The sequence below is a fragment of the Pimephales promelas genome, chromosome 2 (genome assembly GCF_988280905.1).
Source record: "Pimephales promelas chromosome 2, fPimPro1.hap1.1, whole genome shotgun sequence".
NCBI classification, from domain to species: Eukaryota; Metazoa; Chordata; class Actinopteri; order Cypriniformes; family Leuciscidae; genus Pimephales; species Pimephales promelas.
In genome coordinates, this window is record NC_142770.1 from 43828300 (window position 1) to 44116657 (window position 288358).

General features: G+C 41.3%; 7 protein-coding genes, 3 long non-coding RNA genes and 5 pseudogenes across 13 annotated transcripts; 10 read left to right on the plus strand and 5 right to left on the minus strand.

Moving 5' to 3' along the window:
- The first annotated feature begins 16486 nt into the window (after nt 1–16486).
- LOC148997564 (uncharacterized) lies at nt 16487–17924 on the plus strand (annotated as a pseudogene).
- A 21312-nt stretch (nt 17925–39236) lies between these two features.
- Nucleotides 39237–237065, plus strand: LOC148997565 (uncharacterized). Of its 2 annotated transcripts, none has more exons than XR_016146353.1 (4): nt 39237–39939; nt 42085–42180; nt 46958–47071; nt 236999–237065. It is a non-coding gene; the product is annotated as an uncharacterized LOC148997565 (long non-coding RNA). The 2 variants fall into 2 exon arrangements; XR_016146354.1 differs by lacking the exon at nt 236999–237065 and adding an exon at nt 47795–54507 and having other exon boundaries at nt 39238–39939.
- On the plus strand, nt 73313–87984 carry LOC148997566 (uncharacterized; annotated as a pseudogene). The gene is made up of 9 exons (XR_016145371.1): nt 73313–73471; nt 82394–82498; nt 82795–82948; nt 83056–83142; nt 83365–83535; nt 85043–85105; nt 85298–85360; nt 85744–85812; nt 87491–87984. The product of XR_016145371.1 is annotated as an uncharacterized LOC148997566 (transcript).
- Nucleotides 92303–93226, plus strand: LOC148997567 (uncharacterized). Its single transcript, XM_089116432.1, has 2 exons — nt 92303–93026; nt 93126–93226. Exons 1-2 carry the CDS (start codon nt 92303–92305, stop codon nt 93224–93226), a joined length of 825 nt encoding a protein of 274 aa, XP_088972558.1.
- Nucleotides 109941–111911, minus strand: LOC148997568 (uncharacterized; annotated as a pseudogene).
- LOC120477259 (G2/M phase-specific E3 ubiquitin-protein ligase-like) lies at nt 116213–119237 on the plus strand (the record flags this gene model as incomplete). Its single annotated transcript, XM_089116639.1, has 4 exons — nt 116213–116457; nt 116559–116848; nt 117074–117331; nt 118913–119237. Coding segments are annotated over 4 exons (1044 nt in total), but the record flags the coding sequence as incomplete, so codon positions are not given.
- On the plus strand, nt 137335–138990 carry LOC148997569 (E3 SUMO-protein ligase ZBED1-like). Its single transcript, XM_089116721.1, has 3 exons — nt 137335–137563; nt 137970–138356; nt 138493–138990. Exons 1-3 carry the CDS (start codon nt 137504–137506, stop codon nt 138988–138990), a joined length of 945 nt encoding a protein of 314 aa, XP_088972847.1. The 5' UTR covers nt 137335–137503.
- On the minus strand, nt 197908–202509 carry LOC148997570 (uncharacterized; annotated as a pseudogene).
- Nucleotides 213728–218649, plus strand: LOC120485842 (uncharacterized). 2 transcript variants are annotated; one of them, XM_089119031.1, is made up of 10 exons: nt 213728–214979; nt 215112–215504; nt 215637–215966; nt 216066–216267; nt 216364–216471; nt 216555–216688; nt 216798–216971; nt 217085–217296; nt 217410–217628; nt 217799–218649. In XM_089119031.1, exons 2-10 carry the CDS (start codon nt 215482–215484, stop codon nt 218206–218208), a joined length of 1812 nt encoding a protein of 603 aa, XP_088975157.1. In that variant the 5' UTR covers nt 213728–214979; nt 215112–215481; the 3' UTR covers nt 218209–218649. The 2 variants fall into 2 exon arrangements, with proteins under 2 accessions (XP_088975157.1, XP_088975158.1); XM_089119032.1 differs by having other exon boundaries at nt 213728–215504.
- Nucleotides 226809–231752, minus strand: LOC148997571 (sentrin-specific protease 1-like). The gene is made up of 10 exons (XM_089132598.1): nt 231644–231752; nt 230870–230985; nt 230656–230697; nt 230500–230571; nt 230346–230411; nt 229453–229541; nt 229251–229359; nt 229054–229162; nt 227115–227187; nt 226809–226928 (listed from the first exon to the last, which is right to left on the minus strand). Exons 1-10 carry the CDS (start codon nt 231750–231752, stop codon nt 226838–226840), a joined length of 876 nt encoding a protein of 291 aa, XP_088988724.1. The 3' UTR covers nt 226809–226837.
- A 9290-nt stretch (nt 237066–246355) lies between the features above and the next one.
- Nucleotides 246356–252335, plus strand: LOC148997572 (uncharacterized). Its single transcript, XM_089119038.1, has 3 exons — nt 246356–246559; nt 251962–252172; nt 252267–252335. Exons 1-3 carry the CDS (start codon nt 246365–246367, stop codon nt 252269–252271), a joined length of 411 nt encoding a protein of 136 aa, XP_088975164.1. The 5' UTR covers nt 246356–246364; the 3' UTR covers nt 252272–252335.
- Nucleotides 252336–252404: 69 nt separating this feature from the next.
- Nucleotides 252405–258282, plus strand: LOC148997573 (uncharacterized; annotated as a pseudogene).
- An 8505-nt stretch (nt 258283–266787) lies between these two features.
- Nucleotides 266788–269228, minus strand: LOC148997574 (N-lysine methyltransferase KMT5A-like). The gene is made up of 4 exons (XM_089119034.1): nt 269098–269228; nt 268947–269009; nt 267705–268765; nt 266788–267604 (listed from the first exon to the last, which is right to left on the minus strand). The coding sequence occupies exons 3-4, from the start codon at nt 267916–267918 to the stop codon at nt 267210–267212; spliced, it is 609 nt and encodes a 202-aa protein (XP_088975160.1). The 5' UTR covers nt 267919–268765; nt 268947–269009; nt 269098–269228; the 3' UTR covers nt 266788–267209.
- A 2305-nt stretch (nt 269229–271533) lies between these two features.
- On the minus strand, nt 271534–272876 carry LOC148997575 (uncharacterized). The gene is made up of 3 exons (XR_016146352.1): nt 272308–272876; nt 271719–271893; nt 271534–271594 (listed from the first exon to the last, which is right to left on the minus strand). It is a non-coding gene; the product is annotated as an uncharacterized LOC148997575 (long non-coding RNA).
- Nucleotides 272877–279810: 6934 nt separating this feature from the next.
- On the plus strand, nt 279811–281793 carry LOC148997576 (uncharacterized). The gene is made up of 3 exons (XR_016146351.1): nt 279811–280716; nt 280792–280874; nt 281670–281793. It is a non-coding gene; the product is annotated as an uncharacterized LOC148997576 (long non-coding RNA).
- The last annotated feature ends 6565 nt before the right edge of the window (nt 281794–288358 follow it).

Sequence of the window (288358 nt, forward strand, 5' to 3'; positions counted from 1 at the left end):
ATCCTCTGACAGACCTGATGAGGCGGCAGTGAAACACCTTTTATTTCACAGCAAATTACACTTTCTCATTCATAGATTAACCTTTTTATTTGTATAAACGCAGTATAAACTCAAAAATGTAAATATAGATCCTGAATGTGTGTGTGTTGAACCAGCAGAGGGCAGGCCCGGTTCTAGAACCAAATCACTGAGGGTGCTTCTGAAAATAGTGAGGGTGCTCAAAATAGGCCTTTACATTTATATCATATGATATAGTTAAGCAATGTTACACACAGAGTGCTTTTCCTCAAAATATCAGCAGTATTGCAAATGTGTGAAGTATTGAAACTGAAACTGACTACACTTTAGACATCTAGTTTCTGACGACAATGATTCAGTCCATTTAAACAGCTGATTTAAAGATTAAATGACTCACTCATTAAGACGTCGGCACCATCGGCCGCGGCTCTTGCTGGGGTTTATCGCCGGTGTTTGAATGGGTGTCATGCGGTGAGAGTGAAGGCAGGCGGTGTCATTTCGTCTTGTTGTGATGTAGAACTTTGAGCTTTCTTGAGCCAATTTCATATGTCCATGATTAAAAATGGACAATTTAATATTTTTTTAATTGAAAAAAAGGCCTTTAAAAAGTCAGCTATCGAATTTCCTGAGCGAGACGCACACCCAAGCACAGCTTCACCTATGTATCATGATCGCGAAAGGACACAACCAATCCAGTGCATTAAACATGAAAACATAGTGAAATCATTTCTGATTTGAAAAATCACATTAATGGATTTATTTTGTGATGTATGAGTGTGAAATCCGTCTGTGTTTCTTTTGTCGGCAGAATCTCGTTTACATGTGTGCTAATACAAATTTAATCTGCTTAAAAACCCCTGTAGAACCGGGCCTGGCAGAGGGAGACAAACACTAATCATTTTTCATAATTATGAGAAGAAAAAACAGTTCAAACTCACTTTTAGAAAACAAACAATAGAAGCTTGAGTGTATACATCATGTTTTTAATAATAACTTCATTATGTTTGTATTAATGTATTAAAGGGATCATTTGATTTTTCTTTTTCTTTAGTGTGTTATGTTGCTGTTTGTGCATGTATAAGATCTTCAAACTTACCTGGATGACCCAGGTCAGATAAGAAGCAGAGGTCACATATCTAATGCCGGCACACACTGTATGATAGTGTTCCAGATGAAAGATGAGCATCGTGAAACACTCGTGGAGATTTCTGTGGACGCGGCTCCTAAACGGTGTTTTGATCAAAGATAGCCTGATCATTTACTGAGAGTCATGATCATCTCACAGTGTGTTGCTGCTATACGACCCACATCTACTGCAGTGACTAAAAATCACCGTCTAGCCCTGCTTGATGCTATTTGATAAATAAAGAGCATTTATATTAAACACGTTAAACGCTGTTAATAATTTAAAACGTGCATCTATTCAATTCAACAATAACTTGAGATAATTTCTCATAATTTATTCAAGTGTCAGCATGATTTCCGTCACACGAGAGTAGATGTTAAAACTTTATGCTGATTTGTACTTTTCTATTTTAGGTACCGAGCGAATAGCAAACAGTCATTGAAACTGTTAAATCAACAGTCTGTTGTCAACATTAAGTCATTAAATCAGCATCGAACTCTGATGTTGATTCTACATCATTTTGCACCCTGATTTAATATTGAAACCACATTGAAATCCTGTCCATAGATCAAGGGAATTTCAATGGTATTTCAATTATCAGGAATATTGAAACAATGTTGAAATTTCAACTGAACTAAGGATCAACGTGATTTCAATGGAATTTTAATCGTTTTTCAATTTAAAATGTAATGCCATAAATAAAATAGCCTGCTTTATCTACAGCCAGGATGTTAAAAAGTAATGGAACATTTGAAATCTCGTGTAAAACACTGAACACACCACACAAACAAATTCATTTTTATTAGCCTCTTTATTTACACTTCACTTCAATGTCCTCTGACGCCTGAATATATTTTGTGGTCCAGTCCCTCCTGCCCGGTCTGGCACATGTGAATCGGGTGACGGCGTCTGTCCCCATCTGCTGAGTAAGAGCACCTAAAACAAAATAAAATCACAATGCAAAGAATTAGCATTTAAGTTAAACCGGAGACATTGGTACATTTGTGCCGCGAGATGTTTCTATATGAAGTATGTAACGTGATGCTAAGCCCCCCGAGTCCCCCTTGACGCCAGGCCTGGTTGTCAGGCGCTGTATAAAAAATTGAGCAAAAATCTAAAATCTAACCCTAACCCAAAAATCAAAAATTGTGATATTGCATAAGCACTAGTACATTCATATATTTGATTTGTAGGTGGTCTAATGGGCATTCCCAATTACAACTCGAGACAGTTCTGCATTGAATAAAGTAAAGTAAGTCATGTCTTCTGTGTAATTCTGGCCTGGTCAGAAGAAATAGCGGTGCTGTGTTAATAGATTTCACAACGCTAGCAAAGGGACATGTATTTTCAGCGAAACATCACAAAAATAGACTGGACTCAGAGGTTTTGTTAACTTTATAACCTAGAAGAGAACTACAAAGTAGGCCTAGGCAATTTTTGGCAGATTTTGACACAGTGATAAAACAGAAATCTATACCAGTGTCTGCAGCACTGCGTTGGTTACTACACAAACCATCATGTTAACAATCAGCCTAACAATTCATTCATATCTAACATTAAGCAAGCTTACCTTTACGCTTGTGCCAAGGGTCCAGAAATGAGCTGTGTCCGGTGCTATACGTTGGTTTTTCATCGACAGGGTAATGGTGATTAAACGTTAATTTTGCATTAAAATTTCAATATCAATCATAATGATCATTCAGATGGAAAAACAACGTTTATTCAATGTTGGCTTGCTGTCTGATATATTGCATCAATACTATCGAGTATCGAAACATGTCTTGTTTTTCAGTACCGAATTTCGATACCTAAGGGGTTAACAAAAAGAAAACCAAAACACAAAGCAAAAACCCACGAGGGGGAAAACACAATAAATGAACATGACACAAACACTGACTCTGAACATGACGCTATCCACAAAGAACTGGGAAGACATATGACAACAAACCGACAAAGACTGCAAACAAGAGGAGACTTAAATAGGGAACAAATCAAGAGGGAACAGGTGGGAGAACTCAAACACTAATCAGGTAACGAGGGGGAGGATCAAACAATGACAGGAGCACATGGCTCAACATAACAAAACCACCCATGTGCTAACACGATAGGACAGACACGTGACATTTAGATTAGCATTATATTTTCTCTGAGGCCATGCACCTGCTACTTTCTTCACACTCCATCTTCATCCAATACACTGGAAATGGTCTCATCCAGGCTTTTTATCGCGAAATTAAACCCTTTACATTATTTGACAGCTGATAATTAAGTAAAGTGGAAAAGTTAATTAAATGCAATACAATAGTTTTTGGTGGTAAAAGAAATATATGTGTGTTCCTTTAACAAAACATATTTGGGTAAAATGAACAGTGCCACAAAACCATTTCTTTGAGTGCATAATCATCTTTGCAGCCAACACACTCAGTAAACACTTGAAACTATTAAAATATCTCCTCGAGTATTTTTTCACGACACATCAATTTCATTCTGGCGATTAACTCCTGGATGAAGTGGCTGTGCCAGTGCGCGCCTGCAGGTCTCCAAACCCAGTGCAAGGCTATGCGGACCATGTGGAAATCTCTTCAAGAGATCATGAAAGTGTAATTTCCAACATGCTCCTCCGCACAGACGAGTTCATAAGGTGGTCAGGTTTAGACATACAAAATGTGCTGCAGTGGAGGAAACAGATGGTATATAGAGCAAAGTCTGATAAACCCCCTGCCTTTTCATTAATGCAGAATGCCATGAAACCTATCCTTATCTGGGACCTAAATTTAACATCAGTAGTGATTGGGAGGAACAGATCACAGAGCTGTGTCACGAGTACACTCCACTATGCCCCACTCCCCATAATGATGAAAGTTGAAGCCATCAGGCTGATTGCAGTGGCTAAAATTCAACATCTTTTCCCAAACGTACATATTCCACAATGCACATTGATGAACGATGAAACGGTAAAGATGGTGAGGAAATGGTTCTGTCTTAATAGCCGTACAACTCGGGATATTATCTTCCAGCCGTGTGGAGACGGAGGCCTCGGCGCCCCAAACATCGAATGGCTTTACACCGCTTCTAGAACAGGACATCTTTTAAATATGCTCAATAATGACGATACAACTGTTAGAGAATTAGCACGTGAATCGCTGTTTTTACATCTACACCGTCTGCCGCTTCCACCAACGAGCCTCAGTTTCTTGGATTTAAACTAAAGCAGAACGGAAAGTTAGACGGATTTGGAGTGCGCTCTGATTGGCTGGACTTAAACGAGCTCTGTGGCCGTATAGGAATACAGCTGTCCTGGCTTGGACCCGACGGAGAAGTAGTTGCACTCGACGATAACATAATCACCAATCCGCTGGTTTCCACCTTGGCAATCCTCAATAACGACAGTACACCTCACCAACTACAGATTAAGCATGCGAGAGCTTCAATTCTTCATCTCAGACAAACCCAGAACGGACAGCGCTGGACGGGCCTCAGACTACAAGGAAAACTTGCATTACTTCAATTCGCTGACCATTCAGTGTCTCATCCTGTACTGAAAAACTCTTCAATCTCAGATGATATTAAAGTATTCATGATTAAAGCAAGATTACAGTGTCTCCCAACAAAGTACAATCTGGCAACATGGTACCCATCAAAGCATGAACCCTACTGCATATTACATCCAACTCAGCAGGAGAATGAAACGGTTGCTCACATATTAAATGGATGCTACAATTATAAAGGATTGTATGTGGCCAGACACGACCGTTTAGTTGATCTGGTTGCAAAGGACTTGAACAAGGTAATCTGTGGACATGGTATTAAGATTCATAAGCATATAGTACTGTACAAGTTAACTGGTTTCATCAAAATACATCTGACAGTGAGTCTTTTAAAAACCTTCCAAATACTCCTGATATTGTGATTGTAAATGAGGTTATGAAATCTGTGTGAATGTTTGAGGTGGCCTGCTGTTTTGACCTGTATATGGATACGTGTTACTACTCCAAACTATTGAAATATCAACCACTTGTAGATCTCATTTATCAACTTGGTTACAATTGTAAATGAATAATTCTGGTGTTTGGAAGTTTAGGCCACGTCCATAAGAGTGTGGTCCGGCGGATGCAGTTAGGACGGCTGCAAAAAAACGAGGCAAAAAAGCTTGCAAAATTCTGCTCTGTTTCAGCCACCATAGGGAGCTTGCAAATCTGGAGACGGAGATGCTTTAGTCACCTCTTTTTATCTATTCTCACAAAAATCATGTTGTTAAGTGAATGCTATTTATTAAAACAATAATAGAGATGAGCTTGCTATTTTACCATGAGATGAGTCAGCAAGGAAAGAAGAGGGTGCGTGGCATTGGGATTTTTAATTTTAATTAGCAAGAAATAATCACCTTGTTAAAAAAAAAAAACAATAAAAAAACAAATATAAAAATTTTATTTAAAGTTTATTCCTTGTATCGTGACACATGGATTTCTCTGGGTTAAGCCCCAGATATCCACTCACCCTAGAACCGCCCCTGATCGCAGATGTAAAATATATTTATAGAAAATTTGAAAGGTAATTGCCAGATGTTTTACTGCGTCACATGGCAACAAACAATTTATTAAATGTTACAAAATATTGTAACTCAAAGTTTTCCTCTGACTGCAGTCACAGCTGTAGAAATAAGTTGCAGCAGTGTAATTCACACAATTCACCACAGGAGGGCGACTGGCTAAGTTGTCTTGTTTTAAAGTTTTAGTGCTTACTAGCTTTTTGTGTTCAAAATGTTCAAAGGTTTATATAATGAGCGGGTACATGTATCAGTTGTCCAAATCGTGCTTTGTCTTATCCTGAATCACTGTGGTACACCTATAATAAGCGTTTATATTCGGACTATTTTATACTGGTTCTGGTCTTACCGCTGCGGAGGAGCACAGGACCTGCGTGACTCGTCATACATGTTTGGTTCAATATTAAATTATACTCTAACTTAACGTTACCTTTGGCTCGTGGAGAGAATAATATTCGTTTGAACTTTTTTCATTTCACGTGAACACACACCAGAATTCTTGCAGGGTCGATTTATCTATTTCGCTGACTCAAATCTTTAAATGTTTATGGGTAAAATGACAGCAGTGTAATTCACACAGTTCACCACAGGAGGGCGTCCAGATAAAAACAAATGTTCGTCTTAACCCTAAAACCGTATTCTGCACAAATCAAAATAGTTTTGATTTATTTTTAAAAAATACTTCCCTTGATCTGAGCGGTACAAGACTTGGCTGCTTTTCCTAAGTTTGCCTCCTGAACACACACGATTTTTTTTTTTAAGACTCAATTCTACAATGTTAAGTGGGTGGAAAAAAACCTTCTTAATCTTGTATTTGGGTCAAAAATGGGCACCCATAGAAATGAATGGAGGAAAACTGTAATTTAGAGCATTCTAAAATAAGCCAAAATAAGACACCGGGTGACAGCAAAGTCACTTCATCTTTAGGTTTTACATTTGCCAACAAATACTACATCGTGGATTAAAGTCCATATTTTGTTACATTCAACAGAAAATAACTTAAAATAACATTAAAATCTTCTCGCTGCATATTTGATTCTGTTGCGCTTATATTTTTTTCTGTTATTAAAACATCTGATTCAACGAGGCTTTAAAATAAGTAAGGGTTAATGCCCGACGAGGTGTCCATTGTCAGGTTTTAATGGACGACGGCGAGGCGTAAACCGGCCGACGCGCAGCGGAGGACGGTTGCCTCCGCCGAAGTCCATTAAAACCTGACAATGGACACCTCGGAGGGCATTAACCCGCTTATACCATGGTCACTTGCCAAATAAAACATTAGTTTATATTTTAATTAGGCTAAATCTAGTTTTTACAAATAATAACTTGCCTTGCCTGCCTGACTGTTTATTTAGCAACCGGATATATAGTCCGCTTAGCTCGTATCCCTTCAGTTTCACAAATGCATTTTTTTTTCATGAAACACAAAGGTAACGTTAGGCATAGTTTTTTTTTTTATTACACATAAAACAATTAATCAAACAACAATAAAAAAAAACAATTAGCTCTGATCTCCAGCGATTTGCGCTTAACGTTATAGAGGGCAATAAATTAATCAGATCAAAGAGAGGATTTGCCTCAGGCTCCTTAGGCTTGAAACGCTGTAACGTTCAGCCTTCTCCTGCCTTGGTTGTCTGGATAGCTGCGTAAAACTCCCGCAGCTAGGGTCTCATTCAGGGGTGCGTTTCCCGAAAGCATCGTTATCCAACTATGGTCGCAAGTTAGCTACGTCGTTACCAATAGAGTTCAATGGAGCAGAGCAGCAGCGGTGTAATTTTCTCCGTTTTATTTACATTTTTTCTTTCTTCAGCAGCATACCAGTCGTCAAAGTTGCCATAGTCTCCATAAATGTTAAAAGAAATAGCACGAAGTCGCTCATTGTTGTATTAGGCTATAATATCTAACGTTAGATGATAGAGCATGTGACTGCCTGTTGCTATGGTTACTCACAGCCGTTGTAGGCAGCGCATTTATTTATTCATTTCGAATGGTAAACAGGCAGTTTCACCAGAACTACTTTACTAGGTGTCCTCTATCACTTTTTAACGGACACCCTGCAGCCAATCAGAATCGAGTATTCACCCAGACCATGGTATAATAATTCTTAATCAAGCTAGTTTTCCTCTAGAGTTACTGCTGTAGAAAAAATGTTTCAGTGGTGTAATTAATACATTTTACCACAGGAGGGCGTTTTCAATTCAAATTTAAAAGTACGTACAATTATTATACCATAAATAAAAGGGGTCATATGTTTCATGTGGTAACGAACGATTTATTTAACACGAAATCAATGTAAAATAATGTAATGCAAAGTTTTCCTTTGACTTGAATTGACTAGAAGTAGGTAGACATTTTTAGGTAGAAATAATTAACAGGAGTGTAATTCACATGAATTCACCACAGTTCGATCAAGACATTGGACTTTTTAAAATTACATAATGTATTTGTTTATTTTAACAAATCGGGAGGCAGTATACAATACACAGAGAATGATACAATCAATTTTTCATATTTTTCCCTTAGTTTATACATCCAACAATATATTTCATTTTAAAACTACATGTTTGCCAGAGGTTTTCAATTATTTATCAAAGGATTTTAATCAATGCAAATAATTTAATAAAAGGTTTTAACAGAAATGAGATAATTAACAGCAGTGTAATGCACACAATTCACCACAGGAGGGCGTTTAGACGTGAGTCTTTAAATTGATATTACAGATATAAGAATATATTTCCATTAAACAAAAGCAAACTTTTCTAGATTTTTTTTTTTTACTATGTCGATTTAAATTAATAATTTATCAAACAATGTGAAATAAATGCAAAGTAAGTGCAGAGTTTAGTGCAGTTTTCCTCTGGCGCTCTGAATACGGTTCAGCAGTGTAATTCACACAGTTCACCACAGGAGGGCGATTAAACTCCATTTTCAACAGAATATCGCAGACAGGGGCGGCGCTAGGGGTGGGCTAAAGGGGGCTGTTTTCAGTAAAGCCCCGAATGTTTTTATTTCCTTGCATTGTACACACCATCACTGAGAGAATTTAATTAATTAAATGTATATTTCTCGACTCTCGCATCACAGCGTCCGTCAACATACGCATTGTCATTCACAACCGACAAGAACCGCCCACTCAGGCTAGTGCTTCTGACTGACATGTAAACTGGCCAACCATCGATGAGAAGCTCGGCGGTCTTGTACGATCCAGCCAATGAAATTAAATATTTTGGAGCCAGGTGTTTGTTGATGTGCAAGAAGTTATTAATGAACGTAAAATGGATGCTATCAAAGTTCTTCCAAAAAAATTACTAAAACAAGATACAACAGCTTCAGCAGGTATCTGTAACTTTTAATCGTAGTATTAGATTTCTTTCTTTAGATTGTCAGATATACATTTTGATCGTCAAACACTTTGTGCAGCACAGTCAATAGGACGTGCACGCGCGGCGCACACACAAAAGGTAAGGTAGGTAGGTAGTCTTATTAGTCTTTAAAATGTAATGTGTGCATGAAGAATGGGTCAAGATTTTTTTGTTGTTATAATACAGGTTCTTTAGTCACCTCTTTTTATCTATTCTCACAAAAATCATGTTGTTAAGTAAATGCTATTTATTAAAACAATAATAGAGCTGAGCTTGCTAACCATGTCTGAGAGAGTCAGCAAGGAAAGAAGAGGGTGCGTGGCATTGAGATTTTTAATTTTAATTAACAAAAAATATTCACCTTATTTAAAAAAGCATTTTATTTAAAGTTTATTCCTTGTATCATGACACATACATGGATTTTTCTGGGTTAAGCCCCAGATATCCACTCACCCTAGAACCGCTCCTGATCGCGGATGCAAAATATATTTATAGAAAATTTGAAAGGTAATTGCCAGATGTTTTACTGCGTCACATGGCAACCAACAATTTATTAATTGTTACAAAATATTGTAACTCAAAGTTTTCCTCTGACTGCAGTCACAGCTGTAAAGTTGCAGCAGTGTAATTCACACAATTCACCACAGGAGGGCGACTGGCCAAGTTGTCTTGTTTTAAAGTTTTAGTGCTTAGCTTTTTGTGTTCAAAATGTTCAAAGGTTTATATAATGAGCGGGTACATGTATCAGTTGTCCAGATCGTGCTTTGTCTTATCCTGAATCACTGTGGTACACCTATAATAAGCGTTTATATTCGGACTATTTTATACTGGTTCTGGTCTTACCGCTGCGGAGTAGCACAGGACCTGCGTGACTCGTCATTCACGTTTGGTTCAATATTAAATTATACTCTAACTTAACGTTACCTTTGGCTCGTGGAGAGAATAATATTCGTTTGAACTTTTTTCATTTCACGTGAACACACACCAGAATTCTTGCAGAGTCGATCTATTTCTCTGACTCAAATCTTTAAAGTCCCCGTGAAATCAAAATTGAACCTATTTACTTTGTTAGCGCATATTACTAGTCTTGTGGTGAACAATTAATCCGTGCAAGTAAAAATATATTTAAAAAATGTTTTACCTTAGTAATCTTTAATCAAAATCTGAAAAGTTACTTCCGGTCTGGAACGGTTTCTTTTTCTGATGACGTAGGTTTCACAGTTTGGGTGGGGAAACGCTTAACCACTCCCCTCAAACCGTTAGTTTGCTATGAGCGAGAGATGGAGAGGAGGAGCGCTAGAGTAAAACCCTGCCCTCTGTTCAATATTCCGTTTCACTTGGAAATACGTCACAGCACTGGAAAAAAATCGTTTGTAACTTCCGGTTCACGGGGACTTTAAATGTTTATGGGTAAAATGACAGCAGTGTAATTCACACAGTTCACCACAGGAGGGCGTCCAGATAAAAACAAATGTTTGTCAACCCTAAAATCGTATTCTGGACAAATGTTGGCAAAATAGTTTTGATTTATTTTTAAAAATACTTCCCTTGATCTGAGCGGTACAAGACTTGGCTGCTTTTCCTAAGTTTGCCTCCTGAACACACACAATATTTTTTTTTGACTCAATTCTACAATGTTAAGTGGGTGGAAAAAAACCTTCTTAATCTTGTATTTGGGTCAAAAATGGGCACCCATAGAAATGAATGGGGAAAAACTGTAATTTAGAGCATTCTAAAATAAGCCAAAATAAGACACCGGGTGACAGCAAAGTCACTTCATCTTTAGGTTTTACATTTGCCAACAAATACTACATCGTGGATTAAAGTCCATATTTTGTTACATTGAACACAAAATAACATTAAAACGTTCTCGCTTCATTTTTTATTCTGTTGCGCTTATATTTTTTTCTGTTATTAAAACGTCTGAATCAACGGCTTTATAAGAATAATTCTTAATCAAGCTAGTTTTCCTCTAGAGTTACTGCTGTAGAAAAAATGTTTCAGTGGTGTAATTAATACATTTTACCACAGGAGGGCGTTTTCAATTCAAATTTAAAAGTACGTACAATTATTATAGCATAAATAAAAGTGGTCATATGTTTCATGTTGTATTCACTATAACAACCACCTTGCTCTATATTTTCCTGCTTATTATATGGCTACTTACTAAATAAATAAATAATTTGACACGATTTACTGATTCAAAAAGGAGTTTATTGATTTAAAAACGATTGTATTGCTTCAGCTAAAGAAAATAGTCCATTCCGTCTCTGCGGTTAAACTCCATATGGCAACGCTTTTGGGAACTTTGATTGATTTAAAAAGGAAACTCCTTTTTAAATCAATATATTGTGTCAAATTATTTATTTGTTTGGTAGCCATGTAATAAGCGGGATAATGTTGTTATAGCGAATACAACCTCTTCTCTAAATCTCTGAACTCAACTAGGGATGAAGATACTGTAGCCTACATAGAGAGGGATGTAATAGTAGTAGAACACCATAAATCCCTCATTACAATGGAAGAACATTTGTAGACTACAACAAACATAAAAAAATAAAGAAAAAAACATCAAAATAGAGAAGAAAACAACAAACAATTTGAGACCAAGGCCTGTGAGAAAATAAAATGTAATAAAATAGATTTATAAGGTATGAAAACCATAATGAATGTATTGTCTAGTTCTGCTATATGCTTGCAATATACTTCTGACAGTTTTATACTAAGACACTACAATTTTATTTTGCAGGACACTGAGAACTTGAAGGAACAGTTCATAATGGCCATTACTCTGACCCCAAAACCTGAAGCTTCTACAAGCAACTACCCAAAGAACATTGGAATCGTCATCACAGGACTTGGAAATATTGCAGCGGCCTTGCTCTGTCCTCCTTGGCTTGACCTACGCGCTGAATCTCGATTATCACCTTTGTACACCTTTGAGGTATTCCAAAAACGTTTCTTGGAACTGGATCAACAAAGTGCAATCCCTCAAGAGCAAACAGACTTCAGGCTTGAAATGAGACTGTATTGCAGTGCAGACTTTTGTGCTACACAATGTCTTACTTGAGAATTGCACATTGATGTTTGTAAGTTAGTACTGATTTTTCCCACGAATGTCATGACATTTCAATTGTTGTAAGTTCAAAGTACAAATGTATTTTACTCTGTACAAATTGCACTTTAAAGGTCCCATTCTTCTCGATTCCATTTTTTAAACTTTACACAGCAAAATCCCCAGTGTTAATTCAACACTGCTCAGAGTGTATTTGGTCCCACTCTACAGAGTGTTAAAGTAACACTGAAGCAGTGTTAAAGTTAATGAGACAATTAAGTGACTAATTGGGTGATGATTGAGTATTAGTGATAAACACCTGCCCTGCTGTTAACGAGCAGAATCACTGAAAGAAAGAGAAACACAAGAACTACAACTGACCTCCAGTCACAGCCTTAGGTTAAATCAATTGAAGATACAAAGAAGACATTAAATCTGTGAAGTTCTCAGCAGAGGAGGATTAAACGACTCCACAAACAGCATTACCAGCTTCACTTATTACTAACCAGAATGACTTTATTTCTGTCAGATGTCTATGAACGGAGGTTTAGATGTTGATGTTTTAAAATATTTGGTCACCATTATTGTGATCAGTGTTTCCTTTAGTTGGGCAGTTTGACTCTCAGTATTTTAAGTACAATTTTGCTCTTTGTAACAATGTTTACCAAAACATATTGTTTGTTACATAGCAAACAATTAACAAAGGTGTTCAGCAATAATAGTTTTCATTATAAAACAGTAAATAAAAAATAATGGTTCTCTAATATTATCCCTGACCAAATAAATTTCACCTTTTTTGACAGCTTACTGAACATCAACATTCTGATTTTTTATATGCACTGCAGAGAGTTTGACAGAAAATCATTAAACTTCTTTTTTTTAAAACAAACAGACATCATGAATCAGCATATAAATCTCAACAATGGTGACAGGTGACTCAACAATGGTGAAGAGTAGGGCTGGGCAATATATATCGCACGATATTGTATGCGCATCTAATCAGTAAAGCCGGTTCCTTGATTAGTAGTAAATCACCTTCACCTGCTTTCAGATGGAGCGGCATTTACTACAAAGAGCCGTATAGTAGATCACTGACAAGCTGAGCCAAATCGCGTTAATATCGAGGATGTATCGCCAGCGATATTTATTTATTTATTTTTTATTTATTTATTTGTTTTATTTGAGCTGTAACCATTCAGCTCAAAAGGAGAGGGCCGAAGCAACAGAGCTTATTAGCGCCCCCCCCCCTCCCAAATTTCATACAAGACAATTTCACATTTCACAATTGTTCAAGGGAACAAAGTGCAAAACAACAACAAAAAAACAACAAATATCTGGTCCTGATTAAACAACAAAGCGACAACAAGAATCTGGTCATGGTAAAAGTACCCCTACTGACAAAACATTTCTTCGTCTCTATACTTAGCAAAGATCTTTTGTTTATATTTGTATTTAAAAAGATTAATATTTGAACTTCTTTTTATAACTATCTCCAAATTATTCCACAATTGTACCCCCTTGACTGTAAGGCTAAAACTTTTCAAAGTTGTACAATGTTTCTGCGTCCTAAAGTTTAATTCATCACGTAATTCATAACAACCAGTACGTTCATGGAACCTTTTTTGTATTTGGCTTGGTAATAATTTGTGCCTTGCTTTGAATAACATCTGTACTGATTGGAACTCAACAATGTCATAAAACTTCATGATCTTAGATTTTAAAAATAGTGGGTTTGTGTGGGCCAAAAACCCCACTTTATGGATTAAGCGAATAACTCTTTTTTGCAACATTACTATTGGTCTTAGTGTGCTTTTATAAGTGTTTCCCCATATCATAGAACAATAATATAAATAAGGCAAGATCAAAAAATTATATAACGTATGCAGTGCTTTAATATTTAAAATGTGCTTTACTTTTGCAATTACAGAAATACTTCTTGATATTTTAGTGGCAATATATTTAATGTGAGAGTTCCAAGAAATTCTATCATCTATAATAACTCCAAGAAATTTGATTTCATGCACCCGCTCTATAACAACACCCTCTATCTGGATTGCTTCCTGAGCCTCAGTGTTACTGTTGCCAAATATCATCATTTTACTTTTACTCAAATTTAGTGATAATTTGTTTTGTTTAAACCACATATTAACATGTTTGAGTTCCAAGGTAACTATTTGACACAGTTGTTGTAAATCATTACCCGATGCAAAAATATTTGTATCGTCTGCAAACAAGATAAATCTCAGTATTTTTGATGTTTTACAAATATCGTTTATATACATATTAAATAATTTTGGACCCAGAATGGAACCTTGAGGTAAGCCACACACAATTTCTTGACAACTTGACTGATGATCTCCTATTGTCACACATTGTTTTCTATTTTTTAAATAACTGGTAACCCACTGTAATGCTACCCCTCTAATCCCATACTTTTCCAATTTATTAATCAAAATGTCATAATTTATTGTGTCGAATGCTTTACTTAGGTCAATAAATAACCCTATTGCATATTTCTTGTTATCAACCGCATTCGTTATTTCATCAATTACATCAAGGAGAGCATATGAAGTTGAACAATTTTTCCTAAAACCAAACTGATTGTCTGAGAGTAAATTATTTTTTTCAATAAAACTATCAAGTCTAGAATTAAAAACCTTCTCTAGAATTTTTGAAAATTGTGATAAAAGGCAAACAGGCCTGTAATTAGTAAAGAGATACTTATCTCCTACTACTTTCATACTCTCAGGAAATTGGCCAGTTTGCAACGACAAGTTACAGATGTATGTTAACGGCTTACAGATACTTTCAATAACACATTTTAAGGTCTTCATATCCATATCATAGAGGTCTGTCGAGATTTTATTTTTACACCTTCCAACAATGTCCAATATCTCATTTTCCTCAACAGGATTAAGAAACAATGTCTTGGGATATGTGTCTATTAGCTCATAGTTATAGGACTCAACATTTGCAATTTTTGCAGCAAGATTCGGGCCAACATCTACAAAGAATTTATTAAATTTATTGACTATTGTGTTCTTATTATTGATAATGTTATCCTCTTCTCTAAAATATTGTGGATAGTTGTTTATTCTAGATTTGTTTGTTATTAAACTATTTAAAATGTTCCATAAACCTTTAGTATTATTCTTATTACTATCTAACAATTTATTATAATAATCCTGTTTACATTTTCTAATAATAAGAAAATTCTAATAATAATCTCGGAGAGTTTGTGAGTTATAACGGAAATCATTATGAACATCAGCTATGCTAATTATTTCCCATCTGCCTTTCTGCTGTTATCTCGGGACGCTTGTCCCGAGAAAAATGGCGTTCGTCAGGTCCAGTTTTGTGTCCAGCCTCTCACGGGGATTTCGGATGCCCCAACGCCTGTGATGAGACGACTCAACGCCTGTGATGAGACGACTCAACGCCTGCGATATGTTATGGCGCCGTTTGATTCATAAACAATATTTATATTTAATATTTATATTTAAACAATATGAATGTAAGCCAGAGGAGAACTGGCCCCCGACTGAGCCTGGGTTCTCCCAAGGTTTTTTCTCCATCCAATCTGATGGAGTTTGGTTCCTTGCCACTGTCGCCTTGCTTTTGGCTTGCTTTGAGCTTGCTCAGTTGGGGTTATTTATTTAGTGTTTAGCAATGTTGTTGATCTGTGTTGTGCTACTTTCATGTTATCACTGTGAAGCTGCTTTGATACAATCTGTATTGTGAAAAGCGCTATATAAATAAATGTGACTTGACTTGACTTGACTTAATAATGCCTGTCAATTTGTTTTTATATTTCTTATATTTAACCTCCGCTTCTTTTGTTCGATACTTTAAAAAAAATGTGTAAAGTGAATTTTTTTTCTTGCATGCATTAAATTGGCTATATCTGCGAAAGGAAAATGGATACAATGTTTGTTTTAACGGCACAAACCAGCACAAACAGAGCACAAACGAATGACACCGGTTTGGAGCGATTTGAACGATATGGGGTGGAGAGTGACGTAACACAACCAAAAAAATAATCTTCAATATCTCAAACTCCAAACCAGCACAAATGTTCGTTTTTACGGCACAAATCAGCACAAATACAGCACAAACCATTGGCATAGTTTTGGAGATTATTTCGTTTTATGGGGTGCCAACTTCACGGAGTTGGGGAAAACAGTATTTGAAAGGAGTATTAAGTCCGAAACCTCAGTACTCATAAAAGAGTAGACGAGAAGTTCCTGGATGGCTTACTGCTTCTGCCCAGATTTTGAAGAGTACGAAGATGAACACTTTTCTATCCCAGCAGGCCATGGGAGAAAATACGTAATAAAAGAACGAAGAAGAAGTACGTCTATGAAACGTCATTATCAAACATGACGGAGAACCGTGACGCGGGTGTTTTCAAATGTGAGTATTACAAACCAAAAACAAGGTTCCTTGTTTTAATTCACATTTGCTCAAATACTGAACTGTTTAATTTTTGAAGGTGTAACGCGAAATAGTAGGCATATACTAGTTTTATTATGGATATCTAACTGGGGAGATTTAGTGAGCACACGATCGTCTCCAACATAGATTTAACGTTACACTCATTTTAAACCATATATCTATCTGTTAAATACGATTACTAAATTATGTCTATTTAAAATATGCCTGGAAAATCTTCGATAAGATGAGGACATAAAATAGAAGTAACGTTATATCTGAGTATGTGTATGTGCGCTATTTTGTAGTTTGCAATTCATGAATGTAAGTAATGTAAATAAATGTACATAAAGTAACTAAATATAAATACTATATTTTATTGTTGGTTAAAAAGCTTAATAATATGTGTTAATAAAGTTAAGTATCAATACTTAACACTTCTGAAAATCCATCAACATGTAAGGTAGTATTGAGCAGAAACAACAGTGAATCTTGTCTGGATGTTACAGGGACAGATGAGCATACTCATCAGCTCATCCAGTGGAGAGTGGCTCATGAAGTCCTCTTCACTGGAAAGCGAAATGCTGCCATCAAAGGCTTTGAGTGAGTATACAACGGCAATGAATAAATATTATTTTAATGTTAATGTAGTTTATTTAATTCTTGTAATTTCTAAACACTTTTTGATTTTTAATTTCTGTGAATTTACTGCAGAGCTTTTGTGGTGGAGCAGGACCTGCAAGGCAGGGTAACGGCAGCATTTGTAAAAAAAAAATAAAAAAAAATAAAAAAATGGGAAAACCTAAAACAAAAATATAAAGTAAGATAATTTTGATAAAATCAAATTACATTGTGATATTAAAACGATTGCTTTTGTATCATGCTTGTGTCTTTTTGCAGGACCTGAAATGTCCACAGACAGGGATGAGCACTGAGGATGGAGAGCCCACAGCAGCATCCTGGAAATGGTATTCCGCCATGGATGAGGCAATTGGGGGCAGACCCTCACTCACTCCTCCTGCCCTCGTTGCCTCATGTGGGCCAGATGCTGCTGTGGCCTCTTCATCCTCAGTGAGGCCAGAGGCGAGAGCCCGGAAAAGGCCTTTGGATATAGAGGACCTGATCCGGGAGATGGAGGAAAGAGAAGAGAAATGAGAGCGGAAAGCTGCTGAGAGGGAGGAGAGGCTGTGGAGAGAAATGGCGGAGAAGGAGGACAGAAGAGAACGAGAGAGACAAGCGAGGGAGGAGAGGCAAGCAAGAGAAGCAAGGGAAAGTGAAGAGCGATGGCGCCGGGAGGCAAGTGAAAAAGAAGAAAAGAGAGAGCGGAAGACAAAGGAAAGAGATGAGAGATTTCTTTCTGTACTTGAGCTTCTTGCTAAAAAATAAAGTAAAAGTGTTTTCTGATCATTTACACATCTGGTTTTATGTAAGAATAAACATTCTAAAACGCATTTAAATTGAATATACATACTAAATTTAGATTTGTGTGTGTGTATATATATATATATATATATATATATATACACACACACACACACACACACACAGTTCTGTGCAAAAATAGTAGGCCACCAACAGCTATATGACCATCCATATTTTTCTATCATTATTAAGATAAAAACAGAAAAAAAGGAGATATGAACTTAAAACAAATCTGGCTTCTTTAGGCAAACATCAGTGAGAATAAAGTGTCAGTAAGAATAAAAATGATACCATTGCTACAACAATGTCAAATGGTGGCCTGAGACTTTTGCACAATACTTTGTTTATAAAAACAAACCATTTCTAGGCATCAACCACACATTATAAAACAAAAACAATCGTTTTATTGTAGTGTATTATGGGACTTATAGACGCTTTCATCAGACGCGTTGCCATGGTGATGAGCTGTCCCAAAGTTAACTTCTGTTCTGTTCGTTCATTAGTGTTTACTGGATAATATGGCATTGACTACAAATGCCTTGAAAGTTAAGGTGATGAGCAGGTTGTTGAGCTGTGGGGTGCAATCTGACCTAGGGAGCAAGCACAATTTTTAAAAATAAAAATGTCAAGGTTTCCTATGAGGGAGACGGCGGTATTAAAATAGCCTATCTATGTTTATCTGAGTGATAAGCGGTACAGTGTTTGTGTTTCCCATACATTTATTAGTGGCAGCCCACCACATTATCAGCGCTGACCGCCACATATTGATTTCCGTGTTTTTAACAATTTAAGATGGGAAAAGTTGTAATTGACTGCAGAGTTGTTGCGTGCAGCACATATTCGCACGCTCTCTCTCTCTCTCTCTCTCTCTCTCGCAAACACATTGACAGCGGACCAGTCTGTGTATTGAATGGTTAGTATCATAAACAGCGCTGCACAGATCCATCCAACATGCTGTAAATGTGGAGACCCGCCTTAAAAAAAGGTTAGCAAGCATGTAAGAAGCCTATAGCTAATAAGGAGAGCTATGTAAACCTTATCAAACCCCGCCGTTGCGGTCGGTACAGTTTTTTAACACTGCGGTAAATCAGACACGTCTGTAGAAAAACATTTTGTCTCTAATTTTTGTTCAACGGGTCTGGTAGTGTCACATTTCAGTTCGGCCAGGTAAAATTTATTTTCTTTGACTGGCAAGAAATACCAGCTACTAGGTTATTTACTTGTTATGGATTGTCTCCGCAAGTCTGCCAGAAGTTAAGTTTGGGCCAGAATAATGCACATGCGCAGTACTGTTTGTTTATGTTGTCACTGCTGAAAGCGTCTATAAATGCATACAGAGCTCACGCAGGGATATTCAAGGCAGGTCATGCAGGGTTCAAGTCCAACACACCTGTCTGTAATTATCTAGTAGTCAGATATTAATTGGATTAAATAGATTCAGGTGTGTATAATTAGGGTAGGAAAAACTGTCCAGGACAATGGCCCTCCATGACCTTAAGGCGGGCATACACTGTGCGATTTTCGTCCGATTTTGAGCCGAATTCTGACTCGTGCGACTCATTTTCGTGTCGGACCGATTTTCAGCTTTGTCGTGCGTCGTTTGTCGTGCAGTGTTCGTGCAGTGTACAGGGAGAGATTAACCTCTCACGATCGACAATCGGATGGTCGGATGAATTTCTGGCATGTCAGAAATTTTGGTCGCTCCTCGTGACTATATCGCACAGTTGAAGCAAAGCTACGAACCGATTGCCCTAAACTCAGTGTTTTTTCCCTCACTGCACCTGCACGAAAACAGAAGTTTAACCATTTCATCTGCAGCAAAAATAAAATTAAAATAAAAACGAGCTACAAATTACTGTTGCTTACCTCCAGTTCGTGTTGCAAAATGGATAATATTAGGCTACCCACCGTCTTCAAGCCACCTGATATGTAACACCTCTTTTATTATTTTGTCAAACAATGTTTTTGAAATAAACCTGTTTTTAATTTTCATTGATGATTAATAATGGCAATGTTCGGACATATTATAGACTGTTAATAGTTATTTTATATATAATTCATTGTAATCGACCTAAATGTTTTAGACAATTTTTAATGAGGAGTAAGATTAATATTTTATTATCCTCACAGCACGTTGGTTATGTGCTGTGAAAATATTGCGTGGCAAATTAATTATAATAGCCGATCAATTTAATAGTAAAATTAGCCTATAGGGCTCCCCTAATAATGATAATATAATAATAATAATAATTAAATGCATAAATTGAAAATACTAAATCATCTTGATACTGATAGCAGATGCTTGTTTTGACAATATCTCTGGATACATACACGCAAATAGGCGCAATCCAGGGGGTAATCGCAGATATTACAAGTATAGTGTGAGCAGTGAAGTCGCAGCTCGACGATCGGACCGTACAGTGTGAGCACATAAATCCTGAACTTTGGCTTTGCATCGCATGCGATTTACTCGTTCAGTGTGAGTAGGTACCTTGCTGAAATCGCACAGACATCGCACAGTGTATGTCCGCCTTAAGTTGGACTCTTCACACAAATTATCTTAAGTTTTGCATTACCTAAACCCAGTGAAATAGTGACTGAAGTGTTAGTGCACCCAAAGACATAAATATATCTGAAAGTTGGGCTCCATTGATCAATATATATATCTATATATATATATATATTTTTTTTTTCACATTTTGTGGTTTAAAGACATAGTAATTGAGGGATCTGATAGCATGAAAGCAAGTAAAATTGTAAATAATGGAAAGAATATAAAGAAAGTAAATAATGGCTAAATTCAAATGTTTTAGGTGAATTAACCCTTCAACCCACCAGGTAGAAATGGTAGTAAATATATATATATATATATATATATATATATATATGCATTTTGTATTATAGTAGTAAAAATCATAAAGCATTTTAAATTTGGTAGATGTTTTTTTTATCCAAGTGACTCTGTGCATTTATTACAGGGACAATGAGCCTAGATCAACCTGGAGTAAAAGGACCTTGCTCAAGGACACACTCGTGGCATCGGCTGTGGAGATCGACCAGCAATCTTCTGCTAACCAGTTCAGTGGTTTAGGCCATTACACAATAAAAGTTATAAAAACAAAATGCATGTAATTGTAAACCTAAAAAATGACATTTGGAAAGAAAAGGAATGCTGACAACATGAATTGTAAAACATTTTAAGCTTTTTTAATGTTTTAAAGGTAGTCACAGGGATGTTTGGAGCAGACACCGCAGCAGCCAGATTGTTCCGCACATGTTCTCCCACTTTTGCTGCAAGGTTGTGGGGATCCGGGGGACCGTCATCATGGTCTTCCTCATTCTCTGGCTCAAAGATGTCCCCATTGGCTATGTGAGTGCAGAAACCTGACTCACTAGCTTAGGACTTCAAAGTTCTTTTGTACTCAACACAAAACGTCCGCGAATAAAAGTCTTGAATCCAAAGTTCTTCGTTTGACTGTTTAATTATGAATTTCAAAAACATAAAATAAAACAAAAACTTGGAATCTTTACTTTTCTTACAAATTAACTGTTCCGTGTAGGTCAAAAGACTGTGTTGCTCCAAAGTCTAGTGGCTTCTGACTGCTTCGCAGTATACTATTCTTTCATACTAAATCTAACAACCAATCAAATTACATTATACTAGATCACTGGGCAACTGCTTACATTCAAATTTCTACGTTCCATTTGCAACACAGGTATTCTCAGATTTTACTAAATAAACTCAAAATATTTTAAATTATATTCAATATTATTATTAGTTCCATTGAAATGGCTTCAACATATCCCGGCCCCTAATTGACTAGGCCTTAAAGGCACTCTATGCAAGATCTGTACCTTAATATAACAGCTTCAAAGTCGTTTTGGTGGTTAACAAAGTCATAGTAGGGCGAATCATCCTGGTAGGAAAGCTTGGGGGGGACGCCGCCGGAAAAACCAGCCATGCAAGTTTGAGAGTGGCGCCCCTGACACAGCGCGTGAGAATCACGAAATGGTTTACGGCAACGACGTCACACGCATCAACAACATCATACTGTATGAAGCTACTTTCGAAACAGGGAAAGAGAATCGGACCGTGCTAGAAACCGGACAAGAGTCCACTCGGTCGGGCTTTCACTCGTTGGCGCGAGCTTAAAAGCTGCACTGGATTGTAACTGCGATGCTGACCTGGCGATCTTGTTGATGGACTTGTAAGTAAATCTCTTATTTATAAACTTGTTTGTATTTGTATACTTGTTTCTATATTGTATGTTGCTGCACTGGCTTGTGGTATGTAATTTTTTACGGTGCTGTTCATTCATCCGTTGTTGATAATAAGACCAGTTCAATAATTCTCACATGTCTATAGCTTTCGATTACCAGAGCTTTAAGCAGACTTCCTAAAAACAGTCGTTTCTCTTAGTCTTGTTGTTTTTTTCGTTATGTTTTATTGCCGAGCTTGCCACAAGAGCTAGTTTGCCAGCTGAACTCAGGTGTTGTGATGTGTATTTATCACGTATCTTTAGTCCTTTGTCTGGTTCGGATTTCTTATGACGTGTGTAAGTTACTGTTATATCAAGTTTATCTGACTAACAGTACACTTCCCGACTGTAACTTCAAATTGTGTTGATTATGAATCAATCAAATCTTGACGCTGTTGATGTTGATTCTTGCGATTACCATGAGGACATAGTCAATATCTCACATAATTATTAGGACATATATAAGCCTAGAGGTTGTAAATAATTGAACACAATTTGCTATTATGATAAATTGTAATCATGTCTAAATCATAACGTCCAATGTTATGAAATAATGCGACGTACATTTAACTTGATTGATGTCATCTGACATTTTGTAATTTTAACATTACAATCAAAAAACATGAATGAAATTATACAGTAGCCTATACACTATAGGCTATTTACTTCTGATTTTGCAGAAATCATGTAAAAACGCTATAAGCCAGCAAACGCGATAGGCAACTTTATTATTAAAAAGCAGTCTAGCACTTGACAGTATATGCAGTAACAGGGGAATAACGGTTATTTACGACAGTGCAAGTACACCACAGCGGCTCTAGAGGTCACTGTTTTACAAAAAAACCAGAGAGTGCATAGTGTGCCTTTAAACATAAGGGCAGCTGCATGGCTGCAGCATGACCCTAACCTGCACAAAATGGTTTATTCCTAGCTCTCCAATGAATGAAACACATTGTTGTAAGTGGTGCATTAGGCTATACATGTCAATAGCAGCTGTATGATTTTAGCAATAAGCAGTGAAATGGAGTTAGATTATCTTACTGACAAATACTGGGTTGGATAAATAAAAACAAAAAAGTAATATAATTTCATAAATGTCTTATGTTACATACCCAGCCATACAGGTGCAGTTTGCAGTCAGAATACAGTTGTTGGTCTTGTTGACGATAACCCAGGCCTTGTACAACTCCGTCTTCTTACCCTGTCTTTGACTAGGCAGAACCTCCGTCTTAAGCACAACGAAGTTTTGAACTTTGTAATCATGAAGTTGTATGTCTTGGACATGACCACACAGAACAAAATTATAGGCATCAAGAGATTTGTACGCTTTCAACTTCTCCTGGGTATAAACACTTGGAGTGTCGATCAGGTAATTATACAGTGCCCTCCACAATTATTGGCACCCCTGTTTAAGATGTGGTTGAGGACTTTTAAAAATTCTCCCTTTTTTTTAAACAACATAGAACCCAAATGCAAAAAAAAGAGAAAAATCCAACCTTTTATTTAAGTACATTACTTTGGTGGTAAAAAAAAAATGTAAAAATTTAGAAAAATAAAAACTTCAAATCCTGTGTCCCACAATTATTGGCACCCCTAACAATTCCGCTGAAAAATGTAATTGATTTTTTTTTAAAAATATATTTTCTGTAGTTGCTAATGTTGGTCAGGATATCTAGGAACTTTTAATTAGTAATTCATGACTTCCTATTTCCCTGGGGTATAAATATGACATGACACAGAGGCCTAATTCTCTTACCCATTTGTCAACATGGCAAAGACAAGAGAACACACCATTCAAGTAAGGCAGATGTGTGATGACCTTTATAAGTCAGGCAATGGCTACAAGAAAATAGCCACTCACCTTATATTGCCCATATCTAAAGTTAGAGGAATCATTAAGAAGTTTAAAACAACAGGAACAGTGACAAACAAGGCTGAAAGAGGTCCCAAGTTTATCTTGCCACAACGCACTGTGAGGAGGATGCTAAGAAAAGTAAAAAAAAGTCCTAAGCTCACTGTCACAGAATTGCATCAAATAGTGGCATCTTGGGGTCACAAAATCTCCAAAACAACCATCAGACGCTCTCTACATGCCAACAAGATGTTTGGGAGGCATGCTAGGAAAAAGCCTTTTCTCACTAACACTGACAAACGTAAACGTCTGGAGTTTGCCAAGCGGCACTGGGACTTCATCTGGGATCGTGTGCTTTGGTCGGATGAGACTAAGATTGAGCTTTTTGGCAACAAACACTCTAAGTGGATCTGGTGTAAAACAAAAGATGTGTATGCCGAAAAGTACCTCATGCCCACCGTGAAGTATGGTGGAGGATCTATGATGCTGTGGGCCTGTTTCTCTTCCAAAGGCCCTGGGAACCTTGTTAGGGTGCATGGCATTATGAACGCTTTGAACTACCAGGACATTTTAAATAAAAACCTGATGGCCTCTGCCAGAAAGCTGAAGATGGGTCGTCATTGGGTCTTTCAGCAGGATAATGATCCAAAACGTGTGGCAAAATCTACACAAAAATGGTTCAGTCACAAACTCAAGGTCCTCCCATGGCCATCTCAGTCCCCAGACCTCAATCCAATCGAAAACCTGTGGGGTGAGCTAAAGAGGAGAGTGCACAAGAGAGGGCCCAGGATACTGGATGATCTAGAAAGATTTTGCAAAGAAGAATGGTCAAAGATCCCTCTCTCTGTGTTCTTCAATCTTGTGAAATGTTATAGGAGGAGATTAAGTGCTGTCTTGTTGGCAAAAGGGGGTTGTACAAAGTATTAACATCAGGGGTTTTTATTTTTTTAAATTTTAAAATTTTTTTTTACCACCAAAGTAATGTACTTAAATAAAAGGTTGGATTTTTCTCTTTTTTTGCATTTGGATTCTATGTTGTTTAAAAAAAAGGGAGAATTTTTAAAAGTCCTCGACCACATCTTAAACAGGGGTGCCAATAATTGTGGAGGGCACTGTGTATATATATATATATATATATATATATATATATATATATATATATATATATATATATATTATATATATTTTATAAATCAGGTTGAACTCTAAAACTGCAAGAAAATCAAAGCCATGCATCTGAATAGGTTGTGTTCCAAATTTGAGTTGGACAGGCCTATCTCAAAAAAATGAGCTTTCGGTAAGAGTTTGTTTGGGTGCAGTAACAGATTTTCCCCATTGGGTGCCAGCAAAACTCCACTGGTGCACACAGTGATTGGATTTTAGATTTGCAAATGAGTTTTTCTCTCTCAAATATTACAAGTACACAAACACATCTACACAAAAAAAAATGTATTACACACATACAAACCACACTCTGTCATCCACCCACACAATTATTGTTAATAAGCAGAAAACAGGAATAAAGCAACTGGCACCATCTGGTAAAAAAAAAAAAAAAAAAAAATAGTAAAAATAAAAATTTCGGAGCCTTGCCAACAGAATAAAACAAAGAAAATGTCTTAACAAAGATTGCATCATTTTATAGTTAAATGGCCCTGCGATTAAAAATGGGGGTTTCAATGGGGACATTGTTGTCCAAAAGGCACTGATAGGGAGTATTTTGTGTACCTAATGCAAATTTTTTATTTTTTTTTTAGAAAATGGTGGTGAAATAGTAAAATTTCATAAAAATACACACCTGTGCCAAATTAGCATTAACACAGGTAAAGTGATAAAAAAAAACTGAAAAGGACAAAAATGTCCATAAGGATGCACAAGGGTTAATCCAGCTTGTAGTTCTCATTAGTTACTTGTGTGTGAAACCCACTTGGTCAAAAATGAGCTGGGACTTTCAGATCTTTTAGCGCTTTTTGGGGGTTTAATTCTGTTTGGTGAACCACCGGGTAAAGGCAGTGCTCTGTACTTGTTTTGGTACTTGTGTAAAGTAAAATAAAAGTGTTTAGTTTTTTATTTTTAGTTTTTTAGCATTTAGTTTTTCTCCCTGGTACTCGTGTCAGGGCCTCCCAGAGTTTCCCCAATACCTGTCCTGGAGGATGTGAGTCTGTGCACTGTGTGCAGGGTTAAGGACTGATGATAGTAGCAGGACTGGCCCCTTCACCTACCGTCACTCTCTCTTCAAATAAATGCTGGACAGGACAAAGCAGAACACCACTCCTTCCTCTGGCACCATAAACGGGCCTTGATGTCACTTTCAGATATGTATGGTTTATGTTAAGCCACATCTTTGTGGATTTTCTGGCACTACTTTTGTGGAATTGGATGATGTCAGCTTATGACTTTACATTTTTTCTCAATTGTTTACACACAAATTCTGGTACTTGAGACACAATGACCACAACATGTAACTCATTCACCAACCCCCTGAACCAATTCTGCTAAACTACAAGCACAATTCCTGCTTTACACTCAAATTGCAGCTCTAAAACACACTTTTTTCAAAACACTACACACAATTCTCTGCATTTGGCACAATTTTCATGCAGAAAATCTCTTGTTTTCACGAGGAAAACACTGCCATTCAAATATTCACACTGACTCGTCATATGGGTAAACACATGTCACACCGTTTTACAATTAGCAATCAGAGCTTTAGCATACAAGACTGAAACAGAAGAGAGGATGCAGCATATTTATTTATTTATTAGTTTTTTTACTGTAACTGTATACAGTACATTTCTCTGTTGTGTTGACCACTGTGTGTAGACCACTCTATGTGCAAATTTGTGTTGCTGGGATGTACAAAATGTGCGATCTAGCTCCCTTTGTTTTTGTGGGAAAGATCAAATATACAGTTTTTCTCGATTGTTTACACACATTTTCTGGTACTTGAGACACAATGACCACAACATATAACTCATTCACCAACCCCCTGAACCAATTCTGCTGAACTACAAGCACAATTCCTGCTTTACACTCAAATTGCAGCTCTAAAACACACTTTTTTCAAAACACTGCACACAATTCTCTGCATTTGGCATAATTTTCATGCAGAAAATCTCTTGTTTTCACGAGGAACACACTGCCATTCAGATATTCACACTGACTCGTCACATGGACAAACACACGTCACACAGTTTTACAATTAGCGATCAGAGCTTTGGCATAAAATACCAAAACCAAAGAGAGGATGCAGCATAGATTTTTTTTTATTTCTTTTTTAACTGTAACAGCATAAAAAATTTTGTTGTTTTGTATGTAGACCACTGTATGTGCAACTTTGTGTTGGTTGGGGTGTACAAAATGTGGGATCTATCTCCCATTGATTTTGTGGGGAAAATAAAATATATTTGTTACCGTGTATTTGTGTGTTCTGGGTATAAAAAACAATATTCTCAAATATTTTACAACACACTTATGTATGTCATGTCTGTAGTAAGTGTAACACTGAACAAAAAAAAAGGCCCAAGTCATTATGATGAATGGAGAATAAGTGTTCCCTTTCAAGGCGGTCACTTCGACATTTACGTCGATGACGTAGTATGGGAACTCCTCCCCTTCTTCACTTCTGCTGAAATCTTATGGGCTAACGCCAGCTGACGACAGCTGGCCAATTGACGCAAAATATGCAAATATTGCCTAGCCTGGCAGTATAAATTGCATATTGTTCGTCGATTGCATCAGAATCCTTTACTTCACGCTCAAATCGACGTGTGCTTACGATTTGGAATTACATTACCTTTCGCCGTCGTCGAAGGTGCACTTAAGATACCACACTGTCTTTTGCATCCGATGGCATCTACTTGCAATTTGTGTTCGGGGCCTATTATTGCGCCGGACACCCACCTTTTCTGCATCACCTGCATGGGCCTCGCCCACGCCGAGTCGGCTCTGTCTGACGACCTCTCGTGCGCCCACTGCGCGGACATGCCCGTGCGTGCCCTCAAGGCAAGGAGGGATATGGCTCGAGCAGCCGTAGGGATTGGGCCCGCTGCCGCCTGCGAGCCGCTGGTGGGCCCTTCCCCTCCCAGGGTAAGGGAGTTCGAAGCCGTCAGCTTCGCGGACGATAGCTTCCGCCCCCCCCGCGACGTCGCGGATTTCATCTCCTTTGGAGCTAGCGAGGAGGAGGACGCTATGTCCCTATCAGCGTCGGAGAAAGACTGGGGATCCGAGCAGGCCGCGCCTACTGAGCAGGAGAGTCCTGCAGACCTCCAAGAGGAGCTTTTCAGAGTCCTTACTAAGGCCGTCGCCGATTTGGACCTTTCCTGGAACGCGCCGGACGAACAAGCTAAAAGCAAAATGGACACCTGGTTCCTTCAGTCGAGCCGCCGTCAGGCCGCTTCGAGGAGGGGAACCCCGTTTTTCCCGGACCTTCACGAGCACGTGGTCAAGTCGTGGGCTGCGCCCCAGTCAGCACGCAGTCTTTCTGCCACCCAGTCCTTGTTCGCGCACGTCGACGATGCCGTAGCCCACGGTTATGTGCGCATGCCCATCGTCGAGGAGACCGTCGCCTCTCACCTATGCCAATCTACGTCTGCACTGGGCGCGGACCGCAGCCTGCCGTCCAAGCCCTGCAGATTCACGGCCCACCAGGCGGATAAGGCGTACGCGGCAGCGGGAGAGGCAGTTTAACCTCTTCACGCCATGGCTATCCTCCAGGTATTCCAGGCGAAACTGCTAAAGTCTCTGGATGGCGTCGCCTCTGTCGACGCTGACGCCGTCCGGGACCTTCGCTCGGCGACGGACCTTGCGCTGTTGGCCACTAAACGCTCAGCGCAAGCTGTCGGCCGCTCTATGGGTTTTCTGGTCGTCCTCCACAGACACCTGTGGCTGACTCTGTCCGATGTTAAAGATTCTGACCGGAAAACCCTGCTTAATGCTCCCATCACCCAGGCTTGTCTCTTTGGGAACGCGGTGGAGGCTGTCACGGAGCGTTTCTCGGAGACCCAGAAACGCGCCAAAGCCATGAGTCACGTGATCCCGCGTCGAGCACCCCCGTCTTAGCAGCGTTCGCGCTCGTCTTCAGCTACTCGCCGCCCTCAGAGTTCAGGGAGTCAGCCCACAGTGCATCGCACCGGGCCGGATGCTCGTGCTTCCCGGGGAAGACAGTGGCCAGGTCCTGGGAGGAAGGGCCATCGCCAGAGAAGGAGCCCGCGCCGAGGGAAGGACAGCGCGCCCCCCTCCGCGCCAAAGCCGTCTTCCTGACGGATTGGGCAAGAGGAAGAGAGAGCGCGAAGGGGGGCCGGCCTCCAAGCGCCGTGTTCATCGTATCCCTCATGTTCTGTTGAGAGACGATCGTATGTGTGTAAATGCTGTTTGTTCAATAAAAGCATGTACCCCTTCACAAAAAGAGCTTTTTCTTCCTCTTGCACCTCATATTGTGTCACCCGCCCTCTCCCGGGACAGTGTAGGGCCACAATCTATGACTATAATGGCATCTCATGGGCAAGAGATTGCCAGCACCACACTCAGCCCACCGCGAGCCGCCCTCCCAAGGGGTTCTGCCTCGCGGGAACGCGGCTTCAGTCTAAACACTACACTGGTAGCAGCTATGACCACAGTTCGAGCTCACACTCTGAGTCATTTTCTGGACGCATGGGAATCAATTCCCGGGATTTCCCCATGGGTGTTAAGCATAATTCGTCACGGGTACTCGCTTCAGTTCAGACGCAGACCACCCCGCTTCAACGGCGTGATCCAGTCATTAACACTGCCCCAAAACGCCCCTGTTCTGAGACAAGAAGTGCTCAGCCTGCTCGAGAAAGGAGCTATAGAACCGGTTTCCCCGAGCGAGAGGGAGAGCGGTTTCTACAGCCGCTATTTTGTGGTACCGAAGAAAGGGGGGGGCTCCGTCCGATCTTGGACCTGAGACCCATAAACAGAGCGCTTCACAAGCGCGCGTTCAGAATGACAACTCTGAAGCAAATTCTGGCACAGGTTCGTCCCGGGGATTGGTTCGCTTCAGTGGACTTAAAGGACGCGTACTTTCATATCCAGATAGCAGCGCGCCACAGGCGTTTTCTGAGATTTGCGTTCGAGGGCACAGCTTACCAGTATTCAGTTCTCCCGTTCGGATTGGCTCTTGCCCCCCGCACCTTTTCGAAGTGCGTGGACGCGGCGCTGTCTCCCCTCAGGTCGAGCGGAATGCGCATCCTGAATTATCTGGACGATTGGCTGATTTTAGCCCATTCGCGAGAGGTGCTAATCGGTCATGTGGAATTATTACTCCGTCACCTGGACTCGCTGGGACTGCGTGTAAACGAACAGAAAAGCGTGTTCACGCCGAGTCAGACCACAGCGTTTCTGGGAGTGTGTTTGAACTCTGTAACGATGCGAGCACATCTCTCTCAAGAGCGCATACAGTCTCTGGCATTGTCTCTGCATCGCTTCAGACCGGGCAGGTCTGTACCACTAAAGGAGTTTCAGAGACTATTAGGTCTGTTAGCGGCAGCCTCCCCGGTATGCCATCTGGGTCTGCTTCATATGCGTCCGCTTCAAATTTGGTTGAAGCTCCGGGTCCCTCAGGGGGCGTGGGCGACCGGCCTCAAGCGCATCACGGTCACTCACAGCTGCTTTCGCACTTTGGCGCCGTGGAGAGACCCAGTGTTATTCAGTTCAGGGGTCCCTATGGGTACCGTAGCGAATCGCATCGCGGTCTTGACGGATGCATCAACTTCAGGCTGGGGAGCGGTGTGCATGGGCGCGACTGCCTCCGGCTCGTGGACGGAGTCACAACGGAGGTGGCACATAAACCGCTTGGAGTTGAAGGCGGTTTCCTTAGCCCTCAAAGCCTTCCGGTCTCAGCTAGAGCGTCAGCATGTACTGATTCGGACCGACAACACGTCGGTGGTCTCGTACATAAATCGCCAGGGGGGCGTACGCTCCAGGCCCCTATTCGAGCAGGCAGCGAGTCTCCTGCTGTGGGCAGACCGGCACTTCTTATCAGTGAGAGCGGCGCATATTCCCGGTGTTTTGAATCGCGGAGCGGATATGCTCTCGAGGAATGGAATTCCTCAGGGAGAGTGGAGGCTTCACCCGGGATCGGTGCAGATGATCTGGGATCGATTCGGGAGGGCGGAGGTCGATCTATTTGCGTCGCACGAGAACACACACTGTCGGACGTTCTTTTCGCTGTCTCGTTCCCCCCTGGGTCAGACTTCCGACGCCTTGACTTCGCGCTGGCCGAGAGCCAGGCTTTACGCCTTTCCTCCGGTGAAGATTCTGCCTCTAGTGTTGTGCAAAATCAGGGAGGAAAAAGCATCTGTGCTTCTCGTAGCCCCGTACTGGCCGAATCAGCCCTGGTTCGCGGGCATGATAGAGCTGCTAGTGGACTCCCCATGGGAAATTCCTCTCAGGAGGGACCTGTTATCGCAGGCGAACGGCACGATATGGCATCCCAACCCCGGGCTGTGGAGCCTTCATGTGTGGCCGCTGCGGGGTCTTTAAATGAGCGAGACGCTCTGCACTCTCGCGCGTTGAGCACTATATCTGAAGCGCGAGCCCCATCCACTAGGCGCTTGTATAAGTTGAAATGGGAAGTTTTCTCTAAATGGTGTCAGAGTATCAGTATTGACCCGTGCAACTGTTCCGTGTCGGATATTCTAAGCTTCCTCCAGCACAGGATGGATAACGGGAGTTTACCATCCACTCTAAAGGTGTATGTGGCTGCTATTGCTGCGTTTCACCCCCCGGTCGAAGGGCAGTCGATCGGCAAGCACGCGCTGGTGATCAGTTTTCTCAGGGGAGCTAGGAGATTACGCCCGTCACAGCCGCCTTCTGTGCCGCCATGGGATTTAGCACTAGTGTTGAGGGCTTGTCGAATCCACCGTTTGAGCCTCTGGCTTCAATAGCCACCAAGGAGCTTTCCCTGAAAACTGCTTTACTTCTCGCTCTCGCTTCAGCGAAACGCGTGGGGGATATGCATGCGTTCTCGGTTCACGAGGACTGCATTCGTTTTGGACCGGGTGATTGTAATGTCACTCTTCGACCGAGACAGGGTTATGTTCCGAAGTCTCTCAGCACTCCGTTCCGAGCGCAGGTTGTCTTCTTACCGGCGTTATCTTCTGAGTCATCAGTCTCGTGTGACACTGATGCTCAGAGTGCTGTTTGCCCGGTCAGGGCTTTACGGATGTATATGACTCGCTCGGCCGCTTTTCGTCAATCGGACCAGCTGTTTGTATGCTTTGGCGGTTGTAATAAGGGACGTGGAGTTTCGAAACAGAGACTTGCTCACTGGATTGTGGAAGCGATTGCTTTGGCTTATGATTGCCAGGGAGTGGACTGTCCCCTAAGCATTAAGGCTCATTCAACGAGGGCGATTGCCTCCTCGTGGGCCTGGTCTAGAGGTATGTCTATAAGGGACTTGTGTCTTGCTGCTGGCTGGTCTTCTCAGAATACATTCGCCAGATTTTATAAATTGGATGTCTCTTCTATTGCGCCTCAAGTGCTTTCGGTGAGTTAAGCCTGTGTTATCAGCCCGGTTCCCTATTGTGCTTGCAACTGTCGCTGCTGCTTGTATTACATCCTTAATTGTGTTGTTCTGCCCTGAGTATTCAGTGCAAGGCTTCCCCCTATTTCATTTGCTCGGGATATGCAAATTTTGACAAGGTTCTGAAAGCGCGCTATTGGTTCGCTTCGACCTATCAGGAGTCTAGTTTTTCTAGTGATCAGCTATTGGATGTGGGTTCTGTCATTTTCGAGTGGGCGGGTCCTCTGCTCCACGGCGGGATTTGACACAGTTCCCATACTACGTCATCGACGTAAATGTCGAAGTGACCGCCTTGAAAGGGAACGTCTCCGGTTACTTTCGTAACCTCGGTTCCCTGAAAGGCAGGGAACGAGACATTTACGTCGAACGCCGTGTCGCTCATTCATTCGAGCGTTCAGTCGGATTCTGATGCAATCGACGAACAATATGCAATTTATACTGCCAGGCTAGGCAATATTTGCATATTTTGCGTCAATTGGCCAGCTGTCGTCAGCTGGCGTTAGCCCATAAGATTTCAGCAGAAGTGAAGAAGGGGAGGAGTTCCCATACTACGTCATCGACGTAAATGTCTCGTTCCCTGCCTTTCAGGGAACCGAGGTTACGAAAGTAACCGGAGACGTTTTCCATTGATCATAGTGTTTTACATTGAGCACATCAGTGTTCAACTGGTTCTTATAAATGTCTATTCATATGATGGTTTGTGTGTGTCATTTGAAAACAAAATAACATTTTGAGAATATATGACATTGTTTTGAATGTAGTTTCATTTTGCACTAGAATTGAGGGGTTTTGCCAATTATGTGTGTGTTTTTAGATGTGTGTAGAGTTCTGAGAGTATGAGGCACGCTTGCAGGAAATCTGTGTAAACAATCGAGAAAAAGTGTAATTACAAATGTACATCATAATGTACAACGGTACAGTGAAGCATGGCTCTGCATTGCAAACTCTTTCACTTGCACACACAACCAACACCACACTTTATGTAAAAAATATTGGAGAGCATTATTTATTATCTTTAACTTCAGTAAAGCAGATGTAAAACACTACAAGGGGAATGTGTTGCTCTCAGGAGGAGGCTGTATTTGCACAATGACATCCTGGCTCTGGCTAAATCTACATCTGTCCACTGCAGAGGCTCAATAACCACAATCTGGAGGAGGAACTATATAAATGTATAAAAGTATAATATAACCTTTTAACATTTACAGTAGGTTTTAGTCTTCACTCACCCACTATGCTTGTAAAACATGTTAGGCCATATTTGCTAGTGAAAGAGTTGCAATGCAGAGCCCTGCTCATAGCATAGGCTACATAGCTGTAGGCCCTATTCACCAATGGTCTTACAAATGTTTAATTCTCCCTAACAACCAGAGCTATTATTTTATTAGTTTTAATTTTTATTTTAATTAACTAAAGTATTTTTCACACCCAGTGCTACTTTAGTTGTACTAAAAAAAAAGTTATATTAGTTCAGTTTTAGTCTACCATCACTTCGCTAACTATAGTTACTTTTATTTTGAAAGTGTTTCCGGTTACATTCGCTTCCAAAAAAGGAACGGACCACGTGACTTCCGTTTTTGGTTTATAAACGAAAAACGAATAGTTCCCACAGGCAAAAAAATTGTCACGTGACCTCCCCGGAGACACCATCTTTGAGGGCAAAACCGCTGTGTTTACCATTACAACGTTTTATCAGAGAATGTCGTTTTACAAACAAATATTTATGTCTGTTTATATTGTTATGCAAATCATGAAAAGACAAAGTGTAATAGATTATAAAGAGACTATTAAAACAAGACAGGTGTGTATCCTTATGCAACAAAAGAAGCACTGAGCACCGATTATGCAACTTTGCCTCAGATACAGTATTTTCATGTGTACAATTATCTGGTATTGGTGAGGAGTTTTTACACATGTGAGCAATTCCAAGCCTGGAAATCACTGGAGGTGTACGATCATATTGACGTGGGGTTGGTTTGGTGACGTTTGCTCAAGTGCAATCAATGGAAAAGTAACTTAAGTCATCATAGCGAAGTAGCATGATGCTAATCTGTCTATTAAAAAGCCATAGCCTGCACAACTTAATTCCTATGTTCCCCAGTCACCGGTGATTTCTGTAATATGCATGTACTTGCGGGCGTCATGGTTCGGTGCATGAATATTAAAATAAATAACTCGCGTGCAATTTAATTAATGTAATAAATGAGGAACTACATTATACGCGGGATCTTTAGGGACATAATCTGAGATTGCAATGCTGGAATGTGAGATCAAACAGTGGAAACAATGTTGTTTTGTATGTTTTTAATACCTCGTCATTTTGTTCATACAGGACATTATTCAAACTGCAATGTGTTAACTTATATTTATTTACACTCGCAATAAAACACAACATTGTGCTTTTGTCAAACAAATTCTTGCGTGTTTTGAGTGAGTTTCTTTCCTGTTTATGCTCGCCAGCCATAATCTCCATCGTTGTTCGGACAAAAGCTTAGTCTTCTCACATCCATATGGAGTCTAATGACGGGTATAGTGTAAAATCCCGATTTAACTGAACCTCCGGCACGATTTTATCATCCATTGACTCAGCAGGAGATGACCATTTTCACTTTATAGCACGAAACTCATTTCACTTCGTTCAACTCGTATTGCTTCTTCTTATGTTTTGCCCTAAGCAATGGCGCCGGGTCGGCAAATGCCCGTATGTTGTGACGTCATGTGGGAACTATGTATTGACAGAAGTTCAAAGACTCACTTCATTCTTTGTTCAAAAAGGAATAGCGATAAAATGATCCCCGAAAAACGGGCAGTTTTTAATTGGTTTTTCGTTTCTTGATTCTGACACCAAAAACGGTTATTTTTTCTATTTGAAACAAAAAACAAAAAAAACGGTATTTTCGTTTCATAATTACAAACTAATTACGGATTATCCAGAGATCCCCTGACCATAATTAACAGGAGTGTAATTCACATGAATTCACCACAGTTCGATCAAGACATTGGACTTTTTAAAATTACATAATGTATTTGTTTATTTTAACAAATTGGGAGGCAGTATACAATACACAGAGAATGATACAATCAATTTTTCATATTTTTCCCTTAGTTTATACATCCAACAATATATTTCATTTTAAAACTACATGTTTGCCAGAGGTTTTCAATTATTTATCAAAGGATTTTAATCAATGCAAATAATTTAATAAAAGGTTTTAATAGCCTAAATGATAAAATAATTTAAGACAAACATTTTGCTCATTACATATGCGACGTCCACAAACATAAGCTTGGTCTGTGATTACCTGATCCTGAAGTGATAAAGCTTTCATTGAAAGTTTCTCTTGCCTTCTTTTTTCTAAACGACAGAAGTATGACGTACTTCTTTCCCCATCTTCAATCCATTCAGCTCTGGACCTGATAAAGGCCCCTTCCGCTTTACGAAGATAGATATCATCATGCTTGTTTAGAAGATTTTGTCATTTCTGTTTATCATTATCAGTAGGTGAAGTTTTATTATAATAAATATTTATATCTTTTATAATATTCATTTCAGATAATCTGTTACTTCTATTAGTAGTTTTTTCCAAAATGAATAGAATATTCTCTCATTTTAAATTTAAAGGGTTAGTTCACCCAAAAATGAAAATTAAGTCATTAATTACTCACCCCCATGCTGTACCAACCCCGTAAGACCTTCGTTCGTCTTCAAGACACAAATGAAGACGACGCATGCGCGAGAATTGCGATCTGAAGTAGTGTAAGCTGGTGTGAGCAGATCGCAAATCTCGCGCATGCGTCGTGGAAATCTAAGGAAGTCTCGTTCTGGCCTACAAGGAAGAAAAGAAATAGTCGAATAAACTCGTTATTTTTGTTTGTTTTTTCGCACAAAAAGTATTCGCGTCGCTTGATAAACATATAGTTGAGCCACGGTAGTCACTTGGGATATTTAAACATTTTTTTCATTGACTTTCTGGGCCGTCAAGAGGCAGTCCTTTAGGAGCCAATGTGGTAGTTATACAGCTCTCAAATTTAATCAAAAATATCTTCATTTGTGTTCCGAAGACGAACGAAGGTCTTACGGGGTTGGTACAGCATGGGGGTGAGTAATTAATGACTTAATTTTCATTTTCGGGTGAACTAACCCTTTAAGGAATTCCCATTTGGAGATATAAGATGCTATTGAATTATCAGACATCACATTAGCAATCGTGGCTTTGATATCTTTATAAAATGAATGGCTTTTTAATAAACTAGAATTGAATTTCCAGTACCCTTTATTCTGTCGGCTAACACCAGGAGGATTAAAACGCAGCTTAATAACAGCGTGATCTGTGAGAGGAGCTGCTGACATACCACAGTCACTGATGGAGTTTATAATGGAGACAGAGAGTAACCAGAAATCTATTCTCGACTTTGCTACGTTGTTTGGTTTAAACCATGAATATTGCTTCACGTTAGGATATTTAAAGCTCCAGCAGGGATCCAAAAGATTGTGAGTGCGACAAATATCCATTAAAGCAGGGTTGTAACAACTGTGATTACATCTGGATGGACATCTATCAAGCCATTCATCACTAACCATGTTAAAGTCACCACCCGTAACTATAATCGCAGTGGGATGAGTGAGTTTAAGGGTAGCTATGACATTAGAAACATCCGAAATCAACTGTCTATTTTGAATTAAATTATTGAACCCATAAACATTGACCAGAATAAAATAGAGATCATCTCATAACACAAATTAGCCAGTGACCATTATTACTAAATCTAGATGTCACTATTTTACCAGGTGAGTTACAGAACAAGATGGCGACACCTGCTGATGATCAAAGATGATTTTGTCACCCCATTGGTTTACCCAAAACTTTTCATCCTCAGGTGTTGAGTGAGTTTCTTGCAATAAAGTGAAGTGTGCTTTTTCACCCTTACAAAACAAAAATATTGATTTTCTCTTAGTGTTCTCTCTTAAACCCCTAACATTAAGTGAAATACACGAAAAAGAAACCATCCATAACAAATAAAAAAAAATAGAAAATTAACAACCGTCAGTAAATATAAATGTCCAACAGACTAAACTTTAATGAAAAGTGAGAAAGAGAAAAAAGCTCAAATAGGCAGTGTCCCTTCAGATTGGATTACTGAAACCATCCAAAAAGATCTTAAAGTCACTCGGCCTTTCCAAACCTTGAACAAAACAGGCCTCAGTCTTGATCCTGAACGTTACCTTGTGTGCTGCTAAGTGTCCGTTAATGTATCCAGCACCCCCTCTGAAGTATGCACGCTTTCCAGCATGTCTTGCTTCTCTTATTTTAGGCCACAGTGCAGCGGGTCTCCCTGTCGGCTTTGCAGAGGTCTTCGATGAAGCTGATACGAAGTTCTTTGCAGATCGCGTGATCCTTGGTCGTTCTCCACAACGCATCTCGATGGAATCTCTGAGTGAACTAAATTATGACGTTTTCTTCACATCTCCCTATTCGATGAACTGAGTCCACAATCTGATTGATACTCGAGGACCATGATGGAGAGATTTTAACGAGTAAATCAGCGATCGCCTGACGTATGTCTTCACCTTTTTCTTTTAATCCACGAATTCCTCCGGCGTTTGTATCGTTCTAGCTCCAAGACACGCAGTCTTTCTTTACAGCCGACACATCACGAACAGTCGATTGTAACTTCATTTTACAATCTTTCATTTCTGCTGCGTTGAACTCGACAGCCTTAGCAATGCTGGTCAACATGATGGAGTTATGTTACAGCTGGTGTCTAGTGTATCCACCTTATCAGTTAGCTGCTTTATGGCTTCCAGGACCGTATTAATAGCTTCATTCCCTTCTGTCCCAGTATCCTGCTTTTCTGCAGCTGGTGTGATCTTTAGTGGTGAGAACGGGTCTTTTCTTTTAGGTTTCTCGGTCCACCTCCATCCTTCCAGCATACTCGTGGTCAACAGATGTCTCGTTGCTGCGTGATAAAGCCAGATTCTTTTTCTTCGATGTCATGGTGTACAAACTTTTCCGGAGGTTCCGTTTTATTTGTAGATTCAAAAGGAGCACAATATGGCAATTTGGATAGCGAAATATGGGACAGGCCTAGAGAGCTCAAACCATGCAATGCACCCGATCCGCCATCTTGCCCTCTCAACTCATAACTAATGGTCTCTGCAATGGAAGTGAATCAATCAAAACTAACTTTAGCTGGACAATAACTTTATTCTAGAGCTGCTGTAAAACCAGCACAATCTGCTACTGTAATTTCCTATTGTCACTGTAAAGCGGCTCTATATTGTTAAAGCGCTGTATAAGTGAAGGAGACTGGACTGACTATTGTGTAAAGGAACATGTTTCTCTCTGTGTGACTCTATAAGGCTTCAGTGATCAGAGGAAACAGGAGTTTTGCTTCTAGTGACGCAGTACGAGTGAACCGTATCGAGAGCCGACAGAAGAGATCACTTTACAACATCACCATTTATTCATTCATATTTCCCAATCACGAACTTTTGGCCATTTCACTTATTAAATTAAAAGTAGTCCAAAGTGAAGTAAAGTTATCAGGAACAACGAATTAAACCAACCATTAAACGGTTATAAAGTTTACAATACAGTATTTTTACAGTATGGTTATGATTGATCTGATTCTTTCAGGTTTATGTCACATTGCATTGTTCCACATTTGTAGATTGTCTTAAAGGTTAATATAAAATCATCTGCTAAATGACTAAATGTAATTATTAACATGATTGGATGATGACAAACTTATTTCATATCATACAGATGTGATCTAACAAAGTCCTCTTTATGATTTATTATCAGGAACTGTGAGTTTGCAGAAAGAAAAATGAAAGACAAAACTGAACAAATGAAGGCAAGGATGAACAAATAAAAAAGAGAACCAAAAGAATAAACAAAACAGAAATAATGAAGAAAAAAGGATGAACAGTAATAATAAATTAAGTAAAGAGAAGAGAGAGAAAAACGAAATAGGATAAAAAAGTAACACATAAAAAAACAATCTGTAAAAGACGTGAATGCTTTGCGCAAAACTGTACCACTTTATTTATAAAATATTAATCTCCAACCTGTCTCCAACGCGCGTTCATCTGCTCTCACGCATGCGCCGCGTGGTGCTCTCGTGAACGCGTCTCTCTCTCGTCACAAACAGAAAGTGAAAGTTAGTTTTCCTGTCGCCAATTGAGCTGGAAAAATACAATACGACATGAAAAACAGAGCATCAAGTGTTTATCAACGCTTAAGAATTAATTTACTTGTAGTTTTATGATGTTAAAGCTGGAGGATTTGAGATCCTGTATCTTGTAAAAGTTTGATCAAGGTGAGTGTTCGTGATTGTTTGTTTGATATAAAATCTTTAAAGGTTTTCTTTCACTCCAAGGTTTCTTTTGTGTTTCGTATTGTTTGTGATTCTTCAGAAGTTTATATGTGTAAACATTCATAGGCCAAATCACAGCTCACAGCAGGGACGTGCACAGGAATTTTGAGGGGCAGTTGCTCTGACCTGAAAAAAGGGCACCCCCCCTCCTCCCCCCTCACGGGCTATATGAAGGAATATATTCAGTTGAATTTGTCCCCTTCCAAATTGCCTTATCTGGCCGTGTTTATGTCCAGACGCAATGCCTCATCTTATGGTCTTATAATTATTTATAAAGATTGCAAAATGTCAGAGATGAGACAAATGAGCAAAAGAGTTCTTCATATTGTTGTTTATTGTTTTTTAAATTATTATTATTTATTTATTTATTTATTTATTTATTTGAAAAGAAATAATCTGGATTGAATGGAAAAAACTCGAAAAAATAAAAAACGCTTAGATTTCGGGAAAAAATACAATTATTTTTTTTGCCAATCCTGACCTCCCCCTGGGGCCCTAAGCAAAATTCTGCTAAGGGGCCCTCTACCTGATCTGTGATGCCATGTAAACCATTTGCCATTGCCACTCAATACCGCCCAATACAATCCTCCCTCCTTTAAACAAAACAGTCAAAGAATAAGTACAACAATATAGAACAGAATGAGGTTCAAACAAACAATATTTACAGAATAAAGCATTTTTATAGAATGTTAAGATAACAAGTGAATATTAACGTAAACATAAACAAGAAGAAAATAATAAAGTACAACCCTGAGCTTTGGCTTTTGGGATTAGCTTTGGTTCACTCTACAGCCTGGGTATTTTCGGAATCAATAGCCTATGATTTTTATTTAAAAAAATGTTATGCATGTTAAAGCAAATCTTGATTTATGGTTATTTACTGGGGATTTGCATTCATATTGACCAGAATGTCCATCTAATCATCATTTTAAATTCAATATAGCCTATAAATCAATAGTCAATCAATGTCAAATTGCCAATACATTGGTTTATATCTTGCATAATTAGTGCAGTTGTTTAGAGTTTTTAACTACACTGAGACTAGATAATTAGTGTCTTTATAATGTGTACTTTGATTGGGAGTGCCATCATTCAAGTATTGTACAGTATTTCTCTGGTCTCCACATTTCTGCTTGAAAAATGCGAGTTTCATTTCGTGCACGCGCATATGAACGCAACACACGTGACGCGGTTATGTTTTCCGAGCTGCAGTAAACAAACACTGTTGTTGCACTTTGTCGTTTATCAAAAACAAAACGTAATAAATAATGGTATTTTACTCTCACTTTTGTCAGGCAAAAAGTGATGCAAGAGATGCACTGCCTGCCCAGACAAACCATCAAACTTTGCTGACACTAGAGAGGAGAGAACACAAGTTTACCTGACTGCTGTTCCCGCAATTCACTCTCATGTTTTTCTTCTTCCTCTTTTCGTGACGAGAAGGATAGTTTCGCTTCATTTTGTCATGGACTTCGTACACATTAATTAGCGCGCGACACGAGATGGAGGCGCGGCCTGAGTGATTTGCGGTGCCTTACCATACACACCGGTCGCGTGCAGTCTATGATCTCGTGGAAATAGTTTGACTTTCAATTTTTTTTTTTTGGAAGTGAATGAGGCTTTGCGATTTTTATATTATTTTTTGTCTAGGCCTACGTGAAATTCTACATCCATTGTACGATTTTTTTTTTCCTCAGAAGGGCAACCTGAGTCGAGAAGGGCATATGGGCAGTTGCCCGGGCAACCTGAGCAACCCCCCTGTGCACGTCCCTGGCTCACAGACACACGGTTTTTAAACATGAGAGTCTGTCGATGCGGGTCGGGGTTTGTTTTCTTTCTCCCGAACATGTTCAGCGTTTCCGGTGTCCGTTATTTTCCATTAAAATCAAATGGCCGACTTGTGTGTGTGTGTGTGTGTGTGTGTGTGTGCGCGCGCGCGCGCGCGTGTGTGTAAATGGGCCAAATGGGCGTGAGTTAACGAAGTTATTACACGATCCCTTTCCTCACACACTCCAGATATGTCCAGATAAATTATGAAGGTCGTTTAATTTAATCATTTAATATTGTGTGTGAATGTTTCTTCATCAGAGTCAGTGGAGGAGATCAAACTCATCAGATTCTCCTGATCTTCATCATGGGTAATTCACAAGCATCCAGAGATGGAGATTTCTCTCCAGGACGCAGGTACTTTCAACTAACACTGTTAAATATTGTCTCACATCACAGAAAAATATCAGTTTTGTTTTGTGCCTAATTTTTCTTGTGTTTTTGTTTTGAAACTAACATGAATTATTAAATAAAACGATCATAAAGTTTCTTCAAAGTGCTTTAAGATGAAAGATGAATGTGTTTATATTAGGGCTGTGCAAAAGTTAATTGCGATTAATCACATCCAAAATAAAAGTCTGTGTTTACATAATATTTTGTGTGTGCTGTATATAATTATTTTGTATATATAAATACCTATGCATGCATGTATATATTTAAGAATTATGTGCGTGTCACGGGGTGTGGTGGTGGGAGTGCAGGAGTGCAGGTAGAAGGAGTGGAAGAAGTCCATTTTAACACGAAGATGACGTTTATTTACAAAATACTGGCAGGAAGACAGGGAAACAGGAGCAAATACTGGGTAACATTTAAACATCGATCGACAAAGACAGACTGAATGAGAATCAACTAAATACACAGAAGAATCAAACATAATGGGGTGAAAACAGGTGAAACAGATGATGATGACGAGGAACAGGTGGCTGATGAGGGAGTGAGTCCGGGAGTGGAAACAAAAGGATCCGGGGAGGTGTAGTGCAGATGACGGGACAAACAGGTGAAGACGAAGACTGTGACATCACTCCCCCCTCCCGGTAGGCGTGACCTCACGCCGTAACATCAGCGGGGAGGGGGGGTGGGCGCCCTGGTGGCTGTGGAGGATGTGGTCAGGAGCAGGAAGTCCCCCAGGGCGGAGCAGGGTGAGGGCGTGGCCAGGGCGGAGCAGGGTGAGGGCGTGGCCAGGGCGGAGCAGGGTGAGGGCGTGGCCAGGGCGGAGCAGGGTGAGGGCGTGGCCAGGGCGGAGCAGGATGAGGGCGTGGCCAGGGTGGAGTAGGATGAGGGCGGGGCCAGGGCGGAGCAGGGTGAGGGCGTGGCCAGGGCGGAGCAGGGTGAGGGCGTGGCCAGGGCGTAGCAGGGTGAGGGCGTGGCCAGGGCGGAGTAGGATGAGGGCGTGGCCAGGGCGGAGCAGACTGTGAGGACCTCTCGGGCGACCATGGCGGTGAGGTCTCTTCAGGCGGCCACGGCGGTGAGGTCCCTTCGGGCGGCCACGGCGGTAAGGTCCCTTTGGGCGGCCACGGCGGAGAAAGCCCTTCGGGCGGCCGTGGCTGGGACACTGGGCCCCCCCCCCCAAAATATTTGGGTTGAGTCCCCGGGTGAAGGGCAGATGGGGACTGGACGGTCTCGGGCTGGACGGTCTCGGGCTGGATGGTCTCGGGCTGGACGGTCTGTACGGTCTCTGGCTGGAAGGTCTGGACGGTCTCTGGCTGGACGGTCTGGACGGTCTCTGGCTGGACGGTCTGGACGGTCTCTCGCTGGACGGTCTGGACGGTCTCTCGCTGGACGGTCTGGACGGTCTCTGGCTGGACGGTCTGGACGGTCTCTGGCTGGACGGTCTCTGGCTGGACGGTCTGGACGGTCTCTGGCTGGACGGTCTGGACGGTCTCTGGCTGGACGGTCTGGACGGTCTCTCGCTGGACGGTCTGGACGGTCTCTGGCTGGACGGTCTGGACGGTCTCTGGCTGGACGGTCTGGACGGTCTCTGGCTGGACGGTCTGGACGGTCGCTGGCTGGACGGTCTGGACGGTCTCTCGCTGGACGGTCTGGACGGTCTCTGGCTGGACGGTCTGGACGGTCTCTGGCTGGACGGTCTCTGGCTGGACGGTCTGGACGGTCTCTGGCTGGACGGTCTGGACGGTCTCTGGCTGGACGGTCTGGACGGTCTCTCGCTGGACGGTCTGGACGGTCTCTGGCTGGACGGTCTGGACGGTCTCTGGCTGGACGGTCTGGACGGTCGCTGGCTGGACGGTCTGGACGGTCGCTGGCTGGACGGTCTGGACGGTCTCTGGCTGGACGGTCTGGACGGTCTCTGGCTGGACGGTCTGGACGGTCTCTGGCTGGACGGTCTGGACGGTCTCTGGCTGGACGGTCTGGACGGGGCTGGTTGGAACCAGTGGTGAGGGGAGCTCAGGTTCGGGATGGCTGGACGTAACCAGCGGGGCGGAGAGTACGTGCTCGGGAAGGCTGGACGGAACCAGCGGGGCTGAGAGTTCACACTCGGGAGAGCTGGACGGAACCAGCGGGGCGGAGAGTTCGTGCTCGGGAAAGCTGGACGGAACCAGCGGGGCTGAGAGTGCACGCTCGGGAGAGCTGGACGGAACCAGCGGGGCGGAGAGTTCGTGCTCGGGAAGGCTGGAAGGAACCAGCAGGGAGGAGCGTTCAGTCTCTGGAGGGCTGGACGGAACCAGCAGTGAAGAGCATTCAGTTTCTGGATAGCTGGACGGAACCAGCAGCGAAGAGCATTCAGTCTCTGGGGAGCTGGGCGGAACCAGCGGTGAAGAGCATTCAGTCTCTGGAGAGCTGGACGGAACCAGCAGTGAAGAGCATTCAGTCTCTGGAGAGCTGGACGGAACCAGCGGTGAAGAGCATTCAGTCTCTGGAGAGCTGGACGGAACCAGCAGTGAAGAGCATTCAGTCTCTGGAGAGCTGGACGGAACCAGTGGTGAAGAGCATTCAGTCTCTGGAGAGCTGGACGGAACCAGCAGTGAAGAGCATTCAGACTCTGAAGAACTGGACGGAACCAGCAGTGAAGGGCATTCAGACTCTGGAGAGCTGGACGGGACCAGCAGTGAAGGGCATTCAGCCTCTGGAGAGCTGGACGGAACCAGCAGTGAAGAGCATTCAGACTCTGGAGAGCTGGACGGACCCAGCGGTAAAGAGCATTCAGTCTCTGGAGAGCTGGACGGAACCAGCGGTGAAGAGCATTCAGTCTCTGAAGAACTGGACGGAACCAGCAGCGAAGAGCATTCAGTCTCTGGGGAGCTGGACGGAACCAGCGGTGAAGAGGGCTCAGACGGGAGGACGATGATGGCTGGTGAGGTGATGATGGGTGTGTGTGGTTCTGACTGATGGGCGATGAGGGCTGATGCGGTGATGATGGGGTGTGTGTGTGGTTGAGGGGTGTTGTCATCTTCAGCCACACCAACGGTGAAGGCTGACCCACTCAACCACAACACATGGTTCAGGTATCCGGTGAAGGTCCCTGGAAACGCTGCTGCTGGGGCTTGCTGGTACAGAGGATCGTCCAAACCCAGCCAAAAGACTGACTTTAGGACGTCATCTGACCAACTTACCCCAGCAGAGAGCTCCAGGAACCTGACGACATACTCCTCGGAAGAGCGTCCGTCCTGAAACAGGTTGAAGGTGGTGAGAGCCGGGGTTAGGAGAAGTCCCATGCTGTTATTGGTGTGGTCGATCGATCTGTCACGGGGTGTGGTGGTGGGAGTGCAGGAGTGCAGGTAGAAGGAGTGGAAGAAGTCCATTTTAACACGAAGATGACGTTTATTTACAAAATACTGGCAGGAAGACAGGGAAACAGGAGCAAATACTGGGTAACATTTAAACATCGATCGACAAAGACAGACTGAATGAGAATCAACTAAATACACAGAAGAATCAAACATAATGGGGTGAAAACAGGTGAAACAGATGATGATGACGAGGAACAGGTGGCTGATGAGGGAGTGAGTCCGGGAGTGGAAACAAAAGGATCCGGGGAGGTGTAGTGCAGATGACGGGACAAACAGGTGAAGACGAAGACTGTGACAGTGCGCTTAAATTCTGTATATATTTATAAATACATAATCTATATTATATAAATATAAATATTTTATATATGAATAACACATTTTCTTAAATATATACATGCATGTGTGTGTATTTATACATACAAAATAATTATATACAGCACACACAAATATATTATGTAAACACAGACTTTTATTTTGGATGCGATTAATCGCAATTAATTTTTGCACAGCCCTAGTTTATATTAATATGTTTTGCGGTCTGGGAAAACCCGTCGGATGTCGCGCTGGTACGTTTTTTTAGTAAGGTCTAAATATAGATTGAATGTCAGTTTTTTTTTTTTTTTTCAAAATTGGGTTTTTATTAAATGATTATCCTACAACATCTTGTTTATCATCTCTGAATATATCTTTGGAAAATTCACTATTAGTGCAGAAAAATAGCTATTTATACTGGCCAGCTGACAAGACTGTGTTTCTCTTTAAGAACACGCACGGCAAAAAACAATATCTCCCGTTGATCTCTCCTTCTCTTAAGACTACAAAGACAGTTCACCTATAAAAATAAACCACACCACAGAATAAAGTCCAGTCCTGGGTGAACTACAACGGCACGCAAGTTTTATTTATTTTTATCCAGCGTTATCGTGTGGCGTGATGCGGAGCACAAGAGAACAGAGTTTGAAGCTGCTCGTTTAAAATATCTCGCCTCTCAATCATTAAATTTCAAAACGGGTTTCACTGGATGAATTTTGAGTTCATAAGCTTTCGAATGATACCTAATCTATGATGATAACTAAAATATGTGATATGAAAAAAAGTCAATAAATAAAGAGCACCAGTCGTCTCACTAGTAGGACTTGACAGTAAATTAAACCGTTTTTTCTCAATTCCGTTTCTGAAAATCACAGCAATCAGCCGACTTCAGATAACCACAACTTCTGTTACAGAAAAACAATAAAATAATAGGGTCTTAATAGGGTCTCAAATCCTGTAATATGTCAAATTTCACCATGTGGTGGGTTTTTCCAGCTCGCATCTCATATGGTTAATCTCATAACGAATGAACACAGTAATGTAGAGGATTAAACTGAATCTGTTCTCTGTTCCAGTTCAGTCCAGGAGAAGAGCTCAAACCCAGAGTCCAGCTGTGTGTCTGTGAAGAGTGATCGCTCTATGGATAAGCCAATAGGGTTTAAGAGTGGAGACAAACGGCCTGATCTCAGGTATATCATTTATATAAAAGATGTGCTTATAGTGACACTTCTGAATTAGACTCATAATGGGCTTTATGCACAGCTGCACTACTTCCTGAATTTCAGCCAGCTCCTTGTTTCCTGTCTGCCATTATTGGACACATTGATTAATTCAGGTGTGCTTGCCCTCAGTAGTCATGGCAACAATAATCAGACACACCTGAATTAATCAATTTTGCCCAATAATGACAGACAGGAAACAAGGAGCTGGCTGAAGTTCAGGAAGTAGTGCAGCTGTGCATAAAGCCCATTGATCTTTGAATTAGACTCATTATCTTATATTACGGGACATGTAGGTAAACTACAAACTGGAAGGTTGGTGGCTCAATTTCCCGGTTCCACCTGACCAAGTGTCACGGTGTCCGTGAGCAAGACACCTAACTCAAGCTGTGTGTGTGTGTGTGTGTGTGAGACACCTAACCCCAGCTGCTCCTGACGAGCTGGATGACGCCTCGTATGGCTGACACCGCCATCGGTGTATAAATGAGTGTGTGTATGAGTGTATGAATGAGTGTATGAATGAGTGTGTGAATGAGTGTATGAATGAGTGAATGTGAGGCAAAAAATGTAAAGCGCTTTGGTGGCCATTGGGTATGTGAAAGCGCCATTTACCATTTATCTCAGTCAGTCTAACACTAGCAATGACATATATGCAAAAACGATGTGATCATCGCAACTGGCCCACCTTTACAGGTACTCTGCCCTGCCCCATCTGTGAGCCAGTGGTATCGCTCTCTCCTCTCCTTCCAAGCACGAACCTTCTCCCAGGGCCAGCTCAGGGCTACATGTCTCAACACTGCAAGAGTTAGGTGGTTACAGCCGGTCATCAGATGGGCACCCCCCTTCCTTGGTGTTTCGTCGATTTAAGCCCATAACACCTCGGGAGGGCTCGACAGCAGATCCAGCGTCCTGGATCTACCCAGCTGACCACCACCCAACTCTATGGTGTTTTTAGTCCTTCAACAGGTTTGCTCTGCCACCGCACCTCCCGCTGTATCCAGATCCAATTTGATGCTGCTTCCACCTGTTCAGTGACACTGCCTATTAGCCGTTTCCTGGCCATCCCTTCAATCCCCAGCACTCCGAGTGCTCTCCAGAGTGACTGTCCCGCAAAACCTCTGCAGCCGACCTCTACTGGTAGATTCCAGGCCTTCCATCCTTTTTGCTGGCTCTCGAGGATAAGGCCTTGATATTTTTTGAGCTTGCGCTCATGCGCCTCCTCCATCCTATCTTCCCAGGGTACAGTTAACTCTATGAGTACCACCTGCTTGGTACCTCTAGACCACAGTACAATATCTGGTCTGAGGCTAGTGAGTGCTATTTCCTCCGGGAATTTGAGCTGCTTTTTCAGGTCTGCCCGCATCTCCCAGTCATTTGCTGAGGCCAGGACCCCTCTACTCCTCCGTACTGCTGCAGTGCTCTCTCCTGTCCGGACGAAATGGATAAAGTGGAGCCCATCAGGAGGAGGTTTACGATTCTTCCTTGCCTGTTCCACACCATCCGCCAACCGAGACAGGATCTTATCATGACGCCACCGGAATTTCCCGTCTGCCAAACTTGACCGGCATGCGGAAAGGACGTGCTCAAGATTGGCTGTCTTTCCACACAGCGTGCAGCTGGGGTTCTCTGCTATACCCCAAATATGGAGGTTTGATGGAGTAGGCAGGACATCGTAGACAGAACACATTTTTAATCTGACGTCGACATCAAGTAAATGTAAGCTGAGGTTTTCGTTCGGCGAATCCGTTCGGCGAAAACCGTGCTTCGGATGAGACGTTAAACCGAGGTCCTGACTCTCTGTGGTCATTAAAAATCCCAGGATGTCCTTTGATAAAGAGTAGGGGTGTAACCCCGGCATCCTGGCCAAATTTGCCCAGTGGCCTCTGTCCATCATGGCATCCTAATCATCCCCATCTATACCAATTGGCTTCATCACTGTCTCCTCTCCACCAGTAAGCTGGTGTGTGGTGAGCGTTCTGGCGCAATATGCCTGCCGTCGCATCATCCGGTGGAGCTGCACACTGGTGGTGGTTGAGGAGATTCCCCCTCTCTCTGTGAAGTGCTTTGAGGGCAGAGAAAAGCGCTATATAAATGTAATGAATTATTATTATCATTATTACCTTTATATAATGGAGTCGGTGTAAAATTGAGCAGATGTTAGTAAGCGCTGGTTCAGATTTGTTGAGAGCTTCACAGTGTCTGGTCAGAACAGTGATGTTTCACAGCAAGATACCGTTACTAGAGTACAGTAAGCTGGTTTATCTTTAAAGCTCTTCGTCCTCCATTGGGCCGTTCACAAGAGTCATGTGATGTTCACCTGAGTTTAATCTATTCTATAATTCTATAGTTGTTTTCAATGTTTTTTATTCCTAATGCCTAATAAAACCATTTATTTTTTCAGTTGCTTTGATTAATTTTTTAAATCATGCATAACATTTGAAAAACAGTAAGTTAAAAGGTCACTTCACCCATTTGCATTAAGCTTTGTATCTTTAGAAACCCAGTCATATTTTTGAAGGGTCATGGTTTATTCCCTTATTTTCCCCTGAGATGGGAGAAATAAGGATTTAAGTGTTTTACTTCCTGCTTATTATGACGTAGAAATCCTCATTTTGCGTCACGATAAGCAGGAAGTCATATTTCATTAAATTCTTTAGAACTACATATATTAGCTCATTATTATGCCAGGGTGTTGGACCCACTCACCCACTCACCCTACAGGCCTATTACAGATCAGTGGGTGGGACTTCACTTGCAGAAACTGAAATCAATATCCGCCATCTTGTTTGGAAGCTAAGCTAATAACCGCTGTGGAGATAGGAAGTATGACAATGATGGAAGAAACATGATATGGAAAAAGAGGATTTTGAAGTTCTGCTGCTCGAATCCGATATTCGTGGCTATCTTTACGAGTCGCAGTATAGTTTAGAGCAGCTGAGGCTGATGGAGGAGCAGGAGACGGCTGCCTTTCGGTCGAGACGCCCGGACTAGGTCGAGCTGAGGCGGATTGCTGTTGCCTGTACTCTCGCTGCGTGCTACCGCCTACGGACACAGAGTCCGTCTGCTGCAGAGAATTTCAACGATGGCAATTTCTCCTGGACGAAAGCTCTGAATCAGACGAGCACACGGACGTTTGTGTTGTGATAGTTTCGCCTGACTAAACATCCATTATATCATGCAGTAATTCACCATATAGAAATAAATACAAACGAGGAGTAATTCACTAATGAGTTTGCCAATGTAACGTTAACGGGGTTTGTTGTGGGAAGAAGGAGGCAGGAACCGGCGAACATTTAAACATTTTAATAGTAAAATGAACAAATACAAAACGAAAGTATAAGCCAGCAGCCCCTCATTGACGACTGTTGTAACGTTACACACAACAGAAACAAAACAACATAAAATCAGGCCTGTTTCTCTCTCGATCTGCCGTCGTCGCTCACCGTTTTATGCTTTCGTTTCTCCGTGAGAGACGCAAGACTGGCGCGCGCCTCACAGGTGTCTTTCGTTATCAGTCTCTGTTATAACTCACGCCACCGGCCTCGCGCAGAGCGCCGTCCTCTTACATCCCTCACCCTCGATCATCCTGCTCGCCACAGCCAACTAGACATTTTGTGTGAAATGAATGTCAAACTCCGCTGACAGCTAATGTTAGCCTTGTAGATGGAAGAGTGAATTCTCTGTTTGCGCTGTTCCGGATTAGTGGGTGTGGCTTGCGGAGCTGTGGATTGTGGGACATGTAGTTTTTTCATATATAGGCGCCCCTTGGTTATTTTCTGTCTCGGCCAAGAGGGCACCAAATTAAAAAAATTCTTTTAGATTTCGACTACATATATGATCCACTTTCAATAAAGATTAATATTGCAAAGGGTAAAATGCTCCTTTAATTTCTCAAAATAATTATAATCAAAGTTCCCTTTCGTAGTCACTTCGAGTTACGTCAGAAGTGACGGAGATTGGGGGTTTCGCATAGAAAGCCAATCCTCTTCGAGTATTTAAAAACGAGCCAATGGCATGCAATGCCTTGGGGCTGCGGAAATTTGCATAGCGTACTCCGCCCTACTCCGTGAGTATAAAAGGAGGAAGTGAACGCAACCGCAGTATGTTTTCGCTTCGGAGCCAAGAGAACTCTTCACTCCTGAAAGCCATTCTCACTGTTCAAGACTCTTCGAGACGAGCGTCCTCTTCAGTGTTGGTGTGACGGCGGTACCCAGCGAGACTCTGCATTGCCTGCGATCTGAGTAGTGGTCTGCCAGACTTTGCGCTTCTCCCTGGTCGCCTCAGCGCTGAAAGAGTGAATTTCCTCCTCTCTTTAAGTGAAAGAGCTGCACGCGGCACGTCTTTTTAAAGACGACTCGCCCGTGTTCTTCTGGGTGCGTTCGTCTCATGTCATTCTCTGATGGTCGCGATCGCTGCTCTGTGTGTGCCTGGGCTTCAGCATGCAGAGCAGCGTTCGCGGATGTTTCATGTTCCTTCTGAATGGGAACATGGGCATCTCTACACTGTGATCGAGACTCAATGATCTGGTAGTGAGAGTCCGTTACTCGGGTCCGTTACTCGTTCTGCTTCTTAAAATAGAAGCTGTTCGACTCGCGGATAGGGTGATATGACGGTGAATGTGTGACAAAAAACCCCGACGTTAGTTCCTCGGGTCACACCCACCGCTCAGTGTTAGAGCCAGTGAGCGCTGTATCGCTTCAGACGTCTGCCTCTCTGAGGTACCGTCTGTTTCGCTCGGCGCTCCAGAGAATGATGCGATGACGATCGCAGCATCACAAGGCGGGCTTGACTCCTCGGGAAGTGAGGATGCGGCCGCGTTGCCTCCCTCGGGAGCGTCGGCGTGTCTGATCCCGCGATGATGGCCGTGCTATCTCGGGCCTCCGTGAGCATCGGGTGGGGGTGGAACTCCGCCCTATCCCGATCTCTCGCGGCTGGATAATTGGTTTTTGGGTAACGCTGCCGCCTTACGGCCACGGCCACGGCCAACCCCAATTTCCTTTTTTCCCCGAGTTGCATGCGGAACTGACACGCACTAAAAAAAAAAAAAAAAGAAAGAAAGAAATAAATTTAAAAAAAAAAAAAAAAAAGCGTGCTTCAGTTCCCCGCCCTTCCTCCCCTCGGCGATGCGGCTGTCTGTGGGTACGCTGGGGCTCCCCCGGTCAACCGGCGGTTGCTCTCAGATGCCCCTCCAAAGCCTATGGGTTCTCGTCGTCTATGGCGGCACGATTCTGTAGAGCGGCGGGACAGGCAGCCTCCGCCCTGCATATGATGAGCACCTACAAAGCTAGCTGCTCAGGAATGTGCACGAGGAGGGGACGGACCAAGCGAGCTGCGAGCCTGCCGCCTACCTTGCCCTTAAACGGGTCACGGAGGCGGTCGCTCGCTCCCTTGGTCAGGTGATGCCCACCGCTGTGGTCCAGGAGCATTATAATGTTCGGCGGTGCTGTCCAGGACTTTGCCCAGCACTTCTCGACCGCCTAGGAGCAGACGAAGGCGGTTTCTCTGCCCCGACGGCCAGCTGCTGCCTCCAACCAGCCGTCGGCTCGGACGCCTCCGCCAGCTCGCCGCCGAGGACGCCCCCCTGCGGCTCCCTTCCCTCCCACGCGGCCCCAGCAGCAGCCTTCAGCCGGTTCGCGTCGCGGAGGAGGCCACAGGTAAGCGTCCCCCCCCCCCTCAGGCCGTGTGCCCCGCTAAACGCCAGGCGAAGCGATGTTCCTGAGGCGGGCCGCTCAGTGATAGTGTCATGGTTTTTCTCAGGAGGCGGTGGCAGGGCCCCTCCTTCCCCGGTGGAGGGCCGGTGGAGAATCTTTTGTTCTAGCTAGCTCCCTGAGCTGGTTGAGGAAAAGCTGACACTGTCATTGAGCACACAGACTGGAATGAGCGCGCACGACGTCCAGTGCGTCGCCCCGTTCATTCCTCTCTGTCTCGGAGGGCGCGGAAGGGTGCGTGTGTCGTCCCCGGGCTACGCCAATCCCTTCCCCCTCTGTCGCCAGACCCCCGGCAAAACAGACCCCCGTGGACGCTCTGCCTTCCCTGGTCTCTTCTGTCGGGGAGCGGGTTTCGACGGTGCATCCGGACGGGGTAACTCCTGCACGCATGCCGGTCGACCCGCCTCGCTGCCCCTCCGGGGGGACGTCTGTGGTTCGCATGACCCCGTTGGCTCACTTCCTGGAAGCCTGGCTAGCGCTTCCCGGGTATCCTGCTGGGTCATCAGAACGATCAGATTCGGCTATGCGATTCAGTTCGCACGGCCTCTTCCCCGCTTCAGGGGAGTTAGCTCCACGATGGTTGGTGGCAATGCCCCAGTCTTGAGAGCGGAGATTGCGACCCTGCTGGCGAAGGGTGCAATCGAGACGGTCCCTCCAGCCGAGGTGAGGTCCGGGCTTTACAGCCCCTACTTCATTGTCCCCAAGAAAGACCGGTGGGTTACGACCGATCCTGGACCTGCGCATTTTGAACCGTTCTCTCCATCGACTACCTTTCAAAATGCTCACGGCCAAACGCATTTTCGAATGTGTTCGGTATCAGGATTGGTTTGCAGCGATCGACCTGAAGGACGCGTACTTCCATGTCTCCATTCTCCCTCGACACAGACCGTTTCTTCGGTTTGCCTTCGAGGGCCTTTGTTAACTTTGTTAAATAGGTTAGTTGCTTCTCAATCAGATGCAGAGAGAGATCAAGCAAGGAATGATCCACATTTCATTAAGGTGGGGGAAGTTGGAATGTTAAATCAACACCACCAGTATTTAATTTAACATACGGCAACCAGCATTTAGTCTTTGTGGTTATCAAACATTATAATTGCACTACTGCCCTGTACTGCATGAGGTTGATTGGAAAGATGTGTTGTGTCCTGTAGTGTTACCGATTTGGTATGAATCCCCTTTCTTTAATTAATGGTATATTCCTCGCGAGTTGCACTCTTCAGTTTGCGGGAAGCACTCTGGAGAGAGGTATGTGTCTCCGTTACTGGACAATTCAAACAAGGTTTTAGAGCATATTAAATTGAAGTTATTATGAAATCAGAACGAAATATGGTGGTAATACTGTTGGTGACCCTGTTGTTTGTTGAATAGATAAACTAATAATAAACTTTATTGCTTTAAACGTGCGATTGTGTCATATTTCTATGAACGGTATAACACTTTAAAGTCCCAGTGAAATCAAAATTGAACCTATTTACTTTGTTAGCGCATATTACTAGTCTTGTGGTGAACAATTAATCCGTGCAAGTAAATATATATTAAAAAAATGTTTTACCTTGGTAATCTTTAATCAAAATCTGAAAAGTTACTTCCGGTCTGGAACGGTTGTCGATGACGTAGGTTTCACAGCTTGGGTGGGGAAACGCTTAACCACTCCCCTCAAACCGTTAGTTTGCTATGAGCGAGAGATGGAGAGGAGGAGCGCTAGAGTAAAACCCTGCCCTCTGTTCAATATTCCGTTTCACTTGGAAATACGTCACAGCACGGGAGAAAAATCGTTTGCAACTTCCGGTTCACGGGGACTTTAAGTATCGGTTAATGTGGTTTTCATGGGTATGAGGATGCTTGTTAATGTTGATCTGGGTTTCACTTAATTTCATTTTGATGACATGAGTGGTTAATCCGTATGGAATCTTGTTTCCGCCACTGAATAAAAAAAAAAATAAATAATTGCGACTTTTTATCTCACAATTCTGATTTTTTTTCTCACAATTGCGAGATAAAAAGTCCGAATTGCGTGATATAAAGTCGCAATTGCGAGTTATAAAGTCAGAATTGCGAGATATAAAGTCAGAATTGCGTGATATAAAGTCAGAATTGCGAGATATAAAGTCAGAATTGTGAGATATAAAGTCGCAATTGCGAGATAAAAAGTCTGAATTGCGTGATATAAAGTCGCAATTGCGAGATATAAAGTCGCAATTGCGAGTTATAAAGTCAGAATTGCGAGATATAAAGTCAGAATTGCGTGATATAAAGTCGCAATTGCGAGATAAAAAGTCCGAATTGCGAGATATAAAGTCGCAATTGCGAGATAAAAAGTCAGAATTGCGTGATATAAAGTCGCAATTGCGAGATTTAAACTCACAATTCTGACTTTTTTTTTTTGGCGCAATTGATATAAACTTTGACCTTTCTCGTAATTGGGATGGAAGTATGCCACGAGTTGTGACCAGAGTCTTCCGTTTCCGTTAAGTATCGGTTAACTCTTTCCCCGCCAAACACGGAATTTTCCGTGTTTAATGAAAAAACGCATCTGCGCCAAACACGGAATTTTCCGGGTATCCGTGTTTTAGGTGGTATACGGTAAGGAAGACCTGCGCGCATGTCCTGAATGATTGCGCAACTCTTTGTTTAGAGAAACAGATTGCAATCGTCTCAAACAGTTGAGTAGTGAGAATGTATCAGACAGACAATGCAGAGGTATATGGCTGAAGTACTGGAGGTTAATGGACTCGGAGTCCGATCACTCTTTATTTGATAATTCTGAATCTGATCGGGACGAAGTAGTCAGTGAGAGAGATGCACATGTTCATGCTAGCCATGGACGTGCCGCAGATAGATCGTTTAATATTATGACACTATATTATGTATGTGTGTGTGCAGGCATTTATGTGTGGCTGTCTAAATATGAAGGTGTAATTGTCAAATTATTTCTCTCTTTGTGCACATTTACCACATTGTAATATGTATTTGTGTGTGTGTGTGTGTGTGTGTCTAGACCTGTTTATTGTAATTCCAATTATTCATTATTCATAGGTAGAACACAGAGAGGCAGAGGCAGAAGTTTTATTGCAAAAGTTACATTTCCCTTACATCCTGGGAAATTTGATATATTTTTCATTTATTTTATGTTTTTAATTTATTTTGGAAAGTTTTATATATGAAGGAAACAACATCTGAATGTATTCTGCTTTTAAATGCACTTGTTTGATAAAAACACCTTTTTCTCAGTTTTTTGTCCAAAATGTTGTGTTTTTGACAAAACCTACCTCTGTTCAAGAGGCAATAAAAAAAGAACAGATGAAGATAAAATAAAAACGTTTTTTTTGCCTAAAAGCAGAGGCTCAGATCTTTATTTTTATATATATCATCTTCATATATTCATGGAAGAAAATATTCAGCGGGGCATTCAAATTTAGCAAAAATCGTCAAAAACCCTGGCGGTGGCTGGCAACTTTTTTTTAAAACGCTGGCGGGGAAAGAGTTAATGTGGTTTTCATGGGTATGAGGATGCTTGTTAATGTTGATCTGGGTTTCACTTAATTTCATTTTGATGACATGAGTGGTTAATCCGTATGGAATCTTGTTTCCGCCACTGAATAAAAAAATAAAATAAATAATTGCGACTTTTTATCTCACAATTCTGATTTTTTTTCTCACAATTGCGAGATAAAAAGTCCGAATTGCGTGATATAAAGTCGCAATTGCGAGTTATAAAGTCAGAATTGCGAGATATAAAGTCAGAATTGCGTGATATAAAGTCAGAATTGCGAGATATAAAGTCAGAATTGTGAGATATAAAGTCGCAATTGCGAGATAAAAAGTCCGAATTGCGTGATATAAAGTCGCAATTGCGAGATATAAAGTCGCAATTGCGAGTTATAAAGTCAGAATTGCGAGATATAAAGTCAGAATTGCGTGATATAAAGTCGCAATTGCGAGATAAAAAGTCCGAATTGCGAGATATAAAGTCGCAATTGCGAGATAAAAAGTCCGAATTGCGTGATATAAAGTCGCAATTGCGAGATTTAAACTCACAATTCTGACTTTTTTTTTTGGCGCAATTGATATAAACTTTGACCTTTCTCGTAATTGGGATGGAAGTATGCCACGAGTTGTGACCAGAGTCTTCCGTTTCATCGTCAAAGACAGAGCTTGGATGGACATTTTCCGATGACAAGGTACGATCATACTCTTTGACATGATAGTCATTTAAGATGTTTATCATGTGTTAATAAAATACGTTGGGCAAGTATAAAATGTGACTTTTCGTAACGTGCACGTGCTAAGGTTGTCTATTACGTTTAGCCTTCTTTTGCATTTTAGTGTTGGTTTTATGTTTACAAATAGTTATTTAATATCCTGTATTTGTCATTGTACCAAAACTGTTTTGCATCAGGACAGGAGCTTTTTGCTTTGTCATGCACAGCACATTTTGACCATAGAGATCGGCTACAGATTGGTTTTATGGCTTACATACATGGTTTAGGCTAATGTTGGCCTAACTTGCCAGCCTCAGTTTGCTCTCATTATTCATTTCTGTTAAAGGTGCCAAATGGGATTTAAAATCAAATCATACAACATGTTCCATACCAGATGGGGGCAGTATACCTCCAGAAATACCTCCACGGCCACGCGCTCTCTCATGTCTTCAAACAATATGGGCGAGTGCTGTGTTGCTCTGTCTCCCTCGTGCATATTAATCAAATCAATTGACGCGATAGTAAAAGGTTGGAAGACCGCAGTTTCACGTGGAGCATTTGGAGATTTTCAGAGATTAGAGACTTAATGAACAACATCTCAATACTAAATTATAAGGGCCGTCTCATAGACAAGTCGGTGCATTTCGACGATATGGGAAAATTAAAGCCCAGGCTATTATTTCTAGTTTTATGATATTCGATTTGTTCATATTACATTTTTATCATTAGTTTGAATTAATTTGACAGACAGCATTACCTGATGTGGACCAAGCTAGCGTCTTTCAGAGCTGCCAACTCTCACAACACTTTTCACACACTCTCACGCCACATCAATTTTGTCATGCACAGAAAAGGACACGGAGACCGATGTCAGCTCTCAGATTCTGTTCATTTTATTACGCAATTCAAACAATAAATACAGTATTGGCGCTTTACACGACAGATCCCTAGCGCACGTGAACCGATCATCTCTACTAGCTAATGGTAAAAGAACACGAACACTGTTGAAAGATACAGTATGCTACAACTTACCAAAATGTATTCCTCATGCATAATATCGACCAATCATTTTTTTTAACTCTTCCCTGAACTGAAATGTAGTAGTGGGCTGTATTTTCCACACGACTGACGTCAGGTTCAAGTACACACAAGCTGGCGCGAGCGCGACTTACTCGTGTACTGCAGTTTGGCTGGTGGTAACGTTGCCCGCCCGCATACCGCCTCCCATGGTCGAAACTGGTATTACGACACCTGCCGGGCCGGGGCTAGTAATTTAGCATGCTAATTCAGGTTAATATCTCGGCAGCACTATAACTTGTCAGTTTTTTAATGACATCATCAACCTTATTTCTTCTCAATCTTTTGATGCGTGTTGCTCATTTTTGGGATATTTTAACCTCAATTTTTACAGATGGCACCTTTAAACTATCATAACAGGATGGACGATTTTATCATTTTTCTGAGGGAGAGGAACATTCCAGAAACCACCATACAAAGGCTGGAGGAGGACAAGGTAATATTTAACCAAGAAATGAATAAATTAAAGGAATAGTTTACCCCAAAATGAAAATTCTCAGTATTTAGAGGAAGTGACCATTTTAAGCCCACTTACCATTTAGGCCTACTTACAGGATTATTTCTTTCTGAGATTATTTAATGTTTATTTTATTTTTAAAAAAATGTGTATTTTTTTACATTTAAATGTGTATACCATATATTTTTTCGGGTGTTCAGATTAACAAAAGTGATTCTAGATGTGTGAATTAATCACCATTAATCTAATCGTTCAATATACAATTATACCTTGTAGGAAATAAAATGTTAAAATATCTGTCATTTGTTTACGATGTGGCAGCTCTTTACTACTTTATTAGCCTTTGACCTGACCCATTTAATGACCCCTTTAATACCTAATTCAGTAAATGGTAAAACTACTTGTACTAGAAATCTGTTTGTTTATGATAATTAGTTAAAATAAAATGGTAACACTTTTACAATAAGGTTCATTAGTTAACATTAGTAAATGCATTAACTAACATGAACTAATGATGAGCAATGCATTAGTTACAGTGTTTATAAATCTTTGTTAATGTTAGTTAATACAAATACAGCTGTTCATTGTGTGTTCATGTTAGTTCACAGTCCATTAACTAATGTTAACTAATACAACCTTTGATTTTAATAACGTATTAGTAAATGTTGGAATTAATATTAACTAAGATTAATAAATGCTGAAGAAGTATTGTTCACATATTGAACATGTTAACTAATGTAGTTAACTAATGTTAACTGCAGCAGATTCTGTCCCTCCACTGGGGTTTCAGCAAAAGTGCCAAGTGGAATTTTATGACCAGGAGGAGCCAACCAGAAGAATTCCTTATGCTTCAACCTGTGCTCTGACTCTCTACCTACCAAGAGGTGTGTTAGAAGAAGAGGAATTCAATGAATTAATGTTCCTTGCAATAAAAGGATCTCTCGGATTTGGGAAGGTATAAGCGTCACCTTTCTAAAGGATCGGTTTACTTTCATAATGTTTGCTGATAATTTACTCATCCTGATGTCAGATGAAAGAGAGGGGTTGTAATTGTTGTTGAGAGGGGTTTTATTCTGGTGTAATTGTATTACAGTAATAAATGCTTATGGTCATTCAACAAAAGCTTGACTAATGTTTTGCAAACATCTAAATCTTTAAACAAAAATTATAAAAGTTCTGGTAAATATTTTGGGTCAAGATCTAAATTTGTTTGGTCAAAGATTAAGTAAATTAGAAAACACACTTGGTGTGAGAACTGGGCACTTTTATTTCAGAAGACTAACATTAAGTCACATGACCTTAAATAATGACTATTAAAGTCATAGCCGTGAGCAGCAATTATTTGGGTCCATAGAAATGTAAAAATGTGACAATTTCATACACACAAAAAAGGTGGATGTTTTGTATAATGTTTTTGGTGTCAACACGGATTCGTATCAAGAATGCATAAATCATGAATACGAAGATAAAAGAGGATGAAAGCATGTATATTGGACCATAATCTAATCAAACTTAAAAGGTTAGCGCTATGTTTTGTCCATTGAATGAAAGTCAACCATAACATGCAGTCTTAAGTTCTTTATTAGGATTAACTCGTCCTTCGATTGATTTAAAAATGTAAAAAAAGACAAAACATTGCGAATTATGTCTAATCCAAGTTCTGCTTGTGCTCCACCAAGTGGATTAAATTGTGCAACAAGTTGCTCCAAGGTTGTGTTATTCACTGTGTAGTGATTCTGTGGTACTGGCACTCCGTCTGGCCAGTCAAAATTTGCTGCCCCCTGCATTCTTGATGTCGTTTCTCCTTGTTCAGATGGTCCGTGAACAACAATTAAATCTGCTGGCCCAGCTGTTCTGCCACTGATTTCTTGCATCACTGTGGTTCTATGTCCTTGTTGTCCCAGGCAGCCTCGGACAAAAATCTGTATTGGGGACTGATGTCTTTCAGTTCTCAGGCCATGGTTGTTCCATCGTTGAATGAATGCTGTCAAGTCCCTGTTATCTGTGTTAAGTAGACATAATGATGATGCATTTCATTGTCAATGTCCACTATACCTTCACTCTCAAGGAAGTGGAAGAGGTTAGGCTATAATAGACATTAGTCAATCCCCGACACATGTCGCCCCAGAGCCTCTCAATACGCTGGTTATGAGTGCTCCTGCCTATGATGGCACTGCCTCTGTCTGAGCCCCTGAAAATGTTCATCACACAGACATCATTATTGTGATACCATGATCTGTTCTGACCCTGGAAGGCACTCCATATCTGGCCACAGCATTCAAAAAGCAATCCATTACAGTGCTGCTCCGGTTGTTGTTTGAGGCATGGAGGAAGACAGAGGCGACTGTATCCATTTATACCACCATGAATGACAATTCTCCATCTAAAACATAACAGAGAAACACTATTATAATACAATACGTTAAGAACAAAAAAAATATATACATTACATATACATTTGATTCGTATTAAAGTCTTTCTCGCTCTGTCTCTGCACCCGTACTCCACCTGCTCGTAACTGTGCCCTGACAGCCTCAGACCCAAGCTGGTCATTCCCAGCCACAATGTCTTTGATCATGTCATCGAGGGCATCAGTTACATCAGAATATGTCACAGATCAATTCAAATTGAACTTCCTGAAACAAACAATTCAAACATAACTTGTTTATTATCAAGATAATTCTAAAGATGTTCTTGTAGCTCAAGTAGTAGAGCATGGCACTACAGAAATGCAAGTTTGATACCCAGGGAATGCATGAATTAAAAAGAAATGCATGAGTTAAATGCAAATGAATAAATGTAAATACAATGCTCACTTCATGTGCATCAAATAGTTTAAAACGAAATTTGCCTACATCTTGATGTAACTTACTTTATGCGTTGTTTGACTCTAGCCAAAGTCACTTGCAGAATCTCAGGTATTGAACTAAGAAAAACCACACGAGGAAAGAAAAGGAAGTTGCTCTCTGGTGAGGTTCTAATGGGGCGCTCGTCTGCCTCCACTACAAGTAAGTGGAGCCTGATAACTGGAACTGGCTGCAACAATATTAACAACAAGGATAAATACATTTTAATCTGATCAAGTCACAAAGTGGTTGATATAGAAACATAAAATAAGGGGAATTTTAAGTTTTCCATAAAACTTTAAATGTAATGTATTTAAAATGCATGAAATGCTCTTTAATGTGATAAGAAAGTATCGTCAGAACAGTTACTGTACCATGTCTGTCCACTATGTAGATTAGTGATTTTTACTACAGAAATAAAAAAAATGAAGACTATTTAACGTAGTACTTAGCTTCCATAAAAAAATTTAAATAAAACAAAGATTATATCAGTAGGCCTAACTGAAGATAATAATTTATTGTAGGCTTAGGCTATAATGAAATACATTCTGTTAAATAATAATGCAAAGATGTTTAATGTTGTACTTGTTCATGCTGCCTACATGCGTTTACTTCTGCAATATATTCTGCTAACGTCATGTCACGGAGTAAAAGATCCGCTGCCGGCACATTGATCAGCCTTCTCTGCAAACTCTTCAAACTTCTCTGCATTGTTTCCATTGTTGTTTGTGGGTTAATGAATGGCACTAATTTATGTTTGCTTTACACTTATAGTTTTCATTCTTGTTTTGCATTAAATACTGGTAAATGTAATATGAATTGTTGAGGAAATAGTCTAAAATACATGTTGATAATGTTTGTAACTCGTTTTTACTGGTATTTTAAAAGTAATATGGAACTAACACACCAGAGCGCTTTATCTTGATTTTTTCTTATTTTATTTCTCTCAACAACTTTATACTTGTAGCCCACTCAGATGCGATAAATAACATAACTGAGCTTTGTTAAAAAGTGCATAGGCCTGGTCCTACACAAAATAATTATAATATGTTCATTACCAAGCCACACGCTAACTTTAATCACTGTTATAGGCTAAGCATAGGTATATACAATGTGTGTTATACATTTTGGTTTAGATGAAGACCTATGATGACCTGTACACCAATCACACCAATCTCGTAGTATGGGCATTGATAAGCAGCGGAAGATATTTTACACAATAATTGCTTTATGTTTGAAAGCAATCCTTACCTAAAGTTGACTGAATCACATTAGGTCCAGCTCCTATGTTAATGATGAATGATCCGTGCTGAATTGGTCTGGTCTGACTCAGTTCATCATTGATTGGGAGAGAACAGTTCAAACTCACTGGCTGTGTAAAACAGTGGGCGTGGCTCATTATACTATTAGCAAAACGTCGTAAAATAACGTGCGCTCTGTTTAACCAAAACGGCGTTTTTTACGGCGTCATTTGGCAAGATGAACGGCATTAAAAGCGGCGCTTCCCATGTACAGTAAAACGCCGTGTAATACGTCGTCATTGGTGTATTCCACGGCGTTTTTGACGGCGTTTCACTTTTAGACGGCGTAAAAAGCGCCGTTTTATGGCGAGTGGATACTGCCACGGATAACCTACCGAAGTCGACAGTCGTGTACTTTTACGTGACAGAAGGGGTACGCCGCACCACAGACACGTGACACTAACGTGTGACTCCAACGTCGCACCACAATAAATTAATCTATTTTTTACCCCTAGCTTTTCTTATCTTTCCTTTGTTATCTTTCTAATCAATCATTATTCTCTTGTGTTCTGATGACATTGAAAATATCATTGATACAAATGTTGTATTTTATACAAAGTTGTATGTCATTTATGTCATCTTTGATTGTTTTACGAACATAATATTTTTTCTTTTTAATAATTTACTCACTTTCTACTGGATATGAGACTATGCAATTTATAACCTAAAGTCACAATTTTTTTCATAATTATTAACAACAACTTTGAAGTTTAACAGAGAAATTCATTGTAATCTATAAACATAATATTCTGGAAGGTGTCATTCTGAGTTTTTACTTTTGAAGGTGGTAATAATTTTAATTAACACAGTTGACCATAATGGGCGAATACACAATATGCAACTATTCACAATAATGTTTACAGGAGAAGGTGACAAGAAAGTATTTTAATAGCCTATTAACAAGGCAGGCAAATAGTCTTTTATTCACAAAATGCAAAACAATGTAGGTTTCTGTTCAAATGTTGAATACTACATATTTTGTCATTATAAAGATAGATCTGAAGTGAACAATATCCTTTAGTATGACTTAAATACATATCACAAATGAGGCAACATAATTGGTTCATATAATGTATTAAAATTATGCCATTAAATGTTGTAGAAAATGTTGAATGACTTAAAGAGAATTAAGGCGAGATCACTAAAACAAGGCAAAAATAAATAAATAAATATGTGCATGGCCTCTACATTAACGTAACAACCAGTATACACAACCGGTTCTCTTACGAGAGGTTCTCTCGTATTGCGTAAGCTAGCTTACGAGAGGGCACCTTCTAGCGAGCTCCGGAGTCTGAGGAAGCCGGCCGTCTGCCACCTTCAGCCGCCCAGCAAGCTAGCGCCATCCGACGCATATCCTTTACTATTCCATATTCCTAAAAGAGCCGAGCGTCTTTTTAAAGATGCCTCGTATTTCCTGCGGCTCATGCCGCTCTCCACTCGACGAAGGAGACCGCCACCCCATCTGCGCTCTCTGTCTCGGAGTGGAACACGCAGAGCTCGCCCTCGCCAACGGAGGATGCGACCACTGCGAGGACCTGCCGCTGTCAACCCTGCGGGGCTCGACTACAGGCGGTCAAAACCGCTCCAGCGCCGCCTCTCACTTCGCCGCGGAAAAAGAAACGCCGCTCCCAGAGGCCGCCGGAGCCCCCTGCGGATCCATGTGGGCCGCCGCCGCCGCCCACCGACCGCTCTCCCTCTCCGCCCCTGCCGGACTTACAGTTGCCGCCGAGTGGCCGCTCTGTCGCCTCCGATGACACCACGGATGAGAAGGACTCTTGTTCGCTGCACGCTTCGGACAGCGAGGATTGGTCGTCGATCGGCTCATCGACGAGAGAGTCTGCGGGGACCCGCGCCGGCATCGAAGAGGAACTAACGCGCCTCCTTTCACAGGCCGTTAGCCGCCTGGGTCTCGAGTGGTCTCCTCCCCCTGAGCAACCACCGAACCGCATGGATGGGAAGTTCCTGCACCGGCGCCCGGCCCCCGCCTGCAGCCGGGCTGCACCATTCCTGCCTGAGCTTCACAGCGAGCTCACGAAATCCTGGAATGCTCCTCTTTCGGCTCGTAATCGCTCTGATGTGTCCGCTTCGCTGCGCTCAGTGGACGGAGCCGCCGAGAAGGGTTATACTGCCATGCCGCCCGTCGAGGACTCGGTCGCCGCTCATCTCTGCCCGCCCTCTGCTAGATGGCGGTCTTCTCATACGCTTCCCTCTAAAGCGTGCAGAGCGACCTCTAACTTCCATGCCCGCGCCTATTCCGCCGCCGGTCAGGCCGCTTCAGCGCTGCATTCAATGTCTGTCCTCCAGGTGCTCCAGAGCGACATCTTGTGCGAAATGGCGAGCAGCGGGAGGCAACCGCCCGTCCTTTCGGATCTGAGAAGCGCTACGGATCTTTCCCTTCGCGCCACTAAAGCCGCCGCACAAGCTCTGGGGAGATGCATGGCCGCCCTCTGTGTCGCCGAGAGACACTTATGGCTTACGCTTACCGACATGGGAGAGTCAGAACGCGCCGTGTTCCTCAACGCGCCTATTTCTCCTACCGGGCTCTTCGGATCTGCCGTCACGGGCATCGTTGACCGCTTCTCCGAGGTACAAAAAGCGACTCAGGCCATGAACTTGTTCCTGCCCCGCCGCTCGAGCTCTTCGACGGGCCGCTCTCACGAGCCGCCTGCCAGAACCCCACAGCAGCGCCCGCCTCAGCAAGCTCAGCAGCCCCAGCGTAGACAGGGCGGCCGCCCTCGCTCTCGCTCAGACAGCCACCGCAGACAGCCTCCTCCCCGGGGGCCTCGACCCAAGATCGCGCTGAAGCCCGATCAACAGAAGTCTGCCTAGCACAGCTGAGAAAAAGACGGCTTTCTCCCGCTGCAGCCGGACCGCCGTCAAAGCTTCGCCCACTGTTAGTCCCCGTCTCACCGCTGACTGCAGTAGTGTTTACCGCCACAAACAAGCCGGTTTCCCTGCCCGCTTGCGAGCGACTAAAAGCCGTTTTCACGGCTACCCAGAGAGTTCACAAAAAGAGCATAAAAGCCTCAAGTGTAAAAAATGTGCCCACAAGCATGTGCTCACGTACACACACAAGCACTTTATGCCCAGGGTCTCTCACAGAGCCCATTCTCACGGAGCGTGCACTATCCGCTCCAGTAGCAGAGAACATAAGCACGCCCACGAGCCCGTGCGCGTGTCCCCCCTCTGCCCGCTCTGTCACACGGCCCATAAACTCCTCTCTGAGTGTAAGTCCCGTTGCCATCCACATTATAAGCGTGCCCACACCCAGTGTCCAGCACGCTATGTGCAGCAATCAGGGCGAAATCGCCATTTAACCACTAGCCGCATGCTACGAAGCGTGGGAAGCCATCCCCGGCATCTCCCCGTGGGTTTTAAGCATAATAAAGAATGGGTATCGATTACAGTTTCGTCGCCGCCCGCCACGCTCGCGCGTGCGGCTCGAATCCACTGTCAGCCCGGCTGCTATGAACACGCTTCGCTTAGAAATAGCCAAGCTACTGCAGAAGGGCGCTATAGAGAGAGTCCCGCCATCTATGACCGAGTCGGGGTTTTACGGCCGTTATTTTCTGGTTCCCAAGAGCGCAAAAGCGCTCATGAAGAGACCGTTCAAAATGCTCACAGTCAGGAAACTCCTCGCGCACGTCCGCCAGGGGGACTGGTTCATCTCTCTAGACCTGAAAGACGCCTATTTTCAGATCCAGATAAACCCTCATCACAGGCCATTCCTACGTTTCGCCTTCGAGGGCCAAGTTTACCAGTATGCCGTTCTCCCGTTCGGCCTATCCTTAGCACCCCGTACGTTCACGAAGTGCATGGATACAGCGCTCGCCCCCCTGCGAAGTCAGGGGCTGCGCATACTGAATTATCTGGACGACTGGCTGATTCTAGCAGATTCCCAGACGGAGCTGCTGTCGCACCGCACAGTTCTCCTCAACCATCTGGAAGCGCTGGGACTCTCTGTCAACTGGACAAAGAGCTCTCTCCAGCCCAGTCAAACTATTTCGTTCCTTGGAATAGATTTGAACTCTATCACTATGACGGCTCGCTTATCCACACAGCGCGCGCGCCGTGTTCAGCGCCTAGCCGCCTCGTTTCAGATGGGTACCCAGACATCCCTGAAATCGCTTCAGAGGATGCTGGGTCATATGGCTTCAGCCTCCGCTGTGCTACAGCTGGGTCTTCTGCACATGCGCCCCCTTCAACTCTGGTTAAAGAGCCGCGTATCCCACCACGAGTGGACGACGGGCCGCCAGATGATCAGGATTACTCAGACATGTATCACTGCACTGCAGCCATGGGCAGTAAGCGAGTGGTTTCAGAGGGGCGTTACCATGGGAACCTTCTCTCGCCGGAAAGTTATCTCGACAGACGCATCCAACTCGGGTTGGGGAGCGGTTTGCGAGGGCTCACCGGCCGCCGGCCAGTGGTCGAGCCACGAGAGTTCCCTACACATAAACTGTCTGGAAATGATCGCGGTCGAGAACGCGCTGCTGTGCTTCCTCCCGCGCATAAACGGTCACCACGTCCTGATTCGCTCCGACAATATGGCCGTGGTATCATACATCAACCGTCAGGGCGGCGTCAGATCCAAGAATCTCTTTCATCTGACACGCCGCATCCTATTGTGGTCCCAGAGTCACCTGCTCTAGCTCAGAGCGACGCACGTGCCGGGCCATCTGAACGACGGTCCAGACAGGCTGTCCAGGAACCTGGTCTCCCCCGGAGAATGGTCCCTGCACTCTCAAACAGTCCATACGCTGTGGCGCCTATTCGGCAGAGCGGAGATAGATCTTTTCGCGTCAGAAGAGAACGCTCACTGCCCAATATTCTTTTCAAAGAGCGAGGACGCGCTAGCCCAGGATTGGCCCCGCCGCCCGCTCTATGCTTTTCCCCCGATTTCTCTGCTACCGCAGGTCATTCAGAGAATCAGGGACTCACGCCACTCGGTGCTCCTCATAGCCCCGCGCTGGGAGAATCAGATTTGGTTCCCGGAGCTAACGCGGCTGTCACAGACAGCCCCGTGGCCCATTCCAATCAGAGCAGATCTCCTCACTCAAGCCCGCGGCTCGATCTGGCATCCCCATCCACAGCGCTGGGCGCTTCATGCATGGGTGACCAACGACTACGCGTCGAATTGCCAGAAGGGGTTTTGAACACGATCAAACACGCCAGAGCGGATTCTACCAGAAAGCTCTATGCTGCAAAATGGTCTGTGTTCTCCAAATGGTGCACCGACAAGAATTTGGACCCACGGACGTGCGAGGTTTCGTCTTTGCTAGTGTTCCTTCAGGAGATGCTGGATAAGGGCAGGTCCCCATCCACTCTTAAGGTTTACGTGGCAGCCGTCGCGGCGTTCGTTGAACCCCGGCGCGCCCAGTCTCTGGGCAAAGACGAGCTAATCATCCGCTTCCTCAGGGGAGCCAGAAGGATGAACCCCCCTCGCCCCCCTACGGTGCCGGTCTGGGATCTTTCTATAGTTCTAGAAGCTCTGAAAGCCCCACCGTTTGAACCACTTGAGTCCGTGGAGCTAAAATACCTCTCGTTAAAGACCGTTCTTCTGACGGCTCTCGCCTCAGTAAAACGTGTGGGGGACATTCACGCGCTGTCTTCGAGCGCCGCGTGCCTAGAGTTTGGACCGAGTGACTCCATAGTCATTCTAAAGCCTAGACACGGTTATGTTCCAAAAGCGATTGGTACCCCTTTCAGGGCGCAAGTGATCTCTCTATCGGCGCTGCCTGCATCCGATAGCGAACGTGACGCTGACCGCCTCTGCCCGGTTCGGGCTATCAGAGTGTACACTACACGCGTTGCCGCGTTCAGACGCTCGGAGCAGCTGTTTGTGTCGTTCGGTGGCCGCACCAAGGGGCTAGCCGCCTCGAAACAGACCCTATCCAGGTGGATAGTAGACGCGATTGCCTCTGCTTATGCCGCTAAAGACCTGCCTTGCCCTCTGGGCATCAGGGCTCATTCCACCAGAGGCATGGCCTCATCGTGGGCATGGTCCTGCGGGATTTCCATCCACGACATTTGTGTGGCTGCGGGATGGGCCTCCCCCTCCACTTTTGTCAGATTTTATAACTTGGAAGTTCCAGCCTTACAGGCTAAAATTCTGGCGGTCTAGTACTCACAGCCCTCCTATAGAAGCCGCACTATCGGGAGTTCCATCACAACCGGCTCACCCCTTGTGTTCCCCTATGTGCTTATGCATTAGCCTACACATCACGGCCCGCCTTCGCCGGCCGCCTTGGGCGTTTTTGCACTAGATGATAACGGCCGCTATGCTGGCCGCCGTATTATCTTCATCCACTTATAGATTCCCCCGGTGTTTCCCCTGGGATGCTTAGTGGTTACTTAGCGCGCACGGCGTTGACCAGGTGTTCCCGTAGCGTAAGCTAGCTTACGCAATACGAGAGAACCTCTCGTAAGAGAACGAATCGGTTACCTAACGTAACCTCGGTTCTCTCTAGATGAGGGAACGAGTATTGCGTTCCCGGCCGTGCTTGCGCCACTAGCGTTTCGCTTCATGCTACAGAATCAACGAACGAGCTGGGAGAGCGACCTTTATACACTGTAGCCACGCCCCTTTTGGCGGGCTGTGACGCAGTGAGCGAGCGCCGTCCGCTCATTGGCCGCGGACTCAGCGCCGCTCTCCCATAGGTTCGTGCATTCTCTCTGAGCGAACCAATGAGCCGCTAGCTAGCCCGCTCACGGTCTGCCTCAGAAGAGACTGCGTTGACAATGATTACAAAATTATGGAATAATTTTTTGGCTTCAACTTCTCAGCAAAGATGAATCTTTCCCGTAGCGTAAGCTAGCTTACGCAATACTCGTTCCCTCATCTAGAGAGAACCGAGGTTACGTTAGGTAACCGATTCGTTTTCCATAGTTTAAATCTTCGGCCTTATATTTATTATTATTTATTGTTAGACAGTTTCTAACTGGTCTTGATGAATGTGAAGGGGTCATGTTTGCCTTCATGTTTGCCATTAATTACAGCAGTTATACATGTAAGCTATTGTATTTTGCTGAAAATCTTAAATGTGTTGATTAAATGAAAACAGGTTTACTGAGAGTTTACTGACACCTATTGGTTATTTACTGGTTCTACTGCCTTAACAATGACACTCCCAATGGATAAGATGAGGATAATTTAATAGCATTAAATATAGCTCCGTGTACATATGAATAATGAAAATCAGAAAATAGTCTGATAGACTGTTTAATATAAAACACATGACGTATTTTGGCATACAAACAACCAATTTGTAACCAAAGACTAGGCTATGTAAAAGCTACTTTAATTAGTAACTTTTGAAAGTTTCAGATTTCAATTCATAAATAACATATATAGAGGGGGGGCCAAAAAATGCAGTCTGCCTAGTGTAGTCCTTTTATTTAATCCGGCTCTGAACACACACAATACCTTTTATTAGATGATGGTGTTTTCTCACTGAAGTTTGGTGGATATTCTTTAGACTGATCACTCTTCAGAGACACAGAGCTGGACACATGTGAGCCTGATCTTACACTGATGACACAAAGAACAGAGAGAGAGAAAACACTTTAGTAAAGGAGGATCAACTGTGTCTGAAACACATCTGTGTCTTCATCTTATCCTCCACAGAAACACACACATTCCCACAATGGGCTATATGCACACATAAGTTCTGCATTTGACATAAGGATGCTCGTCTGTTTCCGGTTGGGGAGATTAAAGCGGAGGAAAACCGAGGAAAACTGAGGATCTTCAAAATTTCCTTTCCTCCCGTCTTTGAAATGAAACTTTCATAGGTTTAGACGTAATTTTATATATAGTTATGTTTATTTAATATAATTTTAAAAAGAAGCATAAGCACAACCAATGGTCTGTTTTATCTGTTTATGTGACTAATGTTTCTTTACTATAACCATGGAGTGTAAAATTCAATATAAATTCTCGGTATTGCATTGGACTCTACGATCGGCGGGAGTTATTGAGCATCCTTAAACCTTCACTGGAAATACCGCCGTGCATAGAGCCCATTAACAGTTTTATAGTTAACCATCATTTTATTTACTGGCTCACATTAGGCTTAACAATTTCTTTAATATACATGTGTGAGATTAAACATGTTGGGGATTTATAAGATACTTGACCATAATTTAAAATAACATTTAAATTTTTTGATTATTGACAGAATAGAGAGCAGAAATGTCTGTGTGACAGTTTTGTTAGCATACTTGAATTAAATTAAGTGTATAGTTGTTTTCTAATGTCTATAAATAATTTTATGATCTAAAAAATTAAGTAATTTATTTTGATTAATTCAGCGTCTAGAAGGTTATTAACAAATTATTAACTGTGATATTTTCTATAGAGCAAACAGGGCTTTATGGACACTGGCAGAGTTGCAAATACAGAGCAATGCTTAAAGTTGTGTTATTGACAGGGAAACACAAAGTCCAGTGGAGTTTAAAGTGAGAGTGTGAAAACAGACGCAGTCTCACCTGTGTTTCTCTGAGAGACTCATCTGAGAGAGAGAGTCCTTTCCTCTTTCCTCTGACATACTGCAGCTAAACTTACCCAGAAAACTGATCAGAAAACACTCAATCCTTCAGCATCACATGCAAATCACAACATTTACACACATCAACAATAAAGACTTATCATCAACAACAGCAACAGCAAAAACAATCTATCAAATAAAAGAGTTTTTGATTATTTAGGCTCATGAGTTTAACTGACTCTAAATATGAATTAATTGGGGAACAGAAATGTACACTGAGCTGGAAAACTGAACTCAATTTGATATATTGTCTATTCAGTTTAATAACAGCAGATTGTTGTTGATTGACGTTAGGCTTCATCTGTCTGTCTACTGTAAATGTCTTCTTCAAAAATACTTTCGATTTCACATAAAAAAAAAACAACAGCCTAACACGGAAGAGGAAATGGGAGAAAACGTTTTATAAACATATTCGTGTTGAATAAACGTTTCTCAATAAAACTTTTTGTGTTTTTACTTCAAAAGATTGTAATTTCAGTCAGATTCTTCTTCTGTTCAGAGTCGCAGAAGAACAGCCTTCTGTAACTTCACATTTAAATCTCGCTTAATATACAATATGAAGTTCCTAATAATTGCAAATGACTGTAATGGATAATGTAATGGGTCAATATATAATTATGGGAGTTTTCATGTCCATGAGATTTATCTCGCAAACATGCTCACTAAAATAAAATTTTAAAAGTCTTCAGTGTTCTTCATGATTTTGTCTTTACAAATTCCATAGTTAATTTTTATGGAAATAATAATTTATTTATAAAAATTTACTAGATATCCCTAAAATGTCAACTAAATAACCGTCCGAAATGAATTACAACCACAATCTCATTACCTAAAAAAACATTTAAAGAACTTATTCAAAAACAGTTATAATTATATTATTTACATTAAGTTGAGGTAATTGTGAACAATGTGTCTTTTTGGGCAATATGTCACATTTTCAATAGAAATTGACAAATTGAATATGTGTCCGAGAAGTCACTGTCATCTAAGTTACCCATAGCAAATACACCTCTCAAGGAAGAGTGTGTATTTCAAATCACATGACCTGCTCCACATGATGTCATTTCCTCCTGAAGAGAAACCTATGAAGACTCCAAGGTATGTTCTCTCTCCACATTTTCAATTATTTCACCTAAAGTAGTGCTTGGGGCAAATGCGTACTTATCATATGTCAACAATGTTACTACAATGAATTCATAAATAACTTTGAATTTCAATTTTACTCAGTTGTGCATATAATATTCAGAAGAACCTCTCTGTAAAATGCCATGTGGTGTCTGGTGCTAGGCAACCATTTTGACTTTATCCCTAAAAACAGCAAAAATGTCAACTAGGTTACCAGTCACCTATGTTACTCTGCAAAGGTAACTTAGTTGACCAAGAGTAACATAGTTGACATTCATGACATGTTCTTATAGTTTTCATGAGTTCATTTAATATTCTAATTGTACAGTAACTATAAAATACTTTGCAATAAATATTATAAAAGTATATAAACTTGTTTTCAGGTCAAAGTCAACTCAGCTGTTCCTGCATTGCACACCCGCTTCGAATGTTATCACTCGATTGAATGGGCGTTATCAGTGGTTATCATTCCATATATATGGGCCAGTAGGGGCCTGCTGCGCCTACTGGTAGGCTCAGAAGGCTGTTATCATCCATCCACATGGTTAATCACCGACAAATACAGGAGAAGACTCCAGCTCCAATCCCAGAATCCAGCTCGCCGGTAATCGGAAGTCTACTGAATGACGCAGCTACGTTGGAATATTTCGCGCTTGATTTTTGATAAGGTAAGAGCATTTAAATGATAAAAAACGAGCATTTAAACGGTAATTAATTAGTCATTAAGGGAAAACAATACATAAACAATACATAAAATGTGTTTTAATGTTGCGTGACGTTATGAGATAACCGTATGATGATATTTCGCGCTTGGTATTTTCAGGTAAGAACATTTAATGAAAAACCAGTGTTGGACAGATTTTCGTTTTATGAATTTACTTCAAAAAAGGGAGGCTGAATCTAAAGTGTGAAGCTTTCTGTGCATCTATTTTTTTCCTCAGGCACAATGAATGACATTAAGGGCAGGTGGGCCTCATTGAGTGAAGATGAAAAGCAAAAATACTGTCACGGGGGAGGCCGGACGCCGGATGACCGGCCGTCCCAACCCCCGACACACGTACCACCGCGAGGAGCCAACACCACAGAGGACACGGAGGCCAAATCAGTTAGAGAAAATCACAGAGTCTTTATTGAATAAATTAAGTTAAAACGGCCTCCAGCCAGCTGAAGGAAGGTGAAGTTTCAGCCGTATAGCTGGCTCTCTCAAAACTCAGGTAGGCAGAGCAGGTGAGGGTTCACAGCTGGACTGGTTCTCTCGAATTCACAGCAGAACAGTTTCTCTTTTCACAGGATTCCAATGGACGGAGAAGAGTACGGAATCCACAGCAAAGCTGGCCCTCTTCTCAGGACCCAGGCCGACAGAAGACAGGTGAGGATTCAACAGCATAACTGGTTCTCTCAGATTCACAGCAAAGCTGGCCCTCTTCTCAGGACCCAGGCCGACAGAAGACAGGTGAGGATTCAACAGCATAACTGGTCTTCTCAGATTCACAGCAAAGCTGGCCCTCTTCTCAGGACCCAGGCCGACAGAAGACAGGTGAGGATTCAACAGCATAACTGGTTCTCTCAGATTCACGGCAAAGCTGGCCCTCTTCTCAGGACCCAGGCCGACAGAAGACAGGTGAGGATTCAACACCATAACTGGTTCTCTCAGATTCACAGCAAAGCTGGCCCTCTTCTCAGGACTCAGGCCGACAGAAGACAGGTGAGGATTCAACAGCATAACTGGTTCTCTCAGATTCACGGCAAAGCTGGCCCTCTTCTCAGGACCCAGGCCGACAGAAGACAGGTGAGGATTCAACACCATAACTGGTTCTCTCAGATTCACAGCAAAGCTGGCCCTCTTCTCAGGACTCAGGCCGACAGAAGACAGGTGAGGATTCAACAGCATAACTGGTTCTCTCAGATTCACGGCAAAGCTGGCCCTCTTCTCAGGACCCAGGCCGACAGAAGACAGGTGAGGATTCAACAGCATAACTGGTTCTCTCAGATTCACAGCAAAGCTGGCCCTCTTCTCAGGACTCAGGCCGACAGAAGACAGGTGAGGATTCAACAGCATAACTGGTTCTCTCAGATTCACGGCAAAGCTGGCCCTCTTCTCAGGACCCAGGCCGACAGAAGACAGGTGAGGATTCAACAGCATAACTGGTTCTCTCAGATTCACAGCAAAGCTGGCCCTCTTCTCAGGACCCAGGCCGACAGAAGACAGGTGAGGATTCAACAGCATAACTGGTTCTCTCAGATTCACAGCAAAGCTGGCCCTCTTCTCAGGACCCAGGCCGACAGAAGACAGGTGAGGATTCAACAGCAAAGCTGGCCGTCTTCACAGGGCTCAGGCAGACAGAGAGTACAGATGAGAATTTAACAGTTTAACTGGTTCTACTCACAGGATCCAGCAGAACATGGAGGAGTAAGGATTCAACAGCAAAGCTGGCTCTCTTCACAGGGTTCAGGCAGACAGAGAGATAAAGATGAGGGTTCAACAGCATAACTGGCGCTACTCACAGAGTCCAGATGGACGGGGAGGAGTGAGGATTCGACAACGAAGCTGACTCATGCAGGCAGAGAGTGGCAATTCAACAGCAGACTGGACTTCACAATCCTACGTAGAGATTAAAGAGGAGAAAAGAAGAATTTCACCACTAGATGACTTCCTCCATCCAATGAGATGCGGGCGATATATCCACAGCCAGAACCGTTTCCCCGATGTCACTGCATTACACTTCCACTCGTGTTTAACTGTAATTCACACAAATCGGCACACGTGATTTAATGAACAACACTGCAAAGTCTTGTCACTCACAAACTAGGGCGTAGACAGGGGATCTGGTCCACTGCACAGCACTACAATCTCTTGGACTTCTTCCAATAAAGCGTGGGACATTCAAACTTCCTCCAAAAAGACAGATTTACACCTCATGAAGTCTCATCACATCCTCCAAACAGATTTCTCGTATTACAGTCCAAACATCAACAGCACTTATCTCTTATCCACCACGGTTCTTCTCTTCTCCTTCTCCTTCTCCTTCTCCTTCCTCTCCCTCCTCCTTTCATCCTTTCATCATGTGTTGTCCATCCTTTCCTCCTCTTCCTGCTGTCAGTCCTCCTCTGCTCTCCCCTCTCCTGTGTTCTTTCTTCTTCTTCTTTTTTTTTGTTTCATGGCCGTTCACTCCTTTGGAGTATTACCGCCACCTACTGTATACCTTACGCACATGATTAATGGATCTGATTAAGAAGGAGGAGAAAAAAAAAAAAAAAAATCATCCCATAGTATCAGAGCTCGTGTATCAGCTGACGCTGCGTATTCAGCTCCTCCAGCTTCTACACTGAGCTCCTCAAACCTCAGGATGATCAGAAACTTGTTCTCCTCCTCAGGCTAGATCCTGTGATCTAGTCCTGTAAGCTCTAAAAAGGTTATCACTTCCTTAAACCTTTCTCTATCACTCAAACCCTTTCCCAATAGGTCCATAATGCTCACTGGCCTGTTCTTTATATTTCTAAAAAGAGTCCTACGCTGATCTTCATATTTACTACACTTAAAAAACACATGTTCTACTGTTTCAAGTATGCCACATTCATCACACATACCATTTCCATGCTTTCCCATTAATGCCAGTGTTGATTTTAAACCTGTATGACCCATCCTTAATCTAGAAATCATGACTTCTTCCTTTCTATGTCTTCCATAGCCAGTGGCGCCTCCAGAAATTTTTCATAGGGGTGGCCAGATGGGGCCAGTTAAAATCTTGGGGTGGCACACCAAAACTAAAGTATAAACCATAATTTCAGAATTGTATTCTGTTGTAGTAAACCAGCCTGTAGAACTATCAGAAAGACTTAAGGAAACTCCTACTGATATACTTTGGTTTATTGTGTTATATTTAATGTTACTAATGATATTAGTAGGGCCCTACTAATATATATCATATTATATATAATGATATATATTATATGATATATATATAAGGGCCCTTGCCCCACAGCAAATTTCCAGATATGTACATAATTGTGATGAATTTAATCATTTTTAAGTTATTATTTTGCAGTGTAAGATTACACTTAACACCTTTAAATATTACATAAATGTATTATGAATTTTTAATAAACTTAATGAGTGTATACATCAGCAGCAAAAAGTAATTCTTGAAAAAATCTGCACAGTAATTGTATAAAATCTAAATATGTTAATAAAAACAAATTACTATTAGTTCTCTTTTAAAATTCAATCAGGCAATCATACATGTCACAATTTTATATTTATATATTAATGTCAAGAATTCAGAAGTGCATATATAGCCTACACTACAAATAAATAATATACAATTAAATTATGGTTATTTAAAATGTATTGGGCAGGCTAGGTATAACAAAATATATTGGCTTTTAATAATATTTCAGTGCGCAAACCCATGATAACATGAAAAACAGAGAGCACACAGCGTTCATGCGCATCGCGGGTGCAGAATGATGTGCTCAAAGCAACATGGAGTCACAGTGTGCAGCAGCACTGCGCTTAATAAGTGTGCATTTAAAAGCTCATGTCAAAAATCGAAGAAATGTTGAGCGCACAAATCCAAGTGCGATTTGTTCCTTTGTTTCACAGTTATTGTGCGTTTGATGCCGATTCATAGTCCTTGTGATATGTGTGATCTAACAGTAACAAGCACACGGTAGTGAGTCAAAACAGCAACAAACTCCAAGAAAATAAAGTAATTTTATGCGAATATACAGCCTTTTATCTACAGATCATGCATTTATAATGTGAATATATCATATTGGAGAGAGTTTTACCGTGCATCCAAGAGGCGCGCGTGCTGTTTGAATATGAATGGAGAATGATTGACAGCCGCAGAGGAGGGAAAACGAGTTTCCGTATACTTTAATTATGTAAATATACGTCACACATAATTCCCCGCCTTCTTTTACTTAAAAATATTTTTGACTTATTTATAAAATGCATAACTGATGCTACAAAAATTAATACTGGCCATTGGGGTGGCCAATGGGGTGGCCAGGAGTCGGCCAGGGGTGGCCATGGCCACCCCTGGCCACCCCCTGGTGGCGCCATTGTCCATAGCACGAATATTTTATCCCTACTGATTTTACAATATTATAATGCCACCTACCTGTACTGCTACTTTCCCATCTTTGTTGCCATATTCTTATTATTTCTCTATTAATTATTGATCTGACTTCATTTCTTCCTAAAGGTATCTTAATATCTATCAAGTCTTTCCTTAATGCTTCTTTTGCTAATTTATCCGCTATTTCGTTTCCTACTATCCCAATGTGTGCCGGTACCCAACAAAAGTATACAAGTATCCCCTCTATGTTCAGCCTATATAATAATGTATAAATTTCTACCATCAAGTCTTCTCTGTCTGTTTTTGTTGATAGTATACTTTTAAGTGCTGCTGCAGAATCTGAACAAATTACAGTCGCCATCCTATTTGGCTTAGTCTGCTCTAACCACTGCAATCCTACAATTATAGCAGTTAATTCTGATGAATATACAGATATTTTGTCACTCAACCTTAAACTTATTTTAGTCTCAAATTTTGGAATATATACTCCTGCTCCCACTTTTTGTTCTACTGGGTCTTTAGATCCATCTGTATAGATCTGTATACAAGAATAAAAAACTTCTCTCATAAAAGCATTAATTTCATGCCTATTAGTATATCTTCCTTCCGCTTTCTCCCTATCCTCCAGCAATCTCATTTCAACATTAGGCTCAGGTATATTCCACACTGATACCCCTTTTAATGGAATATTGGGACAAATATCTACATTTTCCAGCCCACATTCCTCAACCCACTGTTTATACTTCCATCCAAAACTATTCCCATTATTCTTTTTATATTCCCAACAGTCATTTAAAATTGCTTGTGTACAATGGCTCTTACTACAACCCTGCAAGTTAACCCAGTACATCATTGTAAGCTTTTCCCTTCTTAAATCTAGTGGCATCTCCCCCATTTCAACCCTGATGGCATCTAGAGGAGTTGATCTTATTGCTCCACAGCAGATCCTAAGTGCCCTAGCTTGTATGTTGTCCAACTTCTTTAGCTCTGACTTTGATGCACCACCATACACTGCACACCCATAATCTAAACTAGACCGTATCAATGCTTGATATACATGTAGTAGTGCACTTTTCCTTGCTCCCCACTCATATCTGGCTATAGAAGTCATACAATTTATTACTCTTTTGCACTTGTTCTCAATTTTCTTAATATGTCTATTCCATGTTAATTTTTCATCAAATATAAGCCCAAGGTATTTAAACTCTGTCACTCTTTGTAATAATTCACCATATAATTTCAAAGTAATTTGTTCCATTTTCCTTTTCTTGGTAAAAACCATATATTGGGTCTTCAATACTGAAAACTTCAATCCCCATTCTACCGACCATCTCTCTACTTCATTTATTGATTCTTGTATTCCTTTAACTACATTCCCTAAGTTCCTACCTCTTCTCCACACAGCACCATCATCTGCATATAGTGCCTTCCCTATACTTGGTTTCACTCTTTCATAAATATCATTAATCATTATGTTAAATAAAATTGGACTGATTACACTTCCTTGAGGAGTCCCATTCAGAATATCATGCATTGTTGAAATTTCTTCCCCTATTCGAACTTGAAATGTACGTTTAAACAAGAAATCCAATATCCAGTTGTACATTCTCCCCCCTACTCCAATTTTATCGAGCTTAATTAAAAGTCCCTCTCTCCATAAAGTGTCATATGCCTTTTCAATATCGAAGAAGACAGCAACAAGAAATTCTTTCATTGTTAAAGCTTTTTTAACCTCATTTTCAAATAATAACAAAGCATCCATTGTAGATCTTTTCTTCCTAAACCCACTTTGAGCTGAAGACAAAATCTCATTTTTCTCCAAGAAATAATTTAATCTTCTTACTATCATTTTTTCCATCACCTTACATAATGTAGATGTAAGAGCAATTGGCCTATAACTACTTGATTTTGTTACATCTTTACCTGGTTTTGCTACTGGTATCACTACTGCGTTTTTCCACTCTTTGGGTAAGGTACCTTCATTCCATATTTGGTTGTACACATCCAGTATTGCTTTAATGGCTACGTCTGGTAAGTTTTTTAACATACTATAACTTATCATGTCTCTCCCTGGTGTTGTATCCTTTGAATTGCTGATAGCAATCTTTAGTTCAAAGAGATTAAAATCATCATCCATATTACAATCAACTTCTTGTTTTTTCCTACAAACATTCATACACATTTTATTTAACTCTTGTCTCCTTTTTAAAAACCTATCACTCAAGTTTTCAATGCTATGGACCTTAGCAAATGTTTTAGCCAATATTTCGACCTTTTCTTTATCTGTTCTGGCCACCTTTCCATCTTCCTCAATTGCAGGAACTTGTTTATGAATATTAATACCGTTCATTTTCCTTATCATTCTCCATACCACATGCATTCCAGTCTCTCTCCCAATTGTGTTACAGAACTCCTGCCAGGCTTTCCTCTTTGCATTTTTAATTACCCTTCTTGCAGCTGCCCTTTTTTTCTGATAATCTATTACTGTATCTTGAGTAATAAACTTTTTTAAAACCCGGAATGCCTTGTTCCTTTCTTTAATTGCCACTGTGCATTCTTCAGACCACCATGGGACATTTTTCTTTCTTTTTCCATTGCCTTTTATTAATGGTATAGACAGATTCGCTGCTAAAATAATTTCACTTACTACTTTTTTATATCTCTCCTCAATATTCCCTTCCATCTTCATATTTTTGAAATTTTTTTCACACAACACAAAAAACTCGTCCCATCTTGCCTGTCTAAATCCCCACCTTGCACACTGGTTAAAACTTTGCTTTTGTACTGCACTCTGAATTTCACATACTATTGGCCAGTGATCACTGCCCAAATTATTCTCTTGTACGTTCCAAGTGCACTTACCTGCTAATGCAGCTGATATTATTGTGAGATCCAAACAGGACAAGCCGCCTTTAACTGTATCCATTCTTGTTGATTTCCCATCATTTAAACATACTAATGAGTGTTCTTCTATAAACTCTTCTACAACTAATCCGTTACTGTCTGTACTCTTACTACCCCATAAACCATTATGTGCATTAAAATCCCCACATATAATAACTCTACCCTGTGCCTCGCCCATCACATTTTCCAGAATACTATTATTTATTTCTTTGCATGGATTATAAAAGTTTGAAATTCTAATTTCTTCATACCTTCCCATTATTCCTATACTTACACATTCTACATTATTACTTGTGTTTATTCTCTTATATATTATATCATCTTTGATAAATGTTGCACACCCTCCCCCTCTTCCTGTTACTCTGTCTTTCCTCTCTACTACATATCCATTTATCTTAAAGTCCAAAGAATAGTTTAACCATGTCTCTTGAATGCATATTATGTCTGGTGCCTTATCCATTTCGGATATATGTTTTTTAAATTCTTGCCCATTTGCTATTAAACTCCTAGCATTCCAATGTAGTAGTAGGAAAGACATTTTACAGCTAAGAGTTATTACTCTGAGTCATATCCGTGGCAGTTCCCTCCTCCGCTTTCAAAATCCCATGCACCTCCTCTGCTGAAACTCCTGTTAACTTGAGAAATTTATTAGCACATCCTACAATAATCCTTAATTTGTCAGATCTCTTTTCCACTTGTGAGGTACCATTCACGACCGCACAGATGAATGCCACAAAGTCGATTTTGTTTACTGTGATATGAAGTTCTGCCTCATTCCTCTCATGATTTACTTCTCTCTGAGAATAGGATTCTATCCTATTTCCTGGTGCATTAGTTACCTTCGGTTCACCTTTACTTTTTCCTTTTACCTTACGCACAGCTTCTGCATATGTTAGATTTTGCCCAGATTTCACTTTCTGAACTTCACGGGCTTCTTGTTGTACAGGACATCCTGCGTATGCTGCGCTATGTCCACCGCCACAGTTACAGCATTTAATCACTACGCCCTCCTCACACTTGTCATATTCATGTTCCCCCCCACACTTTGCACACCGCATTCTCCCTTTACAAAAATTTGCAGTATGTCCCATCCGTTGGCAGTTAAAGCATCTCAAAGGTGGGGGTATGAACTCTCGCACCAAGAAGCTAACAAACCCTATCTTCACTCTTGTGGGCAGATTACTACCTTCAAACAGAATCATCACACTCATGCTTTCACACTTTTTGTTGTCTTTCCACATCAGCAGTCTTCGAGTGGAGATTACTGTGCCTCCACTTAGATTTGCTTTGATATCATCCATACTTACATTAAGAGGTACTCCTGAGATAACCCCCCTGATTCCATTACCTATTTCTGTACATGATATCTTTCCTCCTGCCAGCGTTTTCATTTTCAGAATTTTTTGTTTTTGTTTTTCATCCTTACATTTAATCATTATTCTTCCATTGTTTAGACAAGCTACAGCTTTCACTACTCCTATCTCTTTCTCGATTGCTTTCGATAGTTTAACAGGATGAGTTTGTTGTTCTGACTGCTTAGCAAAAGTAATTAGAACCTTGATTTCTCTTTCCTCTTCTTTATCAGCTTCACTTCTCGTTTGTTTTACTTTATTAATTGTTCGTTCACAATCAGATCCATCATCCATGCTGCTCTTTTTCTTCCTTTTATTATACCTTACTTCCTGATAATCCATTTCTTGTTCATTATCATCATCCGATGATTCTCCCCATGCTTTCCTCCCTTCCGCCGCCATTTCCCGCGCTCTCCCGCCAAAACGCCTCACACCTCTTACTCCTCTCCTGTGTTGAAGATGAGATATCCTTTTATCCTTCCCAACTGACAACGTGTCCCAATCGCGATCGCGATAGTCTTGTCCCGCACCTGTTTTGAATTAACTAATAATTCTCCGTCTCCGCTCGGAGTTTTCCGGAACTAGAGTCTTCCGGGTCCCACACCGGAAATCCCTCCCCTCAGAAACTCGGCCATGATAAAAGGTTCCGCCTGCCTTTTTTTTTTTTTGTCACCCCGGTGACAATACTTTCAAGAGTCAGCGGCACTGAGGGCACATGGGCAGACACAGGACCTTAGCCCTGAGATTAGGGATGCCCGAATTAAAGTGCACCTTAAGAAGCTGAAGTTAGAGGTTTGGAAATCTATTCACATCAAGGTGGTCAAGCATTCGGAGTCACAAATTACTATGAGAAGAAAAAAAAAATGATTGCATTTGGACTCTATGTAAACAACTAATTTATAGTTAATGTATCCCTGGGTGGTCTTTGGCCACATATTTGACACATGTGACAACACTGTTTTCATATATTGCCAAGCCCTGTAATGAGTTGTTTCTTCAGTGTGTGTTGAATTTTTAAAAGTAGGTTTTGTGTATAATCAAGTATTTACTATTTTTGTGGTTGTCTTCTTCTTTTAAATATTGTAAAGGTGTCCAAGCTTGAGGATTTGGGTGTGGAAACAGCCATTTTGTCATTTGACCGCCAAAAGTCCACATTAGAGGTGTTTGAACTGAGCAGCAAAGGAGCCACTGATTTCCTTGATTCAACGGAGACAGTGAACAACTTTGCACTGCATTTCAAAGGTATTGGTTATATAAAAATCCACAAAAAAATGGCTCAGGCCTGTAATAGTGCAAATATACATCATAAAGTTTTATGAAATTATTGTTGTCTGTTGTTACATCTGTAGCCAGCTCCTCACCCGCAACACCCAGTACCAGAGAACATGTCAGTGTTCTGGTAGGAAAAGTGCAAGATCTATTCAACCAAAAATATAGTAAGCATAACTTCAAATACTTTTAATACCTTCATGAATCCATGGCATTATTATCAAATGAATAAATTATCTAATGTGCCCATCAACCATTAGATTGACACCGTACCAAAATGTCTGTTTGCAGCCTGTACACTGGCTATCAACTAGAGGGGAGAGTGACAATTGTCCAACTGTGTAACATTGTGTAATCTGTGCATGCATATGTGTGCTTGTGTATTTCAGAGGAGGCCGGAGGTACTGGGAGGCTCCCCTACCAGTCCCTGGTAAATCAGAGCATGACCATTAATGTATCTGGACTGCCCACAAGCCTTACTCTCAGGAAGCCTTCCTTTTATGGAAGGAACCAATTGGTCGAAATTTTGAAAGCTGCAGAGGAGATTTCATTTGAAATAAGTAAGTGACATTACCATTACCAGTGTCTTTCTCCACTTGTGTTTTAGCAGACCATTTGGCTCTATGCAAAGTGGGGAAAATAAGTTAACTAAAGAATAATATATAGGCTTACATGTAAGTCTTTGTATAATTTTGGGGCGTTGCATCTCTATCTGTCCCTTCACCGCAACCGGTCAAGCCAGATGGCCGCCCAGCCTGAGCCATGGTTCTGATGTATCTGCCTCTTAAAGGGGTCATTTAATTTATGTTATGTAGCTGTTTGTGCATGTATAAGATCTGTAGCGTTACAAAGATCAGAGTCTCAAACCTTAAGAGATACTCTTTGTAAAAGGGAAGGCTCAGCCACACCTTCTTAAAACACTTCCCCCACTCAATCTCCACTCAAAACACTCAATCTCTACGTCAGTATGTGGGGGCAGAGTTCCATAACACCGCCCAAATGTATACGCAAAGAAGGCATAACTCTTATCCGTGCCGGCATGTCGTGGAGACTCTGTGTTTTTCGTTGCAAAAGTCCAACTACTTTGTTTGGCTTTCTAAAAGAGGACACAATTAGAAAACAGTGCAAAGCTTTATTTACAACACTGTTCCAGCTACAACCCAAATATTCAACTGTGTGCTGCGCATTTCCAGAGGACTGTTTATAGCACCTGGGAGAGCTCTCACTACATCTTTGTCATTTCAACGATAACAAAGCTGATGTTCCAGATATGGTATTAAGCGTGATATTTTCATCAGGCGCATAAGGTATTTGGGCCAATCACAATGGACTGGATTTCTGGCCAATCAGAGCACACCATGCTTTTCTGAATGATGAGCTTTATACAAATTTGACATGTTTCAGAAAGGAGTGGCATAGCGAGCAACAATAATGTACAGAATGTCTAAAATAATGGCTTTTCTTAACCTAAAACCGCATAAACGCATTGCATTAAACCAAATACACAAAATAATGTTATTTTTTATAACCATCATATGACCCCTTTATAAAGAAGTTTTTCCTTGCCTCCGTCACCTACAGTAGTGCTTGTTCATGGTGGGAATTGTTGGGTATTTGTTAACAATATTATAAAGAGTATGGTCTAGACCTACTCTGTTTGTAAAGTGCTGTGAGAGAAATTTTGTTATGAATTAATGCTATATAAATAAAATTTAATTGAAACAGATTCAAGTTATAGATTCTGTATGTGTCTTTGACAGTTTGTAAGGGATGTGACAATATCTCAGTTTCGTCATCATCCTGAATATCCTATAGATGATTAGTTGTGACTAGTGAATGTGGCCCTTGGCAATGGTTTTCATCTTTTTTAAGCTCATCAAACTATTCACTAATTAAAGTCTATGTATATAATTCCTTCAAATTACATTCCTTCATTGATATATTCACTGCTGTGTGATTCATTATTTTCCTCCAGTACTATTGCAGGAAGGCCAGTTATTTGTTAAGGTCATGCTAAATAAGGGTTTTTTCTGTCTTTCTTTCTTTTTTTCTAAATATATCAATCAGATGAAGCACAATGCAACCCCACTGACTTGGGAGAGGAGATGTCAGAGCACATGGATGCAGAAGGTATGCTGAGTTGTTTTTATTTTATCTTTAAATAAATATATTACATAAAACTTTAGAGGCATTATTAACTAGATATGTACCTGGTCATTTCACAGCACATTTGACTACTGCATACATTATTGAAATAATACAATTAATCAAAAGATGAAATGTTCACCTTTGTGTGATGGTTTAATCTTTTCAAATCAACAGACACAGCGGATGGCATCCAGACGAAGTCGGTGGAGGAAATTTTAGAGGCCATGTGTGAAAATGGTATTTCATGTAATCGTAATACATTTTACCAAATGTTACAAATCAGTTTTTGGTATTGCTTAAGTTCAAGCTTAATTAAAACTACTGTCTTAGTCTTCCATTGACAGTGAGAAAAGCTCACTTGTTTGAAAATTACAATTTATTGCTACAATATTTATCCAGGTGACATTAAACGGCATATATACGGTTGGAATTCTGGAAATTTTACATTTTGAATTGGCTGTTGAGATTTAGATGCAAATAATGGAACTTTTTTTTAATTAATGATTTACTAATTAACTATTGACAGTATAAATGCCTACAGTTTGAATTATGAATTTGTAATTAAGATTAAAAAAATGTATTTAGAAAGTTATTATCGTGTTTTGTTTTATGTACTTTAGGTGCACAACAGATGGAAGAGTCCGCAGAAACAGCCACTACTGTAGCCATCGTGATGACTGCAGATAAAGGTATCTTTCCACATTGTGGTTATTTTTATTTAACAGGAAGTGAATGTTATACCATATATTGCCTTAAAGGAATAGTTCACTTTAAAAAAAAAAAAAAAAAACTTTTGCTGAGAACTTACTCACCCCTATGTCCTCCAAGATGTCCATGTCTTTCTTTCTTCAGTCGAAAAGAAATTAAGGTTTTTGATGAAAACATTCCAGGATTTTCTCCATATAATGGACTTCAATGGGAACCAAACGGTTCAAGGTCCAAATGAGTTTTAGTACAAACTGTTCAAAGGACTTTAAATGACACCAGACGATGAATAAGGGTCTTATCAAGCGAAACGATCGCTCATTAAAAAAAATAAAATAAATAACAAAGTTCAAGTTTTATAAGCTCAAATGCTCGCCTTGCTCTGTTCCGTGATGAGTGTTCGTGACTCTCCTGTTCAAACTCGTTCATCAAAATGAACAAATCTTTTTTTCGAGTCATAACTCGAAGGGTCCTAGATAAGACCCTTATTCATTGTCTGGTGTCGTTTAAAGCCCTTTGAAGCTGCACTGAAACTCTCATTTGGACCTTGATCCGTTTGGTTCCCATTGAATTGCATTATATGGAGAAAATCCTGGAATGTCTTCATCAAAAACCTTCATTTCTTTTCAACTGAAGAAAGAAAGACATGGACATCTTGGATGACATGGGGGTGAGTAAATCATAGATATCTATATAAAGGCTAGATGTCTTAAGGCGGAGTTTCTATCGTCATCACCGGCGGCCATATGTCACAGGCGTGGTGACGAAGTGGTCAACACGAACACAAATACTCTTATCTCGTTGAAATCTTGACGGATTTACAAACGGTTTGGTTTCTTACAAAAGTTATTAACGTGGCGATAATTATCTGGATGATTATTTATTTATACACTTATTATTCATAAGTAGGCTGTGTCATAACTACATCTCTGACGATTATAACAAACCAAACCGTTTGAAAATCGGTAGAAAATTGAGCAAGTTATGGTTATTTTAATAGTACATGTACCATTCACACAATGTTACGAGTGAGCGAGCTGCCTGTGACAAGATGGCCGCCAGGTGCAGACGTCGACCTCCATTGGCCAGCAGCGTGGACGAGATATCTAGCCTTTATATAGATATCTATGGAGTAAATTCTCAGCAAAAGTTTTTTTTTAAAAGTGAACTACTCTTTTAACAAGTTACAAAATAACAAATGAGCTCTTCCTCATAGTAGACCTGGCCAAGACTAGCAGCAGCCTGGATATAAATAAGCAGTTTCAACAGATTACAATACTACAATAAGAACAGATATGGAAACAGAAGAATAGACTAAAACATTTTAAAATGGATAAAAAAAAAACATTAGACTGTGACAAATTAGCCTCCAATACTTTCATTTAGGATACAACATCATTTAACTAGATTCACTTTTAAGTATTTCAATGGGCAGATTCCAGGCAGAACGTGCAGTAATGTATAAAAACATCTCAGAAGCGCAAAGGGTGTTGTCCAGTACATTTTTTTACATGATTGAGCATTAGCAATATCTGAGATTAATTGATGTGCAATATCCACATTTGCATTTGGCAACAGTTACAAATGAGTAAGCTGCCTTTTATATGTTGCTTCGAATTAACTGGCTTGACTTCCAAAATATTTGTGGTTTTCCTTTGGTAGATGGAGACAATGTGTGCTGTGTCTGCCGCATCCATTTTGACGACAAGAATAAGAACGCAAGAAAGAAGTGGCGTTCATGGTCACAGTGCACAGTGTGCCAATCATGGTCACACACTGCATGTGGTTTTAAAAAGAACATGTGCCTTCCCTGCAAACACCATGCAAACACCCTGAACCTATGCTATTTAGTGCATTCAAAATGTATCTAGTAGTAGTTATTGTTACTGTGTTGACGGCCCCCAACCCATCCCTACAAATATATACACACACTCACATAATACATACATACATACATATATGTGCATTTTAAAATGCATTAAGTGCCTTTCACCTTTTTCATTAAAATACACTTGATGAACCTGTATTAAAGCTGATCTTTTTGTTGTTTTGATTCACCCCAATTTGTCTTTATTGTTGTCGTTTGTTGGCACCTTCAATGTGGTCCCTTTTAAACTGGGCCATGTGGGGATCAAATAAAGTTCTATTGTACTGAATTGAGTCTACATGTTGTTTTTATATATAAATCTGTTTCATCATTAGTTCAATAGGGCCTGGTTTTAGTAAGAACCTCTCAATAATACAATTAATTAAATAAAAATATATAATGGATGCTGGTATCGAAGAAGCCACCTAGTTTGAAAGATGTAGTTCCCCTCGGAAGTATTTTCACACTCACCATGTTATGCTTTTCTTTTAATGATTAACATTTAAGATTAAATGTGATGGGTATTTTATCTGTGTTTAAATGTTACAAAATAATAATATAGATATTAATTGTTTCCTTGGATCTGAGAAATAAAGTTTATTGACAGTTTATGCAAGGGGGTTCCACTTCTGTTTAGAGTTGTCTGCCATGGATAGACTACATTTCAATTCAAAGTACTGCCGGTCACTATGATATTATATTTTAGTCACAAATAGCAATAATTTGAACACATAACCAACCATTGCTTTAAAAAAAAAAAAAAAAAAAAAAAAACTTTCTTGAAGTGAATATATATATATATATATATATATATATATATATATATATATATATATATATATATATATAAAAATGACATGCTTTTCAAATGGCACATGAGTTTTGGTAACATGGACTAAGAAAACATGCATCCATCTTCTTCTTGGACACTTGGTAATTACTTAAGTTGTCTGAGAAAAGTTAAATATGTGTAGTATTAGATTATGTGTTGAAAAAGATGCTATATTTTGAAGAGATACAGCAAGCAAATGTCACCTATTTGGTGGAAGGGCCAATTTACAATGTAGGCTACTCTTGTATTTGACTATCAATAGGCCTAATAATAGTGTACAAGTAGCCTAAGAGGAAATGACTACCCATCATGTAGATGATGGTCTTATCATTAATGGTATTTAACCATCATAACATCATTAACATAAAAAGAAAGTATATAATGTAAAGTATATGTATATAAAGTATATGTATATAAGCCATGTGTGTCCCAAACCCAAACATAAATGCAGTGTGTGTGTGTGTGTGTGTGTGTGTGTGTGTGTGTGTGTGTGTACAGTACCCGATATTCCTTATGTTGTGAGGTTGTAAATCTGTTTACAGAGTAACAAACAAACAAACAAACAAACAAAAAGCTTCATATAGGCAACTCCTATTGAGCTCTCACAGTGCTCTCTAAAACTATACCCAGGATGGCTTGTGTATGTGAAATGAGAAATTTAAAACTTTGTTGTAGAGCTAAACCAATACATCGTTAGAAAGGTCTTGACCTAGAGAGTAACATATGTAAGTATTAAGATTTTACATGACCCCTGTTTTGAAATACTGACCTTTGAAACATGACCCTGGTGCATGTTTGAACGCTTGTAATTAAGCAATGAAAGGGGCTATCAACATGGGACCAACTGTTATAGAGAGCTCTTGTCCTTAGTTATCATGTGAATCTAGACAACAATTTAGAACAATTTCAAGTATGGTTAAAAATAATTTTAACCTATTTAAAAATGTAAACATTATTTTCATTTAAAATCTGATTACATAGATGTGTTTACAATCCCCCTAAACTCCTCACTGTACTCTCAACTAACTATTTACAACCTCCCATTCCAAGAGAAACACTTATATTTTAAAAACTACAATTCCCTATAGCTACACAATGCAGCTTGATACAAATCGGCACTGCAGTTGTAGTTTTTCTGGTTTGCAAATTAGGGTTGAAAATTAGGGTTGTAAAAACATATATCTACTGCATATATCAAATATATAGTATAGCCAAACGATTATTTACACTGCATCTAGATGATCTACGTTAAGAAAATGTAAATAAGTTGTTTTATTTAAGAGATATTAGCCGAAACAGGAGAACCCGTAAAGCCCGCCCACAACACAATGCACTTCCGTGTCGGATGCACTTCTCAGAATCGAAGGAGTATTTGTTAAAAGTGTTAACCTTAACACGAACATATCGTATTTGTTGAGTTATCAAGTTGTGTTTTTCTGTGGTCAAATGTTGAATTTATTATTATTTTTTAAATTGTCTATTAATAAAATAATTTCGGGCGGAAGGACGTCATGCAAGATGCGTGGTTTCAGCTATAGCGGCGTCAATTAGCAACCACCATAGCAACTAAATACAAAAGATAAAACTAAATGTTATGTAGGCCTAAATTCACTGAACGAAGATTGTGAAAATAAAGCAGTCCATTGGAAGAAGAAAAGAACCTACTGCACCGTTATGTTAGAAGATTATGTTGATTCTGACTGTAAAATCATTCTGTGTCATTTTATTAAGCAAGTTACTTTTTATTTAATTTATGTGTGCTTTGAATAAGTGCTATGACAATGGTTGAAAACATGGCTAACTCATTATGAGAAAGGTGTATTGTAGAGTCACTACATCTGTATGTTCCCTTTTATTTTTGACAAACTTAAAGTTGATACAGAGGATTCAAGATTCAATACTTTGTCATTTCAATAAATTTATTGTCATTTCAACTCATGAAAACAAACTCTCACACATGACCACATTTGTACATTACAATGAATACGTAATATCACAAGTGGTAAACACACAATTTTGTACTCGCATACTAGTGTCGATATGTGCTTAAATACAGTACCTAAGCTTTAAAATAGATCAGACCTAGTAAAACACATCTTTGTGAGCTTTGTAAATACAGGCCCTGTCCTGTCATACCAGTACCATTCCTAGTTATCATGGTCATCCTCAGTGTCATCCTCATTATCATCATCACCATCCTCATTGTACACTAGAGTCTCTATGCTTGACATGGGGAGGGCCTGACACAAGTAGGGGTTGTCTACAGGGACAATGTCTTGTACATTTGTGTGAAACATCACAGTTGCTTGATGACGTTTTCTTTCCACCTGATGGAGTCTTTGGGTGAGAGCAGCTTTTGCACCAGGCTGATCTGTGTCTTTAATGGCAGAGCAAAGAAAGGCATGCTGCTGATGGAGGTGTTCAGTAATATTTCTCATTTCCTGGTACAGCATGCCCTTTTCCTCAGTTGCTCGAGTCTTCATATTTATGGCATCAATTGCTCGCCGTTTAAGACTCCTCGAAACATTATCGTCTTCAATCTGAAAGAGAAAATAAATTTAAAAAAGCTATGTCATGTTACCAGGTGCTTTCAAAACTGATTGGCAGGTAGTTGGGGTTGGTAAGTGGTTGTCAGATTGTTTCTAGAGTGACTGCTGTGTGGTTATATATAGACCATTTCACAAGATGTAAACAACACTGGTCCAGAAGCACTTCCTGTTTCAGTTTTTTAACACTACATAAAAGCTGGGATAAAATACAACCAACAGAACATTTAAAACTGAATCAAAAAGTTAAACAAACATCTTTAAGATGTTTTCTTTACATGTGAAATAAAGAAAACGGTTACAAACTGAAACAGGAAGTGCTTCTGGACCAGTGTTGTTTACATCTTGTAAAATGGTCTATACTTACAGTGGTTATTATACTTACAGTGTCATCAAAGCAGAAGTAGACTTGCCAAGAGGGATCGCATGCTTCCTGAAAATCAATTATTGTGGGGAAGATGCTCCTCTGCGGTGGCCACTGAATCCGGTTGTATTCATTTATTGCCTGCCTCAGTCTCTTGTTAGAACTGGCAATCTGCTTGGAAAGTCTAATGGCAATGCCCTGCCCGTCTGTAGCAAAGTTAGGAAACACACATGCAGAGAAATGTATTTATTAGTTTGTATTATGGTCCTTTTCAAAGTTGAACGCAATATCTGAATGTATCTACGTATCCACAGCACTTTACCTGGATATTTTCTTTTCAGATGGAGGAGGACTGCTCTCTCCCTTGATTCAGTTCTAGCTTTGAAGATTAGTTGCCCTCTGAGCTCACAGTCCACATTTTTAAGGGTAGACTGGAAGTCTGAATCGGATTCTTGCCATCTTCTCCCAATCCGGTGTTTTTTCTCTATGTTCAGCAGAGAGTCCTCAATTCTACAACGGTCAGAAAATAAATGTTATTAATTTACTTTACTTTATACTTTATTGTCAGACGAGTCTGAATTTTTTCTTCCGTAACAGTGTATGTTAGCAACATCTAACATACATTCTACATCGACATAAACTTACACATCACATATTATATCTTCAAAACAACACAACATAAATAATATACAACCTCTTAAAAGTAAGTGAAATTATCCAATGCCATGCTCTTATTGCTGGAAACACAGAGTTGGCAAGCAGTGCAGAAGGATTTCAGAAACTGTACAAATCAAAGTGGTCAGAATTTATATCTCACACAGCGTTAAGCACCATTAATGATTTGAAATACAACAAACCGACCAAAATGCCACTCACTCAAGACATCGAAAAACTTAATGACTATCTACAAAGAAGTGCAGAATCGGCCTTCCGGGAACTTAGCCAAAAGACCTCAGATGACAACTATGCACGTCTCACCAAGCTAACACTGACAAGGATCATTCTGTTCAACAGACGACGGGTTGGAGAGGTCTCCAAGATGCCTTTAAAACATTTCCTCCAAAGAGATGACTCGCACACATCTGACGAGCTGGGTCTATCAGCTTATGAGAAGAGCTTGTGCAAATATTTTACACGAGTTGAGCTGAAAGGAAAAAGAGGACGAAGAGTTGCCGTTTTACTCAATCCAGACATCACAAAAGCTCTGGAACTGCTGAATGAGAAGCGGGCACAATGTGGAGTACTGCAAGAAAATGAATTCCTCTTTGCCATTCCAAAGTGCTCTAGCCACTACAGAGGTCACGACTGTCTCAAGAGGTTTGCTGCTGAGTGTGGTGCAACTCACCCAGAGTACTTGAGATCGACACAACTGAGGAAACAAGTTGCAACAACCTCCCAAATTCTTAATTTAAAAAATAATGAACTGGACCAACTAGCAGACTTTTTAGGCCACAATATTAATGTGCATAGAGAATATTACAGACTACCTGAGGCAACCATCCAAGTGACCAAAATTTCAAAACTGCTTCTAGCCCTTGAAAAGGGAAAGCTGACAGAATTAAAAGGAAAATCTCTTGATGAAATCCAAGGTACAGTTACTATTAATTGTTGTTAATCAATTAAGTAATGAGTACTAACTAACATGGAAGGGTCAATGTTAAGCTTATTTTTCCAGTGTGTTTTCTAAGATTTTACAGACGACGAAGATGACGACCAGGACATTGACAGCGATGAAGACTCCAATGGAGCCAGACCTCTGGAGCTCAACTCAATCAGTAATGGTATTTAATAAATATTTGTGTAAACGTGTATGTATGATGATTAATTTTATCATTCTGTTTGTGTGATGGATCTTAATGCAGTCAAAAAAGGGTTTTCAAAGTGTGAAGGGGAGAACGCAAGGGTATGTGAGGGAAGGCAAAGACCATAGCTGGACAATATATTTTATATCCTGGTTAAAATATAAAGCAGATGTGTTTAATTGGGGTTGGAGCTAACTGCAGAACAGTGACTCTCGGGGAGCAGGATGGGACACTGGACAAAAATGTCTATTACTGCTGGTCAAACATAACTTTAAGCATCAACTAAAACTGTTTTGGATGAGAAATCAACATTTTATTAATGTCACCTTGCTACCATTCATCCAACCATTTTCCTCAACTTACCCTGAACCAGTCCACGGTGGCAGCAGGTCAAGTAGGGCTTTCCATACTTTCCTTTCCCCAGCCACTTTCTCCAGCTCCTACTGTGGGAACCTAAGGTATCCCGAGGCTTGCAGAAAGATAAAATCCCTCAAGCATGTTCTTGGTCTTACCAATAGTCCTTTTCCAGTTAGAAATGCCTGGAGCGAGTCCTCTGGAATCCATCCAGGAGGCATCCTAACCAATGCCTGAACCACCCTAACTGGCTCCTTGTAACTTGGAGTACTCCCAACATATATGAGCTTTTTGCCCTCTTTCTCATTGTCAGTTGAGACACCCTGCAGAGAAAACTTCTCTCCGGTCTTGCATGTAATATTTTTCACACCCGATTACTTGCATCACTATGTCAAGCATAATGTGTAAAGTGTCACAGAATCACCATGCTCCGTATAAGCTGACAGCAGACACGGTCCTTGTCAGGTCTCGATTGTGACTAGGACTTTCCTGACGTTCCGATGAGCTACTTACCTGTGTTACCTACCCTCCCAGTCAATCTCCTGGTGTCTCCTGGTTCGCTTCCTGGATACCACTGCAACAAAAGGAAAAATTTGTGAGTCGACAAGTTATGTCAGCGAAAGTGGTGTGTGTTGCAGCTTACCTGTCTGCACTTTCTTCTCCAGTCACAAACTGGTTGTTGACATACAAGCTCCCTTAGTTATTGGAACTTATTACTGCCACTCATTAATAAGAGTTTACTCAACTGTTTCCCGGAGTCCGTTTCCTGACAGAAGACAGGATACAACAATCATGAGGACTCCTGCACCTGATCCTATTCAAGAAATCGTGGATTCATTATGCTGAGTGATGTCTAATCCAATCACCACCACACCAATCACTGCACCTGTTCCTTCTCCCTCACCTGTTGTGGCCAGTCCCATGGCGAACCCAGTGACTTACTCTGGTCTGGTGGCGGAATGCAATGGATTCCTCTGAGGCTGCATATGATGATTCCATTGGTCTAAAACAATTCACCAAGCACACAAGCAGAGTCTTCCATGGCATGCAGGGGTGTTTGGAGACCAACCAGTGTCAGTAATCCTTCTCTCCATGCCAGCCAGAGTAAGTCAGTCTTTTAGAAACAGAACCCCTGCAGATTCAATCCACTCATCTGTTTATGCCTGAGTGACAGTGCTGGCTGACCCAGCATCTCTGCCTACGCTGCGGTGCTGCTGGACATGTCAATCTTGCATGCCTCATACGTCCACCACGACCCTTGGTGAGTTTTGTACAAAAAACTTTGGCTCTGTTTCATTGCCTATGAAACTCTGCCTATGGAAGACCTTCAATGAAAAGTAGTATCAAGCCCACAGTAAAAGCCACTCCATGTTCAGGATTTCCTCTAGTGGTTTGTACTGGTCTACTTCAACATCATCTATTCCCGGAGCTTGGACCAATTATTCTTGAAAGCAGAGACGTGCCAGTTCGATTCAGTCAGAGATCCAGTTCCTCTGGTACATCATTAATTAACAAGGCACCACCATAGATGAGAGGAAGGTGGATAATATCCGTAACTGGCTCATTCCCACCACCATAAGGGAACTCCAGAAATGTCTTGGAACTACAGTGTCATCACTGGTCCCCTCACCTCTCCTCTCTGTGGAAACCCCAAGTCTCTGTCCTCACGTCTCTGGTCCCTATTGAATAAGATTCCATAATCATTCATTGCATCATCAAACTAACCCTTTTATCTTTTTGAATAAGTGACCTGTAGTGGCACAACTTACACACTGTGCCTTTAAAGTGATCTACGCATAAAAGTGTAGTATGTTTTTGCACCATGCAACTGATTTTTGAGAGGGAAACAAAAGGTGATGTGATTTCATATGCAAAGAAATTAGGTAAATATGCCATGAAAAACAGTTTTTAAACTTTTTTTATCTTTTTAAAGGTGGCATATGTAATAATTGAGGTAACAATATACGAAAAATGAGCTACACGCATCAAAAGAATGAGAAGAAATAAGTGCAAAGATGTCATTAAAAAACTGACAAGTTATAGTGCTGCCGAGATATTAACCTGAATTAGCATGCTAAATTACTAGCCCCGGCCCGGCAGGTATCGTAATACCAGTTCCGGCCATGGGAGGCGGTATGCGGACGGGCAACGTTAGCACCAGCCAAACTGCAATAGACGAGTGAGTCGCGCTCGCGCCGGCTTGTGTGTACTTGAACCTGATGTCAGTCGTGTGGAAATACAGCCAATTACTACATTTCAGTTCAGGGAAGAGTTCAAAAAATGATTGGTCGACATTATGCATGAGGAATGCATATCTGTATCTTTCACCAGTGTTCGTGTTCTTTTTCCAGCTAGTAGAGACGATCGGTTCACGTGCGCTAGGGATCTGTAGTGTAACATGTACAAGCGCCAAAACGGTATTTATTCTTTGAATTGCGTAATATAATTGACAGAATCTGAGAGCTTAACTAACCTGCTTGCTAAGTGTCAATTGCGTGTGTCTCACGGTGAATTCACGGCGCTAGCTTGATCAACATCAGCGAATGCTGTCTGTCAAATTAATTCACTAACAATAAAAGTGTAATATGAACAAAACGAATACCATAAACTTCAAATAATTGCCCAAGCTTTTATTTTCCCATACCGTCGAAATGCACCAGCTTGTTTTTGAGATCTATGAGGCGGTCTTCATCATTTAGTGTTGAGATTCATAGTGTTTAGTTTAGTTCACTCTAGTGTTTAGTTCATTGAGTCTCTGATCTCTAAAAATCTCCAAATGTTCCACGTGAAACTGCGGTCTTCCAACCTTTTACTATCATGTCAAATGATTTGAATAACATGCGCGATGGTAGGAGCACAAGTCATTTTTTGGAGGTATACTGCCCCCATCTGTTATGGAATATGGAGTAGGATTTGATTTATGATGTTAGATGGCACCTTTAAAGGTGAAAATGTGCGAGATGCTACTTCATCCACGAAAGTTAAAGGTATGTCGGGTTTTGTTTCAACTTTCCATTACTTTGGCATTCATTTCTTTCTTATAAACAGTGGATTTAACTATGTTGTACTTGCGTACTTTGTTGTACTAACCATCTTATACATTTCTAATAGAGCTTGACAGACCGAAGAAAAAAAGGGCCTATGTAAAAAGATCATGGACCGCTTCAGAGGTTAAATCTGTAATGAAATTCTTTGGAAACCACATCACAAAAGGGAAGCTGGCTACTTTGGCTGAATGTGAGGCTTGCAAGAAGGCAGTCCACCCCATTCTTGCTTCACGGACAAGCCAAAACATAAGAGACTTTGTCCGGAACAAGGGCACAACTTACAAGAAGCAAAGATGTACATGAGTTTATTCTATCTGTGTTCTATCCAATTCTTCTATTCAAACTGCTTTCCTAGCTTACAAGAAACAAATATGTACATGAGTTTATTCTATCTGTCTTCTATCTGTCACAATTCAGTAAGTGACAGTCGAATCAAACTGCTTCCCTAACTTGCAAGAAACAAACATGTACATGAGTTTATTCTATCTGTCTTCTATTCTTCTATTCAAACTGCTTCCCTAGCTTACAAGAAACAGAAATGTACATGAGTTTTATCTATCCGTCTTTCATTTGACTGTTACTTACTGAATTGTGACAGGTATAATAGAACTGCTTCCTGAGTTTACAAGAAACAAATATGTAAATGAGTTTATTCTATCTGTCTTTGATTCGACTGTCACTTATTGAATTGTGACAGAATAGAACTGCTTCCTGAGCTTACAAGAAACTGATATGAACATGAGTTTATTATCTCTGTCTTCTATTCTATTCTTATAATCAAACTCCTTCCCTAACTTACAAAAAAACAAATATGTACATGAGCTTATCTATCTGTCTTTGATTCGACTGTCATTTATTGAATTGAATTTGTGACAGATAGAATAGAACTGCTTTCAAAGCTTACAAGAAGCAAATATGTACATGAGTATATTCTATCTGTCTTTATTATTTTCTTCTATTCAAACTGCTTCCCTAGCTTACAAGAAACAAATATGTACATTAGTTTATTCTATCTGTCTTCTATCTGTCACAATTCAGTAAGTGACAGTCAAATCAAACTCCTTCCCTAACTTGCCAGAAACAGATATGAACATGAGTTTATTCTATCTGTCTTCTATTATTCTATTCAAACTACTTCCCTAGCTTACAAGAAACAGATATGTACATGAGTTTATTCAATCTGTCTTCTATTCTTTTATTCAAACTGCTTCCCTTGCTTACAAGAAACATGGACATGAGTTCATTCTATCCATCTTCTTTTCAAGCTGTTTATTTTATTATTATATTCCTTATTCCCTATTAAATTATTGTTCTATGTAGTTTTTGTGCTAAGTTAATAAATATATCTAATGAAAGAAGTGTGAAAATCTAGTGTGAAAATAGGTAAATATATATCCGTTAACTCTTAACATTCAGTGCCTGAGGTATTTGACAGGTTGTAAGTTTACAAACAAGCTATAGTCTACAGTGGGAACCAGTGATGCGCGGGTCAATGTATAAACAAACCGCAACCGACCGACGTTTTCAACTACCCGCCCGCAACTCGGACCGCAAAAAAAAGTTAAAAAATATTGTACCCGACCCGCTTCCTGACCGCATTTTTTAAAAGTAGTAAATGCTCATCGGAGCGTTATTGGGCCATAGACGTGTAACAACACAGCATCGCAAGAAGACGTAGGCCTACACATAACAAAGGCAAAGCCAGCACTTTGGTCATCATCTTTCATTATTTCAGCAAATGTCTCCCACACTTTTACTCTTTCTATTTGTGTATTTGCGCAGCTTCCACTCCCCAGTCTTCACCTTTTCTCTTGCCGCCTCCATCTCTGCAGACTGCAGTGATCATAGACATGGCCGGTTCGTGAACGAATCATTCTGTTGAACCGGTTCTTTTTAGTGAACCGGTCGAACCTACACTAAATCGAACTGAATCGTTCGAAACAGTTCGCGTCTTGCGTCAGTGCTGATCCACAAGTTAGTTACTTACTTTCAAACATGCCTGACAGTCGCCTCCGAATCGAAATAAATCAATATCCTGAATTATATTTTATTCCAGTAACTCCAACAGTTCACTGAACCGAGACATGTTGGTGCCACTGTTGAGAGAAGTGATGAGCACGAGCAGCTGATACTGCGTACTACCGAACACACAGGGACAGCGGTTCTCGAATCGTATAGAACCGAGAACTGTTTAGACTGAGCTTGTGTGTAATCTTCGTGCCAGTTATTGCAGCCAATAATGTGTAGGGCTGTATATTTAATCAAAAATTGTGTCTAGTACTAATACAAATGTTTAATTGGCATCTTTTTTCAAACGACCCGACCGACCGCGACCCGAATATCATTAAAAACATTTTTGGATGACCCGTAACTGCGGGTAACCGCGGGTGACCGCAGGCACCCGCTCATTTCGGATCAACCCGCGCATCACTGGTGGGAACTAGTTACACCAGGATGGGGCATGTTCGGTTCACATAGTTTTATGTCCATGACATATAAACTCATGAGAACCTATGTTGTGACCTCGAGAGATTCTTACTTAGTACGAGATCCTATGTTGAGAGAACGACATATTTTATGTCGTTTGAGATCCTATGTTGAGAGAACGACATAGAGAGAATGATAAATATATTTATATTATTTTATGTTCTTACATATTTTGTTATTTATTGAAATAACAAACTTCATTTGAAAGTTGTTTATAGGCAACATTGTGCTCAATGTATTAGGCCATATATTAACACAATAATTTCTTGAGTCCGTCCTTATTTTGTCATTCTTAATTAAAAATAAATATAGGCTTATACATATCTGATCATTTCTGGTTGCTATGGTCTCACAGGTTGTTCACACATTTAACTTGTGGCACAAGAAATAGATTATTCCCTCAACAAAGGAAATATAATAGGAAAAATGGTAAGAAATATCTTAAATAAAAATTTTATATAAAAAAATGTATTTACATTTATATTCAAAATATAAAGTAGAGCACAGTCAAAATTCTCTGCTTTTACTGCTGTAATGACAACTCATTGCGTTGTCATACACAATTCATTGCATGTCAGCATATTTGCACATTTGCAGCACCAACCAAATTTTTAACAGTGTTTTCAGATCTGTTTGTATCCAAGTGTGATTGGCATGTTCATATATACCTAAATAAACTGAACTAATGGAGAAATCATACTGTTCTGAATCATGCCAAAATGTTCTAGCTGTGAAAATGCAGAGTAGGCTAAAATAAAACCTACTCTTCCTAAAGATAATGTGTCGTCTTTGCTTAATGTGTGTGTATATGTTTTATAAAAAAAATAAATAAAAAAAAATCAGGATGTCCTAACAAACCTACTATAAATCTGGATGTCCTAACAATTCAGTTGACAAGGTGTTATTTTCCATGATTTCATGGTTAGAACAATACTGTTAAGTGAGATGTTTCTTAAAGAGACCATTTAACATTGCTTAGTATGTCTCTTTAATTTGTAAACTGTTAGGAAATGTGTGTCCCTCTAAACCACAGTGGTTACATGCTGTCCTCGTAAACCATACTAAATCAAGCATGCTATTTTCCATGATTTTATTGTTAAAACAACATTTTTAAGTGTGATGTATCTTAAAGAGACCATTTAACATTGCTTAGTATGTCTGTTTAATTTGTGAACTGTTAAGAAATGTGTGTCCCTCTAAACCACAGTGGTTACATGCTGTCCTTATAAACCATATATACCAGTATGTGTGTGTGTGTGTGTGTGTGTGTGTGTGTGTGTGTGTGTGTGTGTGTGTGTGTGTGTGTGTGTGTGCGTGTGTGTGTGTGTGGTGGGGAATTTAGATTGCTTTGTGTTTTTTTGTTTTGTTCTTCTGCATGTTGGGTGTTTCAACATTTTCTTTTGGGATGTTCGTTGTTTTAGTGTTTTTTTGTGGCATGTTGGGAGTCTCAGTGTTTTCTTGTGGAATGTTGGGGATTTGACTGCTTTCTTTAGGGATGTCAATTATCACTGCAGTCAGTTCGTCATCACTGTCATGTTTGTCATCTGGTGTGATTGGTTTTGGTTTGTTCAGATCGACAATGTAATTATTGTCTGTGAATGAGATTGTCAGTGGACTAATGGACATCAAGTACTCCTCAATGTCTTGATTGTCCATACTATTGATGTCGTTTTCTTGGTTGATGAATTTAGTGAGTAGTGAATTTGTAATGGTTAAGGATACTTCCTCGTTTTGTTGCTCAATTGTGAGGAATCCGCTACATTTAGTGATGTAACTAGTTCCTTTTCTCAAGATTTTGCACGTGGGGCACTGATGGAAAGTGTAATTTTTAGTTAAGGCCTGCTGGGCGGTATGACACTTGGGGCATTGTTTTTTCATGGTGATGGATGCACCGGTGACATCTGTCGTTATGGTGTGAAGAGTGGGTGGAAGAGTTTGCGTGTTGTCAGTTGTGGTAGGTGTAGCAATCTTTTTGTGTATTGGGGTAATGCTGGTGGTGCGTGTTGTGGTTAGCGTAATGTTATCATTAAAGATCCTGGTTGATAAGTTGGTGAAGCTATATGCCCTGCCAACATTGACAAAGTCTATTTGTGTATCCCACAACGAAAGTGAGATGATGCCAGTTTCATCCGCTAGGCAGCAGGTCTTTACTTCACAGTCATTTTCACGGATGGTGACTGTACTAGTTGTGACTATCCATTGAGTACACTGACGCCTCAAATTTGGTGATCTGTAATGAATAAAATGTTAAAAATTGAAATACATCATGTTCATTGATTAATAATAACAGTTTAAGTAAGGAAAAGATCATTATTTGGATAAGCTAAGTTATTGGGATATTTATATTATTTTTGTATTTTATCTAAACATTGTTATATGTACAGTATATAGTAATTCATTGAGATAGTGGATGTGATGGTTTTTGATGATGTGATCAACTGTAATTATAAATATGCATAAAATTGTTTTTAGTGGCATCACGTTTTTCCAAATCTTTGATTTGATTACATTTGAGTCTTAGGTCATGGTTCGATTGTTGATTTTTGTCAATTGGCTAATCAGGAAGCTCTCTTTATTACATGTGCTATATATTTGTTTTACACATAGTCTGTGTGCAGTTTCATTGGATACAGTAGCTATATGTTTGTGAAAAGACCAGGGGCCACACTCGCCCCATGCGATAAGTTTCACCGCCACGGGTCCCCGGATAGGGCCCCAGAGTTTCGTGGCTCTGGATGCTTCCTGAGCCCAGTAGGCCCTCTAATCCTGACTGCTGAATTGACCCTGGCAGACACATGCTCCCATAGAAGTCAATGGGAGACAGAGAGGTGCATAAAAAAATAAGTACACCTGCGACTTATTTGATAGGGTCCCTGTAGGCTGTCTGTGGACAGTGCTTTAAAAGGTCATATTTCACACATGAAGTGGTCACTTGTGGTCAAACCTACTGCACAGGACTCGGGGGACGCAGCGCAACACACTGGTGTAAATTACGACCATTAATTGCACATAATTTGCAAAAGATCATGCTGTCTACAGACAGCCTAGAGGGACCCTGTCTAACAAGTGACAGGTGGGATGCTGTTTCTGACTCTGACACTTTCAGCCGGTGAATCCTGGTCAGGAATCGGGCATTTCAGCATATGTGATGAAATCCCCAATTCCTTACCAGGATTCACCGGGCGAAAAATCTCAAAGTCGAAAACAGCATCCCACCTGTAACTTATTTGACAGGGTCCCTGTAAGCTGTCCGTGGACATGTCATTTAAGGCTAGTTATGCATTGTCGTGAAATGCTAAGTACTCCTACATGTTGCATTGTCTCCTCTGTCCACTTTGCTGCAAGTTTTTAGTAATAAACCACTAACAATCATGAATTATGACCTAATAATGCATTGACAACAAACAGCCTAAAGAGGTTCCGTCAAATAAGTTGCAGGTGGGATGCTGTCCCACCTGCAACTTATTTGAGGTCCATGAGGTCCCGTAAGCACTCCATGGACTGACCACAGACAGCATACAGGGACCCTGTCTAATAAGTTGCAGGTGGGACTCTTTTGTGCCCACCTGTAACTTATTTGATAGGGTCCCTATAGGCTGTTTGGGGACACTGTCAGTAGACATAGGTGTTATAACAAACTAATTACACAGGTTTCGATTACACGAACAGATCAATTAACACTTTGACCAGTTTAAACCATTTTAATAAAGCGCCTAATTAAATTTGAATTATCTAAGCAATACTTGGGGAAAAAAAGGACAGACAAGAAGTTAAAATTCCAAACAACAAAAACTACTTTATTTTGAACGAATATACAGGAAAAAAGTGAAATTTAAATGGAAATGGTGATGGGTAAAAAAAACAAAGGAACAACTCAAAGTCTTTAAAAAATCGAACACTTGAACAATTTTTTTTTTTTTGGAACAAACACTCTAAAAAAAACACACTTTAACTGACTTGAACTATTAACAATAAACACACTTGAACAGTTTAAAATTCGAAGAAGAAAAATCTCTCGCGGAACAAACACTCACGAACACTCGTAACACGAACTCGACGTCTGAAAAACATCAACTCAGTTTCAATGTCTATTTGCGCTGCCTGCGCTTCTTTATGGCCTCCTTGACCTTCTTGGAGACCTCCTTTTGGCGTGTCAGGCCGACGAGGGTCGTGGAGGTGGGGGAAAAGATGGCCTTCTTTACTTTCAGAGGGGACACGTGCCTCTGGGTCGACGGCAAACATTTCAGGGGAGTCAGGAGCACCGTAGCTTTCCCTCTCCGCCGCAGGTACTTTTTTGGGGTGGTCGTCTCCTCCTCCTCCTCTTGGGATCCCACTGCCTCTGCGTCTGACTCGGCCTTCTCCTCCTCTTGGGATCCCACCGCCGCTGCGCCTGACTCGGCCTTCTCCTCCTCCTCTTGGGATCCCACCGCCGCTGCGCCTGACTCGGCCTCCTCCTCCTCATCCTGCTGCTCCTCGTGCTGCGCAAAGTAGGAAAAACACGCGCACACACACACACACAAAAAGACAAGGTAAGTCATCGGTTGTGATGTCGCAAGAGGGATGTTGTAACTTTGCAGTCAAAGGAAAAAGCCAACTCACCCCACTGGAGTCGGGGCTGGACGTCCCCGGCTCCTGGTACTCCGGGCTCTTGGTCGCCTCTGGAGTCGTGCTGCCCGAAGTCATCTCCTCGTCCGAGGACTCTGGAGCTCTCCTCTTCTTCTTGAGGGGCTCCTTCCCCTTCGCGGGCCGCTTGCGTTTGATTGAGGTCGGCTGTTTCGACGGGGAGCCCCTCTCTTCGCCCTCCAGGGCGGTGTCAAAGAGCCTCCGGTGCTCCATGGCCTGCTGGGGGGTCAAGTTGGCCATGTAAAATTTGTCTGCCGTCCTTGTGTCGTGGCACATAAACTTGGACAGCTTGACCCGGTCGTCGTTGGAGTGGGTGAATTTTATCTGGGAGGACAGAGACAGAGAAGAGTAAAAACCAATGCCGCCACCGGCGGAGGACCTCCGAAACGCGTGCCGGAAGCGGCGACGAAGGTGGGGCACCCGGGAAGGCCCATGGACTTCCAGGCCTCTTGGAAGTAGGAATTTAGATTTTTGCATGGGTTTGGGGTCGAAGTGAAAAACAGGAACTTGGCGGAGGCTCCGCCGGGAAGCTGATCTTTGACTCGGAGGAGTCGATTGACCCAACCGAACTCCTCCTCCGTCAAAACGATCTGGGCCGACCCGAAAGCCATGTTCGTTTTGTGGTTGGCCACCTGTGGACACACGAAGGGAAGAAATAAAAATAGATGGATAAATCAATCAATAAACAAATCAATTAAAAAAAAAGTCCACACAAAAACACAATCGGGCAAAGAAGAGTCGGACGCTCACGTTTATCAGGTACGCCTTCTCCGAGGTCGATTTGCGGGCCACCAGAACCTCCTGCATAGTTATGTTTTGGAGAACCCCCCCTCTGTGGCCGTACACGGAGGCGAGCAGCGCCGCAAAGTGCCCGTAGAACCTCCACAGGGTCTTCTGGGTGGGCTCGTTCTCTAGGAGGGCTAAAGACGAGAGAAAAGCACAAAGTTCAAAAGTCCGTCGGCCGGCGGGTGAGAGGCGCGGGGAGGGGACGAAAGACCACTCACTCAAAAGGTCCGGGATGGCCTTGGCGGCGAGTTCCCTGCACTTGCGGAGGGTGGCCTTTTGGATGATGTTGACCTCCTTGCCCTCCTTGACCTGCGTCTGGTGGACGGCCACGCCCCTCTTCAGAGACTTGCGGAGCGCCCCCATCTCCCTGTGGAGGCCGACCAGGGCTTTTTTGGTCAAGCGGCAGGACTGCGGAGGGGTCTCCGACAGGAAACGCATGAAACATCCCACGTTCAGGGCGTAGTGCTGTATGGTGGTCACGGTCATCTTCGCCCGCCGGAGGGAGCTGACCCAGCTGCGAAAACAGAGACACAAACCGTCAGAGAGGCGGCAGAGCTCGCTCAAAGGCCGTGCCCGCGACGGGGGACGCGTCACTCACCCGTGTATCCTGGCGGTGTCGTCCAGGAAACGGAAGTCCGCCAAGTTCTGTTTTCCCCTCGCCATGGCCGCCAAAAATTTCTTGATCCGGTACACCTGGCAGCCGACGTTCTCTTTCAGCTTGGTGCTGGGGTCCGGGCCTTCCCTGTGGCGCCTGTACTCCTCCACGATCTCGTCTGCAAAGAAAAAACAAAAGAGAGAGAGAGAGAGAGAGGAGAGAGAGAGACGACGGCGAGAGAGCAAAGCGTTAGCGTTAGCACGATCACGGGTTAAAAAGAGAAAAGGGGCGAAAGCGTCACACTCACTTAGCGCGCCCACGTGGTCGGGGTAGTGGGGTTGCTCCTCGCCCGGGTCCTCCAGCTGCTGGCTGGTGGAAGGCTTCTCTTCTTCTCCCCCCTCCGCAGTCTTCTCCTCGGACGAGGCTCAGGGCTGCTGCTGCTGCGGGGTGGAGGTGGCCTCCGGCGAAGACTTGACGTCCTCTTCCACGGGGGCGCCTTCCTCTTCCTCCGGACCCAGGGAGGAGAGGAGCCTTTTGACCGCCCGCCCGATTCGGACCGAGCCCAAGGAGGTCGACCTCCTCTTCAGGATGCGATACCTCCGGGTGACCGTCCGGAGGGTCTCGCTGAGGGTGTCGACCTGCTTGCTCAGGTCGACCACCTGGTTCCTGAGGAGCTCCTTGACGTTCTTGCAGCCCTGCTTATCGCACTCCTCCTCCTCCAGGGTCTCTGGGTCTTGGGGGTTGGACGGGTCCTCCTCGATGAACTGCTGCTGCTCCAGGTCGAGGGTGGACACCATCGGAGGAGCGGGGTTGGAGGCCCTCAGGGCAGTCAGCTTTTCAAGGCACACCTTGGCATCCCCGCCGTGACCTCAGAGTGGGTGCGGATGTGGCGGTCGAGTCTGTTGGAGAATTCCCCGCACGCAGGAAGTGGGCAGAGGCCTGCACGGGCATTCACTCGCCTCGACTCCATGGCAAGGAGCAGCTTCCTCTCCTCCGGGTTCTTGACGCCGTGGGTGACCACCAGGTGCTGCCCGAGCCGGGCGTACGACTGCAGACAAAGTGGGCAGGTTTCCGCTGGCATTTTTGCAGGTGCCCGGACGATGGACTCGCTCGCTGGAAGGTCTGGTGCGGACTGACTGGGGTCTACTCGCTGCCCAGAGCCTCTAACCGTACGCTTACCCGAAAATGGGGTGCAAAATCAAGTAATTTGCTGCACACTTACCTGTAAATGGGGTCCAAAATCGAGTAATTTAATGCACACTTACCTGTAAATGGGGTCCAAAATCGAGTAATTTAATGCACACTTACCTGTAAATGGGGTCCAACATCAAGTAATTTAATGCACACTTACCTGTAAATGGGGTCCAACATCAAGTAATTTAATGCACACTTACCTGTAAATGGGGTCCAACATTAAGTAATTTTATGCACACTTACCTGTAAACGGGGTCCAAAATCAGGTAATATAATGTTATAATAATATGAGTTCAATTTAAAGTAATTTACTGTACACTTACCTAAAAATGGAGTGCAATTTAAAGTAATTTAATATACACTTACCTAAAAATGGAGTGTAATTTAATGTACACTTACCTAAAAATGGAGTGCAATTTAAAGTAATTTTCTGTACACTTACCTAAAAATGGAGTGCAATTTAAAGTAATTTAATGTACACTTGCCTGTAAATGGAGTGGATCATCCCAGCCACAACTGAATAGGCTTTCCACGGTCAGGCTGGAACCATTGTTACAGGTATTTTTTTTTTTAATTAAAATAAAAAAAAAAATAGAACATTTATATATCTTTTACCTGTTATAACCTGTTGTGAAACCCATGACCTGTAATTATGACCTATTAATGCATTGACCACGGACAGCCTAAAGAGGTCCAGTCAAATAAGTTATAGACCTGTGTGAACTGACTTTGTTGCCATTTTTTTTTTTTTTAAGATGCTGCTGACGTGCCTCCTCTGCCTGGCCCAGGTTCGTCACCTGCGGCATCACCTCCGGTCGCAGCATGGTATCGTAAATGGGGAGGAGAGGAGGATCCTGCTGCGACTGGCGAGGGGCTGCATTAGGTTGAGGAACCTGGGCTGCCCAGAGTGCGGGGTGGTTTACGAAAACGTTGAGAGGCATTTTATATCGGGCCATGCAGAGCTGATGGTAAGTATAATCTCAAACTAGCATTCTTGTTTTATTGAATTCATTCAAAAAATGTTTTGAATAAAACTCTCTTTTCAGAGAAAGAGGATCAAGTTGTTGACCAGACGACTGGAAAAGGAGGTAGCAGAGAGACAGCTGGAAGAATTGAGGGATGGTCAACAACTTGACCCTCCAATCTCGTCAGCTCCGGATGGCCCTGAAGGAGGAGAGCAGCCACAGAGCCCTGTTCACACAGGTGTTCAGAGCCCTGTGGCTGTTCCGCCTGAATGCCTCCAACTGCTGGCTAGGTTTTGAATGATTTTTTTTTTGTTTGCAATGGGAATATGACTTTTTTTTTTTACAAGATGTTGAACAAATTATTGAGTCTTGTGTGTGTGTCTATTGTAGAAGATTTTGAAATGGAGACTGCTCCTAGCTTCCTGGGTAAGTGATCAACATGTAATTATGCTATATTGTTATTACAAGAACAATACATTAATATCTTTATTTTATTTTTTTTTCATTATAGAGTTACTGATGGCAAGTGAGCCAGAGCAGGAGGTGAAAGCTTTTGGTAGGTATCAGGTGAACAATTGTTTAAACTTGTACTGTGTTGTCATGAATAGGACATTAATATATAAATATATACATACAAAAATAATGTTTTTTTTTTATTGTTCTTAGACGATTTGTTCAAACAAATCGAACAACAGGAAAGACAGCGTGAACAATTTTGTTCACGGCCACAAGGTAAGCAATAGGTCATAAGTTTACATGCACGGAACCAAGTTTTGTTGTTGTGTTATTATTTTGTTTAATGAATTGTTGTTCTTTGTTTCCCCTTTCCTTTTTTTTTTCATTTGCCAAGGGGACACAGACCTCACAACTGTCGACTTCAGTCAATTGTTTAATTTGTAAATAGTTTAAATTACTACTGTATATATTTTAAATATTTGATGTCATAGTTTTATATTATCCACATTTTTATATTGTTATTATTTTATTTTTTTCTGTTCTGTGTCCTGTTCATTCCCTTTATTTGTACTGTTCTTAACTGTGTTCTGTAATCATGTGATTTTCTAAATATACTTAATTATGTTTAAATCATGTGATTTTATACTTAATTAAAGCAGTTCAATCATGTTTAAATAATAAATAATAATAAAAAAAATTGTTCAAACTATGACTGTCTCATCTATTTCACCAGAACATACCAACTATGGCTTATTGACAGGGTCCCTATAGGCTGTTTGTGGACAATACATTAAAAGGTCATATTTCACAAATACAGTGCTTATATGGTGTCCACTGCACACAGGCGTCGCAATACAACACACTGATGTACAGTGCATCCATTAATTGTGTGTTATTAGCCTAAAAATGGACTGTCCACAGACAGCCTACAGGGACCCTGTCAAATAAGTTGCACGTGGGCACAATATGTAGTCCCATTGGGACTCTCTTGTGCCCACCTGCAACTTATTTGACAGGGTCCCTGTAAGCTGTCCGTGGACGTGTCATTTTAAGGCTGGTTATGCATCATTGTGAACTGTAAAGTACCCCAACACGTCTGATTGTATTTCCTGTGCACTGCACGGCATGTTTTAAGTGATAAAACGTTAACAATCACGAATTATGACCTAAAAGTGCATTGACCACCAACAGCCTAAAGAGGTCCCATCAAATGAGTTGCAGGTGGGATGCTGTTTTACGTTTTGGAGTCATGACTGTCAAAAGTGAATAAAAATGATTAAATATCGATTTTACGTCAATCCCTGGGCCCCCCTGAGCGATTTGCAGCCTTCAGAACCCCGGGACTCCGCTGTCCACGAACGGCCTAAATTTTTGAATGGGATAAGTTGCAGGTGGGACGTCCAGATCTCAGCCTCTGGACAGAATTCGGAGCTGAAACCTGCGCTCCTGCGCTCATCTGGACGTGCTCAGGCAGTGCAGTGAATTTCAGGGAGTTTGGAGAAACTTGAAAATTTTACCCAAAAAATCTCAAAGGGGTACCCCTTTGAGGTTTTTTTTGGGTCGAATTTTCAAGTTTCTCCAATCTCTTCCAAATTCACACCATGGGTAGGGCATGTCCAGAGGAGCGCAGGTCATATATCCAAATTCTGTCCAGAGGCTGAGATCTGGACGTCCCACCTGCAACTTATCCCATTCAAAAATGTAGGCCGTTCGTGGACAGCGGAGTTTCGGGGTTCTGAAGGTTGCAGATCACTCAGGGGGGCCCAGGGATTGACGTAAAATCGATATTTGATCATTCTTATGCATTTTTATCAGTCATGACTTCAAAACGTAAAACAGCATTCCACCCGTAACTTATTTGACGGGACGTGGTCTCATAGGCCGTCAGGGGGACGAATAGGCCGTTCGTGGTCACATAGGCGTTCAGGAGGACGAGTAGGCAGTTCGTGGTCAGTGGTCGGGTCCCCGGGCCGTCACCTAGATTGGCGGTGGACGCGTAGGCCTTTCTTAGTCACATAGGCGGTCAGGGGGACGAATAGGCGGTTCGTGGTCACATAGGCGGTCAGGGGGACGAATAGGCGGTTCGTGGTCACATAGGCGGTCAGGGGGACGAATAGGCCGTTCGTGGTCACATAGGCGTTCAGGGGGACGAATAGGCAGTTCGTGGTCAGTGGTCGGGTCCCCGGGCCGTCACCTAGATTGGCGGTGGACGCGTAGGCCTTTCGTGGTCACGTAGGCGGTCAGGGGGACGAATAGGCAGTTCGTGGTCACATAAGTGGTCAGGGGGACGAATAGGCCGTTCGTGGTCACATAGGTGGTCAGGGGAACACGTAGGCCTTTCGTGGTCACGTAGGCGGTCAGGGGGACGAATAGGCCTTCCGTGGTCACATAGGCGGTCAGGGGGACGAATAGGTGGTCCGCGGTCACGTAGGCGGTCAGGGGGACGGATAGGCCATTCGCGGTCAGTGGGCGGGGCCCCGGGCCGTCGACTAGGTCGGCGGCGGACTAATAGGCGGTCCGCGGTCGCGTAGGCGGTCAGGGGGACGGATAGGCCGTCCGTGGGCGGTGGGCGGGGCCTCGGGGCCACAGTAGGTCGCGGGCGGGACGCGTAGGCGCCCCGTGGGCGGTGACAATCTGATTGATTTGTCACCGCCCAAAACGCTACAATCTGATTTCGTTGAGTGCACAAAACATTGTCAGAAGAGATCAAGAGTGTAAGAGAACCAGAATAATCATTTTTATCAAGCTTGTATATTTAAATTCAGTAATTTCACTTAAATGGCAATTCATAGGTAATCTACATTACCATTTAAGTGAAATTACTGAACTTAAATATACAAGCTTGATAAAAATTAACATTCTTGAAGAAAATTTCAAATGGCATTTAGAGGCTTTTGCATCTGAACTCTTCATATACACGTTTTAATCATGATTGCTGAGTGCTCTCCACCCGTGTTAATTATCTGAACGTGCTTCTCCCGAACTTTGTTAATAAAACATAATTTCAGATCAAATTCACTGCAAGCCCCCCAATAAAATTACACTTGACAAACATACCAGTTCGGACATGAAGTTCGGGTTTACCAGTTTTTCTTCCACGATTTCCACATCCTAACTGTCTTTAGGGGCAAACCCTCTGGGATAGAAGAGATGGTGGTGCTAATGTTGCCACGCTGTTGTAGCAGCGTTTGTAGCATCCTCCCCTGGATTTTTTGTGTCTCTTTCATCTCCTCAAGCAGTGTTAAGATGCAAACAAACATGTTGTCCCTGATTTGTCTTTTTGAGGGGTTTCTGGTGACATGGTAATGGGTTGAAACACTGGCCATCTGAGCTAGGCGGATCAAGGAATGTATGTTATAGCTGACAAATTCATTGCCATAAATTGCAGCAAAGTCTGTTACAAAGAGTTTCAAAATCTCCTCAGCATAGTCACAATTGTCAGAAGAACATAAGGCAGGACTCAGAAGAATTCTCATAGATACCGATAGAAGTAAAAAGTTTCTGTACATTATAGTGGGTATATTATTGAGGAGAACAACAGGACCAGTGTAAAGTAAAAATTGACGCAGCTCTGTGGCTTTCCATGTGCTGAATTCGAACAAGGATTATGGTTTCCTTGCAAAATTGCTAGGTAAATATTGCCTGATAGAAACCATAAATGCTAACATTACAACAAAAAACTTCATAGATTGCCTGCATTTTAGTGGCCCCTTTAGCCAAAGAAATATTAACTTGCGCATTGCCCCCAAACACACAAGGTGCATATAATCTAACACAAAACTGGTCACTAGACCTATACCCAACTCATTTAGTGGGGAGGTTGACAGTTGGTGGTGTTGCCTTGCCTCCCAAATTGCTCATCTGTCCTAAGCTCTGCTGATGTTACAGGATAGGCCACCTTCCCATTAATGTACTGGCCTTTTTGAGTGCACCTCTCACACCCATAATAGCCTGTATGGCCTTTGGAACATTTAAGAAAGGCACGAGCAGGTGCATCACAAATAAAAGCATCGGGTAATGGTACCCTGAAATGTACACCATTGTACACAATTCCACTCTGAGAAACAGCTTTCATATCTACAATGAATTCTTGTAAATACTCTTGCACATTTGCGGGTTTAGATGCACCCGAATACATAATCATACTAATCATTTCCTTAATCATACCCAGAATCGGCCACAGACTCATACTGGAGCTACGGAATAAGGGAAATCCATCGATATTAATTCGAAGTGTGAGAGTATCAGTCACATTTGCTAAATGTCCTAAAGATGTTAGTTCAGCTTTGAGAGAATTTGAATTTGGTAGTAGGACCCCCCAGACATTTGCCACACTGCAAGATCTGTCAGTTGACATAATGCTACATTCACACCGGACGTGAATAGGGCGTCAGGCGTGAATGTTAAGTCAATGCAAAGACGCTTTGCGCGCGTGAAAAATTCCTGCAGCACGAATGAGGCGTGGAGCGCGGCGCGGAAGACGCGAATACGCCTCGTTCGCGCGAATTGAGCGTCTGGTGCGGTAAGCGCGTTACACGCGAATGATTCAGTTAGTGCCATTTGTGCATTCATGCGTTTGACGCGAATTCGCGTCTGCCGCCCGAGTTGAAAAATCTTTGGCGTGAATTCGCGCCGCGTTAACCAATCAGGAGCCTAGCTGCTTGCTCACGTGGTGAAGTGTCTGGATGCTTCAATAAATTATTTTGTTAATATGACTAAATGCATAGTGGGATTATGCACAGCAAAGCAAATGTTTTATCACTTAAAACATTATTTCTATATACGAGACATCATTTTGTATTGAATGTTATTCATTCCCAGGGTTCTCAAGTCTCACGCATTGGCCGTGAGACACACGCATTTCGACCGGTTCACACGCCACACTGTATATTTCTCACGCTGAAAAGGCAATGCCAACCAAGTTGTCCTGGCTGAAAGCTTTCTAACGTTGTATACGAGGCGCAGGCAAACAAAATGAAGTTTCCTGCCGCCAGCGCGTATCTCCGCCAGATTGCGTTCGTTACTAGGCAACATATATGCGCGCTGCGTGCACCACTGATCTATACATGACATGTCATTCAGTAGCGCGAACACACGGAAATGGACGGAACATCCTCGGCCACCGTACGTTCGTTACTAGGTAACCAACAACATCGCGCGAACACATGTGTCGTGATGGAGAAGAAGGTAAGTTGGAAGAAGCTCGTCTAACATTTTTGGGCTAGAACATTTAATATGTAGCCCATCGTACATTATTATTGATGCAGTCAAAAACTCTACAACTACTTTGCAACCAGGCTCAGTTTGGCTATCTTACGTTATCTGAAACTAAGAGAAATAGTGGGTATGGAAAAAGGAATGAAGATTTACTGATTTTATTTTAAATTATATTATACTGTAATATTAATAGTCTTTCTAGTTACATTAAGGATGTATTACAGCAGATTGCTCTGGGTAATATTTAATCATTGTCATAATGTTGCATTTGTATTTTTCAAAGATGTCAGGAAAAAAGCAGAAAGATATTTTGTCATTTTGGGCACGAAAGGGTAAGCCCCCTAAAAAGGTTGCCAGATTAGAGGAGACAGTGGAAGAGGTGGTGCACTCTAATCTGTCCATTTGTTCTCAATGTCCCACCACACAATAAATCATTCGTCTAGATAGAAGACGCATTCAAAAATCAAAATGCAATTTTTAAAGATTTGTTTGAAACTGTTTGGAGCAATTTGTTATATTTTTGGTTAGCTATATTTGTAATACTGCATTAAAGAGTATTTGATGTGATGAATTGCTCTGTCATTTATCAGATTTACTAATTGTTATAATTTTAATTTGTTCTGGTTAATTATGAACAATGGGTAAAATTGGGGGCGGGATGGGTGGGGCGGGGCTTCATTATGGCCCCTCCCCTAACCGTGTGTGATCTCACTCCAAGCTTTTGCTCAAACTTGAGAACCCTGTAAAACGATTGAAAGAATTAATAGATCTCAAAGAAACAGGAAGATTATTCCAGTCAGAAGGGGCTTTATACAGAAATGACCTACGTCCAGCTACACTAACAGTTTTTGGAACAAAGAAAAAAGGATGTTGCGAATGTCACATTTTTTTTATTTATATAGCGCTTTTCACAATACAGATTGTATCAAAGCAGCTTCACAGTGATAACATGAAAGTAGTACAACACAGATCAATACTATTGCTAAACACTAAATAACCCCAACTGAGCAAGCCAAAAGCAAGGCGACAGTGGCAAGGAACCAAAACTCCATCAGATTGGATGGAGAAAAAACCTTGGGAGAACCCAGGCTCAGTCGGGGGCCAGTTCTCCTCTGGCTTACATTTATATTGTTTATATATAAATAATAAATATAAATATTGTTTATGCATAAAACGGCGCCATAACATATCGCAGGCTTTGAGTTGTCTCCTCGCAGGCGTTGGTCCTCTCATCGCAGGCGTTGGGGCATCCGAATCCCCGTGAGAGGCTGGAGACAAAACTGGACCTGACGAACGCCATTTTTCTCGGGACAAGCTTCCCGAGATAACAGCAGAAAGGCAAATGGGAAATAATTAGCATAGCTGATGTTCATAATGATTTCCATTATACGGGAGTCGGTGTTAGAAAACCACTATCTCACAAACTCTCCGTAACCCAACCATACACGCCGACCCGTTTGACTAAGGCTGTCGAGCCCCACTGTCGCGGAAATGCGTTTCAGTGGCAAACGGTTCCGTAACAGAGGACTAAAAAGTAAGCATTATGTGAATGCTTGACTAAAGAGATGCGTCTTTAATCTAGTTTTAAACTGTGTGAGCGAGTCAGAGCCTCGGACCCTATCGGGAAGGCCATTCCAGAGTTTTGGAGCTAAATGCGAGAACGCCCTCCCTCCTTTACTGGACTTCGATATCCTAGGAATGACCAGAAGCCTTTAATTTAGTGATCTTGAGGAACGCGGTGGATTGTAGGGCGAAAGAAGGTCCGTTAAGTACGTAGGTGCTAAACCATTTAGGGCTTTATAGGTCAGTAGTAGTATTTTGTAGTTGATGCGGAACTTAATAGGTAACCAGTGTAGAGATGATAAAATCGGTGTTATATGATCATATTTTCTTGACCTAGTAAGAACTCTAGCAGCTGCATTTTGTACTAACTGTAGCTTGTTTATTGAGGATGCAGGACAACCGGCTAATAAAGCATTACAGTAATCTAGTCTCGAGGTCATGAATGCATGAACTAATTTTTCAGCATCAGAAATAGATAGCATGTTACGCAGCTTAGCAATGTTTCTAAGGTGGAAAAAGGCTGTTCTTGTAACATATGAAATATGATCTTCGAAAGACAAGTTGCGGTCTAGTATAACACCCAGGTCTTTTACTGTAGTGGATAAAGTAACAGGACATCCGTCTATATTTAAGTTGTACTGTAAGAGGTTTTCTGAGTAGTTTTTTGGACCAATAAGTAATACCTCCGTTTTATCTGAATTTAATAGCAGGATATTACGCGTCATCCAGCATTTTATATCTTTGAGACACTCTGTCATTTTAGATGAGTTAGTGTTTTCATCTGGTCGTGATGAAATATATAATTGAGTGTCGTCAGCGTAACAGTGGAAATTAATTCCATGTTTTCTTATAATATTACCAAGTGGCAGCATATATATTGAGAATAGCAGAGGGCCTAAAACTGATCCTTGCGGTACTCCATAGTCTACTGACGTTATCTTTGATTTTTTCCCATTTAAACAGACAAAATGATAACGGTCCGATAAGTACGATCTAAACCAGCTTAATGCCTGTCCCTGGACACCAGTGTAGTTTTGTAGTCGATCCAAGAGTATTATAGGATCTATAGTGTCGAACGCAGCGCTAAGATCAAGTAGGACTAGTATTGAGATACAGCCCTGGTCAGAAGCTAAAAGTAAATAATTTGTAATTTTAACTAGCGCAGTTTCAGTACTATGATGCGGTCTGAATCCTGACTGGAATTTTTCATAGATATAATTTTCTTGCAAAAAAGAGCACAATTGAGCGGACACTACTTTTTCAAGTATTTTGGACATAAATGGAAGATTTGAAATGGGTCTGTAATTTGCCAAGTTATTTGGATCTAATTGCGGTTTCTTAATGAGCGGTTTTGTAATAAATGGTGTAAAAACGTCTTAGTGCTGCCCTCTTCAGGTTGAACGGTGGCTACTGCAGTTGAATTTTCCTATTGGATGTTCCGCACTTATGCAGGTTTCAGCTCATCACGCTCTTGGTACGAGCTGCTGTAAACCAGCTTGTTTCGTCAAAACCATTGTAGCGAGTCAGGAGTTGGAATTGCGAGTACTGAAAACGACCAGGATAGAGTGTTTTAGCATCTATTTCGTCCCCTCTATCTCTGCTGGGGTCTGCCCATTTTTTCAGCATTTTTCAAATATTACCAGTGGGTGGAGTCAGGCTCTGACCAGGGGTTTAGTTATCCTTTAAGCAATATTTTTTTATCCTTTTTTTTTACAGTTGCAAAGAGACCTTGTGGATGTTTTGAATGAATTCAGGGGGGACAATTTAGACCTGACCACCCATGTCACTGTCGTGGCCCGCCGGAGAAGAGTGTTACATAGTGCATGTGTTGCTCTTCAGAAATCCTACTTTGAATGGCATAAAACGCCAAACATTGAATTTGTTGGTGAGATGGCCGAAGATTATGGTGGACCACGTCGTGAGTTTTTCAGGTGATTGCTGATTTTAAGTTTTTACACCCCAAAAAAACACCCCCAAAAAATAGGATGTAGTGTTTTCATGAAATGTGACATCTTTGTCTTTTTTTTAAAAGAATTCTCATGAGCGAAGTGCAATCCTCCCTTGGCATTTTTGAGGGGAAACCTGGAAACGTCCTCTTTTCGTACAATCAGGATGCACTGCAGCAGAATAAATTCTACACAGCAGGAAAGCTGACTGCATGGTCCATTCTTCACAATGGACCTGGGATTAAATGCCTTAATCATCACCTTTTCGAAATGATGTGTGGTCGGAGTCAGACCATAGACCTAAGCACGTTTGAACTAGAAACTTTACATGACACAGATATACAACATCGACTGGAAAAGGTATTGATAAATAACAGCAAGACCCGTGTAGTCTAATCGGCTTTGTGTAAAACTAATTCGCTAATTATTAAAAAATACTAGTTTTGAGAAAAGCGCATTTTGACAACTTCATGTCACTGCCAATGGCAAGAGTTCTTCAAATGTCATTAATTATGTCATTTTAGCCATATTTTTTTTATAAGAACACACATTTTCTGGTATTATCACAAAAAAGATGTTTGAAATGCCAACATCTTAAAAGATAATAGTTTTCATTTTAGGGTTTCCAGCATGATACAGCAGTTCATCGCCGGAATGAATGCTTGTGGCAACATGTGGCAAGTTGTCCAGAGAAACTGGGAAACCTTTGCACCACTCTTCACTCATACATCTAAAAAGCTGTCACGGAATGATGTGCGAGGACTCTTTGATATTAAATGGAGTTTGCAAGGCAGCAACAAAAGAGATCAAGAGGAGGACACCATCTTTCTTTGGGAGTGGTGGTTGATGTCAATTGAAAGTAAGTCATTTGTGTAAAATGTATTATGCAAATGTTGCAATAAACTATTAAATTATGAAGGAAAATGGGTAGCTTAACTTAAGAGCATGTAAATGTGAATTTGAAAACTTTTACAGTAGATATTCATACTTGTACACTACAATTTACACTCACAGCTCCAATGTGAAATGTTAAGTGTTGAGATTTGCACTTGCAGAAAAAAGTCACAAACCTAGTCTCAGAGGTGTCGTTTTATTGGTTGGCACCTAGCCAATGAAATGGGACTTTTTTTGTATCACAACACCCCGCCTCAGGTACATTCTAAAATGGTAATGTTGCTTAATGCACTAAGAAAGTGATTTAAAAAAAGTAAATGATATTATAAAACTCAATAAACACCAAACTAAAACAGCATACTAAAACCCACAAACATAATTATAAACTTCAGTGTTTATTTTTGTGCAACATGGACATCAGTGTTTAATTTGTGTGCCTTTACCAACATTTGATTTATAGCCATATGTAGCCTGCCTATTCCTTCAGTTGCGAGCCTGTGCGCTTTAACTGGCGTTTCAGGGTTAGGCCCAGCAGGTGCGCACGGACTGGGTTCGGTAATGAAAGGCTTTCAATGACAAAAAATAATTCAGACTGACAAAATAATAAAAAATACATTCTTCTTCTTTTAAATAATAATAATAATAATACAAATAATAATAACGACATTTTTCTTCTAAATAATAACAAGTGTCATTAATACAAAAAATAATAAAAAGAATATTACAAATTGTCATGCAATTATTAATGTGAATGAATGGTACTCCACATCACATCATCATCATCATCACTATTGTACACCCCAATACATGTGACATGATTCGAAATTGAATGCTAATTTAAAAGACGTGCTATAAAATAAGGCATTGTGATAGGTCATTTCGGCTCCACGTCAGAGAAGTGTCTCTTTGCCGTCTTCCTTGTGTCTGTGCCGTAAGATAAGGGTGTGGGGGAAGCGGAGACGTGAATATTTAGGGGCGTGTTATTCTAATGACGATCGTTTTCGGGCGTGGGATTTATCAAGGGCAGGCATTGCGCACACCTGGATTTCAAAGGTACGCACAGCTTCATAAATCAGGTGGTGAGAGGAGTGTAAGCATAATCTTACGCCAACATATACACCTGTTTCTATGCAAGAATGATAATGACTTTGTCATCTTTGCAGGACCGCAATATGAAGTGCGCAAAGTAATATATTTTAGCAACTGTGTGAAAGTGAAGTACGGCTTTTCTGTACATAGTATGCTGTTTTAATTTGGTGTTTACTGATTTTTAGAATATCATTTACATCTTGTGTAATATAACTAATGCACTAAGCCATGTTAGCAATTTAGAACTTCCCAGAGGCATGGGTGTCGTGACACCATCCCGCACAAAAGAAGTCCCATTTCATTGGCCAGGCGCCAACCAACAAAACACTAATATGCTGTTAACAAGTTCTCAAATTCACATCTACATGCTCTCCAGTTTAGCTACTCATTTTCCTTCATATTTAATCACAATTCTAACCCAGGTCGAAGTAACATTTGTATTTTTCTGTTTATATAGATAACAAACTAGATGTTACTTTGGAGGACCTACTCATCTTTGTTACCGGAGCAGATTCTGTGCCCCCACTGGGTTTTCCACACAACTGTGAAATACAGTTTTATGATCAAGAACCTGGAAGCCAGCGATTTCCATTCTCTTCCACCTGTGCCCTCATTTTGTATCTGCCAAGAGGCATTACAGAAGAGGCCATTTTTAAAGACTTAATGCAGATGTCCATTAAAGGTTCTGTGGGCTTTGGAAAAGTCTGATTAGCTTTCCCGAGGCAATAATGCATGTAGGCTACAGCAAAATGTGCCATAATGTCTATGAAGACATGTCGTTGTCCTTTCAGGTATTCTTTATTTTTTATGTGGTTTCTCTGTTCCAGTGGCAGGAAAGAGTGCATGTTCCTGATAGTGTTTGAACTAGAGCAAAATTGTTTGAATTAACTTAATGTGACCCTCTTGGTGAGGACAGAGGTTCGCTGGGAATACCCATACGCCAAAGAGTTCTGGCTTTTCTGAGGCTATGGCAAAATGTGTCATAATGTCTTTGAAGACATGTTGTTGTCCCTTTCAGGTATTCTTTTTTTTTTTTTCATAAGGTTTCTCTGGGAGAAAATTGTTGTTCTGCAGTTTATTTAACCATAAATGTGTTTATTTGTAACCTGGCTTGTCCATATTTTATTTTATGTTGTTTAACTTATATTAAGCATTAGAGACTTCATCTAGGCTACAGCTGGTTAAATAAATGTATGCAACTGAGGAAAAAAGACTCTTTGTTTGTTTACTTGTTATTGGGATGATTTAACCAAACTCTTATCAAAGCTGTAATATTAAATCCTCGGTCTTTGTCTCCATGAATGAATATTTTGAGCAGTTAGTAGTTTACACTGTTCACACTTTTACTCAAATAGTTTGCTTTGTTGTCAATTAATTCCACCTACCAGTATCTAAATAGATTCTGGAATGCTAATTGCCATGATACAAAAATTGTGAAAACGGCTTTAGAAATAGATTTGAAGCCAATTTAATTTATTTATAGGCTAATGATTCCTCTTAATAAGCATATTGGTAAAATGGTAGAACCAGCCTTATCTGCCAGCCATTTGACTTCTCCCTGCCGCTCAAGATCGTGGACGGTAAATCTCAGGACAGGTTGGAAACCTGTACATTTATATCTGCTGCTTCCTTTTCAGATTTGCGGGAACCAATCACAAACCGGCTTATCCATCTTGCGCGCTATTTGCGGGTTTAATCGATACTCAATAGCTTCTTTTTAGCAAATAAATCGCTCGAGTGGGTGTAAATACCACAAACTTATTTTATTTATTTATTTATTTATTTGCATAACCTGCAAAAATCACTCCATTCCATTGCTGCTTCTGCGGTTACAAATTAGTAATTCAAAAGCTTCTGCGCTCTATTTGCCCAGATTGTTAGTCTGATTGGTTGACGGACTATCCAATGCAGTTATTTGACCTATTCCCGTTGATCTTCTGCAGGGGAAGATATAGCCCAGACCAATGTTTAATCTTAAAGATTGAGCATGGTCTGGTGATCGGCAGACTCTAAAATAGCCTTAAAACCGGCCTTTTTCTAACAGTCGGTTTTGTCGATCTTTGCTTCATTCTTTTAAACATTATAGGCTACAAATCAAAACGTTTTTAGCAGGCTGTGTTTCAGACCATGAGAGCGAAAAGCGCGTTTTTGAGGATTCCACATAGCCTAACCTGGTTTAGGGCCGTCGCCAGCCCAGCCCTATAGGATAGGCTAAATAGCGACTCATTTTGTTTATAGGGGGGCACGCATATTTTTTATTTTCATCTGAGAAACAGAATTCTCACCAAAACAATCAGATCCAGTATTACAGAAGTATAGTAGGCCTACAACATGCAAACTACAACCCTTTGCATTAGCCTGCAGAACTTCGTAAAAACGAGGAACAAAAACGTTTCATTTTCTTCAACAACACCATGATAAAAAAAAACAATACATAGCAAATCAAATATGAAGCCTACATCTGTAGAAGGGGTGCACAATTTAATATCATGTAATATTTGACATTATTTAGGCTAATACATTTCCAGCTCTTTACATTAGTTGACTTAGCAAGATTAGTTAATGAACTAATAAAATAAGGTTTAAATCAAGATATATTTCTATGCTTATTCCACCACACAAATGACTGTTTATAAGGCGACAATTCTTTACATGTAAGATTGTAGGCTGTATCTTGAAGATTATTTATATATTGAATTGTAGGCTATTGTATGATCTATGATCTGTTTATGTGTGTTTCGACATGGCCTATTTTTTGGTAATGAAGATATGTTAATATATATAATATGTAGAAAACGTAAAATATAATTTTTTAAAGCGGCTCATTAGGCAGGATACATTTTATGTGGATATATGGCATATTTTGTCGCCTACATGACATGTCCATAAGGCCAAGAAACTTATGTTTCAACGACATAGCCTAACATCTTGTTATAACGCGAAAAAAAATCGTTTTAACGAAATAAGATCGTTATTAACGAGAACATTAAATATGTAGCCTATGTGGCAGCAAAGAGTAAAACAAAAAAATAAATAAAAAACGTATAATCGTTATAATAGGCTATATCACAACAGAATGATGGTAGTTTAAAATTAGCCTATTATTCACCGTTAGCAAATATGAATGTTTATTTTAAGGCAAGGGCAGCGTGAAAATACATAATTTATATGTGAAATGTGAAATAGAAATATTTTTTACAGTCTATGGAAATAGCCTGTCTTGTATGATTGTTGAGAGCAGCAGTAGCCTAGTCCGCGCTTGGGCTGGAGCGTCATCTCTAGTTGAATCGTTAAAGGCGGGCGTACACGGTGCGATTTTTTGCTGTTTTACGAGCTCGCAGATGATTTTTTTCACTCGGGGGAAATCGCGTGTAAATCGGTTATGCTCGCATGTCGCGGCTCGTATCGTGTGCGAGGAAGATACGAGCCGAGCCGAGCACCTCTCGACCTCCCGATAATTTTTAAGCATGTCGAAAAAGTTCGGGAGCTGTTGGCTTGCATTCGTGAGGTGTATGCGGTTGAATGAGCCGATTTGTCGATCTATCTGAATTTGACCAATCGGGAGCTGAGGAAATCCACAGAAGAAATACGAAAATGGTGTGGACTACTAGAAACACTGCTTCAATTAATGTTTTTATGATGACTTTGTGAAAGGTTAACTAAACAGCATCTGCCGTGTTCCTACTGGCCAGTATTTGGCATATTTCATTCTGAAACAACTGTAGGCTATGCTATTGTTTTTGATAGTGTTATACATTTCTTACAGATTCTTACACATCACGATGATCATTAGGCTATGTTTGTATCCTCCTAAAAGCAATAACAGTTTGTCTACAGCCTAAGCTTTTTTATTAATGCCGACAGAACAATGTTGCCAGATATTGCTACGAAAAACAAGCAAAAACTAACAAAAACAAAGAAATTATATAAAAATCCAAAATAAGTTCAAAGCTTGTGTTTTGAAAATAAGATAAATATATTACGAACCACTTTAATAACTTCCTAAAGCGTGACATTAATCCAAAAAACAAGTCCAGATACTGGCACCTTTCCATTATGTGGATCTTGCAACACGGGATCTGGCACCCGCGCCCTCACTCTCACAACGCACTCAAGCTCACTCAAGCCCCGTTCACGGCGATAGCTTCTCGGAGCAAAATGAATTGCAAACGCTCACATGAGGTGGTTTAAACGGCTAATTAATCATTCAGAGAGCTTGAAATTTATTTTTGAATGTGTAGCCTACCGTAACTATGTCCGTCCGGACGTCCGTTTCGCGGTGCTGAAAACGAGCCTATAGCAAAATAACCACGGCTTGTATCAATGTTTTATATGCAGTTATGAGAGTTTTTAGTGCGGAACTTTGAGCGATTTCTTCGGAATTCAGCAGGTCGTAAAATCGTGTCGTATATCACTGCCTCCATACGATTTTTGTATAAACGCACTCGTAAAGTGTGCCTGGGCATACGATCTTCCGACCGTCAGAATTCGTACCGTGTACGCCCGCCTTAAGGCTCTATACCTCCTTTCGTGTGTTCCCGGGAACTGCTTCTTATGATCTTAAGAGTCCTATTGATCTTAAAAAGCGAAATGGACTATATCGTGAAGCATCTGCCCATATACGTCATTATAATCAGCAATAAAGGGACACACATCAGCAGACACTATAGCGGGCTTAAAACAGCTGCTGCTGTCATTTACTCAATCAGTTGTCAGCTATTGGGTAGTCTTTCGACATTTAAAAGTCATACAACTGACCAACACAAAAGAAACGAAGCAGATAAAAATAGGGTCGGACCTGGGAGTCGAACCTCTGTCACTAAGAGCAAAACGACACTGACTGCCGTGCACGCAGACCACTGCCCTATTGGAGACATACTTTTTGCTGCGTAATCTAATGTATTTCACAGACATGAATGTAAACAGAGGCTTGGATCATACTATATAGTTACATATACGATAAAGGAAAAAAAGCGATAGCCTACACATGCCCAATGAAGAAATAAAAATTTGACAGGATAACATTCCAAAAACAGAACCTTAGAGACAGATCGCTATTCAGATCGACAATCTACTAACGTTACATACGTCTTTCCATCCATTAGATGGGCTGAACTTTGAAGAAAAGGGTGGGGCTGCTTATAATATTATACAAAACGCCGCTTTTTACGCCGTCTTTGTCAGACAGAAGCGCCGCAAATAACGGCGCACTGTGGGTGGCCAGCGGCGTCAGAAACGGCGTCATTGCCTGGATAAAAAAAACGACGAAAATGACGGTGAATTGGCATTTTAAACGCCGTAATTTGCGGCGTTTGTACCACAGGACGCCGTAATTTGCGGCGTCTTTTCGTCTTAAACGCCGTAAACAACGGCGTTCTGAGAATGAAACGGGTTTGGATAGTGGCAAAATTTGACTCATTTGGCTTTCCATAAGATCGTTCACCAGTGCGTGTACGGTATGCGCGTTTAACATGTTTTCGACGCGTCCGTTATACGTCTCATCCTGACGTCATGTGTCTTCCCGGGATTTTTACGGGTTGTGTGTGAACACACACACAGATCCCGGCAAATCACTGGCAGTGTGAATGAACCGAAATCAGACAATTCCGGGACAAATGCTGGGTCACATTATCCGTGTATTTTCTGGAATCTCTGTGTGAAAGGGGCTTTGGTTTGGTTACTGTTTGTGTTTGGGTTCATATTATGCATATAATGCATTGCAAAAAGTAATGTTATGATGCTAAACATTTATTAGCATATTACATTTTTAGGTCATTTTATTACTGATTGATCTAGATTAATCACTGCTATATTGTTAGGCCAGGTTCCTTAGTGAATGTTGACAAATGTAGCTTAATTGTAGGCTAATATTATTAATATTTATATTACTACCATCTCTCTCTCTCTATGGGTCGCCACAGCGGCAGTAATGCCATTCATTTTACTATCACTTTTATGCTTTATTAATTCAAATTAAATGAATATATTTGTTTGAAACTGCAAAAATGATGAGATCATGAGACGGTAACTGAATTGGTTCTAGCGTGTCATGCAAGAAGATTTGAGCTTTTGTGTTTACCGTATCATATTTAATTGATAAGCTCGTATGTATGTGCGCTGTTCAGTGTTCAATAAAAGTCTAAATTAAATCAGTTGAATGATGAACTCACCAGTTGATCTCTTGAACAAGTCAGGATGAGCAACTGACGAGCGCTTCGGCAGATTTGATGTGTTGCATTCCATGGCAACACATTATTGAAAGCAAAGTTTGCAGAGTGGTGCATTGAGGTCTGTTTCTACACTATTCTCATTAATTTAGTAGGCAAAGTAATGCCTTATTTCACTCATACTGCTCTCTCTATTGATTAATTTCGGGCGTGTAGAAATCCGAATGAGCTTCATTTCCACTGTGTTCCTTCGTTTGCCGGTTTCGCGTGACTTGCGTCAGTTTCGGTAGCGCACTGCCGCCTAGTGGAGAACTTCGGAAGAGCAGCTCATCAAATACCGAATTTAACAAAATGATGATATTGTACCGTTTGAAATTTATTATATACCAGTATTTTTGCAATACCGGTATACCGCGCATCCCTATGAGGGAGTTAAAAAGACGCATCACTAAATTCTGCGACTGTGTAAAAGAGTCGTGAAGTTCAGAAGTTGAGATGAAATAAACTCCAGTAGGACTTGTGCCGTGATTCGGACTTGGGTGCATGATTCTGATTTCTTTTTTTTTTTTTTTTCTTTTTATATCTGAAGCATGGCAATTGAACCATCAAACTGGACTTGAAAACATAAATCCAGGGCAAGAGTAAAAGAGCAATTGGATTCCATTCAGTCTGAATTTAATGTTCTGGATGGAGAAAATGTTATTGATGAAGATGGAGTCATTTATGAAGATGGAGTCATTGAGGATTTTCCATGTGATGTCGAAGAGATAGATTTAGAGGCAATATTGTCTGATGAGTATTTGATCTTTGATTCCGATTCTGAGAGTAAAACAAATATAAATCATTTAGAAGATAAATTGACAACATGGGCACTCAAAGAAAATGTTACACACAGTGCTTTGAACAAATTATTATGAATTCTTAAGTGCCATCACCCATCTCTGCCATTAGATGCTCATGCTCTTTTGAAGACCACACAATCTGAAGTATGACTCTCCAAGAGAAGGCTGGCGGGACATATCACTACTTTTGGATCCTGCCGTCGATGAGGTCGACCCTGAGGCATATCGCAGTAACTTGACCAGCGGAATGTGCCTTAAACTTCAGATCAATGTCGATCGCTTGCTATTGTTTAGAAGTTCATCAACTCAATTTTGGCCAATACTTGGGTTTGTCTAAAATCTCCCCAACCATAAGCCATTTGTGATTGCCCTTTTTGCTGGAAATGGGAAACCTGAACTTTATAAGTACATGGAAGATTTTGTTAAATTGTACGGGACATGTGAATGTCTTTTATTTATTCCACAAGTTTTTAAGTCTTCTTGCCTTGTAACATTACTCACACTCAAAATCCATATAGTTAGTTTATCACTGTTTATTCTTCCAAATCAACAAAGAGTCACGTTTCTTACATACAGCATAATCCTCTTCAGCGATGTCTTCTCAACAACTTGTTTGTAGAGAAACTACACTTATATGACCATTTATGCTATAATAAACGGTCAAAAGCTTTGTGTTCTCCCAACAAGGATCTGCACTTATTGCATGAGCTCCAAACTTTTCTTACATGTGCTACAAAAATAAACATTACTGCACATCCACAGAGACAACAAATATAAAGTAAAGACGTATATTCAACAGGAAATTACTAATTAACATAAGATTGTATTATATCGGCTTTGACCAACGCGGCTCAACCAATCAGAATCAAGGACTGGAACTATAAAATAGTTTTCTAACATTTATTTGAATAATTTAAATAAATTCCTTTGGTTTAAAGAACAACTATAATGTTTGAGTCTGTATGTAAAGAAATCAAGTGTGCTCCCATCAAACAAGTCCATAATTACGAGTGTGATACCGCTAACAATTGTCTTGCTGCACACATGCAGCTTACACTAACTTTACACCAAAAACACTATGCAGCCAGATGGCTGTAACACGTAGTTTTCACTCTTGCGATCACACACAATAACATCGTGAAGCAGGAGGAGGAACACAAGCTTCCACACAGCTTATATCCATCCGACGAGTCCATCAGCCCCGCCCTCCAAAACAGCTGCACCTGTAACACTTAATTAAGGGAAAGGAGAGAGAGCATACGCGCTAAAGGAACAAGCACCCACACACTCACTTATTCAACACTTTAACATTTACGTTCTGACACGTAACAGTTCACAGCTTAATTTTAAAGCAAAAACAATTTGTCAGTGGCTTTATAACATGTTAACACCAAATTAATTTACTCATGGACAATAACTAATAGAGAACTTGTATCTAATGAAGTTAAGTCAACCATACCTACCATTTTGATTTTTGGTGATATCTCTGTGTCACATACACCATCCCTTTTGATGTTCCCAGTAACAAGGTATTCGTAACACCATTCTTGCATAAACTGTGGTGGCGGTCCTCCTTAGGCAATGCTCACAGCGAATATTTCGCCTGCAACACTGAAGATACTGTTTTATATATGGACAACAGTTATTGGCTATATTTATATATACCATCGTGGTATTCAAAACTTTTCTTTTATCTGCAATGATTTAGAAGGAATTGTGCAAATATAAAGTAAACCCAAAATCCAATGGCAAACACTTGAACAGCTCATTATCCAAATCAGTGACTACGTTTACATGCAACCATTTTTTGGGTTTTTGTCGGGTTAAGGTCACTATTCAGGTTTCTGAAACATTAGGAATAACCCATTTACATGCATGAGCAGGGACAGTTTCTCCTGTATACATGGAATTGCAATATCCTGATGTAAACAGCGACGCGCGGTTAGCGTCTGGACGTACAAACAACCTTAAGACGCAATATGCATCATTTCCGATTCTTCTTCCTGTATCCAAAGACAACAGCAGCACGCGGATAATGAATAGTTCGGGGCAGATCGCCTTTGTTTGCGCTTTGATGCTGGTAACGTTACTGACCTCGCTCCAAAAGTATGCTGTGTCTCGCCTGGTCTCGCTATGTATACTGCATGCGGATTTTTGTATGCGCCAAGAAGTTTCTCTACTCAAAAGACCAAGATACCTTGCAAATATGCCGATACGCGTTTACATGACCAAAAATTCGGGTTAGAAAAGGGGTACCCCAGGTATAATATCCCGGTTTTTAAAATCTGGGATATGAGCATTTTCGGGTTTTTGCTGGTGTTTACATGGCCGTTCGCGACCGGGTTATTGCTAATATCCCGGTTTTGAATGGGTTATTGGCTGCATGTAAACGTAGTCATTGAGGGAGTACTTCAGTGTTTTTCCTTTCTTCGCATCACCTTCAAAGAGATGTTTTTCAATCCCAGCAACCATAGCTAAATACAGGGGAAAAAAGATGAAATATCATTAGGCTAGAGAGAGAGGCATTAAAAAACAGCACAGCAGTGATATTTCAGATACAGACCATGTATTTTTAGAATAATGAAATCTAGGAATATATAAAAAATTTACATGTCAACTAAACTACAACTAAACTACAACTACATGTCATCTGTGCTGCTATATACACACATATATATATATATATATATATATATATACATACATACATATATGCTTTTTGAACAGAAGTAATGAACAGTCAGGTAGGTTACCATGAGATATGATCCAAATCAGAGCGGATCCAAATCATTTTTTCTGGCACTCCATCTGGACTGTTTTTTGCTTGAAAGCTAAAATATAATAACCCTCCTGTTACCCTCAAATCTGATAACATTTTTCACCTACTGGGGTAATTTGAACCTCCACAATATGATGTTTGTTTGTTTTTTGTTTTTTTGTTTTTTTACAAAGGTTTGTCTTAGGTAATTTATGTCTTTGATGACTACTTGAGTAACCTTTTAAATTGACACCCCAAAGATAATAGGAGGGTTAAAAGGACACTTCACCCATTTGCATTAAACTTTGTATCGTTAGAAACCCAGTCATATTTTTGAATGGTCATGCATTATTCCCTAATTTTCCCCTGAGACAGGAGAAATACGGATTTCAGTGTTGCAGTTCCTGCTTACAATGATGTAAAAATCTTAATTTTGCATCATTGTAACCAGGAAGTCCTATATCTCTGTATAGGGATTGAGACTACTCACTCATTCCTCATTTTTCCAGGGGGTGGGACTCTCTTACGCTACACACCTATTACAGATCAGTGGGTGGGACTTCACTTGCAGAAACTGAAAGCAATATCCACCATCTTGTTTGGAAGCTAAGGTAACACGCTGTGGAGCCAGATGGGAAGTTAAAGGAACACTCCGACTTTTTGGGACTTTAGCCTATTCACCTTACCCCAGAGTTAGATAAGTCCATAGATACCTTTTTCATCTCCGTGCGTGCTATAAGTCTGTTTGACGCACCCACCGCTAGCCTAGCTTAGCACAAAGACTGGATGTCAATGGTTGCAGCTTTCATACTTATCCAAATGAGTGACAAAATAACGCAAACGTTTTCCTATTTACATGTTGTGGTTTGTATAGTCACAGAGTGTGCAAATATCAAGGCCATATGAGACACAGACATCTTTTGACCGTATAAATACTATATTTTCTGAAGGGGAAGCACTGCTACTTGGGCAGAGTGATAACAATCACCTGAGACGCACCGTGACGAGGAGCAGAGAGTTCGCTTCGCTCAGCGTTGGAATAAAGAGTCAGCAATTACTGACGTTAGATAGAAAAGCATAGTTTATCATGGGTGTTTGCTTTATTGTATGAGCTGTGACAATAAACAGGGGAGACCAGGTAATACAGTACCATGTTTCATTGATTTCCAACCAAAAACGCACCCAGATTTATAAATATCACATGAATAAATAATTATTATTACAGGAATCAATATATTTTAAATGCAATTTATTAGCTGAACCAAATGTATTCAACAGTAGCCTATATAATATACAGTATTGCATTACTATAGGATAGAATAAGGGGAAATAGCACAAATTGTTTTTGCACAATGAACTCACAGCCTATCGTACCCTTTTGCACGCTCAAGTTCGTTATTTCCATGGTTATTTCGAATTTAGGCTACTAGGCGCGCCGCGCGCAAGTTCAACGCGGTGAACGCGCTCGTTTTTTTTTCCCCAAGCGCGTCCGCACCGCATCAAGATAAAAACATATTCATACCCTAATCATATAATAGTGTCACTAACGTTACATTTGATCTGGCTAAAGGCACTGTTACAGTAGGTCATCTAAAAACATAACGGAACACTTACCTCAGCCGCAGGTGATCCACTTGTCCTGTCTGTGCTATCGATGGGATGGCCGTATCCTTCAGCACATTATGGTCCGTGTGGCAAATTCCATTTTTTCAAAATAGTCGTCCTCATTGAAATGTACCGAGCAAACATAATGTCCCTTGATAATCTATTTAGGTGTGTTTGGATAAATATCCAGAGTAAGTTAGCCATTTCTTCATCCAGTCAGCGTTTTTAGTTGGAATTCTGTGAAACATGGTATTACCTCCCCTGTTTACTGTCGCAGCTATTTACAATAGAGCGAAAACCCATGACTCTAAACTACGCTTTTACTATTTATAAATTGCTGACTCTATTACCCAAACACTGAGCGAACTCTCCGCTCCTCACCACGGCGTGTCTCCGGTGATGCGGTTATTACTCCGTCAAAGTAGCAGTGCTTCGCCTTCAGAGAATAGTTCCCAGGTTTTATATGGTTAAAAGATGTCTGTGTCTCATTTGACTTTGCATTTTGCTATTTGTTGTCTATGTCCCCCCAAGTTGCAAAATGCATTGTACCGCTACATCAATAGCAGATTATGTGCATAACCAACAACAACATTTTCCAGATGCTCCTGCTATTGTTTTGGGAGATTTTAACAACTGCAACCTAGAGAAAACCTTGCCAGGATTTCAACAGGTTGTGAAATGTGAAACAAGGAAGGAGAGTATACTGGATAAATGCTACATTAATCTCCCTAATGCCTATCAATCCAGGAGCAAACCACCAATTTCTAACTCTGACCATAATGTGGTACATCTTATCCCGACGTACACATCAAAATTAAAAAGTCATAAACCGGAGAATAAGGTGGTGCGACAGTGGACTGATGACAGCAGAGAGGAGTTGGGAGCTTGCTTTGACTGCACGGACTGGCAAGTGCTGAGGGGGGACACATTGGAAGAAACTTGCACTGCTACAACGGATTATATTAATTTCTGTGTACAGTCTATCATACCCACAAAAACAGTTAGGGTGTACCCCAATAACAAAAATTATGTAACGAAAGACATTAAACAAGTAATGAATTTGAGAAAATTGGCTTTTAAAAATAAGGATAGAAGAGAGCTACAAAAAACAAATAAAGAACTGAGGGAAAAATTGAGGAAGGCAAAGGAGGCACACAAGAAACATCTGGAGGAAGCTTTCAAGGCTGGCAATCCACGTAAAACGTGGGATACAATGAAAAGCATGACAGGCATGCCAGGTAAAAACAGGATACCATTTGTGGCAAGTGATGAGATGGCCTCTGCCACGGAATTGAACACCTTTTTTACTAGGTTTGAAACCTCTGGGAGCACGGAGAGATGCAGGAAGGTGTTGGAGTCAGTCACGATGGGCTCTGAGGATAGAGTGACAATTACAGTGGGTCAGGTGGAAAAAGTATTTGGTCAGCTTAATTTACGTAAAGCCACCGGCCCGGACAACATCAGTGCCTCTATCCTGAAAACTTACAGCAAGGAGCTAGCACCAGTGTGGCAACCCATCTTCCAACAATCAATGGATACGCACACGGTCCCTGTGGCCTGGAAAACATCGCATATCATTCCCCTACCAAAGAAATCATGCCCCAAGGAGTGTAATGACTTCAGACCTGTGGCTTTAACATCTGTTTTAATGAAGTCATTGGAAAAAATCGTAGCAAATCAGCTCTCTCAGTCTGTACAGGACATACTGGATCCGTTGCAATTTGCATACAGGCAACAGCGCAGTACGGAGGATGCTGTCGGCACTCTTACGCATCTGGTCTCAAAACATCTGGACACTCCGAAAATAAAGCCATATGCCAGGGTACTGTTCATTGATTTCTCCTCTGCATTTAATACAATAAATCCGGACATATTGTTATCTAAAATGGCCCTAATGGGTACGAATCCATATCTCATTCATTGGTACTGTTCATTCCTCACTAACAGGCAACAACTGGTTAGGGTTAATAACACCTACTCACCCTTGGTCACAACCAGCTGCGGTGCCCCTCAAGGATGTGTTAGTTCTCCCTTGCTTTTCACACTCTATACCAACGACTGTGCTACCTTTGCACCCAACCATCATATCATCAAATTTTCTGATGATACTGCGCTCGTAGCTTTGATGAAGGAGGGGGAAGGGGCGGAACTTTATGTGCAAACAGTGAACAATCTTGTTAAGTGGTGTGATCAAAACGCCCTCATCCTCAATACACAGAAAACGGAGGAGATCATCTTCGGCACCCCTCATGAGTGCCACATTACACCATTAATTATTCACAATCAAATCATAAAACAGAAATCTTCATTCAAATATCTTGGAGTGTATGTGGACAGCAACCTTTCCTGGACCTATCATGTAGACTACATCTGCAGCAAGGTACAGCAGAGAATTTATTTTTTAAGGAGACTTAGGTCATTCGGAGCGAGTAGCGAAATCCTGTCTCTTTTCTTTGTGTCAACTATTCGAAGCATTCTGCAGTATGGTGGAGCAGTGTGGTTTGGGGGCCTCTCAGCTCAATTGAAGGCGAGGATTTTTCGGCTCCTGGGAATTTGTTCAAAATTGGTGGGACAGTCGGTTGAGAAGGCGTTTATTGAAAGTCATGAAATACATACTGTACGCTTGGCTCATAAAATCTCCCAAGATTACTCTCATGTGCTGAATAAGGAGTATCAACTCCTGCCCTCTGGGAGGCGCTATAGGGTCCCAGAGTGCAGGAAGAACAAATACAAACACTCATTTGTTCCTCTGTCAATATCGATGCTGAATCAACGCATGAGGGGAAAGAAGCGATAGTTTTCCCCCCACTTGTAGCTGAAGAACACTCTTGCAGGGCAGAGTGCCCATAATATTATTTAAGTACTTTGGTATACTTTTTATTGATGACTGTATGTTTTGTTTTTAGTTTGTGTGTGTTATAATTGTTGGAGTTTTGGTTGCAAGACAAATTTCCGTGTACACGGACAATAAAGTACTATCTTATCTTATCTTATCTTATCTTATCTTATTTGTACATTATGTGACTATACAAATCACAACATGTAAATAGGAAAACGTTTGCGTTATTTTGCCACTCATTTGGATCAGTATGAAAGCTGCAACCAGTCACATCCAGTCTTTGTGCTAAGTTAGGCTAGCGGTGGGTGCGTCAAACATACTTATAGCACGCACGGAGATGAAAAAGGTATGTATGGACTTATCTAACTCTGGGGGGTAAGGTGAATAGGCTAAAGTCCCAAAAAGTCGGAGTGTTCCTTTAAAGCCCAGGCTATTATTTCTAGTTTTATGATATTCGTTTTGTACATACTACATTTTTATCATAAGTTTTAATTAATTTGACAGACGGCATTCCCTGATGTGGACCAAGATAGTATCTTTCAGAGCTGCTAAATCTCACAACACTTTTCACACACTCTCACGCCACACATCAATATTGTCATGCACAGAAAAGGACACGGAGACCGATGTCAGCTCTCAAATTCTGTTCATTTTATTACGAAATTCAAACAATAAATTCAGTATTGGCGCTTTACACGACAGATCCCTAACGCACGTGAACCGATCATCTCTACTAGCTAATGGTAAAAGAACACGAACACTGTTGAAAGATACAGTATGTTACAACTTACCAAAATGTATTCCTCATGCATAATATCGACCAATCTTTTTTTTACTCTTCCCTGAACTGAAATTTAGTAGTGGGCTGTATTTTCCACACGCCTGACATCAGGTTCAAGTACACACAAGCCGGCGCGAGCGCGACTCACTCGTGTACTGCAGTTTGGCTGGTGGTTATGTTGCCTGCCCGCATACCGCCTCCCATGGCCGAAACTGTTATTACGACACCTGCCGGGCCGGGGCTAGTAATTTAGCATGCTAATTCAGGTTAATATCTCGGCAGCACTATAACTTGTCAGTTTTTTAATGACATCATCAACCTTATTTCTTCTCAATCTTTTGATGTGTGTAGCTCATTTTTGGGATATTTTAACCTCAATTTTTACAGATGGCACCTTTAAAAGAAAAAAAGAGGAACTCTTAAAACACAGTCTTTTATGAATAAGTCAATATACATGAAACCTCATTGCCTATAATTAGCTATAACAATAGCAAAGGCCATAAACATAAAGTTAAACATAAGTTCAACCTCAACACAAAAGACAGTATCAACAATGCTTCTATTCCCAGAGAGTGAGGGTACTTTTTTTTCACTTGAAATTAAAGTGCAGGATTTGGAAACATTTGACTGAAGCTCTTATCTAAACATAAAGTGCCACTGTAGCGTTATATTAAAATATCATAACATGAAATGCAAAATGTTCCCACACACTGGACTTAGACTTATACGACGCTGGCGCATCCTCCAACTCCCTCATCTCTACCACATGCCATTTCTCCGCGTGCCGTGACCTGCAGCGCTCCATACTCCACTTTTACTGGCTTGTTTACTAACTTGAACTGGCGCTGCACAGAGCGATCGGTAATGACATCAAATACCACGAAAGTGATTGAAAAGCATACGGAGCCGTCACTCTCGCACTAGTTTGATGTTATTCACCGGTCGCTCTGTCCAGCGCCGGTCCAAGTCGAACAAGCTTATGTCGCGCGAAAAGAAAACACAAGTCACATACGGGCACGAGGCTACATTGCGCATGCGTCGAACCGTGAGACACACACACTCTCCGAACCGAGACAAGCGAACCGAACGGTTCGGGTGTTTTTTCATGTACCGTGCCACTAGTAATTAGATGAATAAGGGAGTTACCACCTTTAAAGGTGGAATACCTAAGATTTTTGCATTCAAATATCCCAAAATCACAAGGCTATTGTTATATTTTTAGTTATGATGATAACTCACAATATTCCAAATGTTTCAAACAATGTTTAAATCGCGAGAAAATTGAGATTTTAACCAAGGAAACGGGGCGTATGAGTAGAGGTGAGCTGGGAGTCGCCAGTCAATCGCGTCATATTCGCTTACCTCGGTTTCCGCTCGTACTACGTGTAGTCCTGAACAAATGCGGTAGTTGTAGTTGTGCATTAACGTCTATCAAGCAACAAACGTCAGCTTGTTTCGCGCATTTGTTATGGAATGGAGCACAATTATTCTTTTCATTTATTCTCGGAATGTGAACTGTTGGCTGTAAAGCGGGTCACACACCGGACGAGAAGCGTCGCGCCACGTTTAGGACAACTCCACAGTAACGTTATCGAACACCGGACGCGCACTTTCTCATTAGTATATGGCCAACAATATTGTTATGTTTAATGACATGAAATGAAGATAATGTCTGTTCTATGTTATGATTGTACTGTACAATTAAATACAATCGTTGCTGAGTCTGCAGTCTGAAAACTTTACCTCAGAGCATCCGTTAACTGAATGAATTGAGAATCTCACCTGAAAAATCTAATAATAACATCAGCAATTGTCATTCAAGCAGCTGATTTCTGTAAATGACTGCAAAACTAAATGCATATTGCAGCATAGGGCGAAGTCAGGATCCATTAGCAACGATTTGAGACAAAAATAATTAATTTTTTTTATAAAACTATGTAAATGGCGCTCTGTGGCGCAGCAGGATTTTGAACACGGTCCTGAGGCGTTGTTGCTGGGCACCGCGGACAGACGCCGAATGGCGCTGCCGGTATGTGTAACGTTACACTTATAGATAATAATGTTTTCGAATTTTAAAGATGTGGTGCGACGCGGCTCTGCAGCTTCTCGTCCGGTGTGCGACCCCCTTAACGTTAATTTTGTGAAACTGTAGCTGTGGTTGAATACTTATACGACATGAAAAGATGTGTCAAATGTACATTAAATTGATTTTTTATTTTTATAAAGTTACCAAGGAGGACCAGCCACGTCAACTCCTTGCAAGAGACCTGCCCCTTCAAACCCTCTCCACCATAGCTTCGTCCAGTGACTCGTACAGTAACTAATTTACTTTTAAACCTGACTTTTCTTGCGGTTATTTCAGTTTAATGAAAAACAAGCATGTCATTAAACGCAACGTTTATAGAAATCGAACTTTACCTCATCCATGACAACTAATTTTCGATTCCCGTCTGACTGATTTATCCACGGTGGAGTTGAAAACAACAGTTCCCATCATTCCGCGTTCCTCCACGTCGTCATCAAGCAAAGCCGTTGTTGTTGTGTTGAATGTAGCGCCCTCTAGCGGCATATAAATCTTAGGTATTGCAGCTTTAAATAAAGGAATGACACTTGCAAGTTTCCATGACTCAGGAAATTTCCCTTGATCTAGTGACACGTTAATGATAGGGGTGGTGAAAAAAATCGATTTTCGATTAATCGCGATTATGTAATGGACGATTATGAATCGATTATTAAATTTTCAAAAATCGATAAAAAAAAAAAACATTTTATTTTCTAAAAAATTTTATACCGGAAGTTGAAGGTCGCGAACGCGCCTAGTTCCAATCGCATGTAACGGCAGCCAGAGCGAACGTGTTTAAAATGGAAGAACCAGACACCAGCAATCAACCGATCTACCCAGCTTCATCTGGCCACAAAGCAAAGGTGTGGATTCATTTTGGTTTTCATGGCAGAAGCTCTAAACATGTTGATAGAACGCATGCCGTCTGTCGACATTGCCACACTAAACTGAAGTACTGCGGCAATACGAGCAACTTGAGGGCCCACATTTCCCGCTTTCATCCAGATGAGGCAGGGTGGGTTAATAAAGACGACCGCATGAAGCCCGTCATCCCACCGAATCAGCGCACTCTCCACGATGTGACAAAATTGGCCCCGGGCTCGGAGAGAGCTAAGAAAATCACAACGTCGATATCTTATTTTATAGCTAAAGATATGAGGCCATACAGCGTGGTTGAAAACCAAGGCTTCCGCTACATGGTCCACAGTATGGAGCCCAGGTATGTGATACCATCGCGGAGCTTTTTTACACAGAAGTCGATTCCGACTCTTTACAAGGAGACAAAGTTTTTAGTGCAAGAGTCCCTCAAGTCTGCTCCCAGGGTAGCAATAACTTGCGATGCCTGGACCTCCAGAGCCACCGTCTCATATGTGACCGTTACAGCTCATCTTGTCAACAGTGAGTGGAAGCTAATGTCATACGTGCTTCAGACGAGAGCTATGGATGAAAGCCACACGGGCGCTAATATGTGTGAGTTTCTCAAAGCTGCGGCGGACGAGTGGGGAATAGACAAACACGACCTGGTTCTCGTCACAGATAACGCGTCAAATATGAACGTGGCTGCAGAGCTTGGCAACTTTATACACGTTCGTTGTTACGCTCACACCCTAAACCTCGCCTGCCAACGAGCGCTGAAGTTGCCCGCTGTAGCCCGACTGTTGGGTCGAGTCCGACGGATCACCGCCTTCTTCCACCGGAGCACCACAGCCAGTCATGTGCTGGAACAAAAGCAGGCCCTACTCGGTAAGCAAAAGGCTTAAAATTCATTTAATAAATAATAATAAAAAAAAAATTGTAATAGAAGTGAATCTATTTTAACGGTTTTGCATTCAAAGCAAGCTTTTTATTAGTTTCTAAATGACCAGTAGGCTATTTAAAAATATAATTCCTTATATAGGCTACTAATTAGCTTTTCTTCTTTTTTAATTTTACCAGAACTGCCTAAACACAAACTGAAGACAGATGCTCCAACAAGGTGGAATAGTGGTTTTGACATGGTTGATCGGTTCCTTGAACAGCAGCCTGCTATCTGCGCTGCGCTCCTCTCCCCTCAAGTAAGTCTGGGATTTAAGATTTAATCAGACCTAGTAGCAAGCCAAGGTGTAAAAAAATATATATATATAAATTTTAGTTAATTTAAATGAATAAAATGAAATGAAAAAAAAAATAGACTTTAGAATAAAAATATTATAAAAAATATGATATTGTGTACACACAAAACTTAAATAACTAACTAAAAAATATGTATATACAGAAAATGTTTTTAGTTTTGTTTGTCAATTTGACACAATAACCTTGAGGAGGCACAGGTGCATTTGTTTGAGACAGTCTTAATGACTTTAAATTGTTGTGCTGACGTGAATGGAGAACTCATACAGTGTTAATACAGTGTTACTTAGCATACAGTGTGAATTCCTTTATTTTAACTTTTCCTGTTCTCAATTCCCATCATCCTTACAGATAAGGAAAGGTGCACATGACATCTGCACACTGAGTGAGGGAGACGTGTCTGGCGCTGAACACCTTGTGAAGACCCTCAAGCCAATGAAATTGGCCACCACCACAATGTCTGAGGAAAGCATGCCTACTCTCTCAATCATCGCCCCACTACACACACAGCTCCTGGCTGACTTCACCCCTGCACCAGAGGATGATCCGATGACCCGGGAAATCAAGCATGCCATCCAGGAAGATTTGAGGAAGAGATACACATCTACAAAAGAGAGGCACACACTCCATACAGCATCTTGCCTGGATCCTCGCTTTAAAGCTCTCCCATTTCTTTCAGAGGATGAAAAAGTAGAGACATACAGCAGAGTGACTGCAGAGGCTGCATCATCCCTTGAGGTATTCTCTCTTTTGATTATTAATAATTCTACTTTTTTTAGAGAATGATTAATTAATGATCTGATTAATTTAATGCTTTGTATCAGTTCTGTGCTTTGTATGCTTTGTGTCTTATTTCACTGCTTCCCTGTGTTAGTTGATGAGGCAAGAGGATGAAGTCCCTGAGGGGGAAGGTGATAACATGGCTGAGGGGTATGATGACGGTGAGGAGGATGATGAAGTTCAGAAGGTTTGCGATGAAGCCCTGAAGCTGGATGAAAATCCCACGCCCTCTACCTCAAGACCATCTTCTCTGACTGCACTGCTGGGCCAAACATTTAATGTTACTGGCACCACAGCAGAGCCCAAGTCGGCACACACCAGGGCTGAGGAAGAGGTTCGCATGTATCTGGGGGCCCCTTCACTTCCTCTCACAGATGACCCCCTTGAGTGGTGGAGCACCAACCATCATGTGTATCCTCTCCTAGCTAAGCTGGCCAAACGATATTTATGTATCCCAGGTACGAGCGTTGCTGCAGAGAGAGTGTTCTCCACTGCGGGAGACATCGTGTCAGCACAACGGAGCACACTCACGCCACAACATGTGGACCAGCTGGTCTTCCTCCATAAGAATCTGGTCGTTCCAGAGATATGAATGTTTAGTACAACTTGATTACAAGTTAGTGTGTTGCCTTTTGTCACTGTGTTCTATAGTACAGTAGATAAGCTGAAGCTACAGTAAGTTGTTCAAAAATGCTCATTTTGTCTTCTTAATGATTCAATTGGACAATTTTCTTCTTGAAAGACAAGGTGTTGTTCAGGTGGAGAAAAAACTTTTTCTTTACCTTGACAATTTCGATTGCAACCTGCAGTCTTCCTCCACCTGAACAACACCTTGTCTTTCTAGAAGAAAATTGTCCAATTTCTACAGTATGTTGGTTCTGATCTACTTCCTAAAGGAAATAAGCCTTTCATTTATTTGTTATTGTTTAGTTAAACTTGATGAGTCACAACACAATGTGATCTACTCATTTCTGTGTTCTACAGAACATAAGCTACATACAAATAATTCTGAAGTGATAACTACACGACACAGAAAGTGTTTTGATTTGTTGTTACTCAATAAAAGAGTTAAGTAATTCGGCAGCTGACTTTTTTTTTAAATACTGTAATCACTTTGTATAGTATTTTCATTTACTGTTGTGAAATGGAAAATCAATAATCACTAATCGAGAATCGTTAATAATCGAAAATCGACTATAATCGAATCGGGACTTCAATAATCGGAATCGAATCGAATCGGGAAATCAGACAGATTAACCACCCCTAGTTAATGATGTGTGTTAGTGGACCCAAAATTGACTGACCTATTTGTTTTAGCATGAGTGTGTCAATCCCAAACACGTCTTTTGCTCTTGAAGACTTAAGCTGTGTAATAACCCTTTCCAGATCAGATATGGATACAAATTTTGGTTATAGTGGGGGCTCAATTAACAAATCTGAACTAATAACTGGTAAGTTGTTATATTTCACAGGGAAACTTTCGGCTATGGTATCAATTGAATCAACAAAATAGTTGTTTAGTGTCTGTGCCACAGCAGATGGATCCTGCATAAGCATCCCATTGTTCTTTAGTTGTTCTTTAGTTATTAATTTATAACTAGATGCAGTGTTACCTGTTAGTTTATCGATCAGTTCCCAAATCGCTTTTGAGTTTCCATGACAGTTTTTAATAATTGTTATAAAGATGCAAATTTTTGTCTGTCACAAGATAGTTTTGACTTTATGGCCTTTTTAAGGGCATTGTCTTTCATTAAAGGGGGGGTTGACTGCGATTTCACTTTTTTCATTTTAAATAGTGTGTAATGTTGCTGTTGGTGCATAAACATTATCTGCAAAGTTGCAGCGCTGAAAGTTCAGTGTAAGCAGAGATATCGTCTTTTAAAAATCAGAAAGTATATTGCCTACAAAAACGACTGGATTGGGACTACAGCTGGGTTATGGTACGTCACTAACCCACACATTTGCATCAACCCTCCCTCCGGAATATGCAGAAAAGGGCATGGCCATATTTCAGAAGCTCCAGCAGCTCGTCGAGTGTGTTGTTCATGCAGCTCTCAGTTCTTATGTCTTCGAACTTCGCACGGACGCTGTACTTCGTCAACAATGGATACAATTTATGTTTGATTATGTTCCTGAAAATGACGATCGTAATCTAGCTCTCTGTGCTGCGCATTTTACGGAAGACAGCTTCCAGAATCTTCACGAGTTCAACACCGGATTCAATAAGAAACTGTAAACATGAAGCAGTTCCGACTTTAAAACCAGAGGCAGCAGTTGTTGTGCCACAACCTGTAAGTAGGCTAAGACTTAACCATTTTAAATGTATTTGCATGTGTAATTCCAGACGTAACGTTAGCCTTGTGTTTTAGCTTTTTTCAAATGCCAGCGCTAGCTTTATTGCCACTAGGCTATTAGTTCTGCTATTTTGTGTCTACGACAAACGCGTACAAACATGAATTTTGTATAAGTGCTAGTGTTGTAAATGTATTTTTCATGTTTTATGACGTTATTTTCGATTTGATCAAGAACGTAAACTTGCCACCGCTGTTTGAGTATAACATTAGTAGCCAGTCAGTTGCTATTGTTGCCAGTCAGATGCTATTGTGTTAAACAAACGTGTATAAAGTTTAAAAAATATAGCAAATTATCATTCAGAAACGTTTATTAAGAGCCATGTGTGGTGAGGTTCTGTTTGACTCTCTTCATCGCGGCTTTCTCGGTCTGATTCTGGGTCATACTGAGACTGCAGTTCGACGCATATTTACATCTGGACCGGTGCTCATGACGTGCCCGTTGCGCCCGTAAAGGTAATGGGCGTTAACTTTCCGGACAACGTAAGCGACAGTTTAGCCAATCACAACTCACCGGACCAAACTAACCAATCTGAGCCCACGACGTGTTTCTGAGGGAGTGTTTTCATAGAATCAGGAAGTCAACCGCTCGTTCGAGGACAGATGAGAGCGCGGCTGACAATAGACGTGAAGTTTATGAAAAATAAGACTTTTTAAAAACGAAAAACCACGAATACATGTTATATTGCACCCCATAACACAATCATGCAAAGAAAAAAAGCAGTCAACCCCCCCTTTAATTGTTTGATATCATCACTGAGCCAGGGAAAAGAATGCTTTCTGTTTTTGTGTTTAATTGCCACTGCAAATTCTTTCATTTTTGTTTGTAAGCATTCAGTGAATTTCTGACTAATTATTTTTCGAATTCATTGTCCATTAATAAAGTGTCCCAATTCATATTTCTTATTGCTGTGTGAAATTGTTCTTGTTTGCTCCTCGGAATACCGATGAAATCCTTTTTTTTCCGGAATAAGCTGCAAATCGTTTTCTGGTTAATTTTCTTGTTATCAGCACCATGTTATGATCTGAGAGACCAGTTAACATATTGAAAGATTTTGTGATCCGTTCCGGATGATTGGTGAAGATTAAGTCAATTAGGGTGCTACAATTGTTTGTGATCCGTGTTGGTCATCTGGACAAGATTAAATCCATCCATAATTTGCTGCAGTTTTTTCCTTGTACTGTTATCGTCCCAGAGTAGATTAAAATCACCCATCACTATAACCTCCTTTTTTAAAATCTCACTGCTTTGGCATTTCCTTAAACTTATCATAAAAGTCTATTTTAGCCGATGGTGGTCAATATAAGACTAATAACTAACTGGCGAACCACAGTGAAACCTCGGACCGTCCAGACCCAGGCGCCACACAGAAGCACCACCAAGCCCAGGGGCGAAAACTGCAGCTGCACATGCACTCTCCACGGATCCAAACCGCTGCCTCCCCGGTGAATCATGCCGAAGATCCAGCCCACCATCCGTGCAGGAGCCAAACTCGACAGGGTCTTCTTTCCCCGCTGATTCTGCCAAGCCCGTTCCCTTGGCTGTGGTTTCGCTAAATAGCAGGTAGGGACAGTGGGAATCTCGTTCATCCATTCATGCGCGTCACTAATTAGATGACGAGGCATTTGGCTACCGATTCCGACGTCCCCCAATTGATGTCAGATATCGTCACCTGGTACGATACCCGAGGGGCGACTTTCCGGGTTTTGAGGCGGCCCGTCCTCCATACTATTGCATCCGGAGATGCGGCATTTGAAAATGCCTGACTATAACTAATAGTCAAGACCGGGGGATACTTACGTCACCGTCTAGCAGCGCATGAACCAAGGAACCGCACCAATTCGTCCTTTGAAGCCATTTTTCAGACTACATTCCAGGTCGCGGCATGTGGATTATATCATTTCGAGATTTGAGCCCCACCGTCCCACTTCCAATATTGTAGATCCGGCCTCCTCGCACCTAATTTCACCTGCTACGGTCCTGGTCCACATCTGTAACAACAAGGCAGAACAGCAGAAACCCTGAGGAGCTGACCCTGCCCTCATTTACCTTCCCTTTGGCACCTCCATACCGTCCTGAACTTATCACATGGGGGGTAACTCCACCGTTCCACACACCGTCCCGGATCAGTAGGGTGCCAGCTGCCCTGCCCCGGCATACCCACCCTCTGTCCCTAGCGCTTTTTGGCCCGGGAAGGATGACACCAGAGAAGGTCCGCCTGTGGCCCAGAATGCGGTAAGCAGGACACTTCCAGCCACCACTGTTTCCTCGTCCCCCTGCCGCAGGAGAACCCCCGTAGAGGGAGAGCCCAGCTAATGGCTTTCCGCCCCTACCCCGCACACCGTCCACAGAAAGCTCCACAGCTGTTTCCAGAGGTCCATCTTTCGGGTTTTGGGGGATAACACGACCGGCAGACCGGCTCAACCCCAGCGCGGGGTAGCTAAACCCCCACGCCAGGAATTGGCATCACTCCAGCGATATCCCCCTAGTTCTGGGATTTCCGCTCATTATTTACTTCCTGGTGGTTCCTTTCCCGGCACCCCTTGTCAGCTCAGGCCAACCAACATAAACAACTGGTTTGTCCGCCCTCACTTGTCCCGTGGATGGGGCCGTACACCACAGTCCACTGACGTTTGGAAGGGCGACTTCCCTACTAGTCAGCTTATCCATGGGCACCGCCGCACCCGCCGGGTGCTGACCGGACTCATTGCCCCAAGGTCTACCATGCGGAGGAGTGATCACCACTGCTGTGAAGCCACATCAAGGTAGTTCGAGACAACAAGGGACAGAGCTGAGTTGACACCGGGAGGACTGGTTGAGTCCGCCCCAGCTTCCCAGCTGCGCCCGGCCAGCAGGCTTGTTATGTTGACGGTATAATTCTCTTTGACCGAACCGTCAGTAAGTAATAATGATGGGACGCCTGACCCACCACACTACTTTAAATTTTTCCTGGCCGCCCTCACTGATCCACAGCACACTTTTAGGCTCTCAGGGACAGTTGAAAAGCCCTCAACAAATCCAACGAGTAGAGAAGGGTTCTCCGACTCATCAATTCGCTGAAGGACTTAACCCTTGCCCGACTGAGTCCGATTGCCGTCAACGTCCTGTAGTTTCTGGTAGGCCATAGGCCCCTTGCCCCTAAGGGAAACCCAATGACCTCCACCTCGTCAACACCCAACTCTCGCCCAATTACCTCGCTGTGGGGACCGTAGTAATCAAGTTTCTCCTGCGCAGCCCTGGTGAGGGAGTCAGGAGCATACTCGTAACGCACCGTTAGATCAATGGCCAAGGCTTTAGAATCATGGATGAGCACCAGGTCAAGTCGTCGCAGCTCCCCCTGGAGGGTTCTGAACTCCCATTCCCAGTGGACTTCCCATACATGGAAGTACACAGTTTGGAGTGCCGAGCAATCCTGGCTTCCTGCATAGCCGGGCATTGCCCTAAGATGTGCGAACAGGACGCCGACCTATATGAGCAGTGCCTGCAGGCCGCCCCCGCCTTGGCCCTGCCTCTGTGTAGAAACTCTTGAGTGGGGTAAACGCACGTTCGGACCTGAAGGGCTGCTATATACAATCTCTGGATAAACCCGATGGGATTACCCAACCATCCGTTGCTGGCAACAGAATTATGAAAGCCAAGTATCCCCACTCCTTGAGTTGGAAGGCCTGCCCATCTAAGGAATTCATCCTTTCTCCAGTCACTCGGGACTGGGCACACCCGGTGGTGGCTAGTCAACGAGTCGGTGGTGTCTCCTTTTGCGTTCAAATCCTCCACACCCAGAGGTGGGAGGGAGTCCTCCTTTCCACCGGCTCTCCGCCACGCCCCCTTAAACTTGGATCTCATACGAGAGTTATCCATCATGATCCAAACCAACTCGTCTGCAGCGTGATAAAGGCTGAAAAGCCTCTTCACCTGGATTGATGGGATTTGTCGAGAGAGCTTGCAGATTCCCAGGCCGCCGTCCCTGTTCCTTGCATAAATTAGCCCTTCACAGGTACTCTGTGGAAGGTGGAGCCACTTCTTCACAAATTTCCTGATAGTCCTATCGAGGCTCTGGAGTACACCGTCACTAACCTCACAGAGGTCAGCTTGGTAGAAAATCCGGGGTATAATATACTGATTTAGGAGGACCACCCTTTGTGAGGGTTTAAGTAGTGATTTCCCGATTTTCAGGTACCATTGGTCAAGAGCCACCCCCAGGTCAGGCTTTTCAACCCCTCCCCAGGGGTTGAATTTCACACCCAAGTATTTGATTGTGTCGGCAATACTTGTTTGCTGCAGGGCCATGCCCCCAGACCCCATGGGGCGCAGTTGTTAACCGTGAATGCACCACTGCAGGGCCTGACAAGGAAGCTGTAACACTTCCTCGGATTAACCCGCAAGGAGGTGGTCTGACAGAATTCGTCCAGAAGCCGCAGGTTCTGTGCCATATCACTCCATGATCCTCCAATCAGCACAAGGTCATCAGCGAAAGCAAGGGAAGTTACTGTAAGACCTGCGACAGTGTATCCTTTGCCATAGCATTCAAGGCCTTGGATGAGGGGGTCCAAGGCTAGGTTGAAAAGCAGGGGTGACAGTGGGTCTCCCTGCTTAACACCAACCCTCACTGTAACATCGGGGGTTTTCTCACCTCTGACCTCGACAAATGTCGTACTGTCCGTGTAGATTTGCTGGATTACTTCTACCATATGTGGATCCACGTTCATCCGCCCAAGAGCTGACAGGATGTGCTCATGTGAGACGGTGTCAAAAGCCTGTGCAAAGTCGACGAATACTACTGCAAGCTGGCTCCGCTCTTCTTTGCAGTGGCGGATGAGGCCTTGCAGCACCTCTATATTCTCCGCACACCCGGGGCGAAACCCCGTTTGTCTAGGGTGGATCGGGCATGCTTGTTGGGCTCGCTTATTAACCACACTGGTAAAAAGCCTCAAGATCATAGACCCGATGGTGATCAGGACATGTTGATCAGCACATGTTGAACAGACAAGTGAGGGTCTCGCACCTAGGGTCCCAATTGAGAATGTCCCGTTTCCCGATCCTGTCTGGGCCTGGTGCGGATGCGTTCGATACTTGCTGTAGGCTTTGTTGGATCTCGCCTTGAGAGATGCTTCCCACTAGGTGAGTATTATCAGCACTCACCCTTACGTCGAATCGACCGAGCCCGCCGAAGGGAGCTGGTGAGTCCCATTTTGCCCGAAACGTGTTATAAACTGTTTCTATTGGAACTGGACAGATCTCCACCTTGCCACCGTCCAAGATTGATTTTACTAGGCGGGCTCGGTCCTTTTTAAAGAGGGACTGACCGGTGTGAAATGCGCGACATTTGGCGAGCGATTTATGTTGGCGCCACCTGACTGCCCTTGACGCTGGTATTGCCCTTCCGTGCCGCTTTGTGGGAATGACTCTCACTCTAGGGTTACAGCCCCGGAGCATCCTTTGCGTTGCCTCTTCAACCAGCTCGGGTAACTGGTCGCTGCCTTCCAGACAAGCTCTTATTACGTGGATGTCCTCCGTGCCATCGCCTTCCACCTCGCTCACCATTTTGCGGGCCACCTCTTTAAGCAGACGAAGGAGGCCTCCCTCTGGCAAGTTCGGCTGTCTAGGAAGGATCGATGAACTTGCAACATGCTCAAATGGTGCTTCACTGCTCGTTGCAGGACTCGTAAGTCCCACTTGAGCTGCCCCGGGAGGGGCTACTTCCTCACAGTCCCTCAAGGTAGTCTGGGCTCCTGCCTCCTCTTCCGTCTGGTTTCTACCAGAACCTTCCCCCTTTCTCACTTCCTTGATCCTTTTCCGATTGCAAATATCTGGGTGGACGTGCAGTTCGTGTATACTCTCGCTCTATAGCGCTCTCCTGGTTCCAAAACTAGCTGTACATTCCGAGCACTTTATTGCTCCCCGGGGTTGGGGCTTGAACCGCCGAGTTGGCCTGTTACTGTGTTTGCGCTCTCGGTTACCGTTGACTGCCCTACTATAAGGCAAGTCAGGGCAACCAAGCACTCTCGTAAACCAAATTCCGTAGCATAATTTCGTAAAACTGTTGAGCCACCACCACCACCATGATCCCTGGCTCCGAGACCATGAGGGGATCTAGCCATACTGTGGTCACCCGATCCAGAGGCTTCCACTGGGTAGCTTTTTATACAGGGAGACCTACCAGCCTGTATGATGCCAGAATTAACCGACATCAAATCCTCAGGTGGCCGTCGATACGCAGAGCGGGAAGGAGCAGGATGTCCCTCATGGTCAATGACCGGACATCGGCCTTCCCTGGTGCATCATCATCCAATCCGCCAGGACACCCTAACAGCCATATACGAGGGAGAGGTGCTCTCCCTGGTTCCCATACACCAGAGGTATCTGCCTAGTGCGGTTTTCCAGTAAGGTCCTGTTATATTCCTCTCACTATACAGACAAGGGATCTAGTGGGGCCAACGGGCTTAGAGGGAAGCACCGTCTTATATCGTAGTGCAGGCAGGGAGGAGCAAGACCACCTCTCATGGTTATCAACCAGGTGGAGGCCTCCCCAGGCACTCAATAGTTCCAGTCAATCAGGGATCCCCAACAGGGGTTGCCATTGGAAAAAAGTAGTTACCATCAAATCTTGTAAGTTTCAATTGTGCAATCCCTCCCTTATACGATGGCGGGTCATGGGAATAACGCCGCCGGATCGCGGGTCAGCATCGTTTACAGTTGGAACTAAGACGGTATCTGATCGTCTTCGAACCTTCGACTTTTGTTCTTGATTAATGAAAACATTCTTGGCTAATGCTTTCGCTCTCGTCCGTCTTGCGCCGGTCCAAGAATTTCACCTCTAGCGGCGCAATACGAATGCCCCCGGCCGTCCCTCTCAATCATGGCCCCGGGTTCCAGAAACCCACAAAATAGAACCGGAGTCCTATTCCATTATTCCTAGCTGCGGTATTCAGTGGCGACGGGCGGCCTGCTTTGAACACTCTAATTTTTTCAAAGTAAACGCTTCGGGCCCCGAGGACCGGACACCCAGTTTAGGGCATCCGACATCCAACTACGAGCTTTTTAACTGCAGCAACTTTAGTATACGCTATTGTAGCTGGAATTACAGCGGCTGCTGGCACCAGACTTGCCCTCCAATGGGTCCTCACCCATGGGTTTAGGATATGCTCATTCCAATTACAGGGCCTCGAAAGAGACCTGTATTGTTATTTTTCGTCACTACCTGCTGTAGTTTCGTCAGCGCCTGCTGCCTTCCTTGGATGTGGTAGCCGTTTCTCAGGCTCCCTCTCCGGAATCGAACCCTGATTCCCCGTTACCCGTGGTCAACATGGTAGGCGCCGAATGTACCATCGAAAGTTGATAGGGCAGACATTCGAATGAGGCAAGCCGAGCTGTTGGATCGGCGCTCAACGCTTGAAGCATCACGCGCCGACGCTCACAAATCAGTGGTTAGTAACGTTAACTCTTTGAGTCCGACTTCGTCTACTCCGTATGTTACTCTGCCCAGGACGCGATCATCTCGGGCTTCATTCACTCCGGCACCGAAACAGCAACATGGACCATGGATCACACAGCGGAAGACACGAGCCAGGACCAGAGCTGCCTCTCCGCCCCTCCCGGTCTTCGAGATCTCCACCCGGAACCGCTTCTCCCCTCTTTGCGAGCCTTCGGGGGAAAGGTAAGGTGCGCACTCACTGCTTTCCTGGTGCTCGTGTTCTTGATGTCGCTGCACAGGTTCCCGAGATCCTGAATGGTGACGAGCGTGTCGGAGCTGTTGTGCTGCACGCGGGAGCGAACGACATCAGGCTGCGGCAGGTTCTGAAGAAGGACTACAGGAGCCTGATCGAGACGGTACGCAGCACAGCGCCTAAAGCAGCGATCATCGTGTCTGGACCGCTTCCCACGTACAGACAAGGACAGGAAAGGTTCAGTAGACTATTTGCATTAAATGAATGGTTAATGTCATTGTGTAATGAACAGAAGCTGCTCTTTGTAAATAATTGGCATCTGTTTTGGGAGAGACCCAGGCTGTACCGTGCAGATGGACTCCATCCCAGCAGAATCGGAGCGGCTGTGCTGTCGGACAACATCTCCAAGACGTTATGCACCAGATGACTAGTAAGTCAAAGTCCAAATCACAGCCTTTGCGGTCCAAACTTAACTAATATGCATAGTGTGGAACATTATATAGAAACTGTGTCTATTCCTCGTTTAGTGAAGCCAAACAATAAATCTAGTGCAGGATCTAGCAAAAATCTTATTGTAATCAAACCAGAAAATCAAAATATCAGTGAACAAAAACAATTTCTAAAGCTAGGTCTTCTAAACATTAGATCGCTCACACCTAAGGCGGTTATTGTAAATGAAATGGTCACAGATAATAACTTCGATGTTCTGTGCCTTACTGAAACCTGGCTTAAACCAAATGAGTATTTCGGTCTAAACGAATCTACTCCGCCAGGATACTGTTATAAACATGAGCCTCGTCTGATCGGTCGTGGCGGCGGTGTTGCAACAATCTATAAAGATATTTTTAATATTACTCAGAAAACAGGTCACAGGTTTAATACATTTGAAGTACTTGTGCTAAATGTTACGCTCTTAGATGTAAGAAGGAAATCCATATTATCTCTAGCCCTGGCTACTGTATATAGACCTCCAGGGCCATATGCTGAATTCCTAAAAGAGTTTGCAGACTTTCTCTCAGATCTATTGGTGAATGTCGATAAAGCAATAATTGCTGGAGATTTTAACATACACGTAGATAATACAAATGATGCTTTAGGGGCTGCGTTTACAGATTTATTAAACTCCTTTGGGGTCAAACAAAACGTCAGTGGTCCCACTCATTGTCTAAATCATACACTAGATTTAATTCTATCATATGGAACCGATCCAACTGATATAGATATTATACCGCAAAGCGATGATGTCACTGATCATTACATGGTGACTTGCATAATACGTACTGCTGAAATATGTCATGTTGCGCCACGTTATAGACCAGGCAGAACAATCCTTCCAACCACTATAGATAGATTCTCAAATAGCTTACCTGATCTATCTAAGCTGCTAAGTGAACCCAAACAAACAGATGAATTAGAGGAAATGACTAGCAGTTTAAGCACCATTCTTACTAGTACATTAGATATTGTTGCGCCAATTAGATTAAAAAAGGTTCGAGAGAAAATTAAAGCACCATGGTACAACAGTGCTACGCATGCTATCAAGAGAGAAACTCGCAACTTAGAGCGTAAATGGAAACAAACTAATTTAGAGGTCTTTAGAATCGCGTGGAAAGACAGTATGTCACGTTATAAAAAGGCCCTAAAAACAGCCAGGGCTGAGCATCTCCACAAACTAATCGAAAATAACCAAAATAACCCAAGGTTTTTATTTAACATCGTGGCTAGACTAACAAATAAACAGACATCACCAGAGCAAAATATACCGTTACAGTTTAGTAGTAATGATTTTATGAATTACTTCAATGAGAAAATAGAAAGCATCCGAATCACAATTATAAATGTACAATCCTCTATGGTGTCTTATGATTCAGCTTCAATTATGGCCCCTCTAGAACAACTAAACCGCTTTATAACGATAGGACAGGAGGAGCTAAATAAACTTATCATTGCATCTAAACCAACTACATGTTTATTACATCCAATACCCACTAAACTACTGAAAGAACTATTACCTGCAGTGGAAGAGCCTCCCCTCAATATTATTAACTCGTCTTTATCTTTAGGACATGTTCCAAAAATATTCAAGCTGGCAGTAATAAAACCGCTCATTAAGAAACCGCAATTAGATCCAAATAACTTGGCAAATTACAGACCCATTTCAAATCTTCCATTTATGTCCAAAATACTTGAAAAAGTAGTGTCCGCTCAATTTAGCTTCTGACCAAGGCTGTATTTCAATACTAGTCCTACTTGATCTTAGCGCTGCGTTCGACACCATAGATCATAAAATACTCTTGGATCGACTACAAAACTTCACTGGTGTTCAGGGACAGGCATTAAGCTGGTTTAGATCGTACTTATCGGACCGTTCTCATTTTGTCTGTTTAAATGGGAAAAAATCAAAGATAACGTCAGTAGACTATGGAGTACCGCAAGGATCGGTTTTAGGCCCTCTGCTATTCTCAATATATATGCTGCCACTTGGTAATATTATAAGAAAACATGGAATTAATTTCCACTGTTATGCTGACGACACTCAATTATATATTTCATCGCGACCAGATGAAAACACTAACTCATCTAGAATGACAGAGTGTCTCAAAGATATAAAATGCTGGATGACGCGTAATTTCCCGCTATAAAATTCAGATAAAACGGAGGTATTACTTATTGGTCCAAAAAACTACTCACAAAACCTCTCACAATACAACTTTAATATAGACGGATGTCCTGTTACTTTATCCACTACAGTAAAAGACCTGGGTGTTATACTAGATCGCAACTTGTCTTTCGAACATCACATTTCATATGTTACAAGAACAGCCTTTTTCCACCTTAGAAACATTGCTAAGCTACTTAACATGCTATCTGTTTCTGATGCAGAAAAATTAGTTCACGCATTCATGACCTCGAGACTAGATTACTGTAATGCTTTATTAGCCGGTTGTCCTGCATCCTCAATAAACAAGCTACAGTTAGTACAAAATGCAGCTGCTAGAGTTCTTACTAGGTCAAGAAAATATGATCATATAACACCGATTTTATCATCTCTACACTGGTTACCTATTAAGTTCCGCATCAAATACAAAATACTACTACTGACCTATAAAGCCCTAAATGGTTTAGCTCCTATGTACTTAACGGACCTTCTTTCGCCCTACAATCCACCGCGTTCCTTAAGATCACTAAATTCAAGGCTTCTGGTCATTCCTAGGATATCGAAGTCCAGTAAAGGAGGGAGGGCGTTCTCGCATTTAGCTCCAAAACTCTGTAATAGCCTTCCCGATACGGTCCGAGCCTCTGACTCGCTGACACAGTTTAAAACTAGATTAAAGACGCTTCTCTTTAGTCAAGCATTCACATAATGCTTACCTTCTAGTCCTCTGTTATGCCATACGGAACCGTTTGCCACTGAAACTGCTTAACGCACCAGTGGGGCTCGACAGCCTTTTAGACAAACGGGTCGGCGCGTATGGTTGGGTTGCGGAGAGTTCAGGTTACGGAGAGTTTGTGAGTTATAACGGAAATCATTATGAACATCAGCTATGCTAATTATTTCCCATCTGCCTTTCTGCTGTTATCTCGGGAGAAAAATGGCGTTCGTCAGGTCCAGTTTTGTGTCCAGCCTCTCACGGGGATTTCGGATGCCCCAACGCCTGTGATGAGACGACTCAACGCCTGTGAAGAGACGACTCAACGCCTGCGATATGTTATGGCGCCGTTTTATTCATAAAAAAATATTTATATTTAATATTTATATTTAAACAATATAAATGTAAGCCAGAGGAGAACTGGCCCCCGACTGAGCCTGGGTTCTTCCAAGGTTTTTTCTCCATTCAATCTGATGGAGTTTTGGTTCCTTGCCACTGTCGCCTTGCTTTTGGCTTGCTTTGAGCTTGCTCAGTTGGGATTATTTAGTGTTTAGCAATGTTGTTGATCTGTGTTGTGCTACTTTCATGTTATCAGTTTGAAGCTGCTTTGATACAATCTGTATTGTGAAAAGCGCTATATAAATAAATGTGACTTGACTTGACTTGACTTGTATTAAAATATATTATTACGGTTATTGATGTGTTCAGCAATTACATATGGACCAGACCTTTGGAAAAACGAGGTCTGTTGTAGTTAAAACTTTTACGTCTATTTTGAGAGAGGTGTCATATCCTTGCAAAGTTACAAACAGATAAGGGTACAGAGTTCTTCAATAAAGATTTTCAACAGTAAAAAATAAAATAAAATAAAAACATCACCTTGCAACAGTCACTGATTTAAAAGTGAATATGATCGAAATATTTAATACAACTTTAAAAGGACGTAGGCATGTATGGAGATATTTAACAGTTGTAAACTTCTGATAATCATTGGTTAATCATACGTCTTTTCTCGCAATATTGATCTTTTTTCTTTTTATCTATTTTGACGAATGCAAAATAGCCTTTCGTTGTTTGGGGGTGCTCCTGTATAATAACTTTAAAAAGGTAAAGATTTCTGGAAAGTCTCTAACTCATTTTAAACACCTTTCTGAACGTAGACCACAGGATAGTCAGACAGTAAATCTGTTCTGAGTCGAAATCTTTCAGGAGTCTGTGTTTTTATAATCTATTAACAGGAAAGCTGAAAGGGAGACTATTTGCATTCTGTTAAGTCTCAATAAATGGGGACATGTGGCGACCCAAAACACCTATCTGTTGCTTATCTTGGATTTTTAAATTATTAAATAATATGCTTTAAGACTTATTGTTCTGATAGATTTAGTGTGGAAAAAATGAATAGAGAATCTTTTACCTGGTGGGTAATGAATCGTTCAATTTCTTTGAAGTGTTTTCAATGAATTTTATTACCAAAAGCATGTAACAGAACATCACATAAAAAAGTGTATAAACATGTATAAATGTACACATAATTATCAAACTTCACAGAGCACATTTTTGTCTGAATTATACATTAGACTCTTTACAAATAAGTCTTATGTTATTGTGGACCACTAACAATTCCTGAAAATGGATGTTGCAGTCTGCAGTCAAAACACTTGATTCATGCATATTTCACAAAATATCACTAATACCCGTAGGGTAGTGTCCTATAATCTGGTAATATTATTCTTTTGTCATACACAATCTTTAACCTCTTCACGATCGTTCTATTACGCAACGTAAAATGGATCTTATCATGCGTGATGGTTGACGATTGTGGCGCCAGCTCCTGCGTGTCACCATTCTCTACGTACGCGCACACGAGTCCTATCAGACTTTGTAGTGTGACTATCTGTGCATTATTTGCGTTGAGTGTAATACCTTTCGCTTTGAGACACGTATGCCCATTTGTCGTTTTTATCCCGTATGACTTCGGACCCGAAGAAACGAAGAGGGAAATCGTATCGTTGGGTTCTAATTCGCTCGTGAGCTGGCCAAGGGAGCTGGTCTCGGGAATCCACGAGCCGTTTTTTGATACAAAGATTACAGAATCTGTATCCGTGTACAACACACGTTCGCCTAATTTATCCAAAAGATTATACAGCTCGAGTCACGCGTAAGCTGTGGTGAAAGCGCCAATAAACACATTAACGTCGCGTGTTGGGCACGGATCTTGCTCTGGTGTGGACCACTGAATCAATGCCACTGAATCAGATACAAATGAGAAATGTTTTATCACATGCGCTCTGCTAAATAGACGCTGTGTGAACTCCGGCAAATGAGTCCTGAGACAGAACCGACGCCACAGACTGTTCATAATAAGCTTCGTTATAGCTCGTTTTGCGGGGTTATGCTTTATTTTAGCTATGTCTAACTGAACGCCTTGTTTATCCAGATAATCATCGACATAAGACTTTGTCCGCATCTGTCACTACATGAGAGGGGAACCCCGACGCTTCTTGTTTGAATTTGAGAAAAGTGTTGACATATCCACTGAACAAAGTGTCCGATGTATTATCAAAATGCCAGACCTCATCAATTTTCAATATCTGGTACCCATGATGGATAGCTCGTTGTAATTCCGCGAAGACCCATGTCCCGTTAATAGACCTCTCGTTGTCTGTATGGATGCATTGCGGCGTTTGGCTGCGATTTTCAACGCAAGATCTACACAGAGGAAACATTAGTTTACCGTGACATCTGTAAGGCAGAACCGGGTGATAGAGTTTTCGTGGAGGTAAAACTGTCGCTTTAATTAATCCGAAATAATGATCTATTTCTTCAAAATCCTCAAAAACGACCTTCGGATGTCCGATAGGATAAGTCTTACTCGACTGTACGTACGGATAGAGCGATGTGAAATCATAATAATCCACTCGCTCATCATCAGCTGTTTCATGATATAGTTTATACGCGTTTGTGTGGCCTCCGTATAACGCATCTCGTGGCCTAAGTCTCTCAGGCGCTTCGTAAGAAGCCATAAACTCAATCACAGCGGGATCTGTTTGTTTCATGTGCTCCCAGCGGCACTCCAACATAGTAATCACTCGTAAGGAATACACTTTACGTAGTGTTTCTATCTTTTCATCCGATTGCCTTCTGAGGGTACCAAAAGATACTTTTGACAGGGGTTGAATTTCCTCCGAATTATATCGAAAATCATGTCCGTGGTAAAAACAACCCAGGAATTCCAAAGCTGTTTTTACCCCTTCAACAGACTCATAATAACCGTCAACATGATAAGGCCCAAAGGCTTGTTCTCCGTGGTTTAACGCATGCTGCACAGGTACACCGCTCTTACGTGCATGAAAATGTAACCATTGAATTGATGCGTTTGAGTATGTTTTGTATTGATTAATGTATGCGTGACTATATGTCAAGGCCAGGGTGTCACGGGTGAGAAAATTAGTTTTAAATTTTCATGCATGTTCCCGCTAGTGAAAGCTATTTAAACGGATCAATGTTTGTGATTTCAAGGAACTCCTCTCGATATCTCTTACATGCCTCTCGAAGGATCACAACGTCATTCCGACAGTAAAAAGCAAGCTCTTTTTTGAAGTCAAAGACACGGTTCGATACACTCGCATACCAGAGATTAAATTTAGTGCGTTCGGCTTGACTCATCGTCTCGTAACCGTAAAACTCTTTTGCGGGGTAGGGGCCAACATAATTGGTATTCTCCAATCTGTTGAAATGATGCGGAAAATACCCCTTATCATTTACCTTCAGGTTTAACGCCTCGGGTGCCTCTTTGAGCGAAAATGGGAAAAACTGGAAACTGTCCACGTACCTCTGTCTAAACGCTGTGTCATACATGTACAAAATACGGCAACCCTGCATGATAACCTTTGGAGTTATCCCCTCGTTGGTTAGATGGTCTGCGAGAATATAAGAATCAAACCCAGAGGCATTATGCGCTATGAATGTGTAATCATTGTATTTTGGACGTCTGAAGTGTTTAATCAGACGTGCCACACAATCTGTGCCTCCGGCTTCAAACGTCTCACCTGTCTGAGTCATTGCACACACAAAATTAGCCACATGTTTATCATCCTGATACATTGTCTCAAAATCATAATAAATGTATTTTTCATCACATGTTTCAGGCTTTAGAGGTTGGATGTAACAATCATGACTTCCCTCACCGGCCAAAATTTCGTAACAATGTACACATCGCTTCGGGCTGCATTTGTGACACTTTAACTTATCACCTCCTTTTGGTACATTATAAACGGTATGGCATTTTGAGCAATAATTAAAGGACTGACATTGAGATTGTTCACCGGTTACGAGCGATTCTTTATGCGTTCTGTAGCAGAAGGTGTTTCTGCAATACCTGAGACAGTCTGGGCAATGTTTATAGCTTGTGGCGTGCGTGCGACATTCGCTTGTACAGCAAATATTACATACGTATTTGCATTTGTGTGTTCTCTTGTTTTTATGCACCTTGAAGCAGAACGGACAAACGTAACTTCCTCTGATGAATCCCTTTAAATTTTTTATTAGATGATAATGCTGCTCGTGGTTAAAGAGATGTACTGTTTTTGGATGAATTTCAGCAGTGTTTTTGTACACCTGCAATTTGCCGGAGCAGTCTCTGTAAAAAACAACGATTTTTAACTCTAAATATTTTTCAAAAATGGACAGATTTTGAAACCCTATTTTTTCATTAGGCGTAAAGCCACATGCTCTGTGGATTTCCCTCGCGGGGTTTGTAGGTCTGCATCAGTGTAAGACGGATTAATAAAATGAGCGAGGCAATAACTAAGACACATGTTGTTGGTGAAGTTAGTAGGACTGAATAAATGCATTTTGTTTTTCTCTACCGATTCGCTAATAGCAAGATCTGTAATTTTCCTCCGTCCTCCCCCTGACCTACCCAGAGCTACACTGACCTGAAGCGATAGCGTCGAGTCTGTGCTCAGCTCTGTATTGCTTTGTACCGCTTGTTCAATCTGTTCAATAAATATTTCGGGGTTATGGTTGTTTTCGGGCGTCAAAACAGCATTTATTGATGTGGGTAGGCTAGATCCTGTTAGGGCAATGTTAATGTAACCATCGTTGCCCGCAACCTGTTGCGATAACCCCACAATCTCACTTAAAATATTGTGCAGACGATTATTAAAATCTGCCAAATCATTTGTATCTATTTCGCGGAGATTCAATGTTCTGTTAATTTCTATCCCATTCAAACGCGGTCTCGGTATTATTACAAAGTCACCCACACTACCACCCTCAGATATTAGTAATGTTGCAAAAAAGAGTTATTCGCTTAATCCATAAAGTAGGGTTTTTGGCCCACACAAACCCACTATTTTTAAAATCTAAGATCATGAAGTTTTATGACATTGTTGAGTTCCAATCAGTACAGATGTTATTCAAAGCAAGGCACAAATTATTACCAAGCCAAATACAAAAAAGGTTCCATGAACGTACTGGTTGTTATGAATTACGTGATGAATTAAACTTTAGGACGCAGAAACATTGTACAACTTTGAAAAGTTTTAGCCTTACAGTCAAGGGGGTACAATTATGGAATAATTTGGAGATAGTTATAAAAAGAAGTTCGAATATTAATCTTTTTAAATACAAATATAAACAAAAGATCTTTGCAAAGTATAGAGACGAAGAAATGTTTTGTCAGTAGGGGTACTTTTACCATGACCAGATTCTTGTTGTCGCTTGTTGTTTAATCAGGACCAGATATTTGTTGTCTTTTTGTTGTTGTTTTGCACTTTGTTCCCTTGAACGATTGTGAAATGTGAAATTGTCTTGTATGAAATTTGGGAGGGGGGGGGGGGGGGGGCGCTAATAAGCTCTGTTGCTTCGGCCCTCTCCTTTTGAGCTGAATGGTTGCAGCTCAAATAAAACAAATAAATAAAAAAATAAAAATAGTGTATCTATTTCCTCCCGACTCAACTCCCCACCCCCTCCCCCATTCTGCACGATTTCATCATCATCATCATGATCATCATCATCATTATTATCATTATTATCATAATCATTATCATTATCTCCGTCTAACCATGTTTGTTGTTCGACGATAAGATTTTGCAATCTTTCCCTAACTGAAAGTCCTGTGCGTTTAGTTGTTCATGTATTAAACGTCGCAATTGTTCATTATTTCCATCACCTCTCGACATGGTACGTTCGTCAGAGTCGATATTAGGAATGTGGTGATGATGATTCGAAAACCCCATATCGGAGTGGATGGTTTCATCATCAGCCATGTCTAGCCAGGATCGCTGTTCGGCTATAACATTCCGCAATCTCTCCCTAACTGATAACCCCGTAGTATCAATAGCGCTTACCTGCTCATGTATTAAACGCTGTAATTGATCGTTAATACTTTGACGCCTCGAGTTGACACGGTCGTCTTCATCAGAGTCATTATCCGAGCGTGCTCTTTTAGAAAGCATTTTTGTAAAAGTGGTTTATTTAAAAATAGTGTATGACAAAAACATACAATATACATAACACTAATGTCTACAGATATGAAAAACGTAACAGTCATACAAACTCAAACATCATGTTAATACAATTACAGACTTCATGTAAAATAAAATAAAAAGTTAAAAACAAAAGCTTAAAACTTAAAAAAAAAAGTTAAAACTAAAAACAATCATTGAAAAAATGAGCGGTCATCATCTCCTCCTTAGGGTCTCGTGTAAATCTCTCAAAATACGTTGAATGATATTCAAGCATTCAGAAATTAGCGATACTGCTAGGGTGAGGACTTGCTGATCTCCTCTTACCTGATCAACAACTCCCCACAGACGCCTGTTCTCAGTCTGTGTTTGTTCGTGACAGTTTCCAAAAAACTCTACGGTGTTGGATAATTGTCCGGCGTGTTGATTTTGCAGTTCGATAATCCTGCGCAGAAGATCAACTACCGGCGCTTGTGATTCGACGAGCAGGTCCTCGGTTTCTTGGTAGGTTAAGGGTCGTGAAGCGACATCTAAAACCCTTAGAAAATTCCGGTTGGCACTGCAAAAATGTGTCATAACTCAATCTGTGAAAATCTTGCGGTGTGAACAAAGGTCTGAACGGATCGTGGGTATCTTCATCGGAGTGTGTACTGGGTGATGAGTCTTGAGATCCGACGGCATCCAGCACATCTGCCTGGGATTCTAAAAATATCTCCAAGTCTCTTTCGGCATAATCTGGTTCTAAAATAATAATAATAATGTTTATTATAATAGCAATTTATGTATTATTTATATGATATAGACTGTATAGTATCTCACCGCTATCTTCCAAAGAGGATGCGTTAGGGGTGACCTCACAGTCTTTCGAGGCAGAAAGTCGTTTCTTGTAAGAACCTGTTATACACCTCGTTTCTTCGTACTTCGTTGTGGGGCACTCATCGGTCGGATTTTCCTCTGGGGATAAATGACATTTTTTATTAATTTAAATAACAATAGATTAAAATATATTATATCAAACTAAAATATGCTATATTAAAATTATCATATATGTATGGGTATTGCTTTACTCACCACTATCCGGGGATGCTAAACGCAGATCGTTGTCTGGAACGTATTGTCCATAAGTTTCGCGAAGCCTTTTAAAGTCCCCGTGAAATCAAAATTGAACCTATTTACTTTGTTAGCGCATATTACTAGTCTTGTGGTGAACAATTAATCCGTGCAAGTGAATGTATATTAAAAAAATGTTTTACCTTAGTAATCTTTAATCAAAATCTGAAAAGTTACTTCCGGTCTGGAACGGTTTCTTTTTCTGATGACGTAGGTTTCACAGTTTGGGTGGGGAAACGCTTAACCACTCCCCTCAAACCGTTAGTTTGCTATGAGCGAGAGATGGAGAGGAGGAGCGCTAGAGTAAAACCCTGCCCTCTGTTCAATATTCCGTTTCACTTGGAAATACGTCACAGCACTGGAGAAAAATCGTTTGCAACTTCCGGTTCACGGGGACTTTAATCCCCCCGACTGAGTTTTCCTCTGGGGATAAATGACATTTATTTTTATTAATTTAAATAACAATAGATTAAAATATATTATATTAAACTAAAATATGTTATATTAAAATTATTATATTAAAACATATATGAATAGGGTATTGCTTTACTCACCACTATCTGGGTATGCTAAACACAGGCCATTGTCTGGGTTGTATTCTCCATAAGTTTCACGAAGCCTCTTAACAGCTTTCCCTGAAGAAGGCCTCTGGAGGTGTTTGCGACTTGGCTCAGTTGCAGTAGATGCGTTCGTTCTGGTGTCCGGAGAAGTGTCTGACTGTTCGCTGTCCGCTCCTAGAGTACTACAGGGTGTGACGTCCTCATAACCGTCTATCGGGTTGTCCAATGATGCACATACTGTTTCTTCTGACGATCGCATAGGCTGCTGTGTTACAGAGGTCCATAACGCGGGGAATTCGAATGTGTTTTCTGCACTGTTTTGTAAAATTTCATCAAGTGGACAACCGTCTGATATCGTTTCATCATCTAAAACACATGCAAACAAATATATCACATACCCTTTTAATAATTTCATTACAGATATAAAATGGAAAATCATGGGGAAAAAAAGACAAAGAAATACTCACAAAGAGAATCCAAAACTTCTGCCAAATCAGCATCAAAATATAGATCCGGGAGTGCATCCTCTGTACATGATGATAAAAATATTTATTTAAGTATGTATATATATATATACAATTAGTTTGTAATAGTTTTGTTGCTAAATATTAAATCATCAACATACCGTACTGGTTTTCAGCCATTTTTTCGTAGAGACTCGAGTCGTGGTACAATGTGGTTAGAGTGAAAGCCCCAAATGAAAGAACTTGTCATGTTTTTAAACATTCCGACTTTTCCCGCCATCTCATTATTTTTTCAACGGATATCTTTCAACTCCTCATGTGGTAGGGGGGCTTGTGATATTTTATTTTACGACTTACGAAAGACATGGGGGAACCCTGCAGGCCTCATCAGATAACACCTGTAATAAAATAATTCGCACACTACAAATGGAAAAACAGGTACTGGGCTCCATGTGGACATGGCATGGGGTCGGGGACCAAGGGGTCAGACATCGATGCTTGTGTGTGTGTGTGTGTGTGTCTCACCAAGTGTAGGCAGTGTGTTTATCTGGAAAAGATAATCTTCCCTGTACCCTTAGAACTCTAATTAATCCATAACAATACACTCTGCTTTTGTTTTAACCAGTTGGATTATTCAAAGTTTTGATTCCGAATGAAATCGACTTGTAATGTAGAATCAAATAAAGTATATAAAAACTATGTGAGACCTCAGGTCTGACTGTAATGGCATGTTTAAAACACTGATCTAAACATTTTAAAATATAACTTATAACATAAAATATACCACAGACAAACTGCTCATAAGAAATAGGTATATTTGTTTAATATAAAACAATCGGTTTTATATACCACAAAAAGTGAGTATTGAGCTTCTGGCTTTTAAAACAGCCTCTGTCAGAGTATGGGAGGAGTTTACGTGTGTCTCTATGAAGCGAGAACCAATGCGTCGTGGATGCGTCTTCTACGGGGCGTGTGAGGAGGCGTGGTTAGCGCGCCTCATTGCAAGGCATTAGGCTTGTTCGACTTCATGCAGCTCTGCGCAGACCGATCGGCGGCTGACTTGAAACAGTGCATGCCGGTTAGAAATTTTGTCCGACTTGATGCAGCGCTGACTCCACGTGACTGTGATGTATGCCATCAAAGTACCGCGAGAGCGATACGAGAGTAGCCAGAGGACTCAGCCAACGCAGCTTCTGAAGAGCGGCTGCACGAGCTCTGATGATGTCACAGCTGTTGCCGGATTCAACGTATGACAACGATCACGTGCGTTTCGTGTTTATTCTCACACCTTTGGTTCCACTAAAGCTCACAAATCAGTATTTTATAACAGTAAACAGTCTTTTCATGTAGTCGCAATGTTATATTGTGTCTTGTTTATCATGTTTAACAAAATAAAACTGATTAAAAAACGTTGATTCCACGTCATTGATTATAGGCTTATTTTGAACTTTATTCTAGTTCAAACAGATGCTGTATGAAGCAGTAAAGTATTGAATGAAAATGTGTCTGAAATATCTGAAATATCTGTTTATTTGGCAAATGTTGCACTTATTTCACTTCAGGTGTGGTATAACCATGCAAACACCACGTGATCGGTCACTACGGGAACCAGAAATTGTCCGACTTCACGTCTCCGTTTTCAGCTCCTCCCCGCCTGCACGCGGCTGTTCTCTCCGATCGGTTGCATTCAGCCGCAGGCGATGTCGAACACACCTATTAATTCTCTCATTTAAGTTCATACTCTGTCCTAAACGGACGTTTTTTAAAACAGTCCGCCGTATGACGTTGGGGGTGGGCGTGTTGTACATGTGGGTACCGCATGCACAAGGGGTCACGTGATGTGGGAGTGTCGTGGGAGGAGTCTGCGTGTGGCTCCGCGCACACATTCAAACAGTCACTGTTGTCTTCCCCCGCTGACCTGAACGGACGTGTTTCGTTGGGCTCCCCGGAATTACGTTTACACAAGTTTGAATCAGAGGACTTTTGGAATATCTCTAAAGTTTTGGACATATATCTTTTGGATAAAGCGTTGCTGTTGGATCTTTAAAACAGGATAATTTTTGTAAACGTAAGTCTGCAATGAAAAACTTTTCATGTAAAGTCTTGTTTGACTTTTTCTGTAAAATGACCGGTCTTTGACTTTTTGCATTTGGGTGATTCTTCAATTGGGGGCTATTTTGCCATCTTAGATTTTGATTAATGAAATTTGGTTGAATTTTGTTAGAATTATGTCAAGACAATGTTTACATGTTTTGATGTAAAGATATAATAATGGCCACGACTGAATTTAAATATAATTTGAGTATTTTATATCTATTTGCCAACTGGCACTACAAAATGTCATTACCATCACAACAGCAAAAAGTCTCATAATGCAAAGAATATATCATGTAGATCATTTAAACTCATTTATCTTGCAAGCATTGTTAACCTTCAACAATGTGTATAAAAAACAAAATGTTTCCTTTCAGCAAATTACATATATTTTCTTGTTCTTACCATAAAAATGTGTTTTTCTGTGTTCATCAAAGCACACTTTTGTTTAATTTCTGTAAAAATTATTTTAGACGTTTTTTCTTTGAATAGGTAAATGAGTATTTTAATAGGCTTTTCATATAGCACCTCAAGATTGAACATAAAACAGTTTTAAAGATATGTTTGCTGTAAATTAAGCAACGTGGCGGTAATGACATAATGTTCTGGTAATGACATAGTGTTTTGGTAATGACATAAATAAAAAGTGTACTGATACATAAAGCACATTTAAAGGCTTAAATAATGACTTCTGGTGAGTGTTGTTGAAAGAAATGGACAGATGTGAGGAGATATATATAAATATGACACAACCATCAACTTGAACATGTTTATTTCAATCATGAAGGAACCAAACAATATTTTCTTGAGAATCAATTATCACAATGCGATAAAACAGCATAAGAATCCTTCATTAACATTTCATAACTATGAATATAACCATTAGGTGAAATATTATATTTTTGGGTAAAAGTTGCATTGGGTTAAAACTAACAATGCATAAATGAAACGTGTTTGCTTTCAAACATGTATTTGAACATTCAAAACGTGAAAACTAACAATGCATAAATGAAACGTGTTTGCTTTCTAACATGTATTTGAAAATTCAAAATGTGAAAACTAACAATGCAATGAAACGTGTTAGCTTTCAAACATGTATTTGAACATCCAAATCGTGAATTATAGATGATAAAGGCAGATGGATGGGATGTGGAGAGAAAGAGATAGGGGTCCTAGTTTAAATGACAGGTGTAGTGTAGTCACTCAATGAGCAAAGTGTCCTGAAAACTAACCCCAGCCATGCCATTGTGTGTCTTGTGGGAGTATTGCGGTGACCCAATGTTTTTGCTTAGGATCTTGCACATGGTATTAAAATAAGCTAATTTAATTTAATAAAGAATTGTCCTTGTTATAAAATTAGGTTTTATTGAAAATTTACACTGCACTTTTCCTGCTATTTAAATTAGGGCCCACTGACAGAAAAAGAGGTAGTAAAAAAGTTGAGGGAGAGAGCACGCTAGTTGAACAATTTCTCCCAGACATCTACTGGCAGCATCATGTGCCTTTTTGTCACTGGCTGAGGTGGTGGGATAAGACTCAGAAAATCATGCGGCTGATACCACAGAATGTCATCCCTCATTGGCCAAAAGAAGCGGTTCCGGCCTACACGACTCAAAGTTTTAACAAGAATGCAATTCTCTGCATCCACATCTATTCCTGGATATACCTCCCCGTCATATTTCACAGCACACCAGCAACCTTTCAGTTGGTCTGTGATCTCAGTTACGCTTGAACAACCTGCTTGTGCATCCATCAGAGGCACATTTATGTTTGAAGCTCCGTTGGCTGTAGTGGGCCCTTTGCACATTGTCACCGACTGTGGACCATAGCATTTGCATTCATTTGGAGCTGAGCAGAAGCAGCTAAGTATTCGCCACTTGAATTGTGCTGCAGTGTTGGTGAAAATCTGTTTCAGAGGGGGAAGACAGTTAGTGTTACTGATTATTATCCATATTATATTTAAATAAGTTAATCTGAAATTTACCTGGTGAATCTTCATGGTCCCACGGACAGTGTCCAGATGAATTAAGTCATCATTGGCTGCAATATCATCTTCTTTGATATAAAAGAGCTTTATTTTTGTTTGTTGTTCAGACAATGCTTCAAATAAGACCTCAGCTGATGGCAGATCCATTCCCCGTGCAACAAGGCCATCTGCTGTTCTTTTAACAGCTGCCCCTACCCCATCCGCAGGGCCCTTTCCGTGTCCAGCTTCAAGGAAATTCCAAGTCACCCTTTCAAATCCTAAATCAAATGGCACAGTTGAAAGTAAGAAGAAATTCTTCTTTGATCTGTACTGTGTTGTGGGGCCATCACTAATGACATGAAGTGTGGTTGCTGATGGCACTTTCTCCTTGAGGTAAGACAACACTGGTGAGAGATGTGCCCAGATACCTGAAGGATCATGCCTCATTGAAGAAGAAATCGAACACAGGGACAAAACTTCTTTGGTTGTGTAGGCAACTCCAGTGTGTAGGGTGATTTGTGTGAGAGTCACCAAAATGAGCAGCTTGCACTTCTGATGCATATTTGCCTAGGTAATTTTCAGCAAAATCGATCTGAATAATAATTTCATCCTCATTTATATTCTCTTTGAGATGACGTAGTGTGGAGTGCTGGTGCTGAATATTGAAAGTGTGTCGTCCGAATTTATCTTTTAAGGCAGTGGTGAAATCCTCTAGGAGAGTTTCAAGTGTTCCATAAGTTTTTTCTTTCACTGTGAGATGGACATTGATTTTTTCTTTTGGCCCATCTTTGGTTTTTCTTTCACGTTCTTCTACTTTATGCCTCCAACTGAACCAGTGGGTCTGCAGAGAACTGTCAAACTCTCTTTTGTTTCCAGCTGCTTTTCCTGGCAGATATCACACTCTCTGTACATGCATCTCTTTGTTGACTTGTCACAACACAATGACTCCATGAGCCTGTCAATTTTGTTTGATGCTATAACCTTATGGTGGAACAATTTGTCAGCCATTAGCTGAGTATTTGCATGTGTCTTACACAAGCAGGTTTCTCTGTCTTTTGCAGATGGTGCGACAACCCAGAATGGTCGATTTTTGCAGAATTCTGCATATGAAAGTTTGGCATGTGGATATTCCCTCTTAAACTTCAGAAAGAGGTTATACAAGCTGTCATTAAAAAAACGCTTCTGCATTTTGATTTTCTTTCTTGTAATGGTCTCTTTTTTTCCTGTTGATGGTCGACTGTTGTCATCTCGCTCCAGGAATTTCTTTAGTTGTTCCTTTGTATCTGTATTCATTTTGTTTTTGTATTCTCTCCTGTGGAATTGGAAACCTGCAGGTCTGTTTCTATTGCTGTGCATTATTTTGTAAGAGAATCCAACCTGACGGTGTGCTTCCTTTAAAAAACGGTACTTCTTCAGTATTTTTCCAGATAGAATCCTGGCAACAATCTGTTTGTTTTTTACTCCAGCTTGTTTGTATTTGTTTTTGAGTTCAGAGAGTACCACATTGTGGAAGAGCAGTGTCTTCTTTAGGCTCTTTGGTTGCAGTTTCCTTTGTTTTTTGTTTTTTTGCTTTGGGGAGTCTAGTTTTGAAAGCTGCCCAGAAAGCCTAGTGCATCTCTTTTTGTATTTTTCCATTTTTTTTCTGTGCCACTTGTAGTTTCTTTTGGATAGCAAGTAGATCACGATAGACTTTTGCTTTATTTGCCTTAACTTTCTTACGGCCTCTTCTGCAAGGAGTTTCACGATTTTCATTTTCACTGTTCTGACCTTGTTGCACTGGTGATCTTGGGGGCATGTCTGGAGATCTTGGGGGGGTGTTTGAAGCTGCATAGTGTTGTATTTCCTGTCGAATTTTGTCATTGGCTCTTTTATTGTTTTGGTTAACTCTCCATTGTTTGCGTTTCTTTGCTCCCGTTTGGAAAGTTGTGAGATTACTTTAAGCTTTCCTGTTTCTTTTCTTGTTTTGTATCTTTCCTTTTCTCTGTCAATGTACTGCTGATATTTTACAGGATCTTCCTTCATTTTTTTTCTATAATCTCTAGACCTTTCAGTTGACTTCTTGGGAGCCATCTGGTTAAAAAATAAGAAAAAAGTAAGATAGGAAGTTTTAGGAAGTAAGATAAGTTTCATTGTAAAATCACACTATTATGATTCTTTAATTTAATTTATAAGTCAAGTCAAGTCACATTTATTTATATAGTGCTTTTCACAATACAGATTGTATCAAAGCAGCTTCACAGTGATAACATGAAAGTAGTACATCACAGATCAATAATATTGTTAAATATTAAATAACCCCAACTATGCAAGCCAAAAGCAAGGTGACAGTGGCAAGGAACCTAAACTCAAATCTCAGTCGGGGGCCAGTTCTCCTCTGACTTACATTCATATTGTTTATATATAAATATTAAATATAAATATTGTTTATATATAAAACGGCGCCATAACGCCGGCGTTGACTCGTCTCTTCACAGGCGTTGGTCTTCTTATAAACACACAATATGATATAGATAGTGACACGGAACATGTCATTACCATCATCACTTGTCATTACCATCACAACAAGTTCTGTGATGGTAATGACGTGTTGCGGTAATGACATTTTTGATTTTTTTCAGGAAAAAAGATGCTAGGTCATGGTTTTGCTAACATTACTCAACAGCTAATACAAAAAGAACTTTCAATACACATAAATCATGTACATATATGTATATATCTATCAAAATATTGCTGCTAAAACATTTATGGTAATGACGCTGAATAAGTCTACTCCATAATCAGAAGGTATTCAAGATTAATTTACTTACTTTTTCAGACATCAGATTTCACTGTTCTTTCATGGCTGACATGTGCTCCACTGCTAGTCTTCATTTCCATGGTAACGGGATAAACAAATCTCACCCTCAGAAATATCCATGTTGTTATCATAGACTGTTGCGGTAATGACAGTATTGTTGTGGACAATACTAAATTGTTAAAAAATATTCACAAATTGCACAGATATGAACCTGAATTATGCATCAAGTGCCTTTTTAAGTTATTGTTTAAACATATATTGTGATTTTTTAAGGAATTGATAACGTTTTAACACATTTTCAGAGCAGATAAGTTTTAAAGTCTGGGTTGGGGACAAGGCCTGAGTAGCCAAATATTAGTGATGAAAACCTTTTTTAAAATGGAAATCATTCAGATTTTAGTGTAACATTTTTTAGTGGTGCAATAAATATTTTTTGAACTAACTAAACTATTTATTTTATAATATTGTATTTTTAACATGAATTTATAACCTGGGGACATAAAAGTTCCCCTAATTGAAGAATCACCCAAACGTAAGTCTGCAATGAAAAACTTTTCATGTAAAGTCTTGTTTGACTTTTTCTGTAAAATGACCGGTCTTTGACTTTTTGCATTTTTAAACTGCTTTAAAGGTTTTAACATTTACAGATGTATAAAACAGTAAAGACACGTGTGTTTTAATATTTTTAAACGATATGTAATTGTATAACTTTTGTCCGTATATATTATTATTGTGATTGAAGACTTTTTTAAAACAGATGTTTATTTAAAACGTGTGTCTTAATGATATAAATTGTTTTAATACCTTTAAGCACTGTTATTGTGAAATACCAAGGGGTTTTAGATGTTTTAAAAACACAATTTAATGCTCACGCTAAAGATACGTGTATTTTAACTTTATACAATATTTTAATACTTTTAAACGTGTAATTGTGAAAAGAGCGATTTTGTTCAGATATGTCATTTTTGCGAAACAGATGTTTTATATAAAATGGAGCAATTTACTAAATAGTGTGTAAAGGTATGCCTCATACCGCGTCTTAATGATATAAATTGACTAAAAATGGTTTTAAACACTGTTTTGTAAAACGTACGTCTTTTTAAAAAATAATAGTTTAGAAAAACAGTTTTCTGTAATGAAAAATCCACTTGTTTGACTTTTTTCTGTAAAATGGTCGATCTTTGACTTTTTAATGCATTTTTAAACTGTTTTAAAGGTTTTTAACATAAAATATATATGAAGCCGTGTATTTTTAATGAAACACTAAAAATGTATTTTAGAAAACTTTTTTAATAGAACACTAAAATATATTACAATGTTATTGTATTTGAAACTTGTAATATTTGTTATAGTTTGTACAACTTCAAGTTTGTGTAAAAGATTTTTCTTTTAATAAAAATCACTAAACCTATCTTTGTTTTATGTCGTTCTTAAAAATTTTTAAATGTATTGTTTTTCCACCAATTTTGTACATTTTTACATCGAACAAGACAGGTGTACAACCGCTGTACGGGCGTCCAGTCCGGGACCGGGTCGGATGGGATGGGGGTCCGGTTCGTGGGAAAATTTTCCCACGATCACGTGACCAGTCCAGAAGTGGGGTGGTGGTGAAGGGATGGTGGGGGGCGGAAAGAGGAGGGGGACTGTGTGAATTTCCCATGGTGTACGTACAGTTCATAAATGGGAGGGGTGGGAGGGGTAAAAAGGGGCGGGGCTTATTTTATGGGGGGCAATAAACCTGTCAGTTTGATGGGTTGTGCCGCACATACTCTCTCTTGTGTGGTAAAAAAGCTAATATGGTAAAAAAAAAAAAGCACTATTTGTAATGGCCTATTCGACCAGCCATACAAAGGCCAGGCCCTCTCCTTGGAAAGAATGTCTCCTGACTCCATAATCATATTTGATTTCAGTCCCCACACGAATGTCTCTTATAGCCTTGAACAGGATGATATCCTGGTCCTGCCCATGTACCTTGAGTTTACAGTGGAAACGCTTAATGTTAGGGTTCCTCCGGGAATGGTTGATCAGTCTTCCAAAGGTTTATTTTGTGAGGATGACACGAGCAAGGGGAGGTCTGTGCATCAATGCAGCTCTTTTCCTCCAGATTTAAAAAAGAAAACGTATCCAGGCTCATTGTGCTGGCTCTCCACATTGGTCCTTCCTTCTGCAGCTGTGACTACCTTGCCATGGTAGTCACAAAGGATTTCATCTTTTGCAAAGTTTGGGGTTGTGACGACCACTATAATAAAGACAACATTACGTTTTTTAGTTAGTGAAAAAACATTACATGTAGGCAGGGCTTGAAAACAAAAAAAAAAATCAATCGATCTCCGAGCAGAATCGATATTTTAACGTTTCCGATTTTGCGTTCCTCATTAAAAATTACTGTTCCGAAAACGGTTTGATTAGAAAAAATACCGGTTAATAACGTTATTTTAATTTAGCCTATACTTTAAACAAATATGTATAGGCTAAATAAAGACAAATTTTTACTCAAAAATAAGATAAAACATGACAATTAAACTTGAACATTTATTTCATAACATTGTTAAAACAATAACAGAAATACCTGTGTTAATTACAAAGCAAACAGCTGGAAAATATGGACCTGTTTCACTGGACCGTTAGACAATCGAAAGTGGCCCCTTTTATGCCTAATTCTTTTCAGAAGAGTGATATCATTCTTTGTACATAACTTTTTTTTCAACACGACTTGTTTAAGATATTACATAATAATAAAAAATTAATAAACTGGATAACCATTGCTCTTTAAATGCACTGTCAACTGCTAATTTCAAAGCAAACACTCCGCAACACGTCCTTGCATCACAATCAAATTCAGTCAGCTAATAAACCTCGATCATTTAATGCAATATAACATTGTAAAACTACAACAACATTTCTACCATTTAATACAAAGCATTAACGGTCCATAAAGAAAACATTGACCTGTCCTGTTTTGGCTACCTGAAAGACTAGGCTACAGGAAAAATGTGCGAGTAGCTAGTATGCCTACTTGAATAAGCTTAAACGAAATCCACAAACTAAATCAGTCTATTTGAGCTTAAAGTCCGTACTGCTTGTTTAAACGTACAAATAGTATGTCCTCCAATACCTGTACATTCATTGAAGACCTCAGTGGGGAAAGAATGTACTTGAGGCATGAAAACGCTCGCTCTACGCTGACTTGCGTTACAGGTAGCGCAATTACATTCATAGCAAGTTTGTACAAATCTGGGTTAGTGGGAGCAACACTTGCCCAGTAGCCTACTTAAAAATACACTCACTCCTCATAAGGCGCGCTCTTGAATACATATCCAAAACAGATGAGATGGAAACCCGAGTGTGTTTTACTGGTGTGCTTTCTTTTTCTTTCGCCATCAACAGCTGTTCTATCTCGTCGTCATCGGCGGATGACTGAGATGGAGTGTACTGTGTAGTTACTTTGCTGCCGGATAAAGTCTGAATGGCTTCCCAGGCACGACACAAGTGAATTTTTGCGTTTTCGGATTGAAGTTCGCTGAGAAAAAGTCTATCTAGGATCGAGAAATAAAGCAGCCACAAAGGCGTCATTGTCAAAGAGAGCTGTTTGTCGTGATTTGAGACACTGAACCAGGCGTTTTGCAAAGGGATTGTCAATTCTGTCTGTGGACAGTACACACTGAAGCCAAACACCATAGAAGTCACCTGCTGTGAGCTGGTCCGACTGGAGGCTTTTCGTTGCAATTTTCGCTGGTTTCAGTGCACTCACCAAGTTGGATATTGTCTCCCATTCATTCTCACCTAAATGTAGTTCTTTAATATTTGGTGACATGTCCTCGCAAAAATTCTGAAGCTCTAAAAGCCGCTCCAGCATATCGTGTGTTGAATGCCAGCGCGTTGGACAGTCCACAATGGCCCTTTTGTGCCCCATTCTTTTAAGAAGAGTAACAACGTTCTGTGTGCGCAACTTTTTTGCAACACGTCTTGCTTTAGAAATCAAATTGGATGACCGTTGCTCTTTTAATGCGTCGTCAACTGCTAACTGAAGGGTATGAGCCGAGCACCTCACACTGCGCAACACATGTCCTGACATCGCAGAGTCAAGTTCAATTACCACATCCGGTGTTTCGTCTTGGATTGCATCTTGCTCATCCTCATCCATTCCTGCGTCCAAAGGATCAGTTTCATTGGCTTCATTAGATGGGATTTCCTCTTGCATATCGGATAGTAAAGACACTGCCTTTAACATGTTAGCGCCGTTATCTGACGTAACTGAGAAAACTTGCCGTAATTCAACATCATATTCCTGCAAGACATCCTTTACAACGGATGAAATGTATGCGGCTGTGTGTCGTTCAGTCAGCTCCCTTACGTCCCTTAAGTGCGCAACACAATTTTTTCTCCGTCAGTGTACTGTACATTTATACCCAACACAGATCGGTCTCTGCATGTGGCTGAATCAATTTTAAGCATTAGTAGTCTTCCCTTTAACTCATTCTTGAGCTTTTCCCTTCTCACCTGAGCAACACTTGACACCATATCACGGATATTTGAGGAGTTGATAGCGAAATCATTTCCTATAGCCTGTTGTAATGGGTCAATCATTTTTCTGAAGCCAGAGTCGTCCATTAATGTAAATGGTCTCCCGTTTACAGTTAGCTCTATGCACGCATCTTTTAGAACATCAGGATTCAGTTGAATATGTAGGCCTGTTGTCTTTGGCTTTTTAACTATCACCGAATCCAGAGTTGTTTGTCCATCTGCTGTAGATGCTGGTGTTTTATTGCTGGTTGAATCAGCATACTCTGCTGGATGTTTACGTTGAATGTGCCTCTGCAAGTTACCTCCGTGATTCCCGGTTACTTCTGCCCCGCATCCTTCAATATTGCAGACAGACTTGTTAGACGACTTGTCACAGGAGAAATAACAACGAAAAGAATTTTCTTGGTGGCGACCCATCTAAAAAAAGTAATTGACAGACTATTTTATAGGCCTAGGTTCTATTACGTTCTAAAAATTAGCTCACTCCCATTAATTACAGAAGAGATAGAAACAAAAATAGTTTGCATTACTTCGTATGGTTATTATTCTTCACTTTTCTAAGCATGTTTTAACTTAATGTTACGACCCTATGGTTTGTATTTTGTTATCTCTGTTGTTTTGTCAGTCTCTCAGTGTGACTGGTTAGGAACGTCATCTGATTGGTCCCTGCCGGATGATTGGAACGCCCATCTGATTGGTTCCTGCACGATGATTGCTGCTCGATCCTGATTGGTGCAGCGTCTGTTTAAAAGAGACATCACTTCCTTTACAGGCAGTGTTGGAGAGATCTTATGTTTTGAAGCAGAGAGACTTTGTGATTTGAGTGTTAAGAGTTTGTTTGTTTGTTTGTTTGTTTGTTTGTTTGATTTGAAAGAGAGAGTTGGTTACTTGAGACTTTTTGTTTGTTTGTTTGTTTGATTTGAAAGAGAGAGTTGGTTACTTGAGATTTTTTTGTTTGTTTGATTTGAAAGAGAGAGTTTGTAAACTGTTAAGTGTATTGAGACTGTGAGTACTGTTTGTTTATTTTTTTTAAAACTATTTGTATCCGAATATCCTCATTGGTATATTTGACCCTTTGCCTGTTTACCGATACTGATTTAGACTGCCCTTTTCAGTTTGTTTGCCTGGTTGTATATATTATAAATACTGATTGATTTTTGGGAAAGTAAGGAGCTTGACGCCATCATTTTCTTTATTGTAAGCCATTTAATCTCTGTTTAGGTTAGGGAGATAGGTTTATTGATTGTATTTTTTTTATTTTCGTTTCTTTTGGTTTAAGGTTTAGGAAAGAGGTTTAATTAAAGGTTGTTTTGTTTGTTATTTTGGCTTTGTTCAGCTCCTGAATCACATATCCCAATTTAAGAAAATAAATAACTTTTTATTCTAAATTCCTGGCATCTCGTTGACTCTTTCATGTGACCCCTTTTCCCCTAGACGGGGTGTAACACTTAAACATACCTCTGGGCATTGGATGGGTAGCCTACTTTGTGGCTATTTAAGAAAAATCTTATGGTGCCGTAGAGATTGCCTGCCGATGACTGCTGCGCGGGCATTTCACTCACGCTTGATGCGTTAACGTCATATGCTGTAACCTAGGTACTCAATTCATGATTGGTCACTGCCAAATTCAAATATTAAAGATAACGATAAAATAACTACACAGCAAAATCCCCAGTGTTAATTCAACACTGCTCAGAGTGTATTTGGTCCCACTCTACAGAGTGTTAAAGTAACACTGAAGCAGTGTTAAAGTTAATGAGATAATTAAGTGACTAATTGGGTGATGATTGAGTATTAGTGATAAACACCTGCCCTGCTGTTAACGAGCAGAATCACTGAAGGAAAGAGAAACACAAAAACTACAACTGACCTCCAGTCACAGCCTTAGGTTAAATCAATTGAAGATACAAAGAAGACATTAAATCTGTGAAGTTCTCAGCAGAGGAGGATTAAACGACTCCACAAACAGCATTACCAGCTTCACTTATTACTAACCAGAATGACTTTATTTCTGTCAGACTTCTACAGAAGATTTTATTGAGAATTAACAGAGGTTTAGATGTTGATGGTTTAGTCACCATTTAAAAAAATCACCATTATGGTGAACAGTGTTTCCTTTATTTGGGCAATTTGACTCTTGCCTTCTCATGTGATTTTATGGTCTCTGTAACAGTGTTAAACAAAACACATAATTTGTTGCAAAGAAAGCCAAAATCAAAAATGGCCTAGAGATAATGTAATAATTTACAACATAATAAAGGACAAAAAAGCTGCAAAATGTTATAAATAGTTCTAATTCTTTACAACATTTATTTTTGTACATATTAGACATCAAGCTGATTTTTATTTTATTTTTTAATGGAAAAATAATCTTTGGACAAACACACAGACATCAATAATCCACATATGAATCTCATCAATGGTGAAATGCTTTATGCCGCAATGCATTCTGGGAGGCACCATAGTTTAAAACTCTTCACTAGGGCTGGGCGATATATCGCACGATATTGTTATGCGCATCTAATCAGTAAAGCCGGTTCCTTGATTAGTAGTAAATCACCTTCACATGCTTTCAAATTGACGATATGAGTGTTAAATTAAACTGTTATTTAGATAATTAAGTGATTAATTTAGTGATGATTGAGCATTATTGAAGAGACCTGATGATCACAAGCAGAATCGCTGAAGGAGAAAATCACAAATTGTAAGCCACCGTTATGGAGATCAGTGTCTGCTTTAGTTGGGCTCTTGACACTTATATTTTCACTTTAAGTTTTGTTTGCCTGTCGATATTGATTTATAACAGTCATATGTACAAAGGCAACTGTGATCTGATAGTGTTGGTTATGTTTTGACATAATCATGCAATGATCTGAAAAATTCAACTTATTCAGATGATTTGGTTAACTTGTTAGCTACAGTTTTGTAGTTCTGCAGCATATCTGTATTTTACTTATAACCTAAAATATTTAATAAAAAATATTCTGATCAAATCACTGTCATCTTTATTCAGTAACACAGAGATCAATAATCAGCCTGTCTATCTCAACCGTGGTGACATGTTGCCACCAATCACAACTCATTATTTTCCCACTTGAATATTCTACTCGTCACCGTTGTTGAGAAGCATTGACTGAATCTTGAGGTCTGTGTGTGCCTAAAAGAAAGATTTTTTTAAACAACTTTTGAGAAATCCATTATATTATATTTAACATTCTGGATGTTTATGCGGAATCTCAGTTATGCAGTAACCAACAGAATAAATTTTAAATTATGAAAGTCTTTATATAACCAACATCATTTTATAGTTGTTTATTTTTGTTCATCTGACAGGTTTAACTCAGATGCAACAGCAAATTAAAATATAAAATTTTTAATATAAGGGTCAAGAGCCCAACTAAAGTAAACACTCATCTCCATAACGGTGGCTTACAATTTTAGATTTTTTTTTCCTTGTGATTCTGCTTTAGGTGTCTTCAATAATGCTCAATCATCACTCATTTAATCACTTAATTATCTAATTAACTTTAACACTCTTGAGTGTGGACTGTGGACTCATGTACACTCCCAGGTGTGTTAGTTTAACACGGGAGATTTTGTCGTGACGACGAGCCGTAGTTAACTGACCAGCTGAGCCATATCGCATTAAATATCGCTGGCGATACATCCTCGATATTAACGTGATTTGGCTCAGCTTGTCAGTGATCTACTATACGGCTCTTTGTAGTAAATGCCGCTCCATCTGAAAGCAGGTGAAGGTGATTTACTACTAATCAAGGAACCGGCTTTACTGATTAGATGCGCATACAATATCGTGCGATATATATTGCCCAGCCCTACTCTTCACCATTGTTGAGTCACCTGTCACCATTGTTGAGATTTATATGCTGATTCATGATGTCTGTTTGCTTTAAAAAAAAGAAGTTTAATGATTTTCTGTCAAACTCTCTGCAGTGCATATAAAAAATCAGAATGTTGATGTTCAGTAAGCTGTCAAAAAAGGTGAAATTTATTTGGTCAGGGATAATATTAGAGAACCATTATTTTTTATTTACTGTTTTATAATGAAAACTATTATTGCTGAACACCTTTGTTTATTGTTTGCTATGTAACAAACAATATGTTTTGGTAAACATTGTTACAAAGACCAAAATTGTACTTAAAATACTGAGAGTCAAACTGCACAACTAAAGGAAACACTGATCACAATAATGGTGACCAAATATTTTAAAACATCAACATCTAAACCTCCGTTCATAGACATCTGACAGAAATAAAGTCATTCTGGTTAGTAATAAGTGAAGCTGGTAATGCTGTTTGTGGAGTCGTTTAATCCTCCTCTGCTGAGAACTTCACAGATTTAATGTCTTCTTTGTATCTTCAATTGATTTAACCTAAGGCTGTGACTGGAGGTCAGTTGTAGTTTTTGTGTTTCTCTTTCCTTCAGTGATTCTGCTCGTTAACAGCAGGGCAGGTGTTTATCACTAATACTCAATCATCACCCAATTAGTCACTTAATTATCTCATTAACTTTAACACTGCTTCAGTGTTACTTTAACACTCTGTAGAGTGGGACCAAATACACTCTGAGCAGTGTTGAATTAACACTGGGGATTTTGCTGTGTAGTTAAATAGTTACGTGGCCCCGAGCAATTATGGTTAAAATCTGTTTTTATGGTATATATGTGTCTGTTGATTGTCAATTGTTCCATGAAGCTTGTATGATGATGTTTTATATGTGTTGCTGGATTGTTGGTTGTATGTTTTCCTTTCCTGCCCAGGGACTACAGATGAAATTTAGCTTGTAGCTAATTCTGGTATGGCTGCATGCCATACACTGTCCCTGTTAAATAAATATAATAAAATAAATAACGTTATTAACCGGTTAATGATAATTTCAAATAAACGTTTCTGTTCAGAACGATTAAAAATTATTTTGTTTTCGTCTTCGTTCCTTGAACCGGTTCAGAGCCCTGGCTGCAACTAACGACTATTTTAATAGTCGAGTAGTCACCGAGTATTGAAACGATTAGTCGACTAATCGGATAATTATTACATTTTTCTAAAATTTAGCATGAATTGCTTTAATTCTGTGGAAAATGATAGTAAACACAAGAAAGAAGGGGGTACTTCAATGAAAAATGCATATTTTATTGAACTTTGCTGCTGATAGGCCGATTCATTTTTATAAAGGCCAGGCACATTTGTTTTACAAGAAAAAATAAATTAAAAGCAAATAAATATTTTCTTCCTGTAAACCAGGGGCACTGTACATTCAGTGGTCAATCTGTTGCAAAATAACTTTACTACTCGTGATCCAAAACAAAACGTATTGGCTTCCATGTTATTTGCCCTATTTTCCGCACTTTAAGGCGCACCTTCAATGAATGACCTAGAACATTTTTCATATATAGGGCGCACCGGATTATGAGGCGCATAAGATACTGCAGTCACACGTTTGACTGGGTTTGCGACTATGCGTTATGCATCAACTAGATGTGCTAAAGGGAATGTAGTGCGCGACGCCGGAGCTGGTGAGGCGTTTATTAGTGTGAGCGAGCTGGGGCGTGCACGTAACTTTCACAGCCTGACTCATATATGGGCTATATACACGCATAAACCGAGGAAAACGGGATTATGGCAGAGTCTTCAAAATTTACTGTCCTCCCGTCTTTGAAGCGAAACGTACATACTTTTAGATGTAATTGTATATATAGTTATGTTTATTTAGCCTAATATAATTTTAAAAAGAAGCATAAACACAACGAGGGGTGTCTGTTTAGTCTGTTTTTGTGACTAACGTTACTTTAGAATAACCATGGAGTATAAAATTCAATATAAATTCTCGGTATTGCATTGGACTCTATGATGAGTTATCGAGCATCCTTACACCTTCACCGGAAATACCGTCGTGCATAGAGCCCATTGCGGCGGCTCGTCAGCAACAGCTGGCTGTTATGAATGAGAGTGTGAGACGACCCGGTTACTGTGAACGGGAGCGCTTTATGAACATTCTGTGACGAGCGAGCAGCGCCGGGGACAGTGTGTCTGTTAAGAGTGAGCGCTCGTGAGCGGGAGACACACATAACCTGATTTATACCAGGTTGAACTGGCCATGTGACAAAGCAGGCATAAGATGGACACGAGCGCGAGTTCGCGGCGAATTTAATAACGCGGGGCGTTGTTCACTAATTGGTCCATATATAAGAAGATCCGGATTATAAGGCACACTGTCGTTTTTTAAGAAGTTTAAAGGCTTTTAAGTTCGCCTTATAGTAGGTATGTGAGTAAAATTTTCAACATGGTTAAATGTTAAAACTAGTTGTTCAGACAGAAAGAGCTGGAAAAATCCTTTAAAATGATACCAAGACCATGTTTATGGGATCAAGAATAACAAAATAAAGGCCATTTGAAACTAGGAAGTCGTCACTTTATTTAGTCCCGTTTTCCATTAAAATTAAAACAAAAGGTGTGACCGAATCATCCAAATTATAACGTTTTTTTGCTATAACTTTTTTAATTATTGAGATATTTATCTGAATCTTTTAGGATAAGCTTTTGGCCATATCCTCTACATATTCTACTTCTGAAAAGTCAGATAATATATAAAATAATATATAAAAATAAAAACATAAACATTATAATTATAATTATTACACCAAATAATACTGTTTATTCAGACAGCACTTATAAAAACAGGTTACAAAGATTTAAAACTATTTGCAAATACAACAAATACTAATACTAGCAAATACTTGTACCACCTTAGGTAAAGGTTAGGTAAAATTTGTCCCAATGGGAAATTTGTTTTGAAATACAGCCACTGCAGCACCAAACATATAAAAGAAACACAATATAAAAAATAAATAAATAAATAAATAAATAAACAACTGTAAAGTAATTGCCATCACACCACTCTATACACTAGAAAGTGATTAACATCATACCACTCATACCTTGAATAATGAATGCTTTAGAGGTTTTGGTGTTAAACAAAACAAACTAATTACTGCAATGCTGACAAACTATCACTGATAACCCCCGAATTTGGCCATAGATTATTGCGCTAATTATTAATATTATTCTCATTTGTTTTTACCAAAGGGTTTCGTATCTAAACTCCTTTACAAGTTTTAGATTAAAAACAAAAACATTCAATACATAACTATTTTATGTATTACATTTACATTACATTTCATTAAGATAGGGTCAAATTTTTCAGAATCAAATCGGATACAAGTTGATATTTTGAAATTTCGCATATTCGTTTTGGGACGTATTTTGACCATACGTCAATATCCGCCTTTTTAGGGCCCCCTTAAACGTCGGTAGATGGTGATCCCGGGCCGTCATACAACCGACGCTTTACCTTTAACGTCAGTTAGGTGACGGGTTAGGTTTAGGTATGGGGTAGAGTTAGGATCCCATACACTCTAAAAAATGCTGGGTTGTTTTAACCCAACTTTGGGTCAAATATGGACTAACCCAGCTGTTGGGTTAAATTTTTACATTACATTTTTAACCCAACATTTCGGGTTTGTCCATATTTGACCCAAAATTGGGTTAAAACAACCCAGCATTTTTTAGAGTGTAACCTCATCTACCGACGTTTAAGGGGGCCCTAAAAAGGCGAATATTGACGTATGGTCAAAAGACGTCCCAAAACGTCAGTTATATGACGTCTTGGGATGAGACCGGGTTGACCATGAAGACTTCCTCTCTCACTCATCAGTTGTTTACTGTTAACATATATGGCCCCCTCCAGAAACACTTCAGTAACTATTTTCTACTTCATTTTCTGCAATAAAAATAGCCCCATCTAACAAAATAACTTTTATAGCTTTACTATTAGACACAAGATAAATTATTTGGCACACATTTTAAAATATACAGACATCTACTACATGAAACAGTATGGCTGCTTCACATTATTATCTGTCCTTTGAAGCAGATTTTGCAGGTGGTAAAACTCCCGAGGTCATCGTTCAAATTCATTGAAATTTCATTCACTTGTAGTTTAGCAATTAAACTAAATGTCCATTACAATTTCAAGAATGTTTTTACTCGCCTTCGGCAAAAATGACAACGATTTTACAAATAAAATTATTTAAAAAAAAAAAAAAAAAAAAAAAAAAATGACAACGATTTTAAGAGCAACACACTTTGGCGCCCTCACGCGGCCAGAAGTTCAACAGGAAAGAAGGTGACTGAAAACGAGAAGGTATGTATGGTTGTTCCGGTGGTGTTACCAATAAAAAAAAACGGAAAATCTGCCATCAACAAACCAAGAGAAGCGTTTTTTTCTTTAACACCGCACGCGTCTGAGGAAATCCGAAGTCGCGTCAACTGGAACTAAAATAGCAGCCGCGACAGCGGAGATAGACGCGTCCCTACTTATAGTGCGGAAAATACAGTAAATCTTACCAAGGCGAGTCAAACTCCGTTTTATTCAACTGTCCGACGTGCTTTCTTTTTAAATGTTCGTGCATCACCGAGGTGCTGCCGTGATAGCAAGGACTGCATTGCATGATACAGGTAATCTTTTTATTCACCATATCCAGGCTAAAATACTCTCAAACTTTAGATGTTTTGGTATGTGCAGCTGCTGCATTGGACACTGCCATTTCTGTATGTTTTCGCTCAGCAGAGAAGCGAATGCGCATGTGCTCGGTCGGAAAAAAAAAACATGTCTGGCGACAATTCGACAATGAAATTCATTGTAGACTATTTCTATTATCGATTTTTCTCGAAAACGTCGACGAATCGTTGCAGCCCTAATTACACGTAGTTCGTTGCTGTTGAAATGTACATTTTAAATTAATGTGTTTTTTTTTTGGCCCTGACAAGAAAAATTAAAAATATTTTCTTACCTAGGCCTTCCGGTGCGCCAAAATCATGTATGGCCAGCCCCGTCCAGGTCTGCTCGGACACACACCGAATGACAAAATCGTGACAAAATTTGGGGCTTGGGTCCATAGGCGCATAATGTCCTCCGGCCTCGGACAGTTCCCCTTCCAACCCTCCTGGGCAATTAATCGTGCTACCTTTGCTGCGGATGGCTTTCAGAGTTTGTAGTATGCTGAAATACAGAATGAAATAAATTTACTCATGTGATTCACTTGTCTCTGTAAACAAATGTTTGTGTTGCCAGTGCATGTCAATGCTGTATTGATGTATTCAGAGACTTACACAGCAGATGATTCTCATCACAGCAGGCATGCACAACGGGGATCATGCCCTCGATACCTACTTCATTCGGGTGGAGGAGAACCTTCGCAGGATGTCCAACGAGTAGAGGAGTCACCTCCGGCTCATCAGCTTCGAAAAGGATTTCATCCTCCGCTTCCCCATGCCCATGGTTTCAAGCAGTTTGTTATTGCCTTTATGCCATAGGCCTCTCGCACCTAAGGGGAACCTGAAGATTTGTACATGCTTGACTCCCAATTTTGATGCGATCAGATTCTTATAGGGCCCGTAATAGTCCTCCTTTTGAAGCCCTGCCACTGGGTGTCAGGAGCCATCTCATATCGGACTGTTACGTCAATGACCAAGGCGAAATCCCCACGGATGAGTACCAGGTCAAGTCGTCTCACAACCCAGTTACGGGATCTGAACTCCCATTCCCGGTGTGCCTCCCACCCGAGGAGACGGCACAACTTGTGGTGCCGGGCAATCCTGGCCACACTCATGGCCGGGCATTGCCCAAGTATGTGTGAGCATGACTCCAACCTATGTGGACATCTCCTGCAAGCTGCCCCAGCCTTGCTTCTACCCTGACACCGAAACTCTCGAGTAGGATACACCCCGGCGCGTAGCTGAAGAGCCGCTATGTACTGCCTTTCGGTCATACACGCGGGCTTCCTCAGCCACGAGTTACTCGCCACTGATTCCCAATACCGAGTATACCCACTCCTTGGGTAGGGAGACCTGCCCACTTAAGGAATTCGTCATGTCTCCAATCGAATGGAGAAACACACATGTGGGTCAGCAGACCGGTGGCGTCTCCTCTATCGTTCGATGCTTCCTCACTAGCCAGTGGGAAGTTCTCATTAGTGCCACCAGCCCTCATCCACGCCCTTTCGAACTTGGACCGCATGTATGGAGTCAGCATCAACGTCCTGGTAACCGGATCCTCAGAGCAAGAAAGGCGGTGAAACCTTCTTGCTTGCATGGACGGAATGTGTCGAATGAGCTTGCAAATCCCCAGGCCACCATCCCGGTTTTTCGCTTACAATAGCCCATCAGAGGTGGACGGAGCAAGGTGCAACCACTCCTTGACCGCCCCCCTGATTATTCCGTCCGCGGCTCGCAGTACATTATCCCCAACCTCCCCCAGGTCGGCTTGATAGTAAAGGCGAGGAAGGGCATACTGATTGAGGAGAACCACCCTCTGCGAGGGTTTAAGGAGGGATTTCCCGATGCCCTTAACCCACCCCTCCAGAGCACCTGTCAACTCAGGCTCAACCACCCCTCCCCAGGGGTTAACCTTCACGCCCAGGTACTTAACAGCCTCACTGATGCTGGTTTGTGAGATCGCCCCCCCCCAGTACCCATGGAGGGGAGTCATTAACTGTGAATGATCCAGCACCCGGCTTCACATAGAAACTTTTGCACTTTTTCGGTTGAGCCCTGAGCCCGGTACTCTGGCAGAATGAGTCAAGCAGATTTAGATTATATGCCATATCCCTCCAAGATCCTCCTATCAGCACAAGGTCATCAGCAAATGCAAGGCACACTACTGTTTGACCCCCTTCCATAATGTAGCCGCGGCCTTTGCGTTCAAGGCCTTGGACCAGTGGGTCCAAGGTGAGGTTGAAAAGCAAGGGGGACAATGGATCCCCCTGCTTCACACCAACCCTCACTTTAATGTCAGGGGTATTCCTACCCCCGACCTCGACACAGGTAGAACTGTCCGTGTAGATCTGCTGGATCAGACCTACCATGTGGGGATCCACTTTGATTTGCCCAAGAGCTGATAGGATGTGCTCATGGGAAACGGAGTCGAACGCCTGTGCAAAGTCGATAAATACTACTGCGAGTGGGTTGCGCTCTTCTTTGCAGTGTCGGATGAGGCCTCGCAGCACCTCAAGGTTTTCCGCACACCCGGGGGTAGCACGAAAACCCCTTTGTCTAGGGTGAACTGGGCATGACTCAGTTAGCCGCTTTGTTAACACCCTAGTGAAGAGCCTCAAGATCATAGACCCGATGGTGATGGGCCTCCAGTTGCCCACCTCCATCACCGCCCCTGGGTCAGATGTCTTGGGAATTATTACCGTTCGACTTTTCTTCAGACGGGAAGGGACAACTCCCGTAATCCACCACATGTTGAACAGCCCAGTGAGGGCCTCACACCCGGGATCCCAATTGAGAATATCCCGTTTCCCAATCCCATCTGGGCCCGGTGCGGAATCGTGCAAGGCCTGTCGGAGGCTAGATTGGATCTCGCCTTGGGAGAGCGGCCCCATGAGAGGAGCATTATCAGCATACTCCTCTGCCCTGAATTGACCCAGCCCGCGAAAGGGGGGAGGGTCCCCCCATTTTACCAGAAAGAAGTTGTGAATAACTTCGGCTGAAATAGGAAAACGTGTGTCCTGCCTCCCATCGAGGATTTCAGCTGCTAGGCGGGCCGGGTCATGTTGGAACCGGTATTGGACCTTATGATAGGCACGTTTATGGGCAAGATATCTATCACGGTACCTGCTGCGATACCGGGGGCGAGTTCGCTTTTTACCCGAGGACTGTGGTCTTCTGGGGCCACTCTCCCCTCCATGGACGCATCCTTGGAGTATCCGTTGCGTTGCCGCTTCCACCAGTTCGGGTAACTGATCGCAGCCTTCCAGCCAGGCTGTAAGCGCTTGGGTGAGGCTCGTGTCGTTGCCCTCCCCCTCGCTCACCATTTTGTGGGCCACCTCTCTGAGAAAAATCAGGAGGCCACCCTCTGGCAAGTTGGGTTGAATGGGAGGGACCGACGCACTCGTTGAAGGCTCGGACGGATCCTCACTCTCCCTCGCAGCTTGGGATTTGCGCTGTCGTTTGACGGGACGACCCTCAGCGGAGGAATCCCCTCCATCAACCAAAGTGCTAAGAGTCTCAATCTCCACCTCAGTCTGCTAAGAAGCAGAACTTCCCCTTTTCCTGCTCAACTCAATCATCTTTCTGTTCCTAACCTCTGGGTGGACGTGCAGTTCGTGAATACTCCACGCTCGTACCGACCCAAACGTAGCCTCACACCCCTCACACTTTACCGCACCAGCTGGTGCGGCGACCTTCACTCCTCCGCATTTGGGGATGTGACAAGCTATTTTATGGGCCGATTCCAAGGTTTTTCCGCACAATCTGCAGCTGTATTTAACAAGCGCCTTTCCATGCTGGATTGCGAAGTGTTTCCTGATCCATGCAAGGGCGCTAGCCGACACGCCACACAGGGCACAAGTGAAGTCTCGCAGTGGAAGTAAAACCACCACTCCAGTAACCCCAGCCTGCGCCCCGCTGGAGGTAGGTACGGGTCGCTCATTCCCGTTCCTTTGGGAGGTGCCAGTTTGCACTGGACCTGAGGCTTCTTTGATTTGACTCCTCGCTCTGAGGTTTGCTGCATTGCTCTCTGTCAGGGTATTGCCTCCCACCCGTCCCCTGGGGAGACGAGTCAATACCACTGAACATCTCTTAACGATAACCGGTCCAAGGGTCGAATTGCCTGATGAGCCACCACCACCATCATGATCCCTGGCTCCGGGACCATGAGGGGAACTAGCCATACTGTGGTCACCCGATTCAGAGGCTTCCACAGGGTAGCTTTTTATACAGGGCGCCCTACCATCCTGTATGACGTCGTAATTAATCGACATCGCATCCTCAGGTGGCGCTGATACGCAGTGCGGGAAGGAGCAAGATATCCCTCATGGTCAATCACCGGACATCAGCCTTCCCTGGCGCATCGTCATCCCATCTGCCAGGACACCCTAGCAGCCATATACCGAAGGGAGGGGTGCTCTCCCTGGTTCCCGTACACCAGAGGTGTCTGCCTAGCGCGATTTCCCGGCAAGGTGCTGTTGTATTTCTCTCACTATGCAGACAAGGGGTCTAGTGAGGCCAACGAGCTTAGAGTAAAGCATCGTCTTATATCGTAGTGCAGACAGGGAGGAGCAAGACCACCTCTCATGGTTATCAACCAGGTGGGGGCCTCCCCAGGCAATAGTTCCAATCAATCAGGGATCCCCAACAGGGGTTGCAATTGGCAAAAAGTAACCGTCAAATCTCTTGAGTTTCACTTGTGCAATCCCTCCCTAATCCGGTGCTGGGTCATGGGAATAACGCCGCCGGATCGCGGGTCGGCATCGTTTACGGTCGGAACTACGACGGTATCTGATTGTCTTCGAACCTCCGACTTTCGTTCTTGATTAATGAAAACATTCTTGGCAAATGCTTTCGCTCTCGTCCGTCTTGCGCCGGTCCAAGAATTTCACCTCTAGCGGCGCAATACGAATGCCCCCGGCCGTCCCTCTCAATCATGGCCCCGGGTTCCAGAAACCAACAAAAGAGAACCGGAGTCCTATTCCATTATTCCTAGCTGCGGTATTCAGCGGCGACGGGCGGCCTGCTTTGAACACTCTAATTTTTGAGCCCTCACCACGCCCGTTTCTGAAACTTTGCACATGTCTACTGGCTAATAAATGTGATGTGTCTGAGTTTCTTGCAATTTGAAGCATGCTAAGGGTCTCAAAAGCATCCTAAAAGAATGGTAAAGTTTGATGCGTTGCCACGGCAACAGTTTCAAAGATATCAAGAGGAGACGACTCAACGCCTGCGATATGTTATGGCGCCGTTTTATACATAAACAATATTTATATTTATTATTTATATATAAACAATATAAATGTAAGCCAGAGGAGAACTGGCCCCCGACTGAGCCTGGGTTCTCCCAAGGTTTTTTCTCCATCCAATCTGATGGAGTTTTGGTTCCTTGCCACTGTCGCCTTGCTTTTGGCCTGCTCAGTTGGGGTTATTTAGTGTTTAGCAATATTATTGATCTGTGTTGTACTACTTTCATGTTATCACTGTGAAGCTGCTTTGATACAATCTGTATTGTGAAAAGCGCTATATAAATAAATGTGACTTGACTTGAAGAATCCATTCACACGTCTTCATCTGCCGTATGTTTACATTATACAGATGAAGTTTGAAGCAAATCGGGTTGTATTAAGAGGGTGATTTCAAAGCATTTTGAAAGTGACACACTTCCTGCTGCCAGTTGGTGGCGCTATAACTTTGACTCACCATGAGACTCATGGACCAAGTGTTCGGACCACGTTCCAGGGGGCGCTGACGAGCCCCCCTGCCACGCCTGGGTACCATCTTCAGCCTGGCCCTGATGGCCGCGGGTTCTGACCCGTGTGCAAAGTTTCAAGAGTTTTTGAGCATGTTAAGGGCTCCAAAAGTGCCAAAAAGGTAGTAATAATAAGAATAAATAATCCTAAGGAAAACAATAGGGCCTTCGCCCTTTCAGGGCTTGGGCCCTAATAAATAATCCTAAGGAAAACAATAGGGCCTTCGCCCTTTCAGGGCTTGGGCCCTAAATATAGCTGCGAGCAGCGATTGCGGGCCCAAGCCGGTGGCACCGCAACCCTGGTGTCTTTAGTTACCTAAAGGCACCGGGGTGGCGGTACCGCCGGCTTTGGCCCTTCATCTCTACTCGCAGCTATATATATATATATATATATATATATATATATAAAAGTCGGTGTCATCGCCTTTAGGGTTTTTCTGCACAACGTGCAAAAACTTAATCCCCACTTTTTTAATTATATATATATATATATATAAAGAGGGTTATTCTGCACAAAGTGCAAAAACTTAACCCCCGCTTTGACTGTCGAAGAGAAGTGTGCTGAAGAGCTTGCATCGTTTCATCTATACTTCACACTCTTACTTTTTACCCCAGCCCATATATATATATATATATATATATATATATATATACATATATATTAGGGCTGTGCAAAAGTTAATTGCAATTAATCGCATCCAAAATAAAAGTCTGTGTTTACATAATATATTTGTGTGTGCTGTATATAATTATTTTGTATATATAAATACACACACATGCATGTATATATTTAAGAAAATGTGTTATTCATATATAAAATATTTATATTTATATAATATAGATTATGTATTTATAAATATATACAGAATTTAAGCGCAAATAATTCTTAAATATATACATGCATGCATAGGTATTTATATATACAAAATAATTATATACAGTGCACACAAATATATTATGTAAACACAGACTTTTATTTTGGATGCGATTAATCGCAATTAACTTTTGCACAGCCCTAATATATATATATACACATACAAACACACACACACACACACACACACACATATATATGAAGAGTTCAGATGCAAAAGCCTCTAAATGCCATTTTAAATTTTCTTCTAGAATGATCATTTTTATCAAACTTGTATATTTAAGTTCAGTAATTTCACTTATATGACAATGATAATTACCTATTAATTGTTATTTAAGTGAAATTACTGAACTTAAATATACAAGTTTGATAAAAATCATCATTAAAGAAGAAAATTTCAAATGGCATTTAGAGGCTTTTGCATCTGAACTCTTCATATATATATATATATATATATATATATATATATAAAGACAGAATATTACTTGCTTTACCTGATTAGAATGCTACATTGAAAAACTTTAAACTTTAAAATTTTAATTAAATCTCACTCAACAGATAAATCCCACTCCCCACACAGGATTGTCCTCAAACAGAGCACTAATCTGTTTATTTTTAAGTTACACATTCTACATTGACTAAAAACACATTTGATGTTTCTTTTTTAATCAGAGTATTATTTTATACAGAAAAAAAAAAATTGTAATTCAGATGAGAATGAGGTTAGTGTTTTACAATATTAAGGAAAGCAAATATATTGAAATATAGCACATGAATTTTAAATTCATTCAGCTTCAATTACCAATTTGTAGTTTACCAATTTATCTTACTTTTATTTAAAGCAAAGTATACATTTAAAAGATTAGGGTTATATGCATATTTTGTCATTTAAAAAAAAATACAAAATTGTTATGCAAAAAGACAAGGACTTGCAGGAAAAATCTACAGTCAGCCACACACACACACACACATAAACACAGACACCAGCAAACCACACCAGTGCGAAGTCTTGATTTGCCCCGGTGATCATTTCTGAGCGTTTATTCCCTGATTCTGGTTTTGGACTTTGGACTGTTTGACTATTCTTCGATTGATATCTGCCTGGCCTGAACTCGGCCTGTTTCCCGTTTACGTTTATTGCTGCCTGCCCTGATCTCTGCCTGTTTCCTGGATTATCCTGTTGCCTTGTCTGCATTGCTCTGTCTGCCTCGTCTCGACCCTGCCTGTACGACTCTGTTTAATAAAAGCTGCAAATGGATTCCTCTGTTCCCTGTGGTTCATTACAGAAGACTTCGCCGTCTACTAATCCAGCAGCCGTCATGCAGTTAAAGGGTTAGTTCACCCAAAAATGAAAATTAAGTCATTAATTACTCACCCCCATGCTGTACCAACCCCGTAAGACCTTCGTTCGTCTTCGGAACACAAATGAAGATATTTTTGATTAAATTTGAGAGCTGTATAACTACCACATTGGCTCCTAAAGGACTGCCTCTTGACGGCCCAGAAAGTCAATGAAGAAAATGTTTAAATATCCCAAGTGACTACCGTGGCTCAACTATATGTTTATCAAGCGACGCGAATACTTTTTGTGCGAAAAAACAAACAAAAATAACGAGTTTATTCGACTATTTCTTTTCTTCCTTGTAGGCCAGAACGAGACTTCCTTAGATTTCCACGACGCATGCGCGAGATTTGCGATCTGCTCACACCAGCTTACACCACTTCAGATCGCAAATCTCGCGCATGCGTCATGGAAATCTAAGGAAGTCTCGTTCTGGCCTACAAGGAAGAAAAGAAATAGTCGAATAAACTCGTTATTTTTGTTTGTTTTTTCGCACAAAAAGTATTCGCGTCGCTTGATAAACATATAGTTTAGCCACGGTAGTCACTTGGGATATTTAAACATTTTCTTCATTGACTTTCTGGGCCGTCAAGAGGCAGTCCTTTAGGAGCCAATGTGGTAGTTATACAGCTCTCAAATTTAATCAAAAATATCTTCATTTGTGTTCCGAAAACGAACGAAGGTCTTACGGGGTTGGTACAGCATAGGGGTGAGTAATTAATGACTTAATTTTCATTTTTGGGTGAACTAACCCTTTAACCACCGAACTCACAACCCAAGCTTCTCGTTTGGATCTACACCATCAACAGCTCAGTCACCTGACCACTCTCACCGAACAACTGGTACAGTGAATGCAGGAGCTTCGCACCACCATCGGCGTCGTACCAAACACGCCCGCTCCACCACCTTTACCGAGAGCTCCTCCTGAAACTGTGAGTACCGCAGTCAATCCACGACTCGCATTTCCTGACAAATTCGATGGTACACCAACAAAATGCAAAGGATTCCTGCTACAATGCACGATCTTCGTTGAACAACAACCGGCACTATACTCCAGTCATGGGAGTCGCATTGCTTTTGTGTGTTCGCTACTCACCGGCAGAGCACTAGAGTGGGCTACGGCTATCTGGAGACCAGAGGGAAATACATTCATCACATTTCAAGAATTCACTCAGCAGTTTCTTCAAGTTTTTGAGCATACCACCGGAGAGGGAGAAGCAGGTGAACAGCTCTGAAATCTCACACAGGGAAAAGAAACCACTGCTGATTATGCCCTCACTTTTCGCACGCTAGCTGCACAAACAAACTGGGTAGAGGCAGGGGTGCAACTACCCAGTTTCAGAGGGGTATGCAGCAACAATTTTAACGCCCCCCCCCCCCCCCCCAAAAAAAAAAAGGAAAAATAAATGTAATGTAAGTGTGCCGTGTAAAAAGTGAGTAGGAACAAATGAGAGCTAACCGATAAAATAAGTGCAAAATTGTCGTTTATTAATACAATTAAACTAGCTACTCCACCATGATGAACCCCCCTAAGAAAACTATAAGCTCCATTGGAACAGCAATACCAGTGTTTCTCGCAGGATTTTAGGTAAAACTGTGGTAGGTGGACCTCTATTTCTCTAGGGGGGTTCGGGGGCATGCTCCCCCGTAAGAAAATTTTGTGTACATCATCTGTACATCATGGCACATGAAGTTTGAAACCTTCAGCCTGTCTGACTCCGAATGCGTGAATTTTGCCTAGAAATAGAAAGAAGGAGAGAAAAAAATCAGTTTGACGATACAACACCTAATTGGATGTCTCTGAAATGTGCCCTCCTCATGACAGAAAACACTTACATGACTGGCGATTGACGTACGCATGTCTGTAAAATTCGGGCTGTCAGGTAGGCCCATCGCCTTCCACAAGCTCTTTAAAGTACGTCACCAGCTTTTTACAGACATTTGTTGTCGACGTAAAGAAGAAATATTTGGCCTGGTTTCCACCGGGAAGCCTTGTCCTTATTTTCAGAAATCTTCTCATCCAATCATACTCATCATCCGTGAGAGCAATTTGGGCAGGTCCAAACACCTGATTAGTTTTGTGGCACTGGATCTGTTGACAGAAAAAAAAATAAAAAATAGGGCAAATCAGAACAGAGATCAAACAAATTAAGGTCACCTGATGCATAAAAAGGAAGTAATACACTCACGTTGATGCAGAAGACATTGTCCGATTCCTGGGCCTCTTCGACCTCCTTGATTGTCAGATTTTGAAGCACACCACCTCTGTGCCCGTAGAGGGCTGACATGTATGCTGACAAGTGGCCATAAAATTCCCATTGAAGGGTTGTGGTGGCATCACTTTCCAGGAGGGCTATAAACAACACAGAGCACAATCTCAGTTAAAATGTCAGTTCATGTTGCACATATTCTCTGCATCTTACAATATGTCAGTACAATGAGTTAAGTTGGGAAAAAAAAAACTTACCCAGGATGTTGGGAATGGCCTGCTTGGCCTGGCTCAGGCACTTGCGTATAGTGTCTTTGCTCAGTACTCTTTTTTCCTTTTCAGTCTTCACAGACGTTCTGTGCATTGCCACCCTCCTCTTCATTGATTTCTTGACCGTTTGCATCTCCCGCTGAAGCCCAATGAGTACATTCTTCGAAAGCCGGCAGGAAGGCGGAGGAGTTTGCGAGATAAACGCAAGAAATTGATGAACATTTTGAATGTAGTAATCGATAGTCGTCTCCTTCATCTGTTGCTGCCGCAAGGACCTGACCCACCTGCACACAAACAAATTATAAAATAAAAAAACAACAACAAACAAAATTATTTTTGGAAATATTATTACAAGAGGCACTTATAATAAGAAAATTACTTACGCATGAATCCTGCTAGTTTCGTATAAAAAAAAGCAGGGTGCTCAGTTTGCTTTTCCCCTGAGCCATGTAATGGAGGAACTTTTTGATCCGGAAGATTTTGGCACTGACATTATCCCTGTGCTTCGAAGAAGGGTCAGGACCAAGTTGATTCCTTCTGTATTCCTCCATGATGTTTTCTGTGCACAAAGAGTAATGAGGAGAGCCATTTGTCAGTCAACACATAATACACAGTCATTACACATGCTTTACATAGTGACTTAGTATAATGTCACGCCTCAGTATATTTTGAAGTCTGTTATTACAAGTGAAATGACTATTTAGTAACAAATATTATTTTTAAAAAATAAATTAATAATACATTACCATTAAATTTACTAGCAGAGGTGTGCTGATAATTTAAAGTAAGTCAGTGTAATTACATGTATATTACATCAAAATTTACCCTTGAAGGTCTGCTGGTACAATTTCAAGTAATACACTGTTATTGCACGTACTTACTTAAACATTTACTAGCAGAGGTGTGCTGATAATTTAAAGTAAGTCAATGTAACTACATGTATATTACTTTTTTAAAAAAAATTTATTTATTTATTTATCAGGGACTATGTACAAAATACATTATTCTTACGAAATCTGAAATCTTACATTTCAGAAAAAAATCAAGTAAAACAATGCACGTGTACTCACTCAGTGTCGAACCATGGTCACTTTCATCGGGGTCCTCAAGGCTGGGTGGCAGCTGGCTTGTGGCGGACTCCACATCACCAGACGGCTGAAAGGCGGAAGTGTCTGGAGAGGGGTCACCTCCAGACCTGACTGAAGAAATCAGTTTTCTTGTTGACTTGGTCAAAGGACCCGCACCCCTGGATTGTGACCTCCTTTTTAAATGCCGGTATTTTTGTGTCACATTGCGCAGGGCACCGGTCAGCTGGTCCTTTTTTAGGTTTTCGATTTTAACCTTACAGTCAGGGTTGCCGCAATCTTCCTCCATCTCCTCTTCAAAAACGACATCGGCTTCCCCCAAATCAGGTTCCAAATCCAGGGTACTCACGATCGGCGGCTCCGGGTTAGTCGCCCTGAGCGATGCCAGCTGCCCAATAACTTTCTTCCTCTTCCAGCTCCAGATTGCGGCTTCTTTTTCTGCACTGGACAGCTCACTGTGTAATTTTAAGTGCCGGTCAAACCTGGTTATTGCCTTGCCACAGCCAGCAACTGGGCAAATGCAACTCTGAATGTTGACTCTGCCGGATTCCAGTGACAGGAGAAGCTTTCTCTCCTCCTTGTTGATAATTTTGTGGAAAACGACCAGATGCTGGCTCATCCGAGCATACATTCTGCAGCACAGCGGGCAAGATGACACAGGCATTTTTAAATGGGTCAAAAAAACTTGAAGAGACTTTGAGAAATGGATGCAAAATCTTGCAGAACAAAATCCCAATGTCGTCTGCTTCAGAGCTCAGTAGTGAGTGCATGAAGGAGGTGCTTGCAAAGCCATATCAATTGGAATGTAACTTGAAACCACTATACAGTTACCTCAAAATTACATTCACGCCCCTAGTGTATTTTTAAGTAAGATGCTGTTTAATTGCAGTGACTTTCCAAGCATTGCATAGTGACTTACTTGAAATTTACCTTTATTTCTCTAATACATTTAAGGTTAAGGTTACTTTATTGTCCCCGGAGGGCAATTATTTGTACAGCCAGCAGAAAGAACACAAGGCACAACACGCAACATTACCACAAGGCATAAAACACACAGTCCCCAAAAATACATAGAAAAAAATAACTAAATTAAATAGAAGTACATTAAAACAGTTCTGGTAGTTTATTTAATATTGAGATTGAAGTCGGGATAAAAGAGTTTCTATATCTATTTGACCTGCTTTTGGGCATGGAATACCTACGACCTGAGGGGAGTAGCTTAAACTGGCAGGACAAAGGATGGCTGGGGTCAGCTGCAATAGCTAGAGCCTTCTTGGCTACTCTGTTGGAGTGGATGTGGGAGAGAGGGGAGGAAAGTTAATACCTGCAATCTTGCCACATGTTCTGACAATGCTCTCTAGTCGGTTTTTGTTCCTTGCAAACAAGGAACCAAACCAACAGATAAAACAAAAAGTTAAAACAGACTCAAGAAAACAGGAATAAAACATTTTCATCAAGGTGCGGTCAATGTTAAAATTCCTCAATCTACGAAGAAAATACATTCGTTGCTAGGCTTTAGCACAAACAGCATCAATGTGAGAATCAAAACATAGCTTACTGTCAATTGTTGTACCAAGGTACTTGTATTCCTGTACCACCTCGATGGGCTGGCCATCAATGATAGTAAGGGGGAGACATGGCCTCTGTTTCCTAAAATCTATAATTAGTTCTTTTGTTTTGGACACATTTATATTTAAAAAGGAACACTTACACCACTCATTAAAATCCTTCAATATTGCTCCATGATCAATCACATTTTCATTTAAAAGAGACACAATGACAGAATCATCTGCAAATTTTAAAATCTGTCTATCATCATAGTGCGACCGGCATTCGTTTGTGTATAACACAAAAAGAAGAGGAGAGAGGACACATCCTTGGGGGGAGCCAGTAGAAGATAAAAGTTTATCAGATAAGACACCATTAACCTTAACTTTTTGAGATCTTAAAGTTAAAAAGTCAACTAACCAGGCTGTTGGACCTGGGTTAATGTTGTAGTTCTTTAAAAGTCTATCTGCTAAAATGTGCGGTTGAATGCAGTTAAAAGCTGATGAAAACTCAATAAATAATGCATCCTCAACTCCTCTACCTGCTTTATAGGCAAATTGTAAGGGATCAAGTTGAGACTTTGTCATTGCTATAATCTCCTGTTTAATAATTTTCTCAAAGGATTTCATAATAAGAGAGGTAAGAGCCACTGGCCTAAAATCGTTGAGTGATTTGGGAACATTTATCTTTGGCACCGGCACAATCACTGACTCTTTCCATAGGTGAGGGACCCGATGTAACTGAAGTGACTTATTAAATATAAAGGCAAGTATGTCCGACAGTGGCTCTGCACAGCTTTTAATAAGGCGGCCACCAATATTGTCTGGGCCAGGGCTCTTTCTTTCCTTCACCCCCCTAAGAATTTTTTTAACTCTATCCTTATCTATTTTTATAGCCACATTTTGTTCTGCCCATGGTTCCTTGAACACGGATAATTCTTTAGTAAAATCATAAATCATAATTTTCAAGTAAGACACAGAGCAGTGATTTTTACATGCTGTAGATAGAGACTAACTTGAAATTTACCTTTATTTCTCTAATACATTTTCAAGTAAGACACAGAGCAGTGATTTTTACATGCTGTAGATAGTGACTAAATTTAAATGATACATTCTGGAAATAAAATATCATCAAGATAAATTATGAATTCAACATGTATATGTACAGTTACATTTTTTCCTCTTTGCTAAAAAAAAAAAATGTTCGCTCATCTTAAAGTGGTCACAGCTGGGTTCGAAACCCATGTTCACATGAGCAATGGACTCCAGAAAAAAAGTATTCCACACTAACCACTACCCCACAGAACACGTTAGCTCCAGACAACCAGGGTGCACTTTGGCTGGAGAGCGCCTCCAGGAGCAATCTAAGCCCAGCCAGGTTGCACTCTGGCTGGGCATTAATCCTGGAGGGAGATGACCTGGAGCATTCCAAAACCTAAGTTCCTAAAGTTGCTTTGTTTGCATGATGTGGTCCCGGCTGGATTAGAACCCATGTTCACACGAGCAAAGGGCCCAAACAAAAAAAGAAGTCCACACTAACCACTACCCCACAGAACATGTTGGCTCCAGAGAACCAGGGTGCACTTTGGCTGGGCATAAATCCTGGAGGGACAGGGCCTCCAGGAGCATTCCAAAACCTAAGTTCCTCCAAGCGAATCTGAAAATGTCTAAGTCAGAAAGAGTATCCATCCTGTAACCTATTTGACAGAGCTCCTATAGGCGGTCTGTGGACAGTCGAATATTATGTCAAATTTTGCATAATTAATGGCTGTACTGTACACCAGTATGTTGTATTGTGATCCCTGTGTGGCATACAACTGGTTAAACCACATACAAGCACTGTATTTATGAAATATGATCATTTAATGTAATTTCCATGAACAGCCTACAGGGACCCTGTCAAATAAGCACAGCTTGGACTTCACTGACTATATCCATCCTGTAACCTATTTGACAGAGCTCCTAATATTATATAGATTTTCAGGCAAACAAATAGTTTTAAAGTATATTTGTAAAAAAAAAATGAGTAGACCATACTGATATATAAAATATTTATTTTTTATTTAAATAAAATAATCAGTCATCCTCCCCCTCTTCGTCATCTGCAAAATACTGGAGAGAAATAAAAATCAAACGAAAAATTAACAACACACAATTGCAACTTGAGAGTTTGACAGCCTACATTGAATATGTCCATACCTCATCCAAAGCATGAAGAAGAGGCCGTGGAGGAGATGGGGGTGCATGGCGGGGCAAATTGGGGCTGTTGGGGGGAGGGGGAGGAGGAGGAGGAGTATTACCTCCTGGAGGATGGGTGCTCAGTGTCCTGCAAAATAACACAATACAACATCTGTCCAACTGCACATCATACGATAATCTCTGTCTAAAACAGATGCACTGTTTAATGACAAGTGTACTCACAGTGCGGCTTATCATCTTAGTGGTTGCCTTGGGGAAGAAAAAAACATTTAAAAAAAATAAATGAAATGTGAATTATTACCACAAGCTTTAATTTGTTATAAACCAAGTTAATAAAGATTAAGATTTTGCCAAACAACAAAACATTTTCTATCAATACTTATTTCTACACTTACCTCTTCACTCACTCCTGATGTGATAACACCGCTGTCGCTCATCATTTTGCTATTATTTCACACAAATGACACATTTATTATTTTTATTTGAAAGAAGAAGATCATCAAGCCTGTAGTTTGTTGATCAGTTACCAAAGAATTCAAAATAATAATCAAAATCTTTACCAACAATATAAATCTTTACAGTCACTTTTGAATCCATTTAACCAAATATATCCTGTATTTTTGACCAAATGAATGCAGGCCTGATGATCATAATAGACTTATTTCCAGAACATTAATAATAGTAAGGGTCAGTAAAACAAAATAAAACCATTTACTCACCCACGATGTAAATGAATAAATAATAAATGTATAATTTAAAGTAAGTCACTATCTAATGCTGTATAATTTAAATTAAGTCACTATTTAATGCTGTATAATTTAAAGTAAGTCACTATATAATTTATGTACAATCACTTCCTTAAACAGTGTCTTACTTCAAAACATACTAGAGACCAGCATGTATAATTTAAAGTAAGTCACTATATATACATTTTAGGGGGGGGAAAGGTTTTTATCCATAAAATCAGTTTGACCCCATAAAAATATAAACATGTATGTTGCATCTATTTGCAATCTATACATCTCTATCTTTATACATATAAATTTTAGGGAAAAAAGTTTTTTTTTTCCAAAAAAAATGTTTGACCCCATAAGGTGGTCTGAGCTAATGTGAAATCCCCAAATCTGAACAGGATCTGACCCGCTGAAAATTTCTAAGTCAGTCAACAGCATCCATCCTGTAACCTATTTGACAGAGCTCCTATAGGCGGTCTGTGGACAGTCCATTTTTAGGCTAATAATACACAATTAATGGCTGTACCGTACATCAGTGTGTTGCACCGTGTCCCCTGTGTGGCATACAACAGGTCTGACGACAAACAACCACTGTATTTATGAAATATGACCTTTTAATGTACTGTCCACGAACAGCCTAGAAGGACCCTGTCAAATAAGATACAAGTGGGACTTGACCGACTGGATCCAATCTGTAACTTATTCGACAGAGCTCCTACATGCTGTCTGTGGACAGTTGAATATTATGCAAATTGTGCATAATTAAGGGCTGTACTGTACATCAGTGTGTCACATGGTGTCCCCTGTGTGGCATACAACATGTCTGACCAAAAACAAGCACTGTATATATGAAATATGAGCCATTAATCAACGTCCAGGAGGAAGCCTATAGGGTGTCTGTTGAATAGGTTGCAGGTGGGCACCGAACTTTGAACGGCTATAACTCGGGGACCCAGCGGCCTAGCCACACCAAACTCGGGTCAAATTGAGGTCCCGAGGGGCCAGTGATGTTTTCGTCAGTGATGACGATAACGAAATGATTTCGTTAACGCACCGTTTTTTATGACGATAACGCGACGATGACTAGCTAAAAATAGCTCTGAGGTGACTAAAACATGACGAGACGTTTTTGAGTTTTCGTTGACGAGACGAGACGCAACGAAAATGATTATAAGTCTGACGTTCACAATGCATGTAATTTATGTCTGTTTTGCGTGAAATCGGTCTGTATGGAGCTAAAAATAAGTATCAGCAATGCTGCCGTTTCCTATCGCGTGCGCCCAGATTCCACACATGTTTAATGGTAGTTTTTGTACCAAGTCAAGTCAATAGAGTCGGACAAAAACTGGGATAAAACCTGTTGGAAAGCATATTTTGCAGCGATGTTTGTGTGAGCATATCAGTGAACATCCCTGACCACTCGGTGAGTTTGACGTCAACTTATACAAGTAAAAAATAAAATGATTTAAATAGATAATTTTAAAAAAATTACAAAAAAAGATACTGCTAAAAAAAAAAAAAAAATCAAAACATCAAACCACCATTGTAACTGGCCTATTCATCAAGCCATTCAAGGCGAAGGCCCTCTCCCCGGTAAGATCTTCTCTTAACACCACAATCAAATTTGAGCTGGGTGCCTACACTGATGTCATTTAATGCTTTAAACAATATGACATCCTTGTCCTCCCCATTTATTTTCATCTTACAATGAAACGGCTTGATGTTGGGCATCTTAGATGAATGATTAATACTTCGTCCAAAAGTGTTCATATGAGGGTGGCACCCACAGGGGAAGGTCTGTGCATCAATGCTGAGATCATTTTGTCCATCTTAAAAAAAAAAGACATATCCAGGCTCGTCAAGCTGGCTCTGCACAATGGCCCTCCCCTCTTCAGCTGTGACTACCTTCCCATGGTAATCACAGACTATGTCATTCTTGCAGAATGGTCGGGTTGCGACGACTCCTATGCAACGAGAACATAACATTTTTGAGTTAATGAACAAGTATTACATGTAGTTTATGGCTGCTGAAATGTACATTTTACATTATTGTTCCTCTGCCCTTAGAAGACAAATGAAAGGTTGTCTTACCTAGACCTTGCTCTGCACCAAAGTTTTTTATGACAAGGCCTGTCCAGGTTTGCTCGGTGACACAGCGAATAATAAATTCGTCCTCTTCCACCTTTTTCTTTGGGGCTGGTCTCCACTGCCGCTCAATGTTGTCCGGCCTTGGGCAGTTCATCGTCCAGCCCTCCCGTGCAATTAACCTCGCCACCTTTGCTGCAGTCGGCTTGCGGAGTGTGAAGTAAGCTGAAAGACAGAATGAAATAACTTTACTCATGTGATTCACTTATCACTGTAAATAAATGACCTAGTTTGTTTAGAGTCAGTGGCCCTCATTTATCAAAAGTGCGTACACCACATTTCCAGCGTACACCTTGCGTACACCCAAAACCACGGTGATTTTGAGATTTATCAATATGGACGTTGGCGTATAGCACACTCAAATCCTACGCCAGCTCAGGAGGTGGTGTACGCACGTTTTGAGTTAGTGCGGAAATGCACAGAAAAATTCCTAACACCACAAAACGCACTGACAAACTAAAAGATATGATATATTATGACCCACTGTAAAACAAACAACAAAATAGTATTTATAAACTTCAGTATTTATTTTTGTGCAACATGGACTTCAATTGTTTAATTTGTGAGACTTTACCAAGGCATTTGATTTGTAAGCATTCCTTCAGTTGCGAGCCTGTGGACTTTACTCTGCCGTTTCAGGATTATCCCGGCAGGTGCGCACGGACACGGTTCGGTAATGAAAGGCTTTCAATGACCAAAAAAAATTCAGACTGACAAAATAATAAAAAAAATACATTCCTCTTCTTTTACATATAATTATAATACAAATAATATTAATAACGACATTCTTCTTCTAAATAACAAGCGCCATTAATAATACAAATCATAATAAGAAGAAGAATATTGCAAATTGTCATGCAATTATTAGTGTGAATGAATGGTACTCCACATCATCATCATCACTATTGTACACCCCAATACATGTGAAGTGATTCTAAATTGAACGCTAATTCAAAAGACGTGTTGTAAAATAATGCAATGTGATAGGTCATTTCGGCATCACGTCAGAGAAGTTTGTCTTCTTTGCCGTCTTCCGTGTGTCCATGGCGTAAAATGAGGGCGTGGGGGGAGCAGAGACTTGAATATTTAGGGGCGTGTTATTCTAATGACGATCGTTTTCTGCCGCGGGATTTATCAAGGGCAGGCATTGCGTACACCTGGATTTCAAAGGTACGCACAGCTTCATAAATCAGGCGGTGAGAGGAGTGTAAGTATAATCTTACACCAAAATATACACCCGTTTCTACGCAAGAATGATAAATGAGGGCCAGTGTGTGTAAATGCTTTTTTGATGGATTCGGAGACTTACACAGCAGATATTTCTCTCTCTGTGCGTACTGATTGGCCCTCCACTTATCACTGAAGGCATGGTCTTCTGGAAAGCCGGATTCCATCCTTAGCTTTTTAGATGGCGGCAGACCATCCAGCGAAACCGGAAATCTTTCCAAGAATGAGACAAAGTCTCTCCGAGATCCTCCAGCAGCTTCACTCGTAGCCAATGATGTCTCAGACTCGCTGTTTAAGTGAGAAATACAAGGTTTATAACACGAAAAAAAAATGAATGAAAACTTGATAATCTGCAGTGCAAATAATTTGTGATGAGTTATGTCCTGGTTGGTTGAAGAGACATACCTTGCCAATGATTCCAGTAGCAGAGCTGCATCCACAACATCCTGAGGATTGACAAAACCAGAGCTGGGGGCCATGTAATTGAGAAGTGCCCCCTTTTGTTGCGCTGGGAGGTCTTTGGCAGCCGCCTCAACTGCCCTCCGCACACACTGGCTGGTAAAAGGGGCCATCTCATACCTGAAGAAAGACAATGAAAAATGAAATATTAATTGTGGTGTGATACTGACAAAATGTGGATCCATTTACACACATGCACATGAATCTGTGTAGGTACTCACAATTCATGGAGACGGTCAATGTCGCGTGAGACACACTGGACTGCCTCGCCGTAGAAACGAAAAAACTTTTGCAGTATTTTTGAGGCTGTAGATTATCAGGCCTGATCTTACAAAAGTACAGCTCCAAGAACTACAAAAACAAAAAAAAAACAAGTTAATAAATGTAAAACACTGGTGGTAAGAAATCTACTGTTTGCATCATGTGAAAACTCACAGCTTGCTCCTCTTTAGTGATAGCGATCTGCATTTTTGAGGCTTTATCCCCCTGTAGGGCAACCACAACCCTTTCACCCAGCACGGTTCTGTTGACCCATTCTTCGTCCTGGAAAACATTGAAAATGTTAGACTTACTAATGCATACTTGTGCAAATAATACAGTATATCACAAGTATAAACTCATTAAAATAGATGAACTTACCATTAAGGCTTCCACAGCTCGTGGACACTGCGCGTGTCTGAAGACCAATATCGCTTCACAGTAATAACTTGGTTTGGGAGCTGATGGAAACGTCTCTGGTTACGTATGTAACCCTAGTTCCCTGAAGGGAACGAGACGCTGCGTGTAAACGCCGTGGGAACGCCTCTGCGTGACGAGTCATGAAGCACGTATGAAATCTGTCCAATGGCGAGACGGAACGTCATAGGCGGGGTGACGTATCGACCAGGAAACTATAAAGCATCCCCGAAACACAAGCGCAACAGCTTCTGATAGGACTGAAGCAAGCGCTCACGGGCATGCTGGGAATATGGCATAGACACGCAGCGTCTCGTTCCCTTCAGGGAACTAGGGTTACATACGTAACCAGAGACGTTCCCATTCAGGGAACTTCGAGCTGCGTGTAAACGCCGTGGGAACGCTAATACCAACGCCGCCATGCGAGCAGGTGTCCGTTGTATGAAATCAGGCACATATTTAGACGAAAGCACCTGCGCCCCTGGAGCGGAGCTACCATACCCCTGGTTGAGTGAGCCCAGACAGCCAAAGGAGAAGGCTGACCGGCGGACTCATATGCAAATGAGATGGCCTCGACCACTCACTTACTCAACCTCTGCTCAGATGCGGGACAACCTTTCTTCGGAGGTCCAAAACAAACAGATAACTGTTCAGGCTTTCTCCACAGGGCAGCTCTGTGGACATAAGCATCTAGAGCCCTCAGAGGGCAGAGCAGATTACACCGCGTTCCAAATTATTATGCAAATTGGAATTAATTGTGAAAAACTTTTAATATTTTGTTTTTAAATCAATCTTATGGATGGTATTGTGTCTCCGGGCTCTTTGGATCACTGAAATCAATCTCAGAAACCTGTGACAATTAGTTTGCCAGGTGAGCCCAATTAAAGGAAAACTACTAAAGAAGGATGTTCCACATTATTAAGCAGGCTACAAGTTTCAAGCAATATGGGCAAGAAAAAGGATCTCTCTGATGCAGAAAAGCGTCAAATAGTGCAATGCCTTGGAGAAGGTGTGAAAACATTAGATATTTCACGAAAACTTAAGCGTGATCATCGTACTGTGAAGAGGTTTGTGGCTGATTCAGAGCACAGACGGGTTCGTGCAGATAAAGGCATAATGAGGAAGGTTACTGCTAGACAAATTCATCGGATTAAGAGAGCAGCTTCTAAAATTACATTACAACGCAGCAAACAGGTATTTGAAGATGCTGGTACCCCTGGAGTCCCGCGAACCTCAAGGTGTAGGATCCTCCAGAGGTTTGCAGTTGTGCACAAACCTACTATTCGGCCACCCCTAACCAATGCTCATAAGCAGAAACGGTTGCAGTGGGCCCAGAAATACATGAAGACTAATTTTCAAACAGTCTTGTTTACTGATGAGTGCCGTGCAACCCTGGATGGCCCAGATGGTTGGAGTAGTGGATGGTTGGTAGATGGCCACCAAGTCCCAATAAGGCTGCGACGCCAGCAAGGAGGTGGCGGGGTCATGTTTTGGGCCGGAATCATGGGGAGAGAACTGGTAGGCCCCTTTAGGGTCCCTGAAGGTGTGAAAATGACCTCTGCAAAGTATATAGAGTTTCTTACTGACCACTTTCTTCCATGGTACAAAAAGAAGAACCGTGCCTTCCGTAGCAAAATCATCTTCATGCATGACAATGCACCATCTCATGCTGCAAAGAATACCTCTGTGTCATTGGCTGCTATGGGCATAAAAGGTGAGAAACTCATGGTGTGGCCCCCATCCTCCCCTGACCTCAACCCTATTGAGAACCTTTGGAGCATCCTCAAGCAAAAGATCTATGAGGGTGGGAGACAGTTCCCATCAAAACAGCAGCTCTGGGAGGCTATTCTGACATCCTGCAAAGAAATTCCAGCAGAAACTGTCCACAAACTCACAAGTTCAATGGATGCAAGAATTGTGAAAGTGATATCAAAGAAGGGATCATATGTTAACATGTAACTTGCCCTGTTAAGATGTGTTTGATTTAAATAGCTTTTGATTTCATTAAATATGATCTCCTAATGCTGCCAATTCAACAAATGACCATTTTCAGTTCTTTACAACCTATAAAATGCTTTCAAACTCTGCTGTGCATAATATAATGGAACAGTGCATTTTCAGTTTTTTATTTGTGAAAAAAACACTGTTTTCGTTGGGTGGTTTGTTCAATAAAATTCTGCTTAAACCATAAAAGTTGGTCACTTGAAAATTATACTGACTGTCATTTGCATCGACTATTTAGGAAAATCAGTGTAAAATATCATTTGCATAATAATTTGGAACGTGGTGTAGTTTCTCTTGGTCTGACCTCACAATACCACGAAGAAAAAGAATTACCAATGGGTATCTCCCGTGAAAAGCTCCACTCAAAGGGACGTGGTAAGCAGATAGGCCACCACATACACCTTTAGTGTGGAGTGGGATAACCCTGTGGAGAAATGCTCCAAAGGAATTCCAGCACCGCCACACCTGGCAGTTAACTGGGTCCAACTGGTGTTCTCCCCACCAAGAGGTGAAACATTGCCACCTCAAGGCATATAATCTCCTCGTGGACGGAGCTCTGGATTGGAGGATGGTCTCCACGACCTCAGTCGAGAGACCCGATTCTATGAGCTGGGCCCCCTCAGAGGCCAAGCCACAACCTCCATAGATCTGGGCGGGGGTGAAGTATCGACCCGCATCCATACTCGGGCCGGCCAACGCGGGGCTACTAACAGTAGAAAGACCCCGACTCGGTGAACCCTCTCCAGAACTCCTGGGAGCAGAGCAATCGGGGGAAATGCGTACAGGGGTGACCTCGGCCACTCCTGTACCATCGCATCCAACCCCAGAGGGGCTGGTGGATACAGAGAAACCACAGCATGCAGTGTCTCAGTCCCTGGATTCAAATAGGCCTACCTCGGTATGACCGAAATGACTCCATAGGAGCTCCACCACCTCGGGGTGGAGTCTCCACTCCCCGGGCCTCGGCCCCTGCCTCGACAGGATGTCTGCTCCCCGATTTAAATATCCTGGGATATATAATTGCCAAAGAAGAAGCTTCCCCTGGGCCCACAGAAGGATCTGGCGCTAGCCTGAATAATGGACATGAGCGCCGACCCCCTTGATGGTCTATAAAAAGACCCCCGATGTGCTGTCTGACCGGACAAGAACATGGTGACCCCTCAGGTCTGGGAGAAAGTCCACAGACCCCGGGCCGAGCGACCACTCATGATCGCCCCCAGCCCGTGAGGGAGGCGTATATCGTTAGCTTCTTTGGAACAATGAAGTAACGGCTGTAATACCCCAACTCTCTGTCGGGGGGAAGAACTCGTTCTATCGCCCCCTTCAGTAACAGAGCTTTCACCTCTTGTTCCATGACCAGAGCCTGCTCGGGGGATACCACTGTAGGCAAAATCCCCCGAAAACGAGGCGGACGTGACCTGAACTGGATCGCGTACCCGCGTTCGATAGTCTGCAGGACCCATCGAGATATATTTGGAAGACTTTCCCATTCTGCCAGAAATTCCACTAAGGGTACCAGTCTCTCGAGACTGGCCTCTGGAGTAATTATAGAGACAGAAACAGTGCCCTGTGACCGCGCACAGGCAGGGTTTAACGACTGTTCTGTATCGCTCCTCGGAGCAAACGAGCGTCCCTCGGGAAACCACTCGCTAGGACCGTCTGCGCCCACCCTCACAGGCAGGTTCAGCAGAACGGGTCCTTGCAGACCCCCCTGGTGGTTTATGTAAGAGACCACAGACATGTTGTCTGACCGGACAAGAACATGATGATCTCTGAGGTCTGGGAGAAAGTGTTTCAGAGCCTGAAACACCGCCATCATCTCTAGACAATTTATATGCCATCGGAGATGATGGACCACTCATGATCGCTCCCCAGCCCGTGAGAGAGGCATCCGTCGTCACCGTTACCCAGCGACACGGGGCTCCCAGCGCAGGTCCCAGGGACAGGAACCAAGGTTCTTTCCACATAGCCAGGGCACGGAGACCACGTCGCGTGACCTTGATCTTGCGGAGCGGCTTTCCCCTCGGGGAGAACCCCTTGGTCCTGAGCCACCACTGTAGTGGTCTCATGTACAGCAGGCCGCACGGTAACACGTTGGATGCTGCTGCCATCAGACCCAGAATTCTCTGGAATTCCTTTACAGTGAGTGACTGGCCTAGCTTCACTTGCTTGACAGTCGAGATAATCGAGGCTATACAAGCCGGCGACAGACGTGCCTGCATCGTCGTCGAATCCCATACCACGCCTAGAAAAGTGGTCCGCTGAACTGGCGAAAGCACACTCTTCTTGGCGTTGAGTCTCAACCCCAACCTTCTGATGTGGGCGAGGACGGCATCTCGATGCCGAATCGCCTGATGCTCCGATTGAGCCAGAATCAACCAATCGTCGATGTAATTTAAAATGCGAATGCCCTGGAGACGCAGCGGGCCAAGGCCGCGTCCATGCATTTCGTGAAGGTTCGAGGAGATAACGCTAGGCCGAATGGAAGGACCCGATATTGGTACGCTTCGCCCCAAAAAGCGAACCTCAGGAACTTCCGATGTTGCGGAAGGATGGAGATATGGAAGTACGCGTCTTTTTTAGGTCTATCGTGACAAACCAGTCCTCGGACCTGATCTGTGACACGATCTGCTTGAGAGTCAGCATTTAGAACTTGAGCTTCCCTACTGACCGATTTAAGAGGCGCAGGTCTAAAATCGGACGCAGCCCCCCATCCTTCTTTGGAACAATGAAGTACCGGCTGTAATACCCCAGCTCTCTGTCGGGAGGAAGAACTCGTTCTATCGCCCCCTTCAGTAGCAGAGCTTTCACTTCTTGTTCCATAACCAGAGCCTGCTCGGGGGTCACCACTGTGGGCAAAACCCCCCGGAAACGAGGTGGACGCGACCTGAACTGGATCGCGTACCCGCGTTCGATAGTCTGCAGGACCCAACGAGATATATTTGGAAGACTTCCCCATTCTACCAGAAATTCTACTAAGGGTACCAGTCTCTCGAGACTGGCCTCTGGAGTAGTTTTTTAAAAACAGAAACAGCGCCCTGTGACCGCGCACAGGCAGGGTTTAACGACCGTTCTGTATCGCTCCTCGGAGCAAACGAGCGTCCCTCGGGAAATCGCTCGCTGGGACCGTCTGCACCCCCCATTACAGGCAGGGTTGGCAGAACGAACCCCTGAGGGCACCGAGAGAGAACGGGCGCCGGATTCAGCGGCGAACACCTCTGTCTCACGGTGGGGACCACCCTCAGTAGCCTGACACCAGTGGCGTCAGGACTTCTTCGACGAAGCCTTCCTGGCGACAATAACCGTCCTCAGATCGGTTCTATCCCGGGAAGACCTCGCCTGCGACGGGCGGGGCTGCTCTCGCCCAGCAGCCCCCGAAGGATGAGTACGGAGGGGGAGACATTTCTGGAGCGCCGCTGCCTGTTTTTTTCGGTCGACAGCGGCGCATCCAGGAGAAAAGCTTTATCTTTCTCCTTCATATTTGTCCATAGAGCGGCCGACTGATCTGGCCGTCTCCTTGGTGGCACGGAGAGAAATATCTGCCGCCTGACGCAGTATCTCATTAATCACGTCAGTGCCGACGACCTCCCCCTCACTCATATCTCCTAGACCCAGCAATATTAGCATACATAGAGGTCTGGTGTGTCAAAATATAGCTGACACTGGTTTGTTCCACGATCTACACACCTCGGTGTGTAGATCGGGGAAGAAGGGCAAACACCGGCATGGAGGTAGTGAGTGTGATTAAAAAATCTCTCATCCATTTTACTCTCTCGACTCTTGTTTCTCAACTGGCCATTCAATGCTTAATTTTTCCACAGCCCGAGTCAAAAACCTCCATTTTTCTTTTTTTTTTCTTTTTTTCCCTTTTTTTTTTTTTTTTACTACATTCACGGGAGACTGGGATGGCAAACGAGCTTCCCTCGCTCTCCACTGAGTCCATAGACTCTGCATCCACACTTTCAACATCCAGCTCCTCAGAACTGGATAATTGAAGTGATGGCGCCTCAGCCCGGGCAGGAAAAACCGCAACGCGGACCCCCGCAGCAAGAACTGAGGCACTGGATCTACCAGGTAAGGGCAGAGAAAGGGCGGGGCCCGTCTCAATCCCCGCTGATAGATCCATCTGCGATCCCCACGACGCAAGCCTTCGCTGTGCCTCGGCAGCAGCGGGACCCGAGCCGCGGGGAGCGCGCACCGAACCACTCTCCTCGAAGAGTGCCCGGCGGGAGCGAAGTGTCTTCATGGGCAGACACTCGCAGTGCTCACAGCCGGCCCCCTCGAGAGCCGACTGAGCATGCTGCACTCCCAAACAAACAACACACAGATCGTGTATCCCCACCCGTGATGACTTTTTTTTTTTTTCAGCGAGGGCAGGGATGAACACACTTTCTGAATTTCTGCTGTTGTTTGCTCGCCATATCAATATATATAAATATACAATATTAGACAGACAGACAAAATTCATACATAGAGCGCTTGTGAAGACTCAGAAGCTGTTGCGCTTGTGTTTCGGGGATGCTTTATAGTTTCCTGGTCGATACGTCACCCCGCCTATGACGTTCCGTCTCGCCATTGGACAGATTTCATACGTGCTTCATGACTCGTCACGCAGAGGCGTTCCCACGGCGTTTACACGCAGCTCGAAGTTCCCTGAATGGGAACTACAGTCGTTGGCAGGATCAGAGACGGGCTCTGGCAGGATCACTCTGATTTCGTTTTCAGCTTATGTTCAAAACAATCACGTTTAAGCCACTGAAATAGTTTAGTCCGGTTATACATACAACCGCGAACAGCACATGTTGTCCCTGAGCTCCGTAACGAAATCTCTCAAAAAGATTTGCGTCTTTTAAATAGTAAAATAATTCTCCGAAAAACAGCTAGCCTCTTCGCTAACTAACACACAAAACCCCATTGGAAAGCTACTTCTGCCGCCTCACCGGAAGTTTCACCCACTTTATTTTTTACAGGAGCGCCCCTCGGAAACTTGTGGATAAACAACACAGACCACAATCTCAGTGTTCATGTTGCACATTTCTTATTCTCTGTCAGTACAATGAGTTAAATGGGTGAGAAAAACGTCCTCAATATTTTGGGGATGGCCTGCTTGGCCTGGCTCAGACATTTCAATAGGGAGGCTTTGCTAAGCACCTTTTGTTCTTTAACAGTCTTTACCGCAGTCCGGTGCATGGCAACCTTTCTCTTCAGTGACTTTCTGATGCTCATCATCTCCCGGCGCAGACCAATCAGCACTGTCTTTGACAGTCGACAGGAAGGGGGAGGAGTTTCAAGAACTGAGACATTTTCTGCACATAATACTCAATTGTTGTTTCCTTTTTGTGGGCCTTGCGCATGGAGGCGACCCACCTGCACACAAACAAACAAACAACAAACGCCCTCTATGAACACTCATTTTTATTATTATTATTATTATTATATATTTTTATTAAAAACAGCATTAAAAGAGCCACATAATAAGAAAATGACTTACGCATGAATCCTGCTCGTCTCGTTCAGGAAGATCAGGGTGCTCAGTCTCGTCTTACCCTCACTCATGTGTGTTAAGAATTGATTAATTCTATACATTTTGGCATTTACATCGTCAGTATGTTTAGATGATGGGTCTGGCCCTAATTGGTTGAGCCGAAACTCTTCCGTGATGTTATCTGTGCACAAAGAAAAATGACTTACTTTAAATTATACATTCTGATATCTAGTACATTTTCAAGTAAGACACAGAGCAGTGATTGGTATTAAATAGTGACTTACTTTAAATTATACATTCTAAGGCCGGGGTTGTACTGCACTGCAAAAAAAGCTTTTCTTATAAGTTTTTGCTTAAAAATCAAAATCATCTGCTAATGGAACAAGAAAAATAATTTTAATTCAAACAAAAACAATATTATTTTTTTTATTATTTCCAATTCGCTTAGTTTTGATTTATTTCCCATCTTCATTTAAGACTTTTTAGATATTTGGACTGGAAACAAGACCCAAATACTAAGTAAAAAAAAGCTTTTTCTGCAGTGTGGCAATGACATTTCAGGAAACACCCAGTTAAAACAATGCAAGTGCACTCACTCAGTGTCACCCCATGATCTGGGGGGCTCTCCGGCTCCTGTGTTAGGGGTTAACAGTTAAAGGACCCAGAACCAGATATGAAGAATGAAGACCCGGAGTCGGAATTATAAAAATTAAAGAAAGTTTTACTGAACATAGTTTGCCATTTCATCAGCAGAAGTCAGCTTCAAGACTCACTCAGGAGTTCGTAGGCCGCCCCCTTACAGTTACTAAGATCACAGCAGTTATACTGTTTCCAAGGTCTAAGCTACGTCATTGCTTACACGTTGAATGATTCTCATTGGCTACGATATAGATAAACACAGTAATTGTCCACACATATACAGATAGACGAAACATATCTCCATCGATGAGGCACGTCATGACCTTCCAGGTCACAGATTTGGGTTGCTGGCGCCAGTGTGTCCAGAACAACAACTCATTCAATCTCCAATAATGGCAGTGGTTCCTTAACCTGCAACTAAGAAGACGAGCACTAAACCTTTGTCTAACTGGAGTAAGACTTTAACAAAGAAATAGTGCCTTAAACTGTTGGCTTCAATGACCCCTTTATGTTTTAACACTCAAACACAAACCAAAATCCCTATTTCTCTATTATTTTCACTGTTACCGCATTCACATAGGACACTAGCAAATAGGAGCTCCTATCAAGGCTGAAGAGAGTCTGAGCGTCTTATTATCAGTTAAGTGTACCAAAACATAATGGTAAAACATTCACTCGTTTGGGAGAAAAACAGATAACATTTGCTCCTCAGAAAGCAAATATAATAGAAAGAATACAGTTTAATATAACAATTAAAGTTCAATAAAGCAATGCTCAATAGAGCTTGACCATCGGTACAGAGAAGTATCATATGTGTTGGACATATGTGTTCACGACGCCTTTAGGATCCATAAACCTTTCTCCTGAGACCAGAGAAAGAGACAAATGGCCTTGTGCACCTAAAAGAAGCTCGTGACTTACATCAGCATGCTTTTAAGAATATTATTTCACAAGCAAAAGCACAAAGAATACATTTATGTCAATAAATGACATAAAGTAACCATGAATATACTTAATTATTGATTTTATAAAAGAAATACATAATCATTCAAGAGGATATTATGAAATATATACTGAAGAGGCAAGGGATTTTGACCACCCCTTCACCTGAAATCTGGGTGGCTGCTGGCTGGTGGAGGGCTCTACATCACTGGATGGCCCGGGCACGGTGGAAGCACCAGAGTGGGTATAGAAGGGTCACCTCCAGACCCGAGAGAGGAGATGAGCCTCCTGGTTGCCTTGCTCAATCTTCCCGCACCCTTGGATGCTGACCTCTTCTTCAACAGACGGTACTGCCGGGTAATGTCGCGCAGGGCAGTGGTCAGCGTGTCAACACTTTGATTTAGGTTGCTGTTCTCAAGCCGCAACTTTTCCACCCTCTCTTTGCAGTCAGGGTTGCTGCACTCTTCCTCGTCCTCGTTTAAGGGCACATCAGGATCCTCAATTTCTGGAAGCAAGTCCAGAGTGCTTACCAAGGGAACCGCTGGGTTAGTGGCCCTAAGTGCTGCAATCTGTGAGATTATCTTCTTCCTCTTTACAGTCTGGAGTGTGTTGTCCCTTTCAGCACTGGACAGCTCCACGTGGGATTTAAGGTGCCGGTCGATCCTCGTTGTTGACCTGCCACATCCAGAAACAGGGCAAACGCAGTTCCTAACATCCACCCGTCCAGAACTCAAAGAGAGCAGAAGCTTCCGCTCTTCTTTATTCTCCACCTTATGAAAACATCCGAGAATACATCCTGAAACAAAGCTGGCATAATGTAACAGGCATTTTCTTTTGAGATTGAGGGGAAAATTGAGGGAGTGCCTTGCAGAAGCTTTGCCAATTTGAGTATAACTTCAGGTAAGCCACTATGTAGTGCGTGCACAGAGGAGTGATCTGTGCATGCATTATAGTGTCTTACTTTAAATTATACATTCTGATATCTAGTATATTTTCAAGTAAGACACAGAGTAGTGATTTCGTGCGTTGTATCATGTCCCCTGAGTCGTGTATTTGAAGTAATTCACTATAATTCCAATCACTGCACGTGTCTTCCTTCAAAATATACTATAGACCTGGATGTAATTTTGAAGTAATTCACGATGCAATGCTTGGAAAACCAGTGCAATTTGACACTTACACCTGCATGCGTCAGGCACATGCCCAGTTAGGGCTAGACTTGGGCAGAGCTCTGGTGTTTGGTCAAATGTTTGGTCAAACTAAAGCAGACACTGATCTCCATAACGGTGACTTAAAATTCTGGTTTTCTCCTTCAGTGATTCTGCTTGTGATCATCAGGTGTTTTCAATAATGCTCAATCATCACTAAATTATTCACTTAATTATCTCATTAACTTTAACACTCAGCTCAGAGTTTGATTGGATGGCTTAAAATGACTTCCATGATGTTGAAGTTACATGAACAAATTATGTTTGTTTAACAAAAAAAAATTATGTGGAACCGGTGGAACCTGTTTACATGAAAAAGTTAAGTAAAGCCAACACATCATTTTTTTGAGTGTACCTAAACCTAACCCTAAACCTAACCCGTCACCTAACTGACGTTAAAGGTAAAGCGTCAGTTGTATGACGGCCTGGGATCGCCATCTACCGACGTTTAAGGGGGCCCTAAAAAGGCAAATATTGACGTATGGTCAAAAGACGTCTCAAGACGTCAGTTATATGACTTTTTGGGATGAGACTGTGTTACCTTAACCAGCTCCTCTACCACGTAGATGAGCTCATTAATGAAAACACCTGTTCTAGATGTAGAGGCAGATCCAAAAACATGGCAGGATTTTTACTTTCTGGCACCTGGACTATACACGGCTGGTGTCTATACAGTATGTGTGTGTGCTTGACCGTGTGCTTGTGCCACGTGTTTGTTAGTGTGTGTTTGTTAGTGTGTGTGTGTGTGTGTGTGTGTGTGTGTGTGTGTGTGTGTGTGCTTAGCCATGAAGATATGATTTGGCAATATCTTCCCACACATCTCTTTTTATTTCAACATGACGTGCTGTTTACATGTTCACATGTCATGTGCTGTGGGGCAGGAATCAACCTGAGCACATCCTCTTGCATTGGCCAGTAGTAATGATTGTGTCCCACTCTGTGCATGCACTTAACATGAACATGTGTCTCACTCACTTCAACAATGGTTCCAGGGTAAACCTCATCGTCATATCTGATGACACACCACTGACCAACAATGTCATCTCTGTCCCACTGTACTTCAAGTTCTGGTTGTTCTTGGTGCAATGCAGGAACAGCTGAGTTGACTTTGACCTGAAAACAAGTTTATATACTTTTATAATATTTATTGCAAAGTATTTTATAGTTACTGTACAATTAGAATATTAAATGAACTCATGAAAACTATAAAAACATGTCATGAATGTCAACTATGTTACTCTTGGTCAACTAAGTTACCTTTGCAGGGTAACATAGGTGACTGGTAACCTAGTTGACATTTTTGCTGTTTTTAGGGATAAAGTCAAAATGGTTGCCTAGCACCAGACACCACATGGCATTTTACAGAGAGGTTCTTCTGAATATTATATGCACAACTGAGTAAAATTGAAATTCAAAGTTATTTATGAATTCATTGTAGTAACATTGTTGACATATGATAAGTACACATTTGCCCCAAGCACTACTTTAGGTGAAATAATTGAAAATGTAGAGAGAGAACATACCTTGGAGTCTTCATAGGTTTCTCTTCAGGAGGAAATGACATCATGTGGAGCAGGTCATGTGATTTGGAATACACACTCTTCCTTGCGAGGTGTATTTGCTATGGGTAACTTAGATCAGTGTTTCCCAACCCTGTTCCTCGCGGCACACCAACACTGCGTGTTTTCTTTGTCTCCCTTATCAAACACACCTGACTCAACCCATCAGCTCATAATCAGGTGGGTTAATGAGCTAATGGGTTGAATCGGGTGTGTTTGATTAGGGAGACAAAGAAAACACGCAGTGTTGGTGTGCCGCGAGGAACAGGGTTGGGAAACACTGACTTAGATGACAGTGACTTCTCGGACACATATTCAATTTGTCAATTTCTATTGAAAATGTGACATATTGCCCAAAAAGACACATTGTTCACAATTACCTCAACTTAATGTAAATAATATAATTATAACTTTTTTTGAATAAGTTCTTTAAATGTTTTTTAGGTAATGAGATTGTGGTTGTAATTCATTTCGGACGGTTATTTAGTTGACATTTTAGGGATATCTAGTAATTTTTTATAAATAAATTATTATTTCCATAAAAATTAACTATGGAATTTGTAAAGACAAGATCATGAAGAACACTGAAGACTTTTAAAATTTTATTTTAGTGAGCATGTTTGCGAGATAAATCTCATGGACATGAAAACTTCCATAATTATATATTGACCCAGCTACAAAACTCGTTACATTATTTTAAAACAAAAAAAAACTAATTTATTTTCCATATTCTATACAGAAAATGAACAACAATATATACAAAGAAACAAAAAAAATATACAACAGAAATAAATTAAAAGTTTGCTGGAACGATCACAAAATTCAAACACTACACTACATTATTGAGTATTGCACTGCAACAGGACAAAGCAGTGAGGCAGAAGATAAGCAACACACGTGGCAAGTGGATCAGCCGATGGCAAAATCTCACAAATCCTCTTATATTCCCAAAAGCGGCCGGTGTGAGAGAACTCGGCCATCTCCTTCTTGGCCTCGATCACAGTATCTCTGATGTCCTTCTCGCTGCGTCCCTGCATGCAGACCGTGCGGAGATGGCCCGGAAGAGTGTGCGGTGCCTTCTTGCAGATCGGGCAGAGGAAGTACATCCTGCTGTGGAAGTCAGCTTGTCCGTCCATTGCAACAATATCACCTCAGGATAATGCTCTCCTCACTGCAAGTTTGGAAGCAAAGTGCTTCCCTCTGAGAAATGGTTCACTGATAAGCCCGGCTCAGTTTAAAACCAGCCAATCAGAGCACAAGCTCCCATCAAGGTGTGAACAGCCCATTGCATGGGCTTCAAGTTGAACAGTTGACAGTGAGTCAGCTGCGCAGGTGCTGATGGGCCATTCTGAGGAAACAGGATTAGCTGATGGGCCATCATGTGTACCCGCCTTCTCTTCACTGCCTGGGTGCCCTCTTCGCTAGAGTCGTCAGAAGAGGAGCTGCAATATTGAAAAGGTTTGGAGGTTACACACTAACGAACTGATGGATGAGCGTTGAGAGACATTATAATTATAACAGATTTATAACATAATTATAGTACAGATAATTACATACCGTGTCAGGGAGCTGAGCAGGTTTGAAGTGGCCACAATAGCATCTAGGGTCTTCATCCTATAGTGCTGGTTTGCCACTGCATTGGAATTGGCCATGTAGTGGGCCACAGACGCCTTCTGCTGCTCTGTAAAGTTGGCAGCCACATCTGTCTCCACGGTCCGACGTATCTGCTGGCTCGTGATGTTGCGTAGTTTGGAGCTGCAATGGGGCAGAAATATCAGATGAACTCCCAAACTTGAACTATACAATTTTCTAGAGGCTGATCCGTTTAATAAATGCTACTTTATGGTCTTTTGGACTGCTGTCAATACTTACTAAATGTGCAGACGAGTGAGGTCGTTGGCGGCACTCTTAATTTTCGTGCCTGACGAAGAAACAAACAAGCCCCGAGGTCCAACTCGCCCGGGTCCCCGAGTTACAGCCGTTTAAAGTCGGGGGGTCCTGCTTTTTGCTGGTCGGAGAGGGGAAAAGATTTTTTACCTCAGGACTTAAATTAATTCCATCTCTTAAGCCAACAAACACTTTTTTTCGCTAAGTATCCCTGGCAGTAAATATGATGGCCCATTTAAAAACCATTAGAATAACGAAGTTTCGTTTCACAAGTTCGGGCAGTAAAACTGATGGCTCATTTAACCGTCAACGATCTCATGATGGCTCATTATCAGGTCTGCTCAGAGGCCTGTATTGGGGCAGAAGCCATTGAATGCAGACAATAATGCAGGCCTGGTGAGTATTTAAACATGCAGAATTTATTAGTTTTATCTTAAAATAAGTCTTTTTACCATCAAACCTATATTTACTTGAAAATACATTACTAGAAATGCATCATTATACTATATTAATGTACTTATATTACAGGCCCGTGATTGCTCAATGAGATCTTCCTCTTCTGGGATGCTGCTCTTTTTCTTTTCAAATCTCAAGGTTTTTTTAATGTGTTTCCTATCAAAATGAAGCTCTTTATGTTCAGTTTACAAATATTTGGTCACATTTTCTCAGTTCTAAGTATTTTAAACTTATGAGATTTTTTGAGAAATAAGCAGAAAAAGTTTCAGCTGCCATGTTGTAATGGCCCATTGACACCCATTGTATAATACTGCGATCTGATTGGCTGGTTTGAGACACTCAGGAGGTTTATCTGGGACCCATTCTGCAAGAGAAACCACTATTCTTCAAATGATTCTACTCTGCTGATCTGCTGAGAAGATCTGAATTGGAATTTGCTGAAATGGAAGGACAAGCTGAGAAGAGGTAATAGTTGTGTTTTTGTGTATTTACTGTTGAGCTCCATTTAAGTGGTTATTTCTTTTTTTTACTTATGTCTCATTCTTTCAGATCATAGTTTAAATAATTGATTCTATATCATGTAATTTTGTTTTTAAGGTCCGCTGGTCGCACCGTTGTCCACTGCTTGCAGTGCCACAAACCCCAGGAAAACCTTGCTGTTCACCTGGCCAGAGTCTGCATGAAGAAACGCACGCCCGAGGAGAGAGCTGCCGAGGTTCAGAAAGCCAAGGCTTCGAGCAGAGAGTGGGTTTGGATGAACAGGACCTGGGACTACAACCAGATCTGTGCGCTCCTGCCTCATCACCGCTCTCGCGTCATCATGGTCAAGGAGTTTCTTCAGCGTGGTTTTTTTATCACAAACCAGCCCCGCGAGTCTGACTGTGATGAAGATGATGCTTCTGCTCCTTCATCAGATCTTCCTCAAACGTAAGGGGCAATCCTTAAACGCTTTAAATGTAAATTCTTTTCTCACTTTATGCTATTGATAACTTTAATAGTCTTGTCTGTTATGTTTAATCCAAACAGCCGGTTGGTTCAGAGGGCTCCTGGCATTAAACACTGCCAGAAGATCGTGAGAGTGGCGAAGCCGGACGTGCTCAGGATCCAGAGGGACCTGCAGGCGGGCAGAGAGCTCTCCAACACGGACCAGACGCTCTACCGCTACTACTGCGAGGCGCTCTTGGTGTTTGTCCACATGCAGCGTCCCAGAGCTGTGGAAGCCTTGACGGTGAGTTCATCTACTCTAACCAGTTTACACTTCGGATGTGCTTTAATATTGGCACACTTGTGCATTTGTAAATAACGCCTTCTCGATATTTTCCAGGATGCTGAGTGGGTGAACAAGACTAAGCTGGGTGACAGATTTGTGATCGGCGTACAGAGGGAGAAAACCTCGAGTATGCAGATTGCTCTGGCACAAGAGGAGGAAGCTGTAAGTTTTACTGATACAAACTGTTGATTTCTCTCCACCATTGTTTTAAATGGAATAACTCATCTGTCTTTTTTTTCCCGTAGTGCTTGGAGCTGTACTTCAGACGAATCAGGCCTGAGAACATTCAGCCGGAGAAACTCTGCAATAGATTCTTTGTTTCGTCATCCGGCATGGAAGTTCAAAGTGTCTCTCGGGACATGAATCGGCTCCATAAATTGTAAGTGCCTTACACGGGTCCATGTGTGTGTGTGTGAACGGATACACTTCTTTGTATCTTGCCTCATCACAGTCACATAACAATTAATATTTCCTTTTTGTTTCTGCAGGTACAAGCTGGCTCCTTTCTCTGCCCAGTGTGTGCGGAGGGCTGTTGAGGAGGCTGCAGAAAAGCTCCCGGCGCAGCAACAGGAGGCGCTCCACCATTACCTGGCCATCAGCACTGGTGCGGTCCGGCCGCAGGATGTCGTCGACGCAGCTCTGCTGCTGGAATCATTAGTCAGGTACACATCTCTTCATCCATTACTCATCACAAACAATTAGCACAACAAAAATAGCAAGTTTTCATTCATAATTTTTTGGTATATTATAAACCATGTATTCCTCTCTCATACAGCACTTCTGCAGACGAGACTTCCTCGGCCACAAGCTGTGGAGCTGGACCATCTGGGAAGAGCTTCGCTGAGTTCGTGGAGAGATTTCCTGTTTCGCCGGAGGGTCAGCCGCCATCCAAGAAGCAGCGCGTCGAATCAGGCTTTCCAGATGACCGCGTTTTTTACGATAAGTGGCGGATTACCCAGTATGCCCAGAGAGAGCAATATCTGCTGTGTGAGTCTCTGAATCCATCAATAGAGCATTGACACTCATTAACTCAACACAAAAACTAGGCCATTCATTTACAGTGACTCACATGAGTAACGTTATTTCATTCTGTCTTTCAGCACATTTCACAGTCCGCAAGCCTTCGGCCGCAAAGGTGGCACGGCTTATTACACAGGAGGGGTGGAAGGTCAACTGTCCCAAGCCGGAGGACATCGAACGGCTGTGGACACCACCTTCGAAGGCAGCAGTTGAAGATGACAAGTTCATCCTTCGCTGTGTGTCTGAGCAGAACTGGTCGGGCATGGCCATAAAAGACTTTGGTGACGAGCGTGGTTTTGGTAAGAAAACCTTTCATTTGTCTTGTAAGGGCAGAAAAAAACAATAATGTAAAATGTACAATTTAGCAGCCAATAACTGCAGCAAGAACTACATTTACATTCTGAACTGTGTGTCTACATGTAATGTTTGTTCATTAATTAAAAAATGTAATGTGTTCTCATTATTTTAGGAGTCGTGGCAACTCAGACTTTTTCAAAGAACGACATTGTTTGCGACTGCCACGGCAAGGTCATCCCAGCTGCTCAAGGGAGGGCGATGGTGCAGGCCCAGCATGACGAGGCCGGGTACATGTTCTTCTTTAAAGCCGGACAGAGAGATCTCTGCGTCGACGCCCAGACCTTTCCGTGCGAGTGCCACCCTGGCAAAGACACAGTTGGGAGGAGGATAAACCACTCCACAAAAGCGCCCAACCTGAAGCCCTTTCACTGCAGGTTACGTGTGAATGGGGAGGACAAGGACGTCATCCTCTTCAGGGCACTGAAGGACATCAGTGTGGGCGTTGAACTACGGTTCGACTACGGGGTGAAAAGGAAGTCCTTCCGTGGAGAGGGCCTACACTTGGACTGGCTGGATGGTTGAGAAGGCCTTCATCAGGCTGGAGTGGCTGGACTTTTGATTCCTGTTTTAAGGACTAGATTTTGCTGGACTCTCACAGACCATTTGTGTTACATTTTATGACACTGGGAACTGTGTATGAACTATCAACGTTTTATTTGTCAACTGTGAGCTCACGAATGAACTATAGATGTTTGGACAAAATTGGGAGCTTGCGTATGGACTTGATGTTCATGTCAAAGGAGCCTCAATAGCGTCTAAACATTGTAGTTTCATGTAAATGGAGCCTCAGTGTGACCAATGAAATAATTGAGTTTGATCTACGTCCTGGAGCTGGAGTGGTTGGTTCTCTGACAACCCGGACTTTTTCAGACTGTGATTTTGCCTGACGTCTGCTTGCCTCTCACAGACCATGTGTGACAAATTTAAATGGAGCCTCATTGTGAACTGACAACCCAGACAGACTGTATTGTAAATAGAGTAAAGTACTTATTGTAAGCTCACTGTACATTCGTAAAATAACCTGTTGTTTTTTTTTTGTTTTGTTTTTTTGGTTTACCACAGCAGGATTTTGAATAGGGTTAGGGTTAGGCATCCCAGGACAGTGTCTCCTTCCATCGTCGGCTCCTCAGAGCTCCTTGAGGGATGCTGAGAGTGAGCCAGAACGGGAGAACCATTTCCATAAAGTTACGTATCTCTTTAACCAATCATTCACATATTGCTCACCTTTTATACTACTGCTAAATCAGATCAAATGCATTAATATTATGAACATCAGCTATGCTAATTATTTCCCATCTGCCTTTCTGCTGTTATTTCGGGAAGCTTGTCCCGAGAAAATAGGGGTTCGTCAGCTCCAGTTTGTATCCAGCCTCTCACAGAGACTTCAGATGCCCCAACGCCTGTGATGAGAAGACCAACGCCTGTGAAGAGATGACTCAACGCCTGTGAAGAGACGACTCAACGCCGGCGATATGTTATGCCCTTAATATTACATGATTATATAAATGTATTTTTTTCCATGTAGTGTTGGGCGATATGCTCCATTTTCATATCGTCCTATCGTCAGCCTGTGAGATCGGCGATACACGATATTATCGTGAGGGGGCGGGGCTAACTTATTTGATTATTAACTTGATTATTTAGCCTACTCATTAATTTGCTTGTTTTATTAGCCTACTTTGTTTTATATACGAGAATCTTTTTTCTATTTTTCTAGCAAAGGTGGAGTGTTTATTAATAGGATCAGGTTATTTCCTGGTATAGTGAAGTAAAAAAAAGAGATCCTAATCCTTTTGTTTGTCAACGGGAAATTTACGGACACATTAGCCTATTCTCATGCCATTACATGCAGCATTTTGGTCTATTTCTGCACGAGATGAAAACACGTTTTAATAATTTCTTGGGTCAGAAAGAGTCGGAGTTTGCGATATGTGCCCCCCTGTGCGTTCTCTGCGCACTTCAGTAAGCACGAAGTACGCGGGTTAATGTGTTTTAAATGCCGATAGAAACAAGAGCAAGGGCCAAACGTCTAGCTGAGTCGATCGGTTTATACTTATACTTATGACTTGACTCTGATAAAGGAAACGTTTACATGACCACATGCATTGTCAAGTTTATTCAACATAATCAGGTTAAGAACGTCGTCGCATGTAAACGCGCTCTATCTCTGAAAGTGAAAGTAAAAACGGACTGCTTTCGGCATCTGCATTAACGCCCCGCGTTCCCTCAGAGACGACGATGATAACGGTAACTATAATACTATTTTAGTGATATTATTATTAATACTATTTAGTAATTGTATTTTTAGTGTTAGTGTCATTAAACGTTTTGTTAATGTGTTACAGAAACAAATACTGACGAACAACGATGCCGTTTTCATCTTGGATCTGTAGGAAATTTAATTTTGCGTCTGTTAAAACGAGCACACTTGATAATTTGTGAATGGATCACCTTGCGATTGAATTTTGATGTGGGATGTTTTTTAGTCTGTTTTAAAAACATTCTCTTAGAGGAGTCCTCATTAGTGCGTGTGTTGTTGCAATTGTTATGAGGTGATGTCGTTGTAAATTTAGGCAAGGCAAATTAATTGTAGTTCCTAATATTCATTTAATAACAATACTAGCTGTATAATAATAATAATAGGCCTAATAATAATAATTTAATACATTATGGTAAAACGAGCCAATTATCGTATTGATATCGTCAAAGGCATCTGCCATCGGCGATATGTCAGACTATCGTCGATACACGATACTATCGTCTATCGGCACAACCCTATTTCCATGTACTTTCCTTATATACACTTACTGTAAAGCTTCTATTAAAACAATAGAATGTAAGCCAGAGGAGAACTGGCCCCAACTGAGCCTGGGTTCTCCCAAGGTTTTTTTCTCCATCCAATCTGATGGAGTTTTGGTTCCTTGCCACTGTCGCCTTTTGGCTTGCTTAGTCGGGGATATTTGGTAATAAAATATGCAAACAACATGCAGTGAATATAAATTCTTTTATATAGTTAATACTGTGTGACGTGTGTTTGACCATGTGATGAGTGTGTTTTTCTTGTGAAAACAGTTTCAAGTTAATAAAGTGTGCAAACAAAATACAGTGTGTCCTCACTGTGTCTGCTGTTCTAAAATGTCTGTATTTAACTCAAATCTCAAGCTTTCTTTCTGCTTTTTGCAGCAAATTAATCAGTGAGTACTGCACTTATTATTGCTAACACTAATTATGCTGTTTTTTGGTCAGAGAGGGTAAGAGACCGGCTCAAACTGTGCTGTCAATGTCATCTTCCGCCTGTAATTTCACACCAAAATGTCTTTTATTCAGCCAATTCATGAGATGGTGCCATGTGTTTTGCTTCAAAATAAAGCTGAGTATGTGTCCTTTCATAATCCAACACTTATCTGGCTTTATCATGTTCATAGAGGGAATGAGACCTCATCAGGTTAGCTGACCTCTTTGCCGTGGTGAAAATCTGGGAGCAGTTTCCCAGTTCCCTATCGAGGGAACTCAACACTGCATCGATAAAATCGACTCTTTGGGGACGCTCCCTAAGCGTGCGCCTCTGAAGTATGAATGAAACTAATCCAATCCTGATTGGTGTTGCGTCGTGACGTAACATGTGACGGCATACCCGGAAGTATAAAAGTGACGCTGTCACAACACACACTAGCTTTCGCTCTTCAGCAAGCGCTCTATGTCGAAAACTGTTTGTCTTATTTGGTGTTGTCTGTCATTATTATCTAGAGAAGAAAAATGGCCAGTGAACAATTCAAGAGGTGTGTGCATCCCTGCCCTTGTAACATCACGGGTGGGGACGCACACTCTCTTTGTGTGAGTTGTTTGGAAGTGCAGCACGCACGGGCAGCTCTCGAGGGGGCTGCTTGTGAACAGTGTGAGGCTATGCCTATGAGAGTGCTGCGCTCCCGGCTGGCGTGCTTTGAGGAGCACGGTCAGGCTCGCGTTCCCCAGGGTTCCGGTCCCACATTTGTCGAGGCAATGCGGCGATTGAAATCCTGGGGTTCGCAGCGGGATCTGGCAGAGGAGAGTGAGAATGCTGAGGCATTTTCTCGCTCTCCATCGGCTGATCCCTCTGCGGTTTCTCCTGCCCGCGATCAGGTCCCGATGCTTGAGCTGTCTGCTTCTGAGGAAGTGGACGTGCTCAGCATTGATGCGGACGACTGTGATCTCAGCGCGCCATCACGTGGCCTGAATTATGAGGAGCTGGTGGAGGTTGTGACTCGCGCTGTGGCCAGACTAAACATCAGCTGGCCACAACATGAGCAGAAAACTCAAGTCACGAGTAAACTGGACGAGCGTTACCTGCAGCGCAGGTCACAGCCTCACCGCCGGGGTCTGCCGTTTTCCCCCGATCTCCATAAAGAGATCACGAGATCGTGGGAAAGACCGCATTCGTCCCGTGTTTCGAGTCCCAGTGTAATAGATTACAGCAATGTTTTGGGGGCTCGAGACATGGGATATGGGAAGATGCCGAAAGTGGAAGAGGCTTTAGCGAGCTATCTCTCTCCCGAATCGGCGTCTTCCCTAAAGACCCCGGTGTTGCCTAGTAAGCCCTGCAGGGAAACATCTGCATTAGTGGGCAGGGCTTACATGGCGGGCTGGTTCATGTCTGCACTGGATGGCGATTTTGCAGGCATACCAGGCCGACCTCCTGAAGGATTTGGATGAGGGGCAGGGGCCTACTCCTGAGGATATTTCAGAGCTGAGGAAAGCAGCAGATTTGTCTCTCCGGGCCACTAGGGAAACAGCCCGCGCTATTGGCCGCTCTATGGCTGCCATGGTGGCCACGGAGAGGCATCTGTGGCTGAACTTATCAGGAATTAAGGAGAAAGATAGGTCCTTCCTGCTGGATGCGCCGCTTTCGGCTTCTGGCCTTTTCGGCGACGCCGTTAACTCGGTTGTCGACAGGTTTCAGGAGTCGAGGAAACAATCTGCGGCATTCCAGCAGTACCTCCCCCGGAAAGCTAAAGCCAAATCTAGTAGGGTGGGGCAATGCGAACAGCCCCAGCCATCAGCCAGCTCCTCCCACAGGGCAGACCAGAAGGAGAGCGTTTCCTCCAGAGCCCCCCCTCCGGGGACTTGGCAACAGAGGAAACGCTCTCAAAAACCGAAGTCCTCCGGCCAGAGGGGCGACCTGAGGGATGTCATTCAGGCTAGGAGGGCTTCGGGAAAGAAGTCCTAGCCACGGCGGGACTTCAGAGGGCTGCCCCCTCCGCAGTGAGACAACCGAGGTTGTTCTCACAGCGGGGCCCTCAGGAAAAAGATGCATGCCCGCCGCTAGCAGCGTTTCGGGCTGCATCAATTTCCAGCGAAAAAACAACTGCAAAACAAAATCGGTTATGGTCGCAGGGTCCGAATCGGCTGCAGCCTGCCAATATTCAGCTTCAGGTAGTCGAAAGAGGAACTCTGAAGACACCAGAGGCCAGCCTCGAGAGGCTGGTACCCTTAGTGGATTTTATAGAGGGGTGGTATCATCTTCCCAACATATCTGCATGGGTCCTCCAGACAATGCGAGCTGGGTACAGACTGCAGTTCGCGCACCGCCCCCCCAAGTTTTCTGGGGTGGTGCACACTACGGTGGTCCCAGAGCAGGCTCAGGTGCTGGAACGAGAAGTACAGACTCTGCTGTTGAAAGGAGCCATAGAACGTGTTCTTTCGGTAGACAGGGAGTCCGGGTTTTACAGCCGGTACTTTATAGTTCCAAAAAAGGATGGGGGGTTAAGGCCAATTTTGGATCTCAGGGTGTTGAACCGGTCTCTGAGGAGGTTCAAGTTCAAAATGTTAACCATCCCAACAATCGTGAGTCAGATCAGGTCCGAGGACTGGTTTGTCACGATAGATCTGAAAGACGCCTATTTTCACATCTCCATCCTTTCATGTCACAGGAGATATCTGAGGTTTGCTTTCGGGGGCGAAGCGTACCAATATCGGGTTCTTCCGTTCGGCCTAGCACTCTCTCCCCGCACATTTACCAAGTGTATGGACGTAGCCCTTGCTCCACTGAGACTTCAAGGGATTCGGATATTGAATTATCTCGACGACTGGCTTATCCTGGCTCAGTCTCGGGAGATGGCAGCTCGGCATCGAGATGTCGTTCTTGGCCATATTCAAAAATTGGGGTTAAGACTCAATTTGAAGAAGAGTGTGCTAGAACCATCCCAGACTACGACTTTTTTGGGAGTCGTGTGGAACTCGACTACAATGCAGGCACGAATGTCTACCGCACGTATCGAGTCAATTCTGGCGATGGTATCCAGGGTGAAGCTGGGCCAGGCCATCACTGTGAAACACTTTCAAAGGATGCTGGGCCTCATGGCAGCGGCATCCAACATTATTCCTCTGGGCCTCCTTCACATGAGGCCCCTCCAGTGGTGGTTAAAAGCCAAGGGCTTCTCCCCCAAAGGGAATCCGTTTCGCATGATCAGAGTAACGCGCAGGTGCCTTCATTCTCTGCAAATATGGAAGAAACCTTGGTTCCTATCCCAAGGGCCAGTGTTGGGGGTGTCATGTCGCCGGGAAACCGTTTCGACAGACGCCTCCCTTACTGGCTGGGGCGCGGTCATGGACGACCGTTTGCCAGGGGTCTGTGGCAGGACCATCATCGCTCTTGGTATATAAATTGCCTGGAGATGATGGCTGTGTTCAGGGCTTTGAGGAGCTTGCTCCCAGACATCAAGGGTCGCCACGTCTTAATACGGACAGACAATACGTCAGTGGTGGCCTATCTGAACCGACAAGGGGGACTCAGATCGTGCCCTCTGTGCAAACTGGCGCATCAGATTATCCTTTGGTCCCAGGGGAAAATACTGTCAATAAGGCCGATGTATATTTCGGGGGTTCAGAATCAGGGAGCAGACATCCTGTCGAGGCAGGGGCTGAGGCCCGGGGAATGGAGACTTCGTCCGGAGGTGGTGAAGTCGATATGGGAGAGGTTCGGACCAATGGAAGTGGATTTGTTTGCGTCTCTAGAGATGTCCCACTGTCCACTTTGGTTCTCCCTCTCACATCCAGCCCCACTGGGGTTGGATGCCATGGTGCAGGCTTGGCCGAGGCTTCGCCTGTACGCATTTCCCCCGATTGCTCTGATCCCGGGAGTCCTGGAGAGGGTCCGTCAGGAGGGCATCAGTCTATTTCTGGTTGCCCCGAGATGGCCGACACGAGTATGGTTCTCGGACATAATATCACTCCTCATAGCTCCGCCGTGGCAGATTCCTCTGAGGAGGGATCTGTTGACTCAGACGGAGGGCACAATCTTCCACCTGCGCCCAGAGCTGTGGAAGCTGTGGGTCTGGCCTCTGAGGGGGTTCAGTACCTGAATGCTGGCTTATCAGCTGGGGTGGTTGAAACCATACTTAGCTCTAGGGCTCCATCTACCAGGAGATTATATGGCCTCAAGTGGAATGTGTTTCTCACTTGGTGTAGAGAACGGAGGTTGGATCCAGTAAACTGCCCAGTGGCTTCAGTTCTGGAGTTCCTTCAGGATCGTTTCTCTGCGGGTCTCTCCTCGTCCACTCTTAAGGTGTACGTGGCTGCCGTTTCGGCTTTCCACGCGCCAGTAGAGGGTGGACCTCTGGGGAGGCACCAGTTGGTCATCCGGTTTCTCCGTGGTGCTTGGAGGATGAGGCCGGCGACCAGGTCCAGGGTCCCTGCCTGGGACCTGGCCATAGTTCTGGAAGGGTTATCCCTGGCTCCCTTCGAACCTTTAGAGTCGGCTTCGCCTAAGGACTTAACACTAAAAATGGTCTTTCTTTTAGTGATTACTTCTCTTAAGAGGGTGGGAGATCTCCAGGCCCTGGCGGTAATGCCAGCTTGCTTGGAGTTTGCCCCTGGCAAAGTAAAGGCCTTTTTGCACCCGAGTCCAGGCTACGTGCCTAAAGTTCCTTCGAATACGGCTCGCTCTATAGTCCTTCAGGCATTCCATCCTCCACCTCATGTGTCGGCGGAAGAAGAGAGGCTTCACTTGCTCCGCCCCGTCAGAGCTTTGAGTATATACCTGGAAAGGTCCGCCTCTTGGAGAAGATCGGACCAGTTGTTAGTATGCTTTGGGTCACCTAAGAGGGGGCTCCCTGCAACTAAACAGACTATAAGTAACTGGATTGTCCAGGCTATTACTGAAGCCTACAAGGTGTGCGGTGTTCCTTCACCTTTGGTCTTAAGGGCTCACTCGACTAGAGGCATGGCTTCCTCTAGGGCCCTTCTGTCGGGAGTACCTATACAGGAGATTTGTGAGGCAGCCGGCTGGGCTACCCCACATATACGTTCATCAGGTTTTATAGTCTCAACCTTCCCAGTACGCCCGGTGCACACGTACTCGGCCCTTGCTGAGTGCCTAATCAGTTTCACTCTGGGGCGGGTCTGTTCGGTGCGTGGCCTAGTGGGTACTCGTTCCCCAAAGAGTCGATTTTATCGACGCAGTGTTGAGTTCCCTCAATAGGGAACGTCTCGGGTTATGACTATAACCCTTGTTCCCTGAGAAGGGAACGAGACACTGCGTCGTGTTGCCACGCCCCTTTTTAGACCCTTGAGCGTCTTGCTTCATCGCGAGGCTAGTGTGTGTTGTGACAGCGTCACTTTTATACTTCCGGGTATGCCGTCACATGTTACGTCACGACGCAACACCAATCAGGATTGGATTAGTTTCATTCATACTTCAGAGGCGCACGCTTAGGGAGCGTCCCCAAAGAGTCGATTTTATCGACGCAGTGTCTCGTTCCCTTCTCAGGGAACAAGGGTTATAGTCATAACCCGAGACGTTTTCAACTTTGAATATTTTATTAAAATGAATGCATCTCAGTCAGTGTTTATGCTACAGACATGTTTTACACATCTATTGAAAGCTTGAGACCTGCACTTTAATGTGTTTGCATTCATTTTTCTGTACCTTTTTCAGGGAGATGATATAGAAGGCTAGGATGATTTTACAGTGCAAAATACCTCATCAAATTGTCCTACCAGTATGAAATAAACAGGTAGGATGATTTTACGGTGCAAAATACCTCATCAGATTGTCCTGGAAAAATAAACAGACAGGATGATAGACAGGCAGAAAACAAGTAAAACAATAAGTTATTAATATAAATATGGACTAAGACTGTTAGCATTGCAAATGATAAAGGCACATACACTCAATCTAAACTACACACTTTTTGCACTTAAACACATTAAGGCTACTGAAGTTGCAACATTTAAAATGTGCCCATCTATTGCAGCTCTCACACTGATACCTGAAAATAAAAGAGATGAATATATATATATAAATTAGTACATTTAAAACAATATAGAATCTGAAAATATGAAAAGAAAAATTACCTTTTCATTTAAATAACAAAATTCTACAAAAAAAACAAACAAACATGGCACATAAAGTTAAACTATTGTTTTTTGGGTGTGTGTATTATAAGTTGTATACCATTTCAATCATGCTTTCGTTGGGGTCGTCTTCCAGCATGCTGCAAAGCACACAGTACTCCTCTGCATTACCTATACATTTGTTAAAGGAACACTCCGACTTTTTGGGACTTTAGCCTATTCACCTTACCCCCCAGAGTTAGATAAGTCCATACATACCTTTTTCATCTCCGTGCGTGCTATAAGTCTGTTTGACGCACCCACCGCTAGCCTAGCTTAGCACAAAGACTGGATGTGAATGGTTGCAGCTTTCATACTAATCCAAATGAGTGACAAAATAACGCAAACGTTTTCCTATTTACATGTTGTGGTTTGTATAGTCACAGAGTGTGCAAATATCAAGGCCATATGAGACACAGACATCTTTTGACCGTATAATATTTTCTGAAGGCGAAGTACTGCTACTTGGGCAGAGTGATAACAATCACCTGAGACGCACCGTGACGAGGAGCAGAGAGTTCGCTTCGCTCAGCGTTGGAATAAAGAGTCAGCAATTACTAACGTTAGATAGAAAAGCATAGTTTATCATGGGTGTTTGCTTTATTGTATGAGCTGTGACAATTAACAGGGGAGACCAGGTAATACAGTACCATTTTTCATTGATTTCCAACCAAAAACGCACCCAGATTTATAAATATCACATGAATAATCAATAATCAATATATTTTAAATGCAATTTAACCAAATGAACCAAATGTATTCAACAGTAGCCTATATAATATACAGTATTGCATTACTATAGGATAGAATAAGGGGAAAGTAATAGCACAAATTGTTTTTGCACAATGAACTCACAGCCTATCGTACCCTTTTGCACGCTCAAGTTCGTTATTTCCATGGTTATTTCAAATTTAGGTTACTAGGCGCGCCGCGCGCAGGGTGCAAGTTCAACGCGGTAAACGCGCTCGTTTTTTTTCCCCAAGCGCGTCCGCACCGCATCAAGATAAAAACATATTGAAACCCTAATCATATAATAGTCGTCCTCATTGAAATGTACCGAGCAAACATAATGTCCCTTGATAATCTTAGGTGTGTTTGGATAAATATCCAGAGTAAGTTAGCCATTTCTTCATCCAGTCAGCGTTTTTAGTTGGAATTCTGTGAAACATGGTTACCTCCCCTGTTTACAGTCGCAGCTATTTACAATAGAGCGAAAACCCATGACTCTAAACTACGCTTTTACTATTTATAAATTGCTGACTCTATTACCCAAACACCGAGCGAACTCTCCGCTCCTCACCACGGCGTGTCTCCGGTGATGCGGTTATTACGCCGTCAAAGTAGCAGTGCTTCGCCTTCAGAGAATAGTTCCCAGGTTTTATACGGTTAAAAGATGTCTGTGTCTCATTTGACTTTGTTATTTGTACATTATGTGACTAGACAAATCACAACATGTAAATAGGAAAACGTTTGCGTTATTTTGCCACTCATTTGGATCAGTATGAAAGCTGCAACCAGTCACATCGAGTCTTTGTGCTAAGCTAGGCTAGCGGTGGGTGCGTCAAACAGACTTATAGCACGCACGGAGATGAAAAAGGTATGTATGGACTTATCTAACTCTGGGGGGTAAGGTGAATAGGCTAAAGTCCCAAAAAGTCGGAGTGTTCCTTTAACATTAAAAAAAGATACATATGAATTCATTGGACAATCATATATATCATAGTGTACTAAATGTGAACATAAACGCCATGAAAAAATTCTCAGACCTGTTCTGAAATTACATTAAATCAAATCATTCTTGCAATACTTTTTGCATCCTTCAAGTTATTTTCTACTCGGAAAAATGTATTTAATCAAGTAAGAATATCCAAATATACAGAGGGGATAGAAAAGAAAATTATAGAGTGAAGATAGCATCTACAGAGGTGTACTACATGACACACTGTACATTACAATACATACATCACTACGGTATTACAGAATTAAAACAGTACTCACCTCGACATCCAAGAAGTGTGCAGGCTACTTTCATGCGTGCTGAGCTGACCGCTTCAGGCGTAGTCTGAACAATGCTGATTGTTCCTGTCAGCAGGTATTGTTCAGCAAACTGAAACAATAATTGACAGATGACTTCATTAAATTCATTATAACACATCCAGATCTGAAGCCACTCTTGAAAATATATGAACACATACATTCAATACCAATACTCCACAACTGCTGGAATCCATCTGCAGGTCGTGCTTCAGGGTCCGTAATTGCCACTGGGCTGTTTGCTCATCACACCTTGTTTTTAAAAAGTTCCTAAATGTCGTTGAGACATTTGTACTGTTTAGAATCAAATAGCATTAAAAAATTAAAATAAAAAAAGATGAAACAGAGTTCTGACAAGGTTACCTCCAGTTCCGCAGAATTCTATGTTCATAAGAACGTTCATTTCCCATTGGGTCAATCACAAGGAGTGTTTTTTCAGGCATGTTGATAATCTGGAATATAATGTCATATAATCATAAATAAGGTTTTAAAATATTTTTAGATCACTACTAACAACTACAGGAAGCTGCTTAAATAAACCTTTAAATTATTGACCTAAAGCATTAAAGAATGTCTGCAGATTATGGAGAAAGTGTCAACACAGTGATTTAGTTATTTGCAGGTGAATTTAACACATAAGAATATAAGTGAATGGTAGCAATATACTGAGGGAAAATTCCAAACGGAAGTGAGCATCCCTATGCCCTACTCCCTTCAAAGGGCAGAGCCCTTGAAGTGGGGACTTTGGAGTGAGCAGTGCACTTGTGTGACATTATGTAGCCATTTGGAATGCACTTGGTGAAGAGAGCGATGAAAGACAATGTAATTTCCTCATTATCTTCACATGGGAATGTTCCCACTCTAATATATATATATATATATATATATATATATATATATATATATTGACAGGAGATACAGATAACAAAGGCTCTTTGCCTTGGCTTCGTCGTGTATAGCCTATTTGTGTGTTAGCCTACTTCTCTGCTCACAACTTTAAAACTTGCAGTGTATCATCTTTGACCATGCATTACCCAACACATTTCTTAAACTTATTTAAACATAACATGACAATCATTTGTGAAATATCACAAAATGAACAAAACAACTTTAATTGCTCTGTTGGTTAGTTAACTCGAACTCTCCCACCAGTATTCTGTTTGACAATAGCCCAAGATCACTAAAGAAGAAGAAGAAGAAGAAAAAACATTTTCTGTAATCTCACTTGCAATGTACTTTGAAAAATACACACGAACCACAAGAATCCAATGTGCTCCAACGTTCACAGGGCACAGCCAAATGTCCTCAATGGGAAACTTCATCTATGAAAAGTATTTAATAACAAGTTTGTGATGGTTCCAAAATACGCAAATATTATCTACTTTATTACTTTCTGGAAAGCTAAATTACCTTTCCTAGGCATCTGAACTGTCCAGCAAACAACGAACGTGCAACAACTGCACAAAGCTGGTGTATGTGGTTCTAAAAAAAAAAAAAAAACATTTTGTAAGTATATACAATTAAATTAGTGTTCCTAAATAAGTAGACATTCTATACAGTACATACCTGTTGTTTTTCAATGACCAGGTGCAGGTATGCATCAATGACCTAAATTAAGAAAAATTAACATGAATTTAAAAAAACTAAACTTTGTTGTTGTTTTTTTTTTTAGACAAAACTTTTTCAATCAGGAGACTCTTAAAATCATGTTCTTAAGTCATTTAGACAACCAGCTGATTGGAAAGAAAGGCCACCTATAGCATAAGAATAAATAACTTACTTCATCAGCAAGCCACTGGGTCCCTTGCAGTGAGTGAAAAGAAGAGTCATAGAGCTTATATGGCCCAACAACTGCTTCAACCTGACCAGTGACATTTGCAGCCCAGACCTTCATTACTGAAAAAGAAAGACAAAGTTAGTGTTGACAATAATTTTTTCTAATTAATCAAATTTACAGGGCCAACGAGCCAACATAAAATAAACTTGGCAAAATGAACGTGCCAAACATTCAAGGCCATAGGTTTGGTCTTTAAGTTGGAAGAGACAACAATACACCCCCTACCCCCACATCGGTAGTAGCCTATATAATATGCAAAATAATGTGATGGAGTTCACAGAAGTATTAGGAAGAACAATTCTGTCCTCCTAAAATGTATGCAAACCTACGCCCTTGCAAACAGTCATCATGTCAAAAGTGTACAGGACAGCTAGAGGAAGTGGATATAACTCAAAACAATTTATGGTATCTATATTAAATAAGAAAAAATTTAATATTTTGGTGGGTGCAGTTTTTCAGTGAGCTTTGATTTACAAATACTGTTTGACTTAGTTCATGCATTTTGAATTTTTTAGGCATATTTTTAGGGGTTGTTTTTTATGATTTATTGGTTATTATGTCCACTTCCTATAAATAACGGTGACCTGTGACCAACAGGTCAAAATGGCCACCATGATTTAAACACTGCAAGCAAGCAACCATAACAACAAGACCAAACTGGTCAGTTAGGCCAAACTGGCAACTAAGGATGAACTGAGATCTCTGTAAATATAAAACCTTGTTCCTCTGAGATTTGGTTTACATCTGATGGGAACTTTATTGCTGTCTCTTCATCTGTTGGGGTTACTTTTAGCTCATTGATGTACCCATTTGTTTGGTCAAGCATTTTAGGAGCAACTGGAATAACAGAAGGTCTTTGTAACGCTGAATCTTGGACCATCTCTGAATCATTTACCTTGGTCACAGAATGCGGAGTGCTGAGTGTAGGTGCAAAATGTCTTCTCAAAAGCGAATGAGAAAGAAAAATTTCTCAGATGCAGAAAACAAAGTTTTATTATCAGAAGTTCATTCAAAGCACCACATTTTATTTTCAAGCGTAGGCTACATAGTGGCGTATCAGGTCCTAAAGAAAAGGAAACTTGGCAGCATATTACAGATGCAGTTAATGGAGTTTCATCTGTTAATCGAACAGTCCCAGAAGTAAAAAGAAAAAACGTATGTAATTACTATAATATAATATTTTTTCAAAATGCTGTGTAAATATGTACCAGATTAAGGTGAATTAAAATGCAGCCTTAGTTATTAATGAGCAAAACTTTCGGATGTTAAACTCACTATTTACAAGTGGCTGGGAGCCGCTGTATATTTCTTTCGTACCAACTAACATTTGGAAAATACGAAAATTTGAATGAATCCGAAAATTTACGCCAGAAACACTTTACACACGATTTACACAAAAATTCGTTCTGCTCGTGTTTCATGCCTATAAATGATGGAACAGAGATGTCTTCCAACTTCAGCTGCTGTCTTGGTTTTAGAGAAGTAGTCTGTGGCTGTGAGGATGTATTTAAAGCCCTCTGCAGTTTCAGGTAATGGTCCAGTTAAATCAATGCCAACAAGCTCCCAAACAGCAGAAACCTATCAAGTCCACTAAATGTAAAGTAAGTTTAGTGTGTATAAAGTATGTTTAGAATATGTATACAGTATGTTACTGCACTTGTTTACCTTGATGCACTGTAAGGTCTGCACAGCAGTCAAAGGCTTTCCAACTTTTTGACATTGATCACATTCCAATACCTTTCAGAAATTGTATACATATATATATATATATATATATATATACACACACACACACACACACACACACATATATATATACGTATATATATATGTGTGTGTGTGTGTGTGTGTGTGTGTGTGTGTGTGTGTGTGTGTGTGTGTGTGAGTTGATATACATCTATAAATATAAACTAAAATAACTATATAAAATAAATAACACATACCAAATTTTCAATGTCAACTGACATGCCATGCCAGTAAAATCTGGCACAAATGGCAGCACGTGTTTTACCAATCCCCGTGTGTCCACCAATGGGCGAGGAATGGAATTCTTCAAAGAGCATCCTGGCTTCCTCTTTGGTCTTGATCACTCTTTTACTTCCATAAAAAAGCTCTCCATCTACATTAAAGAGAAAACATGACTATGACAGAAGTAAAAGGACATTTGGCATTGTTGGAAAAGAAAATCAAGATGGGAACAAATGAATAATAAAATAAACATAATTGAAATGTAAAGTAAAAATAACTACCCTTTAGGTTGAATTTAAGCGCATATCTTCTAATGTTCTGCCTTTTAGACTTATCATACCCTGATGGGTACGATCCCACTGACAGAAGATTATACAGTGCTTCCCACTTATCTTCCATAGCTGTCAAAAAATGCAAGAAAAAAAAAATCTAAAATAGATGAATAGATAGATTAGTGGGGGATAGATTAATCAAAATTTGTATGTGATTAACGTTAACTGTAATTACAAACATTACACATTTATTATATTTTATAATGTAATAATTTGATAGTTGATCTCCAAATGAATGCAAAAACAATAGTATTTCTTTTAAATATTTGTTTAATGGCATGTTTTTATGAAACCTGCCGCTGCTGAGAGAGACGCTGATCTCACACGCGTCTCACTCTTTACGATCATTTGATACTTTATTTAATTAAGACTGATCTTATGAGGACACTCGACAAAACGGACATTTTTGACATAATCGTGTGTGTGTTTATATTTTACACCAAACAATCAAATCAATTCCCCGCCAATTCATCAATTTAATGTGAGAGTAAACAGTTCTCATTACTGCTATATATCTTTGTATAGTAATAATTGACATAAATAGTGAAAAACTTACCTCAGATGAAGAAGATCTCGTGAAAGTAGTAAAATATTATGGGCGTGTTGTTCAGCGTGACAAAAATGACGTATTATTGATGTGCGCATGCGCAGTAAGCCTTGGTAGGACAATCTGACGGGTAGGATGGAATGTCAGAACACCGGGTCAGTCAGAGGCTGTTGAATGAGCCTTATGGTGCATTGCTTGAGGAAGCGGAGCAGTTTGAGAAAGACAAAGTACAGGATGCATTCAGGCTTAGTGCTGGTGCCCAGAGCATCGAAGGTCCCCTTATGTAACTCCTTGGTGTTGTCCTCTCTCCAGTGCTGAGGTTTCCGCAGTATTAGAGGGTCACAGTGACTGGGCAGCAGGAGTTGAATCGAGGGCAATCTCCTGGATCGCACAAGGCGCTCAGTTGCTTCAGACACTAAAGTTCGCATACAATTGTGCAGCGCACGAGTCCACTGGCTACGCTCCATTCTATTTAATGTTTGGTAGGATCCCGAAGCTACCCGTGGATGTGATGTTTAGCAATGTTGAGAGAGACTGTGACGTTGTTGATTACGATAAGTATGTGAAAAGGTTGCAAGACAATTTGAAAGAGGCTATGACCGTCGCTCAGGGGAACATTGATGCCAGTCAGCAGCGTCAGACCGAGTTGTACAACCGGAAGACGAAGGACTGTAACATTGAGTTGGGTGATCAAGTTCTCCTGGCCAACAAAGGTGAAAGTGGGAAGAGAAAATTAGCAGACAGGTGGGAGTCCACGCCCTATAGGGTAGTAGCGCTGAACCCCCAGTGCCACATTTATCGCATTCGTAACACCAAAACGGGCCAGGAGAAAACTGTTCATCGTAATTTGCTGTTGCAAGCCAACTTCTTGCCGCTCGAGTTGGGAGGTCCTGAATTACCTGGGGATAGTGGTGAATCTGTCCTTGGAAGCAGGAGTGCATCCTTGGATAATGTTAGTTCTGCATCTGAGATGTGTTCTGTGCCTGACCGAGTTGCCAGTTGGGTGGAAAGAACCACAATTTCTGAAGATCCTCAGCAGAGATTGTCCTGCAGATCTGATAGTGCTGGTTCATTGGATGTAGTCCCCGAGTCATTTCAGGAGCAATTGTCGTCAAAAGATGATTGTACCAAAGAAAACAGCAATGTAGTCATTCCAGATGATGGACTGAGTTGTGATTCTTGCAGTTCGCTTTCTGAGGCAGTTCTCCATGATGACCGTTGTGTTTCACCTGCTAGAGTTGTTGAGCCACTTCCTAGTCAAGGAGAAATGAGAGTTCGAACCAGAGTGGGTAGGATGGTGAGACCTGTCAACAGATTGATAGAGAATATGGCTCAAAAATATCGGTCCCACAACTGTGGGGCTACCTGCTTTGCTGACTGGTCACGACATGGAAAGGCATGTGCCATACAAGGAAAAATGATCAGTTGGTGGGGTTGTAAGATCTTTATTGAAATGAGAATGTATTGTATTAAACCATTACATTGTACTACAATATTGTTTTTCTTTAAGTTTTAAGGTTAAGTCTCTGTGAGTCAGTGCATTTCAGCACATTTGTTGTTCCAGATCCAAGATGAAGTTGAGATGAATGGTGTTTAAGGCACCTTTTGTGGGTGATTGCAGTGGGCCTGATCAACCTGATGTACACACCTTCCCTGCGAGTGGGAAACATTTTGTTGCACCATGTTCTGGATAACAGTTGTTCTAAATAGCTCCAGTGTATACGATCCCTGTATAAGACAAAACTTGTGAAGTTCAGGATGGAGAATGTAACTGGTGAAAATTAACCTTTGACTTGTGTTTTTTTGTGTGTAGTAGTACGAGTTTATGAAGTTCATCATGGTGCTAACTGATTAGTATCTTATGCTTAGTGTTTACACGAGAAAGAGAAGCTAAAGCCCTGTTGATCCACTGATGATCTTACATGTATGTTGTTTAATTAGTTCTGTTTTGTGAAAGAAAAGAGATCTGGTTGACTATTAATAAATATGTACTGTATTTAGAGTGTTATAGGGGAATCGAATCAGATTCATAGATTTGTGCGTGGAGCATGTAGTGCGGCCTGCACATGGTATGCTGTTAAATGTGCATTGAGCTTTTCTTTTTGATTTATGTTATTATAATTATATTATAATATATTGGTTGTTAATCATAGCATGTTATTTTATAAAAATATCTGAATTAATGCATATAAATATATGAATTAATGCATATGGTCATGTAATTTAGTATAAAATTGATGTACTATACACTATTGTAGTAGCCTGGATGCCAGCCCGAACTCACACAAAATTTTTTGGACGGGAAGTTCGGTCTGGACTCGATCCATTGAGGAATAATTATGATTGGTTCAGAAATCATCGGGCCAATCAGATTGCCAGGGCGGGCTTTATACGATGATTGACAGATGATCTTCAGTAACGTAATCCTCATGTCATCAAAGTGCGCTTGTCGAAGATGACTGCAGCTGGAGAATTGAGATGTATAGATTCCGCTGTCGCGTCTTTTGTAAAAAAAAAATCGACAGCGCATTCATTTTAATAGACAAACAGAGAACTGCAATCAAGGCATTTGTCGATCGGAAAGATATTTTTGGCGTCCTTCCTACATGATTGGGGAAAAGTGTAACTTATCAGCTGGCTCTGACGGTCGTTAAGAAGATGGGACGTAATGAAAAGCCTGTGGTCGTTGTGGTTTCTCCTTTGGTGGCACTCATGGAGAAGTAAAAGAAGTAACACTCTTTATTTAACTTCTAAAATAAATAAAGTTAGGCTACGTTCTGTATTTGAAAACTGCGCTATGCAAAGGAGTTGACTTATGCGTTGCTCTGATTGGTTGGTAGGTCTACCGACTATCCAATTGAGTGCAGAGGTTTTTTTTTGTCCTGGTTCAATTACGACACGCCTCATTATCAAAGCCCAACGGAGGAGTTTCAGACTCATATTCTTTCTTGAATATGAGTATGACGAAGTCAGGCTACTATTGTAGTGTATTAATAAGAGTATCAATGTGATGTATCACAAGGAAGATAATGAATGTATAAGATTTATTATTTTGTTTACATGTTTTATTTATTTATTTATTTTTAAAGAACTGTAATAGTCTCAGTCTACCTGTGCGCGAGGCTCGTGAGCGCACGCAATGTTGCTTCTCTACGTGAATATTACTGTGTTTACACGAGAGAAGCTAAAGCCCCGTTGATCCACTGATGATCTCTCTGTTTACAGATTAAAAGAAAAAACATTGGATCTCATCGCTGAGTAGTCGTGTGGTCATTTGTGTTGGAGAGTCCGTCCGTTCCAGACATGCTATATATATATATATATATATATATCAAATTGAAACATGGCCAAACAGGACTCTTGAAGAGCAACTTCTACACCTGCCTGTATGTATTATAGTCAGTTCTGTTTAATATGAAACCCAGCCAAAGTTTCTAAATTTCAATGATGATCGATATTATTTATTTTCAAGATGGATGAAAACATCGACTGGTTTATCTTCCCAACATGGATACCAGGACATTGGATGGTTTGTGTAAGTCATTCTAAATCTGTAGTGTATACCTGGGATAACTTATGTCTGCATAATTTTTAAATACTATTTGATACTATATTGTGACATATCAACAGATTATGAAGCCTGGAGAGCATGACATTTTTTCCTTGATCCTCTGCACGGCAAAACATTCAATAATGTAGAATAAATGCTCATCTACAGGTTTTGTAGTGCACTATTCGGAGTGTGGTCATTCTTAACCACATTTGAATAAAATTGTGGTCGTTCTAAACCACATTTGAATAAAATTGTGGCCATTAACATTAAAGGTTTTTATGTGACTTGTTCATCTGACTTGGGATCTAATTATGTTTACAGATCACTTTTTTCTGTAAAGGGTCAATAAAATGATCATATAATACTCATGCTGAGTTCTGGTTGTGCCTCACATTTCAGTTCTCTTGTGTTGTTTTGTTTGATGCACTGCAGTAACTGTTTTGTCTTTGTCATCGCAGAAATATTGCACAAATCATGTCTCCTGGGCCTTGGCATGAATACTGTGTCAACGATATCACAGTACCAATGTTCATTTGAATAAATAACTTGTAAAAGCATTGGAAATTGATTTATTTTTTCAAGGTGGATTGACTCTGTGCATGGCAACGTTAACAGGGCCTTCTACGACAACATCAAAGCAACAGCTGTGGTGTCTTTGTCCTGATGGTAAGTTTATAAAGCTGAAGTGTTGCTTACTATGTGTTTATCCAGTATATGTATCTGACCAAACTTATTTGTAATGATTACCATTTCAGTATTCACTGAGCTTTGTGACAGCAGGGGCCTTTGATTTTACAGAAGTAAGTGAAATATACAATGGAAACCCCCATATCATTAAAAGTAAACTTACAGATTATTTATTTTTAACTTAGCCTGACATGCCTTGCATCAGGAGGTGGTGGTGTCTGCTGCTTTTGGAGAATTTCCCCTTGAGGTTTGTTTTTCTTCATTTTTTTTAATCCACATTTTGAACTTGCACTCTATTTTTTGCTGTTCTGTCACAGTATACGTACTGTTCATTGAAGTTCCAACTACCCAATGCTTAAATTTAGCAGTTTAAAAATTGTTTTATTGAAGTTTCAATTACCAAATGCTTACATTTAGCAGTTTAAAAAGTGTTTTTAACTATAGATTGCTAATAAATTCATTACATGTATCAATCTAAACAAAAGGATTTCAATTATGGTCCTGGGAGATGTCATTAAGAACAAACTGTTCATGAGACTTAAAATTTTAAACATTTGAAGGTCAGACGCTGAAAGAAAGCAAATCCGGAAAAAGAGGAGAGTAGAGAGAGCAGGTATTGGTTCCCACTTTAAATCTTGAACTGTAAATAACAGGGATTTGAAATGATGCTACTCTTGTTCATACCCTCCAATTTAGAGGTGATTGAAACCCCCCTGCCTGCTGATTCTTTGACCAAGGTAAGGGCAGTATAAACTCCTCTCAAATTTATCAGTTACCCATTTCAATAAGTTGTATGTAAAGTTAAATTTTGGACTGATTGTTGGCTACTTGACATCCTGTGGCGGATCCTGATGGGAGTCATCACAGACGACGGTGATGTGGCTTTCTGGAGACTTTCACTGACATGTAAGGTTTTCAGAGAAATTGTCAGTGAGTCCAAATTCAGAGAGGAGGCCCACTTTGTATGGCTGGACAGTAAGTTCTTTAAACCTAAGTGGTGAGCACTGTAAAAGGTACTTGAGAAAGTCTGTCTATCTGCCTATGATAAACTTTTGCCTTCCAGACTTTCAGCTTGAAAACTACTTTGATCTTCAAACTGAAAAGCCTTTAAAGCTGTAACGGTCACCAGCTGGAGTGCCCTTGATACCCACCAGAAAGCACTCCAGATAAGACTATGTTTCACACAAACTACATTTCCCAGAACTCACTGCCCGGACTCATCATCACTGATCACATTCACCTGTACCTCATTCACTGATTGCATTCACCTGTGTCTCATCCTGTTAGTGTGTCTATATTTACCTTGTGTTCACGTTCAGTGTTTGCGAAGTCTTGTTGTACTGTTTGTCTGCATTTCTGAGCATTTTCTGTGTTTGTTTTCTGTTTTTTTTGACTTTTGGATTGTTCTTGGATTTTGATTATTGCTGCCTGCCCTGACCTCTGCCTGCTTCTTGGATTCCCATTGTGTATTCTCCATTGTCCTGTCTGCTGATTCTCGACCCTGCCTGTACGACTATTCTTATATTAAAGCTGCATTTGGATCTACATCTCCCAGTCTCGGAGCAGTTCATAACAGAAGACTTCGCCACACCGAGATCCAGCAGCCATGCCAACAAGAAGCCCAGACGTCCAGATCTTGCGTCTCCGTCAGGAGAATCGGTCCGTCGAGGACTATGTTTCTGAGTTCATTGAACTGGCCCATTTCGCCTCAATGAGCACAGAGTGTTTAATGATCTTTTTCCGAGGAGGACTCTCTGAACCACTCAGTTCACTCATGCCCTTACACAATCGTCACGGGACATTAGAGGACTATATTAACCAGGCCCTTTTGCTAAGCGGTTCCTTGTTTACTGTGGGCGTTGTAGAAAAGGAGCTCCATGAACCCGTGGTATCTACTCAACCAGAGCTTCACGTTATGCCAGAGCGTCCTGCTGAGCCTGCGCTCACCTTCCAGCCAGAGTCTCGTTCCGCCGAGACAGCCCAGCCAGAGTCTCGTCCCGCCGAGACAGCCCAGCCAGAGTCTCGTCCCGCCGAGACAGCCCAGCCAGAGTCTCGTCCCGCCGAGACAGCCCAGCCAGAGTCTCGTCCCGCCGAGACAGCCCAGCCAGAGTCTCGTCCCGCCGAGACAGCCCAGCCAGAGTCTCGTCCCGCCGAGACAGCCCAGCCAGAGTCTCGTCCCGCCGAGACAGCCCAGCCAGAGTCTCGTCCCGCCGAGACAGCCCAGCCAGAGTCTCGTCCCGCCGAGACAGCCCAGCCAGAGTCTCGTCCTGCCGAGACAGCCCAGCCAGAGTCTCGTTCTGCCGAGCCAGAGACGCTCCACGTCACTTCTGCCGAGCCAGAGTTCAATGTCAGCCCTGCCGAGTCTGAGCCTGTTCACGTCACTTCTGCCGAGCCAGAGACGCTCCACGTCACTTCTGCCGAGCCAGAGACGCTCCACGTCACTTCTGCCGAGCCAGAGACGCTCCACGTCACTTCTGCCGAGCCAGAGACGCTCCACGTCACTTCTGCCGAGCCAGAGACGCTCCACGTCACTTCTGCCGAGCCAGAGACGCTCCACGTCACTTCTGCCGAGCCAGAGATGCTTCACGTCATTTCTGCCAAGCCAGTGTCTAAAGACAAGATGGCCGCCTCCAAGCCAGTGTCTAAAGACAAGATGGCTGATTCAGAGACTGTTCAAATCACTTCTGCTGATCCAGATTCTGTTCACGTCACCGCCTTCGAGCCAGTGTCTCCGGACAAGATGGCCGCCTCCGAACCAGTGTCTCCGGACAAGATGGCCGCCTCCGAGCCAGTGTCTCCGGACAAGATGGCCGCCTCCGAGCCAGTGTCTCCGGACAAGATGGCCGCCTCCGAGCCAGTGTCTCCGGACAAGATGGCCGCCTCCGAGCCAGTGTCTCCGGACAAGATGGCCTCCTCCGAGCTAGTGTCTCCGGACAAGATGGCCTCCTCCGAGCTAGTGTCTCCAGACAAGATGGCCTCCTCCAAGCTAGTGTCTCCGGACAAGATGGCCGATCCAGTGTCTCCGGACAAGATGGCCGATCCAGTGTCTCCGGACAAGATGGCCGATCCAGTGTCTCCGGACAAGATGGCCGATCCAGTGTCTGCTCCCGATCCAGTGTTTGTTTCTGTGTCTGTATCTGTCCTTGTGACCATTTCTGTTGTAGTGTCTGTTCCTGAGCCGGTGTCTGGTCCCGAGGGGTCTTCGCCGCCCTGGCCGCCCGAGGGGTCTTCACCGCCCTGGCCGCCCGAAGGGTCTTCTCCGCCCTGGCCACCTGAAAGATCTGCTCTGCCCTGGCCGCCCGAGGGGTCTTCACCGCCCTGGCCGCCCGAGGGATCTTCACCGCCCTGGCCACCCGAAGGGTCTTCACCGCCCTGGCCACCCGACAGGTCTACTCCACCCTGGCCACCTGAGGGGTCTTCACCGCCCTGGCCACCTGAAGGGTCTTTTCCGCTCTGGCCGCCCGAGGGATCTTCACCGCCCTGGCCACCCGAAGGGTCTTCACCGCCCTGGCCACCCGACAGGTCTGCTCCACCCTGGCCACCTGAGGGGTCTTCACTGCCTTGGCCTCCCGCACAGCCAGCTCCGCCCTGGCCACCTCCACAGCCTGCTCCGACCTGGTCGCCTCCACAGCCAGCTCCGCCGCAGTCTCCAGGTCCTCTTCCGTTCCACGGGCCTGGCCCTCCATCCCGCCCCCAGGTCCGCCTCTGCTCCACCTCCCTCCTGGACATTTTGAGGAGCGTCTGGAATCCGCTCCTTAAAGGGGGGGCTATGTAACGGTCACCAGCTGGAGTGCCCTTGATACCCACCAGAAAGCACTCCAGATAAGACTATGTTTCACACAAACTACATTTCCCAGAACTCACTGCCCGGACTCATCATCACTGATCACATTCACCTGTACCTCATTCACTGATTGCATTCACCTGTGTCTCATCCTGTTAGTGTGTCTATATTTACCTTGTGTTCACGTTCAGTGTTTGCGAAGTCTTGTTGTACTGTTTGTCTGCATTTCTGAGCATTTTCTGTGTTTGTTTTCTGTTTTTTTTGACTTTTGGATTGTTCTTGGATTTTGATTATTGCTGCCTGCCCTGACCTCTGCCTGCTTCTTGGATTCCCATTGTGTATTCTCCATTGTCCTGTCTGCTGATTCTCGACCCTGCCTGTACGACTATTCTTATATTAAAGCTGCATTTGGATCTACATCTCCCAGTCTCGGAGCAGTTCATAACAAAAGCTATTTCAAACTTTTAGGATAGGCTTTCTCAAGCCAAATTAAAGTATGTTTTTCATAAACAAAGTAAGTAAACTTAGTACTTTACAGACAAAGCAAAAAACACTCATCTTGTCTAATATTTTCCTATAATGTTTAAAATGTATAAAAAAAATAAATTCCTTGTATGACTGTACTATGTTAATGCGTTTCTTCAAAATATTCAATTGTTTGTTTTGTATTTTATCTAAATTAGGTGTTGTGAACTGGACTGCATTTTCCAGAGAATATAGGCAAGAGTTCCGGGTGCCGTACTCTTTGACTCATTGCTTGCACTGCAATGAATTATACAAGGACTGCCCACCTGGATATGTTGGTGATGGCAGAAGAGGAGTCCTGCGTGGATTTTATTCCGAGAAGGAGGTTGCGGGCTATTGTTCGGTTGATTGTTTTTTCAATGATGGAGGGGAATTTCAGGCTGAGTAATGTGTGTGAGTGTGTGTGGATGTGAGTGTGCGTGTGTGCATGCGTACGTACGTGTGTGTTTGCGTACGTGTGTGAGTGTACGTACTTGTGTGAGTGTACGTACTTGTGTGAGTGTACGTACGTGTGTGAGTACACGTACCTGTGTGAGTGAGTGTACGTACGTACCTGTACGTACCTGTGTGAGTGAGTGTACGTACGTACATGTGTGATTGTGTACGACCGTACCTACGTGTGTGTGCATATGTAGATGTGTGTACATACGTGTGTGTGCATGCATGTGTACGAACGTGTGTGTGTGCTTATGTATATGCGTGTATATACAGGTGTGTGTGTGCATTTGTACGTACGTGCGTGTGTGTATGCGTGTCTGTGTACGTACGTGTGTGTGTACAGCTGATGTATGTGATTATCTGTGTATATATATATATATATCTTTACACAATTATTCTTGTTTTGAAATAAAAGTTATCACTGGTATGAGTTTGTTTTTTTGTGTTGCATGCATACAGAGATTGACAATGTACAGTATTTAGTTGGTTTAACTACAAACTACTTTATTGGCATAAATGTTTCATAATAGCCTATATAATGCACAAAAATAAACAACTATTACAGAGGAAGGATTCACATAAGAAATGAATATGGTGCCATTAATGTTTATAGTAAATTACACAGTGAAGTGCAACAGAATGTGATATGGGGGTTAAAAAATATAATTAATCAATATCACACGGAGAGTGACATTTCAGTTTTTATACTCCAAAAATCAGCATGATTAAAATGTGACATTAAGTTACTACAACAGTTAAATAAACAATAACTTAATTACAACTACAAAATGTTGCAGAATAATGTAATAAATGAATGAATAATAGCCTATAAAGAACCTTTGTGTCAAAGGGATTCTTTCTGGTCATTATAGAACTTTTTTTAGCATGAAAGTTCCTTTGGAGTTGAGAAAAGAAACCTATGCTTCATATATAGAACCCCAATGAACCCTTTTTTCTAAGAGCATCCAGTATACATAATTCAGTAAGTATACAGTAATTCTTTAAAAGTTTACCTTAAATTAGGCATAGTAAAAACGATGGATATGTGCTCTACTCCTTTTACTGCTTTCATTATTACTTTAGAGTTTAATACCATACACCAGTATAAATTTATTAAAGTATTGTTTCAAATTTAAGCATGCGTTTTTAAGACGCGCACGAATTTTCAGAGACGGCATTTCCTGTTTATCCCATGGTTTATCCGCCTCAGGTGCGGCCCCGCCTCAATCGACGTCATCAATTTGCTCCTAACCAATGAGAAGCGTTTTGGGCGTGCAGCCCCGCCCCAGATACGACCCCGCCTCGATTGACGTCATCAATTTGCTCCTAACCAATGAGAAGCGTTTTGGGCGGGGCTACACGTGTAGCCCCGCCCCAGGTGTAGCCCCGCCCTGATCTGCAGGCTGCAGCCAGGTGTACTTGCATTTTTTTGAGATCGGCCTATCCAACTCAAATTTGGAACACAAACGTTCAACCTGATTTATAAAATATATATTTTATAAATCATAGTTTTTTAATAAATAATTTTCATAAACTTATAGGCTACCTATATATTTTTTTTTGATTTAGTTATTATTTTAATTAAGCTTTAGTTTACTTCAGCAATAATCTGCCATGGGTCTTCTTTAAAATGATACCAACTTAAGTCTGTGCTCCAAGCTTAAAAAAATAACTTAAGTCTGTGCTCCAAGCTGCATTTTTATGACAGTTTTTTTGGTACAGACATTTTTGTCAATCAATTATACGGACCTCTATATAATTGATGCACAAGGGTTAAAAATATTTAATCTACTTAACTAACATAATAATTTTACTTTTAGAAAAATGCAAAGGAAAAGTAAAAAGTTTTAAAACTTTCTAGATTTGTTTTGTTAGAGTTTTGTTTTGACACAGAAGGGGTAACAGTAGATGGTGGAAGCTGAGAGTTTTCAGCAGCTATAGTGCTTTAGTATAGGTATAGAAAGGGGAGCTGGAAGGCAGGTGAAGTTCAGTTTTATTTATTGAAAAATATGATTTATGAAATATATTTTATAAATTATGTTTTTGCATAGTGACATCCTGGCTCTGGCTAAATCTACATCTGTCCACTGCAGAGGCTAATAACCACAACCTGGAGGAGGAACTATATAAATGTATAAAAGTATAATATAAACCTTTTAACATTTACAGTAGGTTTTAGTCTTCACTCACCCACTATGCTTGTAAAACATGTTAGGCCATATATGCTAGTGAAAGAGTTGCAATGCAGAGCCCTGCTCATAGCACATAGCTGTAGGCCCTATTCACCAATGCTCTTACAAATGTTTAATTCTTCCTAACAACCATAGTTATTATTTTATTAGTTTTAATTTTTATTTCAGTTAACTAAATTGTTTTTTACACCCAGTGCTACTTTAGTTGTACTAAAAAAAGTTATATTAGTTCAGTTTTAGTCTACCATCACGTCGCTCAGTTCAAGACTCACTTCATTCTTTGTTCAAAAACGAATAACGATAAAATGATCTCCAAAAAACGAAAAAGGGCAGTTTTTAATTGGCTTTTCGTTTTTTGATTCTGACACCAAAAACGGTTATTTGTTTTTTCCATTTGAAACGAAAAACGGTATTTTCGTTTTATAATTACAAACGAATTACTGATTATCCAGAGATCCCCTGACCGTCATTTTGGTGAAATTAAATGAATGATTTTGTGTTATTTAAAATAACATATCACAAACAAGTATGCAAGAAAATGTATTTATTGCAGTTTCATATAAATTAAAATTGTTGATGTGTTTACAAGTTGTGTAAAATTGGAAGTGATTCCAATGAAACGAGATGCTAATTGATATTTTGGTTTTGTTTAGTTTCTAATCTGATCTAATTCTCATGCCCCGTTGTGTTGATTCATTCTGGATTCTGAATGGTGACTGAAAAATGTGGATGGTGACTGGAGTTTTTATTTTATTTTTTATTTTCTTATTACCACCTCTACTGACAGACATATAGATGGAGATAAAGTGGTTTTCAGTGTTACAATAATTATTTTAAGCTCTGCTGCACAGATTTGTCAGGACTGAAGATTGTTTATCAGTCGTCATGCCGATTAACGAGGGTGCTGATTGGTTAGAGGACGGTGTCAAATGTCCACCATTTCGTTGAAATGATCACTGCTGAATTTCAACCGCATGGTGAGTGTCTCTAACCTGCTCTCTGATATTTTAGCTTATACACTCATGAATCGTTTTAAAATTGTACTTCAAAGTGCTTTGTGCCATGATATTGTACTGTACATGACTGTGTTGTGCTTTGTTACACGTGTATGACTGTTTAGTTTCTTTTTCGGGCCTAAATTAAGCAGTCCAGGGAAGTTATTTAATGCCAAGTTCTCCCGAAGGGCTGTCATTTTTATTGATTGAATTGTCTTTAATGATTTTAGCTGATTCATGTGTGTTTTTTTATCCTTTAAAGATAATGAAACGTTTCAGAGAAAGTAAGTTGACATGTTGGACATGGCAAAATGTAACAAATGGTTTGTTACACATCAGTTTTGTGTCATAAGCTGTGTGAGTGTGTGTGTGTTTTGACTTTTTGGTACATTTTTTCTCACAGCTGTACAATGCCCCATGTGCCCAGCTCAGGTGGCGTATATCAGCGAGCACCTGAGGGACGTCCACACCATGCTCAACCTCGAGCAGAGGGGCATAGTCATTAAATATGCCCGCCGCAGAGTAAAGCTAATGGACTTGGCTTGTTTGCTCTGCGGCAAGGTCGTCAGATACCCGGAGAAACATCTCCTCAAGGGTCACCGGGATCTGACGGTAAGTCGTCGTTAAAACTGGCCCCGTGTTTTAAATCGGTGTGTGCAGGGTTTATGCAGGAATCATAGAGACAAATTTACTGTAATCTTTTTTACTACCTCCACAATATTTTTTACTACCAACATGACATGTATTCTTACAATGTTCTCAATATAATTCATAATCCCACGTTTATAATGAACAATGCGCTTGCGCTATGGTTATTGTGTTACTCAAACTGTGTACGCAGAGGGGCGCGGTGACCAAGGTAAAATTAGTGTTTTCTTAAAATACTAATGAAAATGTTTAATAAAAGTAAAAGTATATTACAAAGTTTTCATTTAGACCCTAAATGAAAGATTCATATTAACTTGTACAAAAATGGCATTATATGACCCCTTTAACCCTAGACCTAGTTATCCTAACCATTACGTTAGCCCTTAGCCCTAATAAGGTGAATAATAACTTTGGCACTTAACAAAAAATGGACACTCATAAACATTAATAAAGATTAATAATAAAGTGTGTCACATCACACACACTTACTCACAAACACACGTTCTCACACACGCAGACTTAAGCAGTGAAATTACTATCCCAATACAGCAATTTATTTCATCGCATCTCTAAATGTGCTTTATATATGGCACTGGTTTGCTCCCCCATTTTCAATTATGGATCCTCTATACCACTTTTTGCAGCTCGCCGATATCGATACTGTAACCGATCCCTGAATTGTCACTGCATTTGTAATTTTTAAATGTATTAGTAGATAAACCAAAAGCTGTATCATATTAGTTGGCTTAATTTGTACATTAAATATATATTTCCTTCAGATATTTTCATTCTTAATTAATCCTGCTAAAAAGGCATGCTTCTGTTTCTGTCACTGTTCATTCTATTGCTCTATCATATATGATCTATCATTTATTAGCACAGCGTTTAGAGCCGCTCCAGAAGAGTCAGTGCTGAGGAGGATTGGGTCAGTGGTAATGTTTAGACTCCAGTGAAATATCAATTATTTAATCCAATTTTGATACTACAACAAAAACTACCAGCCCAATTGATATGAATTTAAAACATTATTAAAAGTAAGCAGTCAGTAACAAAATAAGAACAAATAATCGAATTACAAAGCAGACAAATAAATACAATAGAACAAATAAAAGCTACAAATGAAATAGTGTTTTTAGAGTTTTTTTGGGGGGAGATTGGTACATACATTTGAATAAAGTAATCAAATGAGAAAAAATTGCATATTCATTATTGTATAAATTAAATATAGATAGATATTTTTGTACATTTGAAAAGGGTAGACTCTTTTGTCAAGAGCAGAGAGTAATTTATTTGTCCTTTACAATTTGTATTTGGTTAACATGAAAACACAGTAGCAGGTTTATTAAAGTGCTGCCCCTTTAAAGGACAACTCCGGCGCAAAATAAACCTTTGATCTAATTACACATTGTTACCTATTCAACCGTTATCTGAGATTTGTTTTCATGATTGCTGAATGTAAATAGTTTTATCTCTAAAAACAGTTTAGCCTATAACGCTAGTATAATGCTAGTATATAGGGCATAGAGTAATGACAAATAAAAATCGCTTGTTATTACCACTAACAAGGCTCAAAATGGCCCCACACTAACACGGTAGCATAATAAGGGTCCCTACATTCAAACCGAAGCATTGAGAACTTTGTCAGTGTCCAAACAGTTTAATAAGAAGATATTTTATTAGGGGTGTCCATGGTTAACCGGTTAACCGATTAACCGTTTAAAATTGGATAACCGAGTGAAACCTTTTTGCTCAGTTAAGTGGCGTCAATACATATTTGCACAAAACTTTTGCGTTTTTTTTTTCTGATTGTCGATAAAAAAAATATTGTGAAATGACAGCGTTTCTATTAACGGTGTTATGCGACTAAAACCTTTTTTTTTCCTTTCGCGATAAGCCATTCCAAAAATAATGGCAACGGACGTTGGTAGTCTATCACAGCCACCGCACTAAACATTATTATTTATAAAAGGAGACGTGTGTCATCCAAGCATTAATGGCAGGGACAGTCACAGAGTTTCTGTGTGTTTCTCCCTCATTTCTGCTCCGCGGTCTTGATTGTGGCATTTCTTTGAGGTTTTGTCTAGTAGGCTATTCCTTGTATCCTTTATGAATTTTAAAAAAGAACTCTGCCTCGTATATGTCCAAACGGTCAGTGTACTGTTGTGTTCATTCGTTTCCCCTTATTTAATCCGTAGGCCTAATTGCAAAACGAAAAATGAACGGTTGTTGTATTTTGTAAAACGCAGAGTTTAACACCAAAATGTTCATTTGAATTGTAGGACTACGTCAAATGCTGCGCAAAAATATAGGCTATAGGCTATATATCGACGAATTTTCAGATATTTGTTTGATTTTTTTTTCCCCTTTAAACATTTAAAATATTTGACAAATGAATATGGAAAAAAAAAAAGATTTTACTGGTTTTCTGAGGCCAAATTAGAACCTGGAAATGATATTTCCCCCGCAGTGCTGAATAAGAAGAGCCGTAACCACAGCCTACAGAAAGTGGATTTAGATGATTTATAAGATATAATAAATGTGTCTGATAATAAAATAATATAACATAACGAGGCATTAATTGGTTATTAATAAACTATTGTTTTCTAAATCAGTTTCTGCTAAAAACAAATCTCCTTCCCCGGATGCACCTTTAGAGATAAATACATAATTAGCTGACTACATAATTACATAGTCAGAAGATATTGGCTTTCGATTCGAATTTGTTCGTTTTAAATTGGACATTTAAATGTCCAATTTAAAACGAACAAATTCAAATTCGAATGCGGCTGTTTCAGTTCTCGCGCTTCAGTTCACGGAGATCATGAAGCGCGCCTGCTTGTTAAAGCACAACGTTTTCTAGTTATTGTGAGTTTACGCAAATAAATGTATTTGCGAATAATGTATTATTATTTTCTGTATGACCAGAAATGAAAGAGTATTTTAAGTTGTTTCCACTGAAAGAACTGCAATGAAACTGCAAGTGTTCACATGGGCGTGACAGGGCGTCTCGCAGCCTCCACACTAAGCACACACACTGGATATGCATCAAAATATTGTGTTTATTTGTGCTTTGTTCCTTTTTTGGATAAAAGCGTCTTCTACATATGCAGCCTAATAAAATGTTACAATAATGATGATTATTATTATTATTTGCGGATACGGAGTTTTTGCGAAATGGACGTGTTGCTAATGTGCGTATTTTCAATTGGCAATTTCAGTTTGAAGGGTGATGGAAACGCGCCTACTTTAACTGCTCTGAACTTACCACTGCGTTTTATTCCTATAAATTAATTTTGTTTCAAATGTTGTCCAACCAGTCATTAAAGGTGTTAAAAATTAACTCTGTATCTCGAGATTGCGGCGCACACATGGTTAACCGAGTATTAACCGATAAGGGCCTCGGTTAACGGTTAATGAAAAACTTGAAAACGTGCAGCCCTATATTTTATACACACAGTCAACTTTGCGAATACAGGAAGAAGCCATCTTTGAAAAATAGTGTAGTGAAGTTTTTATTCTTCCACGCAACAGACCAGGAGACTCTTGAGGTATCTTTCACGCAGAAGTTCTTTATTGCGTCGCTGTAGTCATCTCAAGGATAGTCTAACTTAAAAGAACCTTACATTCTTATTTATACATTTCAAAGAGGGTGGGATTACCTAAAGGTGGAGAAACTAAAACAAAGCAAATGGAAATGCATGTGACCCTGGAACTCCAACTTCCAAGGCAAATGGTGTCAGACATTAACATACAGTAGCAGCGGTTCTAACATCAAACAGGCATTTTCACACGGTGAGACGAGAAACAGGAAAAGCATGGCTTTCCCGTGTGGTCAAAGGACAGTCAGGAGGGTCACACTGGGAATTTCTACTTTTTTCAGACTTTCTCCATTTAAAACATCAAATTAAACATATTAATAAAATTTGTAATCTCACAATAGTCTCTACCAGTTGATCTACGAACGCCGATCCAAGTGCGCTGAACCGTGCAGAATCTCATATGGTCCGTTGTTTCCGGAAGAAACACAAACACGAACCGTTTTCTTCTCTTCAATATGTACATGTAGCCTACTGTTCGCGCTCACCTTATCACCTTATTCACATCTCACCAGCACACATGGATTGGCGTTCGTAGATCGACTGGTAGAGACTATTTTTCAAAGATGGCTTCTTCCTGTATTCGCGAAGTTGACTGTGTGTATAAAATATCTTCTTATTAAACTGTATGGACACTGACAAAGTTCTCAATGCTTCGGTTTGAATGTAGAGACCCTTATTATGCTGTCGTGTTAGTGTGGGGCCATTTTGAGCCTTGTTAGTGGTAATAACAAGCAATTTTTATTTGTCATTACTCTATGCCCTATATACTAGCGTTATAGGCTAAACTGTTTTTAGAGATAAAACTATTTACATTCGGCAATCATGAAAACAAATCTCAGATGACGGTTGACTAGGTAACAATGTGTAATTAGACCAAAGGTTCATTTTGCACCGGAGTTGTCCTTTAAGACCGAACGCACGGCCCCATTTGAACATGGCTAACTTACGTTCACTTGAGATATAACTGACTTTTGTTTACTAGGATACTCGCCAAGACGACCGTTTTTACATAATTTTGTGTGAATTTGTCCGTACAAGCGCAAGACAATTTTCAGCAACGTTATTCACGCACTGAGGCGCTGGTTTGCGCGGGCGCGCGCTTTGGATGTTTGTGTTCATGGAACTTCTTGACCTGCACACGTCCAGTAATAATGTAGGGAACATTATTCTTGTTATACATAAATCAGGTAACAGGTCATGTTACTTACATATTATACGACTTAGTTTTCATCCAAATAACGTGTGCTGAGTGAACGATCAGGAGCATTCAACAGAAGTGCGCGCGCGATCTCTCTCTCTCTCTCTCATCAGTTAACGTTAATAATAAGCTAGATGATTCGTTTTAATCTTCTTTGCCATTGACATCCGACTGAACTACAAACATTCCACTGATGTCTGTTTGAAGGGATGTGCTCGACCAGCTCGCGCGTCTGTGCTGCTGCTGCGTGCTCAATCCACTGTGCGTTCCAGTGCTCGCGCACCATAGCTAAGTTATGTGTTACTATATTGCGTTTAATATTCCACTAATAAGACACATTTACTTCATAGACAGCCTTATTTTTTTTGTAAAAAAATGGAAACTCATATATTAAGGTGGTGATGAAATATTTACTACCAAGTCAAATTGCGTTTCTTACCTTTTACTACCTTTCAAGGGCCGTAATTTTGGTAGATTCTTTTTGCTACCGCGCGGAAACCCTGGTGTGATACAGCCTTGTATTTGTTGTTGGTTTAACGAATGCCATCGTTTGTTTTTCTACGTTTCAGACCCGCTCGAGGTTGAGGGCGGTGAGGGCGTTGGAGAAGTCGGTGACCGTGGGGAATCTTCGAGCGCTGCGGGCTAGCAACCCAGCCGTCCCCATGGTCCCCGACTTCTCCCAGGCCGATGCCTCCCGGGACGAGGCCCGGGCCCCGGAGCCGGCACTGCCTCAGGTCTCGCCATCTGAGTCTGGGCACGAGGACATCGAGGACATCGTTGGTATGAATTCCTCTATCGTCACAATCCTGATATCAGTGATCATTGATGATTATTATTGATTGTTAACAAATAAAACCGACGGTTCCTCTTTTAGATTAGCTCTTTTCCGGGTTTGATACGGTGCCAGCGCTGTGGATCCCCGACAACCTGGAGGCCACCATAGGTGTGAATCCCCCGTGTCATCACAATTCTAATAGTGCTGCACATAATACACGAGTGGTCCACTAAATTGATGCTTTGTTTTTCAGAAGAAAACCCTCCGCAGCGGGCCGAGCTGATCACGGTCCGGGGCCACAGCGCTGGCAGAGAAGTGGGACGGGTAAGAGTCCGTTTGTCATCACAATTCATAATGTTGCTGTGGTTACGATAAGCGTTCCACTAATACAATGTTTTGTTTTTCAGAAGATCTCCTCCCCAGTTTTTTTTAGCAGATTTTGATTATTTTTGACATTTTTTTTAAATAAAGTTTTATTGTTCTTGCCTTTCGGTGTGTGTGTCCATTCTGTTCTTGTCTTTAATGGGTTAACAAATTGTCATCTGTGTTTTGTAATGAGCACTTGCTTTCACACAACTTGAGAACAGTGAGTGGGTCTGATTTCTGATGAAAATGACAAAGGAGCAGCAACATATTTTTTTATGAAGCTCCACTGGCTTCTGGGGACACCAAAATTGTATCTCGTTTAGAACGGGTTTGAGACCTTTCCGGGGAGACCACCGACAACCTCGTGGGCCCCCAGGGGCAAGAGTGAACCACGAACTGCCTATTCGTCCCCCTGACCGCCTATGTGACCACGAACGGCCTACGCGTCCACCGCCAATCTAAGTGACAGCGCGGGGCCCCGACCAGTGACCATGAACTGCCTATTCGTCCCCCTGACGGCCTATGAGACCACGTCCCGTCAAATAAGTTACAGGTGGAATGATGTTTTATGTTTTGGAGTCATGACTGACAAAAGTGAATAAAAATGATTTAATATCGATGTTACGTCAATGTTACGTCAATCCCTGGCCCCCCCTGAGCGATTTGCATCCTTCAGAACCCCGAAATTCCACTGTCCACGAACAGTCTAAATTTTTGAATGATAACATGACGTTAGCTACATGCTAATCATGCTAGGTTCTTGCTAAAACATGCTAACATGATGCTAGCAACATACTAATCATGTTAGCATGATGCTAACAATATGCTAATCATGCTAGCTTCTTGCTAAAAACATGCTAGCATGATGTTAGCTATGTGCTAATTGTGCTAGCATGATGCTAGCAATATGTGAATTGTGCTAGCATGATGTTAGCAACATGCTAATCATGCTAGCTTCTTGCTAAAAACATGTTAGCATGATGTTAGCTACATGCTAATTGTGCTAACATGATGTTAGCAACATGCTAATCATGCTAGCTTCTTGTTAAAAACATGCTAGCATGATGCTAGCAACATGATAATTGTGCTAGCATGATGCTAGCAACATTTTAATTGTGTTAGCATGATGTTAGCAACATGCTAATTGTGTTAACATGATGCTAGCAACATGTTAATTGTGCAAACATGATGCTAGCAACATGCTTACCAAGACAGCACGATGCTAGCAACATGCTAATCATTCTAGCTTCTTGTTAAAAACATGCTAGCATGATGCTAGCAACATGTTAATTGTGTTAACATGATGCTAGCAACATGCTAATCATGCTAGCTTCTTGCTAAAAACTTGCTAATCATGGTAGCTTCTTGCTAAAAACATGCTAATCGCAACCTTGCAACCTGCCAATCGTGCTAGCATGATGTTAGTCACATGTTAATCATGCTAGCTATATCCTAATCATGCTAGCTTATTTTAAGCTCATTTGTATTATTATTACTGTTATAATAATAATTGTACATGCAGCTGCCACACAAATCTAATTCGCTAGTTGCACCACAACGGAAATTGAATTTCCGGTTTGTCAGTGGTAGGCTGGAACACTTCCGGTCACTGCTTCTGTCTGGCACTCGCTTACTTAACCGACTGTTCAGCGTAGTGTAAAAGAAAAACACGAGTCTTTTCGTTATTAAAACAGGTGTTGTACCGTATTCTGACTCGCGGACAAATCGCACGCCCCTTCGCGTGCGCGCGCCTCTCACCTAATACGCGCTGAAGCGAGTTTGAATGCACTTGATTTGCCATATGCGTTTATCGATTGATTTTTTTTCTCACAGCAAGCACCCACATTCTGCATGAAAGCTTTGTCTACACTTACAAAAACTAGTGTGGATAAAAAATGCAAACAAACAAAAATGCATGGGAGATCGATTCAGACTATAAACTTCCACGGGTGAAGCTACCATAATAAAGCTACCAGCTGTCAAAACATTACTGTTGACACCAAAAACGGTTATTTGGTTTTTCTATTTGAAACTAAAACAGAAAAACTGTATTTTCGTTTCATAATTACAAACGAATTAAGGATTATCCAGAGACCGTTGACTCGTCAGTGTCTGACTCTGATCTGTGCTGTCTGCTGGACCGTGCCGTGTGTGATATACAAAATGATTAGTTCATCTCTCGAGTCTGGAGTTCGGGATCGGCCAGGTCTGAGTCTTTCGTTCTTCCTGTCAGTCCCATCGAGACTATGCTGAGTCCTGAAACTGCAGCCTCGGTTGTGTTATCTCTACGGCTCTGGGAAACGGTTGAGGAGCCGACCAATCAAAAGTTCTCATTACCTCTTCTCAGCTTGTCCTTCCATTTCAGCAAATTCCAATTCAGATCTTCTCAGCAGATCAGCACAGTAGAATCATTTGAAGAATAGTGGTTTCTCTTGCAGAATGGGTCCCAGATAAACCTCCTGAGTGTCTCAAACCAGCCAATCAGATCGCAGTATTATACAATGGGTGTCAATAGGCCATTACAACATGGCAGCTGAAACTTTTTCTGCTTATTTCTCAAAAAATCTCATAAGTTTTAAAATACTTAGAACTGAGAAAATGTGACCAAATATTTGTAAACTGAACATAAAGAGCTTCATTTTGATAGGAAACACGTTAAAAAAACCTTGAGATTTGAAAAGAAAAAGAGCAGCATCCCAGAAGAGGAAGATCTCATTGAGCAATCACGGGCCTCGGGAGGTGGAGAAGATGCGGGAGTACTTCAATGTGCTCAGCCAGACCCAACTCTCCAAGCAGACGGTGCTCAACTATTGGAAGAGTCTCAAGAGGTCAGTACTGTGAGACGGAACAAACACATCTGTAACTGTCAACTGATGATTATCGGATATGGCTGTATCAAACATTTCTTTCTCTCTCTTTAAGGTTCATGAAGTACACCATCACATCCACCAGCCTTCAAATCAAGGACAAAACCCTGCACAGGGATTGTAGAGACTTCATGGATCCTCTGGACGGCATCCGGGCTGGAATGTCAAAAAAAGTCAACAAGGAGTTGACACAAAAAAGGTATTTAAAAAATCACTTCTTTTTCATCTATTACACGGAAAACACTGGTGCGCTCAACAGTCCTGTTTTATTTCTCAGGTACCACACTTACGGCAAACAGAAGCAGCCGGGAGACTGTGTGGAGATCCTCAATGTGTCTCTCTGGGATTTCCTGGCCGTGATGGGAAAACTCCAGGGTCCAGATGCCATATCCGGGGAGGAGCTTGACAAGGACGAACGCCTGCTGGTCCTCTACTACTTGGAGGCGGTCGTCATGCTCAAACACCTTCAGCGGCCCGGCGTTGTCAGCAACATGACCGTAAGTGTATTTTAATAACCTTTTTAATTCACATGTAGCTTTTGATTATTAGTGAGACCTGTCATTGAGTGTGCACGCCTGTGTGTTTGCAGGTCGAGGAATGGCAGGGGAGAAAACGCACCGAGAACGGCTCTTCTGTGGCGGTGAAAGAGCACAAAACGGCCGCATCGCAAGTCGCCGAAGTTCCTCTGACCCCTGAACAGGAACTTGTACGTTTGTATTCAAAATTACATTATAACTGAGTGTGTGTGTTTTTTTTTTATGTATTTATTTCTATTTCCCAGTGGTTTAGCCTCTACTTTGACAAGATTCGGCCGGTGATGCTCCGGGGTCCGAAGTCAGGGGACGACCCGACGGCAGAGGAACATTTTTTTGTTTCCAGCTCCGGGAGGCCAGTCCACAACTCCTGCAATGACCTTAAAAGACTCCATGCGAAGTAAGTGCCAATTATGCATATCTGTATACTTTTTTAACTCAGTCTAAAGTTCACAATTGTGCACATTGTCTGCTTGTTATTTTGCAATCTAACGTTGTCCTGTGTTCTAGATACAAACTTGAACCAGTGACAAGCGGTGATGCCAGGATGGCCTTCGAGACGGCGGCCAAGAACCTGCCGGAGGTGGAGAGGAATGCGGTGGCTCGGCTGTTGGGACACACTCCGGAAACAGCCAAGAGGCATTATCGAATGAGAACCCCGGCAGACGCCTACCTGGCTCGGCGATTGGTCGAACAGATTGCTGGAAAAACACGGTAAGCAAAATGAAATCTAATGAACGAGATGATTATTGTTTGTAATTCAAAGCAGTCATTCATTGGCAATTTCTTTATTGTTTATTCATTGATCTTTTAGACATGGGTCTGGTGTGTCCACAAGCCGAGAGCAGAGGCTGGATGAACGGACAGCATTTGAGTTGCTGGTCCAGTCTTGCCCCGTCACTCTCGACGACCTAAGAGGGCACGCAGACACCAGCTCTGTGGCGAGCACGAGCGGCACTGCTATGACCGCTGGCGCAGCGAGCAGCTCAAGCTTCGGCAACAGCGTGTCCTTGGTAAGCATCGTATATACATATTTTGTAACAATAATGTGTAAGATTTGGAACAATTAGTGCAATATGATAGAACATGTCGCCACAATGGCTAATGCTTCTCATGATTTGTCTTTATAGAACATTTTGGTCGGCATCCGCCATCTGAGCCACAGATCATCGCATGGATGGACAAGCAGGGCTGGACTTCAAACATTCCTCAGGCCTCCCTTATACTGAAACAGTGGGAGACATCTGAGCAGTGAGGAATTTCTCCATTTGTGAAGGATTTTACTTTAATATCCCAATACTTTGAGCTTGCCAATGAAGTATTGATGCCTTATGACCCAATATTGGGAGCTTGCGTATGAAATATCAATGTTTTATGACAGTCACAACATTGATATTCATGTAAATGGAGCCTCAATCGTGTCATCTCATCGATACTTCATGTAAACGGAGCCTCAGTGTGGATATGCCATCTTGATTATTTTTAACTATATTTTTTCCATATCTCTGAAATGCACTACTGTGAAAAGCACTATTCAAATACTTTTTTCTATGCTATATATATTTCTTTACTCATGACATTGTGAATAAAAGTGATTTTAGATTTTTCTGAAATTGTTTCATTTCATTCTTTCTTTCATTAGTAGACCGCCAAACCTCCATCCTCCCCACCACCACCCAGATGGTCCCTTCCTATACCTCCCAGGGGGTCGGCTGCGCCCCTGCCTTCGTCTTCAGGCAGGAAATGCAGAGTCCGGCCCTCGGATTGCGAGCTATGGACGGGGCCTACGCCAAAGAACTTTATTGCTTGCTGGGCTATCAATAAATGTATTTATTGTTACAGTATTTATTCTCCCGAGTCTTTCTAGTAGAACTACGACATTTTCAATGTTTTCCAGGATGAAGAGTGGGTAGGACGGAGCTGGGACACAGGGTTGTGCTGGGTGTATGAGGGGATAGAGCCTCAAGTATGTGTATAGCTCTGAGCAAAGAGGAGGAAGCTGTAAGTTTTAATTTGATGCAAACAGTAGATTTCTTAACACCATTCTTTTACATTTAATAACTTGTTTGTCTTTTTTGTAGTTCTTGGAGCTTTACTTTGTAAAGATCAGGCCTGAGAAGCTGCAGCCTCAGAAAGAAGCCAACAGTTTCATTGTGAACTGCATTGCCGTCAGCGGAAACAGAGTTTCACAGGACATGAAACGCCTCCATGAATTGTAAGTACATACACAGACTCATGTGCATGTGTGTTAATGTTGTTGTTTTTTAACGATTTTTGTCATTCGGTGTGTGTCCGAGCAGACCTGGACGGGGCTGGCCATACATGGTTTTGGCGCACCGGAAGGCCTAGGTAAGAAAACATTTTTCATTTTTCTTGTCAGGGCTGAAAAAAACACATTAATTTAAAATGTACATTTCAACAGCAACAAACTACGTGTAATTAGGGCTGCAACGATTCGTCGACGTTGTCGACAAAAATCGATAATAGAAATAGTTGACAATGAATTTCATTGTCGAATTGTCGTCAGACATGTTTTTTTTTTTGACCGAGCACATGCGCATTCGCTTCTCTGCTGAGCGATAACATACAGAAATGGCAGTGTCCAATGCAGCAGCTGCACATACCAAAACACCTAAAGATTAGCTGTATCATGCAAAGCAGTCCTTGCTATCACGGCAGCACCTCGGTGATGCACGAACATTTAAAGAGAAAGCACGTCGGACAGTTGAATAAAACGGAGTTTGACTCGCCTCGGTAAGATTTACCGTATTTTCCGCACCATAAGGCAAACTTAAAAGCCTTCAATCTCCTCAAATAACGACAGTGTGCCTTATAATCCGGATCTTCTTATATATGGACCAATTAGTTAACAACGCCCCGCGTTATTAAATTCGCCGCGAACTCGCGCTCGTGTCCATCTTATGCCTGCTTTGTCACATGGCCAGTTCAACCTCGTATAAATCAGGTTATGTGTGTCTCCCGCTCACGAGCGCTCACTCTTAAAGTCCCCGTGAACCGGAAGTTGCAAACGATTTTTCTCCAGTGCTGTGACGTATTTCCAAGTGAAACGGAATATTGAACAGAGGGCAGGGTTTTACTCTAGCGCTCCTCCTCTCCATCTCTCGCTCATAGCAAACTAACGGTTTGAGGGGAGTGGTTAAGCGTTTCCCCACCCAAACTGTGAAACCTACGTCATCAGAAAAAGAAACCGTTCCAGACTGGAAGTAACTTTTCAGATTTTGATTAAAGATTACTATGGTAAAACATTTTTTTAATATATATTCACTTGCACGTATTAATTGTTCACCACAAGACTAGTAATATGCGCTAACAAAGTAAATAGGTTAAATTTTGATTTCACGGGGACTTTAACAGACACACTGTCCCCGGCGCTGCTCGCTCGTCACAGAATGTTCTTAAAGCGCCCCCGTTCACAGTAACCGGGTCGTCTCACTCTCATTCATAACAGCCAGCTGTTGCTGAGCCGCCGCAATATATGAGTCAGACTGCGAAAGTTACGTGGACGCCCCAGCGCGCTCACACTAATAAACGCCTCACCAGCTCCGGCGCCGCGCACTACATTCCCTTTAGCACATCTAGTTGATGCATAACGCAAAGTCACAAACCCAGTCAAACGTGTGACTGCAGAAAGTGCCTCATAATCCGGTGCGCCCTATATATGAAAAATGTTCTAGGTCATTCATTGAAGGTGCGCCTTAAAGTGCGGAAAATACGGCAAATAACATGGAAGCCAATATGTTTTGTTTTGGATCACGAGTAGTAAAGTTATTTAGCTACAGATTGACCACTGAATGTATCTCACAAAATGCACTTAATATTTTTGTTTACTGTTTTATTGCTGCTAATGTGCCTGCCCCTGGTTTACAGGAAGAAAATATTTACTTGATTTTAATTTATTTTTTCTTGTAAAACAAATGTGCCTGGCCTTTATAAAAATGATAGAGTTTCTCTATTTATATATTTATTTATGTCTATAGTGACCAAGCACTCTGCCTAATTGGTTTTAGACAGGGCATTTTCACGGCCGCATTAACCATAGGGCAAGGCGGGGCTGAAGACCCGGGGCCGAGCAAGGAGGGGGCCCGTGATTGGCTGGCTGTGGACAGATAATGCAAGCCATCTGATTACTAAAGCCTTACCACGCAACGCCCCCCACAAATTAGCCCTGTTATTTAGTGGCACTTTGCCTTATATTCCATGCATTATCATGGAATTCGCAAAGACCCGCCTTTTTTAGTTACTGTGCGACAAGCGACGAGCCAGGCGGCTCTCACGAGTCACTGTCAGACACATCATGATCTCATGCACTCACGCAGTGAAAAATACATCGCGGGCCAAAGACTAACGTTTCACCGAGTGATTACGAGAGAGGGTTCAGAGCAGCTTACTGATGATATGAAACAAAGTCTCAACTTTCAAATATTGTCATTTCAGTAATTTAAACAATACCGTTTTCAAGTTCAAGTCCACCGACGTTAATCTACTTACAGGGTTTCTGCAGGTATCTTCAAATGAAATTTAATGCCTTTTTAATGCCATTAAAAAAAAATAATGCCATACACGACCCATGACTAACCACGGATATTTATATATATATATATATATTAGGGCTGGGTAATAAATATCGACACCTTTCCTGCGGTGTACTTTTTTTTTTAGAATTGTGGCCGATTTGTAGATTGTACACACAAAAATTCTCAAAGTTTTTGTGTTTTTGTCAATTTCTCATTCATTTCCTATGGTCGGTCATTTTTGACAGAAGTGCACAAGTGTGACTATTTTTTTTTACGACCACTTAGCCTGCTCGGATCATGACCTCAATTTTTTTGTGTGTTCACATACCCAATGCCATGAAAGTCACCAAGATTCGTAAAAATTGCGATGAAGCTGCGATTTTTAAAAATTCAAAACAGAAGATTTTTCGGTCAGAGATGACCGAAGAGCACCTGAGGGTTAAGTGAGAAATAATTTCAGTGCTCTGGTCAACCTCTGTAGAGTGAAAACTGGTGAATGCAGTTTACAGCTTTCATAGAAAGAGAATGAAGTGAGTGTGTGAGTCCTGTGTGCGGACAAAATAGCTCAATACGAGAGGCAACGAGAAAATCACATCGTAATGTTTTAAAGAAGAGTGGTTTGATTAAAGTGGTGGAAATAACTGTTGATGGGCATATTTTATTATATTATAACCCTAAAAAAAGCATCTCACAAAGGTATTGTTTAGGTTACATTAGGCCTATATTTTATTATATTATAACCCTAAATAAAGCATCTCACAAAGGTATTGTTTAGGTTACATTAGGCCTATATTTTATTATATTATAACCCTAAATAAAGCATTTCACAAAGGTATTGTTTAGGTTACATTAGGCCTATATTTTATTATATTATAACCCTACACTCTTAAAATGGATGTGTTAAAAACAACACAACCTGTGTTATATCTTAACACACCAGTGTGTCTAGTTAAGGACAACACATTTTGTGTTACTTTTAACTCAACCAGTGTGTTATTGTTCTTAACACAGGGAGTGTGATTTCACTAAGTTTGCACTTTGAATTAGATTAAAATGTAGCAACTGACAAAATATTGTGTTTATAAGTTTTATTTACACTGGTGCACTCTTATAAAATGATTTTGTAAATAACACAACCTGTAAAAAGAGATGTTAAAAATGACACATGCTGTGTAGATTTTAACACATAAAGTGTGTGTGCTTAGGGACAACACATTTTGTGTAGATTTTAACACATGTTGTGTAGATTTTAACACATGTAGTGTGTGTGCTCAGGGACAACACATTTTGTGTAGATTTTAACACATGTTGTGTAGATTTTAACACGTTTTGTAGATTTTAACACATTTAGTGTGTTTGCTCAAGGACAACACGTGTTGTGTCAAATTTAACACACAACCTGTGTTGTTTCTTTACACATCTCTGTGTTTATAGGGATTACACATTTTGTGTTACATTTAACACAACTAATGTGTTAGACAGCAGCAGTGTGTTGTTGAAACCTTTTGCACACTAATGTGTTATAGTAACACAACTTGTGTCAGATACGCGTCACATGTGACTGTAGTCGGAGAGTATTTGCCAGAGTTACTTCCCGTGTGCTTACAAAAGTGTTTGGATGAACACTGACACGTATTGGTAACTTGTGTTTATGTAGTCCAGTGATGTTTAATAGAGTTTGTTTGAACATTTGGATGTTTTAAACATCATTAATCTACATAGACAAGCTCTTATTGAGAATTAACAGAGGTTTGATGTTTCATTTCAGTTTTATTTCAAGTCACCATAATCGTGATTAATGGCTCCTTTATTTGGGCTCTTGACCCTTTACTCTTGTTTTAGTGTTTCTCTGCCTGCTGTAACTGTATTTTAATAAAATGCATCTGTTATGGTGATAGAAAATATGATCAGATGGTTCTTGATGATGTCATAATCAGCAAGTTATGATCAAGTTTTTGAGTATTTGGATGGTGTGCTTTATTTTAATGATTTATTGTTAGTTATGAAAGTTTTGTGAAACTACATCCAGCAATCAAAAAGTGCAGAATGACAAAAAAAGTTCAAAGCTACGGCAGAAACCAGTCAAACACAGATATCAAGAATCAGCGTATGGATCTCAATAATGGTGACAAACGAAAAATTTCAGGCCGCAATGCATGCTGGTACTTATGGATGAGCTTTATACTAGAGACATGAAGCTTTGCCACCATTGTTGAGAGTCATATGCTGATTCTTGATGTCTGTATTTGACTAGTTTCTGCTGCAGCTTTAAACTTTCTCTAAACATATATTTTTTTAAGAATTATAGCATGAGGTAGCATACACCATAATATCATGTAAAAACTGAGTATCTGTAATCAAATATAAGTGATCAAATATACGTTATCTCTTAAACATTAAACTTCTCTTGCTATGTTAAAAAAACATCATGTTGAAAACTGATCATTTAATGATCTTTTTCCTCAAGATAATTTCAACTGTTTCAGATGTGCAAAATAAATACACAGAAACAGCAAACAGAGAAACGAATGGTAAAGAGTGAAGGGTCAAGAGCCCAAATAAAGCTGCCACTAATCACGATTCTGGTGACATCAAAACAAACATTCAATGAATCGTCAACACAAAACCTGGTAATTCTCAATAAGTGTTTCTGTAGACGTCTGACAGAAATAAATTGTTTGTTATAATAAATTAGTTATCAATAACAAGTGAAATCGGCATTTGAAAAAACATTGAAACCGAGGCATGATGTGATTGGCTGCCAAAAACACTCATTAATCTGAAGGTTTTTTTATGAATTAAGATTTTATTTATTTATTGTAATGTATTGTTTCATTTATTTTAGAGCTTGTTATGGGATACCATAGAAAATATACTACCTCCAATTAGGTTCATAAACACAAACTTCCCTCCACCCATTAAAATTCTATCCAGTTACATTTTAACACACATTGTGTGTTAAAAACTACACAACTTGTGTCAAAATACCATCAACACATGATGTGTGTTGTTTTTTAACACATCTCTTTTTAGAGTGTAAATAAAGCATCTCACAAGGGTGTTGTTTAGGTTACATTAGGCCTATATTTTATTATATTATAAGGCTAAATAAAGAATCTCACAAGGGTGTTGTTTAGGGCTCATTGCCATTAAAAGTTTAAAACCCCTTGCTAAAGAAACTATTAGAAATTCATAAGGAATAAACAATCTGTGACGTTTTGATTCGGTTTGGTTTTCACTTCTGTTTGCATTCTTAGTCACATGTCCTTGGTTTTCCCGCCACTTTTCTGTTACCTTCATTAGTTCATCTTCGTCACCTGTGATTTGTTAATCACCTTCATCTGTATCACCTGGTTTGGTTAATTCATGTCTGTATTTAGTTCCTTCAGTTCAGACACTCTTTGGGAGTAGTTTCCCTGCCTGTTTGTAGCCTACCTGTCTGAAGTTTCATTTCCCCCAAACCATCTCAGTGTAACAGAGTACTTTTCTTTCTTACTATATTCTATTATTTGAAAGAATTGAACTGTCTTTCATTTTCTTTAATTTATTTATTTTTGAGCAGGGACAATGCAAAATATACATTAACCTTAAAAAGGAGAGATGCATTTTACCAGGTTGTAGCACTTGTGCTGATTTCCACCTGTAGTCTCTGGGCAGGCTGATGTCAACAGATATACATATTAATAATCCTTTTATCCCAAAAACAATATATATGGCCTTCATTTACAAATACATTCACACATACACATCAATTACAATACATTTTGGGAACGTGTTTGTTTTAAAAGAAGCCATTTTTTGGCCCGATGTGGAAAAGTGTTAATTTACACATGTGAAAACAATGAATATGATAATAATGAAATAACCGAGATTTCTTGTCATAAACGTTAGAGAAGTTTTATACAAAGATTCCAGGGGCCTTAATGCTGTTTTACATGCTTGTGACCAACTCGTCATGCAGTATCGAAAGTGTGGAATTATCATCACATTTAGATGTAAATTAGATGCACCTATGATCAAAGAGTTTCTAATATACCTAAAATGTGCTATATGAATTTTCAACGTGTTGGTAATCTTTTTAATATGTTTTTTGAAATTTGGTTTTGGGTTTAGAATGACTCCTAAACATTTAATTTGGTCTACCTTTTTAATTTCCTGACCCTCAACTGATTTTGTTAAATGAATTTTTTTTTTTAGCCAAATAGGAATCTTTTTCATTTCCTCAGTTAACTTTTGAGCAACATCCTTAACAGTATTACCATGAATATACACCATTTTGTCATCAGCATGCATTATCATTTTAGCATTAATACACACACGGAAAATCATCAATATAAAGTGAAGACAACAAGGGCCCTAATATAGAGCCCTGCGGCACACACATAGTGCATGCTCGTAAGAGAGATGATACATTATTTATAGATACACTCTGCTGCCTTGCACTGAGAGAACATTTAATCCAATTGAATCCGGTGTTGAACTCGTGGAGATTCTGGAAGCTGTCTTCCGTAAATGAGCAGCACAGAGAGCTAGATTACGATCGTCATTTTCAGGAACATAATCAAACATAAATTGTGTCCATTGTTGAAGTACAGCGTCTGTGGGAAGACCGAACACAGAAGACCTGACAGCTGCGTGAACAACTCACTCGACGAGCTGGAGCTGCTGAAATATGCACATGCCCTTTTCTGCTTATTCTGCTTATAGGGAGGGTTGATGCAAATGTGTGGGTTAGTGACGTACCATAACCCAGCTGTAGTCCCAATCCAGTCGTTTATACTTCCTGATTTTTAAAGGACGATATCTCTGCTTACACTGAACTTTCAGCGCTGCAACTTTGCAGATACTGTTCATGCACCAACAGCAACATTACACACTATTTAACATGAAAAAAGTGAAATCGCAGTCAACCCCCCCTTTAATATTCATCAATTGCGAAATCATGTTAAACACAGAGGAAATAATAAAAAACATAACTTCACTCAATGTGAAGTAGAAGTTATCGTTGGCGAGGTGGAAAAGAGGAGAGAAATGTTGTTTGGAGGGCACAGTGTGGACAACCAATATGTCCGTCTAATGGAGCAGATATAGCAATTAGATAGTCAGTCAGGTAGATAATTAGAGAGATATATAGCCTAGATAGATCGATAAATAGGTGTATTATTTGTCCACTGGGGAAAGTTGTTTTCATCGTAAAAATATCTTCATCAGCTCCGGAATCATGGCATTCATGCATATGCCTTTAGTTTGTTTTATTTTTGATAAAATAACGTATGACGTGTCTCAACCATTCAGAAAGCTGCAAGAAATTACATTTGCGCTGAACTATTTCCCATTTAGATTATAAGCGACATCCGTAGCTTGTCAGATGCAGAATTAAATGGATGTAAATAAAATGCCCCATCACAATGCGTATAATGAAGCACAATGGCTGATCTTGCGCTCTTAGGAGATGTGGCGATTAAATGGAAGGATTCGAAGCATCTTCTTCACAACAAAAGCTGTGGAAAAATATATTATTTATTGAAGAATTCCCTCATTGTGCAGTTTATTTCAGTTTGGACAGTCTTGATTTCGCCCAACTCCTTGGCCCTCTCTAATTGAATTAATGACTAGACGCTTTTTTGCCTCGACTTTGAAATCCGACCATTTCTTTTTTATTTCGGCCACAGTCCGAGGTTGTGAGGCTACAGCATTTACGGCGTCTGTTACCTTTTGCCACTCAAGTGCCTTTTTGGCATTAGTAATGGCGAGAATATCAGTTTTGTACATTATTTCGTTCTGTTTACCATCTTATTTATGAGAATGAATTGTATAAGCCAATATTATTGAAGAACATATTTCTTTCTTTTTTGGAAATTCGGAAATGTTAATTTGCATTTCTGTTGCAGATCGATCAAACGGGTGTTCGTGTAGGCTGTTAATTGTAAGACTTGCTTTGTGAAGTCTTCGTGTTATTTATGCAATTTATTTTACACAACCGTCTACAGTTTCACACACTTTCACGTGTTTTTCCACCTGCCGACGGTGTCGCCATTTCTCATTTCACCCGTTTTTGTGCGTACGTCTGGGTCAGAGCTGGCGTGAAGGACCGCACATTTTACCGTCAAGTTTGTTTTTTATAAACACCAACTATTGCGTAGAGAGCGGCGTACGCCTTCTTTTGTGCGTACGCAACGTTTATAAATGAGGCCCCTGGAGCTTATCTCCTGACTTGTGTATAGGCTTTACTATGGCTGTTTTCAGAGCTGTAAGGAAAGTACTTTCATTTATAGACTGATTTATAACTTTAGTGAGCATAAATTCATGTACAATACAAAGTATTTACAACACACTTACAATAAGTACTTTACTCTACTTACAATACAGTCTGTCTGGGTTGTCAGTTCACAACGAGGCTCCATTTAAATTTGTCACACATGGTCTGTGAGAGGCAAGCAGACGTCCGGCAAAATCACAGTCTGAAAAAATAGAGTCAGAGATCCAACCACTCCAGCTCCAGGACGTAGATCAAACTCAATTATTTCATTGGTCACACTGAGGCTCCATTTACATGAAACTACAATGTTTAGACACTATTGAGGCTCCTTTTACATGAACATCAAGTCCATACGCAAGCTCCCAATTTTGTCCAAACATCTATAGTTCATTCGCAAGCTCACAGTTGAAAAACAAAACATTGATAGTTCATAGTCTTGTGTCATAAAATGTGACACAAATTGTAAAGAATCAAATGTTCAGTCACTCCAGCTCCTCTTCTTCCCCACGAAAAGTCCTCTTCTTGATGCCGTGGTCGAAGCAGATCTTATCATCTTTCTTAATGTCCGTGGTGGCCTGAAAGAGCAGGACGTGCCTGTCTCCCCCCTGAAGCTTCACTATGCAGTGGCATGGCTGCATGTTGCACTTCTTCTTTGAGTGTGTAATCCATCTCCCGATGGTTTCCAGAGACGGGTGGCACTCACAGGGGAAAGTCTCCGCATCGATGCAGATTTCGTCAGGGCCATGTTTGAAGAAAAACAGGTTGCCCAGCTGGTCCTGCGTCTCTGCCATCTCCCTGCCCTCAGCACCTGTGATCACCTTTCCGTGGAAATCACACAGGATGGAGCCCTTCCCGAAGGCCTTGGTTGCAACAACGCCTGTGGTCAAAAAGAGGGAGTCATTAATGTGCTGTTCATGATGTTATTATATTCATTTTATTTATGGATTTTACTGTGCTCATAAGACAGTTGTACATACCTTTCTGCTCCCCAAAGGCCTTCACAGCCAGACCCGACCATTTCTGCCTGGTCACCCCCTTGATGATGCCCGGGTCACTCTCCGCCTGTGCTCTGCTGAGCGGCCTCCACTTCGCCATGATGTCCTCTGGACGAGGATGATTGGCCGTCCAGCCCTCTGCATCTATGACTAGGATATTCTGATGTTTACCGTGTGCAGAATTTTCAAAACTCATCGGAACATGAAGTTTAAATCCAAACCAAGGCAATCCGAGAAAGCTGCGGCTGTTCAAAATACGCCATTATTTCACCGCAGGGTGTCAGTGTTCGTCTACACTAGTGACCGCGACGCTGAAATGTGTGAACAGATGAATAACATCAGTACGAAACACAAACATTTCTTTATTTGGATTAAATATTGTGATCATTCAGTGTCATTTTTCAATGTCAATCGTTTTACTATTACATGTTCATGCCCAAAATGCTTAATTAATATTCAGAGAAGTTGACTGTCATTCTCCTCTAACTGCGGGCGTTCTGATCGTAGGCACCTCGCGATCATTCATTCATTCAACTATTTTAAAAAGACAGGAATAAAGCACCAATGTACTTTTTATTAGTCAAATTCATTAAAAAAAAATGTAAACTCAAGTATAGAATATGAGTAGGCTAAGAGAAAACTACTGTTGTTAATGAGAAGACAGAAGACTGCTGCAGGTTAGTGGATATATATATTTAGCCTATTTATTATTCAGAATGGAAGAGTTGGAAAGAAAATATATTTAGAGGAACATTTCAGCAGGCTCGAGATAATTAATACAGAGATCATTATTCATTGTTTTAATCAATTGGCATCCATAAAACGTAGTGATAATCTGCATTCTCATGTATGGACGTGCGATGAACACTCTAACCGGAAACTCCCGGTATGTAATAAGTAGAACGCGGAAGTAGTTGTGCAAGTAGTCCATTGTTTACACATTTAGCTTACCAGGTATGACATTCTTTGATCCCTGCCGACGGTAGAACCTGTCCCAGGCTTTGACCATAGCGTCCGGATAACGTCCACGGACACAATGTACACTAAAAAGTAAATTAATCGTTTATCCAAGGTAAAATTATAGAAAAACTATTTCTTTCTAAACAAAATGTCCTTCTTATGCGTGGATTCTTAGAAATATAACATGAAAACTTCCAATTACCTCATTTTACACTTATATAAGCTATAAAAAATAAAATAAAAATAAAAAGAGTAGAAGCATACTTGTTGAGCCCAATGAAACCATCGGTCTTGTTGGTCTCCTTTAGTTTAAGGCTGCTCAGCTCTCTGTAGGAACATTGAAGATGTGTTGAATATTTACACACCACTCATTCAAATGCATAACAGATTTGTTGAGATATGCCAGAGATCCTACTTAGAAATGATGATTTCATGGAGGATTTCACCAGTGGTGGAATGTAACGAAGTACAAATACTTCGTTACTTTACTTAAGTACATTTTTCATGTATCTTTACTTTACTTAAGTAGAATAAATAGTGCATACTTTTTACTTTAACTTCGTTACATTTTGCAGCAATTATTCTACTTTCTACTCCACTACATTTCTACAACTTCTGTTACATTTTCATTACATTTCCTGATCAGTTTTTTCCCCTGCCAAAACGTAAACGTTGCACGTTTGTCTCACCAGTGACGTTTGGTTGCCATAGATACATCAACTAAATGCGTCTTGCACGCAGTGTGTTTATCGTGCAATTTATACATGCTTAGGAAACGCACCGTGTGTAATATACGTTTGGTTAGGATTATGGCAAGCCAAGAGGTTCAGAATTACACCTGTGTAAAAGATTTTTCTTTTAATAAAAATCACTAAACCTATCTTTGTTTTATGTCGTCCTTAAAGTTTGAAAATGTATTGTTTTTTCACCATCGTGGGGAGGGGTGGGAGTGGTAAAAAGGGGCGGGGCTTATTTTTATGGGGGGCAATAAACCTGTCAGTTTGATGGGTTATGCCGCACATCCTCTCTCTGTTGGGTTAAATTTATTAATTGCATTTTTTAAATCCAACATTTGGGTTTGTCCATATTTGACCCAAAATTGGCTTAAAACAAACCAGCATTTTTTAGAGTGGTTATTTATGGACTTAGCATTCAATCGGTCTGCTATTGTTTGCCAGGCATTCTCTCTTTGTTTTATTACAGCATCTGTATTGGCTTTTTTACATATTATATGTTTCACTTCTTCATGCGTTTCCATAAAGCTGTTGCTCATTAGGTGAAAAGTATGCCGCACGCGTTTTGTCCATTTTTGGATCGGTGATTCTGTGATCGTTTTCGAGCTCTTTTTAAGAATGCCGTGAACATGCATTTATCCAAACTATATACACCTGGCTTGACATATCCGCGCGTTCTCATCCTGGCTCAGCAAACGTGCAACGGATTAAGCCAGGATACACTGATCAGACTAGGTCAAACCACGACTGTTCAGTTATCCTGGCTTTCTTAATTCTGCTTTTGTGCAATACCCCTCTGGTCTCATTGTTAATACGTAGGTTACCCCCTTGTCTCCTTCCAAAGAACATTCACAGTGAAGGATTGATCATTATTGTGCCAATAAATACAGCATAATCATTCACAGGATATCTATTTACCTGTCTGGTCTCAGGACTTTCCTCAGGAGTGGTGCCGAAGTTATCTTCCGATGCTCTCACCCTCTTCCTTGGTGTGTCCATCTTACGGCGATGACGTACTCGCTTGAGTCCCACTCCAGTGTTGTCTTCCCCTTGAAGCGCAGCCTCCAAAAGCTCTAGGGCCTGCTTGACAAGTTTGTGACATAAAACTTGTCTGCCGTCTGAGTGTCGTGACACATGAATTTTGATATTTTATTTCTGTCCGTTTCTGGATGAGTGAATTTGGCCTAGAAATGGAGGGAAAAAAGTAGAAAACAAAAGCAGTTTTAGGAGACAACACCAAACTGAAAGTCTCTGAAATAGGAACCCCCAAAACGAGAGAAAACACTTACATGGCTGGTGATGGAGGTTCTCACATCGGTGAAGTTTGGATTTCCTTCTGGCGCTTCTGAAATATGTCACCAGCTTTTTGCAGACATTTGTGGTGGATGTGAAAAAGAAATATTTTGCTGCACTGGCAGCGGGAAGTCTTTGTCTGATGTTCAGGAAGCGCTGCATCCAGTCCAATTCCTCTCTGGTGAGTGTAATTTGTGCGGGGCCAAACATCTGGCTGGTCTTGTGCTGGAGTATCTGTTGACACACACAGAAAAAAGGTTTCAGAACAGAGATTAAACAATTTGAGGTCACCTGATGTCTAAAAAAGAATGTAATACACTCACGTTGATCAGGAACACATTTTCCATTGGGCATTCCTGAGCCTCCTCAACCTCCTTGATGGTCATATTTTGGTAGACCCCCCCTCGGTGACCATACATGGCTGACAGGTAGGCAGACATATGACCATAAAATTCCCACTGATGGGCTGTGGAGGGATCGTCACTTTCCAGGAGGACTATAAACAACACAGACCACAATCTCAGTGTTCATGTTGCACATTTCTTATTCTCTGTCAGTACAATGAGTTAAATGGGTGAAAAAAACGTCCTCAATATTTTGGGGATGGCCTGCTTGGCCTGGCTCAGACATTTCAATAGGGAGGCTTTGCTAAGCACCTTTTGTTCTTTAACAGTCTTTACCGCAGTCCGGTGCATGGCAACCTTTCTCTTCAGTGACTTTCTGATGCTCATCATCTCCCGGCGCAGACCAATCAGCACTGTCTTTGACAGTCGACAGGAAGGGGGAGGAGTTTCACATACGTAATTCAAGAACTGAGACACGTTCTTCACATAATACTCAATTGTTGTTTCCTTTTTGTGGGCCTTGCGCAGGGAGGCGACCCACCTGCACACAAACAAACAAACAACAAACGCCCTCTATGAACACTCATTATTATTATTATTATTATTATTATTATATTTTTTTAAAAACAGCATTAAAAGAGGCACATAATAAGAAAATGACTTACGCATGAATCCTGCTCGTCTCGTTCAGGAAGATCAGGGTGCTCAGTCTCGTCTTACCCTCACTCATGTGTGTTAAGAATTGATTAATTCTATACATTTTAGCATTTACATCATCAGTATGTTTAGATGATGGGTCTGGCCCTAATTGGTTGAGCCGAAACTCTTCCGTGATGTTATCTGTGCACAAAGAAAATTGACTTACTTGAAAATATATTAGATATCAGAATGTATAATTTAAAGTAAGACACAGAGCAGTGATTGGTATTAAATAGTGACTTACTTTAAATCACACATTTTAATGCCGGGGTTGTACTGCACTGCAAAAAAAGCTTTTCTTATAAGTTTTTGCTTAAAAAATCAAAATCATCTGCTAATGGAAAAAGAAAAATAATTTTAATTCAAACAAAAACAATATTATTTTTGTATTATTTCCAATTCGCTTAGTTTTGATTTATTTCCCATCTTCATTTAATACTTTTTAGATATTTGGACTGGAAACAGGACCCAAATACTAAGTAAAAAAAGCTTTTTCTGCAGTGTGGCAATGACATTTCAGAAAACACCCAGTTAAAACAATGCAAGTGCACTCACTCAGTGTCACCCCATGATCTGGGGGCTCTCCGGCTCCTGAAAGCTGGGTGGCTGCTGGCTGGTGGAGGGCTCTACATCACTGGATGGCCCGGGCACGGTGGGCAGAAGGGTCACCTCCAGACCCGAGAGAGGAGATGAGCCTCCTGGTTGCCTTGCTCAATCTTCCCGCACCCTTGGATGCTGACCTCTTCTTCAACAGACGGTACCGCCGGGTAATGTCGCGCAGGGCAGTGGTCAGCGTGTCAACACTTTGATTTAGGTTGCTGTTCTCAAGCCGCAACTTTTCCACCCTCTCTTTGCAGTCAGGATTGCTGCACTCTTCCACGTCCTCGTTTAAGGGCACATCAGGATCCTCAATTTCTGGAAGCAAGTCCAGGGTGCTTACCAAGGGAACCGCTGGGTTAGTGGCCCTAAGTGCTGCAATCTGTGAGATTATCTTCTTCCTCTTAACAGTCTGGAGTGTGTTGTCCCTTTCAGCACGGGACAGCTCCACGTGGGATTTAATGCCCAGTCAAAGATGAGACTTTGACCGGGTGTATCTCGGAAACCACGCCCACTTGGAGCTCCAAACTCCGGGCATTGGTAGGGACACATGGTCACTGACTGGACTTCACCACATAGTGTGAAATCCCCAAATGTTTACAGGATCTGACCCGCTGAAAATGTCGAAGTAAGAAACAGCATCCATCCTGTAACCTATTTGACGGGTCCCCTCCCTGGACGTTCGAATATTATGCAAATTGTGCCTAATTAATGTCTGTAATGTACATGAGTGTGTGGAGCTGTGTCCCCTGTGTGGTGTACAGTAGGTTTCACCTCATAAAAGCACTGTAGTTATGAAATATGACCCATTAATGTACAGTCCGGGAGGAAGCCTATAGGAGCTCTGTGGAATAAGTTGCAGGTTGGCTCCAAAGTTTGAACGGCTATAACTCGGGGACCCGGCCGCCTAGCCACACCAAACTCGGGTCAAAGTAGGGTCCAGAGGGGCCCTCTCCAACGCGTGCTTCTAGCGCCCCCACAGGCCGAGATACGGGGCCCAACAGGAAAGGGTGAACTTCAGAAGGAAGGGTCGCAGAGCCTCGGGACACTGGGGTCTGAGAGGACCACTAGAGCGCCCTCATCACCCCGAAGCACGATCCGCTGGGAGGAGGAAGTGGAGGAGGAATATTACCTCCTCCTATGATCTCCTCCTGGAGGATGGGTGCTCAGTGTCCTGCAAAATAACACAATACAACATCTTCCAACTGCACATCATACGATAATCTCTGTCTAAAACAGATGCACTGTTTAATGACAAGTGTACTCACAGTGCGGCTTATCATCTCAGTGGTTGCCTTGGGGAAGAAAAAAAACATTGAAAAAAATAAATGAAATGTGAAATATTACCACAAGCTTTAATTTGTTATAAACCAAGTTAATAAAGATAAAGATTTTGCCAAACAAAGCATTTTCTATCAATACTTATTTCTATACTTACCTCTTCACTCACTCCTGATGTGACAACACCGCTGTCGCTCATCATTTTGCTATTATTACTATTATTTCACACAAATGCCGCATTTATTATTTTTATTTGAAAGAAGAAGATCATCAAGCCTGTAGTTTCTTGATCAGTTACCAAAGAATTTAAAATATTAATCAAAATCTTTACCAACAATATAAATCTTTACAGTCACTTTTGAATCCATTTAACCAAATATGTCCTGTATTTTTGACCAAATGAATGCAGGCCTGATGAGCATAATAATCTACTGACGTTTAAGGGGGCCCTATAAGGCGGATATTGACGTATGGTCAAAAGACGTCCCAAGACGTCAGTTATATGACTTTTTGGGATGAGACTGTGTTAAGGAAAGACAGGCAGAGCTCTAAAAGCAAAGGATTCTCACAGATTGTGGGTCCGCAACAGCAGAATCTGGGACTACAATCAGCTCTGTCTGCTCTTGCCTGACTCACGCTCTCGAGTTTCCATGTTGAAGGAGCTTCTACGGCGTGGTTTTTGTAACCAACCAGCCCAAGGAGTCTGAAATGGACAGAGACAGAGAAGCTGGCAGTGCCTGCTCTTCCAAGGTAAGTTCAGTTATTACATGCTTATTACATGATAATAAATAATATATTTTATTGTTCTTAAACCATTCCATTGCAAGATTAAAATTAATGGGGAAGACAAGGATATAATCTTATTTGAAGCACTGAAGGACATCACTGTTGGCACACAGCTCAAATTAGACTAAAGAGAGGCTCTTACTGTGGAGAGGGCCTGAGTCTAGAATGGCTCGACGAATAATCCAGTTCCATAAAAACACAAATTTTTTTAATTACTTATTTAATAGTTCTGTTCTTTATATGTTTATTTTTTTATTTTATTTTTATTGTATATAGTTTTTTATATTTCTATTTTCTTCTAATTCTTAATAAAATTTGTTGTCTTGAAAAAAGTTGTCAAGTTTAATTATTACTGTTCATGGACAGCACACTTATGGGTCATTTTTCAGAATTACATTGACTTTATGAGGTGAAACATGCTTTACCCAACACACTATTTACATTTCAGCTATTAATTATGCAAAATGAATAGGTTACAGCTGGGATGCTGTTTATGACTTAGAAATTGTATTTAAAATTTCAAAATTATAAGCACACCCCATCATAATTCATAATCACAATTGCATAATTCCTATAATGTACATAATTAGGTTTGCAGCATATACACCAAATTCTAAACAGCATCCCATCAGAAATGGGATTCATGGAAGTGGGAATGGGAGTTGTTAAATACATACTTTTTCTCCATCTATGTTGCAAGCACAGAGAACATCTCTAATGATTGAATAGACATCTTAATGTCCACATGCAACATATTAGACAGGGACAGATGTGTTGTACATGTACAGCTTATATGGCCCAGTCCATTACTTTGTGTCCCACCTGTAGCTCATCTGAAATTTTCAGATGTTGAATTACAATAAGGCTTTGGGAATTTAATCAAAGTTTATGAAGTCCAAAGAGGAACTTGTTTTACAGGACTGTAAAATATTCATGTTCAAGTAAGATTGCAAGTTGGTTTACTCTTGGAGCAATTCAAAAAATAATCCTCCACTTGGTGATCCTGGGAAGATGGCACTTGGTCTGCCTGGTTCAGACTCACAACTATATCAATCCCAGCAAATACTGTGAAAACCCTATCTCGGTGAAAACTCAACTGATCCTAACGACATAGGCCTCGTTGAAATCGTCTATTAGCACTGAAAATAACAATATAATTTTCCTAATTTTTGGCAGAGGATTGGCTGAGATATCTGTCGAAAACCAACATGCGCGTATGTTGTCCGCGAGATGAGACGCGGGTGACGTCACTATCCCAGCAAATTCTGTGAAAACCATATCTCGGCGAAAACTGAACGGACGCCACAGGGCTCGTTGGAATCGTATATTCGCACTGAAAATAACAATATAAGTTTCATAATTTTTGGCTGAGTTTTGGCAGAGATATCAGGTGAAAAACAACGTGCGCGTTTTCATGGCGGCCGCGAGCGATGTCACTGTCTCCGAATGAAATCGCTCTGAAAACCCAGAACAATAATTTTGACAATACATTTGATAATATATATCTGTGTCATTCTGTTAGTTCACCTCACCTCCTGATCTGAGACGTTCATTCTTAACTTCATATTTATCAGGTTTGTTGTCCTCCTCTCGTGTCGTTAGTTGTTGACTCGTCAGTGTCTGACTCTGATCTGTGCTATCTGCTGGACCGTGCCGTGTGTGATACAAAATGATTAGTTCATCTCTCGAGTCTCGAGTTCGGGATCGGCCAGGTCTGAGTCTTTCGTTCTTCCTGTCAGTCCCATCGAGACTATGCTGAGTCCTGAAACTGCAGCCTCGGTTGTGTTATCTCTACGGCTCTGGGAAACGGTTGAGGAGCCGACCAATCAAAAGTTCTCAGCATGCTCCTCTCATGAATATGATTAAAGTCCCCGTGAACCGGAAGTTGCAAACGATTTTTCTCAAGTGCTGTGACGTATTTCCAAGTGAAACGGAATATTGAACAGAGGGCAGGGTTTTACTCTAGCGCTCCTCCTCTCCATCTCTCGCTCATAGTAAACTAACGGTTTGAGGGGAGTGGTTAAGCGTTTCCCCACCCAAGTTGTGAAACCTACGTCATCAGAAAAAGAAACCGTTCCAGACCGGAAGTAACTTTTCAGATTTTGATTAAAGATTACCAAGGTAAAACATTTTTTAAATATATTTTTACTTGCACGGATTAATTGTTCACCACAAGACTAGTAATATGCGCTAACAAAGTAAATAGGTTCAATTTTGATTTCACGGGGACTTTAAATACTTGCTAACTACATTATTTATTCATATATACACACTACTATCATTAGACAAACTAACTTACATTTCTTATATAAAAGTAATGTAAGTTAGGTTTCTCTGCTTTTCTTTTAACATTTGATGCATAGCCTATTGTTTGTCATAACTAACCAGCGCACAGAAAGCCTGTAGCTTGAATAGGATCAAATGTTCATTCCTCTAATTCCTACATATGATGATTAAACCATCCTGTATGTGACTGTACAGTGATCATATATCCTTTCTGATCTAATAACCAGTATTGTCAAATATCATATATCTACAGATTTACACACACATAAACACACATAATCACACACACACACGTACACACTGTAAAAATAGAGTAACAGTGATAATTTTTATCTCTCGACAAGAGTCTCATGTTAACGCAGCATGTTAACGCCGATAACGGCCCACTCCTGATAATCTATGTTCACAGTTGAGTTGGGAGCTGACTATACCACACAAGCTAAACCTAACCGCGTCCTCTAACTGACGCTTTCCTTTAGCGTCAGTTAGATGACGCCGTAGGATCGCGTCATGTAAGTGACGCTAAAGGGCGCCTAAAACGTCAAATATTGAAGCATGGTCAAAGGTGACGCCTTGGGGTGAGAATGCGTTGATGCAGAGGTGGAAAGTAACTAATTAAAGTAACTAAAATTAACTAATACTTACTAATACTAGAAAGTAACTAGTACTTTTGTTACAGTACTTCACTAGATGTAAAAAAAAAAAATCTACTTTCTTGAGTATAATTAAAATTTGGTACTTTTACTCTTACGTGAGTAGAATAAAAATAAAGTATTCAACATCGCTACATTTGTTTTTCACCAAAAGTACTATGGAAGCACTTTGACAAAAGTACCGACGAAGCAACAGGGCATTTGACAGACACTTTTCAAAACGACTGTGGTGGAGCACTGCGCTTCAGCCAATAACAGACAGATCTGAAGCACTTCAGCCAATAACGGACAGGTCTGACTTGGGTGCAAAACCAATCAAAACTTTTAGTTCGGCTGGGGGGGCAGGGCGCTCAAACCGTGCTTTGACATTCAATCATTGCGCTTGTGTTTTGAATCAGTATCGCTAACGTGAATGTAAGTGAGTTTTGCGAATATTCAAATATAATTTGAATTATTAGCAACACCTTAAATATGTAATCCCATTGATAATACCAGAGCAGTTAAAGTAAAAAAAAAAAAAAAAAACTCGGCTCATAACATGGACGCAGTTATTTCACTGACGGAGAAAGAACAATGTAAGTGTCTAAAACGCATGTATGGCTCAATTAAATGGTAAAGCTTGCCCTCTTTAACAATACAATTAAAGTACAGTAAATGTATGAAGCAAATGTTGTACAAAGCTGAAAAAACCTCAACAACAGTGAAATAAGATTGCATGATTTATCTGTCAATCAGAGGCATGTAAAAGGGTAGTTCGTTACAATAGCAACAATGGCATCCCAGAACAAAAAAAAAAAAAAACATGTTGGTTTGAACATCAGTTCACTGCTGCTTTGACTAATCTTAAATCAGCACTAATCTTACACATTCTACATTGATTAAAAAAGAAAATCAAATGTTTTTTAATCATACTATTATTTTATACAGAAATCAATTATTTATAATTCAGATGAAAATAATGTTACATTGTTAAATAATAATATTAATTAAAATTAAGGAAAACAAAAATATTGATCTGAAATATTGCAAAATAATTTTAATTGAATTCAGGTACAATTACCAAACATATCACAAGGTTTTATTAGTTTAATTAATAAACTAATTATATAAAACTATTGTCAGTGCATTACAAATAAACTGGTTTTATGCCTTTATTAATAAAACTTATTTAAAAAATACAATGCCTTATGTCTTTTTGTTTTGTTTTTCCCTCCATTGTACAGAACCGTAATGTATGAACCACACCGTGACTTCTGTGTACCGTTACACCCCTAATACCAAAGGGGTCGCCTTTGGAGAATTCATGAATTTTGATATATTCATGGAAAATTGTTTCTAATGTCACTCAAATCTGGTGTGCATTTGAGGCTACTGTATATTTCAACATGTAATGGAAAAAGTGTTATAGGTATATAAAACTCTATAAAACTCCATGTTAAATGTCACTCTAGAGCAAACATTTTAGCTTACCACATGTGTAAATGTGTTTTTCTTGACTGAATGATTTGAAGACATACAAGTTGGAGCAAAAAAGAACCTTGCTAAATTGACTTATGCTCCTTTGTTTTTAGGTGCACTGAAGAGTAATGCAATTACTCAAAAGTGTGAACCGCAAGCAAGTGGAAATGGCACTGGGGAAGTGGCGCATGGACCGTGGAGGGGAGAGGGCTGCAAGAGCCCAAAGATAAAAGGGAGCATCCACCACGCCCTGAGTGTATTTTGTATTTAAAGAGTAGTTCATTTTTGAAAAAAAAACAAAAAAACTTTTGCTGATAATTTACTCACCCCCATGTCATCCAAGATGCATGTCATTCTTTCTTCAGTCGAAAAGAAATTAAGGTTTTTGATGGGGGAAAAAACAACCTTTAAGGTTTTTAAAAAAAAATAAAAATAACAAAGTTGAAGTTTTATAAGCAGAAATGCTCGCCTTGCTCTGTTCTGTGATGCGCGTTCGTGACTCTCCTGTTCGAACTCGTTCATCAAAAAGGAACAAATCTTTTTCTAAGTTACATGTATTTCGTTTGTTGAATGAACCAAATTACTTGAAAAAAGATTTGTTCATTTGCATTTTGATGAACGACTTCGAACAGGAGAGCCACGAACGAGCATCACAGAACAGACCAAGGTGAGCATTTGTGCTTATACTTGTGCTTTTTTTTTTTTTTTTAATTTTAAATGAGCGTTCGTTTCACTAGATAAGACCCTTATTCATCGTCTGGTGTCGTTTAAAGCCCTTTGAAGCTGCATTGAAACTGTCTTTTGGACCTTGAACCGTTTGGTTCCCATTGAAGTTCATTATATGGAGAAAAAATCTAAATTCCTAAATCAAATAACATCAAAATCAAATATCATCAAAAAAACTAAATTTCTTTTCAACTGAAGAAAGAAAGACATGGACATCTTGGATGACATAGGGGCGAATACATTATCAGCATTTTTTTTTTCCAGTGAGCTACTGTTGTGACATATAAATTGTTTTAGTTGTTCAATTAAACAATATATTTCTTGCAGTTCAAAGCGTCAAGTGTCTTGTATTTATCTTGGACTTATGTTCATTCTTCGATTTTAGTTTAGATTGTTTAGCTTAGATTGTTTCCTTAAAATATTTGGCATGGTTGGGCTTAGATGGGCTTTGCATGAAATGCCCAGTTAGGACCCACATTCAGGTGCATTCACAGTTGAATCCTGGTGCAAGCCCACTTTAAACCCCTTTAGGTAGGTGGGCCCCAAATGGGTCTGTCATGAATTGCCCGGTTAAGATCCCACATAACACCCTTATAGAACCCATTTAAAGCCCATCTGGGCATCCACGGCTGGATCCTGGGTGCAAACCCACTTTAAACCCCTTTGGGTAGGTGGGGCCCCAATGGGTCTGGCTTGAATTTCCCACTTAGGACCCACATAAGACTCTTACAGAGCCCATTTAAAGCCCATCTGGGTAACCATAGTTGGATCCCGGGTGCAAGCCCACTTAAGGCCCATTTGGCCAGGTGGGGCCCAAATGGGTCTGACATGAATTGCCCAATTAAGACCCACACAGTACCCGTACTGGTCCCAATTTTAGTACATCTGGGCTTCCACAGCTTGCCCCAATGTGGATCCCGGGTGCAAGCCCTCATATGGGCCCCACATGTCATTGCTGGCTGGGAAACATATATTGATATAATTAATCTGATATATTGATATAATTAATCTGATGAATTGATTTCTAGCTTTTTCGAAAAGATGAAGAAGCAAAGAGGAAATTGGTGAAATCATATAGGCTCATGTTGGATTTCTATGGTATACGCTTGGTCAACGAAACAACAGGAGAGGTGGACCGTGCTCCTAACTGGAAGGATCGCTTTTGGAACCTGAACAGGTTTTTACTGTCATGTTTATGCTTTGTAAACTTCTAGGCATTTCCAGTGGTCAGAGATTTTATTTGATTTTGCAGATATTCACACAATAACCTGCGCATCACACGCATATTGAAGTGTTTGGGGACTCTAGGATTGCAGCACTACCAGGCCCCACTTTGTAAGTTCTTCCTTCGTGAAACCCTTGAGAAGAAACAACTTCACTCTGTGAAACAAAGTGTTCTTGATTATTTTATTTTTGCTGTATTGGACAAATCAGAGAGACGAGAGCTGGTTAGATTTGCCTTTATTCATTTTAAGCCACGAGAACAGTTTGTCTGGGGCCCAAAAAGTTTCTGTCTGGTGAAGTAGATAGCAAAAATGAAGAAAATAAAGACAATAACACGGCAGAACATGAGGAGCAAAGGGAAACAGATAAGATAACAAATGAGATAAACTAAATGGATGACAATAATCATGTCAGAAGTATTGAGAATTAAATAAACAGGGAAAAATATCAGCATCCGGTACATGTGCAGCCAGACGAAACAGGTAGAAAATAATACAGATGAACATGATTCAGATGATAACAGTCAATGCAACTCCGAAAACAACGATGTAAAGAAAAATCAAGAGTTGAGTGTTAGTGATGCCGAGAAGTCAGAAGAGGTACATAGTGAAAATGAAACATTTTGACAAAAAGTTAGCAAGCCCTTTATGTTAGTGTCATGAGTTTCCATGTTTGTTCCCCAAAACTGCAATACACAAAATATATTGGAACTCCCTTTATGATTCAAGTTAAAGACTTCTTAAAAAAGAATATTTTGATTTAGCAGATTGTTAAAAGGAAATAGCATCATAAAAGTACATTTGCCTGTCTTGTAAATGGAATTGTATGTTGTTTTTGTTGCTATATTTGTTTTTTCTATTGTTTATTATGGATTGAACTGCTAAATTTAGACAATTCTCTTCACAGACGAACTGACAATTTTGACTCTAGAGCCTGACTTCTTCCCAAGTAATTAATTAAAGAAAATTGTGATGATGAAGCAAAGGTTGCACTATAACAGTTATCACCAGTAAATGTTAGATATGTGCGTTCTCTGATTTGATCTACTCTGATTAATTGTTTTATTGAAATTACTGGAAATATTGGATTTGTTTTGCCTTACGGTGAAGTGTGGAGCTTTTGAAAGTCGAATTACATGATTTAGCTGATTAATTATGTGATTAAAAAAATATACTATAAAATGTAATTTGTATGCTGTGTATAAATGCAATACTAAAATATCTTATTCTGTTGAAGAATGTAAAAACTATTCTGTTTTGATTTGTTATTAGGGTTTCTACTGCTGAAACAAATGAAAGTCTTCCCAATGATAAAGCTGCTTATAAAAATACAATGGCAATATGTTCAGTGCGGTTTATAAAAGGCTCTATTTTAGCAAACATGTCATGAGTACATGTCATGGATATTAAATGAATATTAAAGCTCTTACAAAAATCAGAAATGAAATGGTTTAATTTCTGTTACATTATCAGAGTGGAATACTGTCTTAAAACATTCTGCACACTTAATAACAGTACACGGTCTTCATAAGTAGCCTATAAAAACTATTAAATTTGTTGCTGCTTGTCACTTTATGAGAATAATTATGTCTAGTGGGATTAAAATGTAGTTAGATCTAGCTACAAAGTCACAAAATAAGCAACATACTAAAGCACACATGTAGAGATTCTGATCGGACAATCATTAACCAGTTTTCATGCGTACGGTGTACATTTTAGGACATCCTCAGACCTCAGACATATGAAGACAAGGCATCATGCCTCAGACTAAAAAGCTTCAGGTCTCAGGAAAAACAATGTCAGGTGTCAGGTCTCGTACAATTAGGCATCAGACAAAACAGCCTCAGAAAAAAAGGCATCAGACAAAACAGCCTCAGACTAAAAGGCATCAGACATAAAGGCATCAGGCGAAACGGACTCAGATGGAGTTTCGCATTGCCCCGCCCCTTGTGACGTCACGTGTACACGCGGTTCATAGCTCGAAAGAACCAAAGAAAGCTTTACTTCACAATAGTTTGCACAAATATGTCATCTAACATTTTAAACGTGCAAATAAAACTCGCGAAATGCATGTTCTCTTCTGCATAAAACGAAATAAGTGCAACATTTAATTAGAGCATATGAAGAGTTCAGATGCAAAAGCCTCTAAATGCCATTTGAAATTTTCTTCTTTAATGATGATTTTGATCAAACTTGTATATTTAAGTTCAGTAATTTCACTTAAATAACAATTAATAGGTAATCATCATTGCCATTTAAGTGAAATCACTGAACTTAAATATACAAGCTTGATAAAAATGATCATTCTAGAAGAAAATTTCAAATGGCACTTAGAGGCTTTTGCATCTGAACTCTTCATATATATCACTAAGATTTTTTCTAATTTTGTAAAGTGTAGCCTAATTTATTCCTGTGATTAAAGCTAAATATTCAGCATCATTTTCAGCATTACTCCAGTGTCACATGATGATCCTTCAGAAATCACTCTAATATGATGATTTAATGATCAAGAAACATTCATTATTATTATTATCAATGTTAAAAACAGTTAAAAAAGAACAGCATTTATTTAAAATAAATTATTTTCTAACATTATAAATGTCTTTACTGTAACTTTGATCAGTTTAACTCATCCTTGATGAATAAATGTTTTTATTTATTTCCCCCCAAATATAAAACAAAAATTCTTACTGACCCCAAACTTTTAAACGGTAGTGTTTAATGTTACAAAAGCTTTAGATTTCAGAAAAATTATGTTCTTTTGAAAGATTCTTTTGTTCTTTTGCTGTTCTCTCTTCAAAGAATTTTTGGGGAAAAAAATGTACACACCTGTTTTCAACACTGATAAACATAATGAATGCTTCTTGAGCATCAAATCATCATATTAGAGTGATTTCTGAAGGATCATGTGACACTGAAGCCTGGATTAATGATGCTGACGTTCAGTTTTAATCACAGGAATTACACTTTAGGCCTACTGTATAATCACATACTGCCCTACAAAGGCAAAGCGCAGTAACTACACATTTGGTCAAAAATGACTGAGTACTTGTAATGGGCTTTATGACATGTGTTCTGTCTTGTAAAAAAAAAAAAATCTGGGTTCAATTATGTCCCATTTCGGAGATGCATTACCACAAAATTATCTACCCATAACATGTTTGACTGGCTGGTATAAAAAACTTCAAAGGCCTTTTTCCCCATCACTTAGCCTTTGTAGGGCAGCATAGAAAACAGATGATTTACATTGGAATAATTAGGGCCCGAGCTCTAACAGTGCGAGGACCCTATTGAAACTGTTAGGGTTATTTTTAGGGCCCGAGCACTAACAGTGCGAGGACCCTATTGAAACTGTTAGGATTATTAGGGCCCGAGCACTAACAGTGCGAGGACCCTATTGAAACTGTTAGGATTATTTTTTTTTTCTTTTTTCTGCAAAGTAAGTGCCATTTTCGGGGCCGCAACATGCTCAAAAACTCACCAAATTTGGCACGCATGTCAGGACTGGTGAAAAATTTCGTATTTTGTGGGTTTCGCGGATGGGCGGGGCAAAATGGCTCGCTAGCGCCACCTAGAAAATTGGAAAAAATTAGCCCCTCGTCCACGTTCAACCTACATGCACGAAATTTGGTGGGGACGTGTATCATATCAAGACGCACAAAAAAGCCTCAAGAACCCATACCCTAAACTCGACAGGAGGTCCGCCATTTTGAATTTGGCGGCCATTTTTGGACGATTTACAGACTCCGTACTTTAACGAACTCCTCCTAGGGATTTAGTCGGATCGACTTAAAATTTCTGCTGTGCCTTCTAAAGGCATTGACGATGTAAAGTTGTGCTATCTGCGCGTTTTCGTCGATGGGCGTGTCCGTGGCGTCGAAGATTCGCCATGAAACAGGAAGTTGTAGTAACTTGGCTGTAAATGCCCAGATCTGCACGAAATTTTACACATTTGACAAGAGTCCCGCCCTGAACAAATCTACATGCCGACATTCACCCACAGTCATAGCGCCACCTGCTGGCAACAGGAAGTGTCCTTTAACGAAGCAGCCCCCGCCGCTTGTTTGACCGACATGTACGAAATTTCTGTGGTACTTCTACCATGACCAGACGCACAAAAAAGCCTCAAGAACCCATACCCTAAACTCGACAGGAAGTCCGCCATTTTGAATTTGGCGACCGATTTGGGACGATTTACACACTCCGTACTTTAACGAACTCCTCCTAGGGATTTAGTCGGATCAACTTAAAATTTCTGCTGTACCTTCTAAAGGCATTGACGATGTAAAGTTGTGCTATCTGCGCGTTTTCGTCGATGGGCGTGTCCGTGGCGTCGATGATTCGCAATGAAACAGGAAGTTGTAGTAACTTGGCTGGAAATGCCCAGATCCACACGAAATTTTACACATTTGACAAGAGTCCCGCCCTGAACAAATCTACATGCCGACATTCACCCACATTCATAGCGCCACCTAGTGGCAAGAGGAAGTGACTTTTAACGAAGCAGCCCCCGTCGCATGTTTGACCGACATGTACGAAATTTCTGTGGTACATCTACCATGTCCAGACGCACAGAAAAGTCTCTTGGAGCGATGCCCTAAACTCAACAGGAAGTTAGCCATTTCTAATTTTACCGCCATTTTTGGATGATTTACTCATTACGTACTTTAACTAACTCCTCCTAGGGCTTTAGTCGGATCGCCTTCAAATTTCTGCTGTGCCTTCTAAAGGCATTGACGATGAAAAGTTGTGCTATCTGCGCGTTTTCGTCGATGGGCGTGTCCGTGGCGTCGATGATTCGCCATGAAACAGGAAGTTGTAGTAACTTGGCTGTAAATGCCCAGATCTGCACGAAATTTAACACATTTGACAAGAGTCCCGCCCTGATCAAATCTACATGCCGACATTCACCCACAGTCATAGCGCCACCTGCTGGCAACAGGAAGTGGCCTTTAACGAAGCAGTGTGGCAAATGCACAGCCGCACTGGCTGAGCTGCAGAAAATGAAACGCGGCCGCCTCACACCCCGACGTGCTACAGGTGCGAGGGCCCGCCCATCGCTGCTTGCAGCTTTATTAGGGCCCGAGCACTAACAGTGCGAGGACCCTATTGAAACTGTTAGGATTATTTTTTTTTTTCTTTTTTCTGCAAAGTAAGTGCCATTTTCGGGGCCGCAACATGCTCAAAAACTCACCAAATTTGGCACGCATGTCAGGACTGGTGAAAAATTTCGTATTTTGTGGGTTTCGCGGATGGGCGGGGCAAAATAGCACGATAGCGCCACCTAGAAAATTGGAAAAAATTAGCCCCTCGTCCACGTTCAACCTACATGCACGAAATTTGGTGGGGATGTGTATCATAGCAAGACGCACAAAAAAGCCTCAAGAACCCATACCCTAAACTCGACAGGATGTCCGCCATTTTGAATTTGGCGGCCATTTTTGGACGATTTACAGACTCCGTACTTTAACGAACTCCTCCTAGGGATTTAGTCGGATGGACTTAAAATTTCTGCTGTGCCTTCTAAAGGCATTGACGATGTAAAGTTGTGCTATCTGCGCGTTTTCGTCGATGGGCGTGTCCGTGGCGTCGAAGATTCGCCATGAAACAGGAAGTTGTAATAACTTGGCTGTAAATGCCCAGACCTGCACGAAATTTTACACATTTGACTAGAGTCCCGCCCTGAACAAATCTACATGCCGACATTCACCCACAGTCATAGCGCCACCTGCTGGCAACAGGAAGTGACCTTTAACGTAGCAGCCCCCGCCATATGTTTGACCGACATGTACGAAATTTCTGTGGTACATCTACCATGACCAGACGTACAAAAAAGCCTCAAGAACCCATACCCTAAACTCGACAGTAAGTCCGCCATTTTGAATTTGGCGACCGATTTGGGACGATTTACACACTCCGTACTTTAACAAACTCCTCCTAGGGAATTAGTTGGATCAACTTCAAATTTCTGCTGTACCTTCTAAAGGCATTGACGATGTAAAGTTGTGCTATCTGCGTGTTTTCGTCGATGGGCGTGTCCGTGGCGTCAATGATTCGCCATGAAACAGGAAGTTGTTGTAACTTGGCTGTAAATGCCCAGATCTGCACGAAATTTTACACATTTGACAAGAGTCCCACCCTGAACAAATCTACATGCCGACATTCACCCACAGTCATAGCGCCACCTAGTGGCAACAGGAAGTGACCTTAAACGAAGCAGCCCCCGCCGCTTGTTTGACCGACATGTACGAAACTTCTGTGGTACATCTACTATGACCAGACGCACAAAACAGCCTCTTGGAGCGATGCCCTAAACTTGACAGGAAGTCCACCATTTTGAATTTGGAGGCCATTTTTGGACGATTTACACACTCCGTACTTTAACGAACTCCTCCTAGGTATTTAGTCGGACCGACTTCACATTTCTGCTGTGCCTTCTAAAGGCATTGACGATGTAAAGTTGTGCTATCTGCGCATTTTCGTCGATGGGCGTGTCCGAAGCGTTGATGATTCGCCATGAAACAGGAAGTTGTAGTAACTTGGCTGTAAATGCCCAGATCTGCACGAAATTTTACATATTTGACAAGAGTCCCACCCAGAACAAATCTACATGCCGACATTCACCCACAGTCATAGCGCCACCTGCTGGCAACAGGAAGTGCCCTTTAACAAAGCAGCCCCCGCCGCATGTTTGACCGACATGTAAGAAATTTCTGTGGTACATCTACCATGTCCAGACGCACAGAAAAGTCTCCTGGAGCGATGCCTTAAACTCAACAGGAAGTCGGCCATTTCTAATTTTCCGACATTCACCCACAGTCATAGCGCCACCTGCTGGCAACAGGAAGTGACCTTTAACGAAGCAGCGTAGTAAATACACAGCCGCACTGGCTGAGCTGCAGAAAATGCAACGCGGCCGCCTCAGACCCCGACGTGCTACAGGTGCGAGTGTCCGAAGCGTTGATGATTCGCCATGAAACAGGAAGTTGTAGTAACTTGGCTGTAAATGCCCAGATCTGCACGAAATTTTACATATTTGACAAGAGTCCCACCCTGAACAAATCTACATGCCGACATTCACCCACAGTCATAGCGCCACCTGCTGGCAACAGGAAGTGGCCTTTAACAAAGCAGCCCCCGCCGCATGTTTGACCGATATGTAAGAAATTTCTGTGGTACATCTACCATGTCCAGACGCACAGAAAAGTCTCCTGGAGCGATGCCTTAAACTCAACAGGAAGTCGGCCATTTCTAATTTTACCGCCATTTTTGGATGATTTACTCATTACGTACTTTAACTAACTCCTCCTAGGGCTTTAGTCGGATCAACTTCACATTTCTGCTGTGCCTTCTAAAGGCATTGACGATGTAAAGTTGTGCTATCTGCGGGTTTTCGTCGATGGGCGTGTCCGTGGCGTCGATGATTCGCCTTGAAACAGGAAGTTGTAGTAACTTGACTGTAAAAGCCCAGATATGTATGAAATTTTACACCTTTGACGAGAGTCCCGCCCTGAACAAATCTACATTCCGACATTCACCCACAGTCATAGCGCCACCTGCTGGCAACAGGAAGTGACCTTTAACGAAGCAGCGTAG

Coding starts and splice junctions, on each gene's coding strand:
- LOC148997567 (XM_089116432.1), top strand. CDS start 92,303: ATGCCACTCACTCAAGACATCGAAAAACTTAATGACTATCTACAAAGA. Junction 93,027..93,125: donor ATCTCTTGATGAAATCCAAG/GTACAGTTACTA, acceptor GTGTTTTCTAAG/ATTTTACAGACGACGAAGAT.
- LOC120485842 (XM_089119032.1), top strand. CDS start 215,482: ATGGAAGGACAAGCTGAGAAGAG. Junction 216,972..217,084: donor CTGCTGGAATCATTAGTCAG/GTACACATCTCT, acceptor TCTCTCATACAG/CACTTCTGCAGACGAGACTT. Junction 217,297..217,409: donor GAGAGAGCAATATCTGCTGT/GTGAGTCTCTGA, acceptor TCTGTCTTTCAG/CACATTTCACAGTCCGCAAG.
- LOC148997574 (XM_089119034.1), bottom strand. CDS start 267,918: ATGAGTTTTGAAAATTCTGCACACGGTAAACATCAGAATATCCTAGTC. Junction 267,605..267,704: donor GGCCTTTGGGGAGCAGAAAG/GTATGTACAACT, acceptor TTTTGACCACAG/GCGTTGTTGCAACCAAGGCC.
- LOC148997572 (XM_089119038.1), top strand. CDS start 246,365: ATGTGCCCAGCTCAGGTGGCGTATATCAGCGAGCACCTGAGGGACGTC. Junction 246,560..251,961: donor AGGGTCACCGGGATCTGACG/GTAAGTCGTCGT, acceptor TCTACGTTTCAG/ACCCGCTCGAGGTTGAGGGC.
- LOC148997569 (XM_089116721.1), top strand. CDS start 137,504: ATGGTTGATCGGTTCCTTGAACAGCAGCCTGCTATCTGCGCTGCGCTC. Junction 137,564..137,969: donor CTGCGCTCCTCTCCCCTCAA/GTAAGTCTGGGA, acceptor TCATCCTTACAG/ATAAGGAAAGGTGCACATGA. Junction 138,357..138,492: donor AGGCTGCATCATCCCTTGAG/GTATTCTCTCTT, acceptor TCCCTGTGTTAG/TTGATGAGGCAAGAGGATGA.
- LOC148997571 (XM_089132598.1), bottom strand. CDS start 231,752: ATGCTTGACCAAACAAATGGGTACATCAATGAGCTAAAAGTAACCCCA. Junction 229,360..229,452: donor AGAATTCTGCGGAACTGGAG/GTAACCTTGTCA, acceptor AACGACATTTAG/GAACTTTTTAAAAACAAGGT. Junction 229,163..229,250: donor GTGGAGTATTGGTATTGAAT/GTATGTGTTCAT, acceptor TTATTGTTTCAG/TTTGCTGAACAATACCTGCT.